General features: G+C 38.8%; 4 protein-coding genes across 13 annotated transcripts; 3 read left to right on the plus strand and 1 right to left on the minus strand.

The window, feature by feature from the left end:
• Positions 1-10,068: 10,068 nt before the first annotated feature.
• On the plus strand, positions 10,069-13,707 carry SELENOK (selenoprotein K). 2 transcript variants are annotated; one of them, XM_058032000.1, is made up of 5 exons: positions 10,069-10,114; positions 10,655-10,745; positions 11,525-11,605; positions 12,199-12,291; positions 13,427-13,707. In XM_058032000.1, exons 1-5 carry the CDS (start codon positions 10,096-10,098, stop codon positions 13,428-13,430), a joined length of 288 nt encoding a protein of 95 aa, XP_057887983.1. In that variant the 5' UTR covers positions 10,069-10,095; the 3' UTR covers positions 13,431-13,707. The 2 variants fall into 2 exon arrangements, with proteins under 2 accessions (XP_057887983.1, XP_057887984.1); XM_058032001.1 differs by lacking the exon at positions 13,427-13,707 and having other exon boundaries at positions 12,199-12,286.
• Positions 13,708-14,845: 1,138 nt separating this feature from the next.
• On the plus strand, positions 14,846-23,327 carry ACTR8 (actin related protein 8). Its single transcript, XM_058032002.1, has 13 exons — positions 14,846-15,021; positions 15,194-15,364; positions 16,177-16,287; positions 16,553-16,657; positions 17,343-17,516; positions 18,036-18,129; positions 18,923-19,055; positions 19,386-19,539; positions 20,061-20,156; positions 20,704-20,844; positions 21,245-21,509; positions 21,806-21,969; positions 22,631-23,327. Exons 1-13 carry the CDS (start codon positions 14,899-14,901, stop codon positions 22,772-22,774), a joined length of 1,875 nt encoding a protein of 624 aa, XP_057887985.1. The 5' UTR covers positions 14,846-14,898; the 3' UTR covers positions 22,775-23,327.
• Positions 23,328-29,329: 6,002 nt separating this feature from the next.
• Positions 29,330-37,446, plus strand: CHDH (choline dehydrogenase). The gene is made up of 7 exons (XM_058032131.1): positions 29,330-30,074; positions 30,482-30,633; positions 33,438-33,567; positions 34,286-34,420; positions 35,416-35,558; positions 36,348-36,450; positions 37,028-37,446. The coding sequence occupies exons 1-7, from the start codon at positions 29,330-29,332 to the stop codon at positions 37,444-37,446; spliced, it is 1,827 nt and encodes a 608-aa protein (XP_057888114.1).
• A 4,204-nt stretch (positions 37,447-41,650) lies between these two features.
• On the minus strand, positions 41,651-211,187 carry CACNA1D (calcium voltage-gated channel subunit alpha1 D). Of its 9 annotated transcripts, XM_058032088.1 has the most exons (50): positions 211,103-211,187; positions 208,685-209,003; positions 206,172-206,277; positions 148,962-149,101; positions 145,093-145,235; positions 143,533-143,685; positions 142,532-142,728; positions 130,009-130,112; positions 120,055-120,224; positions 112,051-112,138; positions 111,320-111,346; positions 109,619-109,779; positions 108,812-109,037; positions 108,460-108,667; positions 106,805-106,925; positions 105,485-105,599; positions 104,736-104,805; positions 104,074-104,143; positions 103,217-103,361; positions 101,576-101,705; positions 98,809-98,868; positions 98,669-98,728; positions 94,509-94,615; positions 93,326-93,413; positions 92,752-92,859; positions 92,532-92,584; positions 92,126-92,272; positions 91,248-91,449; positions 89,967-90,125; positions 89,181-89,291; positions 83,669-83,752; positions 83,255-83,338; positions 75,035-75,073; positions 74,490-74,618; positions 73,689-73,754; positions 73,216-73,307; positions 71,826-71,985; positions 70,537-70,664; positions 70,336-70,432; positions 69,095-69,197; positions 67,948-68,049; positions 63,014-63,144; positions 53,492-53,608; positions 51,632-51,984; positions 51,311-51,337; positions 50,273-50,422; positions 49,148-49,311; positions 46,317-46,438; positions 45,356-45,676; positions 41,651-43,823 (listed from the first exon to the last, which is right to left on the minus strand). In XM_058032088.1, the coding sequence occupies exons 1-50, from the start codon at positions 211,137-211,139 to the stop codon at positions 43,530-43,532; spliced, it is 6,588 nt and encodes a 2,195-aa protein (XP_057888071.1). In that variant the 5' UTR covers positions 211,140-211,187; the 3' UTR covers positions 41,651-43,529. The 9 variants fall into 9 exon arrangements, with proteins under 9 accessions (XP_057888071.1, XP_057888066.1, XP_057888064.1 ...); XM_058032083.1 differs by lacking the exon at positions 98,669-98,728 and having other exon boundaries at positions 103,217-103,358; XM_058032081.1 differs by lacking the exon at positions 98,669-98,728.
• Positions 211,188-252,618: the final 41,431 nt, after the last annotated feature.

Below are 252,618 nucleotides of genomic sequence, written 5' to 3' on the forward strand. Positions count from 1 at the left end.
CGCAGGATAGGTCTTCAAGAGAAGGAAATAGCCAATTAAACACAGAACTTCATCACCAACTGTCTCCTGCTTACCTTGCTGCCACACACCTGCAGATTTTCTGCCCAACAAACAAAACCAGTTGTCTCAGGCCTGGCATCCTTGTCCTTCCCTCTGGCATCCACCTGAAGAGCTGGACACCGAGCCCCTCTGCCCTGTGACCTGCTGGGGACAGTGTGTGCTGTGCTGGGTCAGCAGCAAACCCCAGCCCACAGGGTCGTGGTGCAGCTGGGAAATGCTCAGGGGCACCTTCTCCACCAGTCCCACCCACCTAAAGCATTACACAGGTGATACCCATCATCACTTAGAGCTTCAGGAGACGAATGCTGCCAAAGCAACGGGGCTGCAGCAAGTTGGGTTGGGGTACATCCTTCATAAAGAAACCAGCCATGAGACCTGCTTGTTAAAATCCTTGTGTTTCCATGCTGGTGCCTGACTTCACCCTCACAACCAACTGGGGCTCACTGGTTCTCTGCAAGACCATGTCACACAGTGGGACAGTGCAGGACAGGATTGTCTTGCCTTCGAAATGAGTTAGACAAACACTGCCAAGACAGACTGAAAACCTCTGTTAATGATGGGACACATGCAGCTGGAACACAAACAGAGGGAGAGAAGCCAATCCTGCAGCCCAATGGCTGCTTCTAATGCCCATAAAAAGGCTGCAGATCCACAGCAGGAGGCAGCAAGGATGACTGGAAAGTCTCTGAAAGGAGTTCCAGGCATCAAATGCTTTGCTGTAGCTCTCTCCAGTACCTGCTGTCAAACACTTCAAAGAAAAGCTCAGGAGATCCCAGTTGAGATAAATCTGAGAATAAGCTCCTTAGTCAAACATCTCAGCTTAACTCCTACTGCTTGGAGACTCAGAGGTGATTGCTTATACACCTGACTGGTTTTAAAGCACAACTTTAAACACTTTTCTTAGTCAAAAGCTTGCAACTCCTTTTGATTGTCACAGATTACTTTCTTTTGTCCAACAGCAAGAAGACTGATGGAATCCAATGCCTAAGGAAAAAATATCTTTCCTTAAACTCACATCTACTTCTTCCAAAAAGAAATTTAGTTTTGACAGCAGTCTAGAATGTAAGCATCCTACTATGAAAGCATAAGATCTAAAATGCTTGATTTCAAGTCTCAAGAAAAACAGTCTGACTCTGCAGGTTTTGTTGGGGTGTTTTTGTGGCAAGAGCAACCTCCTTCCACATGGAAGTGCTTTTCTGTCACAAGACCATAAAGATACCTTTTACCACCCACTAAATTTCCACTGTCATCAAATATTTCTGTTACCAAAGAAAACTAAAAATTTTCCGCTGCATAATCCATTGACATGTTTATATATTTCAACTCTCATTTTTAATTTTTTCAGATACCACCAGTCTCTCTCTGCCTTTGTTTCTAAAAGAAATCAACTTTTACCATCTTCTTCAATACTACTATAAGACCTTTTTTTTAATGCAGTAATTAGAATTCAACATATTACTTTATGGGAGAACTCAACAAGAAATTTTATCATGTCATTAGTTAGTCTGGCTTGCATTCTTTTTCTGTACCACTGAAGCTCAGCTTCACACTGACTGGATTGCTTGAGAACTTTAATTTTTACCACAGTTATTGATGAATAAAATTAGCACTTCAGAATTCTTTACAGGTAGGCTTTTCTGCTTCCTTAAGCACAAAACACATGATAATTCAATTGCAATTAATTTTAAATATAAAGAAGCTACTGGAAATCCTTCTGAATTTGAAACCCATTTAAGTCAGGCATAAAAGGAAGACTATTTAAAGTCATGACAATATGACTGTAAAGAACTGAAACTGTGCTTTTTTCATCTAAAATCTGTCATCTGATGAAAAAGAACAAAAAATGTTCAAGTTTATATGCAATTTCTTACTGGGGGTTAGTTCTGCCTCCGATAGCACAGAGCCCATGTACATTATCTTCTAGATTGTGAGGTATAATGCAGTGGATTGCATTAAATGAGAAAAAGATGGAAAATGCAGTAAATAGGATAGTAAAGAGTGTCACTTTATCTTAAAATCAGAATCTGTAGGATCCTCTATCACGTGATAATGACAGAAGCAAATGTGATTTTTGCACAAAAGCTAAACCTGGGAGGAGGCATGGGCTCCACAACCAGATATTAGATAACACCTCTGCAATTAACTCTTCGTGGTGGGTTGGACACGAGGCACCAAAGCCACTTTATCACTCCCCTTCACAACAGGACAAGGAAGAGAAAATATAATGAAAGGTTCATGGGTTAAGGTCCAGGGTTAATCTCTCACTAAATACCATCACAGGCAAAACACACTTGAATTTGGGATATTAACTGAATTTATTACTTGCAAAATCAGAGTAGGATAAGGAGAAGTACAATAAATCTTAAAACTACCTTCCTACTACTCCTCTCTTCTTCCCAAGCTCTGTCTCCTCTCCCCAGCAGCACAGGGAGACAGGGAATGGGGCTGCTGGTCAGTTCATCACAGACTGTTTCATTCACTAGTCAAAGTCTTTCCCCTCCTCCAACCTGGGGTCCCTCACATGGGATATAGTCCTGCATGAACTTTTCCAACCTCCAATAATCACTTCAAAAATGCTTTTAAAATACCTGCACTGTTTGCACCCATTGAAAGGTGTTTTGATTGCACAAATACATTCCATTGAAATAAGAAATTTTTAGAAGAGAAAAAATTGATAGTAATACAACAACAGAACCATGCAAGCTCTTTAGAACAATGTTCCGGTTATCACTTCAACATTTCACTCACCAAATAGATTATGGAATTGGCTTCATCCACCTACTTCTGCCAAGTACCCCAGGTGCTATTTCTACCTTGGCTCTTAAGTCTGTAGCTGTTGAAGAAAGTTTAACAGCTAAAAGGATATATCAAGTATCAGAGATGCCTCTAGCCACAGCTAGAGCCTTGTTCAATTTGCCACCTTATTTGCATCACCCTTTCAAATGCAGTAAGCGAAATTCTCAAAATTTATGTTAATCTTGTCATGTACAGTTTTATACCCTTTCCACTGACAAGGAAACTGCTGGCCATTAGGAAATTGCTGGCCATGACTGCTGCACAGAAAGGAAAAAACAGGGTTTCATTTGCTGAAATCTGTTGATTCCAGAACTGCTTATCCACACAGCATCTTTACCAGCTGCCAGTCCTCAGTGTGCACAGCACATGAGCAGAGCTGATCACTCTGTGCCCACGCTGCAGGAGAGCTCCAGCTGCTGTGCAATCTCAGCCTTGCTTCATCAGGGGAATCCACTCCTGGCACGGCAGCAGCACATTCAAGTGCCCATTAAAAGGCTCCAAATGCAGACACAAATCTCCAAACACACAGCAAAGCAAATATGAATCAAGAAGAAACACTTCTACTCACTCAGTCATCAGTGTAAATGCAACCCCTGCACATCCAGCAGGAAACAGCACAGGGATGTCCCAGCTGCACATATTTTCAGGGATATCACATCAGTGAGGCCAGAGGACTCCAGTATCTATTTTGTGCTGTAGTTGCCTCAGACACAAAAATAAAGATAGATGACAAACAGTAGCACCTTGCTGGAAAGCAAGTCTTCCCAGCTTCTTTTCCACTTTTCATGCAGGAGTTTCCTCAGTCAAACAGCCCATACTTCTCCCACCAGGTGGCTGATAAGAATATCCAGCTATCTGCAAGCAGCTCCACAGCATCAGTGAGCTAAAGCTTTTTTCCCCTCTTTTGAGTGTACTCACAACCAAGCTATCACCAAAAACAGACAGTCTAATGTATGCCAAACAATTAAGACAGCTTTTACAGATAACAGAAACACACTGTATGCCCTAGCAGGCTCCAGAGAACACATTCAATGTAAAATCTTTAGAAGGACACCGGGTTTACTTAGATATGTCTGGCATTTAAACCGCTCTTGAGCATTTTGAGATGCCATTTTCCCCTTCAAATGTTTATCTTTTCAGTCTTTAGAGCATCTCTTTAGAGCATTTAGATTTTCTAGTACTATCATGCTAAACAAATCAGTACAAATTTTTGTGTGCAGATAAGACCAAAATCACAGTAGAAAGACTGTGACATCAGCTGAACTACATGGTCACCTGCAGCTGATGCACTGCCCTGGTCTGTGGGCTAAACAGTCTGGCAGAAAAGGCAACATTCACATCTGTCTTTACAAATCCATTTCCCTGATTAATGATTCCTCTTCATTTCTAAAGACACCACAACAGCATAATGACAGCATTGCTAGTACCAAAAAGTAAAATCTAGGAGGTGGCAACAACTACACAAAATCTGTAGGTGTGCTTACAAGCTACCTTTACAAAGAGGATTTTAAAATAAAGGAACAGAGGTGGAAAAGGATAATCTGTAACGTGAACACTCATTCTTCACATTTCATTGTATTAAATCTTAGTTTTCCTTAGAAAGCCAAATATTTTCAAAGAATTAAGAAAAGACGAAAAACACGCCAAAGTAGGCACCATGTGTGTGCACACATTCACAATCCAGACTCATCAGGTACATGAAAAATCAAATTTTCCTGTATTAGCAGAGATCATAACAAGGCAAAGGATATTTGCCTTAAACCAAAACACCGACAGAGTCTGAGACTGCTTTTGCTTCCTCTACCTGACAGATTCAAGTACATCCTCAAGAAATGACATAAGTAGGAGAGTAAGCAGGGCAGTTCTATTTCAGGCTTTGCCATTAACCTACCACAAAGGTTTGAAGACTTGATTTTTATTTGCAGTTGACCCATGTCATGATCATTATTTTTCCTATCTGCTACGTTTCAAAAGGTCACTATTACATTCATTTATGTTCACCTTTTTTTTCATTTATACAAAAAGCCAATTGTTCCACTAACAAAAAAGGAAGTTTGCTATCCCACTAATTGGGGGAAGTATGCGGAGCTGGAGGAAAAAAGAAAAAAGGCCAACAAAACCACAAACAAAAAAAAAAACCCAATCATTCCCATCAATAAAATAATGATGTGTAAACATACAAGCCTGTCTCCCACTTTACCCAAAACGCTGCCTATATGAAACTTCTAACAAATTCTAAATCTGTGTAGCTGACACCAGTCCTTGACGCGGGAAGAATTTGCCTTTAATGCATGACAAAGTGTCAAGTGGCAGCGGAGCAAGGACTTTTCTCTAAAGGAGGACCCAGCTGTGCTGTGCCGAAGGCGCAGAGCATTCGCAGCGCAGTTGAACAAGGCAGGTCCCGTTCCATCACAGCCGATGGACACTGCAGGCGTCCCATGCCCGAATCCCGGGCATTTCCTCACTCTGGTACTTTCAGCAGGGAGTAACCTGCTCTTTCCCTGCCCCAACATTAAATGCAGCACTCTCACATTAAATGCTCACTCTGCCTAGAGCAATGAAGTTTCTTTCTAGGCTCTCATACAACTTTTAATTGGTGACCACCAATTTCATTCTAGGGCAGGGTAAGTCTTGGTTTTTAAGAAGAATATGTAATACACACAGTTATGGCTTTCTGTATATAAAGATATGATGTTATCTAAAGAAATACAAAAAGCACAAGGCAGTCCTTTGGCATTCCTCCAGCAAAGACATCCTTTCAAACTCTTAAGTGTAATATAACACTCTTAAGTGTAATAATTTTGAACTAAAATGTGATAGATGAGTAATGCGATGATTGACTCACACAATTAACAAATTAACAAATATTTCTATAGGTTAAGAAAAGTTTTATATATTTATAGTTATGTTTTACCCCCTCATGTGGTTATCAAGAGACAGCCAGGGTCAGGACATCTGGGAGGGCCAGCTTGGCACTATGGTGACATCTGACATCCCATGAGGATTTGAGGAAAAGATCTCTACACTGGACAGAGAAGAAGAGGATGATGGACAGAACTTTGGGAGGGGTTAAAGGGTTAAAAGGCAAAACCTCCACTGTGTAGGTGAGCACATGGTAGGGAAAACCCTTTGCTCCCAGCACAGCAGCCTTTTTCTCTATTCAGTCTTCTGCTGTATTTTTGATAAGGTTTAATAAACCTTTCTAAATTATGAAAAGCAAGCCACTGTTTCTCACAAAAGCTTCTTCATATTTGTTATTCAGATCTCAAGAAATTGTATAAACAAACAATTTGCAGACAAATTCCTTTAGTAGAACATCTAGTCTCTGACCAGCCAGGGGAAAAAATTGTCCACAGCATTATGTGCTTATGCACTTGACCTGATTTTATGCCAGGATCAGAGATGCTGATTTTGCAAAATGTACCTTCCAGTTGAAATCTGTACAGGATATTTTCATGTGTTGTGGGCTCTCAGTTAAAGAGATCGCTATCTGGAGTGCCAAAGTTAAACAAAAAAAAAAGGGTTTTCAATCAATTATTCAAGGGTTGAAGCTACCTAAATAGGTAAATTCTACTTAAAATTTTGTCATTAAATCAACACAAGCTAGTCCCAAGAAGTGAATATCAGCTCTTCCACAAACAGCAAATTATTTAAATTTTTCTTATAAAAGCAGTTAATAAATAGAATCCTGTGAAATATCCACTGAGTGTTATGTTTATGTTGCAATAAACATTCCACATTCATAATGTGGAATTCAGAAGACCTTCTCATTCTAAGACATACCGTATTAATTTTGTGTGCATAAAACAAATACTACATAATCAGGTCTGTTATGAATAATTCAAGTCCAAGTTAAGTTTGGAATGCTTCTATTTTAATTGTATGCTGGTGCAACAAGATAATCACTATGTGAAATAACTAGAGGTCAGCAAGACAAAAAAAGTGGCTTTCCTATTTCTGCTATTATATGTGATCAGTACATTGCAAATCCTCTTCAGGGCAGGGTCAAGTTTCTGCTCATGCTGTATCACCACTCTGTACACACCATTTTCAGGTTTTCTTGCACCACAACTAAAAGATCATCCCTCAATATTGAAAATGCTATCAAAATAGCTGACCTTTGGTTTTGTTACTTTCCATGAAAAAATAGAACACATTGCTAAAAGACAGTAATATGTAGCTCAGACATGGGTACTTAGGTATAGGTATGAAACACAGTTCACAAGGAATGAAAAATATACAAATGCACCTGGAACCAAGTGCAAAAAGCTCAAATCATTTAAAAACAGAAAGTAACCCATTGATAGTTCAGAAGGCATTAAAAAAAATAAATGTAAAAAACACTGGACTTTTTCAATTTCTTGTCCTAATGTACAGCCCATACTACTCTTTCATGGCATTTCACAAATATTTCCTTGGCCTATTATCAAATAATCACAGCTCCCCAGCTTCCAAAGAGCACTGCTGGTAACTTTTAGCTCTTACACACCTCTGCCCACAGCACCCACCCTCACAAGGATACCCAGCTGGTTTGCATTTCTGCTGCTGACTCTCCAAATGCCGCTGCTCTTTAAGCACAGGTGCACAGCCCCTTGATCCTCTGAACCTGCCCGCCCCAAAGGCGGGGCTGAATGGGACACAGGGCCATGGCATTCGCAGGAGTGAGCTCCACCACAGCTCATGGCACAGCTGCTGAGCCGCCAACAACACTACAAACTGTGCTTAGCACAAACTGAGCTGCACAGGGAGAGCTCCTCCCGTTCCTCCTCCCTACCCATCCAAGGACAGGCCAAGACAGGTTGATAATGCAATTTTTAAAAAGTTCTTTAGTTTCATTCACCAGAAGTACATGTCACAGAGGAAGATTATCTTTTACTTATATAACCTTAGGGCACTGAACTATTACTTATCACTGTTATTAAAAAACCCAAGACTAGCTCACATTTTATTTTTTTAAAAAAAGTCCTCTACCCCAAGAGAAAAAACCAAAAAAACAAATAACAAAAAGCTAAACAAACAACAACAACAAAAAAAGAATAGAGCGCATTAAGAACTCACTAACCACCTTTGATGTTTAGGGATTGTCAGTCATTGGGAAAGCAAAAGGTACAGAGGTGGTGTCCCTGGGTTATTTTAACACACTGCCTGTGTTTGTGCCTGGTTTGTTGCACTCTGCAGCACTATTTTCCAAACGTTTTGTATTGCATCTTGTATCACATTGCAGATTAGCCAGCTCTTACAACGATGACAAATACTTATTTTAGACACCTCATTACTGTCCTAGCAAGTGTCACAGCATATCTCACGGTCAAGAGAGCCACCATACACAGAGTATCCCCATACAATTTCAGAAAGTTTCAGCCCATACACAGTAACACCATACCTCTTCAGAAGGCTTCAGGAGTCTGCCCGTACAGAGGAACATCCCACCACCTCAGGAGGCTGCAGGAGTCTGTCCTTTGTTAGCCCAACCTTTTATCCCCAAGTTGATGCATTGCACCTGTGTGCCCTCTGCTCCCTTTGGTGGTTGGTCAGTGCACACCAAGTCTCGTTACCTTTAATGCTGCTCACCTGTTTCTCACAGCTGTAGCTCATTGGGGATGATGAGGCTCAGCCCCACTCCCAATTACCACAAACTGTGCTCATACATGTTACCGACACTCTTCTTTGCTAATTGCTTTCAGTTGTTTGCAAGAGTTTATTCATAAACATCGAACATTTATAAATACCTGTCAGGTGCAAACAATTTTTTTACTGTGGGACAGCTGCACTGTCAGAAACACTGTATTACAATTCCACCTTCAGAAAAAACTCTTCTGTTATTCCCCTCTTAGCAAAGGACTTTACCTCATCATCATTAGGAAAATATAGCTCTTGCAAAGGAAGTATTAAAGTGTTTTTACATAATTTTTTTAAATTGCTGTTTCACATCAGAATTAAACATTCCTTCTTTATTAGTTCAGCTTAAAAACTCAGAGACAGAAGGTATTATATTAAATTTGCCCATAAAGCTGTATAGTTACCCCCAACTTTACAAGTGTGTATTCTTCTAGAAAAGGAATGCTAGCCAATATTTGCAGGGCAAGGTTTTTATAAAAATAAAATAAATTAAAACAAATTCCCGAGTTAGGGTTGAACATTCCCATGAACATAATGTACGTAGCCACATACTTGTCATTAAATACAGGGCACAAAAGTTCCCTTTGGAGAGAAATGTTAAATTATTTCTGCACTTGGTTGTAATTCTATCATTACCGCAGAAGGCAACTGAGAACACTTCGTTTTTATGAAACCGTGACAGACTATTCCAACTCCCGTTACTATCCTAAACGCGACAGAGAAGCTCCAACAGCACTGGAATGATAAATTATTATTTATTTTATTTAATAAATAATAATATTTATTTATATAATAATATTATTAATTAATAAATAATTTAACCAGACCCGCCCCCTCGGAGGGAGGAGCCGTTCCCTGAGCACCGCCCGCCTCAGGTCGGCCCTGCCGAGGGGTCCCGGTACTGGGGCTGTGAGGGGATCTCTCGTTAATAACAGCGGCTGCTGGGGGTCCCGGTACCGGGGATGTGAGGGAACCCCTCGTTAATAAAAGCGGCTGTTGAGGGGTCCCGGTACCGGGACTGTGAGGGGATCTCTCGTTAATAACAGCGGCTGCTGAGGGTCCCGGTACCGGGGATGTGAGGGAACCCCTCGTTAATAAAAGCGGCTGTTGAGGGGTCCCGGTACCGGGACTGTGAGGGGATCCCTCGTTACCAGGGGCACTGGGAGGAGCCTGGTTAATAACAGCGGCTGCTCAGGGGGACCCCTCGTTATCCAGGATGCCGAGGGAAAACTCGTTAGTAACAGGGCTCATGACAGAATCACAGAATCACAAAGTTGGAAGAGACCTTCAAGATCATCGAGTCCAACCTGTTCCCTGACACCTCAACTAAACCATGGCACCGAGTGCCACATCCAGTCTTTTTTTTAACACATCCAGGGATGGTGACTCCACCACCTCCCCAGGCAGACCATTCCAGACAGGGACCCCTCGATAACAGGCGGTCCTGAGCGGGATCCCGTTAATCTCATGCCCTTGCCCTGAGGCGAAGGGACGCGGAGCCCAGCGCCACCAAAGCACCCCGGCCGCTCCTCCGCGGGTGCCGCCGTCACCGCTCGCTGCCCATGCGCGCGGCGGCCGCGCAGGCGCAGGGGCGGGGCCGGGCCGGGCCGGCGGGCAGCCATGGTGTACATCTCGAACGGTGAGGGGCCGGGGCCCGGGGCACCGCGGTGTGTGTCCGCAGCGGTGGGGGGCCGGGCCGGGGGCTGGGCACCGACCGGGGGCACCGGGGCTGCGCTGCGCGGAGCGCCGCCCCCAGCGCCGCCGCTGCCGGGACAGCCGGGCAGGGTCTGGCAGCTGCCGGTGTCGCGTCACCCCGCGCTGCCCTGCGGCCTGTGGCCGAGCCTGGTCTGCTTCTAAAGCGGATTTGGGGACTTTGACGAGTTCAAGTGCGTGCTGCAGACACCGGGAGCGTCACACGGCAGCGCTTGAACCGCTTACGGGGAATCAGACTCTGCCTGGTGCTGTCTGTGGGTTTTCTGGACGGAGAGCCCCTGTGGCGGTGCTGACCCTTTTAGCTGACGTCGTTGGGCAGTAACCTGCGGAAAATGAAACTCCCTGCCATGAAGAGCAGTTTCACCGTCCCAGCTGCAAACTCTGGACTTAGCAGATCTGGTTTTGTGTAATGCACTGTTCAGTGTCACACACTGAACGTCATTTCTTGTATCTGGATGTGTTACAGGACAAGTTTTGGATAACCAGAGTCGGGCTCCCTGGAGGTTGTCATCTATAACAGATTTCTTCTGGTCAATAGCAGATTTTGTGGTTCTGTTGTAAGTAGAAGTTAATTCTTTTGCTGAGCTTCATTTTAGATTTGACATAGGTGGAAGTTACACAGTGCTATCAGTACACAACAATAAAAATATTATATTTACCCTTTAGCATTCCATATGTATAAATGCTTTACTACAACTATGTGGTTGTGCCTGTTAAGCGCTGTATACTTAACAAAAAGTGCATGAAAAGTGACTATAACTTATTGGCAGTTCAAATGAGTTTTCTTACATTTCATCTATGTTGACACTGCAAAAAGAAAATACACATTTTTGTTAAAAAGTATCTACTAGCTGATCAAATAATTAAGCTGTTTGGAGAATTTCTACTGGTGACAATAGATTCTGACTATGTAAAAGTAATCACACAGTAAACAAATTTGGATCAAAGCCAGTTAACAAACAGAAAGTTCATGTGATGTTGTCAACAGTTCTTAGTGATTTCAGTTATAAATTTATACTTTATGCATTTCTTGTATATTACCAAGGAAACTAGATTTTATAATTTTAATACATAATTTATTATTATTTATAATTTAAAACATATAATGTAATTTAGATTTTATAATTTAAGCTTCATTGTAATTTGGAATTATTTCAGATTTTAGTTTTGTATGTAGGAGACAAATTGCCAAGATTTAAACAACAGTGATCATGAGAAGATACACTGTTCATTCCTGAACACTACTTGCTGTTTTTCAGGCCATTTCTTTCCAATCACAATATTCAAAAACTGTACCTGGCTATCAATTCACCTAACCCTTGTTTTAATTTTTCAGTTTCCAGAGCATTATTCAACCAGATTTAAGAAGAAGAGGCTACACATCTTCCTCCTATTCAGGATACCATGATGGAAGAGGGTATTTTTTTCATATTCACACATTTTCCCCTCTCTTGGTGAAGTGACATGAATCTGAGTAGATTACAGTTGTGATTTGGGTTTGAATTTGGTTGTGCAGGAAGGCTAAAATGGTTATCTGCACTATTATTGGTAACAATACACAGCTTTGGACAGCTGCAATAGCAGTACAGACAGACTAACATCTCTGAAAATATTTCTGAAGCCTGCCTAGGAGACAAGATATATCTTTGTTAAAATCTTATTTTCTTAGACATGTTTGTACTCAGCATTTGACTTGCATTAGTGCAGTCATTTCTTGTATTACATTACCTGAAGCAGAACACTGTTACAGGGGTGTAATTTCCATGAACACTGCAGCCAAAGGGTTTTGTAGGACTGTGTAAAAGCATCAGTGCTCTGTGGCCTTCTCACATCACACAGCAGTAATGAAACAGGAGAGGATTTCTGTGATAGTGGGGTTGGGGTTTTCTTACAGCTTTCCAGGTGAAACTCAACTTTAGAGATTCAGACTTTCTCACTACTGACATTTAGAAGCAGTTATTGTATTTCTAGTTGAAAAGTTTAATGAAGGGAGAACTCCTTTCTTTTCAGGCCTCCAGCAAATCCTCGCCGTCGGATGGGCCGAATAAATCACTGGGGTGCAGGCCCCAGTCCACCACCCATGGCTGGAGGTGGATGAGGAAGGTAATTCCAAATCTGCTGCATCCTGCTTTGGAGGGTTTGGGGTTTTTTTTAATAGCAGTGTTAATGCAGGGTTAAGGTAGAATGGAGTGTTTTGTCCTCCTGCTGCACAAGTTACCAAAAGAGAAAAATAATCAAAATTATTCAATAATAAAAAAAATAAAGATACTTCCAGTAAAGGGGAGAAAAAGCAGGGGGAAGGGATGTTGAAAATTATTTCAGTTTAGGAATGGTGGGCTTTCACTTTTAATTGCCCAGAAGTCGATGGACAAAGTGCAGCAAAGATTTTTGAGCCCAGCTGATAAGTTATTTATAACTTCTCATCTTTTTTGGCTGCTAATTTAAAAATCAGATTGTTAGAAAATGATGCTTTGTTTGCATTTCTAATAGTTATATGACATATGATGGGTTTTGGCTAAAGTTGATATTTCTCAATAGAAAAGAAAGAAAAATATAAAGTTGTTACAAGACAGTAAAAATGGGTTTTTTTCCCCCATTACAATGATACAACCATACCAATCTTGAATTCCAGTAAAGTGTAAAAATCAGAATTGCTTAAAAATAGAGGTAAAATTAAAAGAGGTTAAGATTAGAAGATTTCTTACAGCTGCCTGATATTTTATTCTGTTTAATAATTAGTTTGGCTGCTGGGAGTTGCAGCTGACACTGAGTGTATTTACAGTATGGTTTTATTTACTTTAAGACTTAAGTATATAATCCTTGTTTTTCATCAGTCACTCCCATTGTTACTATAATAAAAGTTACAAGGAAAAAAAAAAAACCATGCAGGTGGTTAATACCTGTAAACCTTGGAGGAAAAAGTTCATGTACCAGGAAACACAGACACCAGTATTTCAGTTCACTGGAACAAGGATAAGCTTCTTCCAAGTGGGAGAAAAACCCCAGGACGCTGTGGTGGTTTTTTTTTTTCATGTTGAGTAGACACATGGCCGGCAAAGACTGTGGAGATGGCTTCTGGGTACTCACAGCAATGTGTAACCTGCTGAGAAATAGTTAGCAAGTCTTTAGCATGTCCCATTTAGCTAAATTAAAAGCGATATTATTTTAAATTTTTTACTTAATTTTATCTCACAAAGAAAGGCTTCTTTAAATGTACTGTTACTACTTTATCTTTTAGGTAAACGCCTGCTGCAGAGGCAGGCACAAGCATACACATCAGCCAGATGAAAAGAAGAGTTTAGTGCTGGACCAAATGGGGATGTGTATGCCTGACTGGAAACTGTTCTGTGATAGAAGCAGATCAATGAAGTTGTGCTGGGAACTCCTTCCTCAAGGATCCGGTGTAACTGAGCCACAGTTTCATTAAATACATGTTTACTGTCTAAAGTCTTTGTATAGTTTCTGAACATTTTACTGTAGTTGCAAAGTTGTAAGTAAATTATATTTGGCTTGTCACAAGGCTGATTTTCTCATCATTTTTAGAAACGGAAAAAATCTGAAGTACAATAAGCCTTCTGCTATTCAGATGAGAAAAAAATACATATTTACAGTTGATAGAGATGGTCCCTCAAGAGTCAAAGCAGCAATTCCTAAGAGCTTTAATACTCACTCTCTCAGGACAAACACTCTCTACTTTGCTGTATTTTCCTTCTATTAATGATACTCTAAAAGCACTTCAAAAATGCAGTTAACAAATTACTTTGTTTTACAACCCTTGCTTCACTAAGGTCCATAATGGTTTTTATAACAGAAACACCTCTTGAAAGAGCTTCATTCTCCACTATAAACTTACTGAAACGTGTAAAAATATTTACTGTACAAATTTTGGGGGTTTTTTACAATAAAAATAGGGGTTATTATTACATGAAGAAAAAAGAGGTCAACTCAAATACTGACAGCTATCCCAGAGTAGTTATTTTCTTTCAGATACTAACTAGCTTTTATCTTATGTTCCCCTTTTCAGGATGGGAATTTCTCATTGTTCTTGCACTGAATGTATTCCTTAACAGTCCTTAGCGGGAGATTAATCAACAATGCCCCTCAATTAACAAGAGCCACTCCAGCAGATACCACTCTTACCTAACACAAAATCCCTCTCTTTTAGACTCGGCTGTGTAACAGCAACTTTGAGCCTTTAAAAACCACATCTCCTCCAGCTAAACATCCTCTCTGCACAGTTTATAAAGGAGCTCACAAACAGGGACGCCCTTACATGGTTAGCTCCTTACAGCTGTACCACCTACATTAGCTTGTACAGAATATTTTAAGCTGTGGTATATATAGAATATACCACGTACTACAGCCTTTGTATGGAGTATTTTAAGCTGTTGGAGGGCCGTATGTCCCTCCTGCAGCCCCTCCAGCAGTACCAGCCCAGCTGACAGCGTTTGGCTGGTGCTCCACCAGACCCGCGGCAGCGGCGCCGCTGCTCCCCAGGCTCCCCGTGCCGCTGCCGGGCCCCTCAGCACCGGGGCCGGAGCTCCGCGCTCCGCTCCAAGCGGGGCCATCCCAGGCAGGGCCCAGGAGCCGCCGAGGCCCCTCCCGGTACCTGCTGGGGGGCGGTGCCCGGCCAGGGCCCGCCCGCTTCCGTCCCGCGCCGGGCTCGGCGCCGCTCGGGCCGGGCAGACGCGGCTTCCGCCCGGCCGGAGCATGACCCAGGCGGAGAAAGGCGAGGCGGAGAACGGCAAGGACAAGGAGCGCGACCGGGAACGCGAGCAGCGCGGCGTGAAGCGGCCCATCGTCCCCGCCGCCGTGCCCGAGTCGCTGCAGGAGGTGAGGCCGGGGCCGAGCGGCGGCTGCCGGGCGCTGCTCCCTCCCCGCTGGGGCGGGCCCGGCCCGGGCTCGGCCTTTTAAAGGCCTGCGGAGAGGGGTGTGGAAGTGCCGGGAGGGCTCCAGGTGGTCCCGGGGGCTCGCTCTGATTCCATGCTCGTTGTGCCGCTTGCAGCAAATACAGAGCAACTTCATCGTGGTGATCCACCCCGGCTCCACCACCCTGCGGCTCGGGCGGGCCACGGACACGCTGCCCGCGGGCATCCCGCACGTGATCGCGCGGCGGCACAAGCAGCCGGGCCAGGCGGCCTACAGGGACAGCTGGCTCCTCAGGGACGGCCTCAATGTAAGCGGCACCGCCTCGCCGGAACCCGCCTGCCCGCCGCCCGTTCTGCGGCGGTTTGGTTTGTTGTGTGGTGCATGTGTGCCCGTGATCCTTCATGATTTTCCAGAAGAGAGTTCATCTCCTGTCAAACTTGTGTTTCACCCCTTTAAGGACTGTAGGTGCCACCTACTGAAGTCAGTAGGCTTGGACCAGTCTGTGTTTGCGTTTTATTTGATTCGTTTGCAATGAACTAAACCCGAGGAATTGATGGGTTGAGGGTTTGTACATGTTGATTTCCCTGTGCTAAAGTCTGGTACCACAGTCAGTATTTCTTCTGCTGGAATGCCAGCTGTAGGATTCGAATGTGTTGGTTACTAGTTAGTGACTTGGGTAGCACAGCAAGCCATTTTAGTCCAGTCTGGTCAAAAGACATATGTGATAATCTGAATCTGTAAAAATCGAACTAACCTCTCTAATATTAAACATCACGGTTAAATAATTGAGATCTGTTTAAACATTTTTGCTCCTACTTCATATGTCTGTAGTTAAGTAGATAATGGTCTGACACATCACTAGAGGTGAAGTCCAGTGGCCACTAAAAGCAGTTAAAAGATTCAAGTTGACTTGAATAGGTGTTGGGAACTCTAAACAATATAAACAATAGTTTATTTGAAAATGAGCGTAAGTCCATTTTGGATTGTACCAACATCTGTCCTTTCTACTGTCCAAATTCAATCAGTAATGGTTTCATTGTTTCGTACTAGCTTCAGTATTGCCAGTATACAGACATGGTTTGAAAGTATTTACATTGCATATCTGGGGTTTTTCCTTAGAAACCTGAAAGTACTGAGCAGAGACAAAATGGCCTTAAAATGGTGGACCAAGCAATATGGTCCAAAAAGATGTCGAATGGAGCGAGGCGCATTCCGGTGTCACCTGATCAGGTAACTCGTTCTGAGGTCTTATTAAATTGTTCATTCACACAATCCTTCAGTGACATGCTGTGCTTCAGTGGACAAGAATTAATACCCTTTCTAGACCAAATATGGATAAGTGTTATTGTGCTACCTAACTCTGAAAACATGAGAAAATTTATATTATAAGTATATTATAAGGGCTGGGTTCAAAGGGGTATCTCATTTTTCTTCCATGCATAAAAAGTGACTGGTGAAATATTTATCAACAGGATTTGATTTGGTTACATTTCAGGCCAGGTCCTACAACAGACAGATGAGGCCTGCCATATTGGATCACAGCTCTGGGGCCAAGTGGACAAACACATCAAATCACCCTGAGTTTTTGGTGGGAGAAGAGGTAAGATTGATTTTCCTGCTGAATGAGGCTTTGTGTGTTTTAATGCAGCCATAGATTAGTTGCAGTCTGTTAGTACAGTTGCTGTAAGTTAGTACATACTGAAAGATGTGTAAAGCTAACCAAACAAAACTGAGAAACTTTACTGTGGAGGAACTGAGTATTTTTTATCATTCAGCAAGACAAGAGGATTCCCCTATTTGCTTAACAAGTATCTTGGATCCCTTGCTGCTATAAATCAGTGTTTTTGCAGGGAATAGGTGAGAACTTTACCTATATGGCATAATTCAGAGAAAAGGCAAGAAACTGATAAAAGTATCACTAAATGAAATTGCTGCTGAGTAACTTGATATTTGTGGGCTTCAAAGTGTTTAAACTATTTTAATTTCTAAAATGAGATAGTGGAAAAATATACCGTTATATTCACTAGATGTCTGTGGGCAAAAACATTCAAAATTCAAACAATTTAGATCATGTATTTGTTTTAAGATCATGTCTTTTTATTTTAATGGTTTATTATCAAAGCCCTGTTACAAAGACACGTGCTGTATTGCTGTTACATCAGTCTGAGCTCTGCAGTGTCTTCTATGTGCTTCTGAAATACTTTTCTTCCCAGTTGTTCCTCATTTTGTTCCTGTTTTTGTTTTTTGGGAAAAGCAATGCCCAGGATGTAATCTCTCATTTTCAGGCCCTGTATGTTAATCCATTAGATTCTTACAACATACACTGGCCCATTAGAAGGGGGCAGCTGAACCTCCATGCAGGACCTGGTGGCTCCCTCACTGCAGTACTGGCAGACCTGGAAGTTATATGGTCACATGCAATACAAAAATACCTGGAAATACCCCTGAAAGACCTCAAGGTGAGCTGTGAACAGCACATTTTTGTGGTGTGGGCTGTATCCACTTCTCTGAGTGTTATTGTAAAAGGGAAGCAACTTGCTGGTATTGGTAGCCTCTTACTGGTGCTTTCCTTAATAAATACTTTCTTTCTGCTGGTGAGTTCCCAAGACTTCATCTGGAATCTTGTCCATGTCTTTAAAACAAAAGCTGTTGATAGAACCTTTAACAAGGATGTATAGAAATCCCATTTTAGACACTTCAGTCTTAGTCTTTGTTTGGGTTTTTTTTGTTGGCTGTAAAGGAGGCACCTGGGGAAGGGCTGCCTAATACTTGTGTAATTACTTATCCTTGGCAAGTTTGTCTCATGCCTTATGTATTTTAAACATTTTAAGGGCTATAGACTCTTGGCACTTACTTAAGAGCATGTTTTTTAAAGTATTGAAAACCTTCCCCTTTCCTAAAATTTTGATTTTTTTTAAATAAGTTGTATATCAAATTTTATTTGAGAGCTGGCTTTAATTTACTCTTCTTGTCTTCAGTACTACAGATGCATTTTACTAATTCCAGACATCTATAATAAACAACATGTGAAAGAACTGGTAAATATGATCCTAATGAAGATGGGCTTCTCAGGTAAAAACTATAATGAAGCAAGTACTTAATGATTAATTGCATAAGGATTTTTTTTTTCTTTTAAAGCATATTTTTGCACATCAGTCTCAGGTTAGCTGGGACTAGCATCCTCATCTTTTGCCAATCATGTAACTGCTGTCTCTTTTAAAGGGGCAAAATGGTTGGCTAATATTGAAACAAGTTTTTTGGTTTACTGTTATGCATTCCAGCTGTGGGTTTCTCATTCAGCTGAGGTAAAAGCAGCATCAATCTGTTTTCTTAAATATTTCTAAAATGCATGACTGTCTAGAAGGACAGACTGGAATCTCTGGTACTTCCCACGTTTAATAAGTCTGGGCTTGTGACACAAATGTACTCTGTAAAGGTGGATTGTAGGGAAAACAGAGGGTCAAATTGGATCTTATTTCAGAACTACTTAAAGACCATATCTGAAATGCTAATAATGCTATTTGATTAAAACCAGAAAAAAATTAGGAAAGCACTTCATGTACATCCAGTAGCCAAGACCCTGCACAACCAGATTAAAAAAATAATTGCAATTTGGAGACAATACCTTTAATTTTGTAGAAAAAGAATCATTTAACCCTGCTTCTTTAGCTTCTTTTCAGGACTTTTAAAGCCTTATTAAAAAAAAAAAATCTCTTAAGTACCCCCAGCCCATCTTCACTAAATATACAGGCTTTCAGTCAGGCTATTTGTAGCTCTTGAAAAGACATAAAATATCCTTTAAATGTCAGCAGCATTAGTGTAAAATTTGATATAAATTTCATACAATTTTTTCTCATGTTGCTAGGAATTATTGTACACCAGGAGTCTGTCTGTGCCACCTTTGGGAGTGGTTTGAGCAGTGCCTGCATTGTAGATGTGGGAGATCAGAAGACAAGTGTTTGCTGTGTAGAAGATGGTGTTTCCCATCGCAATACCAGGTATCTTGGAGTGTACAAAATTATTAGAATCTTGGACTTACTTGCTTACCAAAGATTGGACTTTTTAAAGGAGACAAAATTTATATAAACATTGGGGTTTTTTTGCTCTGAGGCATTTAACAGAGACAACTGTTACAATATAAACCTTAAAGAATTATCCTTAAAAGAAGAAAACAGGCAGAACTGATGAGAACCAATACTGTGTTCTGCAAGCTGTGGAAGTCATGATTCCAGCATGTCTAAAATGTCCCTAACATTATTCTCCCTATTGCTGCAGTCAGCCAGTGTTTCAGAAACTAGATAAAAAGATCTCTTTCTTCTGTGCTTTAGGCTGTGCCTTGCATATGGGGGATCTGATGTGTCAAGGTGTTTTTATTGGCTTATGCAACGAGCAGGATTCCCATACAGAGACTGCCAGTTAACCAATAAGTTGGATTGCCTGCTGCTCCAGCACCTAAAGGAGACATTTTGTCATCTAGATCAGGTGAGAAGGGGAAAATCGTGTGTTATACAAGTAATATTTTTTCTTTTACAGAATGTTACTCTGGGGATCCTTTTTGTGAGTTCAAGTTAATTTTAAATATTTTACTCAGAATACTGGCAAAAGCTGTAGAAGCTTTAGACTTGAAAAGTTTAAAGTTGGTTTATTTTTCATCTAGCTGAAAGGAATCCTAACCCTTAGAAAGGTAATTTCTTTGTTCTTATTGCTGAAAGAATCTGATAATAGTTGCATACTTGCTGGTTTTCAACTTCAGTTCTGTAAGATCTGCCAGCAGGTCTCTTCTTCCTGCAAAACCCTCATTGCAGAGGCTTAGGCATGTAGAAAGCTGTCTGGCACATCATACTGCATGGAAAAGACTTTTAAAAACTCAAGAATAGGTAAATAAAGTCCATTGTTAGAAGAGAGTTTTGTTACTTTTAGCTATTTTCTGTAGCTAAATAGATTACACAGCATGATAAAAATAAAAGATACCTTTTTTTTGTTTGCATTGTTTCTTACCTTAGGATATTTCTGGATTACAAGATCACGAGTTCCAAATTCGGCATCCGGACTCTCCAGCTTTATTGTACCAGTTCCGATTAGGGGATGAAAAATTGCAGGTGATTTTTAAATTAAATTACAAATATAATGAGCATTCAGAGACTTAGAGCCTCAATTTGTATCAGTCCAGTGCTACTAAGCCCATGTAATTTATGGATTGTTCTTAAACTGCTTGTAGATAAAACTAATTCCTGTATGGATGGGTGGGCCTAATGCAGAACTGGTGGATGCACAAGGCTTTCTAAGTAGCTTTAGCCACAATTGTTGTTACTTCATCTAAATATTATCCTTCAAGTGCAAAGCATTAATGTTAATTCTGCAAGTTTTTCAGTTCACCATTGAATTTTCTAATTTTGTCACAAATGACACTTCAGTACTTGTTTATCATACAATGCTAAGTCTGTAAAGAAACTTGTGTATTTACTGGGATATATTTTAATTATAAAAAACAGAAGACACTTTAGTATTTTACTACCTGGACTACCTGGAAAAAGAAAACACCTCTATTTAATTTTGAATTGTGAGAAAAATAGAACATTTCCTTTTTCTGTAGCAAATGCCATAAGAAGGAATATTGTAGTAAAATCATGCCAAATCTCTCTTCAGGCACCCATGGCTCTGTTTTATCCAGCAACTTTTGGAATTGTTGGCCAAAAAATGACAATTTTGCAGCACAGGTCACAAGGTGATCCTGAGGATCCTCATGATGAACATTATCTGCTGGCCACACAAAGTAAGCAGGAGCAGGTGTGTGATTGCTGGTTTTATTTTTCATGAACTATCATTTAATTGGGGAATTAAATGAAGACTCATTAGCTTATCTCAGAAACCAGAGTTTGTAACCTTGGTCAGAAGTATTAAAGAATAAATTTAAAGTGAGTAGTTACAGATGCCTAAACAATTTTTCAATTAAAGTGTGCATTTTTAAAGTCTAAGAAGGGATCCCTCTATTATGGGATTGAGCAATCAGATGGAGTTCAAAATAAGCCCTTACTTAGAACATGAGGATTAAAATGAAAATTACATGAGGGAATAATGCAGGGCTTAACCTTGCTGTGCAGAAAGGTGAAGGGAAGTACAATGGTGCTTAGTTAAGTCTTTGTACTGTTCTGTGACCTTTTTGCATTTTTGTTTTCTCATTTTTAAGTCTGCAAAAGCTACAGCTGACAGAAAGTCTATGTCAAAGCCTGGTGCATTTGAAGGAGAGTTGAGAGGCCAATCCTCAGACATTTCAGAGAGGATCTACCCACAAGAAGTGGAGCTGGGCTCTTCCCAGGGTGACTGTATGATACCTGGCAATGATTCAGAGGAGCCTTTAACTGCACACATGTCCAGGAAAACTGCTATTTCTCAGTTTGAAGGCAAAGCCTTGGGCCTGGACAAAGCCATCCTTCATAGCATCGACTGCTGTGGTAAGAATTACATTTGTAGCAGTCTGTGGAACAGACCTCAGGGTGGATTTATGTAACTCCTGTTTTTCACCAAAGAAAGATGTGTCCCTAGGTTTTACTGTCTGTAAAGTAGCTACAGTGTTTCTTATGCTTGCATCTCTGTTGATGTTTCTTGAGGTATGTATCCAAGGAATAGAAGAAGAATTTTAAAAGCAAACATCAATTTCTATCTGGTTTGACTTGCACTAAACTAATTGTAACACAGGCCATAATAACTTTAAAACACAGATCTATGTCTATATATTCTTTCATTCCAGCATCTGATGATACAAAAAAGAAGATGTACAGCTCCATCTTAGTAGTGGGAGGAGGCCTTATGTTTCATAAAGCTCAAGAGTTCCTTCAACACCGAATTCTCAACAAAATGCCACCTTCTTTCAGAAGAGTTGTTGAAAATGTTGAGGTCATCACAAGGCCTAAGGTAACAGTTAACTGATAGCTAAGTAAATAGTAAACTATGATTGGTGGAAATCTTTGAAAGGTTAAAAGAAAAAAATTCTTTTAAAATCTTAAAATCCCAGAGTAGTTGAATATCTGAGATTTAAAGGAGCTCTCAGCCTATAACATAGCACTGGCTGGTTAGGGACAGGGAGTTAGAGGCAAAGCAAGAGAGTGACTGGTACAGATCATTGAAGTGTTTATTAGCTCAAGGCCCTATTCTTAAAAAAGTAGTTAGTACTGGCTCATGAAGGTAACCTGTCTCCTCAGCAAGAAATTGGGATTTTTTTATTTTTTAGTACTATAAAGATAATAGAAAAATAGACATGGAGATTAATTTTCATTTGGCATAAATCAGGCAAAACTTGTAAATATATTTCCATCTATTTCAGAGCCTCGACTACTGAAGGGAAGATTTTCATTATGTGCTTAGAAAGCATCTTAAAACAAAATGACTTCTCAAAGCATCTTGAATATCATTTGAGTATTTTTATCCCACTACTCTTTCCTGGATAATACTGAAAAACTTTTCCCCTGCCCCATCAGATTCTAACTAGTAAATAGTGTCAGAAAATAGGATACAGCTTTGGAGAATGATGCAGAATGAGACCACTGACTGTGTGCAATGTGTGTTTTGAATTTAGGATATGGATCCACGTTTAATAGCCTGGAAAGGAGGGGCAGTTCTGGCCTGTCTGGACACAACCCAGGAGCTGTGGATATACCAGAGGGAGTGGCAGCGCTTCGGGGTCAGGATGCTGCGGGAGCGAGCTGCCTTTGTGTGGTAAAGGAGGGGCTTACAGAGGAACCTGTGGAAACTTCACTGAAGATTCCTTTCCCCAAATGCCCTTTTTTCCCAGTGCACATGAATTGATCTTCAGCTGATTACATATTTTTTGTATTTTATTAATATTAACTTCAACTGAAATTTTTCTGGATATGTTGTAAAATACCAAAAGACTTACTGAATTCATTTGACTTCAGCTACCCTTTGTCTTTTAAATTGTATGCATTGAATTCTGCATACAGAGTACCACTGTCATCTCCAGAGTAACTATATTTGTATTATACAGATAATGTATATTAAAATTGCACAATGTAGGAACTTATGTGAGAGATGTTAAGCCAAGATTCATTCCAGAAACATGAACACAGAAGCAACATTTGAAGAGTTCAGCTGTGGGTTTAATGTAATATTCTGATTGCTACTCTAATGTTACCAGGAGATGAAATTGTTATATAAGTGACCATTAGGGTAAAAGTGAAATGAAGAACTAAAACTACAGTCACTGTTTGTATTTTACTTATGTAATAAATTATTTTATTCAGTGGAAAAACAAAGAATTTGGAAGTGGAGTATTTTTTTCCTTGCCGTGTACTTATCATCAAAACTTATTAGTTTTTCATTATCTATTGTAGAGTCCACTTTTTTCCTTATTTTACAAAAGTCAATATAATACACTCAAAAGACCAAGCTGCAGTTTTATACAGCCAGCTCATCTTCCAGTTCACTCCACCTGAGGGCAGTGAGGCTGCACTCCTCAAGCACCCTGCAACACCAACCAGACCTGGTTTGGTTGGGCAGTTGCCTTCAACACCACAGGACTGGTTTGAACTGAAGTACTAAAGCTGGAGCTTCCTGAACAACCTTGAGAGCATTCCTATTGCAGTAATACCTAAAAGGCAGTGTCTTTCATATGACCTTATCTAAAAGGATACTTGCAGCAAAGCTACAGAATACAAAAGCTCAGGAAGGTGAGAACTCTTACCTCTGTCTGAGATGGCAATGAGACACAGTCACAAGTAAAGCAGCAAGGAGAAATCACTCACATCCTCCAGCTGAATGGATTGTGAGGAGCTCTAAAAGAGAAAAAAATCACTTTCAAACAAGTCTTTAAAAGCTATCATCAGTTATCATAATACCAATATTTGGTATGTATGCATCTGTTTATGTGTATATTAATAGAATTTAGAGAAATGCACACAGATTTACTGAAATTATAATTTCCAATGTCCCTACAGTGAAAGTATGCTAAAATGCAATGCAAAACTATTCATAATCAATATTAGAGTTGTTGATTATATTACTTAATTTATTTCATTTTCTTCCCTACTTTGAAAGAAACAAGGCATATCAGTCTGAGTCTGCTCCCTGCCAATTCCTCCCATGTCACTGGAATGTACCTCCCCCTGCAACCTGAGGTCTCATCAATCATCACCTCATCTCCTCTCTTCCTTTCTGTTTAGAGTTTTACCCTGAGCAAGAGCTACAAAATAACAAATTCCTGAAGTGCAGCATTACTCTAATGAGCATAAAACTTAGGAGGAAGGTGAAAGGAAGGTGGAAGGTGATTATACTGCCAATGCCAGTATAATCAAGTCGCCTAAGACCAAAATCATCTGCTTCTTGACAGGATTTTAACATCCAAACATCTGTATAACCAAAACATTTCTTTTTCCCAGATCTTTGCAAACATCCCGGGGAAAATCTACTGAAAATACCTGATAAATATTGCAACAGGAAACAATGAGTAGTTTCAGCTTAGTTTGCAGTGAATACTGACTTGAGAATGATAAATATTCAAGTATCCATGCATTAAAAACCAGCAAATTCACCTGCACAGAAGTCTCAAAATTTCTGTTTAAAGGCCATGTGTATGATTCAGTTGGTAACAAAGGGGTGAGATCACCAATTTCTAGTCTGCAAACCTGTGAAATACTGGGCACCTGCAGGAGCCCTTACAATTAAGTGGAAGCTCCTCTATTTTTTCACATTTCAAACAATGAACTTAGAATCTTGTGCTCTACATCTACCCCTATTTAACTGCTGAAATGCCTCTGTTACTTCATGAAACTTCTATACTCTTATACATATTTAGTGCATGTTTTCTATAGACTTTTTATTTCCTTACCAAATAACAGCATTGAAAGTGTACAAAACCTTTCCAACACTGCAAGCACACATCAGTTTGGTTTCAAGAATTCTTAATCACTGCAAAGATTGAAGACCACTTATATCAAGTACACATTTACTCACAGTTCCACAGGGAACAATTACTCTTTTCCATTAATGAATAATTATTCAGAAGTTTGGAATGTGGTGCTTGAGTGTGGATAACCAATCACCCAGAGACTGTCCATTATCTACTTATCTGATTAAGAACAAAAACATGAACAAGTAATTAAGCTAGAAAATTAATAATGGTTCAATACATTCTGAGAAGAACGGTAAGGAAAGACATGGAAAAAACCCAGCGTCTAGAAACAACATCAGATATTGCAGCAAAGTCCATTGTCCTTAAATGATGTCAGGAAAAAGTACAAGATGTCACAATAATCTTGGTTTGTCTTCATTATATCAGCTTTGTTCTGAAAGGGTAAACAAGACCCCCGAGATAACCCTCCCAGAGTGGTACTGCCTCTTCCCACAATAGCAATCCCTGGCCATTTCTCGGGGAATTTGAGATACTCTCATTACCAGCACATGTTGATGCAGTTTTGTCTACAATGAGAATGCACTGCATTAGCATATACTGAAGATATTCAGTGGACAAAGCCAGTAGAGAAGTAACTTATCCGAGTTCTATTGTGGAATTACTAGTTCTTCTTCCTACCCAGCGGGAAACTGTTCAGAATTATGATTGAACACACACTTTTCAGTGCTATAACCAAACCCGAACATCGCCACTGCTGAGGAAACGAATCAGCCAGCACAGGCAGGCCCGGCGGGACAGCGCGTTTGCTGCTCTCACTTTAACCAAGGCTTTCTCTTGGGAACACGCATTGCTTACACAGGTAAGGATCGCAATTAATTAAAGGCATTGCACAGGTAAGGATCGCAATTAATTAAAGGCATTGCACAGGTAAGGATCGCAATTAAAGCCCTGAGCTGCAAGTTCCAACTCAACTTTCAGGGGCTGCCTTCGAGCACTGCGCCCAGCGCTTATCCATGCAGAGATATCTCCTGTCAGCGCCGGGCCGGCACGGGCACGGAGCGGGGACACCCGGGGTGTCATCCCCAGCCGCCTTGCAGCTCCCAGCGCTCCCACTGAAAGCGTTTTCGCAGCCGAGGGTGGGCGAAACGTTTTTTCCAGCCCCGCTAAGAACGGGGTGAAAAACTTGGAGCGCTCCGGGAAGGAGCGGGGTGGGGTCGCCTCAGCGCGGGGCTGGGTCTGCCCCGCGCCCCGGAGGAGCTGCCAGCCCTGTCCCGGGGATACCTGGCGGAACTATCAGCCCTGTACCGGGGAAAGCTGGCAGCCCTGTCCCGGGGAACCTGGCAGCCCCATCCCGGTGGCACTGGCGGAGCTGGCAGCACTGTACCGCGAGTACCTGGCGGAGCTGGCAGCCCAGTCCCGGCGGGGCAGCGCAGCCGCCCGGGGACTCGGGCGGGATGGGCGAGGCCGAGGACTTCGCCCGCTGCCCCTCGGGGCGCTTTCCGCTCCTGCAGAGCCCGCACAGCGGCCAAAGGGTGCGTTCCGGGGGAAGTCCCAGCCGCGCTCCTGCCCGGCCTCTCCCTCCGGGGCCCCCGCGCCGCAGGGACCACCCCGCGCTCCGCCCGCCGCGGCTCCGAGGGTCGGCGGCAGCCCCCGCACAGCAGCGGCCTCCCCGCGCTGGGACAGACGCGGCCTGTGGGTGCCCTGACCTGCGGACGGGACCGGGACAGACCCATCTCCCTGCTGCTCAGGCGGCCGCGATCCCGGTCCGGTTCGGGAGCCTCAGAGCGGGGTCGCGGGCAGCCCGGAGCCGCCGGAGCCCACAGACGCTTGTGCAGAGGAGGAAGCGGCGAGGTAAGTCGGCTTGAGCGCTTTCAGCCCTGGAAATGAAACTCATCACGATGTTTTTGAAAGTGAATGAACTTTCTCCCTAGCAGGAATGAAGGGAAAGTTAGTCCGAAACTTTCCGCAGCAGATACATTTAAACATGTTACACTGTCTGCAGCAGGGAAAAACAAAGAAAGAAAAAAACAAGATCTGCTTCAGCCTGAGGAGCTCTTCCTCCTGCTCTGCACAGTCAGGCCTGACAGCATTCGGTGGTAACATGAAGGGTTAACGTCCTGACAAAGCCCTATTGCTCCGCTACATTATGTGTTGCCTGTGCTGTGAACATCTCTGGGAGAGGGTCATGATTTCCATCTGCCAGAGAGAATGTTCTTGTTCCTCCTCTGTCAACAGAGAAGGGAGTAAGTGTTTCAGGCACTTTCCTTTTTGTTTTACTCTCCTTTTTGTTTCAGGATCAGTTTAGAAGAAATGGGGTTAGGATAGTGCTCGTGCAGAGGGACCACTGAAAGAAGAGAGTGGGTGTGAATCAACGTGGCAATAAGAATTGTGCACTGAAACTAGTATTTTATTCCATTAAAACTAGTGTTTTAATCCATTCAATCAAAACAAGTGTGCTAGATTTATATCAAATCAGACTGACTTAATTTTTGACCTCTGCACTTCAGAACTCAAAAGCACCAAGGTTTGTGAATCACTGACTGCCAAAGTCACTTCACTGTTAGGGCCAGCACACTGCTGACTGATTTTACTCCCAGCTCTCTTTGCAAAACAAAATTTCTCTCAGGTGTTGTTCTGCCAGTCCTGTTCCATTTGAAGTAAAATAACAACAAAATGCAAAGAAAACTGCTACAACATTTAGAAGAGTCAGCCACAAAACTATAGTTCCCTATTGGGACAGAGTGTCTTTTCCAGATTATCAGAGCCCAGGCCCATATTCTGCCAACTCTCCCACCAAAGTGGTGCTCCTGGATCAATAAAGTCCTGTGGCCCACCAGTCCTGCAGGTTAAACACAATTATTGCAAAACCACAACCCTCTTTCTCTCAACCAAAAGAAGTAAAAACCTCCCTACCTTTGTACCTCTACTGCTGCACCACAAGAAGCTGGTAAACCTTTTTCATCAAGAAAGAATCCTTTAATAGACTTCACCTGCAAAAAAAAAAAAAAACCTGACACAGCCCCATCTCCAGCTGGGAACAATTTCAAGTTATCCATGTGAGGAGAATCAGCTGTGTGAGCTTTAGGCTCAGAGATATCCCCAGCATTTTTTTTTTTTCTTTACAGAACAAATTGTTATCCATGGTTGGTTGTTCATTCAGAAGTTTTGGGGTTTGTACAGCCTCAAACAAGTTTATTACAAGTTTTCCTAAGTCAGAGAATTATGCTTCTTCCAATCTGTCTCCCAAGAGTAAAGGAACATACTTTTGCCAATGAGCATGTATAAAATTGTAATTGTGCATGGAAATTTTTTAACATTTAGCAGCAATTTACACCTAATTTTGTTACAGAAGGTTCAACGTATTTCAGGAGAATTCTTGCTTATCTCTCTCAGCTGGGCAGTGCTGGAAGAGATAAGTGTAGTGGACTCTGGATAAGTTGCTGTCTCTAGAATGCAGGACAACAGCTTAGACTGAAGTCATAGGCCAGGGAGAAATATTACTTACAGTCCAAGGACACCCCATTTCACTAATTGTTTAGACCTAAAGGAATGGTTTCAGGGGGAGGGAGCAGGGGAAACCCTTCAGGCTGGCCAGTACCTGTGACACACAGAAAATGTGCCACTGAGTCCTTGTGCCCAAACCAGTGGTACTTGCAGGGCTCACAGGCTTCTCTGAAAGTAAAAAACTTGCCATTCTTACTCAGCCTAAAGAGTTGGTGGCATTAAATTGTGACTGTACTCAGAGTACTCTTGCAGGATCCAGGTTTAGTAGCAAGGTAGAAAGGCACAGATGGACAGATCTTGCCTTTCCCTGTGTTAGGAGACACCTGCAAATCCAGCAGTTTTCACCTTAGGGATAGCTGGAAATGAGTTTTTTACACACTTGTTTTGTGGAGACACTCTGGCAGAATGTGCACTGAGCATACTCATCATTTCCATTGTGAATTGCCTTGTGTGATATCACTGTCACAGACTCACAGGGAAGTTTTTGAAATTGTTGTTCTTAAATTCTTGCTATTAGAGGTGGATAGAGAGAGACTGCAAAGAATGCAAAAGCTTTTGCTTCTTCTGGGTTTGGCAAATGCTTGAAAATATTTATCTGTCTCAGGAACCAGAAGCAAATCAAAATCAGACCACATATAATTTATGATAGTACATTTGACTGCTGCATAGACTGTACCAAAAGAATAATAGAATAATAATAATAATAATAATGTTTACCTGTTTTTTGCCATTGTTGTTAACTTTTTGGGTAGTGCAAATGGGTAAAGTATACCATTGTCACCTGAAAATGACTGACATTTTAGCGGTAGTAATGCTTACATTTTAATTAGTATCTTTGGGTTTTTTCTAGGGTAAACCACTGGATTTTTGTCAGAAATTCTGCGAGAGTGACCATCTGTAAAGATGTCATATTTAATGAAAGGATTTAAATGTCACAGTTCTGTGATGTGCAAAGTAGCAGGAAGCCTGTTTAGAGCGCACACGTTAAAGAACACGTTCAGCATCAACGAACAGCTCAAAATTTCGCGCGCATCATCCCAGCTGAGCTCTGCAAAGACAGACTCTTACAGTTACATCATTGTGGGGGCTGGCTCCGCAGGCTGTGTGCTGGCCAACAGGCTGACAGAGGACCCGCACAGCTCCGTGCTGCTGCTGGAAGCCGGCCCCAAGGACACCGTGCTGGGCAGCACCCGGCTGATGTGGAAGATCCACATGCCCGCTGCCCTGACATACAACCTGTGCGATGAGAAGTACAACTGGTACTACCACACCACCCCGCAGAGGCACCTGGACGGCCGGGTGATGTACTGGCCCCGGGGCAGGGTGTGGGGCGGCTCCTCGTCCCTCAATGCCATGGTCTACATCCGCGGGCACGCCGAGGATTACAACCGCTGGGACAGGGAGGGCGCTCGGGGCTGGGACTACGAGCGCTGCCTGCCCTATTTTAAGAAGGCACAGACGCACGAACTGGGGCCGGATCGGTACAGGGGTGGGAATGGCCCCCTGCACGTGTCGAGAGGGAAAACAAACCATCCTCTCCATCAGGCGTTCCTGGAGGCTGCCCAGCAAGCCGGGTATCCCTTCACGGATGACATGAACGGGTACCAGCAGGAAGGCTTTGGCTGGATGGACATGACTATACACAAAGGTAAACCAGAAAGGGTCCTCGAGTAATGTCTATTTCTGACCCAGAAATAATGTTGAAATATGGACAGATAATCCGCACTGAATGCCATTTGAGTGTTTAGGTTACTGCCCAGCTATGGCACTCTGTATTTACACCTATTCATCCCTCAGCAGCTTGCTATCAATGTACTGTGCACTTCACTGCAAGTTGCATTGGTGGAAAAGTCCTGATTCACAGTTAAATTATGTCATTGTGAAATTTTTTATGTTAAAATAATATCTTTAATTATTATATCAAATCACGTTTGCTTTGAACTCTATAAACTCTATGAAGACTTTCCCTCTGTAGGCATCCTGGTGGTTATTGGCCAAAATCTGAAGCATACTGAGCATGACTGTTTTGATGTTTAATGCAAATATACATTGTAGGTCAAAGATGGAGCACAGCTAGTGCTTATCTTCGCCCAGCCATATCACGCCCAAATTTCTCAGTTGCAGAGAAGACACTTGTAACAAAAATCTTGTTCCAAGGAACAAAATGCATTGGTATTGAGTATGTGAAAAATGGGCAAAGGAAAAAGGTAAGAGATTTTCAATTTCAGTATGAGAGGTATGAATCAAAGCTAAATTATATTTTTTTTAAAAAAAAAGTTGATTAAAAATAGCACTTTACTGTGAAAAATGTTCTCTTTTTTTTAGAGGTTGTGTTGTTACTTTCAATATATGATTCCTTGTCAGTTATTTTGCAGTAGATGTTATATTCCAATTGCATTGATTTAGAGATTTACTTCATCATCACATTTCCATCTGCCAGTGCTGAGGGGACAGGCCATAACTTGATGTTCCGCAGAGTGTTGTGTAAGCCTGGAGCCTGTGGTGCAACCATGCCCTGTCCCAGCACATTGACCAGAGTGCTGCAATGGGGATGTTTCTGAAAAACAATTCTGGCAGAGGAAAATCTGTAAAAGCCAGATACTGGAATCTGAATTGCTCAAGGGATAGATGACACATCTTGCCTTATGGTTGGCTGTGGAATGAATATTTCTCAGTTTCAGTCCAACTCCTGCTGAAAATGTGATTGTGTGGAAGGAAGCTTGAATTGTTATTGCAAAATTCTGGATAATGGGTTCATTTTATGTCTCTTTCAATCCATTGACCTCTGTAAGACCCAAACCATCCTCACTTCCCTTAACAGCTGATTATGGATTAGTCTGTAACCAGGATATTGCCTAAATGGGGTTTGTATGCTAATAACTAAGATATTTGGTCAGAAAGGACTATAAAGCAATTACAAAGTGTAATAATAATAATATCCTAGAGAGAGCTGAGTACAGAGCTGGGTGGTTTGAGTTCAGTAACCCTTATAAAACTCAGCAGACAAGTTCTGCAACTGAGCACCTGCCAGAAGTTAAAATGCAGTATAAATAATCTGTTCTTTGATTTTCTAAAGCACAGATCAAATCTGCTGCTAAGTGGATTGCAAATGATAATCATTTTACCAATATGAAACAAAAGTTGCAGAACCTTTAACTGATTTCACAAGCTATTAAATTTCTGTGAAAACAGTACCTCTAATTGCTGTTCTCATGACATTATCAAGTTCAATTTTGTCGAAGAAAGTCTTGAAAACCCGATTACACATGATCAAAGACTTTCTGAGTACTGGACCATTTAATTGCAAAATTCTTAAATTGCTATGAATTTTCATACATACTAATATATGCATGAATTCTATATAGTTAATAATATATGTTTATATCATGTATTATACAAAATACATCTTCGAAGTATTTCCCTTCCTTCTTTCCCCCTCCCCTCCTTCCCCCAGCATCAAAACTGCAGGATTAGTATCTGCTTTTACTTTCTGGAAAATTTTATACCTGTGAGGATGGAAGAACTAATAATTTTATTGCATTATGACCATCAAGATGAAGCAATTGACTACATTAAAGTGTTTTTGTTTATACAAAATATATTTATATTTCTAAAATATATTATAATATATTTTAGATATAATCTCTTTTACATCAGTCATCAGCAAAATGAAAAGATCATCAAACCTGATTCAAAAGTTATTCAGAATGTATTCACCAGTCAATGACTTGTTATTTGTCTAACGCTGAAGTCCTAGAGATCTCCCAGGACTCCAGTAAAAGTAGGGAAGGTAGACTGAACATTCCTGGAGGTTTTAAGTTCAGAATGAAGCTGAAAAGTACATTTCTACTTCATATTTCATATAAAAGATGAAAATGTTTTAATGTACTGTAGACTAACTCAAACAAAAGTGTCTCAGTCACTTTTTCCTCTTAGCATGTTAGCTGAGACATTATGAAAAACTCTGTGGGCTAGGAACAACTACAGTGCTGACTTTGCAGGGGATTTAGACTGAGCAAGCACCATTTGAATGCCGCTCTGAACAAACTGGTACCAGTTCTGTGTGTTCCATGGAAAATGTAAATAAGTTAAATAAGTTTGTATAACATGCAAAATAGAGCTGTAAGTATTGATTCAACAGACTCTGATACAGAGTTTATTAGTCTTAACATGCTAATGATTGCCCAGAGCAAAGCAGTAACAAATACAAGGTAACAGCACTGGCCATCTGTTGGCCATATTGGATAAATAGTGTCAAAATGCTTTTTATTATTATTATTATTACCCTTGGATCTTACTGTAGCAACATTTTGCCACCTTTCTGTATAGCTGAGTTGTCATTCAAAAGGGACAGGGCTCCAAATTTATATTCATTAATCTGTTAAAACTCCAAGTCAAAGGCAGAGGAATAATTTAGCAGCCTGAGTCATGACCAGCTCAGGGCTCAGACCAAACCATTTGATGAAAAAACTGTCAGCAAAACAAAATTCAATCTATGCCTGCTACTATTTTATCAGTAGTGCTTTGGTGAGTGGTGGGGAGGGATTTGAGGACTACCATGAGCTGAGAAATCAAACCTTAACCTTGGCTGAATTTAAAAGAAAAGCTCTTAAGAACTTTGAAGTACCATGTCTGTGAATTCCAAATCTTCCTTAGGATTCCAGTTTTAATTTATAAAGGGTTACTGAAAATGGCAGAGAAGCTTGGCTGCCTGATCTGAGTGCCACAGGTGCTATTCCCCTGGCAAGGACAGGAGCTGAATGTTTCTGTGCCATACAGCTTGAGTGGATTGTAAAGATGGGAATAAATACAGGAATGATCAAAGCAAAAGCTTGATTACTTCTCTCTGTGGAAAATTCTGACAAGACAGAAATACATTGAAATGAGGAAAATGTGAGGGAAGGGTGTCTAATCTGGATCAGAGCAGCATATTCAAACAGAAGCCCCTGATGTTGCTCACATTCAGCTCAGGCTTTATAATCTTAGGGCTTTTGTGCTCATTTCCTTTTAGGTTTTTGCCAATAAGGAAGTTATTTTAAGTGGAGGTGCCATAAATTCTCCCCAGCTGCTTATGTTGTCTGGAATTGGAAATGCAGATGATCTAAGAAAACTGGGGATCCCTGTTGTTTGCCATCTTCCTGGTAATTTTTTTCTTTCTTTTGTCTTCCTATGGATGCAACTGAATGACCATTAAATTAAATTAATCATGAAACAGAGTTTTCTTTATGCCAAATTATGTAGCCTGAAACACATGTTGAAAACATGTGGAAAGATGTATTGATTTTATACAAATCAGTGGAAACATGCATTGATTTTACAGCTAAGCAAAAAACTCCTTTCTTCACCACATCTGACAGTGAAAAATGCCTTTATGAAGGCATATTTTTATAATTAAGTAGTACAGTTGTCATTAAGAGTTGTGAATTAGTTTTGATCCACTACGCATTGTGTAAACTCCCACTGTCATAAATATTCAAATATAGAAGAAATAACATGAACTTTTCCTTAAAGATAAGGAAGTTAGCACAGTGTTTAGAAGTAGTGGCAATTTTTCAACAACTGATATATCTTCCATTTAACTTCCCATTTTCATTCCAGTTATGTATGTAACTAGTATTGTTATTCTAGTTATGCATGTAACTAATTTCATTCTAGTTATGTAAAACCTTACTTTGACATGAGCAAAAGGCTGATGAGACTCATGGCCTTGGTCTGTGTCACCACTGCCCTTTTGAGAGCTTGGTTTAGTTCCCACTTAAGATGTTCTCTGCTTGAAACATGGTGGGCAATCTTTCTGTGCAAAATAACTTTTTTTTTCCTCTCACTTTCTTCTCCCTCCTCTCTTTCTACCCCTTGCAGGAGTAGGGCAGAACCTGCAAGATCATTTAGAAGTGTATGTCCAGCAGAAGTGCACCAAACCTATTACTCTGTACAGTGCACAAAAGCCACTGAACATGGTGAGGATTGGTCTCGAATGGCTCTGGAAGTTTACAGGTATGAAGCAAAGTGTGCAATCACTTTACCACTGACTGATTTAGAATTATGACAGCCTTTTATCTGTGAGTTTTATAGGCTGGGAGCCTTAATATATAATCTTTTTCATGCTCTGAGAAATAACTCGAATTTGCAAATGGATTTGAACTATTTCTTTTCTTCTATACCAGAATATTTTGAAGTTTTTATATCTTAGGTAATAAAGGACGTTATTATTGACATTCTTATATCTCATGCAAATAAAAATTCTACATTTAAAAATCAGTGCTACTAAGAAAAGCTATTGCTAAAAAGATGGAGAAAATATTGAATTGCCTTTCCTTAGAATGACACATGAATTTTACAGTACCTTAGTCATAAATTGTACCTTAAAAAGAATCAGTAAGTATAATCCTTGATGGCAGTAAAATAGCTTGGCCAAAGTTGAGCTCCACATAACTAGCTGAATTTTGTTATTATTTGGCAACTTATTCTGGGTATATGTGGCTTTTAACCATGCAAGTAAATATTGAGGACTAACTTACAGTTTTAAACAGAAATGAAAATAACATAAGGCACACTGCAGGGCTTTATCTTTCCCTTCAGGGCAGGCACTGTGGATGCTCTGCCTGTTCCTTGTGACTGATGGGATAACTGAAGTGCACAGACTGAGCAGTGCAGGAACATCAGGATGTGCAGCCAGTTCCCTCCACTCCTGTTAGGATCCAAATCTGCTTCTGGAGGCAGAGCCGGTGACATAACTGTAACACCCCATTCTCACATCTGTGGGATTTCCAAAGTTATGCATATTTACATTTATCCAGGAATTTAAAGGCAGATGAAAGTGGTGCACAGTGCCTAAACTACAAGCTGCTCATAATGGATTTGCATTCCTTGCAATTAATGCTGTACAAATCAATTCTTCATGGTAGTGCATCTACAGGTTAAAAGCAAGTGGACCTGTTGCTCTTTGGAGGTATTTTAATGGCATCTTCTCCGTCCCTTGCCCTCCCTAGGTGAGGGAGCCACTGCCCACCTGGAATCTGGGGGTTTCATCCGGAGCGAGCCCGGGGTGCCTCACCCCGACATTCAGTTCCACTTTCTCCCTTCCCAGGTGATTGACCACGGTCGGGTTGCTCCCACTATGGAAGCTTACCAGGTGAGGCAAAGAGAATGTTCCAGAAAGGCTTTGTAGCCTTTGGCAAGGAGGTTTATGCTCCATTATAAATGTTGATAATTTGGCTACATACTGAAAAATACTTTGTTCAGTTTAGTATGAAATAGACTGCTTAACCTCCTTCAGAGGAGAAAACAGAGCCTTGTTATTTGATATTGCCACCAAAATTATCTTCGCTTTTATCTCTGGGAAAGAAGGCAAGTATTGAATGAAGCATTCACTCTGCTGAAGTGCCCTAGTGCTGTGGGTTAGGACACAATTTTGCAATGGAACAAAACCATTCCTCTGTAGTTTAGACAAAGGTTTAAGTGAAAATGTATAGAAACACTCAATTCACTGGCACAAATCCAAGCCCCTTGTTAGACTATCATCTCCAACCAAAACTCTGAGTGCTAATTCTGGGGAACTGTCACTGAATATACATGTTTTTCCTCACTGATCTCCTTCCTTCTGAGACACAATAATTTGGTCCAGTTGCTGATTGTATTAGAGTTCTCTGATACTACTAAATTGGAATGGCTGTATTTTAAATTAAAAGAACAGCTGTGAGTTGATGTGACAGAAATATTTAGTCCCTGCAATGGAATTACATATTTAAAAAATAAATTATATAAAATGGAAAAATGCTCAATGGTATTTTCCACTATCTCTGGTTAATGTTTATATTTGCTGAATTTGTAAAGTCTGTCTAAATTGAAAAAGAAAAACAAAACCAAAAAAGCCTTGCTGAATTTGGAAGTAGACCTGGTGGGATTGTGTTGGGTGTTGCAGGTCCACGTGGGACCCATGAGGAGCACAAGTGTGGGATGGCTGAAGCTGAAGAGTTCAGACCCAAATGACCACCCCATCATTGAGCCCAACTACCTGTCAACAGGTAACTGCAGCCTCTCCTTGCTCTGTCAGCTCATTTCCTGCCTATTTCAGGAGCTGATTTTTGTATCTACTCAACACCAGTTCAGAAGTGCTGGTTGGTACATTGTTACTTATTTCTCATTTATAAAAGTCAACTAGTATGATAAGAGGTGATTGTGCAAAGCACTGTGTAAGCTAGAAGGAATTTCCTGTTGGGGATGAAGTCAGAATTCTCAGTATCTGCTGTGTCTTGCCGTTTGTTTCACCACCACCTCTGCTTGTGAAGGAATTAATGTCTTTTGCTCCTTTGTGCTGAGTCTATTTTCCTTTTCCTAGACAGTGGGCACATCAAGATAAAGTGCAATTCCTCACAGTTCACATCTTCCCATTTGGGCTAGTGCAATATAAGCAACAGTTTTGTTCACAGTGGATGTAAATATCTGTGACTTTAAAAAATATTCTGCTTTATCATGGCTTTCAGCAAGAAGTGAGACTTCCAGCTTTTTTTTTCCACAATGCTGCTTTTTTCTGTTTTGCATTCTGTGTATACTGGTAAATTAAATGAGTACTTACAATTTTCTCATTTTCTCTCTCTGCAGAAAGAGATATTTGGGAATTCCGCCAGTGTGTCAAGTTGACCAGAGAGATCTTTTCTCAGAAAGCTTTTGAAAAATTTCGTGGGCCTGAAATTCAACCAGGAAATCATGTTCAGTCTGACAAAGACATAGATGCCTTCATAAGGCAGAAGGCTGATAGTGCTTATCATCCTTCCTGCACCTGTAAAATGGGTCAGCCTTCAGACAGCACCGCCGTAGTGGATCCCCAAACAAAAGTCATTGGTGTTGAAAACTTGAGAGTGGTTGATGCTTCAATAATGCCCAGTGTTGTCACTGGAAACTTGAATGCCCCAACTATCATGATAGCAGAGAAAGCTGCAGATATAATTAAGGGCCTGCCATCGCTTCAGGAGAAGAATGTTCCTGTATATAAGCCCAAGACCTTGGAAACACAGAGATAAATTAATATTGTCATCCTTTCATATAATTTGCTATTTAGGCTTTTATGTTGGTATCTCATACTGAATATGCCAACATGATAAATATGCAAAACAACATATCCTATAAAAATAGCTATTAATTTTAATATTTTTTATATTAGACTACCTATTGGTCTTTTTAAATCAGCTGGCTTAAGTTCCTTTTTTAGAATCATAGAATATGCTGAGTTTCATGGGACCAATAAGAATCATTAAGTCCAACTCCCAGCCCTGTGCAGAACACTCCAAGAATCACAAATTTAATTAAATATGACCTTTTGTGGTAAATTCAAATCTTCTGTTGAAGAGAAGCTGTTTCTAAATCACAAGAAATACCATGTGACTGTATGAGGAATGGAAGAGATTAATGTGAGCTGTTCTGAAAATGATTATGTTATTTGAAGAATTTTAACTGCTACAAATTTTACCCAGGAAAACAGCTTGTCAGTAATCACCACATCCTGCAGAGAATGGTCAAGCAAAAGTAAGCACTTAGGCAATTTCAAATTCAAGAGCTGAATTAATTTGTATCAGAATTCATAGGAAAGAGAGGAACCTGCATTTGCTCAGAGTTTGTCAAACATGACAAACATTTCCTTTATGAAAGGAATGCATGGTTTACAAATAACACCCAGATTTAGGTTTCACTAAGGTCATCAGCCTCTAACTGTAGAGCATTCAGGGAGAAGACACACAGTGTATTCGTAAGAACTTATTTTTCTAAAAATGCAGAACTGGAGTTGAAATTTATAAAAATCTACTGGAAAAATGATATTCCTCTTTGTTTTGTTTTGCTTTTGACTTTTTTTTAACAAAGCACTTAGTAGAATTCTGCTCACAATTTAAGCTGATGTAGTTTTACCACTCTAGCAGTAAGAGATCTGCACTTTGTATAATATCCTTAAAGTGATTGGTATTTGCTCAGATGATTGTTTGCAAAAGATATTTATCAGCAAATATTCTGAATGGTGCCTTGCTATCACTCAAATTTTATTTAGAAAAATTACAACCAAACTATATTTAAAATTATATGTTACTCAAAATAACTGTATAAGGTCAGATATTGATGATTGAGAAGAAATCTTTTTAAATTAGAAGGCAAATATCTTATTCAGTGAACAAATGCTATATTCTAGTTAGGACTTAAATCTATGCTTTTTTAGTTTTCAGATGTGTAAGTTAAGATACTTGAGCTTTCATGGCTGTTTTTGGTGTCAAACTAACTTTCAGGTACTGATTAAAAAAAAAAAAAACTAAAGAAACTGAACTCACTGAAGGAAATTTATTCCATTGATTATTTTGTATTTATTAAGTATTCCAAAGTAACTTCTGACTAAGCAGATGTCAAATCATAAAGTAAAATCTTCTGCAGCCTAAGATTGCCCAGGACTTGTGGCAAAGAAAATAAACATATTTTGTGCAAAAAATTGGAATTTTACACAATTTTAACAGACTGTAGAAGACCTTGCTGAGTCAGATGTTGGCTGGAGGGACAACTGCAGATGTTTAAGGCAGATACTTGTCCCTGCTGCTGCTCTCTGTCAGGCACTGACTGGAAGCTCTGCTGAAGGAAAGGACTTAATTCCTCAGAGCATCTGCATAAACACAAACAAAACCACTGAAGATGGAAGATAACAGCAGTGAACTCTGCTCCAAAGGGAGACAGGTAAACCCTTTCTATGTAAGTGATGCATTCATTTGAAATGAGAGGAAGAACAAGAATATTTCACATCACAGGTGATTGATTAGCTGAGTTAAGGAGACAATTCCTCTGGTGAGCTCTTTGAGAAAAGCATGGACTGTCTATTGTGTACCTCCTCATGGCAAATAATTCTTTCTCAGCACTTATGCTTGTGAGATTTATCTTTAAGGATGTTCAGTAAGTTCTAATGTCATTTGAAATACAATAAGGATATTTTAAGTTATATACACTGGTGAGACTTACCACAGTCCTGTGCAGTTGGAAGGGAGGCAGTTTGGCAAGGTGAGACACTGAAATTCCTGCATTTGCAGATTTACAATGTGGGCTTCCACTCCAGGCATGCAAGATGGGATTGTTATTATGCAACTTCAGAGGATTAACTGGCCACTGGCTTACACAATTTACCACTGAACATGCACAGACCTCTCTGCTGTTATGCCAAGCTCTAAAAACAAGGAGTAAATGGCAAGGTTAGGTATTCATGTGTATTATCCTCATTGCTGCACTGAGAAATCAGGTAATCAGGCATTTCTTCTGAAATATCATCATCTTTTCTTGCAGTTCTAACCATCCACAGACATCTTGTAGATTCCTCTCCTTCTAAACACTTGAACATTTTCATTGCTGTGAGATATTGCTTTACTAATTCCAGCCTGACTGCTGTAGAACACTGAGGCTCCCTCAGGAGATTGCTTTGATGCAGTGCTGGAGGGTTTGTTGCCCTGGGGAAATCTTTAAGGAGCATCAATTTAGCATTACTTTGTCCTGTGTTGTACCTGGCTGCTGTTATTGAATTCCTGTTAAAATTGTGCTGACTTCCAGCAGAGTCAAGTCTGCCAAAGGGTTCTTAAAACAGGTCTAGGTTATTCTGACACATCCTGTGGAGCACTGGCAGTCTCACAGCTGCAATTAATCATCTTTTTCACCTTACTGGACTGCAGAACACAGCTTGTAATTCTAGAGTTTTACCTATTTAACAAAACAATACAGTCTGATTATTCCCAATTCTATCCAGATATAAATTCTATATATGTAGATAACACATTACATGTTCAAAACCAGTTAACTGTAAAAGTGGTTTAATTCAAGAATTACTAGACCTGCCAGCATGCTTGGACCAGCAATAGTACTGCAAGAGAGAACACCAGCATCTCCTTGGCAATGGCTTGCTGCAGATGCTCCAGGCAGCTGGAGGTCTCTGGCTGGGGACAATGAGATTGAGAAAGAAAAGAGACCAAAAACGTTTCTTTTGTACACACATTTCAACTCAAGTTGTTTCAGTATGAGAAGTGCTTTTAAAAGCAGCAGAATATAGCAGTATTTGTAAAATTGCATTGTATTCAATTTATGTAAGATTTTGTAGACCACAACCTTAAAATCCTTGCCAAGTGCCCACTGTCAATTAATCTGCAACCAAATTAGGCAGGTATAGGAGCACTGGAAAAGTGGGCTTGGAATATGCATCTTCTATAAAATAAACATGGATTCTATAAAATAAAAACGGATTTTGAGGAATAACAAAAGCATAAATATATTAAATTATATAAAATTTAGATATATATCATTAAATGATAATAAAAGTAATTAAATACTTTTTATATTATATTTTAAATGAAGAGGGAGAACACAAGCATATCTTATTACATTATTACAATTTTTAGTCTCAATACTTCTGTCAGCCAAGCTCCAAAAAAAGACTCTGTTCAAATATGAATATGTTATAGATTCACTTTTTCAGTGAATTTACTTCACTGTAGAATACTTACCAGTGTTTAATTCTTTACTAGTATTTTCTCTCATTAAATACATATATAAAAAAATTTGGAGTCTCATAAATAATGATTTAATTGTTGAGAGAACTTCTAGGTTTTTAGTACTAATTACTATGATTTGGTAGTATTCTAAGGATGCCAATTACCACACAATTATACATATATTGATTACTTGTTACCACATTTGTCCATGTATGGACAAAATACAATTCTGAGATTGTTTCCCTCCTTTTTTTTTTTAAAGTTTAACGTCAGTTGCATTGAAGGTGGTTATCAGAAGTGGCTTTACCACAGTAGGTAGAACTTTGAAATCTACTCATTGTTACTTCATAGGGATAGCTCCATTTTGGCTGCCCAAATTTTGTTTCTGTGAGCTGGGAAAGGGTACAAAGTGAATATTGCTGGGTAACCTACCCAAGAGCTTCCCAAGACAGCATGGAAAATTTATTTAGACATTTCAGGGTATTCTAGTCAAATTTTCCTAATCATTTCCATAGGTTTGTCTCTGGAGAAGTAGTAATCCCTTTTCCACATGAGTACTCTGTTTTATTTCTTTGTGGTTAACAGCAACCATTCATAAAAGACTTGCATGATGTGACACTGCAGACTGATTCCCTATTCCACACATTCCCTCCCGTTCTTATAACATGGCAAATTGAATTTAACCTTTGAAACTTCTTGGTGAAAAAATATTAGTAAAAGGACTCCCAGGTATAATAAAATTATTACACAGTTTTATTTTGAAGAACATTTTGCATTTGTTTTAATACAAAATGATGTAGGTCAAGAAATAATTTACAAACCTTTAAGTTCTTATCCTGGCATTTGAAATAAGAACGATTTCAGAGGAAGTCTGTAAGCTATTCATAGGAAACTGTCATTATGTACAAAATGTTTATTGACATGTTTTAAACATCACATTTGTAAAAATGTGAACTGGATTGCTATCTAGCATAGGAACTACAGGTAAAACCTGATAAGATAACTTGTTAGAACAAGTCATTGTTATCCAGTGCTAACAAAATAGACAGTAGCTTTCAGGGTGTTTTAATTATCCTCCAAGGTCATTTCAGCCTCAAAGACATTTCAGGGTTTACTGCATTGTGAACAATATCGAAGCCCTCTCTTGATTGCATAAAAATAAATCTTTGAAATAGTACACATAGAACAACAGAAAGGTAGAGGCAACAAAATATTTTTTGTATCAAGGTTTTTGGTTCTTTGTAGAATCATACTATCACATTTCTTCTCTTTTCAAGCAGAGAAAGTAGTTTCATTTACCTCTGAAATATTCTCTTCCTCAGATATTTTCTGTGTCAATTTAGGGTATGTACTTTGTCAAAATTTTCTTATGACCAGGAACACCTTGGCATGAACTTGCCAAGGTTCTGGATTTTTTGCATGGAGTTATTACAAAAATAAAATTAGAGATTACTTTTCAGTGAAAAAAAAAAAAAAAAAGAAATTACTTTAAGTTTTTAACCTTTCCAAGTATAAGACTGAGAAGTCAATGGTGCATCCCTTTTGCAGAGAGATTCTTTTGACTCAATTATTTAAAAAAAATCTGATCTGTTGCCAAGCTCACACTTGACACTTTATCCCAAAAAGAGATTTACACTGAGAGGTGGCTCTATTTAAATATTTATGCTATAGATCTATATATTCCAAGTAAAAATACTTCTATCTAGAATTCTGTGGAGAGTTACAATAATTAGGGTCCATAAATATTGCTGCAGTTCAATTACGGTACAATAATTACAAAATATAGAACATCTCTTTACAAATACAAATCATTGTATATTACAATTAATTTACAATATTTTCTACTATATAATTTTTAGCAAACTATCTTATCTAATTCTACTATAACCTGGTTGCAAGTGCATTAGTAAGAATGCAATTATTCCAGTATATTTTGCCCTTAACATGATAGTCAGAAAACAGACCATCTGAATGATATTTTCCTATGTAAACTGATGTTACATATGATGGATTATTCTTTTTATAACTTCTTTTTCCAACAATCTCTAACAGGTAGAGCATGACAAATCGTATTTTAGAAGAGCATTAAGAAAAGAAATCAGGAGGCAAGTTTGAAAACAATGTTAGAATGGATATGCAATGGTAGCTGATATGCTTTGAGCACTGAGGTAATGACATTATTGGTTGTCATCACTCATCTCATGTTGCTGTTTCCCACACAATCCTGTGCCAGACCCATAGAGACATTGTCACTGACAAAATCCCGCTCTACTAGGAAGGACAGCAGCACAAGGTTGAAAGACAGGCAAGATATAACACCTCAGAATCCTGCTCTAGCCCTCAAAAAACTGATTGTCACAATCTGCTTGGTTTCAAAAGAACCTCATTCCTACAGAGGAACTGAAGATTCCATGGGAGGAGACTCGACCTACTGCAGCTCTGTTCACATTTCGGCAACCTGGAGATAAATAAATTTATTAGTTATGGCTTCCTTGAGGTGCGGCATCACTCGTACAAAACTTGGATTGGTTATTCACTCCAGCTAGTGCCTAGCATCTTGAAACTATGAGGCACTTTTTCTGTTATTAGAACGTTTTCCTTGCTAAATACTATAAGCTTGTAATGCATATCATTTCATCAGCTAAGTCTTCTTCGTATCGTCCCGTTTCCGGCTCTTCGTCGCTGTAGCCAGGACCAAAATCTTGAAGTTCATAATCTTGTCTGCTTAAAATTGGAAACATATCCCCGTTAGTCCCATTGCTGATATTCCCATTGAGAAGGTTACTTGCTGCACTCTCCATCTCATCAATAGTCATGTCACAAGCATCAGCAATCTCGTGTTTCGTAGCCGAAACAAATTTAGGGTCCTTTGCATACCTTCCTAGGCCTTCAGATATAAGCACCTGGCAGAGGGAGGGGAGAGAGTGAGAATTTCAGTGGAATTACAGAACAACAGACAGACCAGAGCATTGCTCATTGATGAAAGCACCAGAAACCCCATGCTGAATCACTGGAGCAACCCACAGCCAAACTGCACAGGTAAATAATAATTAAATCAACAATGAAAAGTCTCCAAAGAACACCATGATGAGTGATAATGTAAGTGGTGCTGCTGTACATCTGGCACTTCTCCTTAGAGATCTGGCAGTAGTCTTTGCTGAACATCAGTCATCAGGCTGATGCACTAAAGACAACAGTTAATACATCTCAGATGGTGCAGTTAGAACAATTGTCTGAAATACAGAATTTTGTATGTTCTTGGTACTTTAGAGTACATGGAAAAAAGATATTGAATTCCCATTGGCAAAAACATAATAAAATGTACAGCTCACAGCAATGGAAAGGAAGTGATGGATGGAAGATACAACATTAACTATAATTAAGAAATGCTATACACAACAAGCTACAACAACTAATGTTGTTGAAGCTACAACATTAACTATGATTAAGAAATGCTGTACACACTTTATGTTCAAATATTTTTAAATATAAAAGGGAATTCTTAGCATTCTTTAGTACACCTACAAATCAATCCTTGCGGTTGTTATTCTCCTCTCTGCATTTAAAACATTGATTCACATAGTTTTTTGATCTTTTATTCAGATTACTGCAAAAATGGGGATTAATTTCTGTAGAAACAATCAAGAACAGGCATATATATCTCTTCCTTATTGCCATTGTGGAAGGATACTTCAGAACTGATGCTCATCTAAAAAACTTAACTTTCAAAATTTTAAAGTGTCTTTAGTTCTCTGATTAATATCTCACTAATTTGAGGACCTGGATTCAGTAGAAACCCTTAACTACACAACAGTTATTAATAAATTTCCCTCTTTACCTAAAACCAGTTTGTGGCTATAAAACTAAAAATCCATTTTCATTGCGTTGATGTGAACTTGATGCCTTGTGAACGCTGACCTAGACCAGAGAATAGACACAGCTAAACTATAAAGTAGGTGATTAGTAGAAGGCTGCAATGGATCCACCTTGAGTAACACCAGAGTCCAACCAGGGCTACACCCAAGATGAACCCAAAATGGTCACAAAATGGACGACTGGTCATAAGGTCTCTCATTTTTATAAGTTTTGGTCCATTAGCATATTGGAATTAATTATCCAATTATAGATTTAGCTTATGAAGCCCCGTCCTTCTTGTTTTTCTCTCTTCAGTCCACATTGTTTATGCTCTTGGGCCTGAGATATGGGCTGGTTGTCCTTGGCGCCCAGCTAGAATTGTTTTGCTTCCCTACTCTGTGAAGAGAGCTTACTATCTCCTAACATGAAGCTCAGACCCACACACTGAAGCAGCACAGAATCTAAAAAAATATAAAAGATAAAACCTGGGGCATCAAACCTAATTCTCTGCCTTGGAGAGTTAACCCTAAACGTCCCAGAGGGGCCCTCTTGGCTGGCTCAGGGTCCGTGCAGCACTCACCGCCTCCACCAGGCTGTCGGCGCTCCTCTGCTTGTCGCTGTGTTTGTGCCGCAGGTCGTTGGGCACGGTCAGGCTGGCTGGGGTGAACGTCCTGTAGGAGATGTCGGGGTCATCCGTGTACCAGGAGCTCCTGTGCAGGGAGGGCAGGCTGCCGTTCATGTGCTCTGTGGAGTCAGCCCTGTCCACCTGGATCAGAGGGGTGTAGTAGGGGGAACGCTCCCTGTTGGGAGGGGTGGCCGGCGGGGTGGCCCAGGAGCGCGTTGAGCGACTCGGTGAGTGTTTATGAGCTTTGCTGGAATCCAGACCTGCCACAGCCATCACCTGGCAAAGGGAAGCATTTTAGAGGTTAGTGATTTCAAATGCTCAGTCGTACTCATTTTTCACTTCAGCAGTTAGCTCAAACCAATTTCTCAGGCAGCAGCTATGCAAAGTTAACATTTTCTGATGTGTAATAGAGGAACAGGACTGAAATTGGTAAATTGAATCAGCAAAATGGTATGTTTTTCATTTTACTCATATCACAAAATCTTTTTTAATATATTAAATACATATTAATAAATAAATATATATATAAAAATATATTAAAGAAAACAAAATATAGAAACATTCCTTCTGTCCAGGACAGGATAGGAAGCTGTCAGCATTTTTCAAGCCAGGCACTGAGCGTCAGAAGGTGTCTGAGTTGTGCTTGCAAATGGAGTTGAGATAGGCAAACATTAATAGACAGCTGCTGTATAATGCAGTCCTGGTCAAAATTTAGGACATGGTGACTCTTTGTGAGCACTCAGGGTCCAAGGGACAGGCTGCTCATTCTGTGTTTTGTACAAGGTCAATGTTTCAGAAGCCTTGAGTCTAGCAATGAGTACACCAGTACTGCTCAAACAACAATGAAAGTCAGGAGTGCAATGTAGGGGCTAGAAAGATTTAATCCACTGTTGGTTAAGGAAGAGTTTGAGTTTACCTGCTGTTGCATTAAGTGAAGTGGCAAAGCCGTGCGATGGTGAAAATTAGGAGAGAGCGGGATGTCGTCTTGGCTACTTTGTCGGCGGAGGCATTCGAAGTTAAAGGAAGATCGTCTGTGTGCTACAGGGAAACCATAATTCGTTAGAAAAACAAAGTATTTTTCCTCTAAGTCTATTATTTCCAGAATTCCAGGGTGAGTGAGCTGTGATACAAATTAAAACAGATCATCCAGTAAGAAAGAAGTTGTGCTAATAGAAGCAAGTGGCAGGTTATAAGATAAAGGACAGATTAACCACATAAGCAAAAGCAGTCCAAGGTAGAAATCATAGAAGGAACCTAACATGACAGAACTGGAAGCAGCTCTTTCAGAAAACAAGCTTCTCTGATGCAGCTGACTGGCTCAGACTCTCAACTGCAGAGTTTTGCCATAACCTGCTGTGACTCTTCTTTCCTCCCCATGGCTTCAAGCTCTCTATTCTAATAAACCAGATTTCCCAAAGGAAATATGAAATCTGCAGTTCCTTGGAAGCAATATGCAATATGTAAAAAACCATACTCAAGTCAACTCAGATTGTCAATTCCTGATGTTTATTCTGTTGCTTAGGACAGCAATCATCCACAGTTTCTGCTGTTATGTGATATTCATCGTAGAAAAAAAAAGTAGAAATCTGAACTGAATCAAGATGTTTGGCTGATGTGGAGATGTTTCAGCTGATCTTGTTGCAAGCCCGCAGAATTATGGGAAGCACGTGGGTATCATTCCCCTGTGCCAGCTTCAATGCTCAGAGAGCCTGGATGCTGAACCATAGCTGGGATCCAGATCCACCCTCACAGCTGTAAGCACTGGAGTGGGACACTGGGCAGAACCTAGCTGTACCAAGTGCCATGGAGTTATGGCACCCCACAGTTATCAGCAGACACTTCATGCTGGATACTAACAAAGAGCCACTGAACCAAAACAGGCACCTCCGCGAGGTCATTCTGTCCAACTAAAGCAAACTTTGTCCCTCTCCCTTGTCTCTATGACAAATCCAAACAGAGGGATGTAAGCCTTAGCTCCTGATCCTCATATGCTAAATGTCCCAGCACCAAAATGTATAATAACCAACCCAAAAAGTCCCCTCATCCAACACAAGGCCCTTCATTGCACATGCTTCCCTGCAAAGAAGAGGCTGAAAGAAAATCTCAGTTGTTCCTCAGTACACTTCTGAAAGCTGCTCAAATACTGTGGAGATGAGTTTGGCTTAGAAGCATCCAGAAAGCTTGCACAGAGTTCAATTTACTGACTGCAGTACTCAGCCAAGGCACTGGGCTTATGTTCACTTGGACTGATTCAGATGCTAGCAGGAACTGTTGAGTGCAAAGTTGCACCTTCTATTTTTTTCTTTTTTCTTTATTAATGTGAAACAATCAAGGCTTCCTCCCCAGGCCAAATAGCCCATACACTACTTACAAATAATAGATTTGAGATTCTTCTAAAATCTACTCAAATACTGAGCTGTTAAAATCTCTCAACTTTTTTTCTGAGTATAAAATAAATGGTTATGACAGGAGGTCTAACACTGATTGCTCTTATGACGTTACATTGGTGAAAGTCAAGGACTTCCTAAATTACCCTTATGCAACTTCGATCAGAACTATGTCCTCTTATCCTAGGATATCAAGTAATCTTATCTAGTACCTTAATCTAGTTTCCTGTAGATGAGATAAGAAGCATAACTTCCTCTAAATAAATGACTGCCAAACACTGTCATTAAAACTTTATCTCCAAGACTGCAGTTAGAGGAAACCTTTAACCTTCCACTCAAAACATTTTCATGGGCAGACCCAGGACAATTTTTATGCAAACTTTTTTTCTCCTGCAATCTGTGGAATGGATATACAAAGCATCTATCTATTTCTTTGGCATAAAATTCTTCTGTTATCAGAGAGGCAGAAAGATGTGCAGTGGTCTCCTTTCACAGTCTGTCCTTCATCGGATGTGTTTCCCTTCTGAAAAGAGAGAGCAGCTGAAAGACTGAAAGACAGCAGTTTTCTGTACCCTTCACTACTGTTCAGCTGAATTATTTTCTCTCTGTGATACAAGACTTATTCTGCCCCTGTGCCCCCTGAGGGCAGAAAGCCAAAAAGCAGAGAGCATTGCCAGTCTGATAAGGCGATGAGTGCCTAAAGTGCAGATCCAGTACTGGCATTATTGCTGGAGAATGCTACCTTTATTATAGAAAAATATATTTTGCTGCTGCCTTGTACCACAGCTTTCTGCAGCTTTAAACAGTCTGACACTGTACCTCAGATATAAAATTATCTCAATACACTTGAGAATCTCTGAGACAAGAAAAAGCCTTAAAAAGAGGTTGCTTTTGCACTCAGAGGTCAAAGACCAAACTCAAGAATTTTGAGTCTGTGCCTAGTTTCACCAGAGGATTAGCACTGCTGATCTCTGCAGTATGGCCTGGAACATACAAAGACAGGATTGCAAGACAAGAACCATGACATTTTGTAGAAATGCATATAAAGCAATATTGCTCTTGAGATAAGGAAAAACGAAGGGATAGATATAAGGAAGAGAAGAAATGAAAATTAAAGAATCAGGAAAAAAACATCTGTTGACAATGCTAACTCTATCTATAAACTGAAACATCTTCTCCCTCAGAAGAAAAACAGAATTTTAAGCATCATTCCTGAGACAGCAGAATAAAGTACCAATGTCAATCTGAAATAAGATACTTAAACTCCAAGTTTTATAAAAATTCCTTTTTAAACTAGAATCTGTCTAAATGCATTTGAATTATTTCAGATTTGCAAAGCAATTGTCCTTAATGTACTTACGTGGTGGTGTTGGAGGTAGCAGCCGTCTCCTAGGAGATCTTTTTGTATCATAACAGATCTGTGAATCATCTTCCTCAAAAAAACCATGTGGGTGATGGTAACCTTTTGGTCTCTCAAAATCTGATTCATGGCAGTGATATCTACAGTGATAATCATATCTATGCCTGCATTTTAAAAAAATAAAGAAAATATTATTTCAGTGAGTTTTTGTAAGTAGTTACAAGTTAAAAAATTAGTTTCCTTCTAAAAGATTTTCAAATCTACTTTTTCTCCAGGAAGAGAATTGGACACTGCATTCTGTAATTGCACAAGTCAGATTTAAAATTCAGTCTCTGTAGGATTTTGAGAGGGCATATACTTCTCTACTAGGTCAATTTTCAGGTTAAACTTTTAATCATATTGTATTTTCAATTAATTTATTCTTATGAGTACAGGCAAAAATATAAGATCTCAGTCACACATTGCTTAAAAAAATAAAATAAATAGGCCCTTCTACTCCTGCCATGTTCTCTTGAGAGCCCTGGATAAGATGCAGAGCAAAGAAGATCAGAATGGATTTAAGCCTCTTACATTCTGGATATTCTCATGTTTAAAATCAGATCTTGAAAGGGTGTTACTTGATGCTGACTATCATACCAAAAAAAAATAGTGACCTGAGAATTCTGTAAAATTTAGCTTTCATGCAAATCCATGGGATGCAGATTAGGGTGCCAATCTTGCCAGAATTCAGCTGGTGAATGTAGCCCATATAGCAGGAGAAGGAGGAGGAGAATTCAGTGTGTCTGGCACTTTAACATATCCAATTATGGATCTAAGATAAAATGGCAATAAATTCCTCTACTTCTGGGCTAGACTTGAACATTTTTTTTAAAATGGACGGAAGTGGAGATTATTTTTGAGACACTACAGAATGTAGTCAGTAGAAGGGAAACATTCCATCTTTGGAATACTCTCCTTTCCTACTCATCATTTCCCATTTCAGCAGTTGTGGAGTATTAATTTCATTAGAGAATTGACAGTGTCAATGTGCTTAGTGAAGCCTGTACATCTATGTACCTAAAATACCAAAATATTTTTGCACGCTTTTTTATTTAACAAATATTTTTATTTAACAAATGTCCTCACCTGTTTCCTGACAACATACTGTCGTCTTCATAGTATTCTTCTCCACTGTAATAGTCCTGCTCTGTCAGATAATGATCATCATTGCAGTAGTCTTGCACTTCGTGTTCTTCCCGGCGAATGGTCGGGCGGCGCCCATCACCAGTGTCAGACCTGGAAGCAGCAACCAAATAGGAATTTTTATTCTATTTATATCAATTATATATTGTTTATAATGTTCTTATCATTTTTTAAATGTTCTTCAAAGAGGAGAAGAAAAATACAAGCTTTAACAACTCTCTGTTCAGAATGTGGTGTTACAGCAGTGCAGTTCAGAACATGAGTGATGTATCTGTTTCTTAAGGATGGCCTTTATTTCCTTCTGGTACAATAGAAAAATAATAAAAGGATGCTCAGTGAAATCAAATACATTCAAGACATTTTATATTGTATACATTGTGATTTGGAAAAACACATCCTCTCTCCAATGCCTGAAGTTTGCCAAATGACTCAAATAATAAGAAGTTCTCACTGAGGTATTCAAAAAGAAATCTGAAATGGGTATGCAAATCTAGACATTAAAACCACCACTGAGCATCCATTTAGCAATGCACTTTAATTAAAACAATAGATCTTATATTTTAAGAAGTGCCTTAGAAAACAAGTAGACAGAAGACCAGGAAAGATTTTGGGTTCCCTATAAAAGGAACTGTACACATTAACATTTATCAAAGCTAACACCAGTGGTTTTTCCAGTCTTGGTAAGTAAATTTTTAACAAGGGCTGCAATAAGATGTGATCTTTAGCCTGTTGAAAACTGCAGAAACATGCCTGGACTCTCAAAATTATTCAAAAGGGCTTGAATAATTTTGAACTTTAACAAAAGTTTGTCCTTTTACAACAAGCAGTAAAAAAATAGAAATTGTCACTTGAGTTACTGAGCATATGTATCATTATATAGGTAATTTAGAAAAGAAACAGGAAAGAAGAGGGAAAAAACCAAAAATAAAAACTTCCTGTCCTCTTCAACTATGTCAGGATGTCAGGACAATATCAACTCACCTAATATATGTTTCATAGTAGCGTGTTCTATCCAGGTAGGCCACGAAAATGAGAAAAATATTTTAAGAACAAGTCATTTAGAGAAATTCTTTGGTGATTACAATGTCTGTGCTGTAACTAATGATTTCACTTCAAAGAAAACTGCTACTTTCAAACCCCAGTAAAGCTTTATGCATTTCCCATTCATCAGTGCTACATTTTAAATACAGCTTACAACTCGTTAGGCAACAGAAAAGAAGATTCAAATTAATTTCACTTAGCTCAAGTTTTCTATAGTGTATTTCTAAGTTTATTTAAAAACAAAGGCATATTTAAGTTTACCTCCTACTGCTTGGCCTTCTTCTCTTCTCGTGGTCAGTCCTGGAGTGTGAGCGGTAACCGTTCTCAGATCGGTGCTCACGGTTCCCAAAACTTGGGTGTTTCCCATGGACTTTGGACACGTTGGCATTATTGAGATTGGCATTTGTTGAGTTTGGAACGTGCTTTCCTACCGAGTTGTGGTTATGGTGGTTGTGGTACACAGAGTTTCCTGCCTGATGGTACATGTTTTTCTCAGGATCACTTGCAGGCCGCTGGACGTGTAAGGGACGGTGTGTGGTGTTGATTTGGTGAAAGGAATCTCGTCTGTCACTGCTAATGTGGTTTATGTGGTTGCCAAAGAGGGCACCATTCCTCTGTTTTAGGGGAAGAGAAAGAGAAAATTATATCAGATACCTTAACAGAACATACTCTTGACAGTGACAACTTACTTTTCTCTCCTACATGCATAGAAAAGTAGCAATTCAAGTAACCTGTGATTTTTCTTTCTAATTTTATGATGCTTCAGATGGGATCTCCTGAAGTGACAGAGATGTGATTGTGGTGATGACAATATTGTATTTCAGAGTCAAATCAACAGTATGCTGTGATCATTATTCTTTTCCACCCAAGTAAAAGTGACATATCCAGCTTTCTCCATATTTTATTACGCAGGAGAAACCTAGATTCCCATAAATGAACATGCACCAGCTTCCTCAGAAAGAGATGTGTTTGCTTAATTTTTGGGAAGGCCTTGGTGGAGTTCTGTGCTGCTCTCCCAGGGCAGGGCTTTGCAGCAGGAGTCACTCAGACAGGATGGAGTGCCATGCAACAGCTTGCAAGCAAATCCCAGGAGGGAACATTCAGCTCCAGTGCTTCCATTCTTTCTTCTCGCAGAGGTACAAGAAAGAGTTTCTGTTTATCAGCCCTGGGAGTGTGATGGATGGTGAAAGAGAGGATGAGGTGCTGAGGTATGACTGTGACATGCAGCTGTCTTGGACACCTGACCCAGGTTAGGGAGCCTCCCTGTCTAGCCAGGTGTGGGTCCTGGATGACAGCAGTCTGAGTTGCAGCTCAATCTAGAGAAGACAGGAGGTAATGATGGTTGGCAGAGAAATGCATCTACTGGTGGCAGCTGAGGCACTGTCTCCAGTGCCACATCCTCCTTTCTGCAAAGGACAGTAGCAAGCTATGGGGCTTCTGCTGTAATTCCTGCAGAAGCATGGTTTTACATCTGCTTCTTCTGAAATGCTTGGGAAAAAACAAGTTTACTTGCTGGCTGACAAATGGTTTGCAGACTGCCTCTGATTATAACACCAAATTTACATGTTTATCACTTAGGACTAAATAACATAAAGAGGAAACCTAATTTTTTTTCTGATTGATTCTTATTGATATCCCTCATGTGATTGGAAATGGCATTTTATTTAGTGGATCTCTGTGTAACCCCATGTATTCATTTCTAAATATGCAGCTCTGTATCTGTTGTGGTTTGCTTGCATAGACTTTCATTCTCTCCTTCCTATCTACCACTGCAGAGGTTAAAACCAGTTTCAACCTTGCCACTATCAAAATTTGAGATGGCAAGATTCATACCTTTTGATAGGATTTGCTTAAGAAAAAATAAGAATTAATGAGAAAGAATTAGGGGCAGGAGAAGCACCCTGTACGAATTGCTTCCTAAATTTATGAAGAAATGCAAGTGTCCTGATACTACCATTTTTATAGATTTATGTATAACATATAATTATTTATAAAATATTTCTATTTTCTGATTTGAGGGGTTTAAAAGTATTACTATGTTATTTCATATTCAAGGACAAGGTCATTCTTTACTCTCATATTATACAAAAAACAATTCACATGGTTGTGTTCTGACATTACTTTATAAACATCTTCCTCCTCCTCTGGATTGTTTTCCTCTGGTTCATCATCTTGCAAGTCACAGGAAATAGCTCGGCGTATTTCTGGGCCGATATCATGAAGTGTCCTTAGTCCTGCCTAAATCAATGACAACACCATAACACATTAGGAATGCAAATTCTTTTTTGCTCTTTAATTACTGGCGTTAAAATTATTTTAAAGGACAATCAACAGTTTTTGTATCCTGACATCCACGGAGGATGTATTCTGCTGTAAGTTCCTTTACTGTTATTAAAAATGTTTATATATTCCAGTACCACCCTGGTAGTACTGAGGTGATCATGTCTTTATTATCACAGTGTAGATTCTGACTAAAACACCACTGATGTTTTTGGACCCCTACAGAAGAAAAATTACTCTTATTAAAAAGTGTAATCAGCAAGAACTATAATAAAATGCATTTCAATGAGATGTATATTTAATGTTCAAAACATGTTTGCAGCCTGTGTCAACAAAGGAAACACAAGGAGATCTTTGCTATGGCAACAGCAATTTTAGCAGAGCTCAGATGGAAAAGAAAGCAGTGAAATAATTCCAGCTCATCTGCACTGCACTGTGATTTGCAGATATTTGGTTTAAAGCTTTAGTTTAGGATAGAAAACAGTTGAGTTACAGCAGCAGAGACTCAGTGTACACCAGTTCCTCTCAAGTTTGCTACCACAAGCAACATTTAGGAAAAGGGATAAAGCTGGCACTGTCCAGGACAGACCTGCACATCAGGGAGGAGAGAGACATCACACCCCACCCCACACCAAGAGCTCAGTGCTTTGCAGGCTTATTTCAAAAAGGAGAAAATTTTCCTCCTGATTTAACTCTGCCTGTTATGATCCCAAGCAAGAACCACATTCCTGTTCTTCCCAGCCACTTCTTTTATCTCCTCAGGGTCAGAAAAATCCAAGATGTGTGTGTTAAACCCTTTACTACCACTACACTTACACACTACTAAAAATCCTGCACAGCACTTGGCCGAATTTTTGATTATGATCTAAAAACCTGATTAATTCTTTTTTAGCATTTTTTAATGAGATGTGAGGGCTGTCCCTGCACAACACTGACATTGCATGTTACTTGCCCTGGGGTAGCACGAGGATGTGCAGAGAATTTTGTGTTTCAGAGCTGCAGAAGGAGCTGACAGACCCTGGAGGATCCCAGACATGGCTTGGTCTCATTCACGCTGTTTCCTCACACCCTCCCAGGAGCACGCTCAGAACTGCTCAAAACAGAAACAGCTGCTTTGCTGGGGAGAAAAATGGCATTTATGCAGTGTGGGCAATCAGAACCTGGAAAGGGATGAACCAAAAAGCTTTGAACTTTAATGGTGTAGATTTACTGCAGGCTCCACTTCAGGTTTCACTCACTCCAGTATTTCCCTTCCTGAAAAAGGTGCCTGACTAATCACACTATCTACATCCATTTAGCAATTCAGTTTTCCTCCTCAGGGATGAACTTTGAGAGTTATGCTATAATTGAACAAGGCTCTAAAAATCATTTACTAGTGAGTTAATATACAATACTCATTTCGTGAATACATTGTGCTTTCTCCCACTTCTTGCGCTAATTGCATAGTCAGAACCTCAGCAAGGTTGCCAATGTCATCATTTTGCAAGGTGCTAAAGGAAAGCAAAATTAACACTTTAAGTACAGCTATACAAATGGAAGACCAGAGGCTTCTATTGATTTAGCAGAGACAAATGCAGTATTTATTTACTGCTATTATATTTTGGTTATTTGATCATTAGCTAGAAGAGCCACTTGCATTTCACACTCACTACCTGCCGACTTTAGAGCAAAGAGAACTAAAAAGAACAAAAAACCTCAACTGGCACATGAACATAAAAATAAACTGAGCTTAGTATGAACAGAATACAATTTGAAAACTGCTAAAAGAAGGTGATTAGCATCCAGAAAAATACCTGAATAGACCTACACTACAGCACCGAACACATAATAAAATACACATAATAAGAGATATAGCAAAGTCTTGATTGTGCAGTTATTCATGCTGGAGGACCCCATCTCCCAACCCTGGCTGAGTTTTCTGCTCTACAACTGCACAAAAGCTCTGAGTTTTCAGCCAGCCCAGGCTGCCTTTGAGCTGAGCCCTTCTGTGAACACAGCACTGTCAGAGAGCAGCACCACACAAAATTTAACTCTGACAAAATCTACTAGCTCAAACTCCTGTCTGCCAAATTGTGACAAAGCCCCACAAATACATGCCTGGAAGCTGAGGAAAGCCACGTGTTTGACAGCAACACACTGAATAGTAATTTAATTTTGATTACATTTCCAGCTGCCTTCTGGCTTACTTCTTGGTGAATTACCTCTCCTTTACTCTAGAGAAAGCAGGCACCCTTTATCATCTCATCTCTCTCCAGTAATACTCATTTCCAAGTAACAGACCTCTTGCATTTACACAGTCAGCCGTGGATGAAAGAAACCTGGATCACCATATGCAAAGGTTTATGTTTATCACACTAAACCCAGCAGATTTATTCACTCACAGCCAGCACTGATGCTCTCCAGCAACACCAATCTACAGAATTGACATATTCCTCAGTTTATTTGCTCTAATGAATGACCTACAACAATTCTGTGAACTCTCTCCTGAAAATGACTACTCCCACTTTCTGTCTCATCTTACCTGGTGCAACCCAACAGCACCATAATTAATCTAAGAAACATTTTATGGGGATCACCACATCATGATACAAATGCTCATGCTGATCTCTCACTGATAGGACAATCCTTCATAAGATCAGTCGACTAAAGTGGGACTGACATAAAACCACAGCAATTGGAACTTTTATGTCAATAGGAAAATCCCTTTGAATCTTAATGAACACTTAATGTTTTCTGCAAAGACTGAAGAGGCAGCATGGACTGATCAAACATTTGACTTTACATACAAGCACTTCAAAACCAAAGATCTCTAAAACAAGAGTGCACACAAATATCAAACCAACCTTTGCCATACCTCTTCTTTGGTTTACAGGGAAGAAGTGTCCTTCAGATACACATTTCCTATATAATATTGCACACTTCAGTCTACCCAGAAGAACCCTGGTGACGATGTAACACACAAGATAGCAATGGCAGCACTCCATGTCCTCCTTTTTTTTGGTTCTAAAAACTGCTATATTTAAATCAGAAATAAAAACAAAAGCTGAGCAGATGGGGCTTTTCAAAAAAGAGAGCCTGGACAGTGAATTGTCTACCCTTGCCAGAGGTGTGCTTGTTTCTTTTTCGCTAGGACTGCTAAAGTTCTTAGGAGGTGGTTATTACCCTACACAGAACTTCATGAAACTTTTATTACATACAGAGATTCAAGATGTGCCACATTCCTGAAGCACCATGTTATAATGACTTTAAAAAAAATCAAATTTGAGTGTTATAGAGGGATTGCTTCCTCACAGACCTTGAGCATGGTTCTAACTCTGTTCTACAGATTTCACTAGAAGTTTGTAAAAGTTATTTCTTGTTCAGACACATGGTTTGTTCAAAATTGAATTTTTGTTTCCTTCCTTGCTTCATCTTTTCTCCTTAATGGAGAAAAGGTGAGAGAAAGATAAGTATCAGTCCAAAGGTTACTCAGCAAAGCAGTGACACACAGAGTGCTGAACAACATAATTACATGAGAAACCCAAGCATGTCTTTAATTAGGCTTTCCCATAAATGCCCAGAATGACTGCAGATGAACATGGTAATTCTGTGCAGCTGTGCTCTGGAGGCACAACAGCACCTGCAGAGTTTTCTGGATGGCACAAGGCACTGATAAACAGTGCTGGGTCCTAAATAGCTTCTCAAGGGACAATGACTGATGCCCCTGTCTCTGACACACCATCGAGATGACACAGATGTGTTTTCAAAAGCAGAAATAACAGAAATGTAGGAGTTCCTATCCTCAGTGAGAAAAGATATCATATGACCAATAACTACCCCTAGACAGGTTATTTAGAGATATGCCTTAAGAGGCTTGAAAGGCAGCTCACTCCAAACCATCAAAACATTTGGAAATTAAACATGTAAACATTATGAAAAGACTGCTTTTAAAAAATGCCAAACAGATTTTAAACCCACTTCCCACATCTACAGTATGCATAAAAGAGTAACACCATTTAAAATACACGTCTTAAATTAAGAAATCTGTGTCTAATGCTAGACTCCAGTCATGACTTTCAGAAAAAACACCTCAAATGCTTACAAATATTGGAATTACAAAAAATCCTTTTCCCTGTACCTAAATTCAGTCCACAACCACTTTAAGGTATGGTTCAACCTATATATAGATGCAATTTAAGCTCAGTTTAAGAAGTGCAAGCACACTACCCTTATTTAAATAATATCATTGTCACCTACACTATTTCCAGTGCTCCCTCTTTTGAGCTGTCCTAGAGTGGTACCAGGAACTGGAAGACCCTGGCAAACTTTGCTTCACAGACTTTAGAGCAATGATGCATATTTATGTATATTGCTATATAAACTCACTAGAACTGGAAAAAAGCAAAAACACTAATTCTAAATGCTTAGGTTTTCAGAGCTTCACAATCCTGGAAGCCTGGAGTGATGCCAAAAACATTCCTGCAAACCATTAGATTTATAGGTACAGAACATGTTTTTACTATCTGCTTATTTTAGAGCAGAGAAAACTACAAACAGTAAAAAACCTCAGAGATACACTGACGCTTAAAAATAAACAGAGGTTAGTAAGAACAGAATACAATGACAGAACTACTTTAAAAAGGATATAAGCATGCAGAAAAAGAGCTGAATGACCTACACTGTAGCAGTGGACATAGGAGACATAGTGGTCAAGCCTGGACTGCCCAGGGTGCTCCATCCTGGCAGAGCCGCTCCCAGCGCTGCAGCTGCACAGAGGCTGCCAGAGCTGAGCCCTCCTGGGAGCACCACAGAACATCAGAGCACAATTAAATGGGACTAGAGCAACAAATTAACCCCTCAGCTGATGCCTACCAGAGGGTTTGGCTTTTTTCTTCTTCTATCACCGTTTACTGCAGGGTTAATAGTGGTTGTAACGTTTGCAGAGAGAAAAACATCATGATTAGTTTAATCTGAAACATGTTTCCAAAATCAGGCTCAGGTTAATAAATCAGTGCTTTTATGTACCTGGGATTTGAAAGAAAATATCCTTTAACTTTTATTTGTGTGTATTAACAAAGAGGGCTACACATAAATAAATATATGAAATATAGATGTGTTACATATATAACACATCTATATACAGATGTTACAGTAAGTGTCTTCAATAGGAAAAATAGTGTACAATTAGTTAATTCCCTCTCTGTGCTAGATGAAAGTAATTAAAATTGTTCATGCTTCACTAGACATCTATTTTACTAGCAATGTGACCACTGTTTGGCTCAATACAAGTTTCCATCATTACACAAAGACATCCCTTTCTGACCCAGAAAATATATTTGTGTTCACTGCACAAGTATCAGTCAATAGCACAAGAAAGGCAATGGAAACCCTTTTTGTTGGTGACCTCAGGGCATGTGTAACACCACAAAATGGCATAAACAGGTGACTCAAACTGGTCATCCCGTCATTTCAGAGCCTCTTTTTGTCTGGCCTCCATAAGAACATGAATTCCCCTGGGTCTGCAGAACACAAATGTGGGGTTCCAAGGTATGCTGGTACTGCAGCTCTGAAGATGGGTTTGGTCACAAAATGCAAGTTTAAACAAACTGCTGCTGGTTTTCATCTGAAGTGTCCTTTTCTGAGTGAGGAGGAATTTGAAACTTCATGGCAGAAGGACTTCCTTGACTTACCAGCAAGAGCAGATAATCATCCCCTCCTCACTTTCCAGGCTGCTGTCTCCCCTCTGACATTCCCAAGCAGCAGCCTGGGTTAGGCTGACAGCCAATGCTACACGCTTGAGGAATACCTGAGCTCTACAGGATAAAAATCACCCTGAATGAAGTCACTGTGGAGTAAGAGGAGGAATCCCTGCCTGCTGCATGCTCTGGCAAACACAAAGCAAATCCAGTTCTGCGGGGAGCTCTGCTCTCATTTTCTAACTCAACCCAAACTTCCACTCTTTCTTCTGCTGCACCAAACACAGCTCAATGCCAGTGTCAGAAGGAGCTGCTTTCTTTATTGGGTTGGGTGGAGGTTCTGGCCCCCAGACATGAGGGGGCTGCCAGGGACATTCTTGTGACACAGTTCACAAGCTTTGTGTTCATATAACCAAACTAAGCTCAGGCAAAGGATGCAAGTTTCAGTTCCATGTGTTAAAATGCCTAAGTCTTAATGACATAAAACCCCTATTCTGTATTTTCTAGCGTTCAATCGCCCTGAAATGAAATGCTCTGGGTGTCTCTCTGAAGATAACATCTTCTAAGAACAGTATCTTTCCCATGCTCCTTGGTCATTCTTCCTTCCTGAGTGCACAGACTGGATCTTTAGCTAAGTAATGTGGCTTCCAAGGGAAGATTTATTCCCACACCTGGTGAAACAGAACTTATTAAAACAACTACTGTAGGCCACCAGAAAGCCTGACTGGACTTTCTGAGCCCACAGAATTTTACTCTGTGTTATGCAATTCTCTTAAGCTAACTAAAGACAGTGTGGATGGCTCCTTGGCTTTCATGCTACACTTTTTCTAGAAGTGTTTCTCTTGCTGCAAATGTTATTTTTATGACTTTGAACTCTAGTTGTAATATCGTGGAGATTTTGTTTTGCAGTCCTAAAAACCCTTTTTATCTTGCATGTAAAAGTTACTATTCTGCATCACTTTTCTGCCTATATTCATACAAGTCATTCTATCAGAGACAGCAACATAAGAAGTACATGTTTTTAAAAGTTTTAGCTAAAATCAAGGCATCCAATTTAATATCCTAGATTACAACTAAAGGACTAGTTTAAAAAAACCCTAAAGTGTAATTCCCTTGGAAAAACAGGCCCTTAGGCCATTTGACATTTACAGGGTTTCCCTTCAGTATCCTCAAAAGTACTGAATGAAATTATTGTAAAAACCCAGCCTCCTGAGCATGAGGAATAAAAGAGGGCAAAAGATTTATCTATGTTTTAAAAAGGCTGTTTCAGCCTCATAAAACAGGGAAAATGGCAACATCCATTAATGTTTTCCCCAACAGCTGCTTTTTGAATTAAAACACAGTGGATTCTGTCACCAGGAGCCTTCTTCTCACAGGAGCAGTTTACTCTCTGAGGGCAGGAAAGTGTGACATGGCCAACTGAAGGAATCAGCAGGATTATAAAACTGTAACTCACCTCTTGCTTCACTCAAAGGTTAGGAAGGGACTGTAAATAGCTGAAGAGAATAGCAGGTGGTTTTCTTCCTCTCTTGCAAGAGATAAGGAAAGCCAGGCTAGATAATGCAGGAACTGCAGGGTTTATTAGGTCCCTAATAACCATGTTCTTCACTAATTGACCAGTTCATTCACCCCAAGAGAAAGTCACAGGTATCAGCAAAAGTGCAAGAGCATTTATGGCTCCTATGGCTTTTGACACAAATTGGAACAGGTGGCATTGCTTTTATCTGCTGGTTTGCTTAAGGATTTTGCAGCATGATATCCAGCTCTGTTTTAAAGCTGTATCCTCACATAAATAATTGTTCGAACAAGCACAGCATTAGGACTTTGAATTTGACATGCTGCAGCTTCCAGTTTAAAATTATATTATTCATTTATGTGCTGGACTGGGCTTTTTTTCCAACTTCAGGTTTCAGGTCTCTTTGAAACAGTATTTCCATTTTTATTTGGTCAATCAAGTTGAGCTCCTACTGATTTGTTAGAAAGACAAAAGCAGAAAAGAGGAAGATGGGAAAAAAGAAAGCAATAATCTTCCCATCTACTGGCCTGTGTCATTTTAATACCATTGTTTTAATCAGAAAAAAAGGCTCCATGCCTCAAATCCCATAGGTCTTTGCAGATTTCTAGTAGAGATTCATGGTCATTATTTTAATTGAAAAATATTTTCCTAATGAGAGAAGAAGAGCTGAGTCTTTCCAGTTCCATCTTGCCTTCAGTCGTTGAACAAGGAGCAGAGTCTGATAATAAACAGGAGAGCACACTCACATTTGACAGCTCATTGGTTCTCTACATTGTTATGGGTGCAATTTCAAAAACACAAGTGGAAACCTGCAATACTGAGCCTCAAAACCAGCTTTGACCTCCTTATGCTCAAATGCTTCTGCAATAAACAAGTCTGAACAGTCCTGCCTGAAAATCCAACAACTTTCACTGCCCTCTCAACTGTTTACAGCCTTTTCATCAGTTCCATTACCAGTAACTTTTTCTTCTTTCCTGTATGGAAATACAGTTAATACATCCCTGCCAAGCCATGTGGGCACAAACCCATAGCAAGGACTGTGGTGAATCTTCCCCTGCCTGTTGCATCTCTGACACTGTTGTTGATTTGGAACACAATGGCAATCAGAGCTGCCAGAAGAGACTTTCTTAGGAAATGGGAGGGAAACACATCACCCACTTAACACAGCAAAGATCATTTTGCTAAACTGAAATACAAACCAACAGGGTTTTAACAAACCAAATTAACACAGTTCTCCTCTTTTAGGAAGGGATTTTCTAAACATAGTCCTAAATTTTGGCATCAGAATAAAAAACTACCAGGAACAAATATACTTCTAGTTTGTAGCAAACTGCTAATCATTAACTGAAATTCACAAAGTCCCAATCCAATAAAAATGGTGCAGTGCATGATGTCTGGAATTATTTGAGAACAGCTTTCCATTTGCCTGTTTCAAAGTTCATTCTACAAAGGTACCAGTGGAAAGAAGTTGTTAGAGTTTGCTCTTTAGATCACATGTACTTTATGGACTGCTTGCTGCAGGCCTGTTGAGAGACAGAAGGCCAAATCTATTGTCCTTGTTTCCATGTGATAGCTTCTTTTAAAAGATAGACAGAAGTGTGTGACATTAATGCAGTAGGTTAATACTTCCTATGATATAAATTCATGGATGAAAAATTCAGAATTTGCAAATAATAAAAAAATAGGAAGATATTTCACCATATCATAAGTGGAAAATAAAAAGAAAAATGAGAATTAAGAAATATGGTACTGTATAAAAACCTAATTACTATGAGATAATGCACAGTAGGAAGTTCCCTGAGAATGGGCTTGTAGCATTTCAGGTACACAAGAAATTGAACAGGTAAAGCAAAAAAAAGAACATAAATGATAGCTCAGGGCTTTATTTATCCAATATGCAATCAGCAACTTCAGACTGTGATTTACCTGCTAGACTTGCTAAGAAATTTCAAAACAACTGCTACTGTTTGAGTAATCCATAGAGAATAAGTTTTTGCACTTACCTTGTTTTAGACAGAACAGCAGGATTAGCTTTTACTTTGCTGATGAATAAGGGCCAAAAGTGTCCCAGCTAAATAAAATCTTGGCAGCACTGCACAATCACCAATATTCATCTACCTGCTATTGCAAGTAAGCTCACAGAATGGTTAGTTAAAAACATAAAACAATCACCTGCAGGGCAATGGTGGTGTTCTTCGCAGGATATTTCCCCACCAGTCCTTGTTCTTTGCGTTTCTTGAATTTCCTAAAGTAGTCCTGTATCAGGAAGGTGGCATAGAACTTCCCCACGGTTACCTCATCATCTAAATGAACAGACCAGACAGATCTCTCCCAAGTCAGCACATTTAGCAATAGCCTGTACACTCACATCTGATTTGGGGGAAATGTGATGGGTGCAACAGGGACTATGCTTCCAACAACGGAGCCTGGCAGGGGCTCAAAAGCAATGTTTCAGCAAGCAGCTTTGTGCAGTCAGTTAAGTGAACTCATCCTAATAAAAGAGAAAATTCAATGCTTTACCAAGACTTGTGTACTCCTAAGTAAGTTTCTACCAAAACCATAAACATGTTTGTATATACATAGAAGCTGAAGTACCAGCTTTAGTTACTTAGAGTAAACAGATTTAACAAAATCTACTATGTCTGACATACATTGATGTTCATAAGAGTGACTCTGCGTTTTTTTGTCCTTGCTGAACCAAATTTTGTTGTCAGGGTATTTATTGACTCAGTTCTTTAATGCTGAAAGGAAAGAAAATAACTTCCATCAGTGAATTTTATACAATTCAAACAACAGGCAAACAGCCAGGGCAGTAAAATGCAGCATTTGTACAGAGTCACTGTTGTGAACAAAATCCAAATTTGAAAGTTTCCAAAGGCAGGTGCCTTGTGAGGACACCAACATTTGCTGGTTCGTAGCAGGTTGAGAATGAATGGGGCTGTTCATGAGTCCATTGAATCATTCAGCTGGGCAAGTTTGATCTCTCAGTGACTAATGCTTGCCAGAAAACTAGAAATAGTTTTCTATTCAAAAACATTGCTTTTGTTGTCACACAGTTTTTTTTCCCCTAGATTATCTGACATGAAGTTCCATTTCCCTTTCTGGTGTACCATCCAATCTCCCCATGTTTTTCAGTATCCAGATGTAGATTTTGGCAACAGGATTTCTGGTTCCTGTAGCACATAAAGAGGGGCTGGTGTGGTTTAGGCATCAATGTTTTTCTGTCCAGTCATAACTTGACTGAGCATGAAAATCTAACAAGCCCAGACGCATTTTAACACACCTCTATTAGAAATTATAGGCTTTTTCTAAACATTTGATTAAAATAAAGTGTCCGTGTATCTTATCAATAATATGTGCCAATGTATCTCACTAAGGATAGTATTTGTAGCACTATTTTTACCTGTAATGACTGGGTTTTGTAATTTAAATTAACTTTCTTCTTTTAGTGACTTGCTCTCATCAAAGAGGTTGGGGAATTCATGTCCATTCCATGGACAATACTTTTTAAATCTATTTTTACCTCTCTGATAAAATTTATCTCAAAATGAAACCTCTACCATGCAAAAGCATCTCCTCTCATTATAAGGTCTGAAATGGGCTGTATGTATGTGAGAAAGCACAACAGGCTTTAGCTGCAGTGAAAATGCACCCAGAATGTCTTCTCTCAGCAGTTTGTCTTTAAATATATCAAAACAAAAATAGTTATTACAATTGCTTCAAGAGATACTGGTTGGGAGACCAGTCTGTTGCACGAATTGTCCTAGTGTATTAAAGAGCCTGCTCTGCCAAACTCTGACAACCCCTCAAGGGTCAGAGCCCCCCAGGCCTGCCAGGAAAGGAGGAACTAGCAGGAAATATCAAAAACACCTCGCAAGGAAAGCTCACCAGCCTATGGATTCCATCTCAGCAATAAAAATCTTTTTCATTGACTTCATGAATCTCATTAATAAACTTTTTGTGAACATTTGCTTTGATGTTCACCTGTAATCTTCCTTTGCAGCTCTTCAGGAGACTAATGGAGCATTGTATTAGGATGAGATCTCTTACACAGCATGTAACGCAAATTTGCCTTCCCTAGTTTAGACAAATCCACTGATCTGCAGCATAGCTCTGGTTTAACTCCCCAGATAAGCCTTTCCCCATCCCTCAGACTATTTCATTCCAAGTAATTGAACAGAGCTTTTAAGGAAGCGAGCTAGCAAATGGCTCCCAGAGAGAACAGGCACACAGAAGTGACAGACTGGCTGTGACACACGCTGCTGTGGTGGCACTCAGCATGGTCACATCAGGCCACCACACTGCCCCACCACTGACTGTGACTGAGTGACACCACCTGGGACACACCAGGGGGCAGAAAGAGCCCCCACTGGTCACTTTGAACATTCACCAATTGTTCATAAGCACCTCAGACAAAGGCACTGCCAGTTTGCTGACTGTGCCAAAGGCTGGCTGTGTCCCCAGGGCGCCTGTCCGTGTCACAGGCACAGCCAGGGGGACTGCAGACACGAGCACACAGGAGCTGCTGCCTGGCCAAGGGGAGCCATCCTTGGTCTCTTTTCTGGGTCACACACAAATAGCCAGGTACAGACAGTCATAGGAAGGCAGCTAAGCATAACTGACCACAGAACAGACAAATCACTAATTACAGTTAGTGACAGCAGTGGCAATTACTTCAAAAGGAAGCTCTTGGAAGAGGCAAAAGGTACTAGGAAGCCTGAAATGGATTTGCAGGAGGAGACTGGGAAGTTTAGAGAATGTAGGTGAGTTCTTAGTGAGTTTTATGTATTTCTCTTACTCTCTAGTCTCATTCATTCATCAAACATTTGACTGACATTCTATGCTTTTGCAAAGCAGTTTCACCTTTCTGTAATGAAAATGTATTGCTAACTATTAACAGTCTCACTGAGTTATAATAATAGTTATTTTATCAGTACTAAGAATTAACTGTTTATCTCCAGTGCATCTATTTATCATCTAACGGGGAAGAAGCACATGCTGTACAGATTTCTTTCATTCTGCTCTGGAGACATGGCTGTGACACACAAGGACCCAGCATTCAGTAATATCAGCACAAGTAATACTGGAGCAAACTACTATAAACTGCACCTCTCAATAATTTTAAGTGTGAGTGATTTTAACATATTGAATTTGAATGGTTTTTTGATTCATACTGAAGGGAATTTTTCATCTCTTGGGAAATTGTTATTATCAGCTGTCACAGGTGTTAATTCATAGACAATTTTCCATTGAATATTAAACATCAAAACTAATTTCTACTGTACTCTAAGCTATTTTACACTCCTATGGCATATGAATGTAAAATAGCTGTATTCCTCTTTTTGTCTAGGTGGTTACAATATTTTCAATTTTCAAGTAAATCATAGCAAGGTCTACAGAGGAACAAAGTAAACTGGAATTGAAAACTCATAAATCTGCAGGAATTCCCAACCCATCCCGATTTATACTGGGTTGCCAAAGCCATCCTATTTCCTATCAATTGAGCACATCCAGTTTTTCAGCCTTCCAGCTACACTGAAGAGCTACATTTGCAGAATAAACATTTAGCAATGAATTTTAGTATAGCTGAAAATAAATACACAGCTTATACTCAGCAATGAAATGAAGCTGAAGTTAAGAGTGAATCACTAGGTGGGATTAGTTCTAGGAATGTCATCTGTACAGGTTCTTTGTCAGATTGATTTAGGCAGGCAGAGCTCGCTATTCTGAAGCATGCGTCTCTATTTCAATAAAAATGTAGGGGAATAAAGTTGGCAAGAGGCAACACTAATTCCATGCCACCACCCTAAAACAGAATTGCTTCAGAATATTCGGAAAGACTCATAGTTGAAAGGAACAGAGGCTGCAGAAAAAGCTCAAGCACAGAGTTACAACAATAACAAAGCGATTCATCTATGCCATGCAAGCACTTAGGTGTAAGGCTAAAAACAACAGAGTAGAACACAAAATTTGTTTTAAATGTGCAGTATCAGTTTCCCTTGGGAGAGTCAATTTAGCCAGATTTTTGGCTTCATCCACACCATTATCCAGCAGCCACCCCACCAACAGGCCGGGTCCTCCAGCCACAGAGCTGCTGCTGCTGAGTGGTGCCAAGAGCAGCGCAGGCTGTGCTCCTCCTCCTGGCACTGAGCATCCCCTTCCAGGGCTAGGGTTTGGAGTCTGAGCAGCCCTGGGAGCAGCCATAAGCTGTGAAGGTACAATAAACTTCAAGAAACACCAGGGGATTACACTGGATTTGAGGATTGGATGTCTGGGTAAATATACCCTGGGTATGAGTGACAGTGAGACAGATCCTGCACCTTTAAAACTTGAAAAAGCAAGTAGAAAACAGTCACCTAAACCTACACTAGAGCAAATTAATAAAAATGTATATATTGAAAAAGGCTAAATATATATATCAGAATATATATATTTACAAAGAGAGATACTGACATGTCATTTTATGGCACATAAGAACATTTAATAAATGTGCCTTGTAGTTCTCACAAATGTTTGGTGTCATTAGAATTCAGATATTTCTTTAAATGGACTACATTCATATCTCAGTCTTATCAGCATAAATCTGAACCATTGCCATCACCTGTGGAATGGCTCTAGTTTAAACAAGTGCAACTGAGATAATTTAGCTTCTTGCTTTATTAATTTAGCAAAAAAAATTTAAGCTGGCAATTCATTATTTTTCCTCCCAGAAGTATTCAACATATACAAGCAAATAAGCTATAATGTAGCATAGTACAAAACATGGTGTTTTGCTCAATGCATTGAAATCAAGCTAGTTTATTTTGCTCAATGATTAGAAACCAATACTATATTTAAATCTAATAAGATGGTTTTTTTTCAAGCAAGAAAATCAGCATAACATTTTCCTTTCTCTCTCACTTTGACCTAAGTTTCACTTATCAATCCTCTATATATTGCCTATTGCAATAGGATATCATTGCCTCAATATTAATTTTGCTATTTTTTGTTGTCCTTAAATCACATTATAATTGCAAAATTCAGCAGTTTTATTCCTTTGGTTGCTGCCACTCTAGAAAGACCAACAAGCACAGAGAACAGCACACGGCAGAGTTTATCGGACTGACCGCCAGCGGGAGGGACAACTTGGTCAAGCAATTTCATGCTCGTTTTCTTCCATATTTTCTTTATGACTGCTCTAAGTTCTTCATTGGCTTGCTCCAGGTTACCTGTGGCAAGGAAATGGCAAAACAGAGGATGGTAATTATGGTTATCGGCTGCAGTGAATGATCCTTTGGATATTAATGAGGTATATACAATTAAAGACTGTGATAGAGATCCTTTGGGGCAAGCCCATGCTATGTGACATAGCAACAATGCCACAACTAAAGAGAAAAAGGGCATAAGACAGCAAATTCCTGGTGCTTTCAAATCCAGCTCTGGAGCAGTGCAAAGATCAAAGGTGAGTTCCAAACTTTGGCCTCACTCTGTCACTCCTTCTGCTTAAATTGTCCAAAAAGTGATGACTTTTTCTTTACAAGCCACTTCTTCCCTGAAGCAAAGCTGAGCCTTTATTTACTTAATCACAGTAATTACTCATTTGTACAGGTTTGGATGTTCAAACAACTTAGTGAGCAGCATTTCATCTCTTGCATTGTTCACACAGCAATGCCTGAGGGGCCTTAATCTAAGTTTGTTACAGCCAGCAGAACCCAGAACTGAAAGCAGTAAAAGATAGCAAAAAAACTTGAAAAATGTGTAAAAGTAGAAAGATCTGTGAAATATTCTACTACCTTCAAAAACCTTTCCCTCTTTACGTAAATGAGAGAAATTCATTCAACCCAGCCAGAACTGGCCTCAACCAGAGTGGGAATGTTGTTCTCAAGTGTGCAAAAGTTGCACCACTGTGGGATCCAAGGTACTGAGCTAGAAGGTAGTGAGGAAGGAGCAGGAAGGGAAATTATTTGGGCAGGAAGGGACATTCATTCATTTCTTGCAGTACAACTCCTGCTATGCCAGTGCTGCACATTTTTTTCTGACCAGACAAAACCACAGAATAATTTCTGAAGTATCTTGGGCTCTGGCCTCACTATCCCTTTCCTTTCATTTTCTAGCAAATCATTCCTACCAACAGTGAATACAATCCATGACCCAAAAGCAAACCAGATTCAGTGAGACCAAGGCAGTCCTACTCAATGAAATAAATAAATTGTCACTTTTCCTCATTGTGCTTTCTGACAAGGGCAGTGAAGGCTTTACAGTGAAGAACCTTACCTTCTGTTTTTATCTTTAGAGCAGTCCTAACCAAAGCAAATAAAGTAGCATTGAACATGACAGTCCCATCACTGTTCAGTGGCATATTCATGGCTACTAACCTCTGAAAATGAGAAAAGGAAAACAAATGTTGATGCTGCTTTCTTTGGAAAAAAAAAAAAAACAACTCCTGTAATGATAATTTCTGAAAAGCTGATGAGTTCAAAGAATAGTATTACTGAGAGGAACATAAATTATGTAAATTCTTCAAAACAAAGTTGAGTTTTCTATCCTACCTTTGTATAATATGCAGTAATTAAGAACAATTTGCTTCTTTTTGATTTTAATGACATGTATGCTTATACACAAGTTAAAAGTGTACAGAAGATTTCTTGAGCTATTTAATGAGCTAACTTTCAAACATTGAAGCCCAGGTTTTGACTGAGTCCCACTGTGCCAGTACTAAGGACAAAAGCAGTTATTGAGGGCACCCACTCCAGCTGCAGTTGTGTCCCTGGCTTCCCAGGGGTTCCTCATTCTCCATAAAGAACCAGAGCACCAGGTCTGAACTGTCCCAGCCCATTCATTCCTCAGGTGACTCCTCATTAATGTTATGCCAACTTATGCCAACTACTTAGAACTGTTGGGAAAGGAGCTTTTCTCTTTGGGTCAGTCCGTCCTTGCACAAGAGTTGTCCTTCTAGAGCAGCTTTGCTGTGACCCTGACTGCCAAAAGGACACAATTTCAGCTATCAAAATCTTTTCCTAATGTCTGACTTGGAATTTTTCTATTCTAGTTTAAAAGCATTGCTCAATGAATAATTGATGTTAGCATATAGACAGGTAGAAGTTTTCTTTAAGTATGTCTTGTGACATTGAATTCCAGCCCAGAGGTTTACATGTCAACTTTACCTGTTTATAAAACAGATATACAAGGAACCCAAATGACAGCACTTTGTATCAATCCTTCAATTAACAGGTTTGATCTTATTCCCAATGAAATTCCTAAGATCTCAATATCCATAATTCTGAAGCCATCAAATAATGTAACAATCATTCAGCTCCTTTGTATTGCTTTTCAACTTTTACATTAAATGCCACTAATCCTTATCAAAATTACACATTTTGCCTGAAACATTCTATATAATTTTAAATTTCCATTAATTTTCTGTTTTCTCACTTGCTGCTACATATTGTTACCCACTGTTATTCACTCCAGCCTGGTCTATCCCTTGCAGTCAGACAGAATCAGGTGGAACCCACCTTGCAGGCCACTCGGTGAGGGCACAACTTGCCAAAACCAAGCGGTGGCTGAATCCTTCTCAGCAATGTCACCACATCCAAGTGCTTTATCCTTCCCCTAGAACAACACACATCAGTGAGCAAACATCCACTCCCAAAATATGCACCCTGCTCTGCTTGTTTTTACCAAATAAATTATGTCAGGGAAATGATCTAACTTACTTTGCTTCAGGGTCATATTCTGACCATATTCTTTTGAATTCATCCAAGTGATGGGGGCCCAGAATAGACCAGTCACGTGTCAAATAATCAAAATTATCCATAATGACGGCCACGAATAAGTTTATAATCTAAAAAAGAAAATTAAAAAGTAATTAAGAACAATCTTCCTTGATTATTTTGAATTTTTATCAATTTAATATGTAGTAGCTTAAGAACTCAAGTAAATCAATAGTTTTTGGCAAATATCATCTAATATCACTGAAAATATTTGCATTTAACTAAATGGAAGTCTTTCAAGTAATGACATAACAAGAACATGGTATTTTAGAGTACTCAATTTTTTGACATAGGCTACAACACAGTTTTGTTTCTCTTCCTCAGTTTTGCAGATCCCACTACATCAAACTGAAGAATGGATCCAGTACACACATTATGATACAGTGTGTATCTCAGGAATAGGATTCAATTTCAAGACAATACATTTTGTTAAAACAGAAGGTGATACAGAGCAACAGAACATGTGTTTACATCAATTCACAGAATTTTGTTGGACCACTCTCCTTTTGCAAGAAAATAATTACTGTGAATAGAACAAATCAATCTGCTTGTACCAGACACCTGCAATGAGGAAAAACATATTTCAATGACTATTTCACAGCAAATAATCCATTTCTGCCACAGATTAGGGTGAAAGGTCACTGTTCACATCTCATGTGCCACACATGAGGACACTTGTAGAGATGCAAATCCAAATTCTGACAAGTTTAAACAAAAGAAACAGCGTTACTGCTCAGTCATGGGAATTGCAGCTCCATTATCAATGAATATTTAATAGTACCATTGAGAAATGCATGAAATAACAGCTATGAAAAGACTGCTAACTCAGCTTTCAAACGTGCAGCCAACCACCCTGCACACATATGCAGTCAAAAGAAACCCTCACCATGGGAATTCAGAATCACAGAATAGTTTGGGTTGATAAGGATTTCTAAAGGTCATCTACACTCATTCCCTGTATTCAGCTGGATCAGGCTGCTCAGGGCTTGTCCAACCTAATTCTGGATATTCCTAGGGATGGGGAATCTACCATCCCTCTGGGCAACCTGTGCCAGTGTTTCACCACTCTCACTGTAAAAAATCAATTAAGACTCTGTATGGAAAAAACATAACCTTGCCAAAATATTTTGAATATGGGATTTTCAGTCATTCTCTCAACACTCTACTCTTCATTCAGAAGAAACCCAAAATGTCAAAGCTCATTGCTGTTAATAAACACAAACTAAACTCACCAAAAATGCACAGAGCATGTAAAAACTGATAAAATAAATGATGGCAAAATTGCTTCCACATGTGTATTCTTCCCCAGGATTATAATCAGATTCTGGATCACAGCGCTTTCCAGGCAAACATGCCAGCATGATTTCCTGCCAGGCTTCTCCAGTTGCACACCTTCACAAGACCACAAAGATAAATTCAGCATTATTTGATCAAGATTCATTCAAAATTAATTTGTTACATTCTGTACACATGCATACAAGAACAAATGTGAAGACAGACTATGAACATTTCAAAGGAACTAATTAAAGATAAGTGTAGAGCAATTTTTAGAACTGACAAGCATAATCTGACATTGCAGACACAGTTTATAAGATAATGTATAAAGGCTTGCATATAAAACTGTAACCCCAAACTGTGATTTACAAGTTAAGTACTTATTGCAGTGGAGATACTGTGTACAAAAGCAGTGTTGTGTATGAAAATCAGTCATAAAATTTCTAAGTACATATTTGTAAAAGATGACCTTTCTCCTGTGTTTGAAGAAATGCCTCTCTCTCATTGCTGCTATTGGGTTTTTTTCACAGTTCCATAAAGCCTATGTGCAGTCCCATAGTTTAAAATTTTTCAAAGACAATTACATAATTAAGACATCTTTAGCTGTGTTCATCACCTGGTGTCAAAGGCATAAAGGGACTTAGTTCTCAGTGGGTGATGCCTTTGGTGCCAGGAATGTCCTGCCAGTCTTTCCAGCCAGGTGAGTAACAATGCACAGGAGCTGAATTACAGAATCTCAGGCAAGAGACAGCTCAAGGCCGTCACCTTTAGAGGCATCCCTGTCCCATGTCGTTCTCTCCTTGCTCCAGGACATTTTGAAACACTCCTGTCATGTGTTTGTCTTATTCTTAAATTCTCCAGAGATGGAAATCCCATAATCCTCCCCACCACCATGCAGATTTAGCTGCCTTCACCATCAGGAAGCTTCTCCTATTGCTCAACGGGTATTTCCCTCCTGCAAGTTACACCCCCTTCGGCAAATGTAAAGAACAGTTTATTTCTTTATGTTTGCAATAATTTTTCATTTCTTCAAGTTATCACACCAGTTGCACTTCTAAAGATGCCACCAGTAAGGGCAGAGCCTTTTGCATCTTTCCCCATGCTCAGGCAGGCTGATGTTTGGGTGCAGGTTTGGACTCTGAACACTGCCCAAGGAGGAGTTTCACAGGGGCTGAGAGGAGTTCAGCTCTGTACCAGCCCCTCAGAACCCTCTGTGCCAAAGGACACTCAGCCACAAACAGGAGGGGATTATTGAGCTGAACTGATTCTCACTTGCAAACACATTTTGCACACTTTTCATAGATCAGTAAAATGGGATGCACTGAGTGAGAGTTAAGGTTTGCTCACCTGAAGAGAAGCAGCACAGCTTGGGGGAAAGTCTGAAAGTTGTTGTTTCTGTTTATTTGATTGTTGTCCCTCATGGCCACTTTTCCAAATACCTACAATAAACCAGAATTTTGACTCTCATTCCAGTGACCTGCACTGTCAGAGGGTGTAGACCTTGAAATCTAAACTTCCTTCAGGATGCATGAAATATCACGAAAACACTTTTATTACACTTTAGATTTTTCATTATATATAAGTGCAATAAATATATCACATAAACAAGGGAAAAAAAGGCAGCACACCAAGTTCTTCTCTTGTGTCTTTTGGAATTTCCTGATCAAGAAAATCAGAGCCAAATAAAGATTTTTCCATTACTCTGAAAGCTCTGCGTTATACATAACACAACAATCAAAGGAATGCTTCAATAAGCAACTTAAGAAACAAGTCTCAGACAAATCTGTACTGTTGTTTAGTGCTAAAAAATCTTTAATTACCTGCATTCCAATGACAGCATAGATGAAGAACAGCATGGCTATCAGAAGGGCAACATAAGGCAGGGCCTAGAAAGGGACAGGTGGATTGTCTTTTAATAATCTCACACCATCATTTCTATTTCAACTTGCAAAAGTAATTTCTCTGTTCAACACAGACTTTTCCAAGGGTTTTTCTTCCTATGCAAGTGCTTAAAATGTTATTACCTGTCACTCTTAATACTTTGCTGCATGCAATGTGTATCAGCTTCATTGTATTTTAAATTACTTCTGCCAGCAATCCAGAGGGAAGGATCATCTTTAGTGTTTTTAATTTTACTTTCATTACTGACTCTGACAACACAAAGATACTTTGTTCTATACAGTTACAGAGTTTCATTAACTTCACATTCATCAGTTTCCAGGAGCAATGATTCATGTATCTATTTCACTTATGAAATTGGTTTCATGTAAAATATGTGTTAAATTCTTCTTTTGCAGTCATCTAATAAAAAAGTGTGGAAGCATGAGATCTATGTATGTCAAACCTATCACAACTCTTTTAAATATGCCAAATATTTTTCCAGAAGTACCATCGAAGTCTCACAGTAACAGCTGATATTAAATGACAAAGAATGACCCTCAGACTCCCAGAAGTAATTGGCAAAATTAATTTTGGTATTAGTATGCAAATATATTTAAATATATCATTATTGGTAATATTCACTTTAAAAAATATTGTTGCGTTCTACAGGGTATTGCTTCCTAAAATTTGGTGTATAAATGGCTGTAATTATAAAGCAAATTAAAATAACTTGTGCTAACCTGAAATGACTTGATAAATGTCCAGAGCAATGTTCTGATTCCTTCTCCTCTGCTCAGCAGCTTCACCAACCTCATCACACGGAAAAGACGGAAAAAGGTGATGGAGATCCGAGCGCTGTCCTCAGAGTTCTGAAGAGCATCAGGAGAAGTCAAACCAAATACAAACTCAAACATGCAACACTTCCAGAAAAACAACATAAAATGCAAAGGTGGAAGAGGTAAGATTTGGAAATGTATCTCGAAAGCCTGTTCACCTTGATAACCATGGTATGAAAGGAAAAATTACATGCTGAAAACACAGGACCTGTAGAAATGCTTCACACACCACATGCATTTCCAAGTTTTCTGGTTTGTTAATAGGATCATATTGGGTTTGTTTGTAATAGACTCCAATAGAACACTGACAATGGATGCAAACCACTGCATAACACCTTTGCAGTCAGACAGGAATGAAAAATACAGAAAAACTTGGTGGAAAAAAGACATGGTAAAAAGAATAAACTCAAGTATAGGCAAAACCACTGGGGTCACTTTACTGATCTTACCCCAGACTCATCAGTTGTGACTGTTTCAGTTGGCTTTGGCTTTAAGAAATTAAGAACATTAAATATTAAAATCAAATAAAATATAAAAAAAGTTAAGTTAGCTTAACCATAAGCAAAATTAAGAACATTTTTAATTTCTAAATGAGAATCAACATCTTTCAACTACAATATATGTCCTGAATAAAACATTAATTCCCTTATTAAACCATCCTCTTATCTATTCGTGTTGGCTGACTCATAATAAAAATTGCTGGTATAAAACATGTTTATAAGATTCAATGGAAAGTAAATACAAAATAAAAGATCTGCTCCTATGCAGGCCAAAAAAGTTAGTCATCAATTTGCACAGGTTGTATGAAATCATAGCAGGAAGCCCACCTAAAACTAAAGAACAAAACTTTGGGGCCAAACTAGCCTTTCAAGGTCCTTTTCTGCTCTGCCCTTTTTGAAGATTAATGACTCCATCACTGGAATCTAACCAGAGTCAGGTAATTTGTGTTTGATACCGCAGCAGCAGCTCCCTGACAGCAAAGTGCATTCACTGAGGTGGCTCAGCGATGAGCTCTGGGTGTTGCAGTGGCCAAAAGGACAAAGGGACACAGAAATTTCTGAGCCCCACGCCCTGGGGGCTGAGCCTGCCCCAGCAGTGCAGGGAAGCAGCTCTTGAATTCCCTCCCTGAGCTGGAGGAACAGGATCAGGCATGGACAAAGGGATCAGGATTTGATTGATCCTTCTGGGGCAGATCTGTGCAGCCCTCGGGAGCTACAGGGAGCAGAGAGGCTCACACAGCTCCTTGTTCACAGAGCCAAACTCTGTGTGCTGAGAGGAACATCTCACTTCTCTCCTTTTATTCTCTCTGTCTGATTTTGAAGACGCTTTCCTGAGATCCTAAATGGTCACACACTTCTCAGAGCAGGCAGCAAAGCTTAAAGGACCAAAGTTCTGTGCTTGCTTGTGCGATGACAAACTCGCAGCAGTTTCTTCCAAAATTGGAGTGTCTTTAAAAACATTTATAGCACTAGAAAAAAAGGGATTCTGGATGTTAGATCCCAGTGATGAGTCTTACCCTCTTGCCTAAAATATCCTCCTTTTAAAGAGGCACCTTTCAACAATTGCTGTCACTCAGAGCAGCAATGAGCACAGTGCCACCCCAGAGCTGCTGCAGCACCAGCCACACTCCTCCTACTCAAAACTCACAGGCTGCTGGTACTCAAGATAGAACTTGAGGAGAAGGAAAGGAAAAGAAAGGAGCTGGTTCTGTTGAAAATATATTATGCAAACCTATTATTGTAAAGAAAAGCAACAAGAGGTAGTACTTTTAAAAAATAGGATCATTATTAAAATACTAATTGTGTTCTCTATTACTTTCTACTTCAATATAAAGGCATCACTAAGGGGAAAAAAGGTAAAAATAATGGTTTGCTCAACTATGTGCAAGTCATGTATGGATAAATTACTGCCCTGACAGGATATCAATATATTCTGACACAAATAATTTTTTAACTGCATAAAGGATTATTACTAAATTTATGCAATAAATTAATAAAACCCCAGATCTTCGTATTAAACCTCATCAAGCAGAGTATTTGTCAAACTGGCTGCAACACCTAAACTTTCTAAGAACTTATATAAAATAGATGGAAAATCTGCTGCTAAGGGAAGACAACTGCTTCATTAGAAATTCTCTGTATATTCCAACAATTTGAAATGAAATCATCAAAATATAATCAAGGAAAACTTCATTATCACAAACACCATAAATGTCAAAATATCACAGGTCATGGAAGCAACCTTGCAAAGCTGCCTACCTAAATCAATCCCAAACCTGCACCAGTGCACACAGACCCACACTGCTACTGACGTTTTAGCACAGAAAAAAAATCCTTTTGATCTGACACTTTAAAGAAAAAAGATTTAATTACACCTTCTGCAGATGAAGCCTGAAATGTCTTATTAATCTCTGGTGACTGACTCAGGTTGAGCTTGATACTCTCTTAAATAGTGAACAAATTACTTAATTTGCTTTAGTATTTTGTATGATCAAAACCTGAACACAGTATTTGACAGATAGAGATCAGATTAAATTACAGTATCATCACAAATTGACACTAAAAAAAATGAAATAAAATTTCAGGGTTGGCATTTGGGAGTTTTTCCCACTGTGTTTTATAGGGGGAGGATGGGGCCCCAAATAAGTTAGCATCAGTATTAGGATGACAATATATAATGGGATAGATAACACCTAAAAAAGGATACTTTGGTCCTTCATGTTTTCATTTAATCACTTTTCCAAATGCAAAATTAATGATTTTGTTGTTTGATTTGTTCATGACTTGGTTATGAACAAAAAGATCTCAAAAGGAAAAGTGAGCAAAACCAATGTTTTCTACATATAACCCTCTTGGTAATTACTTAATTCTCACTTTTAAAAATGCAGAGGTCAGATTACACAAACTATGCAATCAGTTCTACTGGAGCTGCTCTGGAATGATGATCCCTCATTTTATTTTTTGTCAGGAAGTCACTGAGGGGATTTGTGTTTGCACAGTGGTGTATGCCCAGGGCTGCCCTATGCACACTCCCCTCACAAATCCCTCTTCCTCAGCTTCTTTGGACTAAGTAGTTCTAGTTGTCTGGTTCTGACGGCTGATCTGATGCTGCTGGGGAGTCTTAGGATGTCATATGCAAGAAATCACAGATTATGGACACTGGAAAATGCAGGCCAGCAATGAAAAATAAAAACACTCTGTTCACAAAAAGCAAATTGTACAATAATGCCAAAGTGAAGATAAATCTAGAAACAAAGAACATGAACTCCTGATACAAGAGGAGGTTTTCCTACTGAAGGTGAAAGTGTTCATCACTGGGCAAGCATTTTGGGTTTGACATCTTAGGGTGCATCTAATTTTTTATCCTCTTTGGCATTTCCCTCTGATAATACAGCAGCTTTATTTTACTAATACCAATTTTAATGAAGCTAATGTAGTGATACACCACAAAAGAAAACATTATTCATATTCATTTATAAAGGAAATGCTCATCTGGGAGACAAAGTTAGTTAATGGTTACATGTGTCCATCCAGCATGAAGCAATGCTCAGATCTGGGAAACTGAGATAAAGATAAGACAAACTTCAGCAACAATAACAGACAGACTGACAAAAACTGAGTGTCTGCTTCCTACAGATAAGGGAAAACCAGACAGTGCCCAAGCTCCAGCCTGATTTGCAGCACCAGAGACATCTCGTGCACACACACACACATAAGAGGGTGGCACATTTTGATTTTGTACTTGTAGGGAAGTATTAGAATAGACTTGGGACTCTGGGGGAGAGGCTGAGCAGAGGGATGGTATCTGCTGACAATAAGGTAAACAAAATTACCTGGTCAGATAATCTATCTCCAGCCTCCTCTTTCCCCTCATTTTCAACCAATGCTGCTTGGTCCCAAACACTTTGGGACTGGCTGGTCATTGCTGGGATTCTTTTGTCCCCCAAAAACTGGGACTGCATGATTCCTAAGGTGGCAGCTGTGCTTCTGTCTGCTACAAGTCTGGCCACAGACTTGGAATAAATGGTCACAGCTGGAATAAATGGACAATTTCTGCTTTCCCTGCTTGGCTGACAGACACCCTGCAGAGAGGGGAACCAGCACAGTCATCCCTCATGGCTTTGCCTGTTCTGTCAGACATGGACCAGTCACACCCACAGCATCAAAGCACTTCACAACCACGTCAATGTGAGCCAATCCTTAAATACTTCAAATAGGCAGTAATATGATTTTTCTTTTTTACTACTGAAGTTCAACACAACAGTTTTCTTCCTCAAACAATCCCAATACTCAAAAAAAAATATATAACCAATGATCAACCTAAATTTCTGACTCACTAATGAAAATGTTTGCAACCTGCTACCAATTTTGGTCAAGTACTAATGCTGCTTATGAAAAATTCAGCACATTTCCTAAACAGGAACTCCTTGTTACACAAATGTTTGCAACAAATGTTAAAAATAAATATCCTGACTATAAAGAACTTCAGTGTCAAACTGTGAACAGTGTGAAACAGATTGGATCATGCCTTGGAAGCAAACTCTGTGCTTAAACAAAAAATAAACATGGTGAAAACCAGTGATGTTAGTAAATGGTGCTGGTCAAAAGCTTCTTTTTTACATATTGTGCCAAAGGGTCCAAGAGTATGTCAGAACAAATGACACATGATAATGTCCTCATCACCATAATTAAAGAAGGAAGTATCTGAATGACAAACACATATGATGACAATAGCATTTATAGCAAAACATTCAGGTTGCCAAAATATCTCCAGAAATGTGTGCTGTGAGTCCATGTGCATAAACACACACAATTTGTTCAGATAATAGTTACTGCAATTCAGATGTGAGCAAGAAATCTTCATTGTCTTATCAGTGCTCTCTATATTCCCTGGTCAACATGAATCAAATGCCCATAGACATTAATTTATTAAAATTTTAAGTCAATGTGAGAAGCCTCTGAAACTATTTTTATAAGTGCCTCTTCCGCTGTAAAAGATGTATTTAAGTTCTAAAGCCACAATTAATATTTTGTTATTATATGATAACTAATAAAAATTATTTCTGGCTCCAAATTAGATATTACAACACTGCAGAGATTTGATATTGCACTAAGAATGCACATTAATGGAAGCAAAGCTGTATGAGAACACAGTTTGCTGACCTACCATTAAGCCTAAAGAGAGGTGTTTGCAAAAGTTTACTAAACATATCAACAGTATCCAAAAATACAAATTACTAGCACCAACATCCAAGTTCTAACATATGATAGAGATGCATAAAGTTGTACTCAAACTAAATTGGACTGCTCTTGCTCAAAGTTGAATCCTGAATCTCTTACAGGAGGCAGACGGGGGCTTTATTCTACTCCTCTGCACAAGCACAAGATCAAGATTTGAGGCAGATGGGTTTTCCTGGGGGGCTCAGGAGGAACACATAAATGCTGTTCCTTTAAGCCCTATTTCAGCAGACGGTTTTTTATGTCAAGAATAAAATCAGTCCTATAAAGATGGCATTAATAATTTACATAAAAGATGAGGAAAGGGAACTCTCCATTATTTTCTCAACATTTTGGCAGCACGTGAATGGTAAAAGAAACTTATATAAAAAATGTGAATTAAAACCTTCACAACCACTACTGCAGCAATGTGATCATGCTTCCAAGTCATTCAGTGCTGGTCATCCAAATGGCTTCTGAGCTGACAAATAAGATCATTTCTATACAGTCAGGCCAGATTGAAACTTGTATGTTATTTCCTTTTAACAACTTATTTATTCGGATTTTATTTCCAATTCATTTCTAAGTTATATACCCCCTCTCCCAGACTGCACTGACCACACTTTGTGTCTGTCAATCATTACTCTGCATTTTTAATTGAAAAAGAACCATTTCTATGACCACACAAGATCTTGCATGACATGTGAAAGTTTCTGAAAACAAAAGGCCACAGACCCCAGGAGTAATTATATAGGTTTTAGTAGTGATATTAATTTTTTTATTGCTATACCACATGTATATTTACTTATATATACTTGCCTCTAATAATTTCTAAAAATAAAATGAACATGAAAACCAATTAGGTTCAAAAAAGAAGGAGGTTGAAGAAAGGGATATTAAATGAAAGACTAAATTTAAAAGATAATCAGAGATAACATTTTATTTCCAAAATATATGTTACTCTGAGGTGGTTCATTTCTTGAGTTGGTCACTGATCCAGTCCTTGTGAATGCTGAGCAATCCTGTAAATTGCTTAATACATTAAAGACTGAATTCCACAGGCACCAAAAATATTCAAACTATAGTAATTCCCTGGATCACGTGAGAATGGGAGGTTACTGGATCAGAAGAATCAGCCTCAGGGAAGCATATATATTCTTGTAAAAGGTTGGAAAAATCTAACAAAATAAAAGAGATGACATTTATTTTCCAGTATTTAATAGTGAAATCAAGGCAGTGTGTAACCTAGACAGTCCAATCCATTCTCCTGTAAAAACTGGGTCAGATGCAAACTTGTTGAGGGCTAGAAGCGCTCACTGGCCCTTGCACAGGACCTGAGCATCTCCAGGTGCACTGTCAGGATGAAGCTGAGCTGTTTCCACAGCACAGGACAATCCCATCTGTGATCCCACAGCAATGTTCAGTTCACACTGAGGACATGAAACATTCACACTCACGTCTCCCTTGCACTGCTCAATCTAGATGGTTCTGCCCCTACAATTAGAGCTGTGACAAGATCTGGTTTTCTGTCAGTGCTGGTGATTTACCCTGCTCCAAATCAGCCCTCAAACAAGGCTGAGCTTCCTCAGCTCAAGAAGTTTCTATAGCAGGAATTTTCACAGGTGCTGTTTCTTTATTTCCAAAATCCCATAGGAAACAAAGTCTCGTTAGCATTTCAACAGAGATGTAGCTTTCCCAGGATCACTGCCAGCCTTAGATAACAAATACAGGTGGAATGGCACAATTCAGACTGCTGAAAAAATACTGAGGAAAAGATTCTGAAATACTGGATTTGGATGACAGAAATTTACACTCAACTATTCAAGTAGGAATAGTTCAGTAGAATCAAAACAATGAAAGTAAAAATCTAAGAAATTTCCCTGGAAACTCTGCAACATTAAATGCTTCATGTTGAAAATGGGAAATCAAGGCCAGAAATATATAGAAACCATAATACAGTCTTGACTTGCACAAACAAAGCACAGAAAAGTGGCAAGACCAGGAACAGACAATGCTTAGTACACAGAGAGTCTGCTGTGCAAAAGTAAAAGAAATCAAAGATGAGCATTTTTTCTCTTGTGAGAATAACATGAAAACTAAGAAATGGCAGTGCTGGTTGTTGACTGTGGTGTGCACTGATCTTGGACATAATTACTTGGGCTCCAGAATATTTCCAAGACAGCTGTGGGAGTTGCTAAATCCCAGTGTTCTTCACAGCTGACAGCTCAGTCAGAGTTACAAGGAGTGCTGTCCAATTAACACTGCTGAATACAGACACATCTGCTTTGGCCATGGAAGCACCTCTGAGCTACCCCTCAACCTCCTCACAGTCAAATACCTTCTGCAGATATGAGGGAAAACTGTTCTAAATGATTGGTGGTTTTACTCTCCTCAAATACTGTTCTCACCTACACCAGTACTACTGTGAACGGAAATCGTGGGTAAATTGCAAATATTTGAGCTCTAAGTCCAAATGCAAAACTTTTCTGGGGAAATAAAAACCCTAAGGTAAACAAAACAGAGGGGAAAAAACCAATCAAAATAAATCAGATGCAGCTTTTACAAATGAACTCCATGAAGAATAATTATTCTTAAAGAAAAGTCTCAAAGGGACACTGCAGTTCTGGGCTGACTGACCCTCCCTGTCAGCTCAGGTTCCTTCAGTTCACAGGAAGATCCATCCCCACAGAACTGAGAAAAATCAGTCTGAAATCTAAAGGTCAGGATAAAGTTATCCTGCTCCCATGTTCTCTCATCACTCTTTCATTTTCTTTCCAAAAGTCAGTCAGTCATGAGATTCTCACAGTTTAACACAAGACCAGGAAGCAACTTCAAGGTGAATCTGTTGCCCAAACACCTATAATGTGCAATGGCCATCAGACAAAATTCTGGTAAAAGAGTTTTCCAAGTACTTTAAAGGTAATTCAAACTTCCAAGCATTTACTGCAGGATATGAAAAGCAAAAGGACTGGGGAAAATTAAACATTCTATTTTCCACAGCATGGAAAGCCTGACTTTCTATGTGGCCTTCTTCTGCAACCTCATGAGATACGAACGGCCTCCAAACCCAAACCTCTCACAGAAAAATAAATCATCATTTGTTAAACCAAGCCACTGAAAACTTACAGAATCTTGAATTATTTTGGTCACATTAACTACAAAAAGCAATGGGCTTCAAGTAAGATAGAAACATAAGCTTACATCTCTTTTTCTAAATATTTTCTGTGCATATATAGAAAAACAATTTTTATTGTCTCACTGTGCTGTGTGCAACTATACAAGTATATAAATAAATAACAGCAGCTTATACAAACATCTGTATCAGTGTTTTGGTCTTTGATTCCAGGCTTAAACATACTTTTTAAAAAAGGACTTTTTTGGGATTAAGTTTACATTTTCTGTATTTCTTGATGACAGCAATTACTATTTAGTGCATGAACAGTTGCTACTTACATTAACTTCTGTTATAGCAATATCAACGACGCTACCAACAACAATTAAGGCATCAAAAGTGTTCCATGCATCAGTGAAATAGTGCTGTTAGGACAAGCATTCAGCAGAAAGAGAGCAAGAGAAAAACACAAACAGAAAAAGAGAAGAAAAGGACAGTGTTATAACACAGAAACACTCTAGGCTTCTCTGATGTACCACTTTACAATCTAAACTTTCCCTTTCATAGCTAAAAAAGATTGGTAGAAAAAAAAGGCTATTTATTTCCCATATCAACATAATTGACCTATGACTGGTCTGTACTCAAAACTTTAGAAACATCAGATCAAAATCTGTGACTTGTCCAGATGATGGAAATAGTGGGGAGACAGAGAAAGAGAAGTAGGGACTGGGGAAAGTAAGCTGGGATATACTCACATCAGCTTCACTGAGAACGACGTCTACTATGCTGCCAATAACGATGAGGGAGTCAAACGTATTCCAGGCATCACTAAAATAGCCCTGAACAGAGCAGGCAGGGTGCAAACGTTTGTGATTACACATGAAATGTCAAATATTTGCATACTTCTGTTTAGTTTTGCATAAACAGAAATTAGTTAAACAAAACCTGTGGTCTAATGAGAAAACAAAACAAAAACCAAACAATATTGCCTACTGAAGGAAAAGCAACATAGATGTGCATGTGTGTGTATATATATAAATATATATATACATGTACAGACACACACACAGACACACACACACTCTACACATGCAGAACACACCATCAGGTAAGCACGATGTTGGCAAGCAAGCCATCATCCAAAATTGGCTTTGGGCTTCTAGCAAGGCTGAAAAATTCTAACATAAATACCCTAACGAGGACAACAAGGCCCCTTTCATTATATTTCTGCAAGATCAAGCCAATTTAAACCTCCTTATCATGGAGGATTTTGTGATAGTCTTATCTAAGTGGTTGGTAAAATATTCAAAGGGTCACGTCTCATCACTGGCTAAGCATGCACAGTTATTAATGTGAAACTGTGCATAAAGATTAGAGAATTGACTTAATCTTCTATTCATAAACTAGGTCTAATATAGGAACTCATCCCACATTTGCAGTCAGAGGGTGATTCTGTAGCCAGTGAAGCCAGCAACCTGAACAATTTCTTTATGCTTTTGGTTGGTGCAGCCAGTCCAGTGTCTGAAAACTCATTTTCAGTCAATTGCTTCACCACTCTTCCGATGTTGTATGCCTTTAAATATATTCCCCACATGCGTGGTCCTGGGACATGGCTGCAAAGGGATATAAAGGTCTAAAATGCAATTAGCTGACTGTGGGCATAAAACAGCATATTTGAGCAGAGGTTCTTCAGAAGAATCCTCCAGGTAGGTTCCAGTGTGGAACAAATCAAAATGTATTACAATTGTTAAGATAAATATGGAGACCAGAGGTTTCTGCAGCATGTGGCTTTTTCTTACTTATTATAGAAATCCAGAACTGCAAAAGTTATTGAACTTGCCCTTTACCTCATTCAAATGTATTCAAGTATCAGTCTACCATGACTAAGGAATGTGCATTACATGAGAAAAGCTGGAATGTACATTTTGTACATGTACATTTCTTGGTAATTAATTTCCAAATACTAAATTTTCAGCCACTATTGAAGCTCTAAAATAATACATTTAGCAAGAATTTTAAAATTACATATGTGCTAATCTAACCTTTTATCTAGTCACACTTTTTATTACACTGTTTGCTCTAAGATAATGTTTTAGCTGAGTAGTTTAAGTTATTACATGAGTTGTTAGCAGAGTAAAGAAAAATCGGTTCCAAAATCAATTTTAGAATTGGAATGATATTTTTCTCAAGGTTTTGAACTGTTAGAATTTTTAGTAATTTCACAGTTTAAAGTAATGCACCTGAGTGCATTAATATTTGCAAAAAGGATTATTTTGAGTGGAAATTTCCTCTTGGAGACTATGAGAGAGCTGCTTCAGTAGACAACAGCTCCACATTCTTGGAGAGGAAGCAGGGTCAGGAAAGGCTCATTATGTTTCTAATTCTACTCTTTTAAAACTCAGATTGCTGCCACCATTCCTTTGTCTAAGGAAGGGGCTGAAAGAGGAAAATAGATCAGAGTATTATCTCCACAACTCTCTGCACTTCTTTGGTTCTTTGGGATCAACCACCAATTCCAGTTTTGGGGCAAAAGCCAATGCTCTTGGATTTGGCCTCCTGAAGAAATGCCTCCACTCCAAAGAGCTCTTGCACAATTCCCTGCTGCTCCCTCCTTACTCCTCCTGCTCATGGGAACACAAAATTCCCAAAGCTTTGCTGAGAATCACACTGAACCATCCCAGCAATATTGAATTTTATAATCCTAATGAGATTAGCAGCTGCCAACCAATGAAAGGGAGCTGCTCTCATCATGTTCTTCCTGATCATTTGCATTCCTTATTTCTAAGTACCTTCCTTGATTTTAGAATAGCAGTATTTTTATCTACAGATAAACAAAACAAGAGACTATTGGCAAACAGCAAACACATAATCAGCACAATCCTGAGCTGTGCTATCCATCTTCCTCTACAAACGGAACCAAAAAAGGTTCTCCAAATAAAGGATAATTTCAGCTATAGAAAAAGTTATTTCACTAGACATGCTACAAGATAAAGCACTAAAATAAAAAAAATCACATTTTGATTCAATACAGCTAAAACACTTCACAGCTAAAATAATTTACACATTTATTTCTTAATTTTATGAAACCTTTTCCATCAGTATAGACAAATATTGTTCAAACTAATATGTAAAGCAAAAGCATACAAATAAACAAAAAACTAAGAGAAAATAAAGATGGTTTTGGAAAAGGGAGGAATGGACAAGTCACAGCAAATAAACATCATGCAAATAAGTTGTTTTCACCACTGCAAGGACCCAAGATCAATTCACTTACTAGCCATCTTTCCTTTTTTCTTACAAAAATCTGATGTAAAACGACATGGAAAATCATTACAAGTTTAAGCAACAACTGGCTACCAGGAGGCTGTACATACGGTCTGTGTGGATGGGTTATTTTTGATTCCAAAGCTGTATTTTGTTTTGAATGGCACTGAACCATGCTGAGTAACAGATTTTAGCAAATGTGAGGAAAAAGACCTGTTCTTTTAGCTTATATTATGAAAAATTTGCTCATTGAGAAATGCTGAAGGACAAAATCACAAATCCTGGGGAATAGGTAGGCATAGAGAATTAGCAACAAAATATGTTTCCAGACATCTACCACATAAATATTTTAGTTCTTTTAGTACTCTCTTGGAAAATTTAGGGCCTCATTCTGCAAAGCCTTGTGTGATCCAATCTCCCAGTCAAGTGTGCCAGACACTCAGCATCACCTTTGCTATTGAGCACTTCTCCAGGTTTTATGTATTTCAGAGCTGCAAGGCAGCCTGCAGTGCCTTGGTTTTACACAACACAATATCATAGGAAGAGCATCAATAATTTATAGTAGCCTTAAGTTTATATGACCAGCAAAACCAAAAGATCACCGTTTTCACAGGACTTTTGTCTGCATATTAAGGGGACACTGTTAAGCAGATGAGATAAAAGTTAACAGGTTTTTATCTATTCTTATTTTTACAGAGTTAAATGGAGTTTTTATCTGATGGTTTGAACATCTCTGAAATAACTTTTTAAAGGCACAAAATTAATAAATAAAACTTTATTCTGGTCAGACTGACCTAAGAAACCCACCCACCAGTGACACAGACATAGAAAAATGTATCAGTCTTTCCTCATGGATCCTGAAGCAAAGCATTAAGTTTGGTATCAGATTGTTCCTACTATTATTAAACTTTAATATGAGTTAAAGCAATTAATTGTTGTTTTAAACATGCATCTATTTTGAAATTTAAATTAAAGACATTAAAATGCTGCTTAAGGCTGCTATCTGATTTTTGATTATTAATGAACTATGTAATATGTGTTGCCAATAGGTTTTGTTGAAGAGTATCTGATAATTTTAAAGGTTACAAGCTCCAAAGAATAACAGGAACAACCTTAAATATACTTTACTCCTTCCTGCTCATTAGTCTCTTCCAAAAGTCTGATTATCATCATGGTCTTTAAAACTTGTCCTGCTAATTAAAAAGTTTAAGGTGTTCTGCACCTATGGGGGACCGAAATTCAGGAAAGGAGACCTTGCCACTGGCAGTGTCTGCCTTTCAAACTCTCAGGGTTCAGATCCAGGGATGCCTCACAGGGAAAGCATCCAGTCAGATAGAAAGCATGTTGCAACAGAATTAAAGCTCAAATTGTACAGAGTCTTAGAGACCAGTTTTAACACATTGCATTTGCTAACAAGTAGGAAGCCCACAGTACAAATGGAGCACTGTGATTTGTACACTCATGATCAGACCACTGTGTTTGGCATTAGCTGCTATTTCTGACTACAGTCACAAGTGCATGGAGAACCATACAAGGATTCACAATCTTCTTTCAAAAAGCAGATGATAAAATGCAGCAAAGTCCTCTGTGCAAAACAAGGATATAGAACAGGAAATACAGATCAGGAAACACAACCAGCATACTCATGACACTGTGGTCCACACAGCTGAGCTATCTCCTCTGGGGCCTCAAATGGTGCTATTTTTAATGTGAAACCCTTAGCATTTAAATAAGATAGCTGACACAAAAATACAAATAAGTTCATTAGAAGAGTACAATGGACTGGACAGTGCAGAGCGAGACCACGGGAGAGCGGGCAAACATTCACCCCGAACTCCACAGTTCACATCTCAACACCCGATCTCTAGAGATGGATCACTGCTTCACCTCTGCAGGCAAATAAAGCTGGCTTTAAACCAAGCAGCTCAGGCTGCACAGCCTACCTCAGTACTAATACAAGCTGAATAAATAGTTTTGCAAGTCAGCTGCTGCAGCCTGAGCTGCGGGCGGCCGTGCTGGGAGCGCAGAACTGCCTGGCTCAGAGCAGGGATGGGCTGCACAGAGCCAGGGCTGCTGCACCCCAGCACAGGGCACAGCTCTGCCAGCCCCTGGGCACGTATGCTGGCTGCCTGAAAACGAGGGCAGTGGGAAAGGAAAAGTACCAGCCTTGGGTGGTGAGAGCAGTAAACCTCAAATGGCTCATCTGGCTTTTCTCAAATTCCAAGTGTAGCAAGTGAGCACGTTTTTACTCATTTACATAGCCCAGAGTAAACATTAATTTCATTGCACTAAAAATAAATTTAGTCTGTTTGTTCATCATTAACTTCTGCACTTCATTAATGCAGTATTAGAACTGAAAAAAGAGGCTGCATTAGCTGCCACAGGACAGTTTTATCTTTTTTTCGATTATAGTTACTAGTTTCTCTTGCAAATCTACTTTTAAAAATGTGCCTGCATCATTCATATTGACAGTGTCCCTTTAAAACAAGGAACCAACCGCTCAGTGTGGGGCCTTCTACCAAATATTATGTATATATAACTGAAAACATAAAAATCTAAAAAGGATATTGCAGATGTAAATAATTTATGTGTATGTTTGTAATACTTGGCTGTATTTTATAAAGTAAAGAAATTATTTTACATTTTAGAATGGGAAATTATATTGGATACAGGTCTTTACTGGAGATTAAATTAGTGTCAAGTAATGAATGTAGTACCCAGAACAGGAGATGTGGTAATGCTTCTAACAGGAAATTATTTATCTGATTTAGAAAGGGACATTTTTATTACCTCAAAATATTCCAGATCTCATCAACCACTTTGTTAGATTTTTTTCTGATATCTGCGTTTCATTTCCTGGAGTTACATTTCTATTATAATTTCTCTGATAGATAAAGGTGGGAAATGTTATTTCTTTTTGTTATTTGAGTAATATACAAGTGTGAAACTCATCATACTTAATTCCTGTGGTGATGACCTAATTAAAGCATATCTTAAACTTACCTTGGGTTTGAATGCAATCAGTTTCAAAACCATTTCAACAGTGAACACTCCTGTGAAAACCATATTCATAATGTCCATGGCATCATTAAATAGCTTAGACTGTCCATAGTGCTGTGAATGAAAAATAAAACATTTACAAAAGTAAAGGCTTTAAAATGTGAACTTAAAGCAAGGCAGCCTAAGACAAAGTTGACAAAAAATCAGCATAGGAAAACATTTTCTAGTAAAATTTGTGAAGCAGATTTATATACATGAAAGATTAGCTGAGTATCCCTGGTCAAGCATGGAATTGTTCAAATTCATTCTGTTTAGGCACAGAGCAGAACAAAACTGTCATTCCTCAACATCCTAAGGGAATCTCCAGAGAAAACTTGTTCCCTCAAAATAGAAGTATTAGATAACAACATTTGCCCAAGTTTTATATGCAAGGTTTTAAAATTACACAGGCTTGTGTCACACCTGCTTAGAGAGCCTGAAGCATGGTAGTCACAAAATAACACTGTGTGTAGGAGGTATATTTTTAAGAGGACAGTCTATGCAACTATACTGAAAAAAGCAGAATGATTTTGTAAACTGAATTCAAGCCATGCTTTTTCTTACCAAAATCTGAAATACTAGGGAAAGGAAGAGACAACTAGAACATGTCACAGAAAACTACTGTGATCAGAAGTTCTTTAAAATTCTACTTCATAAAAAAATACAGGTTGCCATAATTTAAAGGCATTATACTTCCCATACCCTTCCCCTCAATTTATGCCAACAGCTTCAAGAAAGTTTCTGCTTTACCTGCATAGCCAAGCAAAGGGTGTTCAGCATGATGAGGACAAACATGATGTATTCAAATCCAGTAGAATTCACCACATACCAGAACTTGTACTGGTAAGGATTTTTTGGGATATATCTGCGGAGAGGACGAGCCTTCAGGGCATACTCTACACACTGCCTCTGGAAACCAAATACAGCAAAAACTGTCAGACTAAAACCCAGCAGATCATCAACTGGGAACACAATCATTAAGAGAAAATTGTTAAATGCAACTGTCAAAAACAGCCTGTCTACTTGATTTAGGGCCTTTTATTATTAAGCAGGAGCTCACCAAACCTTACTTGATTATTTACAACTCTGTCTAACCATATCCACTACTCAGCCACATGCAAAAATCAAATAATGCTCATGGAAATTCTAGAGGGTTTTGCCTTTATGCACTAATATATTATGTTATGTATGGATGTAGTACATAGCAAGACTATTAAGTCATCTCTAAACCATGTTTTGTCTTTACTCCCTTGTCAACCACCAATGGGCCTAGCATAAATTCCTAGAATCAGCAAAATAAATACTGAGGAGGTGTTATTTCTAATAGCCCAGTTAAATTGCCCTGTAAAATAACACGTGTAGGAACATTATGGATTCATCTCATAATCTACTAGTGCCCAGAATCTTCAGGGCTGAGCCTCCTACTCGTCTCGGAAGGATTTCTTACAGGGCTGTCTAATGGGGCACATGGTGCAGAAAGAACCCTGGCTACATCTCATGCTTGGCTTTCTTTAAATGAAGTCAGCCAAAAATACCCAAAAAATTATGAGTTTCTCAGACAAAGGATTAAACAGTAAATGGAGACAGATTTTAGCAATTTTAATCTGAACATCCCCAGTGAATTTCTAAATAAATGGGGGTGAGAAGTGGAATATATTGAAAACTTGAACTTTGGACACTTTCAGACTATTTGGAACACAAAACCATTTTACAGTTCTTAGTGTAAAGCCAATCTCTGCCTCAGGATAACCTGGCTGTATTCTTATTAATGTGACACCAAAAAGCAAGATGCTAGGAAGACAATAAGCTTAGTGGACACCTTTCACAACAAAAACATTCATGGGTTGGGCTCACAGAAAGGTACAACAGCCTGAATACTCAGTTAAATAAACATCCAGATAGTAAAAAAAATTAATAAATACTAAGCTATGTGTTTGGTGCCCTCTTCTGCCCCAAAGCAGAAAGGATGCTCTTCATGCATAAACAAAAAAGGTTACTTTCAAAACTTAAGAATTTATTATTTATTTTAACCTGATTTTTGTCCAGCTCACAGTTCTTGTACTCTTGTTCTCCCTGTTCTTGGAATGTAACAATCACAAAACCAACAAATATGTTCATCATAAAGAAAGCAATAATGATGATATAGATGATGAAAAAGATGGAGATCTCCACTCTATAGTTGTATACAGGTCCTACATTCTCGCCATTTGAATCAATGGCTTTGTAGAGCAGCCTGAAAAAAAAACCAAAATTTTATCTTTATTACCAATAAAATCAAAATAGCAAAGTATGCAGACTGAGAGGACAGGTTTCAGCAATGGTCTGATGTTCACTGATATCTTCTTCTATTTACTGATATGCTTGCAAGAATACAGAAACCAGAAGAATCACAGCACACTTTTTTATATTCCTTTTTTTTCCTGAAAGAATTAAGTTAATGACCCAACTTTTGTATTTTTCATTTATTTATTTATTACCCCAAGTAAAACTTTCTCATTTAGGGATATAGTGAGTAGAAATTAGCTCTTTCTAGATTTTTCTATGAGTGTACTGCTGTCTGATTTTTTAGTAAAAGTTTACTTGAAGGCCTAAAACTTTCAAATTAGCCTGATTTAAGGCTGAGAGGCATCTAGAATTGTTACTTCCATTAGAGCTGAGGAGAAGTTCCTTATAGCAAATGTAGCAAGACTGGGAACCAAACAATACTAAAATATTCACCTTTTCTTATTTTTCCTGAAATATGGGATAAGTGCCCAGATTCAGGATGATAGGTTTCTTTATTTCCTCCCTTTTTACACCACCACTTAAAACTGCTTCATTGCCCAAAACTGTCTGTTAAATGACAGTGAATTGCTCTGGAAAATGCGACTCTGGAAATAACACTGTGCAAACACAGAGAACCCACTCACGCTGGCCAGCCTTCGAAGGTGGACACTGTGAACAGGGCCATCATAGCAGACAGGACATTGTCAAAGTTGAAATCACTGTTTTGCCAGACCCTCTCTTTGACCATGGGACTATCGACATCTCCGTCCTTATAGACGATGTAAATCCCTCTGTGGGAAAGAAACTGGCATTAGTGAAATGCTGAACTGGCCTCAGGGTAACTCAATGCTCCATTCAAAGCTGTTTCTTACATTGCCTCCTCATGTTTGCTTTATTTCCTTGCTAACCTGTGTTTTCTGGTGAGATTAAGATGACAATTCCAATTCACACAACTCTAAACAGCCTGACCCATGCACAATGCCTGCCCATGCACAGTTTAAGTAATTCAGAACAAAATGTGGCACATTCTTAGAGCAAAGCTCTCCTCACCGGCATTCCTCGGGGTTCTGTTTGGCCTCATCAGTGCACTTGTAGAATTTTCCCTACACATAAAAACAAAAAAGCAATGACAAAATGCAGAATATGCAAAATAAATGCTTTTATATTATGACTTGTTCAGGATGGGACCAGCCCAGTCCCAGCAACAAACCACCAAGAATTCAATTCAGCTTTTCTGTTCTTTATGGACTGTAAATTCTCAGTGTCTTACCTTAAACAGCTGCACCCCAATACAAGCAAACATGAACTGCAGCAGAGTTGTAACAATCATGATATTACCAATAGTTCTAATAGCCACAAAGACACATTGAACAACGTGCTGGAAAGAAAGAACAAAATATGTTTCAATGCAATTTGTCACAGACCATATATCATACAAGTAATTTCTGCATTCTTTTTAAAAATTAATATTTTTCTGTTGCCAGCATAATACCTAACACTGTAATTTGACAGGTTTTCTAGATTTGTCTGTAAGTTTGTTGACACAGACCCATCAACATCAACTGACTAGAAATTACACAGGCACTATGGATAAAGAACTGAAATGCACTGGTGGGTTGACTTATCACAGTCCAAATCAGCTCAGTGGCAGCTCCTGCACCCACAGACTGCTGTAACTGTGGGCAGAGCCTGGGCTGGCCAACACCAGACATGTTCAACAATCAATAACTGATTTCTGTTCTTCTTCTGTGCAGACAATTTCTCTTGAGCAAGAATTTTTAACCTGAGGCAGGACTGAAGGATCAGGCCAACAGAAATATAACTTAAAAAATAAAAATAAGCACCTTAAGTCCTTTTGCTCTGTTTATTGCCCTTAGAGGCCTCAAGACTCTTAAAACTCTGAGAATCTTCACGACTGAGATAGCACTTGATCTAGAAGAAAAAAAATTATACTGTTACTGTTAAGGTAACGGATTTTATTACAGAATAACAACATCCTTGCAAATACTTGAAATGTGAAATTTGAAAAAAAAACCTTCAACTAGAACGATAAGATATGTATACAATGTTTTTCTTTATTCTTTATTGATTCTTTATTATTAGAAAATAGTACTGACCTCATAAATACCATAAGAATCATTTTGATTTCTGGAGCAAATTTGGAATTAACAGCTTAGAAGCTCATCTAAGACCATAATGGAGCAAAATAGTCCCCACAGTATTTTCCAATGTTGACAAGCTCTTTTGAAGACACTGAGTAAATCCTGTAAATCAATGAATCCTTCAATTTCCAACTAACCTCAGATGAAAAGATCTCAAATGACTTTGATTCTCTCTAAGTAGCTAGGACTGCATAGGAGGAAATAAGAGTGCAGAGTGTTCTAAAGAACAGCCTGTGAAACTGAAAGTTTGTGCAGTGGGAGGTCTGGTACCAGCAGGGCCCAGAGTGGGGAGTAGCTGCCTGACACCCTCCCCTGCTCTTTAGTCACTAATGCTTTCACAGATTATTATTAATATGGAAAAAACGCCCAATGAATCAAGAAGCACATTTAGATTCTTTTACTGTGTTTAGTCTGACCAAACAAATAAAAAAACCCTCTCCACTACCACTTACAAACTGATTAAAGTACAACTTCTCCCCCCTCAAACACGGTCTAGTTCCATATCCCTACAGGTCAACACTGAAAGACCAAGCCCATAAAATCAGATTGCAGGTGTGACAATGGCTCAAAGGAAGGGATTTAAACCTCCTGCAGCTCCAGGAAATCCCTGCTGTACCAATACCAGTGTCATGGGGCTCCTCCTTGCTCTCCTGGTAATTGTGGGAAGTAGTAATTTGTTTCCAGCCCATATTAGTGATGAATTACAACATCCTCCGTGGAAAGCACTCCCTGTTGCCAGCCCATCCCTGAGCACTGGCACTGCACACCCACACACCGTGGGGGAACAAAAGGAGCTGGAACACTGACTTCAGTCTGAAACCCCAGAGCAAAAATAAACCATTCACAGTGTGAGTGCAGTACTTACTGAATCCCAAATGATACCAGAGAAACGCCCACAACCAGCAAATCCAGCAAATTAAAATAATTCCTGCAGAAGGACCCTTTATGAAGGAATGCTCCAAAAGCTGTCATCTAAAAATAGAATTGTTACACACTTAGTCTATATTTCAATTTATTCAAATTCACATTTAGGCTGTTTACAAGACACTTGCCTGGAGTGTGAATGCATACAATACTATCTCACTTTCTAAAATTCTTTGAGTTATAAAACAAGTCCTCTACATACATTAAATCTTTCATTTAAATCAGAAAAATTCTTCTCAAGCAACATCAATAACTATGCTAATTGTTTCTGATATCAACAAATGTTTTATTTTGTGTAAGAACAGATGAGGCTGAGATCATTACCCTGAATTAATTTGGCCTTTGTTAGAAAAAATTGCTACAAAAAAATCATTTGAGATTTCCATGTTTACTAAACTGTAAGGTCAAAATTCTTACTCCTAATTATTCATACTATCTTAAGAACTGAAAAGGAGCTGAAAATGTACTGCCAACACCTGAGAGCCAAAACCGGTCCAGAAGCAGGACAAGGCTGTCCTAAGGCAACAATTCAAGGCTATTTAGCTTTGGCTTATGGCAGACATGAGTGGCTGTCTTGGAATAACCTGGAACAACCAACAGATGTTTTGTGTTCTGTGTAATCAGAGGTCCCTAAATTTTGCTGTTCTGTGGGGAATATCAAACATTGCTCTCCCTTTTGGGCTTTCTCTAAATTTTTTGTTTTCTGTCCTTATATTTAAATTGAGAAAGCTTACAAAGTGGATCTTGTATGCATCATTTGCAGGTTTCATTAGGAGCAAGTGAAGGAGGCTCTATTCATTATGGCTGCAGCCAGCACATGGGCAGATGGTTTTTGGTATCACAAAGCTGAATTTGACTCCTAAATCCATCAATTAGACTTCCTACCATAACTGTAAGTAAATACAAGTTTAAAATGGCACAATATAAATAACCATTAGATGGACAGACTCACCAGCTGAAGAGAATATTGCATAAGTCTTTCCATAGCTATGGATTAAGTCTGAAACACTGATACTAAAAACTCAGAACAAAAACGAGGATACCTCTGGAAAACAACTTGTAGTCAGCTCAATCACAAGAATTCTAATTTCTTCAGCCTCAAGATCCTCTCACAGAGCCTGAACACTGAACTATTCCTTGTTTTCCATAGGTAAGAAAATTTGATGCCATCTAGGGAGCATCCCATACTGACTGTGAATTTTACTTTCCCTTTACTTTCTATTCTGCTCCTCGAGGAGTAGGGAATAGATTTTGTTTCGTTTCCCCTCACAGCAGATTACTGCAGATTTCCAGACAGTTCCCAGTGTAGAGCAGGGCTACAGGCAATGGGCATCCCAGTGCACTGCATCCCTGCTCAGTGTGAGACATTTCCAGGCCTTCTGCGTGGCAAACCAGCACCACCAGTAAAGGCTGGGCGTCTGCAAATGAAAGATGGGGGTTTTTGGAAGCAAAAATTAATCGATCTCCTTATACTGTTGTTAAGCCCTCTTTTTGGTGATCAAAATACTAAATATTCCCAAAAGCTAGAAGAGTAAAAATGCTAAAGCTTTAACCTATGCCATGGCATGAGACATATAACATAGTTATATTATAAAATTTCCATTAAATTATCTCATTCACTTACAGCTGTAGAGCACATCTAACCTCTGTTGGGAGCTGAACACAAAAATAATCCTGAAAACCAAATTAACATCTATCTACAACTACCCATTTACATTGCATATAAGAGCAGCACACAAAGTTTCATGTAACAACTCCCACAAAAATTAGGTGAATAACTGACATTAAAGTGCAGGTGAGGAACATATCTCCCCATCTTCACATAGAGACTCATACTTCAAACATCACAAATCCCAGTGGAAGAATTTGCTACAACTCTCTAGTTAAATGGTGTGGGATCAGCACAGTAGGGGGAGGTAGAAAGCACAGATCCCTAATCTGACCTTTGCTCTGATATTTTCACCTTTCCCAAATTGTCCAAACAGCATGATAAACTGAATTTCAATGTCACACAGGGAGAATTCTCAAATGTTTTAAAGTGATGCTGCCGCTTTTCTGTTATTCACACCCTCATTCATACCCTCAACACTGCAATGTGGAAATCCTTGTTTGAGAGCAGTAAGAGCACAGGGAAATTTCTTACATGCTGAGAGTTATTCTGGTTTAATGCTTGCTTTTATACAAGTTTCTTCACTACAAGCGATAATATTACCTCTGATTATCCTAATTTCAATTTCATATATTTTTTTTTGCCTGGAAATTAAGGAGCACTATTGTGCCTGCAGGTCTAGTTTTGAATTTTCTCCTTGCAGAGCACTCTCCTTCTGCACAGCTCGGACACTGTGGGAAGCACAGCAGAGGACAGGGAGGGCCCCAGGCACAAGCAAGCAAAGCCAGAGGCTGGGACAGGTTAGCAAAGCAGGCAGGGGTCTGTGTCAGCTCCTGACTGTGCACATCTGCATGGTACAGTTTATTTTCCTTTACATGTGAGTGCACTACAGAGCTTCCGCGGGAAACCAGAGTCAGAAGCAGCAACATTTTTGGTTGTGATGTAGCTTCTTGTTTCCTTGTAATCTTTAAAATTCCAGATTTCAGTAGCCCAAGCTCTGGAGTTTCCTGCTTCCCTTGGATAACTCATGAATTGCTCAGTGCCAGAATCTCTTGCAGTTTGCAGGAATGTTGCTTTTCTTAACCCATCCACTTATGCCTCTTTATCCTGCCCTTTATAATTCCTCTGCCTCCTAGAAAAACACAAATGAAACTGCAGGAGCTGGAGAACCTGCTGCTCAGAGCATGTGGAAGTTTACTGCCTTTCTTCTGCCACAGTTACAATGCTAAAATATTTTTATGGCTTCCCAAATTCATAGTTGGGAACTAGTCTGATTTAATGCTACAGCTCTTTTCAATGCCTTGCTCTCTCCTTTAGTTTGGCCTTCCTCTAGCAGCAAAACCCCTGGATATTTATTTTCGTGTGCTACAAATAAGAATAATCAATTCTATAGCAAGCTTCTCACTGCTGAAAATGTGAAATAAGGGGATAAACATTAAGCCTGGGAGAAAATTCACAAGCATAAAAATAGCCTATTACTTACAGAAAAGCTTATCTTGTAAACAGCCCAAATATTGCACCAATTAGTAATAATCAAATTGCATTGTGAAGAGTATGCACAGCAATATGAGCAAAAGCTGGGAGAAGAGATCTTGTTAAGCTTAATCCTCAACCGGAAATGCATAGTTTATGTACAGATTCTTAGTGTGCCAGCAATTTTTAAGTGTATAAATCAGGGTTACTCAACCAAAAACTTGAGGTGAGAATCAGCACAGCATGAAACATTTATGAATCATATGTAAATCTCTGAAAAAACATTTCGCCAATTTCCAGTGAAAAGTTTTACTTCCTTGTTCAGCATTCTGTTTCATGTGAATGCAATTTTTGGTTATTTATTTTCTTTACCACAGTAAATCTTGTACATTGAATACCTGAGTAACCCCAATAGATATCCTTAATAATCAGCACACAAACTATACATTAAAATGCCAATTTTTGGCTCATGCATGGGTAATACATTTAAGCAAGCATAATTATGCCTGTCTGTGAATTTAAATGTATGCCCAAAATAAATGCAAAGTATCTTAGTGTATAGATAGATAAATGCAAGATATCTTGCAAGTCCTATTGCAAGAAAATAGTTATCTACTATTTTAGCTCTGTGGATATAGTTCAGCAAAATAAATGAGAAATTACATGCTCCCTCCTTATAAGACTGATTATCTCTTTCAGAAATGCCAGAGCAAGGAGAAGGAAAAGCTCATGCGCAGTGATTGATTTTTCCCTTTTCTAACAACTGTAAGTTTAAAAAGGGTAAAAAATGAATTATTATACTGATGTAATGATAAAAAATCAGCTTCTTCATGCACCCAATGGTAAAAAAATAACCAATCAAAACTATGAGGAACTGTCAAATAAAAAAATCCTCTAGTTTAAAAAAGTTTAGCTTTGATAGCTTAGAGAAAAGGCAAAGAACACTTCAAGGGCCTTTTCTTGGCAGGTGACACACAAGGAAAATCCTTTTAAACAAGCTTCCTTTAAAAACCTGTTACCTTCAAAATGATCTCAAATGTAAACATACTAGTGAAGACATAATCTGCATACCCTAGGATCTGGAAGGTAAACAAAAAGTTACAAACATTATTGCTAAAGCTGCTTTTGGGCTAACAAGGATCAATTAACAATGCATTACCTTTAACAGGATTTCAACAGTAAAGATGGCTGTGAAAGCATAGTCAAAGTAACCAAGTATCTGCAAGGTATAATATGTGCCACAGTAAGAAATCCATCTCTTAATAATTTTCACAATTTAGACCACAAACACAACACCTGAATTAATCTAAGTAGACACATGGAGGATTTAGACAAAGTAGTTTAAAATTCCATCTATTGTGCAACCATTTTTATTTGCTTAAAAATTGAACAGATGCCACTGCGCTCAGGTATTAGATTTCACCCCTCAATAATTGACAGGACCAAATAGGCAAAATTTTTTTCAATTCAGATTTTTTCCTCTACCAGCTTTCACAGATACTTTCTTCAGCCTTTAGCAGAGAATCTTAAACAAAGAATAAATATTTATTAATAATGTCTGTGGTTTTTACCAAAGTATTGCATCACAAAATAAAACTTCAGTGGCTGCTTCTAGAGTGCAGATCACCCCACATTCTGCTACATTATATTGCTCTTGTATGGGCTTGTGCAGAGTGTCATAAAGAAAATTAATGAATAACTAATCACTTAAAATCAGCACCACAACCCCTTTTCCTTGAAGTGGAAAGATACAGCAGTGATTTATTTGTAGGAAATGTAAAAAACCCACAAGAGTTGCACAGTGATATGAAGTTTCTAAGAGGATTGTGGCTGTGGGATTGACCTCACTGCACAAGAACAGGTATTTCAGAACCACCCAGAGCTGTGGCCACATCACTAACACCTAAATCAGTGAACTGCAGGAGGCTGTGAGTTTAGTCTCAAGGATCCAGCAATCCACCTAGCCAACAGCTGTGCACAGAAATATCCTTCCTGCAGTTCAGCAGCTAACCAAGTGGGAAGAAGAAATAAAATAAAAAGACAACGCACAAAGAAATTAGTCATAGATCAAATAAGAACAAATAATTTTCCCCCCATATTCCGTAGAATATCCCATCCTGCTGTCCTTTGGTGTGGCTGAAAAAACAGGCAAATGTTAAATCCATATGACAAAGGTTAATCAGCAACAATTCACTCCAGACTGAAAATAAAATAAAAAATAGTTAAAGGCATTCCAGTTTCTAAACTTTCATTCTGTTGCTGACCTGGCTGATGGAGGGAACATGAACCTTCAAGGCAGTGAAAAGAAAATTATGCAGGCCTGGGGCATGTGAGAGTACTTACAACAAGAGGGCAACACCTTCCTGAAATCCCTCACACATTTTGTCTGTGTCCCAAACAGAAATATTCTTTTCAGTTACCACACTCTCCACTGACATTTTCCTAATGCTCCTCTAGTTATAAACACAATTATCAGCCCTTGAAGCCATTTCTATAATAACGATTTCAGTATTCTCCACCAGCTCTCTCTTTTTCCTACCAATTAGTGTGATTTATTTATAGGATTACATTGGTCCAGCGTTGTAGATAAGGGAAGTACACTGCTCTGCTGAATAGTGCATGAAGAGTGTCTTTGTGCTTTGGCCTCTTTTTACCTCTGGAGAAAGTTTTAGCTTTTTGGTTTTTACTAAACTTGCTGGAAAGTGTTCAGAGAATGCCAACAACATTTCAGAGGTTGCACCAACATCAGCAAGAAGCAGAGAGATACAACCTCAGCAGCCCCAGCAGGGCCACCTGTCCTGCAGGATGCAGAAGAGTTTCTCTCACTCTGTGCCCATCTCTACAGGTTATTTTGTACCTAAAACAGGAAAGGGCTGGAAGTTCTATCAAATCATCCCCAAAGTCTCCACGGATCACTACCAAGCTGCACCATCTCAGCCATTTCCTACCTAATCCAAAGCAAACCCAACTCACAAGAATGTGAGAGTCATGCTATGAATCAAATGCAACAAGGCTAAAAAAGTCCATGGTCATGAGAGTGGATTTATTTTAGTTTCTCTCTCTAATAATTGTGCTTTTGGGTAACAGTTAAGTCTTCCACTAGATGAAGCACTTAAAATGTGCTTAAAAAAATTCAAGAATTTGTTTTGGTGGAACACAGGTGTTTAGTCCCCACATAAACTACAATTTTATCTATTAATAAAGACACTACTGAAATTAATGGTTTTAGACTGAAATGGCATTTTTCTCTGAGCCAAGGCAAGAGCTGGGCATGTTCTGATCCTCCTCTTACATGTGCATTTGCAGAAAAGTGAAATTTGTTTGGTTTCTGATAGCCAATCAAAAACCCAAATATTTTTGAGTCCAACGTGGAGGTAACTCAAACCCCTCAGAGTGGCCACAAACGCTTCCCTGAGAGAGGAGGTGACACCCCCATGAACCCCTACAGTCACTGACAGAGGCATCATCCAAGTGCCCCAAGGCCACATGAGTCAATGAAGAGAGGACACATCAGAGTCTGTTCCAAACATGATAAACAGTGATAATTCTAACTGGCATTTTTAAATCAGCATCAAACACTGTGATTCAGGAACTGCACATCAGTTACTCCAGCTGCAAAGTAGGGAAAAATATGAAAATTATAGATATTATATTCAGATGGAGAATATTTTATCCTGATATATTTATATTCACAGAAAAAGCATTATGTACATAATAAACACTTTTAATACTGATGATGTTCCATCAATAAAGCCAATTGTCTTTACAGATTTATGCTTCTTAGAGCAAAAGGAATATAAATGTATAGCTTGAAAAAGAAGAAGGAATGTTTTTTAACATGAAAATTAAAAACAAGGCACTAGGCCTAAAGGATTGTATCTGTGAGGGTATATTTGGCTTCAGGCAAAAATGAAGGGCTTGCTTACATTATTTCGAAAAGAGTGGCTGCGAATTGGATCTTCTGCTGCTAAGGAAACACTGCTCAGCATGATGAAGACAAGGATGAGATTGGTAAAGATGTGGTGATTGATAAGTCTGTGGCATCCCACTCGAATTCTAAAGAGAAGATACAGAAATACACCATTTTTGCACACAGAATTCAGCAGATGGTTAACACACAACATGTTTTCTGTTACTCTGCCAGCTCTGATGGAACAGAGCAGCAATCAGCAGCTAGAAGCAATGAAAGTCCTGAAGCCATCGGTCTGACTCCTTAGAATGAAAATAAATCCAAATTCCAATTCACCCACAGTGAAGATGCACTTAAAGCCATCTGGGAGGGGTTGGTTTCTACTGGGTTATGAACACCACAAGGTGCAGTGCTTGTAGCACTGTGCACGTGCAGTCACAGGTCAGAAAGACCAAGGCTAGATGATAAATCATCCCAGATCCCCAGTTCTGTTTGATTCTCACTGAAGTTGTGAAAATTACTCATCTTGAGAGATGCAGCTTAGGCTGCAGATCTCCTTGTGCTACTTAGGACTCAAATCAGAATCTCCATGAAGATTTTCTTATAGAATTACAGGACAAGTGGGTGGTAGAGGCTCCAGAGCTGTCAGGCTTTAGCCACATGACAAAATGTAACTCTGTATATGCTTAGAGTCAGTGAGCCCAAAGTAATCACAAATACAGAGCAGGTCTGATATTAAGCTGACAAAAAGGCAGGATCAGGTTCATAACTGACTAACACTGAAGTTGTCTAAATTCTGATGAAGACTCAGAAGATTCTTGGCTAAACTTTTTTCTCCTGTTATTAAGTAGATGATTGGAGCGTGGTGTATCTTAGTTAAGAAAATCGGTCATTTTAGACCAAGAATGCATGGTGTTAGCTGAAGCTGAAAGCAATTTGTAATGTTCAACAAACTTAATGATTTTGCATCCAAAATATTTTATGTTGATCTCCTTCTAAACTTGATGTCCTCTACCACTGAAAGGCAGCATTCTCCCATGCCAAATAAATATTAAGTAAGGACTTCTACTGACTAGTCAAGCTTGCTGTCTTCACCAGGGTAGAACTCCAAATGCTCTGGAGTTAGACTAAAGTGGTGAAAGATTCCACTGCCTCCCCAAAATCCAACTATTACAGTTCTTGATTTTTTGAAATCATTTGTCTTTATCTTAGATGCTTTTTTGAATCTGGGAAATGCTGTTGCCCTAAGAGGAATATGTGCAACCTTTCTCCTACTTTTCTCTTTTTATGGTTTCTCCTCCACAAAGGTTACTAGGGTTACTAGAAATTCTGTCTCATGCAGAATATGTTCAGATCTTTTATATCCAGTGACTAACACAGTACATAGATAATACACCTCAAAGGGTACTTTGCAGGGTACTTGTGAGAACTCAGACTATATATACAAAATGCTATTATCTTCAACAGTGGGAAGAAAAATAACATATTTTTCCAATTCTTGTCATTTACCAAGTCAATCAGAAAATTTTAGGAGGGAAGCCAATCTCTTTTCTGGAGAAGACACTAGATTTCTACTCCTGGTCTTCCTAGAAGGAGGTCTGTTACTTCACTGCTAAACCCTGATGCCTAAACCAATATTTTTCAAAGTCATATTTACGGGTTGGTGCTGCTGAAGATGAAGAAGGCACTGCCTTCAGGGATAGGTGTTATCTTCTCCTTCATGTTGAGCTCTGATATCCTACGGGGACGTGGGCCTGCTGGTACCTCTGGCTCATCTTCCTCCTCTTCTTCATCTTCACCTACTTTAGATTGAACATTCTTTTTACTATAAACTAAAAAATATCAAGGTTTTGTTCACAACAATACAAAAGCATAGCTCGTATGAGAATACACATAGGAAATATACACTCATAGCATGACTCCAAAATCTATAAATATCCAAATGTTGTCACAAGCTCTCACAGGGTGCTGTGCACATGTGGGTGTGTGCATGAGTGCTTTAACTGGTTTTGCTGGTGCTGAGCAGCCTCACCTGGGGATTCTGGAGCCCCAGTTCAGCTCAGCCCCGACAGCCTGTCCATGCCTGAGCTGAGGGCTGAGCTCTGGGCACTGGGTGAGCACAGAATTCAGGGCACATTTCTGTGCCATGCATCCAGACAAACAGGCAGAACTGATTTTTAGATAAGTATGTCCACTGGGCCAAGAAAAAATTGACCAAACATCATCAGCCCTGGAATGCCCTCTTTTGCCAAATGTTTCAGAGAAGTTTAGAATTTGCTTTCCCATCCAGATAGTGTTACCAAAACAGTCCTGAGGCTCAAAATATTAACTCTCAAATGCTGCTTGCACTGTTTAGGAAGCTGCAGAAAAAGATAATACTTAGGCCCATTTATCCACTGATAAGAGAGCACAACTTCACTGGCTTCAAAGGAATTGATTTAATGTTCACCAGGAGCAAGTTTAGGATATTTTAGCAAACAAATTTAAATGTGTTTCTAGCTAGTATTCACATACCTGGTACATCACAGGGGGGATAGGGATCTTTATCCTCTTCCTCTCCTTCTCCATATTCACCAATTGTCACCTACAGCAACGAAAGGGATGCACAGGAAAAAAAAAATTTAATATAGAGTACAAAGCCCAGAGAAAGCAAATCAAATAAGCCTCTGAAGTCAGAGAAGTGAGTTTTCTGAAGCAGAGTAACTCTGAGAATGTAGGAGAGGTGACATTTTATTACTAATTTTTCAAAATTATTTTTCTATAATATCCACATTACTCTGGCTGTGTAAATCGCAATAACAATAGAACCAACACATTTTGATAAAATCTACCAAGAATGTTTGAACATTCTAAGAGTTTATCATTCGCTGATCTCATTTGACTTATCAAGCAAAATATCTACAGAGATCCTAAGAATAAAATCACATTTTTCTAACATTAATTATTTTATTCTTTAAGAGCTTCCCCTCTCAGGATATCCTGGCACTAAAAGGAGTTTCCTAGTTTGAGAGACACTGTGAGGATGCAAAGCATCAGAACTAAGTTTCCTTTACCTGGAAAAAAATGTAGGGACGATGGGCTCACAAAAGGAATTGTACAATGCACAATACAAAGTACTCCCTAGCAAAATCAGTAAAATTGCTTCTTAGAAAAGAGACAAGCTTTAGGATAAATACCTTACTATCCTTGGGCTTCTTCTGGTCACCTTCTGACTTCTCACTCTTTTTATTTTCCAGACTCTCCTTTCTATAAAACAATACAATACTAATTACAAAGCATGCCATGTAAAGACAGACAATTTTAAATGAACTATACCAATTCTATAAAAATCTGAAAGCCTTATAATAAAATATTTGAAATATTTTGTACAGCATAAGGAGTCAGAGCAATAAAATCTACTGCATTTGAATGCAATGATCCATTTAAAAGATTATTATTTTGAATATAATTCCAGAGGCTAATCCCTAAAACATTCAATGCATGTTCATTACTCCTTTCTAGAGGGATAAACTGTGCCCTTGGACTCATACAAACAACTTTCATTGACTTCAACAGGCTTGCACTGATTTCAAAAGAAGGTTTTCTGCTTGTCTATATAAGGCTTAGAGAACTGATTCCACAGGGAGCTGTGCACTGGCAACAACAGATAAATTCTTGTGCTAATTGCACAATAAATCCAACTGTTGCAATGTTTAAATATCAGTTGGTTTATCATTACATTCTCAATTCACCCCAATTACTACCTAACTTTTATCTAAAATTATATTGTCTATTATTTTAGTGTCTAGACAAATCTTTTTATTTTTTTCCTGAGTACAGCACATTTTGAAATTGGTAAAGATATTAATATAAAAACATCCTTATGGAATAATTCAATACCCTCCTCCTCCCTCTCCTGCTGGTTCAACATGCCCATCTATTTTACCTCGCATTCTTTTTCCTTTCCTTTTCTTCAGCTTCTTCTTTCTGAGCTGTATTTAGACTTTCAGCATCTGCCAAGTTATCCACAGCAATGGCCAAGAAGACATTTAGCAAGATATCTATTTCAAATCATTTTAAGGACATTATGCCTTACCACACTTGTGTGGTTTATTATCAGCATAAACACTGACAATGTGAGAGATATAAAACACATGTTCCCAACCTACAGCGTGGAGGTTTGTGCTGCTGGAGTGTACTGCAAATAACACCCATTTAATGGACCAGACTGATACTGGCTGTAAAGTGAGCAGAGATCCATTAGGGTCATGGGTTTTAAAATAGCAGAATGCTTAAGGTATTTTTTTAAACAAATAAAATTCAACTTCATGCTAGCCTGAGCAAATCCATGAATATGAAATTGTCTATTATATGTGAAGACTGTTCAGGCATTTTGAAAACTTCATTTTTATAATGCACTGTCTTTCATGTCTACAACAATCTATATCAAATTCAGTTCTTCAGTCCATATCAGTTAACCACAAATACTGATACAAATACCATATAGTGCAGAAAATACAATGTTTTTGCCCTTTCATCACCTCCCGACCTTTTAAGAACTTCTGAGCATGGCAGTAGCTTGTTTCTACGTGGGGCCAAGGAAATATTTCCAGATCACTGAGGGCAGGGAAGGGGAATGTTGCAGCAGATTTTGTCCCAGCTGTGCCACGGTGTGTGCCCTGGTCCCTGGCTCACCCTCAGCAGTGCCAGAGCTGCACCGAGTGCCAGGGATGGATGGGGCACCATCACTGCCCACAGGCTCCAGCCATCACAAACAGCAGCAGGGCACAGCTCCTAGGGAAGGAAGAAAGAAAACATTCCCTTCTTTCTGCTTGGTGGTGGCCAGAGATGGCCTGGAGATCCTGCATCTGGTTCCTCAGGGAGCAAGGAAAGGACATGGCCTGGAGATCCCTGCCCCTGGTTCCTTGGGGAACAGGGAAAGGAGATGGCCTGGAGATCCCTGCCCCTGGTTCCTCAGGGAGCAAGGAAAGGAGATGGCCTGAAGATCCCTGCCCCTGGTTCCTTGGGGAACAAGGAATGGAGATGGCCTGGAGATCCTGGCTCTGGTTCCTCAGGGAGCAAGGAAAGGAGATGGCCTGGAGATCCTGGCTCTGGTTCCTCAGGGAGCAAGGAAAGCTCTGTTTAAAGGACTCAGCATGTGCAGAGAGCCCTTGCCCGTGGCCATTGACCCCCTCCCAGAGGGATTTTGTGTATGGCCCTGGCACACAGCCCCATCAGAGATGTTTCCAGCCAGTGTAAAGGATACAGTTACCACAGATGAAGAGGATAATGAAATATATACAGACGATCATGCCTGAGGATGAGGGACCACCATATGCCATTATGCCATCATACATGACAGCATTCCAGTCTTCCCCTGTTAGGATCTAAGGAACAGAAATTAGGAGATTAATAGTAACTCAGCATCAAAAGTGAACAGAGAAACACATTTCCTCAGACCAAACAACACACTAATTTTATGCATAAAGTAATACCACATTCTTTTCATGCATTGTTTTAAAATTCCCATTTAAACCTCTCCTGAAATCTTGGGTTTAACTCTAACAGCTTTTATTTTGTGCTATGCATTTATATGACCGAACTTCAAAGGCAAAAATAATAAAATGAAATTCTATTGAAATTTTATTGATCTTGGCACGCCAAAGTAAGAGCCCTGGTTTTCAGTAATGCCACTTACATAGCAATGCCAACAAATGTCCATCACTTAAAAATCAAGTTAGTTCATGTTTTAAGGTTCCTTTTTTCTTCTTTTTTTTGAATACTGGCTACAAATCTGTCCTATGATAAAAATTCTGAGTATTGCAATGCAGGCTTTAGGGACACTTCATATATTTCTCCAAAATTATCAGTTCCACCCTGAGAAAACATGCAACATACACTCTCCTTCCAAGCAATTAAATGGTTGTTTAAGAAAATAAAATGCATGCCATTTTTTAAATTCTTTTTTGGAGAGTTAAACTTATCCAACTAATTTTCATTGCTGGTGGGCACCAACAGGTTGGTTGCTCCTGAATGTCTTCTAAAACTGAAGGAATCTCCATTACTTTGAAAATGAGGCAGCCTAAAATCTGAATAAAATCTAACTGAGCTGAATTGGGAAGTAAAGCCTTAAGTTTTTGTAGGGGCAGTGTCAGGTCAAATGTGAACACTTTAATCCATAAGGAAATTTCTCATTAATATTTCCTTATCTTGAAATTAAATGGAAAGATTTTCTGCTTGCTCTGGGCAAACCCCAGATGAGACCTCTACCAAAGTGACAGGAAGTTGACACCAAGGTAATCCTGCAGGGTCAGCTTTAACCCTCACCTACAGTGACTGAAACCAAATATTTTTTTTCACAGACAAGTGTGAAAATGGTGAGAAAGATGAAACCAAATAGCTTAATGCCAGTATACAAATTGGGGAAAATTAGTTTTAAAAAAGCATCACAAATAAGTGAAAAGTAAACTCTAAGTATGCCCCTACCACTTCACTAGTAGCAGACAAGTTTGTCTTAAGATTTTAATGAAACCCAGTCTCTAAAGAAATTAAAGCTTATTTTTATGTTATAGTGATATGACCCCAATGTATATGTTACACACTTAATAAGTTAAAGAAAATAAATTGATTAAAATAAATATAACACTCCATCTATTCTTCTAGTCATTAGTTTGATGGAGAAAGGAGATTTAACTCTGTGAAATAACACAACAGCTATGTTGCATAGATAGATCAAAGAAGATATGAAACAAATGGTACAAATGGTGCAAAGTTACCAGAGTACTGAATTTAATGAGAAGAATGCTACTTAAAGTAAACTGAATAAATAGTATTCATGATTTCATTTTCAGGCAACATGATCACTTAAACAGTTTTGTTGATCAAAGGTAAAATGTCTCATACAGGATGAAATAAAGTTACCTGGAATACAGTTAAAAGGGCTTGTGGAAAATTATCGAAGGTGCTCCGTTTTGTTTGAGTTTCATCAAAATTAAATTTGCCTCCAAACAGCTGCATTCCAAGCAACGAGAAGATTATGATGAAGAGGAAAAGCAGAAGCAACAGTGAAGCAATGGACTTCATTGAGTTTAACAAGGATGCTACCAAGTTGCTCAGGGATGCCCAGTGCCTATAAATTAAAATGCGTGTGTTAACACACACCAAAAAAACCCCAAACAAAACAGTAAAAGAGCAGTGCATGATGAAGTATTACAAAACAATTGCTGATCACTCTTCAGCTATCCTTAGAATTAGCAGTATTAGATAATCTTACCTTGTTACTTTAAAAATACGCAGGAGACGAACACAGCGAAACACTGAAATTCCAAGGGGTGACATAATTTCCAACTCCACCAAAATGGTTTCAACAATGCCACCACAAACAACGAAGCAATCAAAGCGGTTAAAGAGAGAAACAAAATAGGCCTGTAGGCCCAAGCTGTACATCTTTACTAACATTTCACAGGTGAATAAAGCCAGAAGAACTTTATTTGCGATATCTGGAACAAAATATTAAAGAAAAAAAGATTCTGAATTGCCTCATAGATTCCATTTTTATTTTAACATATTAGTACTATACTTTCTGTATGAGTTTGTAGCTTTTTGCCTAAAAAGGAGATGTTGCTTTGTTTTTATGTTGGACTGTAGTTGATGCTTGAGTGGCAAAAGTTACACAAGGATGTAAAGCTTCCTGCCAGCTATAAACTATTCATCTTTCCAATCTGTTGTGCAGTTCATGGTTCCTCAGCTCACAGCTTGAGTCCACACTGTAACTTAAGCAACCAGCCCACAGCAAGTCCTGCTGTGCCAGTTCCCACTTCCTCCTCATCTTTCAAGCACAGTTTCATGATAAAAGTACAGTTATTTACAATTTAGTATTGTCAGGCCTGTGCTGCTGCATTACTCAGCTGTGTTACAGCTATGGATATCAAACACCACATTCAGTCATTTCTTTTATCTCCCTCTGGCTGGGCAGAATATCCTTCAGACAGCAAACAACAAAATGCAAAGTACAAAAGTAGCCACTGATAGAATGCAGCCACCCATAGTCAAGACCAGGACAAATAATTTTTGACTGTACCTTGGATCTGGGTCAGCCAGTCAGGTTGATTGTAATGCTCTGATGAGATAGTTAACGTGTTCAAAAAGACCAAGACAATAACAAGCCAATAAAATGTGACAGATTTTACTGCAGCCCTACATTTTCTTCTGTTAAAGCGGTTCCAGCGACGCCAGCGTCGACTGAAAGTTCAAATAAAAATAAATTTATTATTATATGGAAAACGCATATGAACTTAAGGAGAGTGTGCTTTTCTTCTGTGTAGAAAACAAGTTCAATTGTGCACATGTGAGCAGGTGTGTTTTCATAAATATGTGTATAATACTTCAATAGCTGTGTAAGTCATCACCAGTTGCAGATTAGGGACCGCTAACATGTTATTCCTTTTTTTATATTTCCATATAGATTTCTAAATGTAAACCACAACATTTGAAGACTCCAATTGCCTGTGACATAATTAGATTAAGCTGCATTTAACATTTCATTGTGTAACAAAGTATATCTATCTTTCCGAGGCCCCATACATTTAATAGCAATAAAGAAAAGTCAATGTATCAACCCAGGATTCAAATTAAATTCAGTCTAAAAATGTAGGCTTTGAGCTAAACCACAAAAGGAATTCTGGCAGGATTAAACAGAATAGGAATGCTGAGGTCACCTTTTAGAAATCTACCCTATAACATCAGAAACCTTCTTTAGTAATTCCTAGAGATTTCTACTGATGTGCACTGAAATTGTGTCAGTGGACAAATGTCTGTGAAATAAAGAGCGACAAGCTGAGACTGTACCTAAGTATTAGCTGGATTCAAAAGTGAGGATATATCTTTGGACTCATGAAACTAGATTTCTCTGCTTCACTTCTGGAAACCCTGCTCAAGCATTAACTAAGTTTTCTTTGTGCATCTTAAATTTGTAAAGAAAATCAATGCTGGTTTCAGATATCAGTACAAAGACGATTCAAGCCTTGGCAGTATTCTAACCATATAAAGGGAAAATATCCTGTCCTGCCCTAAATCAACATGGAATTCAAGACACAACATTCTTGTCTTGCCAATCCCCTGCTCTAAGGGCTGTCCATGGCCATCATCAGGATGCCTCACTCCCGGGGTAGGTTAAACTGACTGTTCTTACACTTACAGAACACCCTAACATTGAAGTCCATGAGACAAGAACAATATGAAAGAATATTGAAGAGCAACAGTGATGCTATATTTCACTTATAAGACTCAAAAGCAGGCTCAAATTGCAAAACGCCAAGCTTTCTGAAGCTATTTTTTTGTTTTCCCTAGAAAGATGTGTGGAGCCAGTGATAGTAAAGTATAGCTAACTGGTGTATACATATGAATAACATAGGCCTACATCAACAGACTACAGAAATAAAACAAAAATTCAAAAAGGAGAATAGCATAAATTTCTCCATTAGGTTGATACAAGTAAAGGCATGCTCCAAAAGATTAACTTCTATTTTGACTTGTAGCGCAGCAGGTAGGCGAGCTTGCAATGAAAAGCATTTTCTATTTTGATCCAAAGGCATTTTGACATTACTTTCAAAACAATATCCTTGATGAGTTATGGTCTGACTTACTTTGTGCTCACACTCAGTGTACTGACATTGCAGAGTAACATTCCAGAAGCTGGATAGAGGATCAGCCCAGAAGAGTGAAAATTGGACCAAGATTTTGCATTTACCTTAGAATGTGATTATAAGAGGAAAATACTGACCTGAACTTGGATTTTGAGATGGTTTGACTAGAAGAAAAGGAAAATACACTTTTAAGAATGGGGGAAAAGTAATTAATAAATTCATTTTCTTTAGAATTTTGCATTGGCATTACACATACATAAAACAAAATTTTAAGAAAACGCATCATAAATGCTGAAATTCTTTTATCTGTTATTTATTTTCTGAGATACATTTCAAAAACCTTACAAATTATCTTGGTGAAAGAAAGGAAATCTCCTTTAAAACTTAGTAAATAAACCTTGAATAAACATGTAGAAGCTGCCTGGAAGTCATGAATATCTGAGCAAATAAATACTGAACACCATGGGTTATTGAAATTCTCCCATACATTCAGTTATTGTCTAAAACAATACATATTCTCCAGGTCACGCACATTTTAACAGAAAATATTTAGTTTTACACGTCATTAGAAACTTCCATTCTTTTCTTATAATTTTGGACAAAAATAGTAATTTATACAAGCTTCTAGGAAATCACAATTCCACTCCAAGCTGAGTTGAATTGTTTTACACCACCTTAACCTGAGAATTTGAGGAGTGCTTTAATACTCACAACTGGTCAAATATCAAACTCCTGTGTGTGCCATACAAAGCCTGGCTATTCCAAAGCACTTTTGGCTAAACAAACAGAGGGGAGAGAAGGACCCTTTGAAAAGCTGAGCTGCCCTGAGCTGCTGGGGTGTGACCTGGGCTCCCAGCCGCGCACTCACCACAAGCTCCCGCAGCACGCCGGGCTCTCCCCTTCGCCGCTGACGTTCTCCGTGTTCACCGACTCGGTCTCGCTGGTGGGCATGCTCGCTGTGGGGACACACAACTGCCTCAGAGCCAGCCCCACGCAAGGCATGGCAGAGCTGGCATCTCCTCACCCACGGCAAGAGGGCCCCCAGCTCTGCTGGGAGCTTGGAAGGCCTGAGGAGTCGGAGATGAAGTCAGACACTTCATCAATCCTCCTCTCTCACCGAAAGGAAGCACGCGGAATTCCAGAGAGAATGGTGGCTTTTTTAGTTTTGTTGTTTCTTTTTAGTGATTCAAGGTAATTGCTTACAATTCACTGCAGAGTATAAAGCAGACGAAGTTTGTACTACCCCCGCAAAGAAATTAACCTGAGCTAGATTCTGAAACTTTTCTCTTTGAGAAATGTTCTGTTAACACTTTGGAGATGCTTTTCTGTTGAAGTGCTATTAAAAGCTCTCTGATTCCAAGAAATATCATCAAACTTCTCAAAGCAGGAACAATCACACCGTGGTCACACTGACCACTCTTTGCTTTTACTGACATGGTGAATTATTGAGGCAAGATGCCAGAAGGCAAATGTGCCTGCAGATACTGTGTGAGCAGCAGGCAGGAGCAGGGGAATGGGAGACTAGTCCTTCAAAGCATGATGAGAATTACCATTAATAAAAAGGGGACAAATACATTTGCCCCAGAGTGAATTACTGCACATATAGTGGAACTGAGTGGTTAGTAATTGCAGCTGATGGTTTTTAGACAAAACTCATTTTCAGCTGGGTCATCACCATTTGTCTGCAAATCAACTGAAATATAGAGGGAGGACACCTTATGTCAAAAAGTGTTAGGAAATTATGAACAGTCAAAGTTCTCAGTACTTCCTAGGGGAGAGCACTGCTCCCATGTCTGCAAAGTGAGAATGAAAGGAAAACCTCAGGAACAAGAAAAGGGTTACTTAATGTTGCTGGTCTATACAGTAGAAATACCATTTAAAGTAGGAAACAAGAGAGATGTGAAAGATGCACTGAAATTACTGTAAAACAGCAAGAACAAAAGAAAAACAGAGCATTCTAAAAGTATTCTGGTGTGTACCTTCACTGTTTTAATGGTTTCCTTGGTTGGTTTATTTGGTTTGATTTGTTAGGAAGGGTTTAAGCCAATGTCTGTGAACTGACCTTACTCAGGGCAATACACTGCCAACTTCTGATAGGGACATCTCACTGTTTTGGTAGCTAAAGAATGATATGAGATTTAAGAACCAGACCCTGAATTTTCTGGTTTGTGCACAAATCAGGCACAAAGTGATAAGTGTTAGGAACAATCTCTCTGCACAGCCTCTATACTGCCTCAACACTGACATGAGGACAGAGGGGAGTGGGAAGGGCAGGTTTGGTTTCTGTGCCCATCAGTCCCATCCAAGCTGGAGACTGACAGGTCTGTGCAGGCCAGGTACTCAGCTACTGCTGAGAATCTGGCCCCATAAGCAAGTCACTGTTATATGGAATGCTAAACAGAGTGGCATAACAAAGAAAGATCCAAAATGTCCATGCAGGTGTTTGAATAAACAGAGCACTTCAGGCAGTAAGCACAGCAAAACCTTCTTTCACAAGGTTCTTCTGATGATTCTTTTAAAATATTTCTGTAATGACTTTATATATTAAAATTCTCTGGTTAGCACCTGCAAGTGTCTCAATTCTAATATCATACTTCCCTTTATAAATCAGTTTTAAAATAATGAATTTTTCTAGTTCTGTAAGAGCTTCACTGCTTACAGTCAGAGTTCAAAAGGAATTTCACTCAAAAGTAAGGAAAACAATCTTTGATGTTCAAATTCAACTATTAAAATTTCAAAGGGTTAAAGAAAAAAGATCACAAAATTATTTCAAGCATAGTCTCAGGGCTTTGGAACTAAGAACTTTTATTTTAAAATGCCAGTTTCATTTGAAATAACTATAAATATATATAAGCATACCCTGTCTGGTAAATAACTGAACTGTTGGCCTTGTGCCAGGTGACTTGACTGCTGTTAGAAAACATAGCATTGCAGTCACCTAATGATGAGCATTTCAGCACTTGTGATGAGCAACTACAAAATAAGAGTGCTGAAGTCTTGTTTCACATACCTTTAAGAGCTGCCAGGAAAACACAGCTAGGCCTACTCCCATGATTATTGCATATGTGCAACGTGTCCCACACTTGTATTTCAAATTTATCAACCCTTCTGTCCCTTAAAAAAAAAGGTACCTAGAATCCAACTCTTCACAAAGTGTCACTCCATTGAGTGACAAAAAAGCTACATCTAATGCAAGTAATGCAAGTGCATATAAAGTGAAGTACTGTAATTTTAACTCAAATCTACCCTGACTTTATATTTTAGCCCACAATAAGAAATACCAGCCCCTTTTGAATAAGATTTTTTGAAGAAAAACAAAGCAAAAATATCTTTGTCCCTACTGAAGTGAATGTCAGTTCTGTTAATTATTAAATACATCAGAATGTTACTGTGTTTTAGACACCACAGGGCTCTTGCTGCATCTCTATCAGTGACTTGCAGGTGCTGTATTACAAACAGAAGAGGGGAAGAAAAAAGAACCAATTCACATTAGAAACTCAGCTGCCATTATAATATAATTTATATGTCAAAATTGAAACTCGACAGAAGTACTGAGAAAGGCACCGTGTGGAAGTCCAGCTCCAGCAATGCCAGCAAGTCATCAGGTCCTTAGGCAGAAGAAAGGAGCAGCACTGCATGTCCACATCCACTCTGCTAATGCAAGCAGCCTGCCAGGTCCCAAAACAGCTCAGCTCCATGGCCACAGCTCCATAAGGGCAGGTGGTGTCCATGAGGCAAACACAGCACACAATTTTGAGAGAATTTTGGGAGACTGATCTCAGCAGGGTCAGCTCTGAGATCTGTAAACTGGACCCCAGTATTGAAAGGAAGATGCCAAATTTTTGTCTTTTCTTGATTCATCTTTTGCCCTTGTTTTACTGGCATTCTTCTGGAAAGATTGTCTAGATTTCTAGATCCAATAATCTCTTCAATTGAACTAACTGGTTTCAAACAAAAGAATGCTTGCATTAGACGATATAAGCAACCCATACAGCATGCAGCTTAATACTTTCCTGAGTGGATAGAAAACAGGTCAAATACATCAACTACTATATTTTACTTCTGTAGATAAGAATATAACATTCCATTGTGTTCATGAGATACTCTATGTATGGAGTTTCAGACTTGGGAGCAGGGATTTCCAACTCCACTCCAGGATGTAACCTAACTAATGCAAGAAGAGCAATACACTGTCTATCAGCAATGCTGTGCCCTGGCCAGCTACAGTTAGAAGAAATAAATTCCATAATATCCTGAAATACAACAATTCAGTGTCACCGTAGAATCCAGAAGCAGGCTAAATTACAACCTGAATTACTGAATTGTGGTTTCAAGTATTAATGTTGTAAATTATTAAAATTTTAACCTGTTTCAACTTCAACTGTGCATTTTCACACTGGTGCATGTTGGGCAGCCTTTTGTTTAACTGTGCTGAAGGAAAAGTGCTGCAGAAGAGCAGTGATCTGCCCAGCTCATCAGTATTTGCTACTGCACAGAATCTTGGCATTATATTGAACTGGCAAAATTTTAGATCACTCTTACAAAAAATTACATGTTCTGTTTGCTAGTAACAGCCAACCAATTCCTTGAATTGTTGGTTCCAAAATTTTCCTAATTCTTTCTCAAATTAGTACATGAATTTTCTGAATCCTTTTTACCAAATCTTTGAGGTAGTCAAACGGGAAAACAGAGTGGGAAAAAAAAATCCCCGAAGTGGCAACATTATCATTGCAAATGCATCTCAAATTTTCCCAAGTCTGCTGTATGCCCAGAAAACACTTCAGAAAGAAGTGGCACTATCTCTTTCTGACTGTGAAGCTTCTTGGGGTAAATTCAGTTTAAGGAGAGTCTGCTTGGAAGATGTTCTCCATGATAGTGTAGCAAGATATCTTTTTTCATAGTGCAGATTTAATGTTGCTGTAGATCATTCTTATGGGCTCTCTGTTTTTATAGGCAAATGGAAAAGCAATATAAGGCTGGCTGCATAGCAGTGGAAAGAGAGCAAATAAATTGGGTTTTGTTGTAGTAGCATCACTGAACCAACCAATTGTAGACTGAAGGATGACGCTGAGAACCTTGGAAATGTTGCGTAGTCTACACACATGTTGCTTTAATGGACATACAGGTACAGGGTATACAAAGAAAAATATTTAGTGTGGTGTTTCTAATCCAGAGACAGTCTAAGCTTCAACTCCTCAGATCAGCATAATCGTCTCAGGAAGAAATAAACTTAGGCCATTAATTTGTACTTTGGAAAAACCCTACTCACAAAAGGTGCACCTGCCCTGCCAGGCAGAGGAATCCAAGTCAGTGCCCATGAGTTTGGGATGCCTCTGGCTTGCAAGGTCAGGCACCAGGCTTGGCACAGCAGCCACTGCCAGCAGGTGACAGCAGGTGCCAGGCAGTGCCAGGCTGGTCCTCACAGACATCAGAACCTGAATCTGCTCATCTAAGGGCTAGTTCAAAGTAAAACTGTTATTGTCTTCTCACAATTTTATAGGAAAGCTATTTAAGCACGCAGAACTGAGGGAGCTATCAGACAGTGATATGTATATATCTATATGCAACAGCTGCACAAACAATTTAAAGCAGACTCACTGTTTGTACAAAATGAGTCTATCAGGCCCCAGCAACTTCTGACTTAGAATTCTACATTCTCTAAAGTAATGGATGAGAGTACCAGACTCAGTCTGGGCTACAATAGGAATTGTTAGGACAGCAAAAAATCTAGTTGGTCAAATAACTTGCAGATAGGACTAAAATTAGATCTCCTAACTACTGCAACTCTGCTCATGTCACAACAGGACATTTGCCAGTATTAAAACAGGCAGATTTGAAAATAATTATCATACTGTAAACCTCCATCTTCCTTGTGGGTGGGGAAAAGTGGATAAAACAAACTACAGAAACAAAACCATCAACAACAAAAGGAGATACAGTAAAAGCTTGTTGTGTTTTGTTAGATTCTACATCATAAGTATCAAAAGTAAATAGTAAGTACTATCATGCTCTTCTAAGCTTACACTATGATGGATTAAAAAACTTGTAAAATACTTTTATTACTTTCTTCATGCCTAAATTTAAAATACACTTTTGATCTGGGTTACCTGACTTCTGAAAAAGAAAACTTATTCTTCAAGAACACCCACAGACAAAGACACTTCAGGGGAAATGTGAATGGATTAAACACTGTTTTAGGGAGGTAGAGCAGAGCACCTCTATTTCAAACATGCACTTCAACCAGGAGGAAGGTCTGCATGCACAAGGGGTTCCATGCTAGAGGGCTGTGCCTGGGTTAGAGAAATGCAAACAGTCTGTGCTCCCAAAAGCTACCACATCCAATGCAGTATGGGCACAAAAGAAAAGTTCAACTGCAAATCCGAGCACGTTTTACCATGTTTATTGGAAGAACGGCCAAAGCAGCTAAGTCTGCTTTTCTTCTTGTCTTCCATTAAGTCAGCCAGTGTAAGCCCTGGGGAAGCACATGTAATCCCAGCAGTGACGCGGGAGGTGGCAGCAGTCGCAACGCAAAAAACAAAAACGTGTCCGTACACACAACACAGGCAAGGTTAGGCAGAACAGACCGACATCACCGGCAGCACGACTGTCACAGCTAAACCCCTCACCTCTCACGGCTCCTCGCATTCTGAGCTAAATTCGCAGTGCTTTGAAGGCAATGGAAGTTTTTTTTTCATTGGCTTCAGGATAATCAATAATAAAGATTTCCAACTTTCACTAAAGGCATGTTTACAATTCTAGTAATTAAAAGGTATTGTTATTCAGCAGCATTGAATATCTGCCCATTATCAGCAGCAGAGACGTACAAATATATAGGACTTATAAATAAATTACTTAATGACTTTTCTGATTAGAAATTTTCAAATGTTGAGGGGGCATTGTAGGAATCTCAACTACAATTTTAAACAATTACATGAGAAACTATTAATCACTGACTTAACCATCTTTGAAATCTCTGCCTTTGCCTGCCACAGAAATCTTGTGTATCCCAAACCCAGAGCTCTTCTACATCATTGAGGAGCACCATGGTGTTCATCCATCTCCATAAACCAGCAGTAATCTGGATCACCCAGAGGTTTAGATATTCAAAGCAGGGACACAGTTGTCTAGAAGCCTGAAAATTATTATTCTGAATATCTTGGGACCCAGCTCTACTTCATGCTTCCAAGATGGCTCAAGAAAAAAAATCACCAATATATTTCATCTAAATTTATTACCTAAAAATATCTGAAATGCAAGGAGGTGGAGCATCTCAGCAACCCTTCCTCCTTTAGAGGGTGTTGTAATTGATATTAACATTGGAATACCAAGCCACACATTTAAGGACATGTGCATAAATCCAGGAGTGCTAGGAGATTGCCTATTCACTGTAAATTTCCACACAAAAGCATATATGTCTGCCTGAAATTAAATTCTTGGCATTTCTCTTAAAGCTCTTTTAATTACTTTCCTTCTATTTTCACTCTGCAAGTCTTCTACAACCTTTAACTTAGCCTAAAATTATGCCTAAGTTTATAGCTTAGATATAAAAGTTCTTTCAAACTCAGTAGATATGCAAAGTATTTTTTATCTGTATGCCCTCAAAGCTGTTTAAGGAATGCCAGAGCAAATGGGGGGGGTTTTGTAGCCTATTAACAGACAACCAATTTGAACAGGACAAAAAAGGTTCCTGGGATTTTACCTGTAAACCCAGTCCATTGGCACCACAGCTGACAACCCAGTCATCCAACACTGTGCAAACTCAGCATCACCTACAATTCTACACAGCAGCCTTGTACAAACGTATTTATTCCATAAAATGTGCCATCTTTTACATCTCAGGCTTAGGATTTTATACTAGTACTCAAACCCAGAGTTTATGCACTCCTTCCACACATAATTAGCAATAACTAAGTATTGTGAATTCTGGCTTTTTTTGCTCTGTTCTAGATAAAAATTCTATTGGTGCAACATATTTTCCAATAGACATAAATTATTCCTTTCCAGTGGTGCAGGAATCAACGTCAACCCACATTTTCCCTTGCAGCCTCTCATAAAAACAGTGTCCTTCCAGTCAGTTACACAGTCCCATACTTCCATACTTTGTTTTTATTGTGAACTACAGGATTATAAAATTCTGAAACTCAAAGATTCTGAAAAACTACTACTATCACTGCAATACAGAGATAGTATACTGTCTATCATACTTCAATATGCTTGAATATCAAACTACCAGATAAATCATCTAGTTTTAACAGTCTACTGTTAAATAAATACATCATAAATTATATTTCTTAGTGTCAAGTGAAAATCCAACAAGATTTCATTTATTGCACACCCAGTTAAGACAGGTAGTAAAAAATATTCTCTATTGTATTCTGAATATCAAAAAGAAAGACACAGAATGTTGTTTTCCTATTTCAACAACAACAACAAAACATCCTCAGTATTAGCACAAGGTTATTTCTTGACTGTAACTTTGGTCATATTTTTAAGCACTTTATATCATTATTGTTTTCCTTGTATGCACCCACAGGAAAACACATTCTAAGGATTTACAATAAGACTTAATGGCAAATGGCTTCTCTGCACTAACTCTTTCCAGAACACGAATAAAGCAAAGTTTATAAATCTCAGCAGTGACTGAATGCAGACAGTGATTCATACATGGACACCCCAAGCAGAATTTTGTTGTAAGATTCCAAATTACCTTCCATGACTCAGCATCTCCATATTGACAGACAATTGCTCTGCTAACCAACACTTCTGCAAGGTGGGAAAGGGAGAGCACTGGCCAGGCTGCCTTCCCTGCGGTGCAACACCCCCAGGAGGAGCCAAACTGTCCCCACAGAAGCAGAGAGGAAGGAATACATACTGTTCCTTTTGCCTTCTTCATCAGCCTCTTCATCATTCTCGGGGTCAATGTCTTCTGCCTGGGTAATCCAGTCTAAATATCCCTTCAGGTCTTCTTCAAGCTGCTGTTTTTCACGTAGCTTCTGGAAGTCCCCTCGGGCCTTGGCTTTTTCCCTTTCTTTGGAAAATTCCCTATCAAATGCAGATAAAGCAGAAAAAAAAAACCACTGATTGACAAACTCTCAGGCATTTTGAGCAAAGTCTTGACACTGCAGATTAGCACAGTGACATAGAAAATACACCAAAGATTGGAGTGCTGCTTTGAAAACAAGGTAGAGGTGCAAAGAAGTCATGGCAAATCCCTACCACCTCACATCTCAACTTTCAGAGCTTTTATGATTTAATCAAAAATTAAGCAGTATTTTTGACACTTCCCATAAGGGAAGAGTCTATTCTTCTCATTTAGTTACTGCTCTTCTATACAGATCTCAACATTTCTTTTATCTACAAACAGAAACTAGCTTGCAATAATGAAGCAATTTCACATTTAAGTATTAAGTTTCAGTAAAAAGAAAATTCCGGTAGCCTGTTCTAAAATCCTTCCTCTCCCAGTCACAGTTCATTGGCCATGTCCAAACATACAGAGCCTCACTTTTGGGCTCTCCCTTAATATCACACACAGACTCCTGTGATGCTGGAAATTTGCTCCCTGCAACAGAACCTAGAAGTCCTCACAGATCAGAAACAGAAACGTAATCCTCTATCTCACTGCCCCAATCTCAAGACAATGTATTGTACTGTCTGTCCAGTTTAGTTCAGGATTGGGATCAATCCCTGAATTATAATGGAATGATAATAAAAGTAATGAAATCATGCTCTTTGATGAGGAGATTTGATAAAATGGCCTCCAAAAGTCTTTTTCAACCTTAACTGCCCCATAAATCTAAGATTCCATGAATGACATAAAACTCAAGACAACTAACAATTATATTCTATATTCTCCCTCCCACAACACCTCACATGCCAACATTATTACAACTTTTGGTGTGATTCCCCAGCTCCAAATGAGAAACCTCCTTTGCTACAAGGACCAACACATTCCAGTTCATCCGAGTATCAATATGTAGTGTTAGGGGCAGGCACGGATCTTTTGGACCGTATTCTAACTACACACAATTCAGTATTTAAAGTTAAGCTTGTTCTGACTAACATGTTAATCATAGAAGGGTTTGGGTTGGGACGCTCCTCAAAGCTCATCCCATTCCATGTTCCTGCAGTGGACAGGGATGCCTTCCACTACCCCAGGGTGCTCCAGGCCCTGTTCAACCTGGCCTTGGACACGTCCAGGCGTGCGGCAGCCACAGCTTCTCTGGGCAACGTGTACCAGGGCCTCACCACCCTCAGAGGGAAGAATTTCTTCCTAATATTGATATAAACTACCTTCATTCAGTTTAAGCAGTTTACCCCTCGTCCTATCGCTACTCACATTAATCTTACAATGGGGCTTAAATTATACTTTAAGAAAAGCCTAGAGCAATTTCATTTTCCATGAATTTACAACTCCTTTCTTTATTGGAAAATTTCACTTGAAGATATTCCCTAGCTAATATTCTCTTAAGGGGAAATTTATTGAACCACTCAGTAATACCCTTTCTCAAGTGGAAAATATTATAAAATTCACATAAGACAAAAATATTTTAAGACAGTCAAACAATTAGCAATAAAAATATTGCCCTAAGAAAGCAGAATAGAGTAACAGAAAGTCTCCATCTTTCAAAATAATATTACAATTTGGTGATATACACTGTTTGTTTAGAATTACAAAGACATAATCTCTCCAGGGGGCATCTTATTTATTTTTACTAGCTGTTTTAGTCTTTAAACATGTCAGAGAAAAAATTTAGTATTTAGATGACATGAGTAAATTTAAGTGTTAAGCTGTTTGCATACAACTACCGAGATGCTGGAGGTTTTTTAATGTTATGTTGCAGAAGTTACACAGTTTTCTGCTGCAAATGCTAAGGGGCAGGCACTACATCTTTTCCAGCTGAGGACTTAATTCCACAGCATTTCAGCCTGGCACATGGGGATCATCCTGTTCCATCTGATGGCACTGTAATGAAGCTGAAGAATGCCAGTGCTTGCTTTGCATTTGCTCCCCTTCACCTCCCATCCAGGACCAGATCCTGCAAGAGGCCATCCCCTCACAAAAACACCAGTGAGAGAGAGAGCTGTAAAGAGCTCTCTGAAAGATAGTCACTCTAAAAAATAACCAGAGTAATTCCACAAGTCAATAAGAAACCGTTTGGGTTAAGGAATGCCAGGTTTAAGCTTCTCTCAGAGAGAGGATTAGAGCCTGTCCTTTCCACCTGATTGAGGCAGCGTGCTCATGACTCACTTCCCACAGGCAGCATCTCTGGAGAAAGCTATCATGGCAGAGCAGGAAATGAGAAGTAGCAAGCCTTGCTGGCTTTTACTAAGTATTCATGTGCTTTTCATTTATAGTCCTTCAGGTATTTCTTATTAATTCAAAGGAGATGTGATGCATGAGGGTGAAGTAAAACAAAAGTTGCTGTTATTATATAGAGTGAAGTGAACAAAATAATTTTTAAATTAATCAGCTGGCAAGGCTGATGCTTTGAACAGAACTTCACCCATGGCTGAACTGCTCTTTGACTTCACATTGAAACAGCTGCATGCAGAGAATTAAACCTAGTTTTATATACACAGCTGATTCTGACCTTTTCCTTTAGTGCTGCACAGAAGTCAGATGCTGCCTTGCTACAGGCTGCTGCCATTTATCAGTAGGGGGAGATGCAAGGGTGCTCATTTCCATGATATTTAAAAATTTCAATTTTATTTTTAAAATTTGTTTATAAGGAACTATAAAACGTGAGAAGGTAATTTTCTTCAGGGGAGGGAAGAATCTGGCTTTAGGGTATTTTTTTTCTATCTCATCCACAATGAAGGGATATCCCTCAGACAAATATGTACATACTCCTTTTTAGGGGAATGCCATGAATAAGAAAGGAGAATTTAATAGAATTGGAAAGTAATGAATTTCCTGTTGGCAAAACAAAAGCATCTCTTTTTCTTGGCCAAGAAATAAGCTATTTGAAAAAGATGATGGGGGTGAGAAGGGGGAGAGATGTTGGCTCTTTAAAGCTTCTCACAAAGACATCTGGACAAAAAGATACTTGAATATTTAGGTAAAGATACATGGACATTGTCTGATCTCCTGGAAGGAGGACTAAGACAGCTGCTTGTGCAGCATTTCATGGCTGGGGAGAGGGAAGGGTGGGTCCAGGGCAATAAAGAAAAGCTTTCAGCTCTGTAGGCAGCACAGGGACTGACGTGGTCAGACTGGTGGCCTGAACTGGCCTCCCTGTCATCAACCCAGCACTCAGGCCAGCAGCCTCTGAAGCTGACAGGCTCAAGAAACTGCACATTAATTGCAGTAAGTGGACTTAAGCTCTGTAAATATTTGGTTTCACAAATGCCTGTGCTAAGAGCTAACTTTGAAACACGTATTTCATTCTGGTTTGATAAAATGACCTGGATCTGATATTTGAAAGCATTTTGGGCAGTGGTGCTGCATTTGCAGCACAATAGAGACATCACTTGCAAAATAAACCATTTTATGGAGACTAATTTACATAATCTCGTTTACTTTTAGTGATAATTAACCCACTATATAAAATTCAGGGTTTATTTCTGTTGCTCAAAAATTCCTTGTCTCCTAGCAGAAAGATGATCTCATTTCTCTGTTCAGGCACAACACCATCATCATCAATGGTTGTTGAGGCAGAAGCATATAAAATGCAGGGCTTGAATTCATGCTTCAATAGTCTGGGGTAATCATGCCAGATTTTTCTTTCTTCAGCAGAGTGAAATAACCCCTGCTGGTGTGCATCACTCAGGAATGGCTTGATGCAACAAGGTGGAAGTGGCAGCAGGGAGTGCCTGCTGGGACTCAATTACATCTCCCTGGTTCTCACACCTTCAATTACAGGCAGGGTCATATTAACCAAAAATCCTAAGGCAATTTGTTGAAATTCTTTTGGTACACTCTCCCTTCTCTCTATATATTCATAGATATAATAACTAGAGACACCTCCACCACCTCCTACCAGCTGAAAGCTTTCCCATGCTAAAGGCCAGGGACATTTCGTCAGGGGGCCTGCACAGCAGCAGGAGTGTTGCTGAAATTCCTGCGTCTCTCTAGGCATTGATGATGGGAAACAAACAGTTGCTTTTGATATCAGAGCATAAATCAGGACACAAACCCTTTGCTAGCCATATTCCTGCCCTTTTGTGTCACTGCAAATGCAGTGGGAGGGAAAGTGAATCTCCTGCATACAGAGCTCACTGCACACAAGGTCTGCTATGTGGAAAGTGTTAAGCTAATTCTATATGTAGAACTGCCAACCAGACATCCCAGACTCATTTATTCACAGAGAACAGTCACATAATAACAAAAATGTACTCACAGGAGTACAGTGTTGGGCACCAGACTTGCAGGAGAGGTTTCACACTGTGGTAACCATACCAACCAACAAATCAGTAGAATCTAAAGAGAACTAAAACTACTTCAAGTGTACAAATAAGCAGGGACAGCAGCTTACAGCTGGGTGTAAAGTGTAACAGATGTGAAGAGACATAAAAAGGTTAAGTAACATCACACCTTTAAATACAGAAGATTTGTACACATCATTGTCACCCTTTCTTTTAGGGGAAAAAAACCTCACAGGCTGAACACTAGAATTATTACTCTAGGGCAAAACCAAAAAGTCCTAGCAGGAATTTTCCTTGAGCAAGGAGCATTGGGCCCTTGATGGGGAAATGCAAACCGGTATTGCCTATCCATGGCTATCTCTGTGCAGTTGGGTAGCAATTACCAAAACGTGCATTCCACACCTCCAGCAGATCTGTGCAGCAAGGGCCTGTCCAGCCTTACTGTGCCAGAGTGCCCAGGAGTGCAATGGGATCATTGGTAGGAACAGACAGGGAACCATTTGAGCACCAAAACCGAGATCTGCTGTTTCAGACCATGGTTAATTAGATCTGCACATTAAGATGTGCTCCTCCTCTCCTGGGTCAAGCCCTATTTGGCCCAGGACACTCAGGATTTGTGGGCAGAAGAAGGGGCAGGTGCGAGCCCAGCACCAGAGGCTGCCATCCCCTGACATTGGTCTGTGCCCTCTCCATGGGTTTGTGAAGCAGCCGTGGGTTGTTCCCTGCCAGGGGCTTGTTCCCACCGAGCACCCACAGCACTAATCCCTAAAACACCTTGGTGTGGTGAGTTCAGACAGGACTGAAATAAAATCAGTTCCCTCCAAGCTCTTACTCAAGACTACAGGCCTGGCTTTAGTGGTTTCTGTCTAAAGCAGTCTTCTGCTGTATACAGCTGAAAGTATTTGCTGATAAATTATTGTTAGTATATCCAACTGATTGTTCAAATATAATATTTGCTTTCAAAAGGAAAATTTTACTTTCACCAAGACACAAAAATTAAATGACCCCGCTTCAGCTTATAACTTCTTGAGATCTATAGCTGAAGTCTCTCTCCTTGTTTTCAAAATATATTCAGTTTATCTATGGGAAGGAGTTAAATTTTCAGCAATAATTTTTATTTTGTATTTTTCACTAGGCCTTCCTGCTGCTGTGAAAAGGATCTCTGCCAAAACCAGTTCATTTTCCTTTTGCTGAAAGGCTATGGATGACAGTTTACTGCCATTTTCTATTTGGTGAATCATTATTCAAATGTCTTTTTCTATGATTTTTCCCATATATATTGCAGACAACAGTTCTTAGGTGTATAAGCTTATCTGCACCAACATAATTTATATGACATTAATTGACAGATACTGCTGGGAGATTGGGGTGGATGAGTACACACCCTTAGTTTTTAGAATCACTTTGTACATTACAAATATTGCTGGGGAAAACAAATTGAAAAAAATTAATATTCACTTAGTAATCTGCAAGATCACATGCAGGAGGATGTAAGGACATGTCAAAGCCTATGTTTTGATGTCCTTTTGCAAGGCAATAAATTCAACTTATAAATTTATTAAAGTGTGCTTGAAAGGTTTATTTGTTCCTGTGGCTGCCCAAAGAAATCCTAATGCCTTGAGCAGAAAATGCCATCAGCAGAACCCATCTCCTAATGATAAGGACTATCTTCAGGAATAGATTATCATGCATCATTAAAAGCCATGCCTCTTGGTAAATAATTTATTTCCTCTGTTCATAGCAAACCAGTTTAATGCATGCTGAATTACTGACATGCCTATTTTAACTTCTTGGGCTTCTTTTTTTTTTTTTTTAACTTTTTACGCTTTCAGGAGGGATGAGTATCTCCACCCTGATCATTATTTGTTAACTTTCTAATAACCTTAACCTTATAATTTCTAACCTTCAATTTCAGCTCCCTCTTTGGCACCAACAGCCATTCTAGGCTCTGGTCTTTTACACTGGAATATCTGGAGGAGCCCTGTCCTGAGCCCCCAGTTTCTATGCCTAGTATTTCATGCCTTGAGAGAATTTACTTATAGAGTAATGTGAATACTTCTAGAGTAAAAGAGTTTTCTAGAGTTTTTTGAAAAAGCTGAATTAACTCAAGCCTATGAATTCTCTCCATCCTTGTTATTCAATGGAATTACTTTGGAAAAAAATCTCCACAGTCAGCTTCCATGCAGAAATCACAATATTTACCACATGCAGATTCCATACACGCATTGTTTCTGTTCATTTACACTACTGATATTAAAAATATGAACTGTATTTTAAGAATGTCACCTTCTGCAGGCAAGACTGACATGGATCACCAGGAAATACTCACCTTCAGAAAGAGCTAGATGTAAAACAAAATATCTGCCAAATCATCATTCTCATCCATTTTACAGTACCTAAATACATCAAACATGCAGTGCACAAGAGGCATTACAGAACTACAAAGGGGCAGATGGTCACAGAATAACAAAGGGGTGCAAAGAGAAGAACTGAATATTTTACAACAACAAACAGATCAAAAACAGCAAACAGATTAAAATGTACACGGCACAACCTGATATAAAGGAAGTAACCTGATATAAAGGAAGTAACCTGATATAAAGGAAGTAACAATACAGAAAAGGTATTAAGCATTCAGATTCCAATTTCAAAATCTGTATGCAGAGCCATGCTTTTCAAGTAAGTTGGCATAATTTTTGCATTCTTGATATTTGATTGGTCTAGTAAAATTTAACTTTATATGTGGATTTATCATAAACCAAGTTTTTGTGTTATGGTTTGAGGAGTATAGAACATAAAAGCTAATAACTTTTAAATAAAACAAAAAAAAAATTATGTGTTATTTATTCAATGATTGGCTCAGGATGAAAAATATCATTCTACTAAGAAACACAAAAACATCCATTGGATCTTACTAGTACATCAAATTTAGGCATAAAATTTAGACTTGGAGCTCTAAACAGAAAGTATGGGGAAAATGTTTTATATAGAACTGTCATATACTGCTTAAAATAAATCAGAGTAACAGTATTCCACACTGGCCCTTGTTTGCCATAGTTTCAAACAAGTATGCCAGGACATTCTCTTCACTTCCCTACCAAACATAAGTTTGCTCTGACTGGTATCTTTTAGCAGCATCTCCTTTCTCCTTGCACTTTCAATGTCAGTCCTTGGTGATATTTATACATCACGTGTCTCAGCCCTCCAATGTCATTGTCTCCAGAAAGAAAACAAAAAATTGGAGTTTTAGGAAGGCTCTTTCATGTATTTAGGGCAAACATGGATTCAGACAATTCATCAAGGACCCTGAGCACTCAATTGACCCTGGCTGACACTATGGCAGAAAAATTAATTTAGCAATTAATGGCTTGATAAATATAAGGAGATTTCGCATCCCTCTTTTCACTGCCATTTCTGTGCACTGAAAGTCCAAGGGAAGCCAGCAACGGTTGTGAGGAGTATTAGAGATCCATGGATCACACAAAACCTAGAAATGAGTGGTGATTTCTTGTCTGCAGGAAGGAACCCAAGGACAAGGTGACACCTCTCCCCTGTATTGGAATAGCAGCTAAAAACTATTCCATAGTCCAAAAAATATATGTATCATAATGTTGAAAACTTCACACAGTATTTTAAGCTTATTAAATCAAATGTTAAGCTGATTCATTAGAGTCTCTCTAAATTTCCATGACTTCAGGAAAAGAAATTAATATGTGCAACAAAACACCAAATTTGGTGTCACTTTCCCTGTAATTTTTTTATAAAAACAGAAAAGACTGAATCCAATAACAATTCAAGTCATGGAAGGAAAAACAGGAATATTCATTATCTGTTACCAGACATCTTCACAGGACAGGAAGAAAATTAATTGGTGCTTGTGATGTTCTTAAGGGCCAGAGAAGGAACTGTGAGAGCCTAATCCTGTAATGACTTCAGTGGAAAGGCCAGTCACACAGCAACGTTAGGTAACAGCATCAAAAGAAGAAATAAATTACACTGTAACTACCATCATTTATCTGTCCTTCTTCTTATTTCATTTTCCAGGGTGGCTGAAAGCTGGGCCCTTAGTTTTGCAACAATTTACACATTTACACATTTGTCCTTGGAAGGACAAGGTTAAATGTAAAAATCAGCAGTGTTGTTTTAGCACTACTGTATTTCTTTTAAACATCTGCTTTATAAAGCGGGCAAAACTATACTTTCCCTGGTTTCCTGTGTGCAACAGTAATCTGTCACAGATAAATGGCTAAATATTTTAAAAAGCACAGTGTAAAACCACTCATCTAATAAAAGTGCTCCTGTAATGAAATTACATCAACGCCTGGAAATCTTATCGTTTGCTTATCTGCTTTCCAGGAATATAATAATCATTTTATCATTTCTTTCAGATAGTGTGGCAAAACCATGAACAGGGCTGCAGACACTATCAGCATCCTGATGACACCATCCCCTGCACTGTCAGGCTGCTTACCATGCAAGGGAAATGTTTCTGTTGGCTGACAAAGATGGCACAACTTGCCTGAGATTGCCAGGGCAATATTGTTTGCTGTATAATTGAAACCTAATGCATACAACCATAATAATTTTCTTTTCAGCACTTGAATGATAGCTGGATCTTTTATATATTTATCAAAAAATATCTTTACCATAGACTGGAGCTTCCCAAGCTCAAGTGTGTTAGAAATCAGGAAATGGCAAAGGAAATAGGGTTGTAACTTCACATAATGGGACTTTGTAAAAAGAAAAACAGGTAAGCTCTTGTCATAAACTACAGTTTTAAAGCACATTATGCAGCTAGAACTGACATGGCTTTAGTTCTTGGCTGGAGCCTGGAGTGCACAAACCAACAAAAAGCTGTGACAACCTCCCACTGGCAGCTATATTAAATTGATACATTACTATTGATGAATTTACCAGCTCTTGGTGCAGGTTGTCACAGCAGTTCACAGCTCTACAACCCAGGAACCACTGAACACTCTCAGGGTAGTGCAACCACAGTCTGTAAGGCGGGTCTTGAAGCACTTATTAAAAATATTTTGCCATATTTTCAGCAAAATATGCAACTGTTAACATAAATAACATTCCAATTCCACTATGACTATTTGAAGAAGAGCAGAAGTTGGTTTTTCAGAAAAAGACATTTGTATATAACAGCAGGGGAGGATATTTGTATGGGTGCACCACCCATCACTGTGCACAGAATCTTTTTCTCTGCAGGAATATTACAGAATAAGGAGATTAGTGCCTCACTGAATGAATATTTTTGGCAAGCATGGTGAACGTGATGTCAAGACAGATACAGGCACTCAAATCACACAGTTCAGTCCAAAGAGCAAACACTGGTAGGATGACATAAGAGTCTCAAGTGCATGCAAAAAAGCCATTGCTGAGAAGCTGGAGTCAATGCAGAGGCCATCTTACAAGAAGCAGTAGCATACACAATGTTAACTCAACTGCTTACCCACTAAGTACACCAAGAACCAGGTTAAGTACGAAAAATGAGCCAAGGATGATAAGACTAACAAAATAGATCCATGGCCACTCACATCCTATTGCATCATTTACCTGTAAAACGCAAGGAAATAAGTTATGATTCAGTCATTCATTAAACAGCAGAGTCCTTTGTGCAGCTGCCAGATCACGTAGGTTCAACGCAAAGTTTATGTCCTATCCAGATCTTTAAAAAGTGAGTGAATAATTGTTTAAATTTACTTACCCAAATTTTGTTGCAGATGTGAGGCTTTAGAGGATTCATTGAAATAACATCCAAATGAGTGCATGAGAATTTTTTGTATTTTTTATAACTTTGCCAAAAGGACATGAAGAATATGTACTGGTACATCTAAACTCCAATTTTGGTGTTTGTATGTTATTTATAGGAGAGCTACAAGAAAACTTTTTGTGCTGTAATACGAGGAGGAAGAAATAGAGGTTTATTAAAAGATGTCATCCCAACTGAAGTCTCACCTGGATGAGATAACCTGTGTGTTCATGGCAACTGGATTCAGGACTCTGCCTTCATGATGAAAAAGGTGTATGCTTACCCGCTCAATACACCAAGAACAAGATTTAGTACGAAAAATGACCCAAAGATGACGAGACTGACAAAATACACCCATGGCAACTCAAATCCCATTGCATCATTCATCTGCAAGAAATAAGATGATCTTATAGAGCAGATCACTATATTAACAGCAATGAAGAGTCAGAGAAAGGAGAATTTGATCATTCAGATTAGATAACATGCTATGCATACCTTCAGAAATCAAAGAACAATGAGAGCAAGAAGGCACTGGCCACATTCATTTTGCATTTCCAACACAAGCCTAAAACAAAATGCTGAGTGAAACTAGCACTTGGATCAGAAATATTATCGAACATAAATGGAGCACTGCAACAGTTCTAATATTTTCCCTGCAGGAATATTACAGAATAAGGAGTATTAATAATATTAGGTATAATTCTTTAATGCTGAGAACATAAACTAAATTTCAGATCTCCAATTAAGATGATGATCACAAAGTATATTGAAATATTAGGGGTTTTAGTTCATGTATATCCTATCTACATTAATGATTATTTGAGAAAATAAACAGAAATGTGTATCTCAACTGTACAAGCAGTGTTACTTTTTGTAACACAGAATTCCCACACTTTTACCTGAAATAAAGCAGTCAAATGCAGTCAGACATTTTAAATCAATTCAAAAAGAAGTAAATGAGCATAAGTCTGTGTAAAAAGCATGAACACAATTTTAGGAAAATGAAAATTTGTAAACAAATTTTAGAAACACAATGGAAACATGGAAACATTCCAGGAAAACTTCTGAACATGAGTTATATATCCAGATCAAGGTTGAATGAAATTTAAAAGGTTGTTGCAGATTTTTTTTTAAAGTGAGGTTGAAGTCACTGAGCTTCCAATACACTCTTTACAGATTCACACAGGGTTTTCTATAAAGATTTCTTCCACTTGCCATTCTTAGCCAGCTCATCATACCTATCAAAGGACGGACTTGTGAAATATACCCATGCAGATCTAAGAAGGCCTATTCAGAAAAACTGATATTTTAAAACAGGGAGATTTGGCTTTGAGTGTAGGATTCAGGTGGGAAAAGACATTTTGATAAGTCACAAAAATAATTTGGACATGAAGCTTCCTAGAAATAGCTCTTCTTGAAGAGGAATTATTCTGGCTTTTACATTGGATCCTTCTTAAGATGTTTAATAGTCATGAAAATTCAGCAGACAATAAAATTACATATGTCACTGTAAAACAATCTAATTGCAAATCTGTTTTCTTTTCTGTGAATGTCATTGGGTTGTTGCATCTGAAATTTGTGATTAGGCTTTGAGCTCTACTGACAGTCAAGTTTGACACCTCTCCTTAACATCTTCGTTTGAATAAACCTACTAAACATGGGAACAAATATTTTTCAAAATTATTTCCTTTATTTTTTTCCCCTGTCTTTAAATTAAACATCATAATTTCAGTTTCTGCAAGGGGACCCTCTGGATGGTTAGACAGAAGCTTTTTCAGATTAAGGCCCAAAGGCACTTCTCTTCCATGGTGACCTGTGATAGCACCAGTTTGTACTTACAGTAAACAAACCTCCTAAGTAACCAAACCAGATGAGTTTACACAGCTTCCTCATGCACCTTTTAAAAGGGTCTATCTTTCATCTTTTAAAATGCTTTTTGAATTTAACCGAGGTACTGAAAACTAACTTACAATTACACTTGCTACAAAAAAAGAAAGAAAACTTGAAAACATGCTTGATTTAGATTTTTTTTCTTCTTCCAATAAAACTGTATTTTGGAGAAGTTAAAATAAACAAGGGTTGTAGCCATTCAGCAAGACTGGCTTCATTACCTTCAAGACACCCCAAGCTTTCATCGTTCAGCTGGGGAAGTCTTTGACAATGCTGCCATTGTACCCACCTACTCTCCTGGGCAAAGCCTTCAGCAGCCCTTGGCACATCAGGGGCTTCTGTTAAGGACAGTGCCTGTGAAGTTTTGGGTTTTATCATCCACACCCACTCTGTCAAAGTGAGCCCCCTGTGTTTGGAAAGTTTCAACAATGAAGCCCCAAAGTTAATGAGTAGAACACATCCCATTGCCCAGACTGAATTTCTGCCTCGTCCCAGTGGATTCCCTTTGCATCTTCTTTCAAGCATAGGCATCTGGCCTTATGTTTTAAGAGCAATATTTACTCAATATTTTTTTAAGTATACTCATAATTATTTTATTACATTAGAAATTATTTTGTTTCATAGACCTGACTCATACCATACAGGTCAAGTGTTTTTCTAGCAATAACTGATCAGGACAAACATTTTAATTAAATTTCAAATACATTTGCATGTATTTTACAACTAAAAACTCTACAATTAGCAGACAGTTGTTTCCAAGTCACCAGAGTTCAGAGTGCAGATATAAATTCATCTGGTATCAGTGCCAACATTTTTCTGCAATGTGTCATTTTGAAAAACCTGAGAGATTAATATTTGCAATTTTACTTTGAGCAGAGCTCAAAAAACAGAGGTCTGGCAGGCACTGCAATACAACTCTGTGCTCTGCTTTTGCTCATAAAGAGAACATTTTCAGGCAGCCAGGCACTCTGCTAACTTAGTTACCCAGGAGCAAAGCTGAAATTCTCATGCTCTGTCACAAAGGCTCTCTTAGTATGAGCAGCTGGGATTTGTATTCACTTTTTAACGTGTAATACATTAAAAAAATTCTTTCACATTTATGCAGCTGGATTTCAACCCCAATATTTTAGACTAATCTGTCTAGGATTATTGCTTTGTGAAAAAAAAAATTGGCAACTGCAGCTAACCAGTACTAGAAGAAATGCTTCAGTTTGGGCAGGTGCTGAACTATTTCAAAAGCATTCCTTAACTCAAGAATACCTGAACCTAGCAGAACACCTTGGAACAAATCCGAGATTGAATTCCTAAAAACTACTCAACAACTTTGCCATTTAATTCTTGATACAATTAAATCCTAATCAAGTAATGCAGTGTAATTTCTATTCATGAAATAATATTTCAGATTGCATTAATACCAGAGATCAAAGTACAAAAAGAAGTCCTTTCCTTTTGGAAAACTTTGCTCCTCATTTCATGTATGTCAAATGGCATTTTCCATAACTTCCAATTAAAGAAAGATAAAAGGAATTGATTTGCCTTCTGATTAAAAACAGAGACAGAGCTTGGTTAATATATGAGAACAGGAAAATCTCATCCATCCTCAAAACCAAGATATATTCATTTGAAGGGATTAATGCTGACTTCTCACCCAAAGTGCAGAATGAGTTAAAGTCAGAAATTTCAGATTGCTAAAGTATCACCAGGAGTTCAAGGAGATCTCACATCTGAAATCCTCAGCAAAAGTTCAGGAGACTTGCAAGAGTCTCCTGCCCTATGGCTCAGGGTGCACTGTGCCAAAGGAGGTGTCATATTCAATGGCTCTCAATGGACTTGTTCTGTCTTTTTGAGGCCATGGGGCTTTTAGCCTTCAAAACACCTATGGCAAGGACACCACCAAGCACCATCCTTCTTGCCCTTTGTCTTTTTAAAGGTCCAGTCTCACTATTTCAATATCAGTTCTCAGCAGTTTGTCCATCACATCAACCAGAGGGCAGATGAGTTAATGGACAATATGAAGGACAAAGATTTCTTCAAATCTTTTCATTCTGTATCACCATAACAGTAGATGTGCACTACACATTATTTATTTGGCTCTTTACGTTTACCTATAGATGTTGGTGAGTCTGCAATCTTGAAGAATTATCTTGAGCTGATTGGACAAACCTGATCCAGTCTGAAACTGCCTCAAGTGGCATTTGGAAGAATTATCTTGTGAGCTGTGCTGTAGTTGGAGTCAACTATCATTGCAACACAGCATAAATGATCAGAGACCAAGACTGAAGTGAAACAGGGGTAAAGTCACATTTACTGCAGGTATAACCTTAGTATTACACAGCAGCATATGGCAAACTTGAACCTAAAACGTCAGTTAGAAATCATTAAAACATTATTTATCCCTATCTATGGTAATTGTGAGTAAAATCCCCATATGCAATTGCACGCAAATCAAGGTCTTCACTTTTCTGTACACCTGGTATTCTTTTATTGAAAACTGTTGCAACCCCAATTTGCAATAAATATAAGCTCTACCTGGGGTTAATGATAAAACAAAACCTCTAACTCTGCATTTGTGGCATTACAGATACAATGTGCTAATGCATGAACCTATTTTGATTTTCCACAGTGTTTCAAACTCTCTCAAATTTTTTGAATTTCTTAGCTTCCTTAGGTTTTAATTTTACCTTCCTCTTTTCATAACATGCCAACAGGCATATAACTGGTGGGTTTACTTTGTGCTACCTGTAATCTGCCTCATCATCCTAAAAATTGTTCAGACTGACAAACTCAGTCTCTTGACAGGTGTAAAAATTCTGCAGACACCTGTGTTTTGTGAAGTGGGACTATCCCTGCATTCTTGGAAGCCTGGAAGGCAGGTTCACAAAACCCCAGATCAGTCTATTTATTCTACCCAGTGAAGAGCACAGCAGAGAGCTCTTCAAAGCTGCCTGGCTTCAAAGGTTTTGTCCTGAGATATTCTTGGCTGAATTTGAGTTAACTTAAAGCTGACTTAAAACAGGCTGTGCTTGAAGCACAGCACCCTCCAGGTTGATTTATATGGAATTTTATACTCAGTGTTCTGGAGTCAAAGCACAGATTTCCCTGGCACTGTCCTGCTTGGACAGACTCAGCCCTTTTTTGTGCTTCTGACACAGAATATGGAGATGCACTGGTGGGGTGTGCACTGAGATCACCCTTTGTTAAGCATTTCAGATCAGCAACACCTGCAAAAATAAGAGTTCCATGGCACAGGCAGCAAGGTAGGGCCTACAGAGAAAGAGATCCCATTGAGAAGTGTAAAATTGTCACAGGGCATAGAGAGCCTCATAATTGCTTAATCACCTCTTAAATTTGGACTCTCAAACTGTACTGTGCAATTACATACAGGACACACCTAAGTGATCCTCTCAAGTTAAACCTCAACTTGGAAGACACTGCTTCAGCTTAATTAATTTGACCAAGCTGAACAGACCTCATTTTCTTCCTTCTGTTGGTTTCATCCATTCTTAACAAATGAATTATAACATTTTGGTATTCCCATAAAGCATTTACTCTTCAAAACATGATTTATAAATTTTTACTATGATTGCATGGAAATGAGTTTAGATGCAGGTCTTTCATTCAGACACTGAATTCTATCTAAGACTATTTTAGCTAATTCCTGTTAGTGGCATTCCATTAATCAGCTTACTGTCATTAACTGGGAGGAGGGGCTGGGCGGAAATCAAGTCATTGTGCCAAGGAAAGCCAAGATGTCAAATGTGAATGTTAAGAAATTGTTTTATCTTTTTCAAATGTGAGTGTTAAGAAATTGTTTTATCTTTTTCAGATAATTATGCATCCCTGCCTAATCTGCAGAGCAGATGGAGAGAACCATAGCAACATGAAGAGTGCTACCTCTACAAAACAGTAACCCAGAGAAAGTTTGCTGTTGAGCACTACCAGGTTAACAAAACCTGTATTCCAGATATAACAAAATCCAAGTGTTTGACTCTTCTCATGAATGGCAGCATGTTAATTTCAGATTAATTTGTTAGTGCTTGTACCTATTTACCTGTATTGCCCAAACGAATTTCACAAAAATTTATAAAATCTATGCATTGATTTCCTTGTTAAGTCTAAGGGCTCAAAAACTGCTAAAATTAAGTAACAAATGTGATTAACAATGTGTTTATTTTTTTAAGGGTTAGTTATCATGTATGAAAATGAGAAGTTTCTAACATCTACACAGGTGTTCTCTATTAAACACCTTTCTTTTGGCATCTGCTATTCCACCTGTATGTATACCATACATTATACAAAAATTGGATGTGTTTAATATTTCCTATATACTGGACACAAAAAATACAAATAAAATGCATTTACTCTTCAGATAGATTACATAAAATTGTTACCTTTTTTATGTAGCATCAACAAGCAAAGCCTCAATACTCAGGAAGATCTAAATTTATCTACTAAATTGTTTTCCTGGGACAGACTGGGAACTAGGATTGTTATAAAATAATTGTTGGCTTCTTGTGGCAATGATTTTGGAGGAAACTCTAGCTGATGGACTAGTGGAGTTCTTAGCACTACCAAAAGTTTAGCCTCTATTTCCCATCCAGTTTTGACCCAGTTTTATTTAAAATTTCTGGGGAGAAATAATAGGTTCTTCTTAGTATTTGCAATGATCTGTGACAAGAAATTAGTTCCACGTTTTGACTGCAGTACAGGTCAGCAGTCAGCTGAGGCTGAGATACCAGATATCTTGTCAAAGTCAATCAAGTTCACCTCATGGGAAAGATATTTCCCTGTGAGTTAGTTTAAAATCCTCCTCTGGTGGGGTCTTTGTGTTAAGATGCTAATTGGAAAAAAATTATACTGTAACCATATATATATGTGTGAGATACTTATAAGTCACCTCCTTTTTGATCCTAATGCAAACTTTTAATCTGTACATTCCTTGGCTTGGTAGCTCTGTTTGCATGTCTGATTTTGATCATTCTCTTTTTTCTCTTTCTGAAATTAAGTCCTGTTTCTTTGCAATCCAAAACTGGATGATTCAGAGCTTTTAATAACAAGAGAATATAAAAAAGCAATTAGTACAAATCATTACGTAAAAGGCAAGGAGGGAGGTTAATCTTGATTTTAACATGAAACCAGATTCACGTAGTTAACACTCAAACAGAAAAAAATTCTGCCTGCAATCCCTGGCTCTTTAGGGAGATTTATGCACTTTATTAATGCTGTCAGTCAAAATTTCTATCGCTCTGTCTCCAGCTGCACATCATGTGTTAACTTTCTGCTATGTGGTCATGGAGGGCTGGGAGCTCTGTGCAAGCAGCACATGGATGCCTTTGGGGATGAGCTGACTTGTTTCACTCCAGAGCCTCCCTCAGATGACCTGTGAGTGGTGCTGAGCAATGCCAGCAGAACAGCACTAAGCTTTCCCTAAGTACATAAGAGGAAAAGGCAGGAGTATTATCTAAGATTTTTCAGGCACAATTCCCCACAGTTTTTACGTTGCTAAATATCTGCAACTGATTTACAAATGGAAAAAAGCTGTGAAGCATTCTTTGACTTCTCTCAGACAATAAGCTGAAATTAATTGCTGACAAATATTGCTTGGATGCAGGAACATGCCTTTTCTTTCTGCAGGTGGAATGGGACTAACATGGCTTAAATCACCATAAGTAGTTGATTCCCACTTATTAAATCATTCAATTCAAAGTTCTAGACTATTATTGCTTATTTGACTCTTGGTCATATTTTTGGAAAGATATTTTTAGGAGATTCCTTGCCAGCACTCTGATGACAGTTTTGGTAATACTTGAAACATATTTTGCAGTTTTTTAGTTTCTAGCCTATTTATACATTTTGCGCACGAGCCAAGGGATTTTCTTGTGTGATATGTATTTGTAAAACATTTGTTTGTGTTTAGGAAATATCTCTGGCTGCACATCAGCTGATTTCAAGTACACTATATCTGATTCCACCCTTAAATATTCTTGAATAGAAGAATTCTAAAAGGAGTAGAGATTGAGCTCCTGACCTGATTGACATTAATACACTAGCTGTGCAGACACTTGTGCAAAAGTGCATGCAGACATACACAAGAGTGCAGTGCAGCCTGAACAGTCTGTGTTACAGAAATAATGGACTTTTTTCAGATGTTCTAAAATGTTTCAAGGAGTATATTGGAGGATTTAAAGCTCAATTTCTTAAACAGGAGAGAGGTGCTTAACTGCACCCTTTTTTGTTATAAAAGCAGAGGAACAATGAATGAAGAATTTCTTTGATGATAATATATGTTATTAGCAAAAAGTACTAAGTTTTTTAACATTGACATATCAGTAAAAGGTATATTTAAAAAAACCTGCCATCTCTTTCCTTAAACTTTATATAAAGTTTTAGGTATATTTTAGATTGCCTAGACATTTCAAGTAATGATCTGAGTATTTTAAATAAGAATCCTTTACAGAATATCTTTTTAACATATCAGTAGGTGTATTAATAGGCAAAACCATGTAAGACATCAGTGTACCACTATTTAGCAATTTTAGCTCGAGTGCTTCAATCTCAGAAATCTTCAGATCAATCTGAAGAGTTCTAGACAAGTTTTAGAAAACTGGGGAGCTTTAAAATTGTGGTTAGTGATGCAGTATCTGGCCATTAAATTAACCTAGCAAAATTCAGTAGCCACTAATACATTTGTCCTATCTTTGAAGCATCCTCTTTGTTTCTCTGAGGCCCTGACCATCTCTCATTCAAGATAGAGTTGGATTATTCAAGTGTAGTAAGTCAACTTCACTATGGTGAAAACAAGAAGAATTAAATGTGATCATTTTGGTGCTCATGGGAAAATTGGAGGTTTTGCTGGCAAGTATCACTGCTTATTATCTGTGCTCCCATGTATCAAGTGAAGCAGCTAAAAATAAAAAGCAATTTACAAAATATGTGTTTGCCATTAGGAGATTATATATCGAGATGCTTCAAAGGCATGGGAAAAATCTGGAGCCAGATATGCAAATGCAGATTCAAGTTCTGTAATTCCTGAGAGCTTGCTAGCACAAATTGGAAATGAGGCAGAGAGTACTATGCTCTCAGCTTTAGAATGTGAGCCAGAGTGTTAAAAACTTGGGCACACAGAGGCTGCCACTTGGCTGATAACAAGGACTGCACCTTGGATCCAAAACAAAAACATAAACCTCCAGTGAGGGCTCCAGAGCAAACAGAAAGGACCATGAATGGGAATAAACATGGTCCCAATAGAAATGGAGAACACACACAGATGAGCAGCCACAAACACAATTTGGGAGCATACATGCTGCACTGGCTGCTGAGAACAAGGACAGCACCCCTTAACCTCTCAATTCAAACCTTGGCCCTAAGGAGTCACAATTTTTTTGGATAAACTGTGTAATGCAGTGAGTTACAAGTGAGTTAGAGAGAAGAGGCCAGATGAAGACACTAAAACCCAGTAGGACATATGGGATGGGATGCAAACTGGTGAGCAGCAGGACGCCCATGTGAGTCACCATGATCTGAAGGGTGCTCTAGGCCTTGACTCACAATAGATATGCACAAGAGAAAAATCATTATTGGTGCTTGGAGAATTTTCCAAGCAGTTTACTGTCATTAACCAGGTGATAACAAGCTATGCCAGTGAGGGCTGTTGGAAGCTGTCATTTTCAGCTGTCATCCTTGCTGACAGAATGCCACTTAACACGATGCAAAATATTGCACAGATTTCACCCACTCACATTACACCTGCTAGCAAGAGAAGCATACATAAGTTTATTTCACTGTTCCCCCAGTGACCAAATGAAAAATGAGAATTTTGTGCAGTTTCTAATATTTGCGGGTTTGGTTTTATTTGTTTTGTATAGAACTCATTCAGTCCGTGAATTAATAACAGAGTTCTAAGTGAAAAACAACCCACAAACCCCATGCACATCGAGCTAAAATGGCTTCCTCAGATTCTTCAATTACAATTTAGTATCCCCCTAATGCTTTTACAATTTTCAAATTAAATCTTTTCCAATTTTTAGCCAAATCTACTTCAGCTTGATCCAGTGATGAAATTCAAACACAAACTGTCATTCCTCTTGTCCTCAGCAAGAAATTTCAGTTTGAGAATGGGCAACTTGTTGGTCTGTAAGATAGAAAGGATCTGAATCTAGAATTTAACTATATAGGCATCAGTCAAGATAGATCCAAAGCCACCTGAATACCTGATTCTGATTATATTTCACTAGGTCAATAAATATTTGCTTCACTGTCTAACAATCCCAGTATCATTTGTAATAAAATGAAAAATGACACCTCTGTACCTGTAAATACTTTCTACAGTGGAAACTCCTTATAGAGAAAGAAGCAAAAACAATTCATGCAGTTATCAATTGTTTATAATTTTCTTATACTTTTCATTTTGCCTGATCCTGAAAACACTCAACATCCCACCTTAATGATTTTATTTTTTCTGCTGTCATTGAAGACTCTGCAAAGGGCAGCAGATTAATTAGGGCATTAAATCCCAGGGGAAAAAATTATTTAATTCTGAGACACTCAAATTATTTCTATATGTTTTGTAACAATTGCATTCTAAATACAGCAACTCTTCAAAGCTTTTATATTCATTTTCTTTGAAAAAAGTTGGAGGAATTATCAGCTCCTGAAATGTGGGTATACTTTTGCCTCAAAAGATATTAAAGGTGCAATTTTTCCTAGATAATCATGGCACACCTTCCCTTTTCAGGAAGAATTAAAATAATTGTCATCACCATGAACACAAACCATAAAGAAATGCTAATTCTACATTCACACAGTGTCCTAGTAAATTAGAGAGAGCTGGAGTGCAAATTGCAAGGAACTGAAAAACCTTTACAATGGGAAATCATGCAAAGGCCTATGTGTAGCCATACATGATTGTTACTCATTAGTGTTGAAGGTTTCTGTTTCTAACCAGTTTTGTAACTGATAACAGGCAGTGGAAGACAATATTCATAGTTGCCCATTTTTTTTTCTTTCAATCCTAAAAGAATGTCATTTCACCTTCTTAATTATCTTTAACAGTGATATTCTCTTAAAAACATATCCATATTCTATACTTCAGTATCACAGATTTTATCTGAGACTACAGTCTGTGCTATGTGTTTTAGCAACAGTTTATTTCACCCTGATTTCACATCAAATCATGTGCTCATTTACTGGGTAATACCACATTATTAAATGTGCCCAGTAGTCCACAACCAATGCACAGTTAGTAAATAATCCCACTTGGCCTGACAAACTTCAACAAACTCACAAAGAGAGCTGCTCTTAGCACCAACACCTAAAGTTCCACTAAGATACTCCTTGAGATAATCCTTTTTAACAGCTTGCTAACAGTGATCCTTACCAGTAACTGTGTTTCTTTTTCCATACATATTTTCTAACATTTGACCTGTTAGAATTGTGGTTTTTAGTAAGGTCCTAATAGCAGCAAAGACTCCCTGCCGAGTACCATGTAGTGCAGAATATTCTCACTGGTGTTCAGCACCTGTGGAAGGTTCTGTCACAGACTTTTGAATGCCCTTGGACAAATCACATCAGATATTGAGATACTCCAAGATTCACAGAACAATGCCATGTCACTTAGAGTGGAATGCGGTTAAGCAGAAAAATGTCTATCTTTGGTTTTAGGTGACTTTACTCTTTTAAAAATCTGTATGTTCATTTTCCTCTATCCTTCAGTTCCCAGTCTGTATCCAGCTGATTGTAGATGTTGCAAGGCTCTAGAAGCACCATATCTTACACCAAAGGATCATTTAAATGTGAGGATTTAGGGAGTTAGGTTTTTTAATACCTTTTGCTGCTTCCATGGAGATGATATCAGGGCCATAGTTCCTGTAAATCTGTAATTTCTGAATGGTGAATATGATTTTCAGTCCCCATGGCAAGCAATGTCAGTTGAGAACTTGCTTTGCTCTAATTTATGTTAACATGGTAAAAAATTCTGCACAAATACTGCAAAAAGAGAGCTCTTAAGCCTAATCAGTGAAGACATACTTAATATCTGTAGGCTCACACAAAAAAAAATGCTAGTCCAAAGGACATAAATGTACTTTTACATTTATCCAAATGGAATAGGCAAAAAACCCCTCAAATAAGCAATGAATAAATTAGTTTCTAAAATGTCCTTATAGCCTGAGGAATCCAGTAACAGGCTGTGACTGAAACAAGTATGCAGCTGAGTTTGTGTCTGCAAAACTCACCAAGATTTCCTGTTGATGGTGCTGTGAAACACAGCTCAATGCCCACTAGAACAGAGAAGCTTGTTTAAAAGCACACAAAGCTCAGTGATTTATGAACTCACCCAGTAGAGCACATCAGTCCATCCCTCCATGGTTATACACTGGAACACAGTCAGCATTGCAAATGCAAAGTTGTCAAAGTTGGTTATGCCTCCGTTGGGTCCAACCCATCCACCCTTACATTCGGTGCCGTTCATGACGCACTGACGGCCGTTCCCTGAGAATGCACAAGGTGCTGGATCATCTTCAACTAGAATATCTGCAAAAGCACCCAAAAGTCACAAATCTGAGTCCTCAAGCTTTCAGGAGTTACCCCTTCCCATGAAGAAATAGCAACGTTGCTGTGGGATAAATCCAGATTTCATGCTGAGAAAGGCAACACATCAGAGCTTTGGAGATTTTAGTCGCATTCAGATCTGGTCTTACAACCTCAAGAACAGGCTAATAAAAATAATTAAGGAGTGGAAAGAAGCACAATGTAATAATACATCATTTAAAAGCTCCTCATGCTGATTGTTTTTTCCTCTTTACTGCTGCTACTTCACTTCAAGGCACTTTGCACCAACACATGGACTACTAAGGAAAAGTGGATCTAATTCCTATACAAAGTTATCTTCATTCCTTAGCAGAAGGAAAAGCATCTTTAGCCACCAGTTAAGATGGTTTCACTCTTACCAAGTTCTCCCACAACACACACTTCCACTTCATTATTTCATCTGAACACTGCTCTCCACTCCTCACTACACTGCCACAATCTGGATTTGTCCGTTATAAGTAGTCACCCTTATTTTCTTCACTGCTGGTACTTAAGCAACACGTAAGAGAACTTAAAACCTATTCAGAACATGGTCTACTCTCTAAGTAGTTTGATTTTTTGGTGGCTTTGGTATTGATTTTTTTTTTTTTCATTTAATGCACTGTACCTAAAATTGTGAACCAGTGTAAACTGGGGTAACAACAGTTTAAGTGCTTTGGCCCCTAGTTCTACTTCAAACTGAAATCCCACAGATTTAAAAGAAAACATCATCAAACCCTTATTTTAATCAACAGTATAATGACTTACCTGAATCAATAAGAAAACAAGATTTGTGCATTTTTCCAATAAAAAGTTCCAATCCTATAATAGCATAGATTATGATTACAAACAATACCAAAAGGGCAATATGGAGGAGGGGGACCATGGCTTTTATAATGGAGTTCAGGACAACTTGTAAACCTAAAAAAAAAAAATAAATAAATAAAAATAGGATACAAGATATGACTCATATTTCTGCATCTTATTCTATCAAATTTTATATTATTACATATTATTAGGATTCAATGATACAGACATGCAGCGATAATCAGATTTTTTAAAAATATCTATTGCCCAGAACCACAAAATGCTCCTTTAACATAAAAATCTTCATAAGAATCTAAAACTTTCTGTCTAATTAGTTCTTCTGTTAATAAAGTTTATATCATAGAAGTCAGTGCTTAAAATGTGTCACAAGAATCTGTGGGTGCTTTTATATAAAAGGTCACTTAGTCAGTGTGTGCCTGTAAGTCATTTATATGACATTGAAGAAGTTCTGTGCTAAAACAAAAACTTTGCAGCAAGTTCTGAGAAAATGTGCACTCAGACAATTGTAGAACTGTCTTCTTACTCTGGGAGAAAAATATAGTTAACTGGGGAAACACATTCTTAATCTGAACAAATCTATTTGTACATCATTTATCCCTTTCAAAACTGCTCCATTTTCTTTTTTTCAATTAAATATTTATCCAACTTTTGGCTTTACCAAGATGATCTAATCCCAGATTAATGAAGCTGCCACAGTACCAATGAGAATAAAATACGCCTCTTTTTTAAGTTGATAGACTTCCTCTCTGACATTTCATAGGACTGCTTCTGTCCACACTGAAGCCCTTTTGCCAAAAATCAATCATTTCCATGTAACAGTCCACAATATATTAAACACAGAATCAGCTTTCTTCCTCTGAATGCCTTGGAAAGAGCTGAACTGGAAGTCATGAACCTTGTATAGCCCAAATTACTTCAATAATTAATAGAGCATTCAAAGAAAACAGGAAATATCAGAAAATTCAATTGCTTTCTTAAACAATATTGCTCTACTTTTTAAGTTTCCTAATTTATCTCTTAGCTCTGCTAGATAAACAGAAGGCATTCATGTGCATTGGAGAGGGCAGGAAACACAAAATGTGTAATGTGCTCTGGCACACACTTACCAACATATAAACTATTTTAAGACCAGCTACACTTTCAGATGCAGGGGTTTAGAATTAAAAAAAAAACCTAAATTTAATTTTCTGGTGTATTTGCATTTTAACATGTAATTTACTTTTTATATAAGGCTTCTAAAAAGGAAGTGTATTCCCCTGTCTGCTTATTGAACTGCGTAAGGAGATCATACACTGACTGAATTCACAATCCCTTGTTCAACTTGAAATAGAGTATCAGTCATCTTGAAATTCACTTTGTATACATAGCCAGATAACAAAAACTCAGCTTTATCCCATCTCATGTCTGTAGTGCCTGGAAGGAGACAGTTCAACAATGAGAGCAGCCACATTCCTGACTGCAATAAAGAGAAATGAAGGAAATACAGAGAGCAGAGCTTACTGGGCACTCCTGATACGAGTCGGAGAGGTCGCAGTACACGAAAGGCTCTTAGGGCTTTGACATCAAAGCCACCGGGTTTGCCACCTGAGTGGCTGCCACCGTCTGTTTCTTTGGTTAATTGTTCCAATATTACACTAAATAATCTAGAAAAGGAGATGAAAGGTAAGGTCATCACTATCTCTTTACCACGCAGTCAAGGATATTACTTTGGAAATTAGTTGAAGTGCAGATCATTCTGTAAAGCTGTTCAGATGTCAGACTGAGAGGTATATTTACACATTAAATCATGACAGACACAGCTATGAAGTGCAAGACTTTATAATCCCTCTAGAGAATGAGGATCACACAGTTTCCAATAATTTAGCATTCAGCTTATATATACAGTTTGCTATTTTTAAATAGATGAAGCTGCTTTTCCATTTTTGTTCAAACATTTTAGCTTTAACATTTGGAGAATTAATCTTCCCTTTAGAAGAAGAAATAGATAATAACTAAAACCATCTGGTTTAATTTTGGTGGAATATATGAACTCTAAGTGGCACAGCAGTACAATATTCTATATACAGTCAGCAGAAACTGAATATTTTAAAAATAATTAGAGTTCACCATTTAATAACACCAAAAAGATTTGTTTCTTACACATAATACCTCTGAGGAAAAATATATTCCCAGATGGCTCATTTATTATATTGTATTTTTTCCCTGCAGAAATGAATTAGTCATTCATTAGAACAGTTTGCAAGACAAGACTTTTATTTTGTTTTCCCACTTTTAGCAGCAATTTAAAGTGATGCATGTTCTTGAAATGCAAATTAATCTTAGCTTTATTTTAGTTTGGAGCTCCATCTCAGATGCATGAGTTTCTAGACCGCCACTAGACCACACATACTGTGTTATCCTTTGCACAGAGCCTGTAGTTGCAGAGCTGCACTTCTCCTGAAAGGATTATCAAGTTAATAGAGTCTTGCAATCATGAGAAATGTTTCACACTTGTAAAGGATGCCTGAAATGTGAAGGGTTTTAGTTTGGTCATGAAAAGTTTTCACAACTCTGGTTAAGAACTCTGTCATGCTGGATAGTTGCCTGAAATCATATATTATTTAATAGGGTGCCTAAACTGGATTATTGCAGGCTTTACCCTCCCCCAGTAAGCAGCTGACCCACATCAGTCCATACCCATCCCTAGACTGCTTCATTCTGCTCCAGAGAAAAACTCAGCCCCAAAGACTCCCCCGATGTTAAAGGGAACATCAGCAGCTCACACACTGTTCACCAAACTCAAATATCCAACACCAGGTCCTGATTCAGCCCTAGAGTTTAGTGGAAGCATAAGTGCAGGAAAACTAACACCTCAGTGATTTCAAGAGTGACTATTTGTGCTCAAAGACAGATGTTATTAAAAAGGCTTCTGAATCAAGTCCTGAATTCAGAGAACCTCTCAGCTGTCAGTTCATACAACATTCAGAAAATTAAAGGGCATGGGCAGGTGCTATGAAAGCTTTCTCTACCAGGACCTTATTCTTCCACGGAAATCAATGGAAATTACATGAGACCATGCAGGTGGGCAGACTACTCAGAGTAATTCATACTCTGATGGGTTACAGAGAGAAGTGACAAAGAATAGAAAGCATCACATTCACAGCCCTGTCTACAGCTCTGTCATTTTGTGTTGTCCAGCTGAAACCAGGACATATGTCATTCCTAAAAAGCCATTAAGGTATAAAACTATTGATCTGCTTTATTGAAATTTACACTCATATTCCTCTACAGTTTATCAAAGTTTAAAGGTTTAATTAAGATTTGATTTTAAAACCATCTCTATATGTGTTTCCCTTTTGCTTGTAGAGATTTCTTTAGGTATAATTAAGATTAATGGAATTGGACTGGCTGCAGTCTCTGCTGAGAAAGCAAATTTCAATACATTCAATATAGGACATCATGGCAGCTCTTTCAAGCTATTAGAATCCCTAATGAAATTTCCCATTGAAGCTAGTCAAATAGAATCAGGTCCAGAAGTGGTTCCATATCCACCTTGGGTTATATATGAAAATCAATTTTTCACTCTACTACTATGTATTAATTAAATAAATGGGACTCATGCTTGCTTAATCATGCAGGTTGTGTTCTTACTGAAAGAACAAAAACCTTGCTCACAATTATGCCAGCTTGTGACATGTGAGGAAAGGTCCACCTCGTCTTTCAGGCAGGCTGCTGACAACCTGCACAAGAGTTTATATTCCCAACTTCTGGATTTAAATTAGGACTTGATCTTACTGTGATATTTTAGGCATTTGATAAGATTTAGTCCTTTTTTATTTGTATTTTTAACAAATTCGGTGTGAGCGTCTGACCTAACTCCATTTAGCCTCCAATAAAGAGTGTTTTAGTGGAAAATTTTTTAGTTATCATGTATTTAGGACACAGCCAAAGATAGAGGTCATGTTAATTAGACTGCTCCAGGGTTACTGTAACTCTGTGGTCACTTGACAAAAGGGAAGAGGTCTATTCAAGGGACTGCTTGGCAAGGGAGCAGAGCTGCGTGTGACAATCTCCAACCTGCCCACCGAGCTTCCCCTTCAGGCACAGGGACCAATCTGTTGAGAATGACCTGACCTGATGAAGGATCTATTTATACACAAACTTTAGTCCTGGACCAAAACTGCCTGCATGCCAAAGGACTGGCCCAAATACCACCTTCTCAGTAACATTCAGTATCTCATAATCAAATAGTTACAAATCAGGCATTCTTATATTCACAGTACTTTCCCAAATTCAACAATGCTTTACCATACATTCCTTTAGTTAGCAACCCTTTCTTTCCCTTAATGTAGTAACAAGTTAAAAGCAGCACACACTCTAATTTCTGAGCCTTTTCAAATACAGGCAACCCTTGATATGGTTTGAATTTTAAAATGAAATTAGAATTGCATACTGCAAGCCAAGGTCGTGTTTGCTACAACACACAAAGTTATATGTGGATAATGTTCTCCATGTTCTGGATGATGCATACTTTTAGCAAACAAAATTTGCAGTACTGGTTAAACAGCTGTTTAACACAATCTTCAAAACATTTAGGAAATTGGTGAATATACATCAAGATTATTCCCTAGCTAGCTGAAGCTAGGATCTAATGAAGTAGCACAGCCACTGACATCGAGTTGCTGACACAAAAATAATTTATCAATAAGTAGGTGCATAACGTAAGTTCCACTCCTCTGAACCTGCATAAGGCCCAAGAGCCCCTTCTCTGGGGCAAAGAACAAACTCTGCAAGGTTTCCTGGTACAGCAAGGTGCACAGGGTAAAGAAAAAAAAAGCATTTTTAACATACATTCAACTCCAGGCAAATCAAAATCATATATATATCTTGGGGCTGACATGTAGCACCCAATTTTACTCAGATTTTGGGAATATCAAGGAACCACTGTTAATTCTGTCCCCCCAACTACTCTTCTCCACTTTGAAACATGTGGGTCCTCCCAGAGGTCTTTGTGAAGTCATTCCACATGACTGCAGTGAAGGGTTAAACAAATACATTAAATAACAAGATGCAGCCCTTAAGAGATCAACATTCAGAAAGACACCAGTTTACCTTGGAAAAATCAGAGGAAAAGCTTCTGAAAAACAACTCTGGAAATCTCCAGCAGGACTCAGAATTCTCTGGGAACTTATAAATGCAATACAGTCTGTGGCCAGGTATAGCACTGAAAATTTTAGGACTTTTTAAGATTTTTTTTTTTACTCAGTTCATTCTTTTACTCCAAAGAAAGAAATCCAGCATAGGCTGCTACTCACAGCCAAGCAGGCCTATACTTAACTCACTGTAAATAAAAGTTTAAATATTTTTATAATGGAAGATAAGCTACTTACCCTACTATTACTATTACAAAATCCAATAAATTCCATCCATTTCTAACATATGCATTGGGGTGTAATAATAATCCATATGCTATAATCTTCAAAAATGTTTCAACTGTAAAAATTATCAGGAAGGCATATTCTACTTTTTCCTGTAGAAGACAAAAAAAAAAGTACAATGAAAGACAAGAAATGTAACAGCTCTTTTTACTATTGACAATTTGTAACAAGTGAGTACTGATCAGGACTAAGGAAATACGTTCATGGCAGTTTATTTCACAGGTTTTAATTGCATAACACTTAATTATAACTGTACTGACAAGGTTATAATTACATAATTGCACAAGGTTTTCTTGTTTTCACATTCTGTGAGAGGAAAAAAAGCAGTTTCTGCAAACATTTAAGCATACTGTACCTTTGCTTACGCAAAGAGTCCCATCCAGGTCAATAGGATTCTCTGCATTCATTATAACCAGAAAATGCTGTAGAACAGAGCCCTGGAAATATCCTTGAAAGGTAAGCAGTGGTACACTTCCTTTCACTATTAAAAAAGTTTTAATTGTTTAATATTTAATTTTACACTGTCTTGCAACTTTTTAATCTTGATATGGAAGCTTGAATTCACTTATTCTCCCTTCCACTTTACCAGAATTTCTTTAAAATACCCTATTATGTGTGAAGAAATTTTAAGGTACTGTACCACCACCTTGTATCATTGAAGCTCCAACATCAGATTTAATGTTTTTTTTAAATGCTATTAGTTTCTGCGTTTTACCAAAATTTTTATTTTACAGCTATATACTGAATATCTTTTCTTAGCTAACTAGATACTCTAGAAAGAAGAAACCCCCAAAAACATTATTAGCATGCTTGACTTGGTAAATTGAAGAAGTCACCACTATCAAAACAGAGCAGTTAACAACTGCTCTTTTTACCTTCAGACATGATCATTTCATTATTTTCTATAACATTTTGTTTCATTATCTGTTGCTACTCAAATACTACAGCCAAGAATAAAATGCACAAAGAGTATGATTCATTTTTTAAACTTGTTCAGGAACACATGATGTTGCTCATTTATCACATACAAGGTTCATTACATGACTGTAACTGCTCAGGCAGGATTACCATCTTCTACTATCATTACTCAAACAAAACACCAACATTACACACAAAAATACATTATCTTTATTTGTTACATGAAAAATACACATTCCTTATTTGTGACACAGCTTGGCACTCTCATACACAACCATAGGAAAAACCAAACCTTAATCATTTGCAACTTAAACAAAGATCTTGATATTCTTATGTGCAAATCTTTCATTTGGGCAGCTAGATTTCTCTTGCTGCCAAAGAGGCCACTTAGGATGGTTATGTATAGGATGTGGTATTTCCATTTATAAATCTGACACTGGTGATTTAATAGAGGCACAGGCTGGTCAATAAACTCCTTTCCAGGCCTTTACCTGCAGCAAGCAGCACCTGGGGTCACTGGGGCAGGTCAGGCACTCTCATTGCGAAACAAGGATTCCTGCATCTCCTCTCCTGCTCAGCTCAGTCCTGCACCCCTGCCTTTTTCCCCCTCTTTTGATTACACTTTATGAACACTGTGGAGCTTCATCCCAGACTCCTCAGCTACTTTCCATTTTGGGTGAGATCTTCCAGCCCAGTGAAACCTCCTTGTCCTCAAGCTTCCTAATACTTCTTTCAAAATTGTCCCTCCCACTTACCCATCAATTTATCACCAATCAGCCAGGACAGTTGCAAGATAACAAGAGTGAAGTGGCCTCACGCAAGAAATATCAAGGTCTTGTGCACCAAAATCCATCTGATCTCTTTGGCCAGAGAACACCACTGAGATTACAATAATATGAATTAGCAGCATTCCTAAGAAACACACTCAGAGATGTTTAAATACAACAAATCCTACCACACACACATTCCACAATAACAGCTATTTCTGTCTCCCTACATACAGCTAAATTTGCAGCTAAGATATAGGAAGATAAATAATGTAGGAAAACATAAGAAGGACAAAAATATTACAGTTGTCATTTGCCATGGGCAAAATATATATCAAGATCATAGTAGTAAAAAAAAAAGTGAGACAAAATACATGTTTCATTTATGCCAAATTTCAATAGCTTCTCTTCTTAAAAGGAACACAGAATGCAGGACTGGATGGGACCTTCTGAGCCAAAATAACCTCATGAGTCCCTAAGCCCAGAGTTTTATAGGCAACCATGTAATTTAACTCCTTCCATTAAAGTACCAGTTCCATCCTAAAAACCATCTTTGCTCTTCAGCGCTCCCCTTCAAAAATATTCCAATGTTTTTCTGCTCTCTGGGCTAAACACCAGCCCCAGTGCTAAAGTTACACAACTTTTGTTAATGTCACACAGCCCTGCAGCTCATTTTAATGGGACAGTTCAAATCTGAACAACTGTGCCCTATCATTTCTCATCCATCCTTGAAAAATAGTATTGGTCTCCATCGTGTTTATCTCATCTCTTTTATGGAAGCAGGAGTTTTTATTGTTTCCTAAACAGTATTGCAAACATTCCATAGAGCCATATGGAATGTAGGACAATCTCATTTTTAAACCCTCCAATGGGCTCAAGATCAGTGTGTGTCACTTCTCAGATGGATCATAAGAAACTTTGAGAGCTGCACCAACAGAAGCCACATGAAATCTCAGCAAGGAAAAATGGGAAGTGCTGCACCTTGGCTTAAATAATCCCACACCAATACGGGCTGAGAAAGGACCTGGAAGTTGCACATCAATTTAAATATGCACTCATTTAAATCAGACCAATTCCATAACTTCACTGTTTCATTTTCCCTTCCTTCCTGCTTTCCTCCCTTTCATGCTCTCACACACTCTATTTATTTATTTATTTTCAAAGCACAACCTGTGTCTTCCACAGAAGCCAGATGAATGACTTGGCCCCATAGCTGGCACACAAAGCACAGGCTGTGCTTTCCTCACAGACTGTTTGGCTCTTTAATAAATAGGCACCCAACAGATGTTCTCACACAAACTGCAGATTTGACAACCTGCTCAGCCTCAGGAAGGTCCTGGTGGGCTCTTCTTACACGTGGATAATTTCTTGCTGGTCACCATGGACATCAATTTTTGCCTCTGCAGCCCTGATGCATCTGTAGGCCACACATCACCTTGTACATCCAGAGCTTAAGCAACCACTACTCAGAGTAAATAACACTCAATTTTCAGTATCCATGAAAGAGTTGCAGAGGCAGGGTTGGTTTGGAAAAATAAAACTAAAAAAGTAAGAGATAAATTCAAAATACGGACTCAAGACTGCAATTTTAGAACGATATGATGCGTACATTTATCTGGACTCTTTTCTCCACAGTGGTAAAATTATATTTTGTTCAATTTAGTTGATATCTTTAAATGAACACTTCATTCAAAATGGCAGTAGGTACACTAAAAAAGTAGACAGCTAAACAAAATAATAAGGAAATACCTAAGAGTACGTATGGAGTGCTTGCAAAAGATAATCTATTAAAAGAAACCAAGAAGGCAGGTTTGGTTCTAAGAAACTGCAGAGATTATTGCAGAATTTGCACATAATTTCTAACATCTATTATTGCATTTATTTCGACACTGCATGATCAAATTAGCAGAAAAAAGTGACAGCTGTAAACCTAAAGAATATACGGAGCACAACAATATGTCTGCGTTCTGAAGGATCAAATCCTGAGGCTGTATAGATTAATAGTTGTTTGTTCACTGATTTGATAAAGCTAGGTCATCTCTCCTCACAGGCAGCTGATTCCAGCAAGGCTGTCTGACACTTTGGTTAATGCTGCTCAAAATCTTCAAGTCTCAGCAATCTTTTTCTCAATATATGATGCAACAGGACTGATAAGATAAACTGCCCTTCTCATGGAATCCGTGCAGTTTGCCTTTGGTATTGATCATGAATCACAAAACAAAGGCCACTCTTACCCTATGAGTTTAGGTGCCATCATTAGATCCTCATTTTCTCACAAAAAAAAAAAAAAAAAAGGGAAAAGGAAAAAAAGGGAAAAAAAGAAAGGAAGCATTTGCTTTCTTATTTTAAGTAAATCAGCTTAGCAGAAACCCTGTTGCTCAGGAAATCTTTTTTTCCCCCACCGCAGCCAGATGGTGTACATTAGTCATCATTTATTATCTTCATATTTTCAAAATCTCAGAAAGAAATATGCAAAGCTACAGTTACATGTCAGAAGGTGACACACCAAAATTCTGCATTTACGTTAAGATGTTTCACAAGATAATGGTTTCAAAATCAGAAGTCATTAATTTGCAAAACCTTAATCTATTATGCTAGGTAATTAAGTCTTACTATATTAAAACTTCTATTCCCTCAGCATCAGAGATGGGAATCATTTCTTAACTGAAGAAATATATTTTTGCATCCAGAGTAACAAATATGCATCAGAGTAAAAACTGCTTAGCAGATAAAGTGACTCAATGTAAGCAAGTTAAACAGACTGATCAACTTTCTGAAGCTTAGACACAACACAAAATACTTTGACATTATTGTTTTAGGGATCAAAAACAAAAAAATAAAGTCAGATGTTGTTTAATAAGTTGTGTGACTGATGTTTGGACAACACATATAAAGCCATTTATCTTTTTGACAATCAGCCATTTTTTCAAGTTCTGGCACTGGAAAAACACTCTATCTACAAGACAGAAAAGTAACTTGAGTTTTGAATTTTAAAATATAATTATTTCATTTTTCATTTTGTATAGCTGTATTCCTCTGAAAATCCTCTCTGACATGCAGCACAAGTAACAATCAACAATAGGAAAATAAACCTATTTATTCCCACATGCGAAAAAATGTTATAGCAGTTTTCCAATACAAAAAATGAAACACAAATGGAATCCATACACCTGGCAGAAAGAAATCCATATTCTTGCCTTTATTTCATCAACTTTAAAAGTAATGTGCTACCAAGATTGGACATGGAAATTGCTCTCTATTCATTAGAAGAATTGGAATTATTTATCTCTCAACAATTCAGATAACTATTGGATTAACTGTGCCTTTAGATACATAACAACAAACAAGGAGGGAGAGTTTGAAAAACATGTTGTAAGGATTCTTGTCCTGATCGATCCAAATAAACCATGTTTCACCACCCTCATCAGTCCTGACCCACTGGAGGGAATGCAACCACTGCTCTCTACTTTGTCAGATGGCTGCATTACTGTCCTTGTAAGTGCAGCTTTGCTCTACAGCAACCCTAGTCCTTTAATAGAGCAATAGACCTTGTTTCCATCCTTCAAGAGCACATTTCATGTACATGAGACCTTTTATGTTTGAATACATTGAACACATGTAAAATCCAGGGCAAGACTGGGCAGGAATTTGGCATCAGGCCCAGAAACATCTCCAGTCTTTTGAGGAGCTTTACAGGACACCATCACATTACTGCAGACCCAGATGCTCTGGAATTTCAGGCTGGTACATCTCATGGCAAGGCTGACACTTGAAAGTCAACACCAAGTACAAACTCCATACTTAGGAGTAGAAACAAGCAGGTATTACACAGCAAGAACATTCTTACACCAGTTCAATATTAAATGAACAGGATTTCACATTCCTGGTACCACTGCCAAGCAACAAATCTCATTCAACATTTTTACTGCTTGCAAAGAGAGCACAGAATCCTTTCATCTTTTTTGAACTGAGGATTCACAATCCCATGGTCTGCTCACAGTTAACAAGAGTTGCACCCCCCAAATCTCAAGCAGGCATTTGTGTTTGCAGGAACAGAGAATAAGAATATCTCTGACACTGAGCACAGCAAAGGAACAAAATGGATGCGCAAGCTATACACTGAGGCGTAATTAAAATTAACTTCAATTAAGTTTCTTTAAGTCCCTTTTTATCAATGTAGTCTGAAGGAGCATTTGAATAACTTACATCACTGAAATAGAACCTCAAGCTTCAAAAACAGTTTTAGTTTTCCTTTCATCTGACGGGTTCTGGCGGGAGGTAGAGAAATAAGCAGAGCATATTTAACACTGATTACTTTTTTCATTATTTCCTGCAATCACTTCCTCCAAATGTGTAGACCTGCATTTCATCTTTGAGTGTAACTGCTTCTCATATGTATTTTGCACTTTATGTTGTAATACAATAATGGAGATGTAAACACCTCTGCTCTGTAAATAACCATTTCTGCAGAGAGAAAAATGTTGCATCCAAATTAGAATTTTTCATACATAATACAGGCTTCTGTGTGGAGCCACATTGGTTTTATTCATGTAAAAGTTCAATTTACTACATGTTAAGTATTTTCAGTCCATAAATAGAAAAGAATCCAACCTCTTTGGTTTTTTCCTCCTTTATATTTAGTCAGAGATCTGCTCTGGGATAGGTAATGCAGAGCTTTGCTGAGCAACAGCTGGGGAAAACAACAGACATCCACTCTGTGTGTACATAATTATTAAATCCACTATTGGCACTGCCTTGCACACCCTCACAGAGGCACAGACAGCCCTTCTGCTTCTATTGCTGTGAAGAAATGAGACAAATGGCGTGGTTTTGAAAATTTGATCCTAAATAACCAACAGCAAAACTGAACTCCTGCAAATTGACCATCTACTTAAAAATTATCAAGAAAGGGCCCACAAACAAACCAATCACTTGGCAATAATTGCATTCTTGCAGGGTGCAAAAGGCAGGTTGTAGAAATGCCAGCAGGCAGAAACATGTGAGCTTCAGTCCTAAAACCACTTGAAGATTGAGCACAGTATTCAAAGAATTGCACAAATGAAAGCTGGCCAACTAAGCAACAAAGAATATACCTGGAATAAAATCCAATTTACTTGGGTGTCTTTCTGCCCCCATCTAACTGATGACATTCAGGAAAACAAGGCCAGCACAATAAGTAGAAGAGAATATTTGTGTATACTGGCACATGGCCTCATCATTTTCCTTACATAGTTGAATAGAATCAGTGTCAAGTGGTGAATTAAACCAACATCTAATCATAAAACAGCACTAATATTAAATGTACATTAACACCTACTATCAATTTTCTTTGTTTAGAAGACACCAGGTTTTGGGCAGAAACCAGGGTATGAGAATATTAGTAGGTCTCAGATTCTTTAGAGAACATATTAAAATTCTGAACATTTAGAAATCAAGAGAATTTTGTAATCCTTATAAATTCATTCTCACCATGCAGAAATCTATGAGTAGAAAACAGGCAGGAGCAATGACAGTATTAAATCCTCTATTGAATTTAGTGCAAGGTAGGTTAAAAAAAACCCAAAACATCTCCAAAAGCTACAAAAATTATTTTTCCTTAAAAGAGAAAACTACAGACCAAAATCTCACCAACCACATCAAAGTGCAATTATTTGGCATTTCACTATGAAACAGATGAAAAAAGATATCTGCTTTAAAAATACTCCTGTGTGAGGTCTTCCTGTATGTTTTTTTCTAACCACTTTTCAAAAGTACATATTGATACCACTTATATGTTTCTTAAAATGCTGCCATAAAAACTTTCAGATGTCACAAAAACTTAACTACTCTGGTGATGCTGCAATAGCCTGAATTTAAACCTACCCACAAACAATGCCCATTTTTTTTACCTGGTTTTCAAACCCATTTAATTCATTCTTTGGTCAATACAATTCTGAAATGCACAGGAGTGGCTCTCACACCAGTCCTGGTCACTCTGCACTCAGCTTTTCTGTAGGTGAGCTGCCAAAGCAGGAGTCTGTCCCAACAGAGCGACAATTCCAAGTGGCTCTGAAGGAATATGGCATCCAAAATGGAAAGAAAGAAGACCAAACAGGTCAGGTTTTTTTGTGTGTTACTTATTCATTCACAGCTCTATAATGATCCAGTGCTGTGTCTTAAGAATGTCAAGGACTTTATGTTAAAAAAAAAATAAAGTGAAACATTAAAACAATATGGAGAACAGACTGGGTCTGTAGTTCTGTTCTGCACTGGTAGCGTCAGTCAGGAAACAGAACAATGACATTCCTTGAGTAGGTGTTTTTTCCCTTGATTTATTCATCTGACTGCAAATCTAATTTCCACTTTCATTATGAAAGAACTGGACAAAACTGATAGAATAACTTCATCACAATGCTTTACTCATTAATCTGCCAGATATATGACTCCATCAACTCTTTGCTTTTGTCAATTTAAGAACTACAGAATGATTTGTTAAGAACATACCCAATGAGACAGTTTGTTTTCCTAAACACCTTTAGTAGGGTAGAAATTTGCATTATATAAGGCTCAACAATTTCATTTGGTGAGGTTTGGTTTGAGTTTGTTTCATTTGTTTGGTTTTGTGAGGTTTCTTTGTTGGTTGGTTTTTATCACGGTGGAAATGGTTTGACCATTTCCCACCAACAAGGTTTTCAAAAACTCAAATACACTATATACCCCATGTCCTTCTCTGACCTTGAGGTGAATACAAAGGGAGGACATGGTTAGGCCTGGTACTTAATTGGAATTTTTCTAATTACCCTTCTCAAGTTTGAAACAGAAGACCCCCAGACCAGTGGTCAATCTGTGAGCTACATCCTACACTTGTGGTTTACTATTGCCCCTGCAAACCAGCAGCACCAAGAATATTTTGTTCAAACCTCTGCTTTTGGACGGTAGTCAACTTTCATTACCAAGACCGGGTATCTGTATCAGGACTGGCTACAGAATTAAAATATTATTTTAAAAAAATTCAAGGGCTTTAAAAGTACTAGAGAATGTGAATCCCTTATATTGGTATAACAGTGTTAAGAAATTTCTTCAGAGAAATTTGTATTTAGTTCTGACTCCTTCTTAATACATCCTAACATCAGCTCAGCACTAGAATTTCATACAGAAGACACTGAATGCAATATATGATGTGAAAATGATGATTCCATACTGAGAGGAAGGTTTGATTGCTAAATAAGTTCCAGTGTGAAATATCTAATGCCTCTTTGAGGACTACATGCTGCTCATTCTATGACCTCTTCACAACTATTTTCTTTTAGAAAAGAAATTCTTAACTCCTTAGATAGACTTTGATTTACTCTATATATTTCTTAACAGGTAAAACAAAGTACTGCACTAAAAATCACTCCAACAAATCTGGAAAGACTGCATTATTTATGAGCACACAACCTGCCAGAGCACTAGAAGCCATAAACTACAGAAATGTCAACAGCAATGTTGCTGATGAAATACATTTTCAACTAAAAGAGAAGACAGGATAGAATATTCCTGGTAGATGCTGCCCAGAACAACAATGTGGGGAACCAAAAAAATGCATTTATCCAAACTGACAGAAGAATGGTCGGCAGTAGCCATGAAAATGTTAAAACTCAACTTTATCTTTGAGTGTCTCAGTTGCTGAACAAGTTGTCCTTTGCAGTTTTCTTCTCCTGTGGTAGTTTTTGAGCCACATGCTTGAGGTAACTCTTTAATAAAGAATTTATTTCATAGTCAAAAAAATTAAATAACACACTAATAAAAGACTTTGTTTTGAAAGACTATCTCATTGTAAATTCCAGACATGAGAAATGTAATTTGGCTATAGAAATTAGTATTTCCCTGCAGCAATAAAATGCAGGAATATTCCCATTTTGTGTATCCACTTAGTATTTGGATAATTATGAAAGTAAAGCCCTCTAAATTCTTCCATCTTGAACACAAGGCTAAGTGAACATAGAAACATTTTCATCGCACATCTGAGGATTAGATTGCTCTGGCTGTTCCATAACAACAAAGAAAATGAGGATCTGTAGAGAAAACACAAGGGAAATGTGCTCTTTTGCCATGACAGTATTCAATGGAAGACCTTTGCTCCACTGCAAACACAGAGCTCTTGGACAAGAAATATTAAAAGGTGGAATGGCTCCCTATAAATAGAGAGGCGTTGCAAGAAAAGTTTAAAAAATAGCACAGCTAAACCAGCAATTTGTATCCAGTCTACAAACATGACCCATGATATACCAGTTTTAATTTCAGCAGTGCTCAGGTACAACACTGATCCAATCCTTATGAAAATCCATTAAAAAGTCACGCATTTAGATGGTTTCTCTGCCAATAGCACCACCATGAAGCTTTTCTGTTTTCTTCATTCTAACCATGGTAGAAAAGCATTAAAAGTAACCCTAAATGTACCAATATTGAAATAAAGAAAGCCATGGAATACTACTGACATCCACTGCTAAGGTAGCAGGAAAACTTGGCACAGTGGAAACAACTGATACACCTGAATAAAGCAGGAAACATTTTTGTTCATTTCCTCTGATCTGCAGATCAAACCTTAGTGATAAAAATCTTCAACTCCCGATAGAAAGTAAAATATGAGTCTGCCTGCCCTAAAGCCACATTTCTTGTTTCTTTATGGATGAATCAGTTTTCCCTCTATCTTGTGGAATGTAGCCAACATAATTTAGGGTCCCTCCAGTGCCTGCTACAATTACAATTCCAGATTCTGCAAATGCTTCTAAGTGCATCTTTGTAATCTCTAAGTTACAATGCAAAATCATTTTCTTCCTTTCATTCCCATACCATTTGGCATCCCAGGAGATGTATTTAGGTTCTGAATGTCTTATTTCATTTTCCACTTCTCCACACAGAGCACTTGATCAAGAAGATTATTTTATTATTATTCCCATCTGAACTGCATCTAAGCCTGTTTTAATTTATTCCCCTATCTGGAATATCAGTTTTGATTTCCAGAGAACTCACTGTCCACAACAATATATTCCTAAGTGCTCTGTAACTGCTTCAAGTTCACTTCTGTTATGACTATAAGACAGTTTGAGTACACCACACTTGCTTTTCTTCCACCTATAAAACTGCTTTCCAGCTGACATAGAATGCCATAGTCCCTGGGACTTTTTCACCCATCTATTCAGTGGAAGCACATGTAAAACACATGTACAAACATTGTTCTTCAAAGTAATTACATGAAACAAGATCCATTACCTCCCTTTTAGAAAAATTAGGCTTTCTCTCCTAAAGAACATTTAAATAGGCAAGAAAAAAAAATACATTATTTTTATAAGATAAAAATGCCAGAGACCAAGAGCCAAAAACATTTTTTTTTTCTCTCTTTTAGTTATATGCACATAATTTAAAAACCATGCATTTACTGAAGGTCATGGAATCATCAAGGTTGGAAGAGACCTTTAATATCACCTGGTTCAAATATCAACTCACCACGATCATAATCACCCCTGGACCATATCCCCAAGTGCCACTTCCAGATGTCTCTTGAACACCTTCCAGATGTCTCTCCACCACCTCCCCGAGTAGCCTCTTCCAAAGCATAACCACCCTTTCAGTGTTTTTTTTCCCCTAATATTTAATGGGAACCTTTCCTGACACAATTAAATGGCCATTTCATCTTGTCCTTTCTGTTGAGATTTGGTAGAGGACAACAATCTCTTCTAAGGGAGTTGTACAGAGTGGGAAGGACCCCTGAGCCTCCTTTTCTCCAGACTAAACAACCTCAGCTGCTTCTTGTAGGACTTCTAGACCCTTCCCCAGCTTCACTGGCCTTCTTTGGACACACGCCAATGCCCCAATCTCCTTTTGAAATGAGGGGGCCAAAACTGGACACAGGATTCAAGGTAATTTGATTGCCTAAGTAAAGATATTTCACAGCCAGAAGAGCTGAACTGAAAATTCTATTAGTCTCCCACTGTTTCAGTGATTTGAAGACAGCTCTAAAAATTATTTGATTCTACTTCAGTGAGTGTAACTAAAATACAAATCTTTGTACCTTAATGGCCTGAAAGCTGATGACATATGGGAGACACTTTATACTGCATATTGGTTTTTAAAATGACCACTGAAACACAAATATTTTCACAATCCACCACTACACATTGAATGTCCAGTAAAATATTGGAAAAATGAAGGTCTGAAAATTAGTCCTTAACATGGGAGGAGGACTAACAGCAATTTACACTCCACAAGCTTAATTTGGAATCACTTTGGAGTCAGCAACCACCATTTTTTGTTTCCTTCTGTGAATTCACAATTTGACATCACAAGTTTTCTACTCTGACTCCAACACCAGTGCCTCAAATTTGAAAAGAGGGTCTTCATCTCTGCACCAAAAATGCCCAACACTCTGCAAATAAAGTCCTCAAAGTGCAAAAAATGCTTTAATTAAGTATTTCCTTTGCTTAGTGCTATTTCTAATTTATGATTTGCCAAAGGCACTGTTTTACTCGTGTTTCGATGGAATACTTAGCACAGCGTGAAATAGATGGCATCTCCTCTGTAGCAAAAGTGAAAGGTTGACTTCTGCCCTGGGCATCTTTTATTTTTTGTGAAAGCTTAGAGGTAGAAACTGAAGCATGATAATTGAACCTTGAAGGAAAAAGTAGTGACATTATAAGAACTGCTTCTGTCAAGTGATAAATATCCTGTGATACGATATATTTAATTTGTACCAATAAATTCATAGTAATAATAAAGATTAAAATGTAGTTATGCCATACAAAATGGGACATGCTGGACATGCTGACAGATAGGGCCCACTTACCATTCCAAGTAATCATGCAGGTTACTATCAGATGGAAATAAAAAGGATAATTCACCTAATCTTGTTTAAAAAAATAATTCTGCATTTACATTTATTATACACGGCATATTTAAAAGGTAGTTTTCATATTCTCCAGCACCCAAGGCATAAACCTGAAAGTGCCAGTGGAAATAACAAATGATGCAATAGAAGTGTGTAAAACCTGAGGCAAGAATACGTCGCAGTCAGAACCCAATGGCTCTGCTCAAGTGACACACACATTTGCACTCAGAAGTTTTGCCTTTTTTTTATTTTGGTTAAAGCTACCACAGCAACATTCTCCTAGTGAGGTGTGTCAGAACTAATGTAGCTGAATGTAGTTCACTGTAATTGAAAGTAATTCATGCTGTCACATTTACTGTAACGAGAGGTCACATCTCCAGGGCCATAAATGTTGTTCACATTAATCGTAACTGACACCTTCCTCCTCCTTCAGGGAAATTCAGCCATATTACATGGCTTAGTTCACATCCTTTTTAAGTATCTCAACTTTTTTATGTTTGGCTGGTTTTGTGGTTTGTTTTGGGTTTATCGGTTTTTTAAGCTAAAAACACACAAAAACACCAGCAACAAATTCTGTCTGGTGCCTGGTGATAAAGTCATCTCACAGAAAAGTATGTAACAGTAATTATAATTACCCTGATCTCCAAAAATCCGACAGATTTGACCTGAAAAAAATTATGACCTGAAATCTGGATATTTTGGAAACAAAACCAGTTCTTAAGTTTTAAATACATATAAACCATATTCTAAAACAGTAAGTAAAATACAACACACTCCATAATGGCCCTCTGGACTACATGCACTAATTTCTTCCTAATACTTACATATATTATGATTTGGGAATCATAAAGCCCCACAGTAAAGCATGTACTTATTTTGAAACAGTTAAATTCCATACTGACATGCCAGCGAATGACCTCCATTCTCAACATGACTGTATATTTCAAACCTGATAATTCAACTAGGACACCATTTCCTTCATAAATATTACCCAGTTATCTGGGGGGTTATGGCATGTAAGTCTAAATCTTTTGATCCCTATTTAACAAAGCTACACACCTGAAGAAGGCCCTTGAAAGCACTGAATGCATGTGCACTCCATAATTAACACAGTGTACAGAAAGTGGAAAGCTTTTAATCTGCATGCTTAGTTTAGCCTGAATTATAGTTAAAAGATGAAAGATGCTGAAGAAGAAGTGCAGTGTAAAAACAGACTGGCAAGAGTACAATGTGCTTGCCAACCAAACAATAATTTAGGTTTCTTTGGTTTGTTTTGGTTGGGTTGACCAAGAACCTGGGTTTTCTCCTGGTGGTATCTTAACTCAGAATTAAAAGCTTAGGGTTTGGGTTTTTTCTAACAGATCCTTAAGAGAACACAAAATATAAATTTTCATTCACTCACAACAACAACTGATAATATTAATGATAAAAAGTTTCATTGATGATTCTCAGAATTATGTAATAAAGAAATAAAAATAGGAGGACAGATTCATTCCTATAATAGCTTGGAATAATACTATTTTTTGAAAGGCAACTTAGTCTTAATGTCGCAATTATTTGAAATTGATCATAACACCACAAGAAAATCAGTTGTTTGATTTCCTTTGGTATAACTCAGTAATAATGCTACTGAAACCAAAAAAATTAGATGAGTTTATGAACTTTTGAAGAATCAATGTTGAAAGACTCCAGACTCACTATCTATCACAGAACACAACCCTTCAGGTATAAATAAAATTGTTTCTTTCAGAGATCAAATTTTCTGTTGTCTGACAATGTCATTTAATTTTGGTGAGGCATCCAGCAATTGTGCAATTTCCTACAGTAGCATTTGGTGTAGAGATACACAAAACATTGCTGTGAGCCCTGCAGTAAATGTTTGCTGAATGACCTGAAACACCAAAACAACAAACACATGACCTCACTGCAATAAAAAGTCATATCATGCTTATTCTTCTTACCTATAATTAACATTAATTGTTATTTTTTTAGCAACATCACTCAACATTTCTCAGAAATAATTCTAGGTTGTTCTTCCAAACAGGGAAGCACTTCATGTTTCAATATTACCACACTATTGCATAATATTTGTCCTGCACCAGTATCTACAATAGCCTTGATGGTGCTTGTTGTACCTAACATATCAACAAGGATAAAAACGTGATTTACATTTCAACTAGTTCCCCATCTCAGCCTTAACTGCATTATAATTCCATCCGTTTCTTACTCTGTAGAAGGGCATTTCAGCACTTCTACCCAAGTACCTCATTTATTCCTAATTTCCAAGGTTATCATTAATCTATATTTTTCTAATATAGCATCACTTAGGAAAATAGCTCAAAAGTCATTGTGAAACCATATTCCAATAAATCACCATTGCCATTAATACCTCAGCACCACAAAAAGTATACATAATTAAATAACTATGGGCTCTTCTAACCAGGGAAGTTATTTTCCTTTAGAAATACTCTTTCCTGTTATAAAGAATAAGTCAGAACATAAAAATGCATTCAGATAATAAAACGTGCTCTCCTATTGAGTCCTATGAAATAGAGCTGCTCAAATCAGTTCTATTATTTGCTTGGGACTCTTTATGTACTTCAATAAATCATCAATCACTAATTTCAATGTTTTTAGTGAAAAGAAGCAGCAGCACTAATTAATAACCTCATTAGTTAATTAATATAACCCAATTAATAACCTAATCAGTTTGCCTAAACTCTGAACATGGTTCTGCAGATATTCTAAAGCTAATTTTTGTACAATAATTTCACAAGTAGTATACAGGCTAACACCTTATTAGGATTGGGGGTAAATCAAGGCAATATGACAGGGAATTCAAATTTGCCCCCTTTTCCTACTTGATTTCTTCGTTCTTTGCTGCACTCTTTTCCACCAGATTTGACAGCCCTGAGATGTGAAGTTGTGGGGCCAAATCCTGCCAAAATGAATGTCCTTTTCACTCCTACTGGAAGTCTGCTCCCATATCTCACCCCTCTGGCATTTAGAAAGCTCTTCTAATCACTAATGTAACTTTACCCACAGCTAGTTGATACCCAGCTGTTCTTGTGCCAGCACTACCCTTTAGCTAGAGCAGCTTTCCTCTCCCCCTCATGTTCCCCCACTGAAATTCTCTCTCATTCTTCAATTTTCTAAGCTGAAAAATGTCATGCTGTTAGTTCCCTCTTATGAAATAGGTTTATTCTACACAGTCATCCTATTATCCTTCCTCTGCACCTATTTATTTGAATTGATCCACAAGAGGATGATTAATTTACCCTCTGTCAGAAAGCAATTTCCACATTGTGACGAAGTATGCACATAAATCTGTTACGTAACTTTAAAATATGAATTCCTTATATGTCTGTTTCTATGAATCTCTTTAAACTCCATACCGTCAAATCCTTACTTTAGGGTCAAAATTGTCACCACTGAACTCCACCAAAGAATCAGCACTAGTTTCTCCAATCACATCTGATTGAAATCCATTACATCAGTTTTTGGAGCTCCCCAGAATTCCATTTCAGTAGGGCACCTTAAGCATTTACCATTTCTATATAAACACATTGAGCTTCTTACTATTTCACGTGTAGGGAGCCCTTTCCATAGGGATGCTTAAAATACATCACTTTTCTGGGAGGAGAAAAGGATTACTCTGGTAGATTCACATAAAGTCATCTTTTCCCTTGTTACATAAGCCTTGATGTCTGTGTTGTCAAGTATTTTTCATGTCCAGAGTTAAACAGCATTGTCTTTTAAGTCAAAAGGAGTAGGCCTAAACCCAGAATCTGGAAAGCATCCAGCTGTAGTAATGTTTTCTTTGGATGAAATATGTTGAACAAATGTAAAGCCTTTTTACTACTGCTACAAAATATGGTTGGATTAGGTCTTGGGGCTACACACTTTGTCATTTCAATTCTGTGACAGCAACAAGCCATGAGAGGAGCAGAGAGAACTCAGGCAGTCACCTCTTGTGATTATTAAACACTTGACATTTCTGTAAAAAATACTTCACACTGAAAGAAATAATAATTTTCTTAACCTTTACTTGCAGTCTTCTAGAGGTATGATTAATCAGGGGCTATGCTCTGTAGCTGTTTATTTTTCTGGTTTTTACTGCATGTACTGGCACAGGTCATTTGAAATGCTGTCACTTGGTTCTTTCCCTCTCTCTTGAATGTGCACCCTTTCACCTTAACTTGCTTTCCCAAAAATAATAAACCTACTTCAGACAGAGTCATTCTGATAATACTTAGCCCAGGTGAAAGTACATATTTTGAAAGTTAGACCATCAATTACTACATCTATTATCCCGTCTGCTAAACAGGAATACTGGAGTACTAATGACATTTTATGTCTCAATTAGATTTTGGTCCATTACATAAGAAAGGGTAGCACAGATGTGTAATCAAATAAAATTAAGTTACAGGACATATTTTAATTCTGAAAAATGATGTGTTCAGACACCATTTATTCTTCCACTCTGGAAAAGCATAAAAAGTCTCAAGAAAAGGCCAAGATAGGTTAGTTTAGCTCCTGAGTGACCCAGGGTATTCTCCAGACCAATACCCCACCCCTGGCCAAGCAGAGCTCTGCTTCCTCAGAGGACCTGAGACACCAGAACCAAGTCTGAAGTCAGGCAGCAAAATATTAGTACAGTAATGGCACAAGGAAATTCACTTGACATGCTCAGGACAGAAAACTGAAGACAAACTGACACTAAGCTTTCATCTCCCTAGTTTCCCTTCACCTCCAAGTTTCACCAAATTCCACAAAACATCAGTGCAAAGCATGTTTGCCAAAAGGAAAGTAAAAATATACCATAATTGCTTCTACACATTCCTGAGAGTGCTTGCTCTAAGCTGGAGAATAATATTTTGTGTTCACTTGGTGTGACATTACTTTAGGCTGTCTATGACAACAGGTATTTTATTTCTAAACTCCCATTAAGCTTTGATCACATTTTTTAATTGGTTCAATGGAATAAAAAATAATTAATACACATGTATAATATAAAATGCATCAGGGAAAGACTCATGCAGATGTGTTTATCTTATGAATAGCAAAGTGACCATAAGATGAAAAGGCAGATAAATATCAAATGGATCTAGCTGAGAAATAACCTTAAAACTGTAGGAGCAAGACAGCAGCAGAGGCTGATAACCTGCAGCCTGAGAGGGAAGTCACTGACTCTGCACTGATCTTCCTGCCCAAGCCAGCGAGCTTTAAATCCACCCTGCCTATTCTGTAATTAAACCTCTGGCTGCAGCGAGCACCAGCTGGACCCAGCAGCACCATAAAACCTGGTATTGGCTGGCAAATCAAGCAGTCTGATCCATGAGAGCATTCTGGCTGTCCAGGGCCTCTATTGCAGCACCCAAGAACCTTATGCACAAACACAAACTCCAGCACTGCACACATGGCAGGGATGAAATCAGACTCTGCAAAGCAGAGAGGACCAGCCCAACATCACTCTCTGCAGCTGGGCCAGCTGAAAGGCTGCTCTGTGCAAATTCTACCTGCATTCATTTGCTTTCATATTTTAATGGTAGCTTAGAAAAAATACATAATAGAGAGCCTGTATATTATGGACTATGTGTACACACAGCCTGCAGTCTGCTTACATGTCATGCAGTCTGTACAGGCAGAGCACAAACCACTGGCACAGTGGGGAACACAAAGTGCAATCCTTTCCAGTTGGTGGAAGCAGCAGTGACTCCTCACAGCAGCTCCTGCTGAAAACTGGGGACAAAGGGACAGTTCAAGCCAAGCCCCTCAGCTGGGCTTGTTCCCAAATCCATCTAAAGCACAGAACAAGGAAGGAGAACATTCTCCTGCCCTTCAAAATCAAAGTAGGTCAATATGACCTGGCTGTGTTTCCTGACATGTTTATGCTGGCCAACTATTGCAGACTGCAAGGAAGACATTTCAAATATACATCCATCAGAAACTCCTCCATATGTTTGCTGTACCCTCACACATAGAACCAGAGAAAACAGACAGAGGTGAAAAACTGAAATTGAAAACACAGAGCTATTTTCATTTCTATCTAAATTATTTCTGCCCTGATATTAATCTAGATAATATGTCCTTGCCACATCAATATAATGCTGATGAATATTTCTTTTTAAAAAATTCTGTTTCCTTAATTTTTACTTTCTACTATATTATCTTTGCTCTTTAAAAACAAAATGCAAAAATAAATCTTCCCCACCCCAGATGCTGTAAATATTAAAATAACACTATTCATACAGATTTGCATGAATCTGGTTTTCAGCACAAAAATGGGCCAAAAAAAGTCTGAAAATCCTGTGTGTGTTCAGTTTAGCATGAACACAAATACAGAAAGTTCATGTAAGAAAAGATTAGTAGAGGATTAAAACTTTAAAACATAGGTGAAGAGAAGGTTAAAACAGGATATAGACCCTATCACCTTTCAATCATTTGTTTAAACTCTGTTTAGGTGCATAAGGGTTGAAATTGGATTCTTTGGATGTCCTTCTGCAGCTCCAGTATAACCAACCACCACACTCACAATCCTGCCATGAGTGCCTGCAAAACAAACAACTGGACAATGTTTGGCAGAAACTGTGGAAAGCAAACCTCAATCTACTGACTGAACTGTGGGTGAAGTTATTTTCTACTGAGCAAACCTTCACTAAAATTAAAATATTAATATATACACTGAAGTTTAGATACTGCATTTAGCTGTGAAAATACCCAGATTCAGTGCAGGTAAAAGACTAAATAATAAACTTGAACTGAAGTGGAAAGAAAGGAAATAACTTGGTAAATCATAACTGAAGCACGATAACTGAGGAATTCAAGGAAAGAGTTGAATCCTTTTGGTATACTGAGATCTGCCCTAAATTCTGGATTACATGGCAGGAACCATGTAATCCTTACACTGTGTCTACTTGGAAAATGTCAATTTAATAAAGTTTAGGTCAAGTTCTTCAGAATCCATCCTTATATCTGTCTTCAATCACTTGCCCAAGCAGACCAAGTTCTCAGTAGATAACAGTAACTACAGTACTTGAGGCTCACAATGAAGCATCTGACAGCTTCCATGAAGACTGCCTGGGTAGTATCATTTTGTAGATAAGGAAGTTCAGCCTGCTTCAAGCAATAAATTCACTTTCCACGAAGAATGCAGATGGTTAGATACCAGCAGGATGAATGCTGTACTGGCCTTACATGAAAGATTTAAGCAAGCAACTTCTCTATTCATCAACTATGCAAGAAATTCGATTTTTTTAGCATTTAATTTGGAAAAGAGTATTTATTATTATGGGATCAGACCGAAATACAATATATTTCACTGTTTCAGTGTAATAAAGTATGCCAGCTTTTTTGTGTGCTACCTTCTCTCAACTACATCAACTTACCAAAAAGTGCATTTTAAAAATTCATAAAGCCCTTATAACATTTAAAAATGTAGTTTAAGACCTTTCATCCCTCAATAGTACTACATATACTGAAACTACATCCTTAACTTTCTGCAGAATGGATGTTCTTACATTGATTCCAAATTCACACAGCAAAAAAACCCCAAAGTGTTAAGTAGAGATGCTGTCCCCTCAATATTTTCATAACTAGCCCACAGGAAAGCATTACCATGCCTAAACACTGAATGCTCCACAGCACTTGTGTAGTCATTACAATACTTTGAGTCACTTGACAACTGCACATAATATTTGTACTTCCAGTGGCAGAAGCAACCATGATAATGCACTTATAATCAAACTGCCAACACCAAAAATAAGTTCCAAATTAAAAGCATTAGACTACAAAACTTGAAGGTGGAGGAGAGGGGAAAAAAGGATTCAAAAATATTAATTAAAATGTTGTGCCTCATAAGCATTATTTTTACTGTCATTTTGGGGAATATTCTTGTAATATTTTTACATTCATTCATTCAAGCTCCAGAAATCCAGAGCTAGGCTATCTGAACACACAAGGCCCCATGTTCTTCTCTTAAAATTCTGCTCAGAGAATCCTAACCTAGGGAAATTCTGAGGGGTGAGGCTGTACATTTACAGTATATCCATGCCAGTTCAGACAGCAGTGAAAATTTGATTCACATCAGACATGGACATGATAATGAGTATCTTCAATTATTCAACTTGGAGCTGATTAGAAAGTTAGGATAAACACATATCAGACTTCTAGAGCATGTCAGATCCCCAGCAGGGCAGGGAAGCAATACCTGCCACGGCTGAAGTGTCACTGAAAAGTTTATCAGCTGAGAGAAACATTTACCAAACTTGAAAAGTCGCATGAGTCTGCTCAAGCTGGGAGTGCTACACCATGTGCACATGGCATTTGGCACTTCCAGCCCCCAAACCAAACTCTCTTTGCTGGAGTTTGACTTGAAGGCTAAGTTTTCCACAGGTCCACATTTTACATTAGTTCTACATACAATGAAATACTTAAGGGCTGTACATTCAGTCTTGTGACAGGATAAAAAATGTGGGTAAGGACACTGACAACCTTTTTTTTCCAGCAGGAGTACAGAATTAAACAAAGCATTTTTCCACTTCCATCTTTTCACTCTTTCTCACACAGGCAAAACCATTTTAACTACATGAGACTATAGTGGGCATATGTTGATCCAATTAAGCAAAAAGGTTTATTGAAAACCACGGGGAGAGGCCATTTTCACACAGATTTGTTCATTGATCTGTCTCCCCTCACTCTGTACAGTCACTTCAGCACAGTCCACGCAGAAAAACATGCACTGGAGGATGAAGGCAGTGCTCAACTGAGCAATAAGACTGTTCATCAAGCTAAAATCTTATATATTCTATCTTCAGGGGGAAATAAATTTAAAAAATAAAAATAAGGGAGGAGTTTCAGAAAAGAAAGTCTCCATACAAAATATAAAATTACACAAGAAAGTAAAACAGAAGATATATTTAACATTTTGTCAGGGAAATTGCTGAAGAAGTATCAAGAGCTGGATCCTCTAAGTAACTTCAGTAGAAGGAGAAAGAAGAAAGCAAATTCAGCTCGATACCAGACTTCATCCTCCAGGAATTTGAAGAAGGGACCATAGAAGTTACCAATAACATCAACACAGCTAAAAGCTCAAGCAGAAATCATCATTATCTGATCTCACCCAAAAAAGCCTAGAGTGCTTTTGCCAGCCTGAAATAATGACTGCCAAAAGCAACCCAGGGAAATGTTTTATAATCAGACAACTTTATTGCTATAAAAACAAGAACAATTCAACTCAATTAATAAAATCTTCTCCCTTTCTCAGGGCCAAAAAGCAGTGCCCTTCAAGCAACCTAGAGCAAAGAAATTAATCTATGAATAAAAAAGTGTCCCTTAATAAGTTTAGTAACTCCATTTTGCCCTCCAAATATATCTCTGACCAAATCTGCTCTTTCTTGGCTGAGATCCTACGTAAACTTGTCAGAAGAAAAGCACAACACATGAAACTGTGCTTAAGTATTAAGAGTGAATACCAGAGACTCATGTCACTCACTGAAGAGCTGGGTCAAAACCTCTGACTGATCCCTGAACAAAGATTTTCTTCAATTCCAAGAATGTAGAATTTCTTCTGCCCTCTTTGAGCAGCAGAGACCATCCCAGCCAGGCTCGCAGACTGGTCAGATGCACATGGGGCATCTCCTGTCACCTCTCCCACACTGCTGTGGTGCTACTGCTCAAAGATTCCACCTCACATCACAAACACTGCACAGCTGCCCCATGCTGCATCAAGATATTAAGCTTTTCTATATCCGAAAGGTTTAGGACTTGACAAAAGCAAGGTAATAATCCAACCCAAGTGTTTCATGGCCTGTGCAGGACTCTCTCAGTTCTGTTATTTGTAGGCATTGACAGATCCTAAAGTGACCTTCAGAACTCTAACACAGAATACATAATAACCCACCTAAAAACAAAAGTGGAAAGAATTACAAGATTAGCAAAGAGCTGCATGATAAAATGAGAGGTAATGCAATTAACATTAAATAGGATACAAATATAAATCTAACTAGACTAGGAAGAAAAAAAATCTGATTAGCAAAACAAAATGTAATGAATGAACACAGTTAACAGTAGTCACAACTAAGTCAGCCTACACAGAAGTAAGTTTGGAAGAACTGAGTGAGTCTACCATAATTTTGCAGGCAGTAATTTGCTCTAGACAACATCACGAGATCTAAAGTATAATGGGAACAAATTGGATTAGCAACAATTGCAAGGAAATTAAATGCAGGAGTACTCAAAGAGGAAGGAGACATGCAAATTGCTTTCATAGCAATGATTTTCTTTGGGGCTGCAGAGATTAACCCACCTTGTTTCAGGAAGTGCAGGGAAAGTCTTGTTTAAAAGAACCTGGTTTTAACAGGGGAAAGTGAACATTTTTAGGAAGACTTATTTAAATGCTTTTTTAATGCTTAAGAAAACATGACAAATATTTTTACAGCCCAGTTAGAAAGCAAAAGTTAAAAAATACAAGACTTTGACCAAATTATTTTTCCTTTGAATTGTTTTTCTTTTGCTCCCCAGAAGTCCTTCAGGTGCTCTTTGCTCCTACAGGTATCCCTGAAGGTAACCTTGTCCAGGTTTCTAATCTCATAATGAAGAGCTCAGCAAAAGTTCACTTTACTCAAACATACAGTTCTTTGCTTCATACTCAGTATACTCAAAACCACACCACAGAACACCAAAAAAGCCAACCAGTGACATATGCTGCATGCTGTCTTTACAAACAAATTTTGCACTGGAGTATTTTGCTCTGACAAATTCCTTCAAATGCATGATGAAATAACCAGTTTTTGAAACACTGAGAAATTACTTGCAGCTTGGTTATACAGTACTGATCTTACTTTTTGAAACTAGCAAAAACTGTTGAGAATTTACTAGATTCATGCTAAGACTGGAGAATCATTTTAACAGCTTATACTAATACATTAATATTTATGTCATATGGCCTTAAGAAAATATAGCTTTGTTCAATGTTATTTAAATAAAGATGCTTTGTTTACTAGATTAAATTTTATTAATCTTTACTCCAGTAAATGAAGTTCTTCTAGCTATCTGATTTTTTAAATTCTTTTAATGCAGATATTTTCAGTAAAGCTATTGCCCTGAAAACACAAATATAAAATTCAAAATTGATCAGAACTAATTTCTCTCATATCTCTGCACCATTAAAATACTAAGTGTCTAATACTGTTTCTTCTTCCTATAATGAACATCCAAGTACAAACAACCAGAAAGATCTGCTCACAAACGTGATTGAAACACCTTCCTGACAGCTTGGTGCAGTGGATATAAAACAAATTCTCTAGAGGCTTTGGCAACACTGAATTCTGCAAGAAATATGGAAATCACCTATCCCCAGAAATTATTTGTAACATTTTTTAAAGTTTGTTGCTTAAAATATAGCAGGCTAACAAAGCCCTGTCAGGAAAAACATGGTACGTGTAAATCACCTTCTGCTTCCAGAGGCTTCTTTTTTCATACAGCAGGATTCTTATTTCCATCCTTACAGCCATGGAACAACTTTCTAACAAGAATTCTGGCAGGGCTTTAGAAGGTCATGAGCCCCAAACTATTTCTTGTTGTCTACAGACACGTTGCTGAAAGAAAAGTAACACATTCTCCACTGTGATCACAGTCCCTTCTAAGGAAACGATCGAGAACACGATGGAATCCTAAAATATTTAACAAGGATGTATTTTAGAAGCTGCTGCTGACAACTTTACTATTTCTGTGAGTATGTTTTACAGCATGACTTCCTTCCCATTTTGAAATATTACTACCTTATTTGGGAATACGGAGATCAAAATCTTACACAGGAGAAAAGCTCCTAAACTGTGCAGAACGGAATGTAGGTAAATGCTGAACATTCTTTCATTACCTATTATATGAATTTTAATTTACAGCCTGATGACAGAAGTGAAAACTTCAATGGGCTGAAGAACATCAGTACAAGTTACTGCAACACTAAAGTGGGAAAAAAGCCCTCAAAAAGCTGTGCTTTATCTGCATGATGGCAGTGCAGAGAAATGCACTCCTGCCACTGCTATGTTAGGCCAATATCAACATTGATATCAACATTCACAAAAACCCCAAAACTGCCTACTCAACAAACTCTATCTCCGCACTCTTACTTTTTTCATCCTCTAATTTGATTCTAAGAAGCTAAACAAGTCACCTCTCATATTTCTGCAAATATACAGCTATACAGATATATATATATAAATAAAATGTCCCTGAAAATCACCAACGAACTCAAGAACATTGGCAGTGGCCATATTAACTGGGAAAAAAAAAGTGTACCTGAAACCAAAAAGGGATCTGAAATTTCTTTGATTACATTTATGTCCAACTCTCACATCGCTGGTCACATCTAATGATAACATAGTCTAGAAAATTCTCATCTCCTGATATTAACATAAAAAAAAAAAAAAAAAGCTGCTATTTAATCTACACTTTAGAATACCTCCAGAGTAAGGACTCCTTCCTCTGTCAACATACTGGGGTCCATTTCCTTTCCGTACTATGCAAGAATATAAATATTTACTAAAAATAGCTCAGCATGAAGATGAGTCATATCATCATGCCCTTGGAGACCAATTAAAAGCAGAGTCATTCTGATCAAGTGTTACAATAACCATCTAATAATCAAAACAAATAGAATTACACCTTGAGTAAGTACTACTTAATGCAAGAACAGCTGAATCATACCATAAGTTTTAAAAGGTTGCATTGTGTGCAGAAAGAATTTCATTACTTACAATGGATTACACATCACAACAAGGCTTGAAATACTGGTTCTCACTTTTGGAAGGAAGTTAGAATGTGTGGGGGACATGAACTTAATTAAATTTTGCTAAAGAACCCACTTATCCCCACTCATTTGCTGCATATCATGAATAAGAAAAATTGGCAGGAGTAGGTACTGCTCCCTTTGGGAAGGAGACCAAGCAAAGACCAGTTCTGGGGAGAAACGTTTTTGACCTTGGCTCACACAAGCCCATAGGACAGTGAGCCTGGTATCTCATGTGTAAGGCTAATGAATAAAAATGCCAGCAGAAATATTCCAAACCATAAAGCTCTCCAGTTAATACCAAGTGCCCCCAAAGAATGGTTGGAACCTGCCCATTGGAGGCAGAGTGACAGAAACTGGAGACTTCCCTTACAGGATCAACTTGAACCCTCAGATTAACCAGAGTAAGACCAAACAGGATTTTCTTGGAACCACGAGGGCAGATACAGAATGATGTCAAGCAGCCACTCTGCCTTTTACTTCTGCCCAAGCCCTGAAGGCAAATGCTTTTCTCTCTTTTAATAACTCAGTGCAAAATAAAATTGAAATTTAATGAGTAACATTTTGATTTCCCGCTCAATTTTCAGAAGTCCCTCAATTTCAGATACATAAAATCAGCAACCACCTTTAAAAAAATTTTTCTTCTTCACAGAAGCATTGCTCACAATATTTAATGAACAAACCACTGATATCTTAGCAGTATATTTCTACATAAAAATCTAATTTAAGAATTCCTCATTAAGACCTCTTGATGAGCCTAGCCACAAGTGAGGGTCCAATAGGTCAGCATGCTTTCAATGAGCTTCTCTAACACAACTGCCAAGATGAATAAAAAAAATTCATTATTAGTCTTCCCCAAATGGCCAAGAGCATTCCACAATATATGTAATAAAATCCTTTTTTTAAAATTAGTTTCTTCAAATTGATCAACATTTCCTTATTTGGAAGGGATATGGAATATTTACATGGGATTCAACAGATGCATGAATGTTTTATTTGACATATTCTGATATTCACAGTGCTTCAAACAAAACATGGCAAAAAATGTGGGGAACAACTGAAAAACAATAGTCAAGATTTTTTACTGTATTGCACTTTCTGTTTCAGAAAGTTATAAACAAGTTTAAGTACTTTTTCTCTATACTATCCCTACTATAAAAGACTTTTTCAATCATTAATGAAAAAGAAAACTGTCAAGATCCAATTACACTGTTGTGAACTCTGCATGACAACCTGTTCTTGTTGTTTCTCTGGATCAATATTCTGTCATTATTCATGCCAGAAAACTTTTCAGACACCTCAATTTAAACTAACACCACAATAGCTGAGTACTTGGAATAAAACTGGCTGAAATCCATTTTCATGCCAATGTGTGCTCCTAGACTGTGCTTCTGTATCCATTTACATTTGAATACTTGTTCTGATGAGTAAGCAAAGTCCTATAGAAGCTGTCTTAGTTAATAAAAGCAGTTCTAGCAATTCTAATTAGAAGCATTTGTTATTCTACAGAGATGCAATTTACAGTGGGAGTCATAAAACAAATCATGATAAAAGCCAGGATAATGTTCCTTTACCACCTCAACTTCATAGATATTGTACACATGAGTTAATATTTAAACTCCTTGTCCAGCAGGAATATCCATACTCCTTCTTTGGCTGTTTCCATGCACAGAGAAAAGCCAAAGGCACTAAAATTGGCCAGTCCAGGTGCAGAATTTCCTTGGTTCAACCTTGCTACAATACCCATAGTGCTGCCTACAAAATAAAGTGTAGAGCAGTTAACCAAAGTTAAGCACTAACTAATACTTGAGCACTAATATTTCAAATTTGGGGGCTTGCATGCAAAAAGGATTAACGCAATGCTGAAGAGAATTATTGGATGGGTGGCACCTTTTCATTATTGGATGGGTAGCACTTTTTCACCTCTCCTCTAAATTCAAATTACTACAGTATAGTAAATAAAACCAGGTGCCTTTAACTGTGACCTAACAAAATATTCTGAATCAATAAAGGGTGAATAAAAAATAAACTTGCAATTGAATACAGAACATATTACTCCTAAATTAGTAATGTATCTATCAAAATACACGTCTACCTCACAATTCAACATAAATGTATCTTTTCTACCAAATTCCTGATTTTGTCCTATGTTCTACTCCTTTGGCTATGCTCCAAACATAATATACACATGGAAGCACAAAAGTAGCTTAGAAAATCTAAGGGATAGGAAGCAGATCAATTCAAAGATTTCTCCTAATCTGGGCTAGACCAAAAATGTATAATGGGATTTTAAAATATAAAACTAATACTGCTGCTAGAAAACAAAATAGGTGACCTATTTTTTATAAGAATAATTTAGAGGTCTTAAGCAATTAGTAAATGTAATAACACCTCAAGAGCAAAGTCATCTGTAACAAAGTAACATTTGAAAACTGCATCTGAAGCAACTTCCCTTACATAATTAATATGGGCCTGCTTCCTAGATTAGTACATGCACAAGGGAAGTTTTCTTTATATGGAGCTCTGATTACAAGATTGCAGGAAAGGTAACGAGTTCCCAGGGCATGTGACTTTGGCATTCATTGTCTTCGTCTCCTAATCCTCCACAAGGCAAATTTCTACACAGTAGAAGTACTGAAGGAGAAATGCAAATTCAGACCAGAATACATTTAAACTATCTTTGATTTACCATGTCACTAGATAAAGCAATTTTAATCATAAATCCCTGAGAGTCTTTAAAAAGTATCTAGATGATGCTCCTGCAACTTCTTAGCTATTCATTTTCAAATATACAGAAAGACAAAGCTCAGAATGCCCCAAAATGTGGCTTTTCAAGTGCTTTTAGAAATCAGAAAAGGATTCTGTCCCATAATAAGAAAGATGCATGTGTCATGCATAATCTTTTTTCTAGGTTAGCAACATACCCTCTTTCTCTTAGATTAATTTATAGTTCCTTATAATTTATAATCTCTTAGATTATTAATAGTTGCCACTTGTATCACAATTTCCTAAGCAGAAGATTAGAAATGCCTTAAAGCTTATAAGGTCCTTCATGGAATTAATGTTTCGGGTATATCTGCTGTATCTGTGTCTGATTATCTATATAATATCTGCTATTAAGATATAAAAGTGTTTTCTCCTATAACCATGTGCTGAGACCAGAATTCAGAGATTCTTATATTCAGGCATGAACAAAACCAAGAGATTCACACTTCTTATTCTCCTAGTAGGTGTTAAAAGAGTCCATTCCAAAATATTGAATAATTCAAAGTTACTGCAGAAGGAATGACAGTTTTATACATTTTTGTGACCCGTGCTACTACATATTTCCATTGACCAAAATCTGAAACTATTCCTGGAAAATTATGTCTTTGCCAATGAGCCAGATCAGTTTGGATTCACATGCAAAATATTCTTTCAATTTTACAGTAGTCTGTGATTAAACCAGGATTATATAATTGCATTCCTGGTGACTGGCTTGCAAAACCATAAACAAACAAAAACTCAAACAACAACAGCAACACAACAAACAGAAAACCCAGTTAAATGAGTATATTCCATTGAGAGAAATTTAAACTGCTGCAACAGCTGCTGTCTTTGAACTGCTCAAACTTCCCAAAGAAATGCCTATATGTTGTGCAGAAATGCAGTAGTTTCCTTCCTACTTTTTTTTTTTTTTTCAATCACAGGCTTCTTTTTTCTTTTAAGTTCTTCCTAATTCCTTCTTTGGACTTCTAGATCAGACACAGAATTAACTAAGCTGATAGACCTGGCCAAAATAGAAAACAGAAAGGGATCTCTTGCTTTTCAAGTCACAATGATGAGTCATTTGGGTTTTTATAATTCATAGCTGTATGTAAGAAAATAATGTCGGAAGATTTGGGAAAATATAAAGTTGTAACACTTTCATATACAAGTTTAGTGTCATACAAAGGGAAATCCATCTTTGCAGGGGTTTGTGACCTTACATGAGGTGCAATTCACTTCCTTAAAAAGATAGCCTGACCAAAAGGTTAAAGAAGAATAAAATAAAATTCCAGAAAAAAACGTTTTTGCCAGTGAATCACCATGCCAGGCTGCTATGACACTCCTTCCACTCTAATCAACTTTACTTTTAATGTGATTTCTGTAATTGTACAGAACTTTAGAGGCAGAGTCTGTAACAAGTACTCAAAGCCACCTTTTCCCAGCTCCTGAGAAGATACAGCATGTGAGAATGCATAAACCAAAACCATTTCAACATTAATATCTTAGTCCACAGTCAGCAGAAACTGTAGGGATCACATCACTTGAGCACAAGTTATTCAAGATGATTCATTCCTCCTTCTGATACAGAAATTCCAATAGAGCCTTCTAAATATAGGCAACCAGTAGTTTCCAAATCACTTTGGAATACACTTAAATTTGAACTAGAGCTGCTGGCCTAGCTTATTTATTTGGCAATAGCCACAGTAGTAGTTTAAACCCATGTTTATTGATCTACCTGTTCCAGTTGAACAAAGCAATTACTTGGTTTGTTTTTCATTAAAAATGTAAACAAGCATTTTAAAAATCCTAAAGGATTTCCTAATGAATGGCATTCTTGAAAAATATTAATCTATTTGGTTATACTATCTAAAAAAAAAAAAGATATCTCACAATTCTTCAGCAATATAAAGCAGGTTCAATGAATGTACTGATGAATTTTCCACCAGTCTTAAAACATTTCAATATTTTCACCTCCTATTACTGCAATAGCGTGGAAATCTTCTATGGAGGGGAATTATAGCCCTGGTAAGGCCATAGAAGACAAATTAGGGAACTGTGTTTATAACACTAGATACTATTTTTTTATTCAAACTGTGACATTTTTCAAGTTTTAATTTTGTCAGTACTCATTCAGTCTGCAGTCATGCACACCACACACATATGCATACACAAAAATTCCTCTTTCTTCCTGCAAAGTTTCAGTTTCCACATTTTTTTGCTCTTGATTAATCTGGTGCAGTAAGATAGACTTTTATTAGTGATCAATTTTGCCATTATTCTTGCTAGAGAAAAGACACTACTTTTGAGAATGGACTTAGGAAGCGGTCTCTTCCCAAGCTCATATTTTTCTTTTTCTCTCTGTGACACTGAAACAAGACTGAGTTCAGACAAGAACCACTCCTAGCCAAGGAATAGCTGGATAAGGAACAGGGCTAAATAATTTACTTGCTTGAAGAGAGAAATCCTGTAACCTCATTTCATTTATGAGCATTTTCACAGTGCACTTACACTATGTATGTACAACACATTTCATAAGGACAAAACCCCAGTATTTGATCCTGCAAATAATCATGAGAGCAGTCAACGTTTATTTTGTCTTGTGTGTAATCCTTCTGCTCTGTGTGTACAGCCAAGCCTCTGACCACATTAACAAAGAAGTAAAGAGAACCTGATAAATTAAACAACTGCACATAAGAACCCTGTTTTCTCATCTTGATTTCTTTGAATTTTGTTAGAGAACTGAAAATTCATCCTGAGTAGCGAACACAAAATTTGCTGCTTTCTGTCATTTTATGGGCATTTTAGTTTCTTTGTAAGATGTAGAACCTGTTTATCGCATTAAAAAACTATGACTGTTCACAATTTTAATTTAGAAAACTATTGCAGCAACACCAGGAAGCTATAGAGTTATTCAAGAATAACATTGCTGCTTTGAAATTAACTTTATATTCAAGTAAGCAATCAGAGTATCTAAGACTCAACTGTTCTATCAGTCTCTGGATCTCTCTGAAGCAAACCAAAGTTATTGCCTTAAAACTGTCAGGACAGATACCTGCACCACATGTTAGCCATCAGCTGTGCTAGGATCTCCTGGGTACTCTGAAACCTGAATTGAAAGTGAGAACAGATAGGCTGAACATGTCAGATTTCACTGTATTAGCAGTTGGCTCCCAGTTAATATTTATATAATTTCCTAGTAAGTTTTAATCATTGCATTTGCACTGCTGTGGTAGAAAATATTTCCCTCAGAGAGCTCCAACAGCATGCATTTGGCCATGGAGATATGCCTGCAAATCTGAGGAAACAGGACAAAGATAAAGAGCAAGAAATAGGATTATCTGCTGCAAGCTATTCTTGCTGAGGGTCATTCTCTAATCAGCCTCCCCACGTAGCCACTCCTGTATCACCACAGCTTCAGTGTGTCTGTACAAAGCACTGGTCCTTTTTCCCCTCTGTGTCTGTACAAAGCACTGGTCCTTTTCTCCCCTCTGTGTCTGTACAAAGCACTGGTCCTTTTTCCCTCCCGTATCAGTACAAAGCACTGGTCCTTTTTCCCTACTGTACAAAGCACTGGTCCTTTTTCCCTCCCTGTATTTAACTGACCCCAAAGGCACTGACCCAAAAAATGTCCAGTGTTATCACTGCAAGTGCCACAGCACAACTGGGAGCAGCAGCCACAGCCTCACTGCATTGGCTCCAAACTTTGCAGTTCGCACAAAGACACTGCATTTCCAGTGTATAATTCCTAGTAGAAAAAGAAATTATGCAACATGGTAGGAGGTTGCACATTTGTAAACCCAGTAACAACTGCAAGTAAGCATGTGCTCCTCAGAGCATGCACACCCCTCACTAGTCCCAAGCAGTTTCTGATAAATGAGAGTTTTGGGAAAGCATCTGCTGCCAAAATAACTCACACAGTTCCTCACAACCACCTCTTTGGAGGAACATTTTGGAAGCTGTACAGGTTTGCAACCACAAAAAAAAAATTAAATTACTCTTATGATTGCAATCCATTCTCATATACCAACTTTTCAGGATTACTTTGACTTCTCTGTCACACCGCAAAGACAATTATAGCCCTTTAAACACAGTATTGCCAATGACAGGGCACAGGCTCTGTACCAAAACTTGTCTCTATCACCTGATGCCTTCCCTCCACTTGGTTTAGCTCTAAAAACCATTTCTAACAGCAGGCAGCCATGCCTGGTTTGGAGTGGGACAAATCAATTTGAGGGTAATGGAGAGCAAAAAATACAACTTATGACAAAATACAGTGTATGTGTGGTGTGTTTTCCACAGCTTGCAGAACACTGAAGAAAGAGCAAAGTCTAAAAGTACAAGTAAACTTGTAAAAATGATCCCCAAGCAGATCCTAGAATGAAAAGAAGCCATCAAACAGCCCCTGGCTCACACATGCAACACCAAGAAAGCCTGGGCTCTGCAGTCCCAGGGGAGAACTGCCCCTGCCTTGCTAGTCAGCAAAACTTTCAGCAGCACAAATACACACAAAGTCCCCAAAGCCTGACGTCCCCAGCACCTCAGTATCCACATTGCAAGTGTAATAAAATATTTACCTAGCACAGAGGGACATGGAGAGTAATCAATAAGACCCAATTATATAAGGTATTTAAAAGGTCCCTGGTGACACCTTCCAGCTCTGCACACCTTGCTTACACAGCTCGGAGTGAGCCCATGCTGTGTGGGCACACACCTCCACTCTCCAGGCACTGCTGCAGCACACCAGCAAAACTCACAGATCTCCAGGGGAAGAGGTTGCTGTGGCCAGGTCAGCTTGCAGGACCATGAATTAAATTCTGGTAGTGTTTCTGGTAGAGAGCCTGTGCCTTGCTACCTAATAAAGAACACTGCTAGAGCTCTTTTGATTACCAAAAAAGCAAACTGGAGCTGCTTTTGATTACCAAAACCACTCTAACAAGAAATGTTACTGCTACTACACCATTTAGATGCAGGATCTGACAAGAAACAGATTATTGCACAATAACTTAAGGTCATATGTGCCTCCTGTGATTACAAATTAACATTTTAATTAAGCACAAAACTCGTGTCCTATTTTTTCCTAAACCTGTTTAATTAAATACACCATGACAATGAAAAAGCTCTTCTGGTTTACTATTAAATCACTTAGAATTTTGTTAGACCAAAGCAGAGACTGGTAACAATTTCTCATTAGGAAGGACAATTTAGTTTCTCATGCTTTTCATAGAAAATTCAAAGCACATTAATTTCTGCTACAGTATTACTAGCAATGCTTTTACAATGCTTATCACTAGCAATACTTTACACTTTCAACGTACAGAAGCATCTTTTAGGTTTCCTTTCCTCCAGAAGCATCAGCAAAACAAGACCAGCAAAGCACATTTTTTGTGTGTGATTTGCTTTGGCCACAGCTCTGCTGCATCAGCAAAATGTCACTAAAACAAGGCAAGAACAGCCACTGTTGGTCACATCCCTTTCTGCTGCACACGAGGCTCTGCTCACACTGCTCACATTGTACCTCTACAGTCAGGTAAGCAACCTGAGAGTATCTAAGACTCAACTGTTCTATTCATCTCTGGATTTCTCTGAAGCAAATCAAGGTTATTGCCTTAAAACTGTCAGGACAGATACCTGCACCACATGTTAGCCACCAGCCTTGCAAGGATCTCCTGGGCACTCTGAAACCTGTATTTCCTGAGCAGTTCCCTGATGCCATCTAAGCCCTCCCAGGTGCTCCTCTGCAATACCCAACGCTGTCACCTTTGTGATAGAATCTTTGTGAGCTCAGATCTCTATTCCCAAGGCCCACACTACAAAGATGAGAGAGTTATCCTGATGATCAAAGACATCCAACTCACCAGAAGTGTGTCTGACAACACCTTTTATATTTTATGATCAGACTGGAATACTAGGAGCTCTCAGATCTCACAGTAGTAAAACCAACGTGCAAATTCACCTAAGGAAACTACAAACAGTTTTTTATAATCAGACACGTCAGTGGTGGCAAACACAGCTCACAAACCACGTTAGAGACAGAAAAGCTTTCCCCTGCTCTTTGCTAAGGAGACAGGATATCATAATACCATTACTGACCTCAACCTCTGACAATGTCAACAGAGAGCAGATGCTCTGTTACTGGCACAGCACTCTGCTCTTTGAGGCAACAGCAGCTTGACACAACATGCTTTAAATGACATCCACACTTGTCACATGGAAGTATGCAGGCTGTTATAGGCATTTATCAGCTTACCTTGAAAAAATACCAAAATAGAGAAGCTGCTCCTAACTGAAAACCTCACATGCTTAATAATACAGAAATAAAATAAAATTAAAGCCCCCTAAAAAAGGGACTTGAACTCACTTCATTGCATGTATGCTTCAAGTATTTTTCACTACAGGATAAATTAAATTAAATAATTAAATCATCTGTGTGCATTGGGTCTTGGGTGAGGGGGAAAAAGACGCTATTTTTCAGCTGCTATGTTTATTTTTTCCTCCAAAATCAGGACTAAATTCAGATATAATTCTAGAATGGCAGAATTATAGTCACAATCAGTATAACTAAAATAAGAACTTGGCAACATGTCTCTTCATGCCTTGTATGGCATTAAAGGTACCATCTGTGTGCTTAACAAATTGATAATAATGTCTTGTTACCAAATGTTGCATGCTCATGTATGTATTAAGGCTTCTACTCTGAAAATGCACTGAAGCATAAAAAGAGACATTAATTCTGAATTACCTGAACCAGTACAATTAACATTTTGGCCATGTGCTAATGTAAGTACCATTTATCCACAAAACAAACAGTCCACAGAGGGCAAAACAAAAACAAACAAGCAAACCCAGGTTTGCATTCCCAGAATTTTAGTTCTTTTTCTTTACTCATTCTGAAATTGCATCACTCCACTGTTGAAGGACCAGCATTCAAATGCCAGTGTAAATGTATTGGAAAACTGTAGAGTGCAATCCATCATGTGAAATTTCATGCAAGGCCTTTGCTCAAGTACTTCTGCCTGCTTTGGTGCAGTCCCTGCTGCTGTGTGATAACAAAGCTCTCAAACCCTCTCCCCTCCTGTGCTTCCAACAAAGGGAGGGAGATTCTGGTTGCAGAATCCTTCACAGAGGGGAAAAGCTGCCAATATTGTATGTCGAATTTGGAAATGAAACTGTGGGCAAACATCTGGAGCCAGCTGAAGAGCAGAAAGGAGAATCCAATTCAGGCTATTCTCAGCTCTTCACCACTGCTTAGTTTAGAAAAAGAAGCGAGCCTTATTATTAAACTATTTCAATTAACTCACTTTGAAACATGAGGGTAGGGAAGAACCACAGTGACAGCTCTGGGAGACAGGAGAACAAGTTCCCTCCAGCAGGGAACAGGAGACAAGATCTAATGATGAATCTGGTTTCTAATATAATTCAATACATTTTTAAAACGTCTTATAACATTTCATATGTATAATTAAACTTGACTTCAAATCTGAACATCAGTCTTAGCAGGTTTCTAAAACCTCTCCATGAGTTTATACAAAAGACATTTATCCCACCTTTGCCAATGTTATTCTACTTTTCCAGCTAAAGGTCATGTTAAATTCTAGAAGCATTTGGATTTCAGAAAAAGAAGTAAGGCCTTCCATAAGACAGGTCTTCTGAATATGCAATCATAAATGCTTTATGTAACACTTGTATTTATATTATTCATAATGCAAATAAGTCCTAACCTTTTCAACAATTCTGAATGTTTTGGAAATGTTTAGGGTTTTCCAAAATTTAATGTTTTTTTTTTTTTCTTTCTGTGCTTTCCTCCTCAGTCCCAGAAGAACAATTGATTCAATATACAGTCATTTAGTTTGCCAAAATCAAAACAGGAAGCCAGGAATTTATTAAGTAGTCCTCCTCACTGCTAATCAAAATCCTTCCACATCCCTGGTTTCTCAGCTATGAAACTCCAGCTTGCATTCCTGAATCATCCATGTATGGAAGCTTCAGTGGTACAATATCCATTTACTCTCCTGAAGGGTATCTCCCCTTCCTTGCTGTTCAAGTAACTTCACATCACCAAGTGAAGTCAGAAGAGTCACTTCACTGTCCCATAAATGCTTAATAGCTCAAATGTGATATTTATACAAAGTAACCCAAATCTATGCAGGCACATCTGGGCCTTTTAAATTGAATTACAATGGTTAAAAAAGCCAACACCAACAAAGACTTAGTTCAGACAAGAAGAAAATATTTTTTTATATAGACATCTCCTGAACAAATTCCTAGTTTATATGACTACAAATGGAATCAATCCAGGTCTTAACTTCAAAAGAAACAGCCTCTTGTCATATCAAAGTAACAAAGTTTATATAAGAACATAGTTACTTCCCACTACATGCCATGTTCCTGATTAATATTTCAATACTATCAATATTTAGATCTCTGCTGTGCCTTTCAACACTACTCATTAAAAACATTTTCATTTCAACAGCATCATGAACTGGGACATTGCCCAGGAACTGAACAAAATAATATCCAAGTTTATTAAAGACTTGACTTTCAAACCCAAGAATATTAAACACAGTTCTCACCAAATATCCAGGCACAAATTTAGCTTTAATGAGAATGTCAGGTTGGAAGCAATACGTTCAGCTTGCTCTAAATTCATTCACAAATAACTGTGTCAGCCTCACCTCTATCACCCCTAATTCTTTTTCACCCATTTATAGGCTCTGTCCTCTGTTCTGCAAGGAAATCTAATGTGGATCATTTTTAATAATTTTTAATGTCCCTGAGATTCTGCACATGAGATTCCCTGGCTGGACAGACAGTAGAGTTCTATTGATGGCCCTTCTTAGTTCCAACCTCCACTTTGCCAGAATTGTCACTCTCCAAAGACACAACGGGGCTCCCATTCTCACAGCTTTGTTGCATTAGCAAGTGAAGTGCTTTTTCAGTCAAACTATCATTACTAGTTTCAAACTCGAGGAGAGGAGTACCATAATTTATATAAATATCACCAATCAGGAAGAATTCAAATATCAAACAATAGCTAGGAAATGCCAGTGAATAAAACAAAAACTGGGACCCCTAAATTGCATGTACATAAATCCACCTTACGTGGCACAGCTCAACACCTGAAATCTACAATTACATGATTGTAAAATCCTAAAAGTCCAAAAGCAAATTCAACACTATAATCAGAAAGCATTTGCACCTTGAGTCTGGCAACATTCTTAATAAAAGATAGATAAAATGATATAACACCATTCCTGTGCCCTGTCTCCACTGTCAATCAAGTATCCACATTCCAATATCTTTCTATCCACCCTAACTGCAGGTTCAGGCATTGAAACCCACTGAAAACTTGCACATCATTGACACCTCAGCTGTTGAAAGGTGATGAACCTCATCCTTATCACAGCTGGAGAGTTGAAACCAGCTTGCAAATTGAAGACTATACCACTAAGAAAGAAATTAATATCTCAAATATGTATTTACTAGTGACTTTTTAAATCCTCAATCATATATTTTAGAATAGACTACAACATAAAAGCACTTGCTTTATGAACTTCCAGTCATGAGCTCCCTTTTGCAAATTACTAAAACTCATGTTGAATTCAACATATTATTGCCCTAATTTGCTGCATGCAGTCATTGTCTAAAATATGAAAATAAATTATTATATCACAACATATTTTTGCCTAAGAATTTTCCATAAAGCAACTGAAGCATCAAGCAAGCTCTGTGACACTAGTGTTGATTAAAGGTGGTATTAAAAATCTAATTTTAGAAAAAAGACACAAAGAAAGAATCACAGAACACATATAAGCACCTTGACTTTGTATAACCCAGCCTTTAACAGATTTTGACACCTGGCTATAGAAACCTGTATTTTTTTACAAGCTATCCAGAAAATCTTCATATGAGCCAAAGTTCTGACCCAAACTTGAATTTTGAAAGTGTTCTGGTCCAAAGAGAGAAACTTTGAGACTACAACTTCAGATAAATGAATTCTATATTCACCAGGGGGTTTAGTGCATATGACCTTAATACTAATTCCACACAAAGCACCCACTGAGGACTTGGCTATTTCCTTCCTCCTCTGCACCCCAGACAAAACTGGATTCATGCACAGAATTTGAGTCCAAGCTCACTGTGTAAAACAAGGGATAAAGTGACATTATGGTAGCTGAGAATAACACTAAAAACCTGCTGCCTTATTCTTCCAGAGGCAGTCGGCACACTTGCAACAGATAGCTAATGCTAATGAGACACACTAAACCTTCTACACTTTTATGGAAGACAGGCAACAAAGTAAGACTTTGCTTCAGCATGAAAGAGCCCTCTCATCATGATTTTTGAAGTATTTAGCAATGAAAGCTTTCAGCAGTGAAAGCAACCCAGAGCGTGCCTCTCCCAGCTGTTGTCTTCATCTGAAGATAAAAAAGAGAGGTGCAGCTGAGTGATGAGCTAAATGAAAAGGCTTTTCTCACCAGTACGCAAACCACTACAGACATCAGCCTTCAGCACAGAATAACTTTCTACTTCAAAAAAAAGAGGATGAGTTGTACTATATAAAAATTACAGTATCAGCCTCAAAGTTGCACTAACCTGCATTTTGGAGGCTGACAGAAAACAAAACACAGAATAGAAATATAAAAGTGCTATCAAACACACTAATTTATATGACTGGAAAATGGTGTATGACTTCCAGAACATATTTCCTCATTTTCTTCCACAGAACCATAGAATGGTTTGGGTTGGAAGGGGCCTTTAAGACCATCTAGTTGCACCCTGCCTACCACAGTTTCACAGTTTCTGGTCAAAATGAGATCCCAATATTAACAGTCCATCATGCTGTAAAGGTTATTGATGGCTGTTTTGCAAAATGTCCATCTCAGCAAGCACCACCATGACTGCAGGCTGCCAGCACAAACGCAGCAAGAATCTATGGTTCCCTTAGACCCCATTTGGCAGCTGAGCCCCATCTTATCATCCCCACCACAGGAGGACATGAGATGGTGCTGAAGGAGAACACCACACTATCAGGCTCCAACTTGCTCACCCATCTCCAGCTGGAAGCCTGTGACCTGTATAGAACAGGAAAACCATGACCAGCTGCCCCCAACCTGCCCTGTGGGGAGCTCATTTTGGGACCTTTACCAGAGACACCCCCAAAAGAGCAACTGAAATGTGTAAGCATCTTATCCTGCATAGAAACTTCCTTTTAAACTGCATCATGCCAATTTTATTTTGCCAAAGTCCTGCGCCCTGACAGTGTGGTCACAGCAAACAGAGCCAGGGTGTTTTCAGCCCTGACCCCTATCCTGCCCCATAAGAAACGTGCATTTAGAAACAAATAAATTTACAGGAAAAGCCACCAAGCTCAGCTGAGAGGATCTGTGACAGATACTCCTCACTGAGCCCGCTGACCTTACACCAGCAATGGAGCTGCTCATGAGATGGCTCCTTAGGAATCTGCACCACTTGGAGACACATTCTCCTTTGGGAACTCGGGGAAGTTCTTATCAGTGATCCAAAAGCATCTAATGGAAAAAGAAATTCCTGTAACATAGCTTCATCTTTACTGTACTGATTACTACATACTTCAGCAGCAGCAGCTACAGAGAGCTCTTTTCAAGAGAGTAAAATAATCTCCCACTTAAAATTTGAGTTGCATTAAACAATTAAGGCAAAGGAAAGAATGCATGGAGGTGTGCACCAACTGCCAAAAAAAATATCCCACAGCTATATCTCCTGGAGTTTGGAAGACTTTGAAGTTAGCAATTTTACAGAGGCATGTTCTCAGATGACTGCCTCCCTTGCTTGTTATCCAGCTTCTCTGCTTTATTGCAAGGGAATGAAGTTCCAAATCAGTTAACTGAAGGGTTCTGCATAACAGAAATTTCAGGAGAAATAAATTTGCAGTCCAACCCTTCTTAACATCTAGGAGACCTGAAGGCTAACAGAACTGCTGGACAAGCCAGGAGAAGAGTTAGGGTGGAATCATCTGTATTCACTAAGAGGACAATGCCTCTTTTCATATCTTGGCTGGATATTTACTAACACCAATGCAGCCCTGCAGACAGACAACATTTGGCCCAAAGGCCAGAAGAAGGCCCTGATAATGAAGGCTGCCCCCCAGAAGAATTTCCATTCCTCCTTACTGAGGTGCTCCTACTAGCAAATGTAGCATCATCATAACGAAAAACATGCCTAACATGACCCCAAACCTCTTCTGATGAATAATTATAAACATTCCATCAATTGCACCTCATAAAGAGACTTTAGTCAATCTCAGTGGAAAACAGAAGTGTGATGCTATTGCTGTCATCATCAGCTCCTACAGGACTGGGGAAAAAAGAGCTTTATGAATCAGGGTTGTAATACTGTACCTTTCCTGCCTTCAAGTCTTCTACAAAGATTTCTATTTTTAGGAAATGAAGAGCGAGGAGAGCTTTCCAAACAAAACAAGCAAACACATTTTGGCACTATATAATTTCAATTGAACTGTTTTTCTGCTGTTTAAATACAATGTCTTATTTTCTCCTAGATACTTCCATGCTCTTGATTGACTAATTCATCATTCATAAGGTAATGAAGACAGTGTAACAGTTGATTATGTTGCTGGTCCCTACTGTTGACCAATTTCAGTCCCACCATGTTTTCCTCCTACTCCACCTGGAATCAGCAGCTTCTTTCACCATCTTTCAACACTAAGAAAGTTATTGGTCTTTTTTTTTATGTACATGTTAACTCAGTAATCTTGTAACAGAAATTTGTTTTCAAGAAAACTATAAACCAGCCAATTAAGAAACAAAATTAGACTAAAATCTTGGGACAAGAAAATAAAGCAAAAGATAGTTGTGTCCACCACACATTTTGATTTGAGAAAATTGTTTGGATATTCTATAGTTTACTTTATCACTACTGGCTGCCTTCTTCACAGAAAACACCAGAGGATGTGAATAAGTTTATGGTGGCATGATAACAGAATATGTTTCTATTTACTAACACATAAACTAGAAAGATATTTATAATACTGTGATACACTTTAATGAGAAATACTGCATGCAACAGTAAACTTAGCTACAGCATTCTGAGCCAGCATTATGTGTAGGCAACATGTAATGTGTTATTGCCAATAATGCACAGAAATTATGTTTAAATATCTGCAGATGAGCTGGTTTACCTGAAGTCATTACTAGAATCTGTCCAACACCTGCTGGCTTTAACTTCTGCCAAAGAAATGACTCAGAAGTGCTACAATGAAATGTTTGAATCAAAATGAGGAACTTATGGCAGTGTAAGATCTGAAAGGCACAGCTGACGCAGACTTAAATGATGTTTTAAGTTCCACACGCATATTCTGTTTACTTGTGGTACAAAAGGAGATATATTATTATCACAGCTGCTACACTTCTTCAAAATGCACCTTTCTTACCAACCTTTCCATTATACAAGAAACACCACTACAATTCAGAATCTCAGCAGCACAGAACATGAAATGTTGGAGGCCAGTTGTAGTATCCAAAATGTAACAAATTGGAGATGTAGTTGAGGGAGGAAAATGAGATTGGTATAGGGATCAAATTTGTTGTTGGCTTCTGTTTAACACCTGACAAAGAAAACTTTGACTACTTTGAACTTCAAAGTTTATTTGCCAAAATAAGCATTACAATAAAGAGAGAAAACACTACTGAATACAGTTTTTACAAGGCATCTGCTAACAGAAAATATTCCATCAAAATAGTATCTGATCCTGATTAAATAGCATCTATCCAGTACACATTAAATGAGACTAGAAATGCTTCACAGGCAGGAAAAAAGCCCAACAACATTCTGGTAACCCAGATCACTATTTGGTAAATACTGGGTCAGACTCAATCTGATGTAATACTCCAGTGTGACCCAGTGTACATGACAGCACCTCAGATCATCTTTCCAAGGAATCAAAAAGTCATGATGTCATGATGTTTTCTGATTCAAAATATTATTTCTGAACAATACCTTCACAGCAATCACTGCATTCTTAACTTTCACTTCCTGACAGAAAAGAAAAATATCTACTACAGTGATATAAAAGGATAAAATAGCTTGTTAAAGAGAAATAGAAAGAGTAACAAAAAAAAAAATCACAGTGAGTTGGAGACTGGTCCACATCAGAAGGTTTTTTAATAGGCAAGATGTTAGAATATTTGTCTCTGCTGAAGCATCTCTACAATCAAAATTGCAACAATTAAGCACAATGACCAGATTATGTTCTCTCAAAGCACTTAAAGTATGGTGTGAATTATAAAGTGTGATGTGAACTGCCTCATCTAGAACCACTGAACACAAAGGCCTTACACCTATAGCTCAACATTCTTGAGCTGAGGATTACTGGATCCAGTACTGGGCATTTATTTTGTTCCCTAGACATCCTCAACTGGCCACAATCAAGGGGTTGATCCCACAGGTTCAGTACAGCTGCCATAATTTGCTGTTCCTACACTAAGGAAAATCTTTATAAAGCAAGAGTTGCTTCTAGCATGCTGAAGTTAATTTTGGGGCACAGATAATTCTTGACATTTTTCTTCCAAATAATTATGGTGCCGAAGTTATTGATAAAAATAACCTTCTATATCTTTTCAGAGGTGTGAAAGCTTTTCAAATTTACATAAAATCCATATATGCCAACTAGAAATCTACAGCTCAGAACAAACACATTGCTCTGTTTTAGGCAAATATACACACACAGAGTATTGTAAAATAGAAAAAAACCTGAGTGCTTTGCTTGTCCCCTTTGGAAGATCTGTGTCTGCCCAAGCTGAAAAGGTCTCCAATCCCTATGCACAATTAGGACAGCAGAATACAGGCCAGATTTAGCCCTCCAAACAAAGAGTTTCTAAGCATGTCTTTGATTTTTATTTTTTTCCTGCGATTTATCCAACAGCGAAGGTCACTGCAAACCACAGAGTGCACATTTTACTGCTTGTTACAGCTTATACAAAACCACAGCTAGCAACTCAAAGCTAAAATATGGGCTATTTTTCTTAACTCATGCAGAGCATGCCTGCATAGATATAGCACCAAATTATCAAGTAATCATTGCCTGTGGCAGCATCCAACTATTTCTGAAGTTGTGGGAAACCATTCACCAATTTTAACATCTTTCCAAGTGTTATTATTTTCATCATCAAAATATCACTGCTTATAAAAATCTTTTAGTATGGGAAGAAAAACTGTATTGGGAAAAGCTTTAGAATAAAATGTGCCAGAATCCAACTGTTTTGGTGGAGTGAAGATACATGCAACACATGGCTAACTTACAAATGAGGGAATCAATTCTCATAAATGTTTATCAACCTAACAGCTACTGACAGAGCAAATTCCATTATGAAGTCATGACATTTATAAAAACTAACCCACTCTGATTTTTGCCTCTGGTTTTTGTACAAATTTGCTGTAACATGTACTTATTTATAGACTTTCAAAGATGAGTGAATTCTTCAATCAATTTCTGGGAACCACTGCCTTTTGTCTCGAGCCTTTAGCCCTAGGAAAGAGTTCACTACATGCAAGAAAATGTACCCATGATGGAGTTAACACTACATGTGAGAACACACTAAGTCAGATAAGCTGCTTCTGATTTGAAAACAGGTACAGTATTTAAATTACAAGGCTAGGTATTTCAAAAGGCAGGCTCTGTGTATGATAGCTACACTCTAGGCTCAGCTTAAAAAAAAAATCTACAATCCCTTGAGACTCCACATCCTACTCAGAGTTATAACAATTCTAACATTAATTACAATCTGAAAGCTAAAAACTTCTCTGCTCCCTGGAAGTATTTTCATGTGATCATAAGACCACAGCAGTTTATCACTCATTAGCTAAGTCATTATATTTTTAGTGTTCATGGTTAACACCTCTAATCTGCAAGTAAAATTCATTCACTTAAAATATGAGCAGCCATGGAAAAGTGGCATTAAGATGATTCACCCTGCAATTGGGGTTGTCTCAGAGCACCACCTAGTCATTTCTAATCAAGTCAATACATGAAGAGAAATAAATATAAATCGGTCTTTGCGTAAGGACACGCAATTTTGGGATAGAAAGATCAGTTTTGTCTTCTACATAAAATGATAATGATAAGCCATTTTAGCTTCCCTTTCTAAGTCAAGATAAAGGCTTCTAATTACCCCTTTTTAATTTTCAGAGAAATAAATATTCCACCACAAACTTAAATTTGTAGAGCAACATGCAAACCTAAGGATTCAACTTGAAGGATTTTCTTTCATTCCAGTAGAGCTTTAATATGCACCATGCGTGACTGAAGTCACAGCAACTAAAAACAAGGCAGCATTTGGAGTTCTGTTACTCTTTTCTAAAATACACAGTAGAGCTTGATAGAAAATTCCTGAACTGTCTCTGTGAACAGTAAACCATGGACATGAAACTCACAGACTTTATTTCTCGTGGTTACTCTTTCAAAGTTTCAGAGGGATATGATAGGATGCGCTGTTATATTCTTAGGATTTCCCCCTCTGTTCCAAGCTGTGCAGTGCAGGAATAGTTGATGTTCCAGTGTCCCCCTGCTCAGCACTGACCCTGCACTGGCCTGTCTGGCACTCTGAATGCTGCCTGTCAGCTGAGGAAGTTCCTCCTGCACACAAATGTGAGCCCATCAATCTGCCCTTGCCCAAGAAACCAAAGCATCTCTATTATGAGTGACCTCTCTAATAGGTTAGCAAGGAGCAGGCATCAGCACCCTACTCTGTAATTACAGAGACTCTAAGTGTGCACAATGACATGGAGAGACACCCAAATCCTTTAAGTTCATTGATAGCTGATGAGGTTACCTTTCAGTTCATATCACTCAAGATCTAGTTCTCAGAAGAACAGATAAGCTTCACTTTATTTATCAAGGTTAAAAAGTATATTATTATGTGAAAACATCAACTTAGGGCCTCTACTACTGGTTTTCTTCCTGTGAAAAAGGAGAAAAAGTAGCAGAAGGAAATGAATAAACAACTCAGTGGAAAACAGCCTTAGTACCTGGACCTCTGGCACCTTAATTTGTCCTTCACACTTGCCAGGGACTTACTCTGAGATTACTTGTTAATAATAGCCATACATTCCAAACACAAACTCTTCAAAATTTCACATTGGAAACAAGAGTTTGATACAAAATACTTTTGTGTTTTGTGGGATAAAGTGAATACTCTCACTTGCATTTTAATAGTCTGAAGGTTTAAGTAAGATTTCTGTGGGTTTACACTTTTTCTTTCCCATTCTGCAAAAATGTTGTTTACACAGCTGGTTGAAAAATTTCATAATCTCTTCTACAGAATAAATCCTCTTCACATGACAAATATCCATCTCCAAAAAAAAAAAATCCAAAGACTGAATTAAGTACATGCAAACTTTTTTCTTTACTAGAAGTGAAATTTTTGACTAAGAACACGAGAAGTTTTGTACTTCTGTAAAAGCAAATTCAGTGCTGTTTCATCCTTTCATGGTTGTGAAATAAAACAGTGAAATATTTCATGGCTTTAGTAGTATTCTACAAAGCAAAATACCAAATAATATAACATGACTATTTAGTCTCCATCCCTGGAAGTGTTCAAGGACAGGTAGGATGGGGCTCTGAGCAACCTGATCTACTGCAAGGGACATTGGGACATCTTTAATGTCCCTTCCAACCTAAGGCAAGATTGTGATTCTATCTTTTTATTGCTAAGTGATGACAGGCAGAATTCAAACATTTCTGAAGGCAGAATCCTGCAATTCAAAAACATCTTCGATTGTACCATTGCCACCAGTTGGACAGCTCCCATCATTTTGAACACTCAAATTATCACCCTTTCTTTTGTCAAGTGCAATTTCTGCTGAATGGGGTGCATGCCTTGGCTTCATTGACAGATCACCTGTTCAAGGAATCACTGAACTTCCCAATTGAATACTGAGGGGTGCTTTTGCCACCAATTTAGCAAACAGAGGCTTAACATTAGCATTTCCAGATACACATGAGACTCTGCCTGGAAGCTTACTGTATCTTCTGAGACATCTAACATTAACTCCCCCAAATTTCCTGTCCTACTGCTGTTTACCTAAATGTCACTGCTTCTGCTGTATCACTATGGGAACAGTGGCTGTTCCTTCTGTTCCCATATTGCCACTACCAATCACTTTTTCTTCGCCAAAATTGCTGCCAAAACACTCTACGTACTCAAATTTAAAACATAGCCTCTAACAACAAAATTCTCCAGAAGCACTCACCAGAACGTCAGCCAAACCATTTCCAGATAAAGACAAAGGAACTGTTTTAAGAGAATTCCCTAGATATCATTCCACTGTCTATACAAACCCCATTTACCATATCTGGGTCTTTCACAGCCTCAAATTTACTTTTCCTTTTAACAACATTTTAAAGCAGAAAGCTATTTTATAGGCAGGAAACTAAAATTTTAAAAAGATAAATACCCTGTCCAAGAATATCAAGAAGTTCAGGGCTCATCCCTGAAGTTCCTGGCTAAAGTCTTACCTATGTTCTCTTACCCTTTTTCCTTATAGCACCACACTAGTTGACTTTCTTAGACCACATAGTCCAGTGCTCCTTTTAAAGAAAAGAACCAGTTCTGTAAGCATGAAAATTAATAAAGCCTGATCCCTTAAGCCTGCCATTGATTACGTTTTGGGATGACAAGTGGCTTGCATGTGGGGGAAAGAGGAAACACAAAGTTCCTCTCCCTGTTCTCAAATATCACATAAAAATAACTTGGAAATGTTTGTTTCTGCTTTATTTGGTTGAAATCAGATGCTCTCAGGAGCTGAAGCTAAATCAGCAGCCCATGCATTTTTCATCCACACTGATACACGCTCTGAGCCATGCAGTGCTCAGGGAAAACAGAGATGTGGGAAGCAGTCCCACAACAGGAGACCAAGTCCTTGACTAAAAAGTCACAAGTCTAACCCGTGCTGACAGGCCAGGTCTGTGCATGCTCAGTCTACCTGGGCTCAATCTGCATTAACTGGGGGTGTTAACACTGCAAAGCCTCCAGCAAGTTTGAGTTCAGGGTAAGGTCCTCTTACGGCATTAGGAATGCAGATGGCACACGTGCCTGGCTCAGGGTGGGCCTGCCCCAACACCCCTGTGACCACACAGACACACAGCAAAACAACATGGCCTTTGCCAAAAACATGGTCTAGTGACTTTCACTTCAGTCAGATTTAATTATACTAAAGAAAAAATGTAAAACATTTTAAGTACCATTCAGGTTGGTACTAGAACAGAGAGAAGCTTTCTGGCCCACACTGTGCCTTGAGAATGAGAGCAGCTGAGGCACCTCAACAGGACCAACAGAGCCAGTCACAGACTTTGCACCTGGAACTATTTATCTCTAGTTTTCAAACATGGAAGCATCATTTAATACCATGAGATTTATAGGTATAGTTCAGTTAAACATTGTTACTTTTTATCACTGAATATTTCATTTCATTTTTCTGAAGTCAGTCACATCAAGAGATTTTGAGATGCTATTTTAATAAACATACAAGAGGTATATAATTTTTTGGGTTACTTTCTTTCAGATTTTTCCTTTTCTATAGCAGGAAATACAATATGATATAAAGTTACTTGAACTCAGAACTGCTAAGTATTCTTGTGATGAAGATAAGCATATAATCATTTAAATATCATTTATTATGAATAACACTAATGCCACACAACATTGGTATGTGTTTAAAAGGATTCTGGATGAATACATTAAAAAAAAATCAGTAATGGCATCATAATAAACCCAACAGAGTGAAAACTGCACTAACAAAATGTCTGATAAACATAATAGAGCTTTGGGGTATTTGCTACCCAGTTCCTTGGAAGGACTGCATTTGTCTGATTAGCTGAGCTGCACAAGATGCCGTCTTGCTGGAGGCTGCCGCACTCTGCAGCCACTGTCAGCAACCCAGAAAAGTATAATAATTAAACTACTGAACCTTATTAACAAACACTTCTCATGCTCATATTCTTACCCTGTAAAGAGATTTCCTTTATGCTGAACAAATGTAAGCAGCTCTGTGGGCTCCTTTGTGCCACTGGATCTCCCACAAGATTTCACTGAAATGCTGCCTGGTAGCTCAGCACAACATACAGAACCTGTCAGGTGTGATTAAACCCAACATATCACCTGGCTTGTATCACAAGAGAAAAGAACAACTAAAACAATTGGGCAAATGAATCTTCAGGCTGAACTATTTCCCTCAAACTAATATTTGATGTATCTTAACTACTGGAAAATTTGCAACAAAATAAAACTGAAGACCAAATTCTGAGCTTCTGCAGGTTCTTTATCTACTTCGGTCCCTTCACCTTTACCAACCCTCACAGATCATGGCTTGTATTATCTGATTTACCACACTAACAAATAGCAAGATTCAGGTCCTTAATAACAGTATCACTCAAAGGTAGAATTCTACAAGATTGCAAGCTGGTAACAGCTCTCTACCCCCTTGAATAATGATCAGGGTGAAAAAAAATCATATCAGCAACAGACTTAGACACTGCCCAAACTTCTAGCCATGCATCTAAACAAAAAATGTACTGGTACAATACCTTTTAAGAAGGGGGGGAAATCTTGATTCATGGCTAAACAAATCCATGCAATTCAATCTGCCTATCATTTCAAAGTTTAATTAATCCCTAAAAACATTGAAAAGTCAAAATATGCGTCACAATCAGCCACGCTGACTTATTGAAAAATCACAGAATTATGAGCATACAAATCTTTATCTAAAGTTTGCTTCAAATGATGAAGTCAAGCACCTACATTTCTGAGAAATACCGCACTGTGTGATCAAAGGATCCTTCAAAAAACAAAAGGAGCTCTAAAAGCTCTTTCCCTCATAAAAATAACCATGAAAAGAATCACAAACAATTCTAAGTGGCTAATTGGTTTTACAAAGTGAATTTTATACAAGCAGAAACAACACTCAGTCTCAATCTCTTCTGAAGCAGGCAGTGGGGAGGAAACACAATGATATTCAATTTGCAATTCATTAAATGAAAATGTTATCACAAATGATTACACAATGTCCAAAACAAAAAAAATCACTTCCATCCTAACTAATATTCTCCCAGTATCACTATATATCCATTTAACCTTTCTTTGTGGCCCTATTCTTACAGATGGCCCTGCAAAAGAAAGGTTTTGGTACATGACAGAAGGATAAACAAATCTGATTTCTTGCAAAATGAATAGTAAACCAAATCACACATTCAATTAACCATGACCAAAAACAGTTTGTCATTAAAGTTCACCAGATTAGAAACTGCATTTCAGTTGATTTAACAGCTACATGAATCTTTTGAAATACTCAGGGACCAGCTTTCTAAAAGCACACAGAATTATTCCAGTTCTGCTCAAATTAAGCAAGCCATCCTTGACCAGCACTTGCAAAAACCATGGATCCCAACTCTGGTATTCCAAGACACAGCACTCACACGCAAATCATGCTGAAAACAAGCACAGTTCTCAAAGCCTAAGATACATCTGATCTGAACATCTTTTTGAAAGAAAGTAAACACCCATACTCTGCATTATCTAGAGTTTTCAAACAGGGTTTATAGAAAAAATCCAAGTAATATTTAGGGTAATCTGCATTTGGTGTGGCATTAATACATGGCAACATGGAAAACTTCTCAGTACTATGGTGTTCTGTTTTGAGTAAAACTTCCAGAAACAACTTTCAGGGTTTCCTTTAGCATAGCAGCTATTGTCAAGGAACAAAACCATAAGTAGTGTTTTGTTAGGTTTACATACTCAGTATTGGAGTAAACAAGAAATTCACATGCTTTACATAAAGTCAGTAAATTAGTTTTATCACCAGGATTTCTCACGGGTTTTTTCAGAGTGTTTCAAAACCTACTTTTACTCTACTCCAACAGTTTGCATATAAAGTACAAACTTCTCCCACTCATCTAAAATGCTCAATTTATATTTCAATTACAGCTATTTTAATACCAAATCTAACTACTTTCCCCACTGGCCACTCAACTGGTACAGTAACTAATAGGATTGTTCTATGTTGTTAAATTAACAGGTTTACTTTTATTACAATCAGTCTATACTTAAATATTTCACAGGCATATCTTCATCAAGCAGGGAGTAAGGGAAAAAGAGATTGGGGAGTCACTGCTCTCCACATAAAGAAACCCAAAAAATGCATTTTCTCCACCAGTGCAGCACTATTCTGTCTGGGGACTGACTTTAGGCTATAATAGCAGAAGAACTCTTTCTGGTGTGTGCTCTCTCCCCAGGCAGCTTGCCAGCAGTGCACTACCAGCAAACCTCTTTAAGGAGAGACAAGCCCTTAGCAGGAATTCCCCACAGGAACAAGCTTGCAACTTTGAACATGGAAAAAACATTTCCTTTCAAATGAGAGTGATTAAGTACATCTTTTTGTAAGACCTTCTGGTCTGGACAACTGAGAACCTTCTCTCTTGCATATTAAAAAAAAAAAAAAAAAAAAAAAAAAAAAAGTTTTGTCATGTCATTACCTGAAATCTGTAATAAACTGCAGATCTTCACATTCCCTTAAATTCCAAACAGACATTTTAGGATCAGCTACTTCAGCGCAGATTAAGTTTTATTGAGGAGAACAAGGACTCAACTGTGTTATTCCCACACCTCTACAAACCCACATGACCCTTCTGCCAGTTGGAAATTGCCAGTCATCCTGGTCACAGCTTTCCTCTGGGAACGTCCCTCTTCCTACACCAGAGTGAAATAAAATTTCTGTTTCATTCACAGCTAGAGATGAACTTGACACATGCAATTACATTCACCAGAAAAAATTCAAGAGCTATGTCACATTACTGGGGTAGTGCAGCACAGACAGTGCCCAGAAATTACTGCAAGATAAAGTGGGACTAAAACTCTAACTCAGAGTTTTCATCTGTTTTGCAGAGGTGTGCATTACAACACAAAGGGGAAAACAATTCCTAAATTCAAAATCTGCATTGAAAAATCAAAGTAATCCATAACGATTAGTTAATGCATATTACTGACGTTTTGGGCTAACAATAATATTAAACAAAGAATTGAAATAGGAAGATAGGGATGAGTACCAAATTCCAATATTTTTTATAGTCCCCTTGCAGAAATGTCATCTCTTGAGAAATTCTTGCAAATGTGCAAAGGTTACTGATGTACTCTCTCTCACCTAATAACCATGAAATAACTTTATTATTAATTTTCAGAGAGATAAGGCATGTTGTTCTTGTAGTTAAATAGTTATTTCATGGATTTTTGAACAAGAAAATACAAGTCAGGGTATCAATGTACATGAAAAATAGCAAAAAAACATCACCAGAACTATCCCTCAGAGCATTTGCATATAGACAAAAAAAACTGTCCCAAGTCTCCTAATTTTAATGTGTGGGGTTTTTTTTTTTTTCATAAATGACTTTCTCACAGGCCCCTCCTATTCATAACAGACATGTAAATACATTTCACTGACTTGAATCGATGCACAATGTAAAATTCCTATGGTGTATCAGTTACAATTAGATACTTTTTTTTTAAATCTTTTTCAGATGAAACCTAATGATATTTTCTCTTACAACAAATTAATCTGATATCCTTAGTATGGGTAGCTTGGCTAAGTACACATAAGTCATTCTAAGGTCTCCACCATGTTTTCCCAAGCAAAGTGAAGTATTTTCAGTAGAGTCCAAATTATCTTCCATCTTTCCTCAAAAGTTTACTTGGGTGACTTTGATGCCAGCTAACAGGGACATTAGGAGAGCGCATTAGCTAAGAAACCAAAGATAGAAAAATATCAGAAACACAGTATCAAAAAGTTATTTAGATTGGAAGATTTCTCTAAGTGAGCAGAAAGAGAGCCAGGCCTTAAAGACCCTTGAGCTGAAAAAGTAAACATGGCAAAGACAGAAGATAAACACAGATAAATCCTTCTGATACAACATAGAGTACTCAGCAATTAAACAAAAAATCTTTAGAATTATTTACTAAATGAGATTAAAATTTACAGAATTCTACAACTATATTTTCAGATAATCTCCTTATAAAGGACAACTGGGTGCCAGGTAAAAACCAACAACCTTTTCAATGGATGGATTAATTAGTCATGTGGCCCCAGAACTGAATGAGTCATCGAGTTGCTAATGAGATAAGGACAGGAAGCTTGACACCTCTAAGTCAAGAGTTCAACCGGTTCTCCTCAGAGCACTCTCCTGCTGTGCCCTAGATTGAAGGCACAACACTGGCTTTCCTCCTGCTGAAGGGACTCAAAGAGCCCCATAAAGCTCCTTACAGAGGAAATCTTGGCCTGAAAGTAGGACACAAACATTGCCTTTCTCTTGCAGTGTCCCCCACCAAGGCTCTCCCAGCCCTTGGGATAAAGAAGAGGCATCCAGGACCATCAGCACTGCCCTGCTCTGCAAGCACAGCCTGAGACACATGGCCTCACTCAGAGGCTTCCCCACAAACAGCAGCACTCAGACAAGGCTGAAAAATCCTGTTATCAGGGGTTCAGAGACTTGTCATTAACATTAGGGGCCCTTTGTGCACTACAGGCAAGTTCTTTATTTCTTTATTCATGGGACTTTGCCAGCTTGCTGTCACTGACACAGCTGGGTCTCCCACCCCTGACTCTGCTGCCAGTCTCAAGCAGAACAGCGTCACCACACCAGCCTTGGGGGTCTAGGCACAAGAGATGCAGCGCTATCAAAAATTCAACTCAAACTTCAGGGGTATCATTTCCAGCTGCTCTGGATGGATGGATGTCTTGTGACTGTTCATATTTACTTATTAAAAGGAAGGAAAGAAAAAGAATAACCAGCAATGTCTTGACCATGGCCAAAATCCATTGTAGGGTGCTGGTCTGCCTGCACATGATAAAGAAAGAAGCCCAGTGCAAGCTGGGCAATGGAAAAGGCAGCAGGAGGCAAAGCACAGAACAGAACATGGGACAGCAGGATGACACCAGGAAGACAAATTGAGGTGGGAGAAGGAGATAGAGAAAAGCATGCTGCACAAGAGGACAAACAGAAGAGAAAACACAGAGGGAAGCCAGAGGGTAGAGGCAAAAGATAACAAGAAAGAAATGAGTGGGAAGCTAAAGACAAAAGACACGAAGGGAATAACATAGCACAGATGAGGAATAAAGGAAAAGACAGAAACAGAAATAAAATATATATATACAGGAAGCCCTTTCTGCTAGAAACTGCTTCTTATCAAGCTCAGACAAGAAACACTTCCAAAAAGAAGAGCTCAATTAAGCATGGAAAGTTCAGATCACCTGAAACTGCTGAAAGCAGATGAAAGAAACTACCTTAAATTATGAAGCAGGATTTCATCCCAAAGTACATTGCCCCTGCTCTGCTCTAACAGAAAACTTCTCAGTTCCATAATACTTTCACCCATCTACCTGGAGGGCCCACTTCTGTCAGTACATTCAATGATTAGAGACTAATTACTGATGAAATAGAATTCAGGCTTAAGTTCATCAGTCTGTGCTGCAGTCCATGCAATATACACAGCCAGGAGAGAACTACTCCAGTTAAAATACAGAAAAGAGGATCCCTTCCTCCTGCCTCTCCTGGCACACATCAAAGACACATCAAGGTGTTTTAGACAAAGGATGACACAAATTTTCCCTTAGAACACAGGGCTGTAACCCTTGGCAAGTGGTCAAGCACAGCCCAGTCTGAATTTGATTCTGCACTTCTGCTTTGTTTGAATGCATTGTTTTGTATCACTCACTACTCACACCTCTGGCCTGACAGAGGGTAAGGAGGACCATGAATCCCCTGAGCAAGGAGATAACTGTAGTGCACCCTTTATCCCAGAAACAGGTAAAAAGCTCAAACACAACCCAGAATTTGTGCACTCAAAACACAAAAAGACATACCAGAAAAAAAAAAAAATAAAGGAAGGGTCTCTTCTTCCTACATCATTGCTTACCATTACCATCTGCTTAATTCAGTCACCAATATACTGAAAAAACCTTTTCTTGCTTCCCTAAATTATCATAAATACCACATAGCATGCTGCTGGCTCTGTCACAAAAACATCAGTAATCACAGCTTGCAAATCAAAGACAAGTGACCAACACAGAAACACACAGTGGAACCATCCCTGCACCATCAGTTTTCTATAAATAGTCTACTAGTTCCAAAAGAAAGGGTTTGGAACCCTCTCACAGACCTCTATCTTAAGATATTTAGGATTAAAGATAGATTCATTTCCAAGAATAAATGATACCCAAGATACAGCCTATTTTCAAAAAATACATAAGTATGTATTTGATTCACTATTTGTCTTAAGACACATATACCTGTTTCTTACAATGTTTGTTATATATTTGGTTATAAAATTCATGTTTCCATTACTACTGCAAGGTATAAGTGACTTTGTGTTGGAGGCATCAATGAGAAAGGGAGAACGTGGCTCACACAACCAGTTTGGGTGGTTGATACAGGGTCAGTGTTCCACTGGCTCAGCCACAGGCAAAGACAGACCCAGAAACCCTCTCAGGATTCCTTCACAAGTCTTGGAAATTCCATCATACAGGCTCTGCCTTCTACCTCCCACCACTGAGAGGTGGGAGCACCTGCTCTGCACATACATCCTTGCACTGAGGTCACCACTGCAAACTTTCCAAGTCATAAAAAAAGGATGAACACTTGGCCTGATCAAATTCTCACATACTTACCTTCTCGTGAGCCCAACCAGAAATGAACAAGTTTACATTTCTAGTTCCCATTTACCAGTGTTCCACTGGTTTTTCCTGAGGCTGATTACAAATTTTGTCTATTTCGTATTCATAGAAAACCCTCACTTGTATAAACACTTCATTTTTCTGTTTACAAATTAAAAAAAAAAAAAGCCAGTTCAGCTAGCTGATGGAAATCAATTCATCTATTCAATTCAATAGTAGCAGCATTGAGAGAACCAAGCTAGATATAATATCCATATGCAAACTAAAATTTATGAAGATGAACTTGAATTAGAGCCAAAGGGGCGGCTCCTAGCAAGACCAAGGGAGCCAAAATCCTGCCAAAGGTTCAATGATGATTAATATTTGGTCTGTTCACAAACCAGAGGAAAGGTCTGAACATTATTAACAGAATAATCCCTGCTCCCATTGTGAGACATTCCTCTCTCCAGCACTTATTGACACAAGCACCTCAAGCAGCAGGAAACACAGGATCCAGCAGGCTCCCAAGCAAGCCTGAAGATTTCTCACTCAGCTCTTCTCCTGTATTCCCTCATAGTGCACTGGAATCCACACTAACCAAGGAAAATTGTCAGTGAAATTCCAGAGGAGAGGCATGGACCCAGACCACTGGGTAACATATTTCATGGTAGAGAACCCCAACCATAGGAAAAGCCAATGCTGCTCATTCCAGAACTATTTATTTTATTAGATTGAACACACAGGATATGTCTGTGCGCTCCCTTATTGAGTTTAAATCTGTCCCAGCAGCTCAAAGTACATAGCCAGTATACATTCTGCTCTTTGAGCAAACTTAGGGGAATGACTCAACTACAGGATAAACAGGATGCAAATTTAAATGACAATTTGAGATCACTTAATGGCCAACTAAACTTTACATACATATAATTGGAGGGGTTCAAGAGCCCTTTTACTTAAAATAGATAAGGTTTAAGAATCTCTTACTAAAAGAAAAAAACAAAAGACACCAATTATTATTCCTTAGACTAGCCTGGCCACATCAAATAAAAAAAGAGAAATCAGCAGGGATAAAAATGTCTATTTTCTTTCTAAATATTAGCACATTGTAGAATTGAAATTGGCTCAGAAACACCAGACAGTAACCTAACAAAACTAATGCTAGAAACATTTTTCAAAATTATTAGCCTCTGACACAAGTAACTACTTTACCCTTTTCATGTAATGCTTTCTGAAATTAGTTATTAGCAGATCTTGGGGTGGACTGACAGCTATGGAGATTTGTGCCCTGAATTTCTCAGGGGAAAAAAAGAAAATCTGTTGGTTGGCTGGATACACAGCTGCATAACTCTTCCTTTACACTGACCTGAATTATTCTGCCTTTCATCAGCAATTTTCATTGTCCATATTTACTTAATTGCAATTAAAAAGTCATCTGCACAAAATCATTACTTTTAGAAAAATAAACATACCACAAATCACCCAAACAAGTTCATAAAATAGAAGACCTCATATCAACCCCAATTTTCCAGGTAAATGAATACAAAATTATATCTACTTCTTGGTACCCACTTCTTTATTTCATGAACTTCTTTCCCATCCAAAAAGTCACATGCAGATTATGAGTACACAAAACCACTCTACTATTTCAAGATGGAGTTTAATATAAACAACAAAATCATTACATGTAATTCAATATTACCCTTGACAGCCTTTGTAAGTTTTAGAGAATTAAAAAAAAAAAAAAATTCCATTTTATCTTTTTATCTTTTCAAGTACAACCCTAGTATACTATTTTCAACCAAAGAAATGCATCTCTACATACCACTTACTGCAACACCATCCCTTTATTGAAAGATCATTTATACCAGCAGTGATTGCTTTGAAAATTCACATTTATGTTCCTATCACTTTAAAATGTATTAATGCAAAATCTCCCACCATCCTCTCATCAAAAATTAAAATACCCAGTAAAATAAACAGCCAAATAACACCATTAAAAACTGCAAACAGAGCAGACAAGTGCACTAGGAAAGGCAGCAAACCTTCAAGTCTGAAACAAGTGTCAGAAACAGTAACAGCTAGTCAATATATGTAAGTAATCAATATAAGCAATGGAAACAAATTAAAACTTTTTTGCCACACAAATATATAGACATACACAGCATATCAATGCACATTTCTTTCCAAAGATTTATACTAATAAAGGACCTAATTTTAAACAAATGACAAAGTAACAGTTAATACTGGGGGGGGACGACACACACAAAGCAATTTCAAACACATTTTGTATAATACTATACACTAATATCTTTTGCTGGAATCACCTATATTTGGTGCAATCTCAAATACTAGCAGTTAATCACATTAAAAGCACAGCAAACAAAAAATAAAAATTCAAGATTACTTACCAAATTATGATTAGTTGAATTAGAATCATCTTCTGGGAATGGGATGTAAACAGCTAAGGCCACACAATTGGCAAAAATAGACAGTAGTATAAATATGTCAAATGGTCTGGAAAATCTCGTTAAGGAACTCATGACTTATGAGTATCTGCAAACTTTTAAGTCTAGTTCTCCATTCCAGCATCAACAATGGTAAAGCTTTAAGGCAATCTTTTGACTGATAACTCTGACAAACACTCCATCACCTTTAGTTATAGCACTATATATACCATATTATTTTCCATCACAATGATCCTTCAACGTCCTCTTCCTTTTGAAAAGAGTGAAAACTATTACTCATGCTGTCACAGAGCACTTTACATTAAATTCCAAAGATGAATATCATTATCCACTCTCAAATCTACATGCAGGTCATCATAATGGGCAAGGAATACTCATGGAGCTGTTCTGTCCTCATATAAAGGTTTCATAAATATACATTTGTCCAAAGGAGGAAAACCATTAGAAATCCAGTTCATAGCAGGATATGGGAAAGATTCCCAGAACACCGCAACTGTTCTCTTACAGGAGAGCTAGAAAGCTGTGCAATTGACACAGGAAAGTTCTGAGCCACTCCATGTCTCTGACAGTTGCATTTCTGAATCCTGGCTTTGGCCAAGACAGATGAAAGTTTAGGTGAGTTGAGTAGAAAATAGAATATAATAGAAATAGAATAGGGCTGGCTTGGCAGCCACACAAAGAGAGGCTACAGACTTCCACGCTGACAACAGCATGGACTGCAGCTCTGCTTTCTATACTAGGGCTGGACAAGAGCAGTGGGAACCTGGAGATTCCTTCTGTCTTCCAGGAAAATATGTCTTCCTTTTCTTAAAATTCATGCATATGAAGTTCATCCTTCAGTTCATAATTGATTTTCCTTTCTCACAGGATATTTTATTGTTCTCAATGACCAGAAACATGGAGGTACCAAGATGAGCCTATCTGTGGGAGCTTGGAAAAGATGTGCTTGGACCTCAGCTACAATTTTTGGCATCCTTTGATGCACAACTTCTGGATACATTTCCATAAGAGTCCAATAAAGGACTGGGGTAAGAGTACTAAATATATTCAAAAGCATATTTTTGCCAGTTTAAAAAGTTCCCTGGGAAAAAAGAGGGCGGGGGAAAGGTCTGACAAAGCCCATACGTCCTATAAGATGTGTTACATTTTGTTTGCTGGCCTATTAAAAGTTTGTCACCTTGAGGGCCACTTTTATGTCTACAAAGCAGATCAACATGAACAGCTGCTACATTGTGTACAAAATAAAGTTACAACATCATTTTCCAGACTGGATACCATCACAAGACTGACAACCTTGTTTTATGATGTGGTGCTGCTGGGACAAATTCTCGCTGAGTTATTCCACTCCAGATCCATAGTAATTTCATTTACCTGACCTTAGCCAAGGAGAGGCCAATTTACTGAAATTAGTTGGACTTCTACCAGTTTAAATGAAAGAAGAAGCCATTTCACTATCTTTAATTTGCAATTGAATTTTGTACAAAGAACTGAGAAGCACCAACCCCATAAATGAGTAACAGCTCTTATTGCCAGGTTGGCTGTTCTGTTTATAGTAACAAATTGAGTTTTACTTCAGTAATCTACTGTCTTGAACAGCTGTTTCCCATTACAGGGATGTTGCCATGGCTAATATGCTAACATTTTTCTCCTTGTACCCCAGCAAAACTATTTTCTATTTCAAAGCTTTTCTTGGTAATTAAATAATATACTAAACCATCACGCTATCCATTCTGCCAGAGAAATGCACATATTTCCACATCATAACCACTGAACTAAAGGACTTCCCGTCACACAGGTCATCATGAACACAAGGCAGCATCTCTGCTCTCCCACCTAGATGAACATGCTTCCAAATATGTTTGGTGGTTGACATAAGTTGTACAAGCTCAGAGGATTATTATATTTACGACACTTGTGTGTATTTAAAACATTTCCTTGGCTTAAGTAAAAATCTTCCCTACGTTTAGTATGGGGAAAACAATCTTTTTAAATGATTTCTACATCTGACTCATTTGCCCTAATGGCAGTACCCCAAATTGCAATATGGAAGATATAGGTTTGACATCTTTGGCCATCTCCCTAACACTGAATGGCTAAGTACATTCCCATTCTTCCTTATTTGGAAAGGCAAAAAATGCAATGCAGAGATTTGCTGGAATGTGATGTTAGCTTGAAAATGTTCCCCCAACTTCTCCCAGAACAGCTATGAGTTCTCCTCTGACTCCAAGCTGCCTACTTAAGTAAATGATATTCTGTGTCAACATGACACAAGAGACTATCTTTAACAGCAACTGAAGCCAAACTAACTCCCATTGACATTAATGACAGTTACCCACACATACAAGTGATGTAACATGCAAGTTGTGATGCTCCAAGAGATCCTGTGAAACAATCCCCTTTACATGATCAGTAAATGTAAGAAAATAATTTAAAAAGCCAACTGCAAGAAAGGATACTTCCATTCTACTAGACTAATGCAGGCTCTTCGTATTGGATTGTTGAGGGATAAACAGAAAAGGGCACGGGGTGGCCGACTATTGGATGTGTTACCCTGTTTTTTGCTCTTGGCATATTGCTGGCGTTTTCTTTGGGACAGAGATCCTACAGGCTGGGCTGTGGTGGTACTCATGTTTTGGGCAGCCTTTGCTTGTCTAGCAGCATCGATTGCAGCTTGCCAAGATAGAACAGTTTGCTTGGATGGTGCTGAACTGTTTGACTGAATAGCTGGTCCGTCACCAGGGAGAGGAATCCTGGTGCTGCTTGCATAGTTCACCTCTGTGGGACAAAAGAAAAAAGTACTTGGTTATAATTGCTTTACACTAAAATGGGTCTAACCCAAAAAGATTCTTCTAAGATCTCCTAGCAGTGTGATGTTTGCATTACATACACAGATACATATGCATACACTAGTGCTGTGGTATATGCAATTGAACAGTAGAAAATAGGCTCAGGAATCAGTTTTACAACTTCAGGACTGATGTAAGTATTGACACACAAACACTTCTCATTTTGATTCTTCCACTTACAATGCCTTTTTCTAAGTGGAAGGAAGCCTTCCTGTCCTGGTGTTTATTCAGTAAACCGTACCTACCCTTTAGGATCAAGTTTGCTGTAGCACCTTCTCATTTACTACTCTCTCAATTTATTTTGGTCAAAAGAATAGTTGTTCCAAATTCTTACACATTGTTCAATTAAGAATAAGCAGCAAGGTAGAGGGGGAAGTTCTGTAAGCAAGTTAAATCTTGCCCTGCTTTGCATTCTCAAAGAAAAATGCGTGGATGCCTCCCACGAGCGAAGATCCAATACTGTCTGTGATAAACACGTTCACAAAGCTCTGCTGTCTTGTGCACAAGGAATCACAACCACGGACCCATTGTAGAAGGATAAGCTCTGGTTTTGTAAAAGGATGCTGTTTGGTTTTGCCCCTTCGTGAGAATTTAAAAAATAAACTGCACCTTCCAAATAATAATCTAGTGCTCTTTATGCAGATGACAGCAAAGAGGCAAAACACCACCTCCTCGCAAGGATCCTTCCTCGCGAGCTCTTTGACTAGCGCAACAGTCTACTCCTACATGCACCTGTAGGAAGGAGAGGCTCCTGAGTGCGATTCAAAACTTGATGCCTGGGTGGGGAAAAAAAATGGAGGAACGGCACAATATACGTGCTGGGAATTCGGGCTGGCAAAAGAGATGATGTGAAACGGATCTACCCAGGCAGGGGAGGAAAGATCGCTCCCCGTCAAGCAGCGGAGAGGCAGGGAAAGCGCAGCCCTCCCGCCCCAGACGGGGGGCACCGACCACGGGAGCGCCGCGAACGCGCCTGGACGCGGCCGAGGCCGGCGCCGGCCCCCGCTCCGGGGGCGCGGGAGCCCTAAGATGGCTCCCCGGGATGGCGGCGGGGAGTGGGGGGGTCACGGCGGGGCCCCCACGGAGCTCGCGGGGAGCGGCCCCGGCGCGGCGAGCGCTGGCCAGCGGCGGCGCATCAACAGCTGGGTGACACGGGGGCAGAGCCGCCGCGGGGGCAAAGGTGGCACGGCTACCTCCAACATTTTCCCAAAGCATCCCTGCTTCCCCTCCCGCCCCCCCCCCTTTTTTTTTTTCCCTCCCCCAGATATAAATGCAATGGCACAGCCATCTCCCCCGCCTTCCGCCTGCCCTTCGGGATGCCATGAAACGTGGCTCGGCGCAAATAAACCACCCACCTACTCATCTATCTATACAGCCATCGTCTTTTTAAATGGATGCTCGAAAGGGAAACAAAGCCCGGGTGACTGCGTTCCTCGGGGGCAACACAAACTTGCTGCTGATTGAGGAGGGAGGAATCATTTATAAACAACAGCGGGGGCTGTGGCAGCGCCGGAGCCCGTCGGCGGAGCGGATTAGCGGCGCGGAGCCCCGCGTCTCGCCCCCGTGCGCCCCGCCGGGCAGGGGCCGAGCGCATCGCGCCCGCCGCCCTGCCCTCGGCCCCGCCGCCCTCCCGCCCGGCGCGGGGCAGCCCCCGGGAGCCGCAGCTCCGGGCAGGCTCAGCCCCAGGTACACACGGATGAGGCAAACGCAGCCCCAGCCGCGTCCTCCCGCAGCTGATATTAATGGCCCCAGGACAAGGGACAGACGCGCATAAATGCACTCGCACGCTGGTCACACGCCGAGGGCAGCACCTTGTCCCGCCTTCGCCACATCCCCTGCCCTTCGCGGTCCCTCCTCGAACACAGCCGCTCATTCCTTTCCCTTCCCAAACCGACCCCATCCTCAACCCCTTCCCTAATCCCCCCGATCCCCGACTCCCAAATCCCTCAGAAATCCTCCCCCGCCCCCACCCTCCCCTCAGCCCCAAGCACGCCGCTGCCCTTGGTGGGCGCCCCGGTCGGCTCTTACCTTCAGGGTGCTGCTCGGGCTGCGGCTGCTGGTGCATTTTTCTCACTTTCTCCAGCGTGTGAGAGGAAAATGAAAAAAGAAAAAAGGGCAGAGACGCCCCCCAACCCCACCCCGAGCCAGGTGCGCGCTGCCCCTGCGCTACCCGCTACCCGACCCCCATGGTAGTGACTAGAGACGTGCGAGGGGCTGCCGCTGCTCCTCCTCCTCCTGCCGCTGCTGCTTCGCCGCTGCCAAATCCCTCAGAGTTTGGGCCAACATGACACTCACATCCGGGTGACACGGGATCTCTCCATCCCTAGCAACCCGGCTGCTGCTGCCGCCGCCGGCTCCTCGGTCCCCTCCCGCCGCTGCCGCCTGCTCCCCGGTCCCCCTCCTCCCGCCGCCGCCTGCTCCGCCTCGGCCCCCTCCTCCCGCCGCCGCTCGCTCGCTCGCTCGCAGTCCCCCTCCTCCCGCCGCCGCGGGCTTTAACTCCCTCGCTGCTGCCACCGCCGGCACCGACACCTGCTGCTGCGGCCGGGCGGGGGCGCGGGCCCGCTCCGACCGCCCGCAGCTCCGGCACCGCCGACAGACCCGCGCCCGCCGCCGCCTGAGCCCCGCCAGCGCCGCACCTGCTCCCGGGGCCGCCGTCCTTCTCAGCCCCCTGCCCAGGGCACCGACCGCGGCTTTAGCGTCTCCCTGTCCCCGTGTCCCCGCTCCTGGCGGCTCAGGGCTCCCCGGCCGCTCCCTCTGCCCTCACCTCCAGGAAAACTCCCGAGTTATCCCATCGCCGAGCACTCCGCTGACCTGTTGAAATGCCCTCATTCTGACTTCAAGCTAATATAGGATCTTCAAAGTTTATCCAGATAAATAAATTGACTTGGGGGAAAAATTCTTTTGGGGGAAGGTAACTTTGGCGTTACCTTCCACTGCAGAACCCTCCAACATTCGTTTTGATTTTGTCTCATTGGTAGTGGAGCTACCCCAGAAGCGCCGTGTCTGGAGGGACTGTGAGCTGCTACCACAAAGGAGCAAACTCGGGACAGCCACCTTCCCTGACGGCAAGGCACTGCTTCAATCACAACAAAAAGTGAATAATGAAGTCCCGTAAGAATTATAAGACATAAATTCCAATTTGAAACAGAACTGATCCTTCAAAATTATGGCTTGTTTTCTCTGCAATGAACATTTCCCCATATTTTTAAAGAGTATTTCAAGCCACAGTCAAACTCGGTGGGTGTGAACCCTTATATTAGACAAAAAGCATTAAGAAAACTTTTCCATTAAACTATTTTTACTACACCTTTCCTCTCCCACTTTTGTATTCATGTGCCTACCCACTCTTTCATCCATTCTTCATCCACAACTATCTCCATCTAATTAATAATAAATAACATCTACAAACAGTAATTAGAAGATGAGCAATAAAACCTTAATACTGCTGATATTCCCCAGGGATCCAGTGAAGAATGCCCAACCAGCAGCTTTATAAGAAGCTCTCCGTTAGGTAGTGCTCATCCTTTTTGGCTTTACCTTTGTTAATTGAAGAATTAAAAAAAAAAATAGCAGCAAGGCTGATTGGGAGAGCAGCCTTCCACAGATGCTTCCTTTTTGCAATTTTCTGACCTGAGCGGCTCAGCTGTTGCAGGTTTGGTTGATTTGGGATGGCACCACACCCTCTCACAGGTGTCATTACAGTGCAGGTGTTTCCAGTTTAAACAATCTTAACGTACTTAGGTACTTGCCTTACATGTCCAGAAATTAACTAGGACTTCTCAACAGCCAGATATTTATGCTTGGTAGATTTTTCAAAAGTATCTAAATCAAGATTAGTTGCCTAACAACCACTGCAGGCACTGAAGAAAGCACCTCATGTGCTTAGCAGGAGTCAGTGCCTAACCCAAGTACCTAAGAAGTATCCTGGCAAAGCTGGACTCCAGCATCCAAATAATTTTTTTTAGTTAGGCTCATTAATTTAAGCACTGAGGCACTACTGAGAAATTCACATCTGCTAAGGTTTAGGGCTAACACAAACAAAAACATCTCCAACAAAACTGCTTCCCTTGCAAATGTTTTCATAAATTTCCTGATTTTGGCCTCACCAATGTCTATTTTCTAACCCCCAGTCCTTATAATGACCACAGCAATATGTACTGAAAGCTACCAAATACTCCTCAAAATCAATAAAACCATTAAACAGAGAAAAAAATTTCACAGTTGGTCCAAACTTGTAAGCATGTAGTTGTGCACATTTCAAAAGCTAACTGTCCCTTTATTGCTAGATCAAATTACCTACTATATTTTCAAATCAAAATTAGAGCTAAAAAGAAAATGCAAGTCTGTTTAGAAACTTTTGAGGAAGTATTCAGGAACACTGATAGTCTTTAATTACAAAAGTGCTAATTACTGAAGCCATCAATTCTTCTCTGAACAGTTTTCCTTTCTTCTAGAAACTGGTGTCCAGTTGTTTCTCTAGTATTGCTTCACTTTTCTGTCACTTTGATATTGGTTACTCACTCCTGAATGAAATGGCAAGCATTCTGTGGATGTTTTAGAGTATGTCCCAGCTACTATAACAAGTGATGACAGTTTGAATGGAAATAACATTGTCCAGAAAAGAAAGAAATATGGATGTTCCCATGTGTCATACCTCTGTGCCACACCATACTCAGTGCACTTCATTTCTATGTTACAGATTGGTAGAGCAGGGAGTAGATATATTCAATATTATAATACATTTATTGCAGATTTCCAGCTAAATAACCATCATTCCCCTCTTGATAATATTTACTGCTTCTCAGGGATTTATTCTGTGTAAGGGAAAGAGGCAGATGAAGAAACTGACTCAGGGGTATCATAGAGAGCCCATTAAGAATTTTGGGGTGCTGTGCAGAAGGATAAACCTGCTTAAGCAAAACTTCAGCCACTATGAACTGCTGGAGTGGAGCACAGCAATGCTGTGAAGGAGATCATTGCAGGAAGCAAAACCAAATCCAGTTGCAATGCATGTGGGAGGAACTTACGTCACCAATATGTAATTTTATAAAAAATGGGAAGCTGCAGAAGTGGCCTCATCCTTAACAAGGGAGGGATTCTCACTCATGCAGGTTAATCCATCATTAATTCTAATAGTCCAGCTGAAGTTATTACTATCCTAATATATACTAAACTATTACTATCCTTATTCATGTGAGGAATATTTTAAGGAAACATGGCTATGTTGCAAACAAGGATTTGCAGGATTAATTCTTGTCCATGTTATACATTTCCTTTTAATTTTGTATATATTTTCATGTGTAGGCTCTCTTCTTGTCTAAAGACTTATATTTTCATTCTACTCATCTAAAGTATGATGGAGCTACAGTTTGAATTTGAAGATTTAGTTCAATTTTTTATCTAAAAAAGACCATGATGAAATTTAAATATGTTCATATATTGTTTATGTCAGATCAGTGAATATCACCTTTCTGATGTCACTGTGAGTAAGAGTGACTCTTTAAAGAACTTAAAATAGCACATTGTTATTGTGGATGTAATTTACATAGAAAAATAGAAAAAGTACAGACTTCTGAAAAACCATTAACTTGGATCTCAAAAGTAGATAAAAATGTACATAAATGGATTTTAAAATACATTAATCCACTATAGGATAAAAATGATGAGAGGGAGGCTTAATTGTCCATGTTATTGACCTTATCCACACTTGAGATTTAATAGGTAAAAGAACTTCCAAGAGGATAAAATGCTGAATTTTTATATGTCCTCTGCAAGAATATTCTTTTATGGTTTTGCATCACTGGGTTTTTTACTAATTTGCATGAGCAACGTATCCTGATACTAAGCATAATTTTTATTTTCTTCTCTCCTATTTAGCACTTGAAAAAAAAATAATTCCAGATACAAGAAACCTACCACACTGAGGTCTTGCCATGAAATCATTTGCATATAACCTCACCAGAAATACAAATTTTTGAAAGGTGAATATAAATGAAGTAAGACTACTTCAGTCTAGCTGGAGATTTAGCTCTATATTTTATGAAAAAATCTCATTGTAAAAATTTGTACAAAGACAAGGAGAGTGAGAGGGAGTGAGGGAGAAGGGAAAGAAGGAGGGAAGGCAGCAGGGTGCATGGGCAATGCTCTTTTCATTTGTTTGCCTGAGCTGAAGCTTCAAGTGGATTAAAGAAATGGATGATGCTCTCCAGCATGGCTCACCAACTCAACAAAAGTCCAATTTATTTTGTCCATCCCCTCTGCAGAAGTTCATAGAATGGTACCCAGATAGCAAGGAACAACTGCAAACATGATTTTGAATTAAACATTCCTTTTATATATGTCTATAAAAGACATATAGTCTGCAACTATATTGTTCATTATCTCTATATGCAAGTATAAACAGTGTAATCTGCTCTGAACACAATGAAATCTGTCAAATTTAAAATCCAGTTGGACTTTTTCAAAACAAATTACTAAGAATGTAATGAAATGTGTTTTCCTGACTAATTAGATTCTTTGGCTTTGTGTGGCTTCAATTAGGATGCTATTACTCAGCAACACAGTTTATATTCTTCCAGCAGCTCCCTCTTTTAGCTGCAGCTCTTCACTATTTTCAGTGTCTACCATATCTTTTCACCAACTTCTTTTGACTGAAAATACAGCTAATTAAAAGTTGCTCAATATTCTGTTGTTCTTTATCTCAAAGTTTCGTTTCCTAGATGTCAAAAATGAAAAAAATCATCTTCTCCTTGTTCCTCTCTGATCTACAGTCATGGGTTGTCCTCACATTTTTCTCCAGGGATCCCCTGCTATTAATAAATACTTTCCACTCCATGTGTTATATCCACCTTCCAGAGCTCTCTCATGCCTATGCCTGTCCTGCTCCTTTGGGGCCCAAGTGATTTGGCTTTGGTGGGCACCAGACCAGGTTTCCAGCCAGAAATTATTTCCAGCTCTATTACTGTGCTAGCAAGGTGAATTGAAATGGTGACAGCAGGACTACATCACCTTAAATTTAGAGTATCCATATTTAGGATAGAAAATATTTAAACTGTTGACTGCAGGAACACATTTCAAACTGTCATTTAAGTAGATTCAAAATTTTCTCTCAAGAGTTTCATCTCTATTTTTAGTGCTCAGTAGAATGATGATTTCACAGATGGGCAACATAGCCAGCTACCAAAAAAATTCCACTACACATAATTGTGCTTGCAAATGTCACAGCAAAATGGATGGATGACTCACAGTATCAGCACATGTGCCTCATGCAAACAAATAACTTTTATAAATACAAGCCACACTCCAGGTTTTTTCAGAATGTTCTGCTGGTGGCTTGTGATGGAGTTTCGAAACCCCGCACCGGAGGCTGGAAGAGACAACTAAAAACTGCACAGACTTGAGGCAAGCAAACACATCCGTGTGGGGGCTCTCCCCCGGCGCCTGCAGGAGACAGCAGCCAGGCAGCTGCGGCCCCGCCGGGCCGGGGAGGCTCCGGCAGCGGGGGCGGCCGCTCCCACCGCCCCCAGAGGGAATTCCAGCCCCGGAGCCGCTCCCAGAGCCCCCCGGAGCTGCTCCAGACTCTGCCCGACAGAACCGGACAGGAATTCCAGCCCCGATGCTGCTCCCAGAGCCCCCCGGAGCTGCTCCAGGCGCTGCCCGGCCGCCCCCAGAGGGAATTCCAGCCCCGGAGCCGCTCCCAGAGCCCCTCAGAGCTGCTCCAGGCGCTGTCCGACCGCCCCCGGCGGGAATTCCAGCCCCGGAGCTGCTCCCAGAGCCCCCCGGAGCTGCTCCAGGCGGCCGCTCCGACCATCCCCGGTTGGAATTCCAGCCCCGGAGCCGCTCCCAGCGGCCCCCAGAGCTGCTCCAGGCGGCCGCTCCGACAGCACCCGACGGGAATTCCAGCCTCGGAGCTGCTCCAGGCGACCACTCCGACCTCTCCCAGCGGGAATTCCATCCCCGGAGCCGCTGCAGGCGCTGCCCGAGCGCAGCCCAGCCCAAAGGAGCGCACGCTGTCGGGCACAGTCCCTGCGCTTCCTGCAGAAGCCCTTTGATCTCCCCTCCGAAAGCCCAAACGAACCCTTTCAAATGTAAACTTGCTTTGCAGTTTTAAACCGACTCTATCTGCTGCGCTATCTGGAGGTGTTTTTGCCAGAATAAGTGAAATTTATTGGTTCTGTATGAAATATTAACAAACTGACACAGATATTAGGGAATGTGTAAAAATGCAAGTGTTTTAGCAGAACACAGAGTGAAATGAAATTCTCAGGTTCCTAGTCAAATTCTTCAGTTACTAAAGTCACACATTACCTGGGCTTCAAAAAATATTTCTCTCTTGGCAGATAGAGGAAACTTGAATTTAGCAAATTTCTCTGTAGAACCTTTCCCAAACTGACTTTAAACATTACTTTGAGAGACATTCCTTGTCATAAGAAGACTAAAGCTGCATGGCTGAGCACACCAAGGTCAAGAAATGTCCTACTTCATTCTGGGGCTGTGTCATGACACAGTTTCACATGATCCATTCTGCCTTTTGCAGGAATACGTGCTACACCATATGCAGGACAGCCAGCACTTACAGCCAGAAATGAAAGGTAAATACTCTCATATTTATCTTTGTAAACCATTAATTAATGTATTCAGCAATGGATATGACACAAAATGTATTTCAAACTTATTTTGTTGGAAGACAATTTTCTACTGCAGCAAAAGCACACAAGATTTGCCCATACCTGTTTCACAATGAGAAATAGGCACAAACTGGTTTTAAAGTAGGAATTAACAACTGTAAGAAGAAAGCTTTCTCTCTATGCTAACTGGTACCTACTGCGGGAAATGCAGTCATGTCTCTTTGTTGGCACTGGCACCCCACACTGAAACAGGAACCAGAGATGATGAGAAGATCACAGGCCCGTGGAATGAGGGGCAACACAGTAAGTGCATTAGAGAATGGGGGAGGCAAATATATGACACTACTGAAGAGGAACACAAGTCTAGATTTCAGATCTAGAGCAAGCATTTAAAGTAATTTTTGTTTAAAATCTGTCAGTCTTACAAATAGATCCAATGAGCTGCATTACTCACAGGAGTAAAAGATTGCAGTTAAATAATTTAGGAAGTGTGATATAATCTCAATCTGAAATGATATGACATTTTTTAAAGTGCCTCACCAGGTAGAGCAGAGACTGTCACACAAAGGTTCCATCTTTGGCTTTAACATTAGCACCTTGAACGAATCATCAGTCTTTATTTTTATGAGTATCTAAACACATATGACTTATGCATTATTCAAAAATTCCTTTCTCTGTCTCTCCAGATGCTATAGGATGTCCAGATTTCTACCCTACCGAGAAGTTTTCTTCCTGACTTTATGGTGACATTCAACAAAACACAGGACCATGTTAGGTCAAACCTCTCACAATGGTGCTTCCACTGGAGTTCAAAGAGCTTGAAAGGACAAAAACATAAATGAGGAAGCAAAGTAAATATCCCATCATATCATAAGGCTTTACTGTGTAGCTCTTGACAACACAAAGACCAGCTTAATAGACTAGGGAAACAAATCCCTATAGAAAAGCACTGAGGGATCACGTTAGTAGCAGACAAGGCAACAGAGGAGCTTTCAATCAGTAATAGAGGAGATGCAAATAACAAAATTCTTCAGCACACTACAGACTCTCTCTTTATGTGTTTCAGTTAGCAGGTGCAAGTACCAAAAGGGGCTTGTGAAATACACTTTGTCACTTAGAGGGTTTGGGGATTTTTCTGTCATCAGAGACATCACTGCCCAAGCACATCAAATGAGGATGTGCTGTGATGTATTTAATTCCATGGAAATATTCCAGGTTTGCATCATATTAATATTTCTAAAACAACTAACAAATTCTGTCACACTTTTGCTTTCTTCTGCATGCCCTTGAAGCTAATTGAAAATCAGGTAGTGCAGCCAAATCTCAATATTTTATAATCACCTGCCTCACACAGTTGGCTTGTTGATGCAGTTCACTCACAGCTTTGAACTTATGTGTAAGGCTCCTTTCAATGGCTGTGGAACTGAGGTCTCAAGGTAGGGTGCCACTTCCCAGGGAAGGGGGTGTACCCCATCATGGATATCAGCTTGAGACAGCTGACAGACCTGTCAACACACTCTGCAATTTCAAACACAACAGAGCTCTCTGCATGCAAAATAAAACTTAGGATCAGGTGGATTAGGTCTTGGGGCTTTTCCAGTTTGCTATTGTAAAGAATTCTCCAAGCATTTCTCTGTGCAGGAACCTAGCTAGGCAAATATTGGACACTAATATCTTCAGTCATTTAATATATACATGTTGCCTTTTTTTTTTTTTTTTTTTTTTTTGCTCTGGGGTCTTTTATTTCCTGTCTAATAAAGGGATTATTCCTGAAAATGACTCTCACTAGATTCAGTAAGATTTTTATCCATTTCTACGTCTGAAAGGTTTGCATCATCAAATAAGAAACTAGAGATTATGGCTATGAAAATATGTGAATAAAAGCAAAGAGACAGATGCCGAATCCATAAAAATTACTAAAGCATAATCTGTGCTTGCTGTTCCAAATAAATACACAGTTAAAAAAAAAAAGAAACCAAACCACAAACAAAACCAACATAGAGTAAAATCTCAAAATTTATTTTCAGCTCTCAGCTGATTTAGTAGATGAGGGGGTTTTGTTTTGTTCTCTACAAAGGCAAGTGACTGAGCTTATTTATGGGCATATTTTAATTCTTTAAAGATAGAGACTGCTTCCTCTTGCCTCATACTGAATTTAGAAAATTGTAAACAAACCAAATGGTGAATTTCCCTTAAAGGTTCAATTTAGATAAGTTGATTTAGGTTTAAGGGCTCTGCGAAGCTGCAGCACATTTTGACCTAGTTTGTGTACAATACAGTGGGTTAAATAACACTTGATGACAGTGAAATAATTTTTAGCATTTTAGCCCCCTGAGAGCTAATATAGCTAATATAATACTTAGCAATATAAACCACGTGTGTGTGCCCTATCATACAAAATCCCCTTCTAGAGTCACACAGTGTGGGTAGGTTACAGCTGTACTTTGTATCTTACACAGCTTTTCATAAATGCCAGCACAAATATATTTAAGAATTCAAGATATAAACCAAGCTGAAAGAGAAAACCACAATTCTTTCAAAAATTCTAGGAAAGACTTTGTCTCAAGCATCACTATTTTTGAAATTTTTCTGTCTCAGAGGAACCTCAGAACTGCTTTAGCCCTCAGTACACTGTGTTCTCAATGGAAATTCAAATGGCTGTGACCTTTGCCAAGGAGATCCCTGGCTAACAACACAGTTTCTTAGCATCTTGCAGTCAGGCATACACTCCAAGGTAAATTAAAGCATGTCAAATATTAGACCAGCCCCTAGATGTAGTCCTGGACTGCCAGAATGTGAAGACATACACAAAGTACCTGTCTCCATCCGTGCCATGTCTCCACAGAGCAGCTGTAATTGAAGAACAAATTGTAGTTGAAAGTTTTCTTTCAGAGTGGAAAGGAGAAAAAAGAGCTCAAAAATATGTCAGGCAGTTTTGACAACAACAACTTAAAAAAAAAAAATAGGACTGCATGTCTTACACTGCTTTCACTACCTGGCACAAGAAAAAGAGGCTGATGCTGCCTTCCCCCTACCCATATTCCTGAACTGTGGATCTCACCTGGGAACACACTGCAGGAGGAACACACGGAGCTCAAATCCACCCCCACAGGGACACTCACTCCAGCCAGGGAGCAGCTGATTAAAAGGAGGCATTCAGCTGTTCCTCATTTGTGGCAGTGAGAGGTGGTGCTGCCATGCCTGGGAGGGAGAGCTTCAGAACTCTGGAGAGAGCAAATGGAACAGGGGCTTCCAAAAAGGGTGGTTGTGAAGATATTTTTTAGAATAATAAGCTGTTTGGCTACATAGAAAACATAGGGAACAAAGCTATACAAAAACAGACAGGAAAGCTTCTTCATTAGGTCGAATTTTTGTCAAAAGTCTACCCTGTAAACCCATGTGAATTATTCTTTTTCTCCATACTTCAAATCTAATTTTGTTTTCAGATACAATATTGCAATGTTATGACTCCATCAGAAAGACTAATTAAATTATATTCAAATATGAAAGTTTGAGGTTGGAGTGTGTGCACAGAAAATGGATTTGATCTTGCCTCTGATGGAGAGGTGCCCACTATAAAAGCAGATGCCACATTTCATAGTGCATTAGCTGACACGCTCTGCAGAAGGATGGGGTTTGGCTTCCTAGAAATACAGCACATAATCTGAAAAACGCAGCAGTTTATTTTTTACCTCTGCCTCAGCATCCTGCTTAAATACAGATTTCCCTTTTGGCAAGCAGAATCTGTATCTCTTCAGCCTGTGCCTGTTGCATCAGCAAGCACCACCTTCTCTGCTGTGCAAATGAGCCAGCAATGCAGCAGTGGCCTGGGGGCAAAGGCTGACTCAGAACCACTGGAGCCAAACATCAATGCCTCCCCGAAATAGGCAGACACTCAATATCATTGACTTCCATGAGATCTGGTATTTCTTTCAATCCAGCCATACCCACTGCTAAATAATGGACAAAGCAGGAGCTGGGGCAAGGAAGGGAGGGCAAGGGATTGCAAGAGCATGAGAAACATCAGCTATTCTAAGCATAAAAGGAGGATGAGACTGATGTGGATGACTAAGAATGTCAAAAGAGTTCTTGAGGAAAAATAGAGGGTATATGACACATATAAGAACATGAAATCCAAAGAGGATTAAGAGAATTATGAACTGGAACTGAAAGGATGCAAAAAACCCCCAAACCCAACAACAGCACTGTGTAAGGCTGCCAGAATTCACAAAGTGAGAAGACTGCAAAGAAAAGCAATAAAGGACCTCAAAATACTGAAATGATATGAAGATCAACAGGGAAACAGCTTCTGAACTGTTAACAGAACCTATGCACAACAGGAGTTAACAAAACAATAAGATAAACCAAGAAATGTAAATGCTCACTTCTATTCAATATCTATGCAATAAAGAGAAGTGAAATGTCAGAAAAGAGAGCACAGCTTGCAGAGGAGGACACTGAATAAATAAGATTTTAAGAAAAATAAAATAAGTTATAACCTTTGTGCCATCTAGCATAACCAGTAACACAAGGAAGCTGTGAGGATAGATTATTTGCAACAAATATACTTAAAATGTCAAACAACAGTGACCCTTCAATGGTGATTTTGCAGAAAGAACTCAGGCTGAACATAAAAAGTAAGTAATGCTACTCCAGCCTTCAGAAACAGAATTTGAAAGAGCTGGGAAAGCAGAGATGACTCATTATAACCTGAGTGGCCATTGATCCTACTGATATTAAAGCAGAACATCAGTAACCAGGTATGGCACTAGAAGAAATAAAAAGCCTTCCATAGCAATCCACAGTGGGACAGTCTTTGCAACTATGGAGTGTTTCAAATTTCATTTTCCAACTTTACTTTGAAGTGAAGTCAATCTGAGGCAACAGTTTGCAATCTTCCCTGATTTCTGTCTTTTTTCCCACAGAAACCAGTGGCTCACTACTTAGACAGAACCAAAGCAGAGCAGCAGTATCCTTGTTTTCAGTGGGAATCTTATGAAAACGTGACACCAGATCTGAAAGAATGGGTGCTTCAGGATCTGTCATGAGCCCTATTTCAGCACCATAAAATAATCCCAAAACTGAAAGTTCTTCACAACAGTCTATTTTTCTTATATTCTACCTGCTTTTTGTATAAAAGGTCAGCAGGCCCATTCAGTATCAGATCCCTGGCCTTAAATTCAGCAGCAGGAAGGAAGGAATTCACTGACCCTCTTAGATTCACAAGACAGTAGACAAAATTAAAGAATGTAAAATGTTCTTTGTAACTTAAAGTTAGTTTAATTACACCCTTTGTATAAAGTAAGTAACTTAGTCAACCAGAGAAAAAGAGAAGCTAGTGCCTTCCTGGCTTCTCCCCACCTGAGCATGCAGTAACACTGTGTAGCTTCTTTGATTAATTCACTGTTTCCACAGCATTTTCTGCCATGGAGAGGTTGTTGAAGTAATGTCTGAAGCCTAAGAACTGCCAAAAAACAGGTTGCGAAATACATTTGATCCAACGATTCTCTTAATCAGATTCAGAATACTTCTGCCCAGGTTTTCCACACTAAATAAATTCACCACTATGCCAGCTGCATTTCTTTTTCTCTACACATACCCCATTTTCTGAGTGCACATTGAAACAACCTGGTAGCTTTTCACCTTTCTGTCATTGAATGCTGCCTAATATAAATGTCTGGACATGCTCCTTACCTCCTGCCTGACCTTTCTCTGAGAGCCTCCACTCTCCTGTGTGAGGCTGTGCTGAAGCTACTACAGATGCTCTATTTGATGACATTACATCAAAGAGATCCATGCCAAAGCTCCTTGGCCACCAGCAGCACTGCTGATGTCAGCAGAGCTGGAAGAACAAGGCTAGTTAGCTAATTGCTTTTCAGAGCAATCCCAGGCAGTGCAGAGCTTGGAGCCAAGAGCTTTGCTGGGGCAAGCAGGCAAAATGCCACTGAAGGCTCCTATTCCCTGGGCAGAACTGCCCCTGCAGTGACAGCCAGCACAGAGGTCTCTGCACCTGCTTCTGAAACCAAGGAACAAGGTTTCTCTGGGTTTGCATCCCACATGAGCACAGCAGCAATTGTCTGGTTTAATTACAATGAATCTGATCATTTGTGGGCATCCCTCCACAGTAGCTTTCATTGCCTTGTATTGATTTTATCAGCATCAGGAAGGGTTATTCATTTAGCATAAAATCATGGAATGACTGAAAGCAGAGGGAGCTTTGCTGCTAATTTCAATAGTGTTAAGACTTTCTGCTGCAGGAACCATTCCAGCAGTGCAATGAAGATTAAATGAAAGACAATTCACTGATGTTAGGTAGCAACTCATTGATAGTGCAGTGAACATGCAGGTGGAATCAGATTCTTATTTTTAATAGTCCTATTTATAAGACTATGTTCTAAGTTATACCTATGTTTATGTTATAAAGAATATGTTCCATACGATTTGTCATGATAGATTCTCCACACTATAAAATACATCTTGATCCTACTGTTTTCAATATAATCACTACCACAAGTAATTGTAAATACAATAAATCATGTCAAAATTTATTATTTAATGAGATTAAAATGGCACATTTAAATATTAAATAGTTTTTCATGGAAAGAAGGAAAAATTTAAATACCTGTATGATAGATTAAAAGTGAAAAATTATGTGATGCTACTAAAGTAATTTTTAATGTCTTTGAAGACATTAAAATGAGCACAGAAGTAAAATCAAATTTGTTAAAATAAACCACCAAATCTTCAGGGAAACACGTTGTGCTGAATAAAGTAATACTTTTTATTGGAGAAAAAAATCTTCTAATCATGATACTTCTGCAATGAAGTTGCAGCCATGAGAAACATTAGAGCTTAGTTTTAATCATAGCCTACTATTCAGCATGGGATGTAAAGTATTAAAGTAGTAACTCTCTGGAATTCTACAGAGAAATCTAAGAGAAAGCATATTCATTTTTAGAAGCTTCCTAAGTACTGCTTTTCCTTCTCTTTTTTTAATAGTATAAAGACTTTATTCACTATAAAGACATTCTCACTATGCCAATGTATTTCAATCACAGCACTACTAAAATTACCATTTGATTTTTTTTTTTGCATCTGCAATAAAGAATGAATGTGGCCATTTCAGAAAAGTCCTCAGTAGTCTTTCACTTCTTTTATATTTAAAAATGCAATGCACACATTGATAAACCAGACTGTTCCCTTGAAGGACCTTCTGAATTCATAATCAACCCATGATGGTTTTGAGTTCTCATAAGCACTGATTTGCTTTTGCAAATTACTTAATAACTAGTAAGATGTTTTAACTTGTCATTATTTGACCTCTAAATAGACCTTTATGCAATAATATAACCTATCACCCCAACTTGCCCTCCTGTGTGCAGGAATTCCAGGGCTGCAAAATCATCCTATGCTCACTGGCTGCTGGATTAAGCAGTTCAAGAAGATAAGTATTCAAATTCTAACTGCACACAAGTAATTCTTACCAAAAGAAAAATCATATTTTAAGTCATTCTCTATTGCTACAGGTTTTTCCTTTTAGATGCAAAGCCGAATTACATAGAAAACCATTTTATATCTCAATTACATATGCTTGTCATTTCAGGATGTGAACAATACAGTATCAGATATTATTTTTAAATTTTCCAAGGACAGTCTCCCAGCTTGGAAGGAGAAATCAATATTAAAATTCAGCTTTAGAGAAAAAAAAAGGTAAGTTGTGCCAAACAGTGTAAATGGAAGGACCAAGGTAATTTTATGTCTGTCAGCCTGACAGCAATCCTGAGCAAAATAATAAAAAAGGCAGCACTGGAGTTTTTAGCAAACTAAGGAGGCAACATGATTTATAAAAGGTAGCATAAGGCAATGGAAAATAAATCTTTCAGACCACCTTGCCAGCTTTTACCCTTTGAGACTAAGAGGTGTCTTGGTAAAATTATATTTCCATTTCTCTCTGGTATTTGACATGTCCTTTTGGTAGCTAAGACAGGATGATATCAGTGTGGCATACAATGGATTAAACATTGTCTGATGTCCCTTTTGAAGGAAGTGCAAGCTGTGGGCCTGCAAAGGACTTTGCATCACTGTCTATTTTCCTAAAAGCTCATCTCTCTCTCAGTCATTGCCATTGGACATACTACAATGACTCATTCATAAAATTACATATTTCAAAATAGACATTCGCAATAGTCTCTCACAAGTTCAAAATCTATACTTTATATAATCTCATGTAGAATCACTGTAAAGTGGAGATGATTCTTTCAATATCTTTCCAAGGCACAAATTAATGGCTCAGGTATCAAGTATCACACATTCAAATGCTATTACTGAAGGCAGAAAAGGCTATTTGTGGGCAGGTAGGATTGTGCTGCTTTCTAAAAAGATCCTGAAATTTCTCCTTTAAGGTAAACATATATTGGTTTGTATTCTAAATTTCAGGAAGTAAATAACCTTAGCAACATTATGAATTAAGAAGGAAAATAAGAAAAAAATTAATAAATCACTATAGGTTATGCAGTAAGTCTGACAGATGTACAGATCTATATTAATGCATCAGTATCTCAACAGAAATCTTGTTTCTCTATAAGAAGATATATTTATCTTCTAGAAAGCACAAATCCCAGATCTTGTAAGATTTTATGGAAAGTATTCAAAAACACCTAGGGAAAAAAGGAGGTCAGTTCTTGAAGAGAGATCCTCTGTTCCTCTTTAATGCCTACATTTAATCATTTCAGCTCAGCAATCAAATATTTGCCTCAGCCTGTGGAGCTCTGGTCTAAGAACAGACATTCACTACAAAAGCCAAGCACATGAGGCCACGTAAGAAACCACCTGAAGTCATTTCCACGTGGCTGTAGGAGCTCCCAGAGTGACTCCAGGAAGGACAGACAGCGGTCTCAGACAGCTCTTCACTCAGCTAAGCCAGGAGGAAGCAGAAGAACTACAAGGCATCCGAGGCAAGAAGCAAAGGAATTATGAGCATTAGCACAAGTAAACCTGACTGCAAGTGACAAAGTCCCTGTGCCTGTGTGCTCTGTGAGGTTAAATAAAGCACATTTACATTTGTGAGGAGATAATAAGAGCTTTCTGAGAGAAGGTACTTCTCTCTTGTTGAATTGCCTTTGTAGAAGAGGTTTCCATCCAGAAGGCACAGACCTCCAGAGCTGTGAGAGCTTTCCTTCCTAATAGCAGCCTGTAACAAAACCCTTTTGACTTAGGTAGGTTTGCAGGTTTTGCACTTTATTCATGCACCATTTATTTATAGAGTATCTACTCTGCATTGTACTTTATTTGCTCTGTTTCCTTTTTTACAAAAACGTTCTCTTTAAGGTTGTCTAAATTTACTGTGATTGTCTAATTCACCTGGGGCAGGTGTCTCAGAAGTAATTTGTTCCAGCTCTGGAAGTCAGAATACAAACTGGATTTTTGCAGGTGCCTGCAGCTAAAGGTATGGCTCATGGCTTTGCTGGAGACTGCCTGCATCTGTGATTTGGGATTTACAATTGAAAAAAGGTGCTGAAAGAGAGAGAAAAGTGTCATATGGCAGCGATCTGGGACATTCTCCTGTCTGCTTAAACTGGCCACTTCACTCACAGTGCTGAAGACACAAACTGATACCTCTGTGCACATTAATGCTGAGCTAGGTTACATTGATTTTTAAAAGATTTCACACTATGTCTTTATTATACATGTTATACTTTTCTTAAAATAATATTAAAATACAATTTTCACCAAAATTATGACCACACACTGAGTACAAAACTAACTAGAAATAGTTTCTTCATATGTAACATGTTCAATTCCCTTTACTCCTGAAACAGCCAGGGAATATAGTGAATTGATTTCCAAAAAGTAGCAAATTGTTGCTTTGTGATCACACCTTTTCCTGTTCCCAAACAGCAGCAATACTGCTTCATCTGCTACTACCTACTCTCATTTCCAAACTCGTATTTCAGCGTCACAGCAACAGGCTTTTGCAGAGGAAGTAAAAGACAGTTTCCTGAAGGCTTCTATTAGGAGAAGCTTTTTGCTGTACAAATTCAATAAAAAATCTGTGAAAAAAAGAAGCAACTATTGAACTTCACATCATTTCCCATAAATGTTATCCAGTAGTAATAAGTAAGTGAAGTAATAAAACTTTAGAAACAGTCCTAGACAGAAAGCAGTTAAATATGTGCAGAAGTAATAAAATGTGACTAAAGTATTCCTTAAGTTTCTGTCCCTTTCTGGTAATTTTTCACACCATAAACATTCCTTTCTTTATAAAACAGTTTTATAGATTATAAGGAGTCAATCAGTGTGAAGAGGATCAACAATGTGGAAGCCAATATAGGTCTGCTCAGTCTACTATGCCTTTAATTTCAGAATTGTTGTGGTGTATTTTTCACATTTTTCAAGCACAGGAATATCCCACAAAGCACTTTCTGTCATCTGGATACATCATCAGTTGTTTCCCAGTGCTTATGTAAATCTGGGAATTAACACAAAATTGCAGGGTTTAAATTCTCCATCAGCTGTTAATTAGTATCTATTATGAGTATGCAATAATTTTAGAGTATTTTTAAAGTAGATGTTGTCTATGTGTTTTCCATCCTCTTTTCCTATTCTTTCTCACACTAAACAAGACTCTCATTCAGTTTATGTGTATTTGAGAATATGAGTGTGAGGGAGATAATAACCCACATTATCATGCAGCCAGATCACAACAGAAAAATGTCTCTCATATAAAGGCACATAGATGACTGAACTTTTGTTAGCTATTAAATGCTTTCAGAACAGATAAATAACTATTTATTTTTCCTGCCCCTCCAGTCCTCTCTAGTCATGGTTGCTTAAACTGCATCCAGAACAGCAGCCACAATTTCAGCTCAGCGTGTGTGGGTGATTTTGGTGCTTAGTTACCATGAGAAAATTATTTCTTCCATTTGGTTCTCTGAACTTTGCTTCATGCCCATAAAGAGAAGCCTTTACTGAATAAATTAAATGTTCTTGCTTAGTTTAGTTCCTATAAGGTTTTATCTGAACCAGGAGCTCATGCAGAAGTTTAGGATTAGCTCTGACACCAGTGAAGCCAGTTTCAGAGCTGGCCATTTCCATTTATCCTCTTTCTGAACCGGGTTGAGAACTAGGTTTAAAATTCCAATGGACATCTGACTTGGAGCTCACCCTGCACATCAGTCTGGGATGGAAATACAATGTGCAAACCTGTGCAGCAGTCATATGAATTAAACTTTTCTTAACTGCCTGGGAGGAATACCTCAAAATCTTCCCTGAGATGTTTTCATTGAGCTCAGCTGATGAAATAAAGCCTGACCTGAATAAAGCTGCTGTTTATAATCAAGAAAATGCAAAACTCCTAAAGAATTGTATTTACCAGGAGATGGATTCTCATTTCAGTAGCAGAGTGACCACAACCCATCATCATGAACACTGGCACTGAGAGGTTCACTGCATGTAAGAAATGAAAGTATGAAACAGTCATTTTTGGTTTTGGCTGCTCTCAGAGTATATTGTAGGGCCACCCACTAACACTCAATAGTAAAGCACAATTCCACAGAGAAATGAAACAGATGTTTGCCAACTGGCATTTGTGAGTCAGGGTACAGTTTGAATGGCACTGTCAAAATATATTTTCACTTTTATGGCCCAGGAGCACAAGAGTGACTTGAAAGCTGAACCATCGCGTTCTGCAGGGTTTTCAGTCACAATACTATCAAATGGGTGTAAAAGATATAACCAGAGCTGAAGCTTTTATATTTCCTCAAATATAAAGCACTAAGAATTTGATATTAAATTATGGCATCATTAGGAAAATTATGTGGGTTTATTCCCTTAAAGTTGGGCTACAATTTCCATATTGTATGTGTGAACACAACACAGCACCCCAAACTCTTGCACACCACATACAGTGCACAGTACAACAGTGCATCTAACAGTTGTAGGAGCAGAAAAAAGCAACAAATTATTTATTAAATTACCTTCATCTGCCTGCATCATCTGAGAAGGTGAGTGTCTGTAAATACAGGAGTATATCTGTCACAGTGTCACAAGGCTTTATGCAGGGAAAAAAGTGTAAGCAAGGCTGAACTTGAACATGAAACAAAGGGAATTTGTATGAGATTGATTCTTACAAACCAGAAAAAGGTCCTGAAGACCACATTTGCTACAAAACTGTATTTAACTTTAGAACATTTGGGACAATACTCATGTTTAATTTAAAACTATACAGAACAAATATTTAACTTGTTTCTCACATACCAAATTAAATATTCTTAACAACAAGGATCCTTCTTCTGTCATTCTGCACTGAGAGACCTCTAAACAGATGGATATCAGGTCTTTACAGGGAAAACAGAAGAGCCTCAAACTTCAGGGAGTGGAAAGCAAGTATCTCAGTGGTGGTTGTCCAGGTTTCCAGCTCTGCCACCAGAATAATCTGGAACCTGAGTGCCACTGGTTCCCCCCATTGCTTCACAAGCACAGCTCAATCTCAATCTGCTGAGGAGATGGCGTGGGCTGACCTACCATATCTTTCCCTCAGTGAAGTTTGCAATTCCGTGCTCTCTGCAGTGATGATGAGAGAGCTAATTTATGAATGGCTGGGTCACAAGAGAATTAATGTACCACAGCAATGGAGCACGATATGCAGATCGGAGAGGGAAGAAGAATGTGGAGCTCAGCAAATCCCTTCTTTCTCATATAAGCTGATGCTCAGCTTAGAGAAAAACCATACTAATGATGCAGCTGATGTCTTGTTAGAAAACATCTGAACTGTGACCAATTTTTCTTGACAAGAATTTTTATTCTGTATAAAAATGAGATGTTTAGTCATACAGAAAATAAAGACTAAATCAGTGATGTAATTTCATTCAATGATGGAATTTCAAAAAGGTTGGGTTTTTCCTTTTATTATAAAGAAAATCTTTTAACAAGTCTATTGAACCAGCCCATTAATAAGCTGTTTCCCATCAGTATGAAAAGAGAAGTCAGAGCACAGTGCCTAGAGGATAAACAAGAATATAAAACCTTTTCTCACTGTTTTATAATTCCAAGTTTCCATGTCCCTGCATAAGGCTGCATCTGCATGTTCATGCACAAATAAGAGTGACAAGTAACAAATATCCTCAACAATTTTTAGCCTCTTGCTGTACACAAATGAAGGGCAAATATAGAAGGAAATGTAATGTGTCAGACATCAGCACACTTCTTCTCCCCACAAGATACATGTGAGTTGAGTTCTCCATAGGGAAATCTGCAGGCAAGTAATTCTTAGAATAGAATGCAGACTTGCTGATGATTTAACACATGCATTTAAGTGGGGGGAAAGGGAAATGAGCTAAAGTAGCTGGGACAAGTTTCAGCAGCAGTTAATCAAAGTTGGTAAGTGAGCCCTGAGAATGGGAGGCAGAGGAAGGGACTGTTGTCTCCCACAGGCCTTTGCCATAGTCCCTCTGAAAATGAATTTTTAGTTTTCCCTTAGCATCCAGTGAAAAGGAGGCTGCCAGAAAAAAGGTCACTGGGCAGAGGTGGCTGAGAGCACAGCCACCTACCTGGTTGCCTCTTGGCAGAGCAATTCTTTCCATGGCAGTCTGGCTAAGACACATATTTGGTGTCTGTATAACCAACAGAGATTGACACATTGCCATAAATACCAGAATTTCCTACTGTCAAATATTGCCTCTGTATGCAGGGATGAAAAATTGTATTACTTCTTAAGCTATATATATTTATTTATTTATTTAAGTTTTCTAAAGCTTTCCACTTGACTTAACACTTTGGACTTCCCATAAGCTATTTGGAAAAGCAGTACAAGGGCCAAAAAGTCTATAATTTATTATACTTCTAGTTATGCTGGTATTTTTGGAAGTTTTCTTAACATTTACTAGACACTCAACAAATCAGTATTTTTTTATACATCAGATCACATCTGTGTCTCAAAGTGCAATCAGAATGAAATCAGAATAATGCTTAACACTCAAATCATACTATTCATTGCATAACTTTGGTTCTACACTCAAGAAAATAAGTGTATCTGTCTCCTGTATGTATTCTCAGCTCTGGAGTCACTGAGACCATCTATCTGTTCTGGAGGTGCTGTATAACTTCTGCCAAGGGCTCTTTATGAATTCTTTATGTCACGCTGCAAACCAAGAGCCCAGAAAATCATTCAAAAAGAGCCACACCTAGATTTTACTACCATTGCCACGCTTCACAGCAGGCTCTTAACCAGCAAATCTTTGGACTCCCATGTCTTCCTCTAAATATTTCAAAATAATGTACAAAGATGAATGGATTAAGCTTCTAATCCTCCTTTTTTATATTAATCAGAACCACTGCACTTTACATGGAGATAAGATGAGGCACTGAGAGACAAAACAAGTTTTGTTGCTATCACAGACAGGTCTGGGTAAGAATAAACTTCCCAAATTTTTGACTTTCCTTCATCTGCTGTGATCTGCCCCAGAGTACAATGATGGTAAAGCCTAATAAAGCAATGAGGTTACTTGGGGGTTTTCCCATTAAATTTACTTTGCCCATATGTTTATGACCAGCAGAATGTTGTCAACGAAGAGCCCAGAAACCTGTTTTAACTGAAGAGTGAGGCATAACCCAGAGAAGGCTGTTATCATCTAGTTTGCAATTCTGATTCTCAGAAGCTTCTCCTGATGATTTTTTACCTTCTTTAATCAAACCTGACTCAGAGAATAATGATATCACCCCCACTGCTGCTGTTCTCACTCTTGTAAGCATTGTCCCTCAAAAGACTGTTAATGAATAACTGGTGGTAGCTGTCAGCTCAAGAAATCAAGTGTTACACACACTTGTAGGGACAATGTGTCTGTTGCCTTCTCTAGGTAGTGAAATCTTGAAAAACCAAGGGGAGTTAGAGAATGATCTGAAGAGTTTTTGCTGTTTCTCATGGAAAGCAGCATGCAGCAGCGTTCCCCAGGGCTGCAATTGTATTAACACAGTTCCAGGAACCCCACAAGTCATGCATAACTCCAGGGAGCCTGAGAAGTGGGTGCAAGGGCCCTGATATTATGCCGTTGTGTGTGAAAAGCAGAAAAGAAAATAAGAGCAAAGGTAGGTACAATGCACAATCATCTCTGTGAATCAACATCATTTCCATACAGTAAAGCAAAGGAAAAGTGGGAGGATTTCAGACAAAGCAGGTGAACTTTTGAGGCATAAGCATTTTGATTCAAAGATTGTATTAAGGATGAGAGAAATACAGAGCTCACAGTGACAGGGAAGCACAGGAGACCAAAGGAAAGCTTGTACCCTAACTTTACTGACAGCACTGAGTTAATTTGTTGCTGGTATAACACACTTGAAGGGTCTGCCTCAATGATCCTGCCAGAGCTATTAATTCCCTGTATGCAGGTCTAAACAAGCACTGGGTCAGTAGCTGAGTCAGAGTCACAAAGAAAGGACAACGATTTCACCACTAGTCTTTCCTTCAATAGACCAGAGCAATATCAGATGAAAAGGACCCCTGAAGTCACCTGTCCTATCCCCTGCTCAGAGCAGAACCATTTTGGAAAAGGATGCTCATGGCCTTGCACAGTCAAGTCTTCTCCATGTCATAAGACGCAGATTTCATTTCCCTGATGGAGAAATGGGGCTGAGCTTCATGAGGTTCATAGCAGTGGATGTCTGTGGGCTGCTAAAATCCCTCTGCACAGACATCTTGTTTTATCTTTTTAAATATTTGCATACCATTTTTACTTTGTTCAAATCACTCCTCAGTTAATCTCAGGCAGTATGGGGAGATGCATGGTGGAGCTAAAGGGATTATAGTTTCCTCTTCTTCAGCATTACCTGGTCACATGGCAGAAGAGAGCCACACATCCACCCACATGCTAATTGCAGCTGACTGGAATCAGGCAGAGGCGATTCCTGGAGCCAAATCCTTGTCTAGTGTAAAATAGCAGGGCCTATTCAAGATGAAACAATTTCTGCCATTTTAGAAAAGTTAGAGATATAATACAAAAGGCATCTTAAACATTTCTGCTTTCACTGAAATCAAAGGAAAACTCCACAGGATTGTTACTTTCATTGCTGCAATGTCAGGTAGAGGCAGACAGGGAATGGGCACTGCAGTACAGATTCATATCCAGTCCATACATTATTTGTTCTGTGTAATGTCAGAAATGTTTTGGACATCTGCTCACACAGGAATGCAGACATCCAGCTTCAAATTACTTACAGGCTAAAATATTAATGCCTACAACATCAACTAATACTTCTTTACTATAAGTTAAGTTTTCTCACTCTCTGAGGCTTCATTCTTTTCCCATTTTCAATACAAAATGTGCTGTTTCTCCCACCTCAGAGGAGCCTGGCCTTACCTCAGCCAGTGTATATAAAACAAGAGGTTGTTAGAGGGAGTGATCACAGTGGCCAAAGTTGATGGCAGTGCTGGAATGGCAGTGCAGTATTGACCATCTTGCTGACAGTGTTTTTCCTTCTCAAACCTTGAACTTTTCCACACCTCTAAAAAGAACGTAGCCCCCAGAGAGAGATCCTTCCACCCCACTGAACAACTCACTTAACTGCACAACTTCTAAGCCATAAACCACTTGAGTAATCCCACTGCTCAACACGGGATAAAAGGAGAAAATAGCATTAAAGATTTAAAGTAAAGAACACAGCAAACTCCAGTGATAGCTGCACCATTCACGTCATTACAGCCAAGGGTTTGTCAGCACTTTCATTATAATGCTCATTCCTCTGCTGTCACTCCAGGCTGAAATTTGGCAGAGCATAAAATTTAAAGCCCAGACAGACACAATAAGAACACAGCAAAAAGGAAAGCAAAGGTTTCAAGGACAGCATCCTAAGACACCTTTACATGTCAGGAACAAACAGTGTCTTACAAAGCATGATGCAAGAAATTAAGCCAGGAAAACTATCTCTTCTCATTAACATGGTGTCACAGAGAGGGGATTGAACTGGAGGCTCAGTGACACATATTGTTATGAAACTACTATGAGTCCAGAAGGGTGAGTATTACTACAGTAATTTCAGTTAGATTTATGCTGCAGTACAAGGGAAATAAATAAGTTAGAAAGGCAGACCACACACAAATATTACATCTGAACAGAAGAGATCAGACTTCACTTTGGGAATGTAAGAAAACGTGTAGGCTTGGACTGGTTTGGGGTGCCAAGTCCACCAACATGAGCAATTGCTCTGAAGCACTGTAGAGTACCTTCCTCCCTGCCTCCTTTCAGCATTGAGATTGTTGCTCCAGAAGTCCAAATGTCCAAAATACAAGAAAAAAAGAGAACAAAGCACAGGACCAAATTACCTCTTATACTCCAGTAACCCTTACATTATTGGCATGAATTACTTGCCCCTCAATGCTCCTCAGCTCCTTTGTCCACCATGTAGAGCCAGAGTAAAGAACTGAGACCAGAACTAAGCTATGACAGAGACCAGAGAGGCTTAGGACCACTTCTTGCAGTAACAGAGATAGCTAATGCTAACTGTAAAGAGATTACAGTATTAGATACTATTTTTTTTTTGAAGTTTTTAAAGGGGTTGATTAAAAGAACAACAAAGATAAAGTTACTGTTGCAGAGACTTAGTGCATTGGATGGTTTAATCATTCTCCATCTTTGTCAGCTGGTGCTGTGGGACTTATCACAAGACTTCTTAATTTTGTTTCAGCATCAATGAAGATGCTTCTTATCTTTAAAAAGCACTTAGAGATGAACTGCACTATCTATACAACATATGATTGCTATTATTATCTCAGTAAATTTTTATGAGGATTTGAAGAATTCCAGTAAGTCAAAAAAGAGTGTGCTTCTTTCCCCTGTTCAGAATTAGTTATAAAAAGACTGTAAGATAACAACTATATAGGTCATCTAATCCCACTGACTTGGTTAGGGTCACATCTTCCTTGACTTCCTAAATAACTGAGGGTTTGGACTGTGATATTCTCCCTGCAGCTTTTGAAGGAGGGCAGCTGTGCATCCTTCATAATAAACATTCAAGAGCTTGAGAAACTCTAGTGCATCATTCTTAGAGCAGTGCTACTGCTAAACATGTAAAAACAGCACTGCACTCAGGAGAGCTCTGATGGCTGTAAGAAACAGAGTATTAAAAGCAATGTTAAAACCAACATCTGCCCACACAAGATGAGCTTCATTTGGTAGCAAAGGCACTCTAGTCATTTACAGTGCAGGTGCCTAAGCACCACTGTTCTGTCATAAGTTTGTCAGGTCATGCATGCCTGTTATAATATAAAATTTGTTGTCATTTGTCACAGAGAAGAGGTGGAGCTCCACTCTCCTGCTTGCCTGTGCTGTCAGGGAAGGGCACACTGCTTGCATAAGATACAGGTCACACTTTCAAAAGCATTTTCCTGGCACTCTCAGTCTTTTGCCTTTGTGCAAAACGCTGCTGCTTTAGAGATGCGATGATTTAGCGTGTCACTGCACTGGCAGAACAGATGGCACAGGAGAATAGAATGAATGAACAATGGCCATGTTTCACTTTGCTCAGTGTGCAATCTTTCAGCACTCCTGATACAAGTTATCTGTTATTCACTCTTTTTAAACCAATCTGCTCCCTTTGGTCAACAGTGAGATACATCTTTGAAAAATTGGGTAAAATGTGCATGCAGAATTAATGGGGCAAGAGTCAGGACTTTTCAAACCTGAGGTCCTTCCTCCCTTCAAGCAGGATTACCACCACTGATCATCTTCATTGTGTGTCTGACCACAGAGCTCCCTGAATGAAACCCAGCTATTTCCTGGTCCTCTGCAAAGCACAACCCTCCTGTGCCACTGAAGCCCCAACCAACACCTGAAGCCAGGTTTTACAGGAGGTTAAACATTTTTGGGCTAAACATAGACTTTGTGATTTAGACAAAGATAAGGCAATATAAGGATAAAACTTCCAAAAAGAAAAGGAGAGAAAAGGTTGAAAGTCTTCAAAGCAGTTTTCACATGAGTGGTTTATTTATTTATCATATTTATCACCTCACAAAGAGTAAAGATGGTGGATTATAAAAACCTGTTCTTACCCACAGGTAAATCAGAAATAGCTGCAGCATGAAATGCAAAGAATAACTTCTCTCCTGTGGGTCAGAAATCATTGATATCCAGCAACATTTTGTTAGACCTCAGGCAGCTGTTGCATATTTTTCAGGGAGTACAGAAAGGAAAGAGTGGTACTCCTAAGTACCAGTGCATATGCTAACACAGGAAGTGGATGTATCAGGTAGAAAATGAATTATAAGCTCTTCAAGTGTAAGTATTAAAGCATCAAGCTACAAAAAGCACTGCAGCACTCTGTAGTAACAGGCCAAACATTGCAGTCTAAAAATGTTACAGAAGTGTTTACATAACCGGATCTAAGGACCTAATCCAATGCTCATGGACTTCAGTGAGACTAAAAACCTTGATTCAACTTCCTTTTTTCTTTAAATAATCCCTTGGAACTGTAAAAACTGTTCTATGCTATATATTTGGAAACCAAGGGGTTTCTGCTGATAAAAACCCCAGAAAAGCCATTATCTTCTGAAGCTACTACTGTCTCTGAAGATTAATTAACACTGGCTTGACTTAGTTTTAAGGTGAAAAGAAACATGAATTTTTTGCTCTTGATTTCTTTGATTTTAACCAGTGTGTTACTGATGCCCAGTTCTTACATGCCACACATTTCTGCTCATCTGACAGCACTCATGCTTTGATCATCAAGACTGCAAGAGGAAGCATGTTGTGTAATAAGGACACAGATCCTACTTCAGGGAGCAGTGTGGCAAAACACAGTTAGTGAAATAAATTGTCTATCCTTTGGGAAATTCAGGCATTTGAAAGTTTATTTCCATCCTTAGTGGATAAAAAAAATATCAAAACCCCAAAATGTTCAGTGAAATGTAGACTGCTCTGTCTTTTAATTTGGAAATATCAGCCAGGTCCTGTTGAAATATTTTTACAGTAATATTGAAATGTTATAGCTCATACAGCTAAAGGTTTGCACAAGAAAACATATCCAAATAAAAAATAGAACTACGCTGTTCAATTTTCTTTTTAAAATATTTTGAATGGTTTCCAGATCAAATTCATCTTGACAGATTTTGAATTTGGTATTTTTCAAGAGTAAAAAAATCTTTTTTCTACAGCTTAGTGGAAATTTTAAATGTTATCAGCTTTCAAAGAAGCAGTAAAAAAGATAGAATCACTAAAGCTGTCCTGACTTTAGGAACATGTCTGCACTTGCACATATTTTATAAATTGTGCAATCTGCATCTGTGATCCTTATTAAGGGAGAGGAAAAAAATAATAGAAACACCTGCTACTATTTTAATGCCTACACCCAAGTAATAGAATATGAAGTTTAAAAGTGTTAAAAAGCCAATTCAGTGAGCATTATCTAAGCTCAATATTTTATATTAACAGAAAAAGTGATTACATTGACACTCTTGAAAATATATAAACAAATACTATTTTTTACAAGATTCATACCTTGTGAACTGCTTAAGACACCTAAAAGTTATTTTTATTCCAAAAACAGCTTCCACATCACTTTTTTTTTTTGTTTTTTTGCATAATTTGAAAGCCTTAAATGACCTCCAGCCAGTCAGAAACATGTGTCAAATTATGCAGTACCTATTGCTGTACTGCTCTCCCAACCCCAGATTTTTTATTGGAATTTTGAGAGAACAGAAGACATTCAAGCATGAAGTCTGGGCAAGGTCAGCATGCTCTCTGCCTGAGCTGGAAATGATGTTGGAACTTCCACTTGGTTGGTCTCAGTGCAGTTTCAAAACAGTGCAAAAGGGATTTGAGAGAAGCAAGGTCATGGAGAGCACTCATCCCCAGCTCTGCAAGGTGGGAATCCTCTGCTGAAAGGCACCAGCAGCTTTTCCTGCAGTGCATCCAGACCATAGCAGGGAAGCCTGGTACACCCAGGGATATGGAAAAGCAGCAAAATGATCTTATGGGGATGCTGCAGCCACTGCCCTGCTCCTGCCCAAGTGCACCTGTGGCCAGAGGAGAAGGAGCCACCTCCATGCAGAGTGCAGGGATGGAGCCATTCCACCTGCTTGTGCAGGGAGTGACAGAGCAGAGCAAGTGCCTCTGAGCCAGGCTGAAATACAGATACTTGTCCACTAATGGATGAGGGAAAGTGGAATATTTCATGATAGTTTTGAAAATTTTTGTCTAGTTGAAAAATTATATTAATTTATTGCTGAAGGTCATTAGATTAGTTCTAAGTGTACAATCTATAAAGTAGGCAGGAACTAAAGTGAAAAAATTAGGAGCCAGAATGAACCTTCACTAGTATACATGTGGAGATTAAAGGCAATTTAACCTCTGCCATCAATGCGGAGGCTGTGCAGTTGTAAAACCTCTCACATCCAAGCCAGTACATTCTAAACCAACACCTTCTTAAGGCTGATCCCTCAGCTGTCAACACAGGCTGGTTTAAAGGCATCTTTGATCCCTGACAAATAGAAAGATCTTGTTGAAAAAAAAATTAAAAATAGATATGGGCCAGAACTTTGAAGATAATCAATTCAGTGGAGGGAAAAAAAGCCTCCTATGCTTTGACAGGTCTTTCTCATACATATGGAGTGTCTGTGCATCATAAAATGTATCAGCCAGCATGTCAGTATTAATGAATAATGAGAATTACAAGAGAGAAGTCAAAGCCTGAGAGCAAAGGACAAGGAAAGCTTCAATGACTTTTCTATCTCTCAAGTCATAGGTGTGCTTTCTAAAATATCAGATTTGAAACCGAGTTACAAAATCTACTATGCATGGTACAAGTCCTGTACAACATCAAATATAAGGAATCCATAAACTTACTTCTCTCAAACTAATGATCTTTATATACACTGCTGAAACACCTGAAACTGTGCCTCCAGTCAGCGTGAACAACTCAGGATGAAATAAAATTACAGCTTCTTTTGCAAAAACAAAATGCAGCAACTCCAGTGGTCAGTGAGGTACAGGAGCTGCAACAGTGATGAACAATCCTCCAGACCTTCCCAAAGAGCAAACTGGACCCTCCATCTTTAAGACTGCTGAATTATTCAGTGTAACTCATCTAATTCCACTCAACCATTTAATTTTAATGAAAGCATTCTAAAGAACATTTAATAACATTTTAGTAAGGAGGTTTATATAAAATAAGAAAGGAATCATTATCATTTTAAAGTACCTTTACTAACCCCCTCTGCCTCAAAAACTGACTACTCATTTAAATAAATTTTATAAAATGTGTTTATGGGACCATGGGGTCCTGCTTCTCCTTTACCATTCACACCAGTTCAGTTTTGCTGTTCATATGAAAAATATTCTGAACTGACTCAAAGTCCAAGCTGCTAAAGCCCAAAAATGATGTGGTCTGTGTTGCTCACACCCTTTTACAGACCCAGACGTCTGATCTGTAACCAGAGGACAGAGCCATGTCAGTTGATACGTCAGTTTCAATGCTGTTCTTTAACGCAATTTGGTCCTGGTGTGAGTTAGTTTCCTTCATTATGAAAAATTCCTTTGCTGTGCTGTTTACTGCTTTAGTATTCTAATATTGTTGGATGAAACAACAGCAAAACTTCCCCACCACAAACACCTCTAAAGAAGGGGCAGGCATTTAGTCAAGGAAGAACTAATAGACTTATAAGTATATAATTTAGGTCTCTGCCTATTATGTATGAATATCTAAAATGATAATTTCTTTCTTTGTACCATACGCATTTCATGGAAAACAAAGCCTCATGATTTTACAGAAATTGCAAATGTAGCAGCAACGTTCCTTAAGAAACTAAAATGTAAATTATTTTTTAAAATAAAAAATTGATGGCTTTTCTATGACCATACCATAAAATAGTCATGTACATTTAAACTAGAGTTAGCAAGCAATGCTGTGTAGGATAACATTTAACACTTGTTAAAGTGCTGAGTTTTGAAGGAAGCATGTAGTGGAAAGGAGTACCCAAAAAAAGGAGTGTGCTTCCTCCCCACTCAGCAAATCCCAGCATTAAAAGTGACTCTCAGCAATACCTAGGAAACACCTGTGCACACCTTTTTGTGTATTAAGATGTCCTAGATGTGCTGCCAGAACTGGTCTTAAAACAGAGTTAGACTCAACCCTCAAATCTACCGACCTTCCATTTTCACTATTTATACAGTAGTATGTTTTGCAGATCAAAACATAAATCATCTGATAAGACATTAAAAGCAACAAAAAGTCTGTGCTTTTTTTACAAATTGCTGAGAAGAACGACTATGGAAATAACAGCTGCTTGTACCCTGCAGGAAAAGAAGAAAATAATTTGGGCTTTTGGATTCCAGCAGGGGCTCAGCAAAAGGGATAAAGAGCTGGCAAATTTCAGAATGCTGCCGTAACACATACCTGCTACCAGGAGATGTTCTGTTTGTAAAACAACAGCAAAAATTAGGGGGGTGGGAGGGTGTAATGATGTGACTAGAACTGACAAATGAGGTGTTGATTCCAGACCATATGTACTGAATTCTCCCCCAGAAACCCAAAGAACAGACACAGAGTCCATCTGCTCTCTGTGCTGCAGAACAAAGCCTCCTTTGCTCGGAGCACTCAGTGCAGCACACGTGTGAGGTTCAACTTCACCTTGCTGTGATTATCTCGGTGCATTCCCCAGCCAGTTTGCCTCACCCTCCTGACAGCTGCCCGGCGATGTGGGCTGAGCCCAGCGCTGTCCCCAGGCAGTGGCACGTTAGTGACAGCAGCAGTGACAGGGCAGCCCCGCACCGGGCTCATCTGGCACCTCCTCTGCCCACTTCCCCAGCCGCTGCACAAGTGTCAGCACTCGGCAGAGCTGATTCTCCCTATCTACAGCCTTGCTGAGGCTGTGACAGGGATTCCTGTTTGAAATGTTATTCTGCGTTCCAAACCAGGCCAAGACTGCCTTACTGACTATCCTTTTCTTCTCAGTTAAGTCCTGTAAAATGATGCCCACATCCTCACTTGGAATGACTGGGTCTAATTCACTGAGCTCCAAGAGAAAGGTGTTAAGCAACGAGAATATATTCCATGTACTTCCTCACATCTTTTTTGCTATTAAATATATCAAGTAATTAGTGCTTTGTTATAAAATACTGTTGAGGCTGCCTGAATAGACTTGTAATTATTTAATAAATTACTCAGCAAAAGAGTGAATTTAGCCAGGTGTCCACTGGTGAGGAGACTGCTAATTAACTGATATCCAGGCAGGCAGCAATTACCCTTCTCCTCCCAGACAGGAATATCTCTATTCCAAATATGTGTTGGGAAAGAATCAAGAGCTATAAAATATACATCTCTTCCAGTAGGAAGCAATTTGGAATGGCATAGCAATCAACCTAGAGATTTCAAATTGTATGAACTAAACACAGAACAAGATAAAATAAAGAATCTGTGCTTTATGAAGAGAGTGAACTGGCTTCAGAAATAAGTTTCCAGCTGGGACCAGATTGCAAATGCCTTTATTCACTCTGCAGGAGTGGTTATTCATGCAAACAGTCCCTGCAAAGCCAGGGAAACAAACTCACATGAGCATGTAGTCACAACTGTGAACATGAAGCTTGCCATCTGACCTCCAAAAGCAACAGAACCTTGTGATGCTTTTACTGAAAATACCATAGGGACCTTGGGGCTGTGTTTATCTTCCTTAGAAATGATTTTGCTGTCGTTTCATATATCATGTTTTAGGAAGAAATTGACTGATGTAATATTAATTTATGAGAGTTTTCAATTTTTACACATTCAGTCAAATTTCAAGGTTGGTATCTCAACAACAGATTTGTAGCAAACAGGATGCTGGGATTTATCAGGCTTGCATCCCTTTTGGCTTTTTGGATGCCCAACCATCAGGCAGACCTGCCATGGCCAGCTGGGGCTGAGGCTGTGCTGGGGGGCACCCACCCACCTGCACATCACACAAGTGTGAGCACAAAGGAAACCAAGAGACTCCCCATGGTGAGCAGGATCAGGGATTCCTGGAAGAGTGTCCAGACAGCTCTGCATCCTGTTTAATGAGCCACAAGGGAAGGGATGCATTTAGAATCGAGCTGTTCTGATTACAAGAGTTTTACATAAAGGCTGAAAAAAGAAATGTAAGAAGTACAATTGGTGCCCTAAGGGGAAAATTTCAAAAACACATATGAGATTTAAGTGCCAAGCTGCAAGAAGCTGTTAGAGCTAATATCCAAAACTGGAATCCAAGGGTAGGACAAGAGGGGATCTGGTACCCAAAGGCCAGCAGTCAGGCTAAATGCCAAAGGTCAGGCCAAGCCAGAAACCCAGATACAAACCAAAGGTTAGGACTGAAATAGGTCCTGGATGCAATCCAAAGGTCACAAAATGAGCATTTTCAAATAGCCACACACCTCAAGCACTGAGTGGTCAGTGAGCAGATTTAGATGCTCCCTAAACAGCACTGGGAGCATTCCTGGGCTCAGCCACCAGTCCCTACCAGCCATCACTGAGGCCACCACATCCAGACTAAAGCTGGGAACAGCTCCCCTGGATCACACAGATGAGAGAAGCCCATGATAACCACAACTTATCTGCAGTTTCCATTGGAAAAATTAAGTTATACAGATCTGCAAAGTTCCTTTCTTGCATAAGCTCAGTGGAAATGCAAACAAAGGCAGTTCCAGATGAAATATTAAAAAAAAAAATGGGTCCCATAGAGACTACAGAAGCCTCAAAAATCCCTGAACTAACAGAAGATCTTGTTACAGATCTACATTTCAGTTGCCTTTTTCCTCTATTACCTTTTTGCTGAGTATAACAGAAGTCCTGCTGCTACTGTATCCCCTTGCCTAAATTCAGATGAGCAAGACATTCACCTCTGATGATTTTACAAGGTAAACATTTTCTAGTGTTAGCTTATTTATAATGGGACACAAGTAACAAAAGTGTAAAAAATAATCTTCTAATGTATAAATTAAAATTAAAAATTCATCCTGATGTCCCATTATATCCTCATTAGTTCATCCTCTGGAGAGCACTTGATGGTTTTGGGAGCATTTCAAAAACCAGCACAATTCTGCTTAAAACTACAATTAAGAGAAATCTTAAATAATAATCTCAGTGAACAGTTTGCAAATAGCCCATATACCAGAAAATGTTTTTGCAAACATTAATAATTAAATTCCAACTAGAGATCCAGATGAAAAATCAACTTAAAGAGACAGAATATAGACAATTTCTTAATCTTCCTCTCTGATATTTTTCAAGGTTATAAAGAACTGATGGGGATTGAAGTAAGTTTAATAAGTCTCCCTGTCCTTCTGACATGATAGTAATAAAACACCATTGGTACAATTATCTTCATTATTACACATTGATTTTTTTCTTTGTCAAAGTGTTTGACAAAGTGCCCCTATTCTGGCAGTCATGCTTTTCTGGTAAAGTCAGTGTTTCAGTTACCATCTTTCACTTGCAGTGGATTTCCCTTACTGAGCCTTTAATTGTTTAAACTCAAAGAAATAGTTACTACCCTTCAAACATCTCAGCAGTTGGCTTGCTGCCACCAAGCCACAGGCAGCACTTTGCAGAAGTGTCACCACTAAAGAAGCACCATGAAGTAGGCAAGAGCCTACAAAGGGAATATCTGAGGCTGGATAAAAGTAAAAATCCAGATATTACACAATATTAGGGGGATTTTCTAAAGGGACAAGAATAACCCTTTTAACTTAAGCATTCCCAACAGCTGTTTGTAAGCCAACAGCATTGCCTGGCTCTTGTGTCACAGAAGCTCATGGATCACACAGTGGCCCTGAAGTGCTAAATCTTAGAGCTTTACACAGCCTGCTTGGCCAGCCCCCACTGCAGCCAGAATTTAAGAACAAGTCCAAAAAAACAAACACTAAAACAGAATATAAAGGGAGAATCCTACCAAAATATATGCCCATGATATTATCAGTTAAACAGTCCCCTTCCCACACAACACATTACAAAGACACGCCTGGTTTTGTCTCCCAGCCCTTCCCTGAGCCTGAGTTCCCCTGCTGCTCCTGTGTGGACACTCTTGCTGCCAAGGGCAGGAGGAAGAGCCTTTCCCTCAGTCCCTTTGTGCAGGAGCAAGGCCAGCTCTCCCCTGTACCCAGCTCACCTCCCAGACACAGCACCCCTGATCACTCACGCCCATCGTGAAAACAGAGCTGATGAGAATTTTTCTTAATCCAGTTCTATCTCAGAGTGAAAACACTTTACAGAGGCAATGTTTTGCTCTATGTTTTGGTAGCTGATTTTGAGTCTTTTTCTCTTGGGCAAATGGTGGACCCTGGCCACTCCTGCCCTGTGGGACAGCTCATCACTGTGGAACTCAGTTCTCCTGGCTGACAGGGCTTTTTGTCATTAAATGTCAAGCTGTGCCACATTGCCCTGTCTGTGCCTGAGCAATGTCAGGTGCACACAGGGACAGGAAGGCCAGCATGGCCAGCTTCACCTCCCCATCCCTGCTTTCTGTGCCAGCTGTCAGCAGCCACAGATTGCACTCAGGGGCAGAGGGGGAGCTGGGCAGGCAGGGACTGTGACACTGCAGGGCCCAGCTCAACCTGCCAGCTCTGCAAGGAGTCACAGCAGAAGGAAAAAGCAAGAGGAGATGGGGTCCTTCAGCTGTTGGTGCATCTGTGCATTGTTTACACTGCAGCTCTCAAAGTCTGTTCCGTGTAATTGTTTTGAAAATCACATGGTTTGTACAGACTTTAAATGAGGTAGTAATTCTGAAAATGAGAACTAGTTGTACTGACCATGAGAGTCTTGAAAGAACCTATTACAGCCTGTCATGAGAACTGGTACTCAAGAGGTCTTGAAATAATTATTTGAGATTATTACAATCTATTGGAGAGCTGTTCAGCAGCTTGCCAATCCTTACCTGAAAAAAATCTATCACCCCTACACAAGCTCTTTACATTCAGCATTCCTGTGCACTAACTCCACATACAAAAGTAATTTTATTATGATGTACCTCTGGGAAAGAAATTCTTGTCTGAATGCAAGGGATGATTTCAACACACAATTTATTTCTTTTTTCCTTTGAAAACATACCAAAGCAAGCACCCTAATTTGTAGATTAATCTCCCAATTTATACTTCTTTTCCAAATGAAAATTCAGGTAATATCTGCACAGGATTTTGTAGAAGATTTTGTAGGAAATAGCTGACTGCCATTTCTCTTCACACATGCAACTGCACACAACCCACTTGAAATTAATTAAATAAGATGCCACTGCTTTTATTCTTTAATACTTCATTACTATTAGATAATCTATTTTCTAACACCAATGTCAAGGGACATGAAGTCTCAAAATTAAAAAGCTGCAATTTCACTTCCATCACAGCCCTTCAGGCCTGAGCTCCAGCTGTGCCTTAGCTAAGCTTTGTTCCAGTTTGGTTGCAAATTTCCAGAGCACTGTGTGTGAATTCTTTCCCCTGAAACGCCCTTCCTGAGCCCCTCCTCACACACCTTATCCACAGGGCTGCCCTGCTGATCCTCAGCACACAACTTTATGGCTCTTTTCTGAGTGACTGCAGCAAAGGAATTCTCCATCAGCCAGAACTGAATTGGAGCAAAGAGGCCAAATAAGAGGTGAGGATTTCATCCAGGTTATTCCCTTAGTCATGATGGAACAGTGAGTCCTCCCCACCTGTCCCAGCCTGCCCTCCTCAGCCCTTGCAGGAAAGCCATCCAGAATGGCTGCCTCTACCTCAGAACTGCATTTCAAAGCAGGAGCACATTATGGATTCTTGACTGAATCTGACAGAGGTAGAATTCAGCACATGACACACACTCAATCTTTGTGGTTTAAGTCTCTGAATTCTCTTGGACAAGATAGATCCTGGAGAAAGCTGCCAAAGCAAAGATCCCTGTGCTCACAGCAGGAATGAAGGGATGATGTGCTCCAGCCTCTCACTACACCTGTTTCTGTTCCTGTTTTCAGCCCACAGGAGGTGTTGGCTCACTCTGAGGGGCTCCAGGACACCTACCCAGCCAGAGCAGAGCTCCAGAGCTGCTCCTTTGTCCTGGTGACAGCACCCAGTGCTGCTGCCTCTCCTTCCAGAGAGGTTCTGTGATCCTTCAGCATCCCACCAGCCCTTCCCTGGATGAGTGAAATATCACCAGAATGCCTACTGCTCATACTGCTCTTCAGAAAGTATTCCAATTAAATTTATGAGGATGAGTAAATACATTGTACTCATTTTATGGCTGGGAAAATGAAGGTGGAAAGAGATGCAGAGGTTTAATAACCTCTGAAAGGAATGCAGGTTTGCTGATTCCCATTCCTCTGACACTGGAAAACCCAAGAAGCATCAAAGGCAGCCCAAACCACTGGGCTGTTTTGCATTTTATTTGTTTTCAGTCATGTCTGAAAAGCTCTAGAAGCTATTTACTCTCAGAATTGTCCTGCATCTTCCTTATTAATACAGTACCACATCAAGAAAAGCCCATTGAAAAATACACATTTGCTTATAAAAAATTAATCTAACCTATTTTGGAGATGATTGCTCTGATATGGGCATATTTTGAAAGATACAATATTTTAAAATGAAACATTAAAATAAAATATGAAAACAAAATATTAAATGAAAAATACTGACAAATAAAAATAATATTTATTAAAATACTCAAAAGGAATACTGACTTGCTATTTTACAGCAAGGCTTCAGACATAAAGGAGCATAGAAACCTACATTTTAAAATTTATGTGATGGTCCCAGTATTTAAAGGGCCAGATACATGGAGCCATCAAATGTGGCTCAGGAAAAAAAGCGTGCTTTAAGAAGACAAAAATATAACTCCACAATAATGCCATAAAGCTGACACTGTATATTTAAGGTAAATCATTCAGTAGTTAAAAATTGGCTGAGTTACAAACCAACATGGTTCTACTAAAGCAGCTTTCTCAAGACTCAGGGTTACTACTACAATGCACAATTATTCCTGATGTATTTCTCAGTTCTGTATAGAGCAGGACCTTGCTAATTTAATTTTTTTTTCCTTTTTTTAACTGTACAAGGAGACCTAGGGGAACAGGCTATTCTGCTTGTAATAGTAATTGAATATTTTTCCTAACATTGTTATAGCAATAAAACAGCAACTACATGCAAAATGAAATAAGCACTTGAAAATCACTGATGGTGCACTTTTGCTACTGCAATATTTTGACCAATAAATATTTGCAATGGAGCTCATTTTCAGCAATTAAATTAGCACAGCCTAATATATTCAACAGCAGGCCTTGAGGCTACAGCCAGATAAAATATCCCAGAAGTAGTTAAAGATGTTTGATCAAAGCCCATATATCACATTATACACATCGATCAGTAAAAGGCTGCACACCTGCATCCAATGGACTTACAGAGGCTGCCATCACTGAAAGACTTGCATTCAAAAATAAGTTGTATTTAAATTTTTCTACCAATTTACTCAGAAAAAACACATTGCTGGACATTATACAAAATGCAGAGTCCCAGGAATAACATTTTCTCTCTAGTTCTGCTTTATGTCAATGATAAACTTCTCTCTTTCTTCTGTCAGTGACAGATTCTAACTAAGGGTGAACATGATACAATTTGGAGCTGAACCTCTGTGCCCTAGTTTAAAAAAAAATCATTTTACCTGTCTAATTTCACTACCTACCTTCATCAGAGAAGAGCTGTCATATTTTGATGCAAATTCCAGCAATTTACATGTTTCAAGCTGGCAGGCAATGTCTTCCTAGAAAAACTTGCCACCCTTCCACAATCTCCTGTGAAATGGCAAACCAGGTTAGAAAGATAGAGGAGATTGGATTACCTGTCTGCACCAGATCATTGTTTCTAGGAGATAATCCATAAATGATTAAGCCTTCTAATGTTATTGAGCAATGTAAGGAGGGCTGCCTGTGACCTATTTCACCCTCTTACATTGCTATTGTGGGAGTAGCTTTGCTGTATAAATCGAATTGAGTGTTTTCATTCTTCTGTTTTTATTGAATTGTAACTGCAATTTCATGACTTCTGTTTATTTCAATATTATTTCAGAATCTCTTGGAAGGACTGTAACTGTTGGTTACACTCATATCCAAAATGTCAGTGGACACACAGATGACTAACTGCTTTTTTTTCCTGATATTTTCCTTGCACTTTATTAAGCTATATTATTTCAGAAAGTGATGGTTTTTTCATGTTTCATGCTTCACATTTTCTAGATGATTTTTTCCAATTGTAAAAGAAGGGGAAAAAAAAATTAAAGTCATCCATTCCTTTACAGAATCGTTACTGCAATTATTTCATTACAAAGAAACTTCAGGTTAAATTCACATTTCACTATTGCAACAGCTGAGAAACTCAGATGTTCTGCAAAGCAGTTCTGTGTTATCTCTGTTTTATACAGAGCATGGAAACAGGAAAAAATCCCTACCTACAGTGGGTAAGTCAGTAGTCCCAGAACAATATTCCTAAACCTTGACACTCCCATGTGATGGTCCTGCCAAACCTGGAGTCCCTTTATACACCATCCTATCCCACCAATTTCAATTGTTGGGATTAACACTGCTGCCCTATGGTACTGTTAATATGCTGCAATTTGGAAAACTTTCCTCTGAAAGAGGAAGAAGATTTTGTACAGCTAAAAACAAATATGTGTCACCATGAATATGCAATAAGGTACCTGTGGCTACAGCATTAGTGCAGAGAGAGCACAGGGCAAGCTGGAGCTCCTAGGGAAGGCTGCTGATCCACTTGGCCCTCCAAAGAGCAGAACTGTCAGGGAAGGTAACTACAGACCCTGAGCAGTTTATATCATATTTACACAAAGGAGGAAAATGCTCAAGTAATACCACCTGTGAAGTAAAAGGGTTTTTCAAATAACATGTCAGCACTTCAAAAATTCTAGCGTCTCCTGCCCCTTGGTTTTTATCATAGGAATTAAAATGTGAAATAAACATTCATTAAGTTATTAAGGAAGTTATGACCAGGACATTTTGTCCTATCTAGAACAGCCCAAACAAACAGCCTGTATAATTACAGCCATTAACCTGAAATTTAGGGTATGGATAACAATGCAATTATTAATCAATAACCCAGAAATTGCCTCCCATTACAAAACAAGGAAAGTATCTGCAAACAAACCAACAGGAACATGTAATTTGGAAAACAGCTCATGAAACCAGGAATACCTAGCATTGCTTTGAGGGGAAAAATGTACAGATAAACCACAAGCTCTGTGAGTCACTCAGATTTGCAGGACTCCCTGGACCCTAATTCAGCCTGGAGTAATACCAGGAAATGCACTGACTGGGAGCACGGGCTGCACTTCTCCCTCATCTCAACAGCAGCAAGAAATATTTTGCTGAGGATATTCAGCCAACAAGGGAAAAAGAAAAAGACTGAAGACTTTTTCTGCAGGAAGTTGAAAGGAGTGACTGTTGTCATCTTACTGCAGGGGTTCCATACTGTTATCTCCTTATCACAAAAGTTTCATACCTTCTTGGTGCTTCTCGTGGACAGCTCCTCAGAGCTCTGACTCTTCCTTCTTCACGAAGCAACCAACTGACTCCAACTCCCTTCTCACCCAGCCACCCCACTCTTTTATAGCATCTTCTTCTCATTGCTTACAGCTGTGGCCTGGTAAAGTCAGGCCTGTTCCTAATCTTTGATAATTGGCCCAGCTGCAGCTCCTTAGGGGTAAGATTACTTTCTACACTATCTTTATTTTCTTATATTCTATCCCCCTACAAGTGACTGCAGCCCAAATAAGCTTTGGGAATACACCAGTAACCTACTGTGTAAAAAGAGGGGCCAGAAAAATAGTTTGTATAAGAGAACTGCCAACAGCAGAGCAACAGAGACCTAGCATGGTGTCACAAGCAAATGAAAGAGAAAAAAAAGAAAGAAAAATCTTTAATCTTTTTTACTTCATCTACCTTAATATTTACATAGATTAAGTAGACAACAGTACTTAGGGCAATAAACTATCATATCCTGTCCTACAAAACCTCAGCAGTGTAAGTGAACGACAAAACATGATGTTCTCTTCACTTGTTGAAACACAAATAGAATCTGTCCTGCTCACGGACACACATGAAAAGAGCATCCCTGAATCACCCCCTTGTGCCTGGCTCTGTGCAAGAACAGGAGCAGGGAGTGAGACAGGAACCTTTGCACCTCACAACACTCCCAGCACACACCTGAGCAGCTGCAGCTCCCCAGTGCAGCCCCAGACTCTCCCTGCACACACACTGTGCTGTGCTGCCAGCTTATCACAGGGAGTCCATACTGTTATCCCCTTATCACAAAAGTTCCATACCTTCTTGATGTTTCTCATGGGCAACTCCTCCAAGCACTGACTCTTCCTTCTTCACAAAGCAGACAACTGGCTCCAGTTCCTCTCTCACCCCACTCTTTTATAACATCTTCTTCTCATTGCTTACAGCTGTGGCCTGTTAAAGTCAGGCCTGTTTCTAATCTTTGATAATTAGGCCCAGCTGCAATTCCTTAGGGGTAAGATTATTTTCTACACTATCTTTATTTTCTTATACCCTATCCCCTTACAAGGCTGAGGACAGGCTGTGCATCCCTTCTGATATAAAATATTTTATTCCAATGCAACAATGGGGAAGACAGGCAAGAAGAATAAATTCACTGAAATGCAGAACTAGAATTAGCAGGTGCTGGAGGAAAACAATCCATAACCAGGAAGCACTGCTTCCCTTTCTTCCCTGCTGCTCCTTGGGACTCACTTTTAATGCAACATGAAGCCAAGGAGTTTTCACAACTGAGATCTCACACAGCAGAAAACTTCCTTTGCCAGTAAGTTTTTAAATTTGAAAGATACCTTTTATGTACAGTAATCTTGCAAAAAGGGGCACTTTCATGCAGACATTTAAGATGCCATTTAGAACCATTTTTTTAGAAAAGTTTTTTTCATTTTCTTTCCGAGTTCTTAGAATGTTCTTGCTCTGTAAAATAATTTTGGAACTTTAATTTCCTCTTATTGTCTTTCTGTAATATAAACTGTTAGACTGTGTGAATAATGAAACATTTTATATCAAAGTATTGCCTTTAAGAGGAAACACTACAGAACTAGGGAAAATCCAAAATTTATGGATTAGGCTCTTCTGTGGTGAAACCATTAGAGAGACATGAACTATATATGGAGCTCTAACACATTCCATATGACTTTTGTTAAGGTTTTTACTGATGCCTATGCTCTGGGGTTCAAGGGTGAGTTACTGGGATGAAGTTTTCTCTCTAGATTACTTTTTTCCTAAGAAAAGCATTTTTACTTTACACTAGAACTGTTTGACACCAAAACAAGCACATTATTGTTCTGCCCCAAAAGCTTTACAGTTTAAAAAAATATATTAAACTGGAACTCGATATTTCCACTTCTTAACAGAAAGACTTTTTCTGGAATCACACAACTGCTGAGTCCTTGTTTATGGTTTGTGCATTAAATGTCAGCTATCATGGCAGAGGACTAACCTGTAAAGCTGTATTAAAATCAGAAGTTTGTCCACTTGCAACAAAGAACATCCCCTGTGGTAAAACAGAGCATGGCACACATTCTTTACATCATCAGGAGGGTCAGGAGTTTGCCACCAACAAGGTTTTGTTTAGAAACTTACAAACAAGGTTTTGTTTAGAAATTTACAAGGTTTTGATTTTTTCCTGTCAGATTGCACAAAATGCTACAAAGTACTTGAACTTGAGTGAACTTATCTTGGAAGTAATTAATGCCTTGGTTATGATGAATTATCTATACTTTCCTGTTCCTAAAATCACCAGCAATTGACAAAGCTCAGTCCACTGCATGTTACTTTGTTCTCGTTTCAGCAAACGTAGACATGTACTACATAGCGCTCTACATATGCCAGTTTACTGTCCTGTGTACCTTTACTTTACCTGAGAAATGTATCTGTGGATGCTTACTGTACCTGAAAGA

The sequence above is a fragment of the Melospiza georgiana genome, chromosome 11, assembly GCF_028018845.1.
Source record: "Melospiza georgiana isolate bMelGeo1 chromosome 11, bMelGeo1.pri, whole genome shotgun sequence".
NCBI lineage: Eukaryota > Metazoa > Chordata > Aves > Passeriformes > Passerellidae > Melospiza > Melospiza georgiana.

Coding starts and splice junctions, on each gene's coding strand:
- CACNA1D (XM_058032088.1), bottom strand. CDS start 211,139: ATGCACCAGCAGCCGCAGCCCGAGCAGCACCCTGAAG. Junction 101,706..103,216: donor ATCTTCAGCAGCACCAACCC/GTAAATATGACT, acceptor TCTTCTCTTTAG/AATTCGAGTGGGATGCCACA. Junction 92,273..92,531: donor CAGAACCCCGAGGAATGCCG/GTGAGGAGAGCT, acceptor TCTTTCCCACAG/AGGGATTTACATCGTCTATA.
- CHDH (XM_058032131.1), top strand. CDS start 29,330: ATGTCATATTTAATGAAAGGATTTAAATGTCACAGTTCTGTGATGTGC. Junction 34,421..35,415: donor ATGGCTCTGGAAGTTTACAG/GTATGAAGCAAA, acceptor TGCCCTCCCTAG/GTGAGGGAGCCACTGCCCAC. Junction 35,559..36,347: donor CCACTATGGAAGCTTACCAG/GTGAGGCAAAGA, acceptor TGGGTGTTGCAG/GTCCACGTGGGACCCATGAG.
- ACTR8 (XM_058032002.1), top strand. CDS start 14,899: ATGACCCAGGCGGAGAAAGGCGAGGCGGAGAACGGCAAGGACAAGGAG. Junction 15,365..16,176: donor TCCTCAGGGACGGCCTCAAT/GTAAGCGGCACC, acceptor GTTTTTCCTTAG/AAACCTGAAAGTACTGAGCA. Junction 17,517..18,035: donor TACCCCTGAAAGACCTCAAG/GTGAGCTGTGAA, acceptor TCTTGTCTTCAG/TACTACAGATGCATTTTACT.
- SELENOK (XM_058032001.1), top strand. Junction 10,746..11,524: donor GCAGATTTTGTGGTTCTGTT/GTAAGTAGAAGT, acceptor TTAATTTTTCAG/TTTCCAGAGCATTATTCAAC. Junction 11,606..12,198: donor GGATACCATGATGGAAGAGG/GTATTTTTTTCA, acceptor CTTTCTTTTCAG/GCCTCCAGCAAATCCTCGCC.